The sequence below is a fragment of the Solanum lycopersicum genome, chromosome 4, assembly GCF_036512215.1.
Source record: "Solanum lycopersicum chromosome 4, SLM_r2.1".
Lineage (NCBI taxonomy): Eukaryota > Viridiplantae > Streptophyta > Magnoliopsida > Solanales > Solanaceae > Solanum > Solanum lycopersicum.
Genome location: NC_090803.1, coordinates 66,370,590 through 66,632,767, shown reverse-complemented (window position 1 = coordinate 66,632,767; position 262,178 = coordinate 66,370,590). Strand labels below are relative to the sequence as shown.

The following is a 262,178-nucleotide window of genomic DNA, read 5'->3' as shown; positions in this document are numbered from 1 at the left end:
TATTCGTCTCAAAACAAGTGTTATTTTAGCAAAAATCACGTTCATTAATAAATTAATAAATATCTCTTGAAAATTGAACACTGTTAAAAAGATGGAGTATACAAATATAGATGGAAAAACATACTAATTTTGTCTTTTATTTCTATGGTAATGCTTATTTTGGAATATGCCAAATACATAAAGAGGTCCCTAAACTTGTTGGTTTTTTTTCCTCTGGTATCTCAACTATGCTATTTTCCGATTGAATCATTGAACCACTCATAATTTGTTTCTTTTGAACAAACATCGTTGGTTGATGTAGAATCATATTTTGTGAGGGGTATTGATAGAGGACACATATTTTGTTCCAAATTTCATTAGTCCGATTGATAATGAAAATGTTCAAAAATAATTGTGTTTTACTTGAAGTCATTTGAACACATTAGAAAACAAATGAGATCCATAGAGTTTTTCTTCATTCCTTCAATCAAAATCATTACAATAGGAATACAATTGAAGGCATTTACAATAGAAAAGCTGATCAAAATCAACCAACAACGTTTAAAAGGAATAAATTATAGGCAGTTCAATGATTCAATAGAAAAATGACGTACTTGAGATACCTGAGGAAAAAAATCAAACAAGTTTAGAGATCTATTTATGAATTCGGCCTTTAGAATAACTTCTTTTTGTTGAAGTGACAGTAATTTTGAAACGGAGGGAATATTATACAAAAAAAATTTGATGTAATGATGCAAGCTAAACCTATAATTGATTCAACAAATTCTATCCGTGCAGGCAACTATAAATATGTAAGGGGTTTTGGAATCATTTCAACCTATATTTAGAAGCACCCCATATATATAGATTTCAGTTGAGATCATAATTTATTAGTATTAAGAAAAATCTTAATTACTATACTAATTAATTAAGATTGAGCTACATATAGCCTTTGCTAAATGGAGAAGTAGATAGCCTTTTATTTACTGAGCTTAGAGTTTGTCAATCACATGCCTAACTCGTACTAATTTAAATATATTTAGTTTTCAGTCAACTAGTTAAAAGAATTTTCACACATCTAAATGTTTAAATTTTCGGTGCACAAAGTATACTGCATTCACGTAGGATCTACGTAAGGAGTACACCCCAAGGGCCAAAGATGTGATATAGACAGTGTATCTTAATGCAAACATTACTCTACTTTTACACCTATTATATAGCGATATACGTTTAATATACACTACATATTGGTAAAACAAAACCTAGAGATTAGTACTCTTATTTTTTGTGATGGCTTTAATTTGTTAGGGTGCTCTATAGTATTAAAAATAAAATCTTTGAACTTAGTCATACAAATAATTATAGCCTAATGTTTGTTAAAAATTTGTGTCAAATCATTAAGTAATTTTGGCTTGATATTGTTTGGAAAGACTCATATACTCTCATTCATATTGAACTTCTTTTGTTCAGTGACATTCGATCACAAAATCCATTGACAACTGATACTATACAGACTAATTAAAAATATCGTTTAATTCGTAATAATGTATATTGTGGTTGTTACGATAGTTTTGTCCTCCTTTAACATGCATGATTCGCAACATCAAAGTCTAAGCGCGTTAAATCGAACAAATTCAGTTCACCATATTATAAACTACTAATGTCCAAATTCTAACAAAAGCCCAAGTCACAACTCACAAGTGAAACTGTATAGAACAAGAATGACCAGAAATTAAGGAATTATTTGCCAATGAGCCTCAAGTACTGATGTTATGAAGATGACAAATGATTGTCCTAGTGACCTGTTCTTGTTTAGATATGTCCTTAAACACACAAAATAATATTTTTTTTATTCTATCATTTATATATATATATATATATATATATTGCTATATATAGTGCATTCATGCACAGACAACAACTTGTTTACAGATAAGCCCTCAACAATTTGACTAATTTAATATGTTGTAGTAATACGTAGTATTCTCTTTTGGACGCACAATATTTTTTTACAACATAACATAATCGGTCCAATTTATTTGAAACTGAGACATAGTTATTACTATTGTATAACAAAGGAATCTATTATTTTTAGTTAGATCGTTAAAGAGTGTTTACTTTACTAATCGTAATTATAATCATCATTGATGTTTATTTAGTGTATATATAATGAAGGGTTAACTTTTCTTAAGAGTGTATTTGGACATAAAACTTTTCAAGCTTTTAAAAAATAAAAGCTACATACGTATACATTAATTAAACGTCAAAAATTGGTTAATTTGATTCCTAACATATTGAGAAAGAAAAAGTTATAATTATTCATGAGATTGATTGAATTTTTATTTTTTTTTTTACATTAGTGAAATTGTATCTAACTCAAAGTTCATTGAATTATAGTCAATTACTATAAGAAAAAATTTGCACAGAGGAGGTGGGGGAGTTAATGTTATTATTATTATTATTTATTAGTTGGATTTTTAATTAATTTGGGACCTACTAACTCATTGACAGAGCCAATGTCCCTTTTAAAAACCACAAACATACCAGAATGGAATTAAACCATATAATTGGTTCAATCATTACATGCTATAATTGAGCAATCCAGCAATCAACATATTCAATATAACCATATGGTCCATTTTATATCCCTTTTGATAATAAATTTGATCTTTTTATTTATTAGTATAAGAAAATAATTTTTTTCAAGTGTGTACTGTTTTAAAGTTATAACTGTCTCTTTAAGGTATACGATACTTAGTATTATCTAAAGATTTATAAATGAATATAGTTGCATCTCGAATCAAATTTTAGATTCTTAATTTATCATATATTTCTGTGTGTTCTTTTAAAAGATGATCAACTACTTAATATGTAACATTCTCTTTTATTAAAATCAGAAGTCTAATTTTTTTTAAAAAAATGCATTTGGAGAATATTTAAAAATGGCTAGCCTAACTCTATCTTTTTCACATTTATAAATAATGGAATTGAATTTGAATTTAAATTTATATCCATAATAATGGATTTAAGTTTTCATATATGGGAATCAATTTTACTTTTTATTTGATGGAACCATAATTCCTTCCTTTGATGCTAAGTAATTAATATGATATAACTAGTTTATGTCCCTTTCACATATTCTCATAAATGTATGTGTGGCAATTTTTCAACCAAGGACCTTATACAATATGGTACATGAAGTGCATCTAAGAATAAAAGGAATATATTCCACTTATTAAAAAATAAAACCATCTTTTTATTTTCTCTGTCTTACTTCGTTTTCCCTTTTTATTCCACTCTTTTTTTTTATATAATACAATTAGGTTGTTCTTCGATTTAAGTGGTACTTTTAATTTAGTTTAAAACGTTGTGAGGAGCTAATCCTAATACATTTCACACTTTCAACTTTAAATTATATGCATCTGGTTTAATTTGTTGTAATTTTTTTTTATATATATTTAAAAAGTATTTAATTTTTGAATTTTTATTTTTTGAGAGGATTCATAGATAGACAAACAAAAGATTTATTTAAATGATTAATCTCAAATAACTTTTTTTACATATAAATTCCAATATAATTCAATGTGATATAATATAAATTAGGACGAAAGGATCAATGTCTGATTGTTGTTGCTTATCATTATTTTTGCCTAGAATTATGATTTTTTACCTCACAACAGTCTAATTTAAATCATCATATTTATATGTATAATATAATTTTTATTTTTGATGATTTACATTTAATTAAAAAACAGGAGAGACAACACTGACATGAAATTTAAATAAACATATTTATTGTGTCAATAGAGAGGGAACATGAGTTTATACACGTTTTAGGGTTTTAAACTATCTTAATAAACTAAAGATCACATAATTAAACATAAACACTGATTAATTAATCTCTCGTGACTTGACTCTAGAAATTTGCCAACCATCCTACTAATTCCCTTTCTAGTTAAGATAATAATTAGGACTATATAATTAATTACAATACTTTTTCATGTATTAATTAGGGATTTCTTTTCTAATTTATTTTATATATTATTAATAATTCCCAGTACGTAAGTGTATATACTATATAGCATCATAGAACGAAATTGAACCAAAAACAAAAAACCAAAGCATGGTCATCTAACACACTGCATTAAATTATACGTTAGAAGCTAATTAAAAAAAGTCATTAATTTCATAATTAAAAATTGAAAAGTATCAAAGACTAAGCAGGTGGAAACAAAAGTGGGGACGTTATTTTATTTCTAATTATGAACTTTTGTTGCAATTTAGGTAGCAACATATACTAAACTTCCCATTATATTATAGTCATGATGTTGACTAACCTCCTAAAATTAGCACTTTTCATTATATACATAATCTTTGTTTTTTTTTATCTTAATGTCTAGTACATGTCTTGAATTTCGACTAAATTTAAATTAGCTAGCATATATTGCATGGCTCATGTTGGAAACACGCTTCGAGGTTTAAACATAAAACCACTTATATAAATTAAGGGGATCCATAACCATCCTTTAGCGTAGTCGAGGATCTTTTGGGAATTAATATCTTTTTAACTCCGTGAAATAGGAATCAAGTTTGTAGACTTTGAATACTCTATTCTCTCAGATCCGCCTATTAAATTTTACAGAATATATTATGATCAGATTTTAAAGTCTAAACCAAAACATACCATAAACCACGATAATTTTCTCCATTTTTTTCATTAATATTGGCACATTAGATTAGATACTTTTTTTGGTGTGTAACTTTAGATTAGATACACTATAATCTAATGTCTTCTTATTTTATTTTTGTTTATATAAGATACACTTTCTTTTAATAAAAATATTGAAAGAAGCAACAAAAAAGTTAAAAATATATATAATCAAAGGTTGTGTTAGATTTGTTTTATGGGACAAACATTAAACGACGATTTTAGCCAGCTAGCTGTTTAGTGAAATAAAATAACAAACCAAAAAAAGGGAAATATTTTATTTTTATACTAATAGATAGTGACATTTCCAAAATATTATCCGTAATTAATTAAATGTTTGATATAGTGTGTACATTATTTTATAGAGTGCTAATTTTCTTTATTGCCTCTTTCAAGTGTCGGCTGTTTTTTTCTTCTTTTTTTGAAAAAAATAAAATAAAAAATCTAATCTGTAAATAACAAAAATTATTATTATAACATATCCATTTATTTCTTTTTCTAAATACATTCAATTTAATTTAATTTGTTTTGTGAATCAAATTGAGTAAGCCCAAATATAGAGCCTCAGACTCTTTTTTGTCCCCATGACTTAGGTCATTAAGGGGTTGTTTGTTTATCGATATTGAAAGATTATGCATTATAATAAGTTTGAGATTATATTTATTCGTCATTTGATTATGATAACAACTAAAATTAACGTAAATTTTATATCAAGATTATAAAAAGTGAAATTACGAATGAAATTATAAACTTAAAATTTTAATTATGAAATATCCTTATTTTGAACCAGATGAGTTGTAACTTGTAAAGTTTAAATAATATTTCTTTCTTAGTAACTTATAAGAGCCAACATATTTTTTTTTCTAAGAATTATATTCAAAAGGAGGAGTGAAACTAATGAATTCAATCAACTTATTATCATTTTACGTTAAAAATGTAAATATTCAAAAAATTACTGTATCATAAGAATGTATTATAAGTTACAATTTATTTATTTATACTGAATAGAATTTATTTAATTTGACTCGTGAAATGAAACATAGGCAGAGATATTATTCTCCCTATATATACTTCATGATTGACAAAAATCTCTAAAATTTATTGAAACAAAAATGATGAGTGTTATCTTAGCTAGCAACAATAATTATTTGAATGGAAAACAAATCAAAATAAGTCGCACGTATTTTTAAGATCAACAAAAACAAAAATCTACTAATCCACTAGAAAAAAAAAAAAAGAGATATAATTAAAGCAGTGGATAAAGTCAACAACTTTGATTAATAGTCACATGATTATTATATTATAAAGTATATATATGAAACATTTTGAAGTTTTGTGGCAAATAATTCTGACCCTTCGATTGAAATAATATTTGAGAAAATGTACGGATAAAATTTGTTTTCCCATGTTACATGCCCCCTTGGATAATTTAATTTGCATGATTATTATTGATCGAGACATTATAAATAAGATTATATTATGTGATTTTTTGTTAATTTAGAGACACTTTTTTCTATGTAAATGAAAAATATATATATTTTTTATTCTTACTTCTGCTTAATCACAAGTCTATCTCAATCGAGAGTTCTTAGAGAATAATTTTTATCTTTATTATAATATCGAGTAACGATTATAATGTGTATCTATTATCTTATCATGTAAAAACTTTTAGGAGAATTGATTTGTAAGGCACTTGCTATTGTTTTTATAGTTATATGTCATTTTTACGATAGTTATTTAAATTTCATTTTTCTGTTCGTTTTATAAATTGCTAAAAATTCATCATTTTCTTAATTTTTAAAAAGAAAGAGAGAAAATATATTAATAATAAGAATAAATTAGCTGTCTTTCTTCCTAAAAAGAAGAGGAAATTAAAAATAAGAGTCAAGATGCTTTTTTTTTTCTTAAATATTTATTTATGTTGCAAAGCTTCCAACAAGAGTGGATAAGAGTAAGCCGATGTATTGTGGTTAGGCCCCAATATTTGCAATAATACAAATTAAATAAACTTGCAACTTTTTTTTTAATTATTTTTCTCCACTAGCAAACTATAATTATTTCTTTGCTTATTCTAATTATTATTTCAAGTGCACCAAAAAAAAGAACAATATAAAAGTAATAGACTAAAATTTTAGTATAGTTTTTGGGTGAGGAAATTAGGAAGAAAGTACACAACACGAGCTTATACATTTTAAAAATAATACTAATATTTTATAACTTTTAGAAAATAAATACAAAATAGCATTTGGTTTTTAAAAATATCTTCATGATGTGAACTATAAACTATTGATTGTGACCAACAAAATACATCGTATAGCTCCTAGATTTTCCGCATTATAAGTTTATCTATTTGTTAATTAAAAATGGGACAAAATAAAATAGAACTTCTGTGAAATTTAAATATATTTTGAAAAATTTTAACTTCAATTTTTAGACTATTTTAAACTTATTACCAAATCTTTATCTTCTTTAAATGACATAAATTTTGATCATTTCTAAACAAACTAATGATTTAAAACGTGTTCTCTTTGTGCCCAAAAAAAATATCTATAATCAAACTACGAGAGTTAATATATCAAGACTTGTGTGTATGTAATGTAGATTAGTATTTCTTTATTTTGAAAAATAACATTTGTATGTTTGAGAATTAAAATGCATTACAAGTAATGAGTTTAAATAAATATTAAAATTTATTTGCTTAACATGTACTTATTATAAGTAAAGAAATCGACTCCCTAAATTCCAAAATGATCTCTTCCTAGGATTACGGTAATATCTTAAATAAATTAAATTGTGTATTTTTGGTCAATTTATGTCTGAAATATGTTATATTTCATCGAATTATAGTATTATATAACCTTTAAATATCAGGAAAAATATAGGTTTAATATAATACACGTGTAATTAAGTGATGGAATATCGATAATCTTGGGAAATTTGCTAATATTTATATGTAAAGAGATTAAAAGTATTTTAATTAATTAAAATATATTTAGTCAAATATCATAATGATCAAAATAAAAAAAATTCAATAATTATAGGATAAAAATCAAAATTAATTAAAGCTACTAATACTCATCTAGTTTGATAGGGTAAAGACACGTTAGGGTGCTTGAGCTTAAAAGTCATTTCATGAGGCTAAAATGTCAAAAAGAGAATAAATTTTCCACTAATGTTACCTCCCAATGAAAAATTAAATTTTAAAAAATTATCCTATGGCTAATGTAATTATGATGATGGTGAGTTTCTTACAGAGACAATATCACTAATTGTTCAAATTATTAGTAACAAAATAATCTAAAGTAGAAGATTACTTGCTTTTTGAAGGCTATAATTACTTCTTACTTTGGAGGTTGGAATTAATAATGTTTTTGTGGGTTGTTGAAAGCCACTGATTTAGGTATATTGTGATTAATTTCCACTCACTTTTGCATTAAAACACAAATTTGATACTATAATTCATCATTACAAATTGTCACTTTGATAGTGTAACAAGTGAGGAAACATATAATTTAGATTTTTATATTCTTTTTCCTTGGAATAATAAGCTTCCAATATTGTCATATTTGATCGACATACAAAGAAATATGTTTTACTTTCCTAACATGAGAGGCAGATTAAACTTTAACCAACTTTTTTGATTTGGCATCATTACTTTAAAGATTTAGATTAAAATGATAATCTTTTTTATATATTTTTGAAGCGCGAATCATTTAGAAATAATTTATCTATCAGTATTTATATGTCAATTTATATTGAATATGTTATTATTGTTATATTTTAATTACATGATATATATATATTCATATTAACGAAAATTTAGATAATTTTCTTCGAGAGTTTCTAACCATTCTAAAATATTCACAAAACATTAAAAACCATAGTTTAAAAACACTTGACCTCCTAATATATATACTTTTCTCATTTAATAAAGTTATATTACATCACTAAACAGCTTAAATCTTTTGTCTTTCTCTAAAACATTCTCCTCCCATTCAAGGAGAAGTTCAAATCAAAATTAAATGAGCACAATTCTTTCCAACAAAGAGCATTAATGAATACATAAAATTTATTAAAAGAGTACCAAATTTATTTAGAACACATTTCTTCAAAAATAACCAAAAGTGGCCCCATTATTTGTTGAGGTGTCTTCATCCACCAATACAAGGACAACATATTCAGCGCGATCCACAAGAGTAGAATACTACAAAGACCTTATCCTTAATTTGTAGCTAGAAAGATGTTTTTGATAACCGTTTCGCGATAAAACTGCGAAACAAATATCATAATGAGAAACTAAAAACTTTGTGATCAAATGCTCTTAATAACCAAAAGTTTATTGTAGTAGTGAAGTGAAGAACAGGTACAGTACTACAGTTAAGCAAACATGGCTTCCTAATTCCAGAAAAACAGGGAATAGGCAGAGTAGCTCTGTACATTCATAGGTAATTAACACTAATACTCATTGACCTTCGCGATATTGTTGAAGAAACTATTAATCCATAGATTGTTATTTCTTATGATCCAACAAAATGTAACGGTTTTCAGAAGGCTTCGATACCGATTCGTTCATATTTTTCTGGTTCTGATTCGGCTAACCTCTGTTTTTCGAAGAAGGTTTGGTTCTTCTTTATGAATGCTTCAATTGTAAGCCGGAAGTCTTCGTTGCTCAGTGTGTCAACTGCTTCTACTGGCACTATTGATTGTTGATCGCCAGGACGGACAACTATCCTGCGCATTTCAGTTTCTGAACGCCGGAGCTCTCGCCGTGGATTTGACGTAATTTGTCGCTTCAATTTCTCAGATTGAGTCCTTTTGAACTTTTGTATTTGCTTTGTTGCTGTATCAATTGCTGTGGCCATATCGTTGCATTGTATCTCCTGAACCTTATACTCCGATGAAACGATCTGCTTATCTTCCATTGTTGAGACCTCTGTCTTCGCCAGTGAAGCAGAGGATAAACCCGGCATATCGCTGCTGCAGTAGGAAGTAGAAATTGTCGATCGTTGATCTTCGCTATAAGGAATTTCATCGCTATCAATATCATCAGTAACAGAATTGTTGCTTCCGGCGTCAGTTTGGCGGCAGAGCACGACTATTGCAACGATAATCGCATTGCCGATGAAAAAAACGACGTGAGGTTTAAACAAATAACCATAGACCTGAACCAAAAATTCGCCTGATAATTTCACAGCCACCGGAACACGAGTCCAGGACCAGGAAATTAAAACAACCGCCACAATCACTTCAAAAATTTGCAGCATCTTCATCATATTCTGAAACCGATTATACCTAGAAATTGCCTTCTCTTTCTCAAATTTCACACTATCAAACACTTCATTATCCATTTTTAAAACACTTTTTGAACCGCTTAGATTTAAAAATCGAACAGTCACAATTCTACGGAAAACGGAAAATCCTCTAGGCTTCCAGCGAGCGGTTACAGTCGTTTTCTGAAGGAGGCGGAGGTTCAGAAAAAGGATAACGATTGTTTGTACGGAAAGGAAAATCAAATTTTCCTGGAGAATCGGGAGGGAAAATTATAAATAAGGAAAGAAATTTGAATAGGAAATCGAAGAAGATTTGATAAGAATGCAAAAATATGCATAAGGAAGTAGATTCAGAATTCATGTACATAGAAACACACACAGTGATACACCACCGGAAAAGCACACCGTTCGCCGGAGAAAATAATTGACGGTTTCTTCTTCTTCAGAATATGTGAATTAAAGTTTGAATTGGTATGGCGAATGAGGAGTCGATGGATGGATCAGATGTGTAGGGAAGGGCCTCATTATATAGGCGTAGCCCGTAGAGTCTAATTTTTTAAAATAATATTTTTTTAATAAAAAATTGTTGAAATTTGTTATGGCAATAATGAGTGAATTATTTAAATTTTTTGTAATAAACGAAAATAAAGGTGGTAGGAATTATAATTATTTTTGTTTATAGATTAAGACTCAAAAGATTCTATTTTATTTTATTTTTTGGCTAGGTTTACCCTTCATTAATGTTCATTAATGTTGTTAAAATTTCAACGATCGAATAAGTAACGATAAAATTATTTTTATTTAATTTATAAACTATACGTTAATTAAATTGTCTGTAGGTTTTATATAAATTCAAATTATTTTATACACAGAATAATTTCAAGAAGGGAAATTCATTCATTTTTGGTCGATCATATAGATAGTCCATAAATTGAGTCTAATATTCACATAAAAGAAATGAAAAATGGAATATAACTTGATATTTTGACCATGTGCTTGTCTAAATGGACCAAGTCATAAGAATATATAGTACTAAATATTTTGAAATTGGTACATGAATTCTTCTCTTGTTCTAGATAATATTTCGAATATTTGGTACATAAAATCTTTTGGGGGTAAAGTTTATATTTACTTTATTATTTTCTTAGTTTATTTTATAAAAATAACTAATATATTGTCGTAATTCAAACTTTTTGCTTCGATAAATTTCTAAATATATAGATAGGTATTGTTGATACAGGTAGAGATAGGAATCCATCTAAATCTGGATTCAGTATTTCTACTTTTTTCCTTTTTCTGATTGATTGCTTCTTTTTTTTTACGATAATTTTTCGTTTTCAATCTTTATAAAGAGCAAAAAGCTACTTGACTGTAAGAAAGAAAATATCATTTTTTAATCTCCAAATTACATGGTAAAATGAACTTTGGGAATGTGATGATCAAAAAGTAGGAAGTACTTGTTGAAAATATGATGGAGATATTGATATGTTGTTGATCCAAACGTATACCTTAATCCGAAAGAACGTGAACGTGATGCATGGGTTACTCATGATTTATAGTTGAAAAGAAGAAAAAACACTTAATTTAGTCCGTTTCAATTTATTTATCTTATTTTTTAAAAAATATATTTTTAAAAAGTCATTTTATTCAATAATTTTTTAACTTCAATTTCACATTACCATGATATTAAAAAATATTTTAATATATCTAACACATAATGGATGCTTTTACTTTTTAAAATAGAATAAACAAATTAAAACAGAAAATTTTATCAAAATGTGGTCAGAAAATTTAAAAAAAAATTATGATATTTTTATTAAAAAAATAAATTAATATTTTTTATTTTTAAATTAAGAGATATTAAAATTAAAAAATTTAAAATATATAAAATAATAAAATATTATTCTGATAAAAAAAAATTTGGCCAAATAAATTTTTCGTATTTGTAAATTATAGAAAAAGGACAGAGACGACAAGACTTGAAGCTCGTGTGGCTATCTCTGTTTGCCTAAATTTCATAACAACTCTAATCACGTGCAATTTGTACATATTTTTATTATTTTTTGCTATTATAAAGTTTAATTTCTGCAATAATTATTAGATTTTTGTATCGCGTGACTGCCTGCTCCATTTTTTAACTGTACCAAAAACTACCTGACATAACCACAAATTCACTCCTTCTTAGTGTGTTTGACGGAGTTTTATTATTCCAACGATACGTTATCAATATGTATCGATTTAATTTATACAGATTTTGAAATTTGATGATTGAGATTTGAGAGCGAGTAGGCCTGCCTTTTGGATAGACCTTAAGTTAGTCAACCGAACTCATGGCTAATTTATTTTATTTAAGAAAAAGTGTTTTTCTTAACGAAACGTAACTTTCCTATAAAGGTAGTGAATTTAAGTTGAGCTTATGTTATTTATGATTTTTCGCTGATTATCTGAGCTATGAAAGTTACATTTTGTAATATACTCCTCCCATTTTATTTTACGTGAGATAATTTAAATCGATATGAAAATTAAAAAAAAAAACTTTTTAAAACTTATTATATAACTATAAATGATAGAAATTTATCCGGTTAAATTGTTAAAAATGAAAGTAAGTCAATAGTTTGATATAGCTTGAACCACTAAATTTCTTTTATGCAAATTGGTATTTTACAACCAATAACTTCCACACATTTCAAATTTCATTTTTTTTTATATGATATAGATGAATTATTATTAATAAATAGTGAGAAAAGGCTAATTATGTATTATATTATTAAAAGAGGAGCAAAAGCAGTTGATAAAAGTTTTTCCCTCCGTTTAAAAAAATGACACTATTTTTTAGTATGTTTCAAAAAGAATGATTTTTTTTTCTGACAATACTTTAATTTTAACTTTTCTTGTGACATGTTTTGGATGATAAGATTAAAGGGCAATTTGATATATTTGACATAACTTTAATTTATAACCATAAAATTAAAAAATCTTCTTTCTTTTCTTAAAACTAAGTTTCAATTTGAATTAGATCGTTTTTTTTTTAAACGATGGGAGCAGCAGAGAAAGAGTTGTAATAGTAATAAATTCCACTATATTTAACTTTAGGAAAAAGTAGAAAGAGGGTGGGGCTGCACGCGATTCCTGTTGAATTTTCAAGGAATATAGTTTGTCACCATCTTATTTTTGCTTTTTCACATGATCTTTTATTTCGTCTTTCTGCTGAAATTATTCATTTCAGATGAATGAAATGAATTTCATATCGATGGAAGACGAAAATACGAGATTGTTTGAACAATCTTTTTTTTCTTTTTCGAGAATTAACTTTTGATATGTTAGTTAAGCCTCAATCTAATTTGACATGATATCAAACACTTTTACGAGTCTATGACATTGTGGAGGAGGGAGTTGTGGATATACTCCTGGTTCTTGAATGTCACGTTTGAATCGTACAATGAAATTTTATAAGACAAAAGAATATTTAGACCGGGCGTGGGGTGGGTGGGGAAGGGTTTATGAGAATCACTAAAACAAAAACAACTTTTAGCAGTAATAAATAGGCATACTAATAAAGAGTGTTAAAGTCTTTAACGATATTACTTAAGTGTTATCAGATCCAATGTCGCTAAAGTCTTAAGGGACATATACAAATAGTGTTAATTGCCGCTAAAAATATATATTTAGCGGTAATTAATTACTAATTAATTGTCGTTAAAGCTCATTTTTAATGTAGTGAATGTGTCATCATATCCGAAAGATTAGAATCATGGGTTGCTAATAAGGCTTGAGTAATTCTCCTCCTTTTACACTAGCTTTTGAAGTATGAGTTAACCTCAAAAATAAATATGACATGATATCATATCAGACTCAATCTGACATGGAGCCCAAGATTTCGAACATCAATTGTAGGGGATGAAAAAATATAAGTAATTCGTGTTTTTAGCTAGCTTTCGGAGAGAGGGTAAAAACCTCCTTTTGTGTTAGTACACAACTCTCCTTGGTAGACCTTTAATCTTTTCTTAAGAATGAAAAAAAAGGGTTTTTATGGATAGGATTCTTTAACTTTAGCATAACAAATACTTTTTGTTGTTACTAGTATGTGAAACTGTTTAAAAAAGTAACTCTGCCCTAAATGGGATATTCTTCTTTTAGGTACCAAAAGAACAATCTCACCCAAGCTTAATGTGATTCCTTTCACCAACTAGTACTGTTTTTTTTATGATTTGCTTTTGATTTATAATGATTAAGAACAATATGTGATTGCATTTAATTAATTAGATCGATGTTAAGAACACGTAGCTGTTAAGCTAAAATAATTCAAAAATACTCTTAACGTACACGATGAGATAATTATTTTCTTTAGACTAAGCCTATCATTGTGAAACTTTTTTACACATCCAATACCCTCTTCATCGTATTAAGTTCTACATGACATATTAGACATTAATTAGAAACTATGATCCATCACTTGATCAACTTATTTGCATATGAATTGTATGTCACTCTGAATCTTGACTCTGATATGAATTATTGAATTAAAATAATTTTTAAATACTCTTAAACAATGTGATATTAGCAATCCAAAAGAACATCACATCATTAAAATTAACATTACACAAATTCGAACTTAATGTATATATTTTTCTAGCTATCAAGTTTTAATGATGTTTCTTTATCACTCCCTATACAATGTCAGTAACTTGCACGAAGCTTATTCTAAAGTTTAATTTAATTTACAACGATATGATTTAAAGCATTTTCTAGAATAATAATTTAGAAACAAATACCAAGTATATGTTGGTCTATGCGGCTTTGAAAGTAGCTTAGCTTATGGATCTCTTGGGATTGCTATATCCTCTTCTAAGAAAATGAAAATAATGCAAACTCTTGTTGTTTAACATGACTAATAATAAATAAAAATTGTAGCTCGGTTAGTTAGTTATCTGAACTTTCACTTTATTAGATTTTGATTTTCATTTTGTAATTCCCTCTCCATTTCTCCTTTTCCTACTTTTAGTTTTTTTTTTTTAAATACGACTAATTAAGTCTTATATTTATCATGGAAATAATTTTATATAATAAATTTCGTCCTATAATACTATATAATACTTGAAAAACAAAAGATTGGAAAGACAATGGTTGTAATGAAAATCGAGATGAATAAGACCCTCTATTTATACATAATTCGAACTTAATAGAAAAAACTACATTAGTAAGAATTTCTTTTCTAATTAAATAAGTCTTACGGCTTACTCAACGTGAATTCGAATTAGTTTATATATCCCAATAAAAAAACATATTTTTTTAAGAAAAAGCAAAAGGTTGGGGTCATAATCCAGATTTTAAGCTAACAATATCTCAAAATGCTAAGAAATGAGAGGCACTTTGAGCAACTTGGTCAAGCCTTTCGGCAGCAATGATAAGAGACTGATTGAGAATTAGGTAAAGTTTGTAAAAATATATATATTGTTTACACCCTTGAATTTAGTATAAATAAATAAATTAATCTGATTATCGTGTTTGTCTCAATCTATGTTACTCCTAGAAGTTGAAAAAGTGGAAAACATTATTAAAATTTATATTTTTAAACACTTTATGATTATTTGTATGCGTGACTTATAAAATACTTAACCAAATAAAAAGACAAAGAATTCTCTTTAAAATAAATAAAAAAATGTATCGTATAAAATAAAACACAATTAATATAGTTGTTTGTTCTCGAGAGGATGGCCTTCACTAATTGTTGAAAAGAGAAAGGTCCTTCTATAGATTAAAAAGTTGATTAATATATCTCTAGGGATTAATTTTGGCCAACATTTAACAGATAGCAACTATTAACCCTTTTTGGTGTTTTTATTAATCAATCATGCGTCTTGTAATCATTTTGTTTCCCACTTTACTTTTTTTCTTTATTTACCCTTTTTCTTCTCCTTGACAACTCTAGTGGACTCAATCCAATCCCTCAATTTATGCTCAAGTATATCATAATTATCCAAAAAAAACAAATTTTTGTTTTTAATCTATAATTAAATATTACTATGGAGCAAACAAACAAACAAAAAAATAGTAAAACTTATCACTAAATAAAACTTGCATCGATTTTTGTTTTTTTTAGCAACATAAATTATTAATCGTTATTGCATTTTAGTTTTAGTTTATTGTGTAAGTTTGATTTCCTTTTAATATAATTTATGTGCAATATTGAAAGGATTATTTTTTAAATGGCCACATCATGTATGAATTTGATTGAACTTATATCAGGACTAGAGTCGTTAAAGTAGGTTTAATTTGTGAGGTCGATCCAACTCAACTTTTGAATTAAGTGAGGTTAGGTCTAATTTTTTTGGTTCATTTAGAAATGAGGCTTTTTAGCCTAGCCTCACTTGGTCCGCTAGCCTCGTAGGTCCAATCGTTAGCTTAAGAGGTCAGCTCGTGGCTATGAATATCTAAATATATATATATATATATATATATATATATATATAGTCGTGTTTTATTTGTCAATGTTTTATCAATAAATATTTTAAAAACATAAAAACTCAAGTCCTTTAAACTAGCTTGTTTTTTTTTAGAGGAACGGTTGAATGATCAATATTTTTTCGCTAAATTTGACGTTGAGTATTATGTATTTTGGTCAGCATTAATCGAAGTGTAAGATTCATAAATGTATTTCTGTAAGTATTCGTTTAAGTATGATTCATAAATGAAAATTTGTATGTATTGATGTCTTATTCATATACTTCAACATTCAATTCTCTTAGATACTCCTTTTAAGAGAGTAATATTGATTATTTTTTGGTTGAAGGGTCAATCCGTCCCAATCGATGACCGCTTAGGGCTGGGTTGAATCGCTATTATATTGATCCTTTAACTAAAGGGTCAGCCCGCCCCAACCCATTCAACTCTAGCCCGTTAGAATTTGATTGAATTTGATTGGGCAACTCATTTTGACAGCTCTAATCAGGACATGGTATCAAAAGTCTGAACATATAATAATTAAATTGACAAGAAACTCCCATTTAATTTCTAATTAGTTTCAAAAAGTACTTAAACGTGAATTAAGAAGTATAATAATTAAATTGACAAGAAACTCCCATTTAATTTCTAATTAGTTTCAAAAGTACTTGAACGTGAATTAAGAAGTAAATTGTGGGTCAATGACAAGCAGTTGTTAAAGTTTGTGAATTAATAAGAAAGTTATTAGAGTAATAGAGTACTTCATCTCTTTCTTTTTAATTTATTTTTAAAAGAATGTTAAACTTTCAATATCCTTTTTATTTTAAATAAAATAATTTATAAATATTATAAAAATAATATTAAATAGATCGATATTACACATAAAAAAATACTAATCATTAGATGATAAAGATGTTGATAAAGTTGTTTTCGGACACATCATTAATGAGTAGCACAATCAACAATTAATGAACCACTTACTCAGAGGTGATCCATCGAGTTCAAAATTTAATTTTAACAAGGTTTAATATTTATTTAAGTATTTATTTAAAGAAATTATCATTTAAATATATATTGCATCTCCCTTTGCACCGAAGAACACGTGTGTAATATAATTATTTGCATGCGTTATGAACCAATAAGATAGTTATATATTATAATTTTACAAGTGAAGTTGTTTGTATAAAATGACGCAATATACCTAAAAACAAGTTAAATTTTTTTTCTGAAGTCTTACTGGCTAAGGAAGAGTATAGTGTGTTGAATATTTTCATTTACTACGTTTTTTTTCTGGTTTAAGAAAAAGTTATTCGAATATAATTCTTTATATACTTGATGGAGAAAAGTGTATATTGGTTATATTCCAAACGAATAATGTACGTAACAGGTAAAAGATTTATTTAGCAAGTGCCACGTTATTAATCATTGGACTTGTTTAATTTGACAATACGTTTTTAGGGAATTGATATTTTAGATTTCCACCAATTTTTGGCAGTCCCATTTTATTGACTTCAACAAGGCTATATGGCCTATGGTTTTGTCAATTTTCAGTTATTAATTAAAGTGAAAGTGCAATAAATATTTGTCGAAAAGAGAAGTAAATTTTATAAGCCATTATTTGTGATGAGACCCCATTTAGCCGACCCAATAATTCCAACCAAATTAGAATTGTTTAAAAAAAAAAAAAGATAAAAGTGAACTCAACAAATTGTTTGGAAAAGAAAAATTCTACTAATTAATTAATATCAGGACGAAGACTTATAATTTACTGGAAATTGTAGTATATTTTTAAAAAATATATAATAGGCTTAAAGGTTTGCCCAACAAAATGTTGGTTAAATCAACATTATTATATAGTGTAGAGAGTTGGTTAGTCAAGAATATTTCGTTAAAAAAATAAAGATAACGAAGATGAAGATGTTTGGATAGATTGTACGCATAGTAGAAAAGTTACTATTAGTAAAAAATTATATGGGACAAATGAGGAAAACGAGGTTGAGATATAGTCGCACACGTGAAGATATGAGGTATGAGGATGCGCCAATAAAAAAAGTGAGAGACGTTTGGTATAACAGGAGTTAGGAGGTGTAGATGTAGGTCAAAAAAGAATTCGCGAAAAATAATAATTAGACCGTACCTGACATAATTTAAGCATACTGAAAACAAGATCTTAGATTAAAAAAATTTAAAGGACAAGAATTAGAATGGAGGATTAATTGTATAGGAGTCCACCTCACCTCTTCTCCTTCTAACAGTATTATTTAGGTACACATTATTTTTGTATACTCTTTAATGTGTTACTATATGTTGCTTCAGTTATTCCTTTAACTTGCTATTTTATGTCATATTTTCTTTTAAATCCCTAGTCTGATATCTTCATTTTCATTTGAGAATTTATGATCAAAAACAGTTTTATCTAGCTTATGAAAATAGAAATAATATTATTTCCACTTATAAGATTATTCTAAGCGATTTTCGTACTTCACTTATAAGATTATTCTAAGCGATTTTCGTACTTCACTTATAAGATTATCCCGAACAATTTTCTAACTATGTAATTGTGGCCCAAGGTGCTATATCTTCAAATGGACTGAAAGTAAAAAGTTAATAATATGTTTGGTTAGAAAAACCCTAAAAAGTTAAAAGTGAACTCAACCAATTGAATAGTTCTTCTACTTTGGCAACATGTAGTTCACAAATTCCACACAGGAGAAAATCAGGACACGATAAAAGTCCAATTTGCATCCCTATTGAGTAATAAAAATATTCTCATCACATAAAAGACGTGTTTTGAAATGTATTAAAATCATTATTAGCATAGTTTAACATGTGCTCTTGAGATTTCGATAGAAATTTCTTAAAGTTTTAAAATAGAATACACTGAAATTTTTTCCAACTCGTTGTTGCTCTAGCATCGAAATTATGGCTGATAAAAAAGTAGTCGGTATTAAGTAAATTGCTTAGCGTTTCCAATGTAGACTGAGTTCTAAAAACGTGGAAACAATTATATATATACTTTGTGAAAAAGTTTTGACCTTTGTATGTACGTTGTACTTGGAAATTTGTATTTCACTTCCTTAAAGTACCATAGAAATAAAAAAGCAATTGAGAATAAAAGAGAACAAAATGTTCTTTGATAATTCGCGTCACGCAAGTGGTAAGATTATATTCCTTACCACTTAATCATTATTTTTATGATCGAAGGATCTAAAGCAGTTTGCACTCACCTTAACTAATTTCACTAGATACTTGTTATCTCCCACCAGCACATGTACGTGGTGAATTAGAATATGAACTTGAGACCCCATGTCTCTCCACTACTTCATTGACAAACAAGGTCATACCCTTGATTACTAGACTTACTAGCTACTTAGGTGAGTTGAAAGAACTAGAAACTAAAAGGAAAAAACCCAAGACCAGAAGTTAAACACACCAGTAGATGACCTAGATATGACAAGACAGAAGCTAGATAGAAAAGAACCAAACATTCATGGAGAAGCTATGAGATTTGGTCATTGGCGTTATGGCATAGGATTTAGGAGATTCCCAGTCACAGTAATTGGACCCTATGTTGTTCGAACTCTCCAAAATTATTGTTGTATCTATGTCTGATCCTTAAAAAATACACCATGTCGGCATTTTTTGAAGAGTCTAAGCAACATAGATTGGAGCCTATTGTTGAATTCAGAAGTTGCCCCAAAACCTTAGCAGCAAAGTTAATCCATCTTAAACATATTTGAGAGCCATTGAAACAAGTCTTGAGAAAAAACAGATAATCAGTGTAGTATGAATGATCACTTTACCATGATCAGTCTAGATAAATCATCTTATAAATTCAGTGTGAAAATACGAGGTTTTCAAATGAGAACATGTAGATGCCTGGATGGTTTTGTCTTGGCTTAGTGTATGAAGTAGAAAACTGACAAAAACATAAAATAATCAACCGAAAACTCAATACTTCTGGACAATAATCAATCCCAAACTCCTTCAATGATAATCTTCTAGTGTACATATGTGTGCTCACAAAGACATCTGATAGTGGCAATGCTAAGAATCTTGATTAATAGATTGGTAGCAGTACAGAAACCAGATAAATAGGAAGCTTCGTATAACGTTCTAGGCAGATGCAAGTAATAAAGTAAAAGCAACTGTAATATATAGCAGGGGAAATGAATAAAGACATAACCTTCCAAGATTCATACTCTCATCGAAAGTAGACCAACAGGAAAGGAGAGTTTTGATATGCAATCCTCAAAAAGACGAGAGCAGGGTAAAGGAATAAAGACATAGATTAATAAATTGAATGCAGAGTTCGCTTTACAAGAACAAAAAATCTTTCTTAAGAACCTATGTGACTTGCTTTAAACCGGCACCTTCCCTTTTTTAGTATGAGAAGAGACCAGCCAGCTTGATAGACAACTCTCAAAAAGCATTTTACACAGTAAACTGCAAGAATGGAAGTGCACCACAGCACCAGTACAACTAACATTAGAACGCTTGGCTAATGCAACCATACAAAAGACAAGACACCAAATCTATAACAGACTTTATTTCATCTTTACTTTGTCAAGGATTCAAGGGACGGCTGAAACCCTGAAACAATCAGCCTTTCCAATCACAGGTATAACATTACACCAAGATAGTGCAAAACGGACAAGTTTCGTTCAGTTTATCAGGTAAAGGGGTGAAAGACAACTCATTTGAAACTATTGAACGTAAACTATGATCAATGAACTACACCTGATCCAAACTGTTTTAAGTTAACACAATTTTTTTGTATCCATTCAGCTCTATTAGGCTCATTACATTCCAATAGTCGAAGCAATAATGGCAATCGAAAGCAAGACAATTCACTGGATTCAACTTAAATGCTCTACCAGCCCAACTAATTGATGAACCATATAACAACAACAGCAAATCCAAAAATTTGAAGAACAAAGACTGAATTTTTATACTTCCATTTTCAAATAATAGACTGAGTTCACAACTGAAACCATCAAAATACAAACACAAAATACACAAAACCCCTAATTCTCCAACAATTTCCCCATTTACGAAACGAACTAAGGGAATTACAAACACACAATAAAGTCTACTTCTTCTTAGTAGGTTTCTTCTTCTTAGGAGGAAGCACAATCTCTCCTTTGAGAGTTGGAATTTGCATAATCTGTGTTAACCCACTAAACTTCTTCCTGAATTTCTCTACCTGGTCAGCATCAAGAAGTAGCTGTGAACGACTACCTTGATAAAAAGGATGATTACCTGACCAAACATCAACTGTGTACTCATTCTTTGTTCCCCCAGTTGTCATCACATGCTCTCCATTACAATATACCTTAGCGTCATCGTAGAATTGCGGATGTATATCCTTCTTCCTGCAGCTCCATCGCATTTGATTGCTCCCAATTCCCATCTGCAAAATTCAATTTTTCAACAATCATATACTTTTTAAAAAAAAAAAAAAAAAGTTATGGGTATGGAGATTTTGGGGAGTTACCTTCTTGGAGGAGAATGAAGGAGGAGCGACATTTTTTTGAAGGAAAGTGTTGGAGAGAGTGAGCGCCATTGTTGGTATTTTTGCAGAAGAAGAATGAGAGATGGAGAAAAAGAGGAACGGGTTGAAGATTAGATTGCTTATCTGAGGATATTGGGCTGTATATTTGATTGGGCTCTACTTGGGCTAGTTTTGTATGATGTTACTTTTGGGCTATTACTTGAAGCCCAAGGAGTAGGTAAGGCCCATTTATGTAAATACTCTTTCAAAAATGGATTAAACTCGTTAGGGTTGTTTGGGATTAGTTATTGATTCGTTATTACTAATTTGATTTCTTGCATAAGTATTGCATATTTTTTTAAGAAAAACTTGTTTGTTGTAAAAATATCATTTACCCTAGTAGAAAAAAGGTTTGACTAATCTCAAAAGTATTTTTATTATTTTATTTTTAAGTAATCGCTGTTTTTGGGTGGGCACATGGTAAAACTCCCGCTCCTATACGTTAGTTCGCAAATCACATAGGAGAAATAATCTGCATTAGGCAAATTCGGTGCGATGAGCTCAACCCAGAATTTACTTTCGCTGGCAAGTGATTTTGAACTTAAGACCTCTAACTTAAAAGTTCCAAGTCTTAACCATCTGGAGAAATAATGCTAATAAAATATTATCTGTAGATTATTTATATTTATACTCATATCACCCACCATGTATAGAGTGTCAATTACGACTTCTTGACCATTGAATTTAATACTATCGGTCTCTCCTCTCCGAGACGTGTAACACAAATTGGCCAATTTATAAATCAAATATCCTCCTTTTTCCTTTGTATCTAGAGTTTACCAAATAGTTTTTTGTTTTTTTTTTTACATATTATTGAAAGATTAATTCAACCAGGCATGATTGATAATAACTTAGTTCGATTATAATCTTTGATAAGAATAAAGTGTTTGAATAAACAGAAGTGATGTTGTGCTTACCGCCATAAGCAAATCCAAGTTATTTATCTTGTCCTACTTTCAATTTTTGTTATCCCACACGTTGTATTGATTCATTAATCTTTTTTTTTAAAAAAAAATAATTTCTTTACTATTATATTTCTTTTTTAATATGCTTTGAAATATCTTAATTTATCAAAAATAAACTCTTCAATTTCATAAAATAAAATCATATGAAATTACACTAGATACATCGATACAATCGATGTTTTTTTTAAGGCATAATAAATCACTACTAGAATACTTCCTCTGACATACAACATGTCGAGCAGTACATTACCAAAAAAAAAAAAAAAAAAACATTATCTAACTTCTTGCTAACTTAAATTAATTCATCTCTAACATAAATTAAATCTCTCTAATTCTCATGATTAATCCTTTAATTTCCTTGCTTTCTTCCACTTCTCTATATTCTTCAACCTTGCATACATTTTTCTAATCTTATTAAGCCTTTTAGATTGCTGAATAATAATATCAGAAACAGATGAACTTTCACTCAATATAATCTCATATCCATCTTTAAATGAATCCATTCCTTCAGCCAAAACATGCCAAAACAACCCTCCTGCCGCCGCGCCGCCGCCTTTAGCTGATGAAAATATAGAGGAATAAACAGTGTTGAAGATTATATCTCTTTGTTGTGGTGTAAAGCCAGGCCCTTTTGTTGTTTTGCCAAACTCAGCAAATATAATAGGCTTTTTTAGAATTGTTTGTGAGTCTTCAATGTGAACTTTGAGCCAATTGGTTAGAAAATTAAGTTGGGCTTCATCATCTTGACCTGTCAACCTACATAAAGAATCGCAATGATTTGGTATGACAAAAGTCATTTTTCAAGACTAAATAGACGTTATCAGTGTCAATTTATAATACTCAAAATATGTTATACTATTATTCTCTTCTTTTCAATTTGAAATTAAAAGGTTGTCTTTTTCTGAAATAGATTAAAAGGAAGACAAACAAATTAAAACGAAATAAAGGATAGTAGTTATTAAAACTAAAGCAACTAATTTAATAGAAAATGTTTTCAATTGGAAAAAATGACTTTTATCGTATTAAACTGGCAAAAAAAAAAGGTTTTTTGATAAGTACCATTGATCAGGATATGAGTGAACAGTGGCAAAATCAATCTCTGGGATTTGATTATTTGCAATGAAATCTGTTCCAACTTGAAAATTTGGATTCTTCTGAGTATCTGAATTTCCATAGAATCCTTCTAATCCAGCTTCTACTAGGTGATTACTGTCTATGGATTTAGTATATGAAGCCATTTCACTAATCCAATTCTGTAAAACAAGTATAATCATGATTAATTTATTTATCTTAATCGCAAAAATTAGTAAATATAAACACTTCATCCAATAAAAACAGAATTTTGACCAAAGCTAGTGATTCTGTCAAATTCGCAACTAGAACTCTACTTCCACCCCTGAATTTACATTATATAATATGCATTTAGCAACTTATTGTCATCGTCTAGAACTATTTATATAAAATTTAAAATTTTTAAAATTGACATTAGAACAACACATTGTCACAAAATTTATGGTACTACTATGTGGAGAAATGGTCACACTACCTAATATAATAATTTACAATAAGAGCCAAAGTAGGTAGGGATATTGCCCAATCCTACTAAGCTATTCACATGTAAAATAGGAAATTCCACTAAAGTTTACCCAACTTCCAACTCCCACAATGAGAGGCTGAAAATAATTCTCAATTTTGGCATGAAGTAGTTATATTTAAGTGGAAGAACAATACACACATATAATAATGGTAAATGTTTGAATATTTTTCTTAATGAAAGGCGGATTCAGAATTTTAAATCCGAACACATAGCTAGAATTCTAGCTCTATCCATCAACTCATGTATACATCGAATCACTTAAATTTTGAAATGACTGTTAAAAATTATAACCCGTCTGGTGTCTAGTCAAGTCGATATAATTTATTTTTTTAACAAAAATGACAACTTTTGAAATTCATGATTATGAACATATCATAGCATTTGTGTGATCAGACTTTTCTTGAAGCTCGTGACGGCTAATATGTAATAACATTTGTTTAGTTATAAATTCTCAATAAGGTACGATCCAAATTCAAAAATATGTATTTTTTTTAAACGAATTAAAAAGAATAATGTATCACGTCACTTTTACTAGTGACCATTTTTATCTCCTTTCACCTTATTAACAAAAAAATTTAAAAAAAAATATGGGATTAAAAATTGTTAATTTTGTAAAGCAAAAAGAAGAAAGTAATTAAAAAGTATTATACCTGCACAGTACTTCCTGATAAGTCAGAAGAACATCTAGGCTCATTCATAAGCTCCCAAGCCATAATTGTGGGATCATCTTTGTATGCAATTCCACTTATACTGTTAATTCTTGTTACAACTGCCTGTTATTATCACAAAAAATAACCACTCCGTTTCTATTTGTTTTGCTCGATACAAAATAACTAGATCAAACTTACTAACAATAAAGATCGAAAAATATAACATACCTTAATATGGTTTTTGAAGTAACCTTTCACAACAGAATTTGTGTAGAAATCATCATCTGATGTTAAGGATTGACCTTGAGATTTTGCCCAATTTACATATTGATTCTTTCCTCCAAAGTCATTATAGTTGTTCACCAAGCTTAAGATTAACTTAATCCCATTTTTACCAGCTTCATGAATAGCATAATCCAAACCCTTTCAAAAATTATATATATAAAAAAAAAAAACAGTATTATTACACCTTAATCCTCATTAAATCACAATAACACAAAATTGCTAAAGCAAAAAATAAAATAAAATAAAAAATCTCAAATAATGTGTTTTTATCTCATTTGTCTTTTAAGACTTTGACAGACAAAATTAAGCCAATAGGCACATTTTGAGCTGTTGGATTAAATTTTGCAGTATAAGTCATTTCCCCCTGTTTTCATGAGAAGGCATCGAACGAATCGCCACATTTATCTGAGTCATGTTTCATTGTGAAATTTGGAAAAAAAATATAAAAATTTATATCTAAAAATTAAAATTGTGTTTGGACATGAACACAAATCGAAATTCTCTTTATCATCTATCAAATTCTTTAAAAATCTCAAATTCAACTTGATAGAGTCTGAACATAACATATTCAGTGAAATTCGACAAAGCAGGATCTGATTACAGTGGCGGATCTAGATTTTTAAGGTTATGAATGCTTTGAAACTGACAGAGTCAATATATATATATATATATATATATATATATATATATATATATATATATATATATATATATATATATATATATATATATATATATATATATATAAACATGTTAACAGTGAGGTGATATTCAAACTTAGACTGAACAACACTAAAATAACTTTAATCACCCTGCCATTACCCAAGAGTCAATGAATCATTTATATTCCGAAACGAGGTTAATGAGTGTTCGAGCATTCAGCATACTCCATATAGGTCCGTTCCTAATTCCAAGGAAGGTAGAGTGTATACAGACATAAAGATATTGTTTCCAAAATATCCTTGGCTCAAAGTGTTTCAAATAAATAAAACACATTGTGCTAAAAAAAAAAAGCAATGTAAAATCTACGAGCAGTAAAAACCTGAAACATAATTTCATTGTAGAATCCAGGAGAAAACTGAAGAGGTGAATATCCAGCATCACTAAAAGCCCAAGTTCTACCAACAGTGAGGCCATGGTTAGCAGCATCTTGAAAAACAGAAGAAACTTTGTGTCTTTGTGATGGATCAGAACCAATTAACATTAACCAATAAGCATTAAATCCATTTGCATAAAATGGACTATCATTTAACATAAAATGTACCCCTTTTGTTTTGATAAAATCATCATTAATCACATTTGCTTTAACATTATGAAAAAAGTAGATGAAATACAGAAAAAACACATATAGTTTCATTTTTTTTTTTCCTTAAAAAATCAGTTTTAAAACAGAGGAAAAAACTGAAAAAGTACACATGTAAGTTTTAATTAGGTAATACAGTTTATTTATACTAGTCATTCGGATCCTTGACCAATTGGATATTTTTTTAAAAAAATTAATACGGCGCCCTCGAAATTGATGTTGAATTTTATTTAGACAATTAAATTTTTTATTGTTTCAAAAATTATTTTTATTAAATATTTTTCAGATCAAGTTTTGAAGAAAAAAAATTTTGTAAATAAATTAACCACTTAAAAATATATCTATCTTATTTAATTGTATGCATTTGTCTCAATAAATTGTAAAACGCTCAGGCTTATTTCAGTTGGATTGATGTGTATAATTAATATATTTAACGTTTAACTAAAGACATTTGAGGATATCGAGAAAAAATAAATAAAATTTGAATTGAAGTTTTCTAATAGAAAAATATTATCATAGATTTGAGTGTCGAAATAACACTTACATAATTTTAATTAAAATATAATTATGAATAATTACATTCTTGATATTGTGAAAATTCTATATTTACGTCATCTATGAGCTATATTTATAGCTAATTATCTTTTGAAATTCTTAAATATAACGATATTATCCTAATTTTCCTAAGAGTATTTAACTTTTCTATGAGATAATTATGTCTACATAAATGAAACCGTAGAAATTGGGTAAAGGCTATAAATTTTAGACTGAATAAACATAGAAAATGTTAATAACTTGAACGTTACAATTAATCATAAACGTTATGTACAAAGTACAATAATGAATTTTGATTCTTTTTTTATGGTAAAAAAACGTAATAACTTTCTTTTTCTTCCATCTAACCAATATACTTTATCACTACTATGAAGTATAATTGAGGTGAAAATGCAAATAAACTAACTTGGTGATAAAAAAAAGTATATAGAAAGCATGTTTCATATTATTATTGATTTTATTAATAGATATATTTGGTGGGAATATTTTTTTTATATGGAAGGCACGGTGTACAAATTCATAAAAATGGGTCAATTCTTGGTTCACTTTTCCATATTGTGATGACCAGATTAATTTATCTTATAATTTTCTTCTTCTTTTAATCAATTAAAATTAAAAAAAAACACTTTAGAATAATTTAGCCGGCAAATTAGTGGGGAAAGTGTCGATTAATGGATGGATTTTTTACATTTGGGCAATAGGATTAACGTTATATCACCAACTATATAGAATCCATTTTAAATTATAGGTATTATCTCAAAAATTACATTTTTTCCATATATTACATTTTTTATTTTTCGAGAATCAAACATTTTAACTTTGATTGGATTGGAATCATCAAATTTTTTGAAATGAAATTTATATATTTGTAAACTACGTGAAGAGTACTATAAGTCACAATAATTGATAATTCAAAATGTATAAAAGATCTATAAAAAACTTGCGATCAAAGATAGACTTATTTGAATCTTAAAATGCGAAAAATGTTACATAAAATAATAAGACAAAAAGAGTAATAATTATAAATACAAAATCTATAATAAATATAATTGAATAACTTGATAAAAATGATAGTTAACTAACTTGTTACTATAGATTTGACTATATATTTTTGAGCAAGGGTCACATTTTATCACACTACTTGACCTTCATTGATTGACGGACTATATTGTATTGTTTCATGTAACGTAATTTTGGGAAGTTGATTTATAGTGGAACCAAACTAAATTGAAAAATGTTTCTTACTTTCCATAATGGGTAAATTGAAATATTACCTTCGTCCACTAATCATTGTCATATTTTTTATTTTTTAAAATTATAAAAACTTGATTAATATTTTACAATTTTTTTATCATATTGATATACAAAAAAAAATAATGTATGATACTTTTTTATAGTTTTTAACTATGTAATTTTTTTTGTTTAAAGTATTAAATTAATGTAATTTAATCTACCTTTAAAGATAATAATCAAATTGACTTTTGAAAAGCGTAAGATGACAAACAAAGTGGACGAAGGGAAAAACAAACTAAGAAATGTTAAAACAAAGAATAAGAAGCAAATCCAAGCAAGCAAATGTGCAATTAACTATGCTACTTTTGAACATATAATTAAAGATTATAATAGTGTTAAATCTTTATTATTATTATTATTATTATTATTATTATTATTATTATTATTATTATTATTATCTTTGGCTTTCTGTCTTGAAAGGGCAACCATGAACAAAACCATCTATTAACATTTACATTATGTTTATGGCAAGGCTTATAAGGGGATTAGGACAATACGAATTAGAGTCGTTATTGAACATGATATTTATTTAGTGAATATAATTAATTAAGAAATAAAGTTATACTTAACTATTAATTACTAACTTTTGACTATGATGGTATAAATATATTAGTGGTTTATCAGAATTAAAATCACGAGTTTGATTCTAAAAGCAACACGTTGCATGAAACTTGAGAGAAAATTATCAAGTAACATCAACATTGTATCTATGATAAAATCAACGAATGTTTTAGGATTGTCCAAATAAATATCATTATCAAACATGACGTCTATTTAGCCGAGTGATCATAAGAAATCTTTACTACCACATCTCCAAGTGATAACAAAAAGGCATTAATATAGAGTATAATCTATATGGACAATAATATATCCTCTGTCTCTATTTATTTGTCTATATTATTTTTTAGCTGTCTTTATTTATTTGTTTATTTTGAAAAAGTAAAAAAAGATTAAAAAAAAAAGTTTACTATATCGTCATTTAAATTTCTTAAAAAAGTTTTAAGTTTTAATTCATTCTTTTTGAAACCATATTTAATAAGGATAGAATCATAATTTTATTTACTATTTTGATATGATATATATATTATTTTAAAATAGATAATTAAATAGAGACAGTGAAAATAATATGTAAAAAATATTGACGAGGGTCAAAAAAGAAAATGTCACGGGATGCTTATGAGTCCCGAGGAAAAGGTGCGGCAAGCAGCACCAATGAATGAAAAATGAATTTCTGTTGGGTATTTCCAAGTAATTTTTTTAAAGAAATTTACACAAAATTTTAAAATGTGTAATTTTTAATGATGTTTTTATTAGAATATAGGTGACACTTTGCAGAATAACGGTTATAAAAAGTATTACTCCGTTTCAAAGAAAATAATTTTTTTTTAGTATATTAAAAAAAAGAATGATTTTTTTTTGTAATATTTTAATTTTAGATTTTCATGTGACCTATTTAAGGTCACAAGATTAAAGGACAATTATATACATTTAACCTTATTTTAATTTAAGATCATAAGAAACAAAATTTTTCTTTATAAAACGGAGAGATTAATAAATAACAGGAGAAATTAAAAATATTGAAAGGATTCATTAGTTTGCTGTGAATTATTAGTTTTTATTTTAAAAATACACATTGATTTAATTTATTAAATTGAATAATATCTTGATCTTGCAATATGAGTGAAATACGCATTTAAATTCTTACTAAGTTTAGAAGTGTTTTTAACACTGCTTTCAACTTTTTATTAAGAGGTCCAATCTCGTATAAAAATTTGAAATTACATACTTTGCTGAGTATGTAATAGGACAAATTAAGAATGTACATACTCCTAATTATTCAAATAGATGAATATGTTTAGACGGTCAATAATTTAGAATTAAAATTAATAATTTGATCAGATTCAAGGGTGCCCAGCACTTCTCTGTTTTCACAAATTACAACAATTGTATTTTCTATTTTTTGGAAAAATGGCAAATCTACCTTATTAACTATTGTAAATGATATGTGCACATCCTCAGTCATACTCTTGAGATATTGATTATCATGCCGTTTAAAAAGGGAATCGAGTTCGCACTCCCATGTTGCCCAACACAACAAAAGGGGCTTTACTTTCAGTAACTTCTTTCACTCGTTATGTCGTCTCATTTCAGCTTTCAACTGCATTTCCACCACGATTTTTCTCCAAACGAGAAGCTTTGGCTAGCCGTTCACTCACTTTCGATGGTCTGCCATTTAGTTCGTTCGTTGTAGCAGAACGAATAATGTGCCGATGGAAGGTAGCACATAAGATAAAAGCTCTTTTCATCATCAGAAACAACCAGATTTCCGACCGTATAAGTCTTTTACTCTAACGAAAGATTAAATAATAAAGACTTGTGATGTAATTTTATTTATCGATCTGATATTTAATAAATATTAATTATAAAATTAAATATTATCTATATTTTAATTTTTAAACGATAAAAACACTAATAAATGCTATAATTTTTAAACTATAGAAATACTAATATCGTTAAAATATAACAAAGAGTATCTATATTTTTTTCTTTTTATGTGCCATACTTCAAGGAGTAGCATTGGAGTGTGTGCCAATTTGAGGAAGAACACTTAAAAAGAGAATAACAGAGCACCAAGTCTGTGCAGCGTCTTTTTTTGGCGAATCACTTTCCGCCTTCAAAAACCCTATCACATATGGCCGTGTGCCGTCTGGCATGGTCCTCCTGCACTATATCTACATCGTTAACGTATATATATTTTTAATTTAAGACTATAAGATTAAATTTCAATTCAAAACTCGGACATGCTAAGAAAATTAAGCGCTTTTTGTCACTAGTCAAGTGTTATATTTGTGTTAGTGAGGTCAAAAGTTATATATATATATATATATATATATATATATATATATATATATATATATATATATATATATATATATATATACACGGTGTTACTCCCTCTGTTTGAAAAGGGATGACCTAGTTTGACTTGGAACGACGTTTAAAAAAATAAAGAAGACTTTTAATTCTTATGGTTCTAAATTAAAATTGTCAAAATGTACCAAAATATCTTTTGATCTTGTGAACTTAAACATGTCACGTGTAAAATTAAAGTTAAAATGTTGTCAAAAAATGAAAGAAATCATTCTTGTTTAAGGAAATAGAGTCATTCTTTTTTAAACGGATGAAATACTTTTCAACGAAATGGGTTCATATATACCCATTTGACCCTTTGTGGGTCCGCCCCTGCCTATAATACTAAAAAGGTTAGGGTTACATATTGATCGGTTCGACACAGTTTTGAAGTTTATTAATTCAATTTATTGATTTTCGATTTGTAAATACGTTAAACCGTTAAGATATTGACTTAACGGTCATTGATTTTGTTGACTCTCTATCATTATCGGTCGATATTAATTTGACACACAATAAAATCATTGAAAGTCTCATTAAAACAAGATGAGAAATCAAATGAACCATGCACATAAAATAACAAATTACATCTTGCTTAAAAGCAAACACTGCTATATTATAGATTAATCGAGAGTTTGAGATAACCTGAAATAAAAGTATGAAACTGAACCTAGAGACTTTATATATCAAATGGTATAAATATAATTATCTAATTTACAATCAAATTATTAGTTAACCCGTTAATAAAATAACCTCAAACCGTTAAAAATCGATAACCGATTTATAATCAAAAAATAAAATGTTATCGAATTCGCTAAATCAGTAACATATTACTAATAAATTAATATATTTTTTTTATTTGAATTACTGGTTTCCTTGGTTTTGAACAACTCTAAAATAAGGTGTATAAGTAATACATAAACTTAAAGGGGAAACTTACATAAATATATTATGAATAAAATATATTTACTATTTATAGCAATAACATTTTTCTTTCATCACTTTTAATACATGTATAATACACTTTTAATTCATATTACAAAGAACACTTTATCATTCACATATAATACAAGTTTTATTGATAGATAATACATTTATCACAAACTTTAATACATTTACAATACAATAAGTCAACTTCTTATCTAACAAGCATAATATATTTTTAAAAACAATTATAATACATATATATTGCATACTTATTTCACTTTTAATACATATTACAGATTTAACATAATATTGTTATAAATGAGAATAAATAAAAAGTGTCACAAAAATCATTAGTTATTTATTAAAAGACACCCAAATTCTATCAAACAAAAGATTAGGTAATAATAACACAACTAATATTAGATTTTCTAATACGTGCTACCAAACGGTCCGAGTTTCATATTGGAAAAATAACTTAAATACACAACTATAAGTTTTGTATTCTCTAATTTTCCCTTCTTTTTTTAAATATTACATAATTCCCTTTTTTTTAATTTTAGTAGAAGTGTATAGATACATAACATTCTTTCTCCTATAATACACAATTCCTCAATATAATGCCTATTTTTTCTCCACTAAAACACTCAATCTTCTAAAATCAGTTTTTGGATTTTGAATTATTAATTTTAATTAAAACACCCAATTTTGAAATTTTGAATTTCAAAATTCAAAATTTTGAAATTTTGAATTTCAAAATTCAAAATTTTGAAATTTCAAGAAACTGGACAATTGCTCTATCGTTCTTACTGTTCTTCTTACTCCATCACGTCTTCAATTCTTCTTGCTCCATCATCGTCTTTCTTCTTCTTAACCCAGCATCTGTTATTGGTTTCTTCTTTTTCTTATTACTCCATCATCAGTTCTTCTTTTCTTCCTTTTTTGTTTTGGTTAATTGTTCTATTACATCATAGTAATGGATCCGTTAATTAATAGAAGGATATATGATTCCGACGATGAAAATTGGAAAGAAAATAGAAAAAAAATCTTTGCATGATCCTATGAATCTTCAGAAGGATTCAAACAAAGATTCTGGCGAAACATCAAAATCAAAGGTTGTCAAAATACAACAAAAAAACAAAAAAAAATCAGCAAACATTGTTGTCAGGCCTACATTGTTTCGGGTTTGTATTTTTTATACTTATTTTAAAATTGTTGTTGAAATTAGTAAAAAGTTTAAGGAATCCAATATGTAATAAAAAATTATGAAAATTATTATCATGTATCAGACTATAGGTTTAATACATAAGTACTAAGTGGATTATAATAATTTCCTATGTATCAAGGGTTTTTGAATTTTTTTATCATGTATCAGTGATTAATTTCAATAATTGTGCCATCAAGTGTGCTTGCTGATACATTTTGAATCAGTATGTATAGTGTTTTAGACGATGCATTGATACATGAATTTGTTGTGTATCATAATATTTTCTATGTATCATGAGGTATTGAAAATTGTTATAATGTATCATTCAATAAGTTTAATAACTGCGCCATCAACTTTGCTTGATGATACATATAGATGATACATATAACAACAATAAAATTACTGCAATTCGAAATTTAACAGGATGTTCATAAAAAATGTATTCAAAATAGATAATATACTCTTTGATTTTCAAAATTTGAAATTATTATCCAATTACGTGCTGTATTAATGCTGATTAATGATCTGTTACCGTAAATTAAGCTGATTTAGTTAACAAGTTTAATTGTTCCGTTTTTTCCCCATTTTATTCTTAACAGTTTTTAAGTTACCATGTATCATTTACCATGTATCACTAGATTCTAAAGTATCACGACACAACAATTTTAAGGAATTTTTAATAAATACTAAATTTATCAGAACAAAATGTAATTATTGAATTACACTATGGGATTCCTTAAATTTTCCCTTTCATATTTCTCTTGTCTTTGGGCTCAAAATCATAAGAAACAAGGTCCGTTACTGAAATTTGATTTGGGCCTTTACGAATGATCATGTCTTGTTTACTAACACAGGTCACAAGGTTTGGCCCATTAGTTAGGATTGATGTTCTGTTGGGCCCAATACCACTTCCTTAAGTCATTTCATAGGTTATTTCCTCTGAAAGAGCACATTTTAATATTTGATAAGTATCGAATAATATTCGAAATGGAAAAGGGTTTAAAATATTCTTAAATATTGATAACGATATAAAAATATTTTTCATCCACCTATTGGCTTCAAAATACCCTTCCCACCCACCTATTGGATCCAAAATACCCCTGTCATCCACCTTTTGGTTCAAAATTGACCACTTATTTAACGGTTTTATATTTAAACTATTTAAATATTTTTTTAAATACGTGACGCTCAATTATTTGTTATAATTTAACTTTTTAGTATAATTTATAAATCAATCCACTATCCACCCATTACTAATTAAACCCCTCGAAATTAATAAACCCGTCACATTATTAATGCAACAACAGAAAAGCTACTGCCAATTAAGTGTTTCTCAAAATTTGAGGCGAAAATATCTATAGAAGTAAATTATCATACATTCAAATGTCTAAATTATTACCGATAAACTTAAAAGTCTGACTATGTTCATTTTAATTATTCTTACATCTCAATTATGTGATGTTACTTCATAGGTAACTTTTTTTTTTAAATAATATATTAAAGATTTTAAAACAAATCACAAATATTTATAAAATTATATTTTAAAAAAATGCATGAATTAATTTCGGGATGTATTACTTCTTTACCTTTAATCATAAATTTCTAATTCAATCTTGAAAGACAATCCTATTAAAAGTCTCTTCCTAAATAAGCAGCTCAACCTAAATTTAATCGGGGTTTCGATAAGGACTCGAATAATTTTACATGTCATTTTTAGGAATCTATAATTCATTGTGTTTTAGTAGTGTTTATGACAATTTTTTGATATTATAATTGGATGGAGTTTAGTTAGTAATGAGTGGGTAGTGAATTGATTTATAAATTATATTAATAAATTAAATTATAACCAATATTTCAACGCCAAGTATTTTAAAATTATTTAAAGAGCTTAATATTAAAACAATTAAATAAGTAATCAAATTTTGAACTCAAAGGTGGAGTATGTTGAAGTCAATAGGTGGATGACAAGGTCATTTTGAAGCCAATAGGTGGATGAAAGATAATTTTATACCATTTTCAATACGATATTTTAGACCCTTTTCTGTATTTGGAATAAATTTTGGAAACTATTTCAAATAATTATTTATTGATTACGTTACTATTTATTCTCCATTTATTATTTGTAACAAAAAATACTCTAATTTATTAATATATATATATACCCCATCATCGTGAAAGTTTACTCACGGGGTGTTACCACGAAATATTGAGTTTTCTCTCTCTAGATCTCTCATCTCTTTCTCTTGAAAGTTTTTGTGTTCTTTATTCATCAAATGTGTGTGCGTGAATTCGATCCTAACAAATATTTAATAAAATTATTCGAGACGCCAAAAAATAATTAGCTAAAATAAAAGAAATTAAAGCTGACAAATGTAGACGTAAACTATGCTTGAGTAGGGTTTATTAACAAATCCACTGTACTGACCTTTACCATCTGAACTTTTTTAACCATGGCCGCCATTTTCTCTCACTTAACTTCCCTCCGATCACCCGATGCCGTTTCATTCTCCTCTCTCTCAAGCTCTGGCATTCAGTCGTCTCGCTTTTCAGGCGTATTTGCATCTTTTCCGATCACTTTTCCGGCCACTAGTCAACGTGTCTCATGCCAGGCGACCTCTCCGGCAGCATCTCCTTCTTCGTCCGTCAATGGTAATGATTCGCTTCTTTTTCTCGATATTTCCTTGTCTATTCGATTACTTTTGATTTGGCATTTGGATCGTGCAAGTGTTTAAGTGTATAGTCTGTTGTAATTTGTAAACCTAGAAAATTTGTTAAGTTAGCTTGATTTACTATTTAGTCTTGTGAATGTCGATTTATTTAGCTTATCATCAAGTCTGTTATACCATGCACCTTTTGTTTCTGATTATTTTGTGTTTGGATCTCTTGATTTCACACTTACCTTTACCTTCGATGTAATTCGAATGCCGACTTATTAGTTAGAGATGTGGAGGTGTCCAAAGGCCAATGACCATGCATGTGCTGTTTAGAGTGGTAGCCCATATTTGTGTCTTTAATTTTTCAGGAGTTATATGCATGTTTCATGATCATTTTTATTGCCGGCTGAGTTACTAGTATTCTCAAGAGCTTTTATGTAAAAAATTGTTGAGGTCACAAGGCACAAAGTTAGAGAATCAAAAACTGTTTTTTGGGGTTAATTGTGAGACCTTGTTGTACGGATAATTGAGAACACTTTACAAGTGTTTGCAGTTGAAATAAGAATCCTTAGTGTATGTATACATTTTCACATCATCTAATTATAACGAAATTCTCCTGGTATATCAAAAACAAGGTAGAGAATGATAATACTTTTGCTTGTTGCCAGTAAATTCCTGAAAGCTCGTGGCACACGGTTAGAAACAAGCTTTCAGGAATATACTGGCAACAAGCAAAAGTATTATCATTCTCTACCTTGTTTTTGATATACCAGGAGAATTTCGTTATAATTAGATGATGTGAAAATGTATACATACACTAAGGATTCTTATTTCAACTGCAAACACTAGCCCAGAGATCACAAGCTTGTGTTTCTAGCCCAGAGATCACAAGCTTCTATATTAAAAGTTTCCAAACCCGTGAGGACAATAATACTCTTGTCTTCTAGTTTTTCAGATGATGGTTCAACCCATGTTTCATTCAAAAATGGCTTAAGAAGATATTTCTGATGTGTCTTATTTTAATTCCAGTAAATGCTAGTCAGAAGGACTTTTTGCACATCACTGATTTTGACAAATCAACTCTTTTGAACATCTTGGATCGAGCCAAAGAGGTCAAAGAACTTATAAAATCAGGGGAGAGGACATATCTCCCATTTAAAGGTAAAACTATGGCGATGATCTTTGCTAAGCCATCCATGAGGACACGGGTTTCCTTTGAGACAGGGTTTTACTTGCTTGGTGGGCATGCTATATACCTGGGACCAGATGACATTCAGATGGGTAAACGGGAAGAAACTCGTGATATTGCTCGTGTTCTGTCTCGCTATAATGATATCATTATGGCCCGAGTTTTTGCTCATCAGGTACGCTGGTGAGTTTTCTGTTTTTCTTCCCGGTACATGGTGAGTTTCCTATTTTGGTTTCTTCCTGGTGTACTTCAGTGAAGCACTGCTAACACTCTTGTTTGTGCTAGTTGTCCAGTCGACGCTTCTGTTTTCTCTGTTAAAATCCTCTCTTCATAGCATTGTCCCTTCTAAGTATTTGGTTGCCCCTTTTAATAAGTTGGAACAAGAGTTTTTGATCTTTCTGTTGGAGCTGAATTGTGGATCCATCTTTTATCTAATATATTAATATTACCTGTAAATAACAGTTGAATGATATGTTACCTTCCTCAAAAAAATTACAGTTGAATGATGTTGCCTTTCCCTAAAAGCTAATTGTGCTATGGTTATTCACTCGTAAATATTCCTCAGGGTTTTGTACAAGTTGAGATATTGAACTGAGTAATTGATAGGGGAGGATTGGACATTTCTAAGCCCGTTCTTTCATACCAACTGCAATATAATAATTTTATCTATCGTTTTTTTTGTTGCTGCTGCAGGACATTATAGATCTTGCTAAATATGCAACTGTACCGGTGATTAACGGCCTTACAGACTACAACCATCCTTGCCAAATTATGGCAGATGCCCTCACAATAATTGAACATGTTGGTCAGCTGGAAGGAACTAAGGTTAGCTCTTTCAGGCAACTTTTGGTGATATTACAATTTCTGTTCTGGTGACATGATCTTTGTAATTCAATGTTGACTGCAAATTTCAGGTTGTCTATATTGGAGATGGAAATAACATAGTGCATTCTTGGTTGCTACTTGCTTCAGTAATTCCTTTCCACTTTGTATGTGCTTGTCCAAAAGGTTTTGAACCTGATGAAGAAACAGTTAAGAAAGCACAAGATGTTGGAATCAGCAAAATCGAGATAACTAATGATCCAAAGGAAGCAATTAGAGGAGCTGATGTTGTATATTCTGATGTCTGGGCGAGTATGGGACAAAAAGAAGAAGCTGCACAGCGTCGTCAGGTGTTTCAAGGATTCCAGGTTGGAGTGTGATAAATTTCTAAGCTCTATCTAGTCTATTCGACTTGTGCATGTAGCACAAGACACCTATTCATATATACATATAATTGCTTGCCAGGAAAGCAGGCAAACCCAGTAGTATAGGAGGCTAGGCGCAGAAATGCCCCTCGATGTTGATGCTTTTATGAATACCCATCTAAAAGTTTTGCTGTGCTTGAATTCCTTTCTAGCTAGTATTTCCCTAACATGTTATTATTTATCAATAGGTTGACGAAGAACTCATGAAAATAGCTGGAAGGAAGGCTTATTTTATGCACTGTTTGCCTGCAGAAAGGGGAGTTGAAGTCACTAATGGCGTGGTTGAAGCACCAAACTCAATTGTATTTCCCCAAGCTGAAAACCGGATGCATGCACAAAATGCAATCATGCTTCATGTAATGGGCTTGTAATTGCATTGTCTGTTCTAATACTGAGATTGTTCCTAGACACAGTATTTTGTTTGGTACAGTATGTCTGTTTATAGAACTCCAGCGATCTCTTTATGCTCATATTGGTCTTCGTCTTTGATCTCGCATTTAGACGTCAATCCTATAAATAAATGTCTCCAACTCTCTATAGGGTATAGATTAGTTACAATCTCCACTTGATCATAACAATCCGAAGGCCCTAAAAGATCTTTTCTCTTGTTTCAGAAGTGTAGCTTGCTTCTATCGTGGATAAGGGTGACCGATGTGATAAGAGTGATTCAATTTCCTAGCTAGGTTTGAAAGGGAAGCGGAACTACAGCTCGATTAGGATTCCATATTTATTCAGCACATGGCCTTGCTTCCTTTGTCTCACCGATGAGCAGTGAACTTGTTAACTGACTCGCTGGCTTCCGAAAGAGCTCCAAAGGAGCCGGAGCTCTTGTAGCCACTAACGGCTCATAGGCTTACTCTTCCTCGTCCCAAAAGGCAAAAGGGAGCAGAGGATGTGAGGATAGGATATGATCACGTGAGTGATACGAAGGCAACAACATTTTTAAAATTTAAAAATCCTATTTCAGTTAAAAGCATTCATACCAAAGTTTTAGATGTCAAGCTACACAGCATCTCTAGTGAACCAGGTTTCACCTAGTCAACACATACATCTAAGGCGTTATCTACGCCTAATTTACCTTGCATTTCAACATTTTGTAAATAACTCTACCCTGAGTTTGCAAACTGATGAGCTACTGTTTATGTCTAAGATTAGACTGCCAATAATTCAATGTATCTACAAAACAAATTTCATTTTCCATCTTGAAAAGCTGATGACCAACATTAGGACAGTGCAAACATTGCATCACCTCTCTTCTGAGTTGAACCTGTTCCATGCGGCCTTTGGTTCACAAAAAGGAAAATAATGAGATTCAATTACATAAAATAGAAAAGAAAAAAAACAAGCAACAGCACAAATCAGAACATGCTGTTAGAGAAACATTACCTTGAGAAGATCAAAAACCTTTTCACAAATATATTTTTGCTGAATGCTCGCTCCTCTTTGCTGCAACTTATCAGGGTGAACATACAGGGTTGCTTTACGGTAAGCTTTCTTCACAGCAGCAGTAGTAATAATTTCAGTCAGCGATATAGGTTGCCAACCACTGTTGGTTCCAAGGATCTACATTCGCAAAAAAAATGCACAATTAGAGACAACGGATGTTATATATGTGAACAGGGCAAAAGATTAAATCAAGGTCAGTGCAATGAACTTCAGAAATAAAATGCCTAGGAGAACTTGGAAGGGATTCATTCACATGTTCTAAACTCTTGTTACTGCAATTATATTTCTGAGGAAAAAAGTCACCCCAACTTTTAGTTTCTTGAACGATCAATCGATATATATTTTCCTAATGAAAGAGAGGTAGCATCTTGAGATTCTTGCTTCCCTTCAGTGTAAATTTATACTAACAGACAAGGGACAAAATACTTGGGCAAGCACTAATCGGATGGATACATACATATTGCAGAGTCGAAAGCAATGCCCGTAGGTTCCCTTCCTTCCCGCTGGCCCATCTTTTAATATCAAAATCAAGAGTTTCTGCTAGTCTCTGAAATTTAAACACACGTATAAGCAAAGCACAACTAACATGTTAACATCACAAACACCATAAGCACACTAATCATATCAAGAAAATTTACATTTCTCTCCATTTGCTCTTTCTGAGCCAGAAGATCGCGCTGATTCTTCTCCTCAAGGGCTTTTGCCTGAAAAGATCAGTAGAAGTTAAAAATGAACATGCTTGAACAATGTTCAGGAACCAGTATCCTACAAATAGAATTTAGATACACATACTGCTCGTTCCATTATCCTCTGGTGCCTCTCCAACCTTGCTTTGCGCCTCTGAGCTGATTCACTATTACTTCCATCAGATTTCTCCAAATCCTGCATTTAATGAGTAGACCATTCCTCTATATGTCACAATAAATCCACTAAGAGAAAAGCAGGAAATAAAGTGAATGATACTCACAGAAGAAGAAAGGCTTTGCTTCAATTTATTATCTCTGGTTCTACTAGCAGATCTTTCAACACCGTCTCTATCTACTTGAGACCTTAATTCAGCTATGTTTTTTTGTGATAAAGCTTTCTCTAAAGCACGTTCACGGGCTTCTGCAGTTGCCCTCTCCACAGCAGCTCGTTCTGCTTTACGCTTAGCTTCAATGGAAGATTTCTCTTTTGATACCTTGATACTTGCAGAAGCCTTCTCATGCTTTTCCCGTGCCTCAGCCATTACTCTTTGCTTAACTTCAGCAGTTACTCTCTCCACAGCAGCTCGTTCTGCCCTTTCACAGACTTCAGCATAAGCTCTCTCACGAGCCTCACGAATTGCTCTTTCCACCACTTTTCTGTCTTTTTCCCTTTCCCTTTGCTGTCTCATGTCTACCTCAGTTTTTCTACCATTATTTCTGTCCACTTCTTTTGTTAACGACTCTTTGGTATCCTCTTCTACAACAACTTTTTCGCCAAGATTTTTAGCTTCCTCATACTGTTCTGCTTTTAACTCTTCATCACTGCCCAGTGGTTCATGATCACCTGGTAAAGAAGACCATTCCAACTCTTCTGAGTTCTCAACAGACTTATTTACTTGCTGAGCTGCTTCAATATCATTGTTTTTCTCAACCTGGTCACCACTACCATCCACCTTGATTGTTTCCTCATTCTCTACATGATTAGGGACCCAAGAGTCATCCCCTTCATCAGGATCTGAGGATTCTTCTGGTTCCTTACCAGTCTCATCGCGTTTCTGTTCAAGGTTTCTGTCAATAAATGTGGTATTCCTTTGTTCTTCGGAAGGGTGGACCTCAGGTACAAAATGTGATTCATTATCACTGACATTCTCTGGAATGACATTGGAGAAGCTCTCTGTCTCAAACAACACTCTTTCACTTGGAAGATTATCTGCAGTGTTCATGCAAGTGGAACCTCGGCTCACTTCCTTGGCATCCTCAGATGAGGAGTCATAAGTATCTTGCACCATGCTCTCAGAGGCATCCCCTTCACTAGCATTTTGAAGATCACTAGCAGTTTCCATTATCTCCCTCTCCCTAGAATTGGATGACTCTTCACTTGCTCCATACTTCTCACACTCAGCATGCTCATTGATGGCTTCAGAAACTCCTTGTATCCCTTCAGAATCAACTGCCTGCTGACTAATTCCAAGGTCACCATTTTCTAGTTGATATTCGCAAGCTTCTTGTATCTCACTTGAACAAGTACTGCCATCGTGATCAGGCTCAGAAATAGTTCTCATCGAATTTTGTTTATCAGCAACACTTGGAGCCACACTTGTCTCCTGATCACCCTCACTCTTATCAGATGCTTCCACCAGCTCCCTATCAATTTCGTCAACCTTCTGACTTGCTTCAGTCTTTCTATTCTGTGTGAATTTATCAGCTTGGTTCTCTCTTTCTTCAGTTGCTTCGTACTGACAAGGTTCTATGGATATATTCTGAGGTACAACCCTCTGAGATCCTTCAAGATTTCTCTCACTCTCTTCCCCTTCACAAGAGTAACTCGTTTTGCTTTCACTCGGCTCACACTCATGAACTCCATATGATATTCCAGAGTCCTGTCCCCCTTGGAAATCTTCATGTTTACTGTCAATGCCTTCTTTCTTGAAGCCATGTTGGGGCTTCTCATCATTTTCCACCCATAGGGAGGCTTCCTTATCCACAATGCCAGTTTCTTCTTCATCGGAGTTCCTTCTCAATCTACTTTTGTTTTCTTCCATCTCAACTTTTTCTAGCTTCTTCGATGCTATTCTGCGTTCCAGGTCTTCATGGTTCAGAGTCTCATTTTCTAGAGGTGTCTTTTGGTTGTTATGTAAGTTATCATTCTCCATCTCTTGGAACTCAATTTTCTCCTCAGTAAGCGGTGCCGGAGAATTGTGCAAGTTCTTGAAACTCCATTGTTCAACAAATGTCGACTCCAGATTGTTCTTCATATTTTCAGAGTTCTTCGACTCAGCAGAAAAATTTACCTTCATATTTTCAGACTTCTTCAACTCAGCAGAACAATTTCCCTTCTCCTTAGCAACACAATAGTCTTTGGTCATTTCAGAAATTACATATTCCTCAGAATCATGCATCAGAGCTGAATTGGAAGTATCCTTGTATTCCTCAGGAGCTTCTGCCTTTCCAAGGATGTTTGGTGTTGGCTTTATGTTCCCCATTGATTTGGTATAATCAGGTGCTTCGCCAAGCTCTTTTGTCTTGTTACTCGGATTCATCTCCTTTGGTTTGTATACATGTCTGTTATTCTCCACAGATGGTTGGGAGTGATTGCTGCTGTCAACCTGTTGAGATGCCAAGGTTTGAGTATTCTCTTTTCTACTGCTTACCACCTCCGGAGACCAAGTTCCTGCTACATCTCTGTGAGATACTTCAACATTTCTAGCAACTCTTTGCTGTTCTTTAAGATTGAAGCATGAAGCCAAAACAGCATTGCTTGATGGAATTTCCCGACAAACCTCAGTAAATGGAGGCAATCCACTACCTAATTTTCCCTGCAACTCTATAGTATTTTCCCTGTTACTTCTTGTATTGCACTCAACCCTATTATCCTTGGATTTTAAGCTACCTTTAGGCCTTTGTTTCAGAGAAGCTGGAACACCTTCGCTTTTTCTCTCCATTAGCTCTTTGGCTAGCCTAATACTCTCTTGAGCTTTCTCTATGGCTTTTTTCAAAGTGGCAGCAGAAATAGCAGCTGCCGAATTTGCATCAAGTTCCTCATCAGAGGAAGGTGGTGAAGTATCATTGACACGACTACCCTTTCCAGATGCACCAAATTTGGAATCAGGACCATTAATTTTTGATTGATAAGGTTGGCCCTTGATGTCATTAGCCACGGGGATCGAACCTGATGCCGCTTCAGTGGAACTTGATCTCTTGTCAAATTCATCACGTGCACTAAAAAACTTATCACTGAACACATCCCAACTAGATCCACTTTTAACCTTCACTTCACCAATTGGATTCAGTTTCTTAAGGACGTGCGAATTCTCCTTCCTATCATGTCCATTAAATAATTCCCCACTAAAGCTCCTGTCATGATGAACATCTGAACTTAAATTCTTGGGGACATGCAAGTCCCCACTCCTATCAGGTCCTTCTCTAACTATTTCTCCACCAAAGTGCCTGTTGTGATGTCCATCTGAACTTTGATTCCTTGGGACATGCAAATCCTCATTCCTAGCAAGCCTTTCTTTAAATATTTCCCCACTATAGCTCCGATTGCGATGTACATCTGAAGTTTGTAACTTTGGGACATGCAAATCCCTGTTCCTAGCATGTCCTTCTTTAAATATTTCCCCACTAAAGCTCCTGTTGCGATGTACTCCATCTGAACTCTGTATCTTTGGGACATGCAAATCCCCCTTCCTATCACGTCCTTTAAAGATTTCCCCACTAAAACTCCTTTGGCGAAGTACATCACCTGTTAAAAAGGGTGCTTGTTGACGGGATTCAGTCTTTGGTACATGAGAACTTTCATCTATAAAATGCGTAAAACCAGGGACAGCATGCAGTTCAGCAATCTGTGTCATGCCATTTAACCCATCTCTGCTTCGTTGGCTGGTCTTATGATAAGATAGGTTAAAATGTTTTGGCCCATCCAAAGATTGATTAACTGCATCACATGAGGACTCTTTTTGCCTTCCACTTGGACTAAATTGATCGGATCCTTCCGAAGCAGTCCTAAATGCAACAAACGCAGGAATATAAGGGAACCATCATAACTTATATTGAATCAAAAGCAACAGTACACATGGTGTCGTCAAAGACAAACTGGGAAAATCTGGGAAATGCCACAGAAAATAAAAGCAATCAAATTAATTGTAAATTAATACAGAAGGTTGTCGATTTCAACCCGCGAGAAAACAGATCAACCGAGGTCAACACACACAGTAAATGTCCACCAATGCACATGGTGTCGTCAAAGACAAACTGGGAAAATCTGGGAAATGATGCAGAAAATAAAAGCAATCAAGGGAATTGCAAATTAATACGGAAGGTTCTCGTTTTCCACACGTGAGAAAACAGACCAACCAAGGTCAATGCACACAGTAAATGTCCATTGAATTCCAAACCTCAGAGCATGTCTAAGTGCTTATACTTTAAAAAGACTAGAGACGTGCAATTAAACACCAGAACACGACAAACTTATATTAAAACCTTTCATTACAAAGGATAAGAGCAGCATTAACATTTTCTAAACCAACAGAACTTAACCAATTAAAAAAGCAAAAGGATCTCAGATTATTAGATAAGCTACAGAGGACGACATGTTTCACAACGAGCAACAAACGAGAATTTATGGGAGATTCTTTTTCACTAAAAAGGTTTACATAAGAATATTCCATACCAGAAATATTTGAATGCTTCAACCAATGATACATGTTCGTATATAAAAAGTCTACTTTACCAGTTCCCTAGCAGAGCAAAAATCATATAAATCTCACCTAAGGTAGAGAAACAGAAAAAGGACTTGTTAAGCACACTAAGAATATAAAAACTGAAGCAAAACCCAAATTTAAGAACAGATATAAAACGGCGCCATGTGAACTTCATATAATTCTGCTTTTCCTTTTCCTCTTTTCCTATTTCTTTTCTGTATAGCAACCAAAGCTACAGCTATAAAGAGTTCAGAGATTGTTCGTATGGAGAAGCAATCGGAAGTGTTTTACGCAGATAAATGCCGAGAAACAAACAGATGATCAGCTAAACAGATAGAGAAAAACAAGCAAGTTAACACATAGCAAAATTCAAAACCAGTTGATAAATGCAAAGTAAAAAAGCGAGTAGCAATCATGAAAATGAACAGCGAGAAAACCCCACAAAACGAAACTCGTAACCGATTCAAACTGATACAGGACACATCAAGCTTAGCTCCATCACTTACAGAAATCTCCATTTTCTCTTCAAATAAAAAGCAAAAATTAAAAAAAAAATCATGAAAAATGAACTCACCTAGATTTAGCAGAAGAACGTTTCCCTCGTTTCCCTCTAGAAAACAACTCCTCATAACGCACAGCCATATCTTCCCGAGATAAACCACCAAAAATGTTGGAATAATCCAGTTTATCGGAGCTCCGTCCATCATCGGAAACCGCAGCATCATCTATACCAGAAAGATCAAGCACCGGAATCGAAGAATCACGAGAACCACCAAAAATCTCGGAGTAATCCGGAGCACCGGAAGGTAAAACCGGAGCTCCAAACTTCGCTTGTGTACCTGTTAAAACGCCGTCGTACGGATGCTGTTTAGCAGAAAATGATAAGCCATTGGCGTTAGAAAGCTTCCTTCTGTGTAAAGGCTCCATTGAAGTACACAGAAAGAAGAAATGAACTAGGGTTGGTTATTTCAGGAGGATTTTTTATGTAAATTTTTTTTTTTTTTTTTTGGTTCGGTGATATTTGTCTGAAGAATGAAAGAGAAGAAGAAATAAAAATAAAATTGTGACAGAATAATTACAAAATGTGTTTTTTGAAGGGTCAATTTGTAATTTTTTATTTATTTTAACTCTATTTGTTGCTGTACGGTATACTTGTTTCCAAGTATCCAACTTGGATTGATCAACTCGTTCGGTGATTATTTTAGTATTAGTACTCCGTCTTAATTTATGTGATAATAATTTAATAAATTAATTTTTTTATCACAAATTTTTTAATATATTTTTTTAATTATTGTGATTTATAAAATTTTTTTTATATAATTTACTGATATATAAGTTTTTTGATTTTCATGTGAAAATTTCTAATCAAATTTAAACTATTTAACTCTCGAAAATAGCAAGTGACACATAAATCGAAAGTAAGAGAATTACTTTTTTCTTTGTATTCTTTTATTCATTTATATGCTATTTTGGTAAAATAATATTTACTATATATTTTGTATGATAGAATAGTCGAGATCTCTACGTTCTTAAACAGATACTGGATTAGAGTCAATGTGAATGGAAAAAATCTTGTTAAGAGTATTGTTTTCAAAAATGGCTTTGTAATTGCCGAGCCACCTTATAGTAAGGGGGTTCATCTGAATCCCTGAAGGTGGAAAATTTTATGATTTATACACAGTTAAAACAATTTTTGTACGTATATATATAATAGATATCGAATCTCCTTTGACTATTTCGTAGAATTACTTTTACGAAATTTTTGACTTTACTACTATTTTATAACGTATGAATTTCTTATTAAACTTTAATATAAATATCATATAATCGAATGGAATTTGTTTTTTAAAAAATGAAATAAACTAGTTGCATCCTTGTAGAAGCCAGCTTTTCATAGTCACAAGAGTGAGGACCAAAAGAAACGACGTAAATGTTTTAACGTTTTCTTGTACTTTTTATAAAAAAGAGCAATAATCACTTCCATATTATTTGGCCATTTTCCAAAAGTTATTAAATTATGAACAATTGGTTTGAATTTCATTTTTTATTTTTCAATAATCATCTTGAATTACTTGTAACATACCACATATTGATAATTTCACTTACAAATATAATATATTCAATAGATGTTAGTTTTATGATATATATAAAAAAAAATTGGATAGACTTTGACTCGAAAGTAGGACAATAATTTGAAGTATAATAATAAAGAAAAAAATATGACAATGAAATGACAACGTACAAAACAAATAATTTTTTGAATGCCAAACAATTTGGAATCAAAATACTTGGATTATTTCCTCTTACAGAAATATAGTATTGAACTTAAATTAACATAACAAAAGTTATTTTTCCTTTAGTTTAATTTTTCAAATAATGTCCCAAATTATAATGTGACGTTAACGCACCATTAACAACATAAATGTTTTTTTTTTCTTTGATTGACTATGACTTAAAGCTTATTTTAAAAAGAAGTGTTGCACTTCACTTTCACAAATATGAAATTTATTTATTAGTTTCTGAAATTAATTAGTAGGCATAAAATGGGGCCTCTCTTCTCCCATGATGAAGAAAAAATGATTTAATTGTATTTGTAGCACGTGTGAGCCCGTAAAAAAAATATCAATTTCATATTTTATTTTTCGAAAGTTAATCTAAGTGATTTTTAAAATTAATATTTTAAAATTATATCACTTAATTCCAGAGTTGTTGGGATTAGGGGAAATAAAAATACTATTATAAATGAGTAACAATAAAGAGTGAACAAAAATGAGTCTGTGAAATGCTTTATATCAATATGAAAATTTTTATTAAAAATTTAACTTTAATCAAATTTTAATATAAATATCGGAGACCTGACTAGAAAAAATAATAAAAAGGAAAAAGCATAGTCGTTTCCTCATGGAGATTCTCATGACAATTATTCCATATTCAAAGATTTAATCATACAAAGTGTGGCCCCTCCCTCACATGAAATTATGAATTTGAGGATACCATATTTGGGTATAAGCTCCCATTATGGAGACACTAATTGAGAGCATCGATAATGGTAAAATCATTTTATAATTTACTCCTATATATAATTTTTAATTTCATTCATGATCTAACGACTATTTTTTTATAAAAAAAAATCATATTAAAGTATCGAGTAATTTAAGATTGTGTATAAGAATTTTACTATTTTAGTATTTAGAATGAACTAGTAATTGTTAAGAACTTAAGATAATGAATAAAATAATTTAAGATTAAACTATGATAATAAAAAAAAGCTATTTTTCTCATCGATATTTTAGTTGATATATATATAAATTGAAATTTTAAATAATCGAGAAGAAGATGAAGTCGGAGGGAAACAATATAAAGGACATTTGAGATGTAGAGTATACGTAATTACGACCTCTAAAAAAAAGCTATTTTTCTCATCGATATTTTAGTTGATATATATATAAATTGAAATTTTAAATAATCGAGAAGAAGATGAAGTCGGAGGGAAACAATATAAAGGACATTTGAAATGTAGAGTATACGTAATTACGACCTCTAAAAGGAAAACCCTAATTAAGAATATTTGAAATGTAATAAAATATAGGTATTTACTACCTATAAACGGAAAACCCTAATTAAAGAATAATTGAGATGTAATAAAATATAGGTATTTATTACCTATAAACGGAAAACCCTAATTATTTTATTCTTTTGTATGGAGAATGAGATTATGCATGCACGCATCATGCATGAATCTCAATTATCTTTTTTCTCTCACTTCAAGCGAAAGTGAATTGAATCAACAACAAATAATATGTAAACACTTTTATCGTAAACGTTCTATTATATCTTCAGTACTTATAAAAGATCAAGTTGACATAATGGCGATACAAAAATACAAAGAAAACATGTGTTATATATGTTAAACCTAAGAAAAGTTCCATTTAAATGCGAATAAATTGACAAAAGTTGTGCTAACGGATTTTATTTTCACTTATAAAAGATCAGATCAACATAACTGGAATTTCAAAATTCAAAGAGAACGTATTACATATGTTAAACCTAAGAAAAGTTCCACTTTAAATGCGAATAAATCGACAAAACCACTTAAATGCGAATAAATCGACAAAATTAGTTGCGCTTCGGATCTTATATATCCTTTTTTTTCTTAAAAAAAGAGCTAACACAGTTGAACAAGTAGAAACATGAATCCTACGTGACATAATTTATGTAAGACAAATAGACACATGAATTTTATATGACATAATATATGCAGGACACCACGTATGGCACAAATTGTCACGTAGGATGTCACGTAATATACGTGTGTCTATTTGTTCAACGTTATTCAACTTTAAGTGTCTGTCTGTACATATTCAAAGTTAGAGGATATAAATATAAAATGAAACAAATTAGAGGGTATATTTATAAATTATGCCAAATAAATATAAATAGTTGTGGTAATGTATGTGAAATTATGTAAATCTTAATTTTATTTATTGAAGTTCTCATTTGTCAAATACTAGTGTAAAAAGCAATAAATTTTAACCTTCTATCTAATTAAATTAAAAGTGTTGAATAAACCTTAATGAATACTCACTCATTTATTTGACGGTCAAATATATCTTTGAAAAAGTGTATTCATTGGTAGGGTCTATTTAATATTACATATTTACTCATATAATACATGATTCAAAGCTTTATTGTTATGAAGTTATGATGAATATATCTCTTTTCACTTTATAATAAATAATAAGGACCTACAAACTAATGGTGTTATTGGCATCATCTACCTATCTTTTAATTAAAAAAACTATACTATAATTTTGTTGCATCGATGATCGCATTCTTTTTCAAAGTTCTAAACTTTTAAATCCTCTAATTTAGATTATTTTAATTTTTAAAAGTTTCAAACATAACCAAGTGGCTACTAAAGGTTCAATTCAATAAAATATTGTTTAACACAATAGTGTCTTTTCTTATGGCATTATTGGGATATTAATACATAATAAAAAGGAGATTTTTTCACATGGACTATTTTGCTCATATTGTTATCATGATGACATTATTTTATATGCGTCCAAATAAATTAAACTTTTACTATTCACTATAATTATTTTTTCCTCTTATTTACTATTATATTTTTTTTTCTCATATGCTATTACAAAATATGAAGCCAAAAATTAAGTGTTTTTCTTTTCAAAGTCAATGGTCTTTGTCTAATGGTGCGTTTGGTACGAAGAGGAATTTTATTTTATTTTGGTATAGCAACGTAGCCGTTGCATTTAATGAATTTATCATCAAAGTACATGGTTCTAATTAATTAGGAATATTTGTTTAGTGATATTTAATTAATGACTATAGTTAATTACTGTTAAATAGTTCTTCCATTTTATATTGATTGAATTTTTGAGGCATTTTTTATTTTTCAATTAACTTAATTGTTCGATTTTCATACTATTTTTAGAATGTTATTTTAATTTTATCCTTCATTTGAATTTTTAATGTGATGACTTCAATAAATTTGATTATAATTAATAAGAGTAAAAATGAAAAATTATGTTCAATTTATGTCGAATCTATTTTTCTTTAAAGGCGTGAAACACCTCAAAAATTTAATTAAATATGGAATGGAGGGAGTATGTATTTTTAGCGACAGTTAACCCTTTTTATAAATGTCACTAAAAGTTATAACGACATTGATTTCAATGATAATTAATTGATGCCGATATAAATTTAGCACTGTTTGCTAACGTGTATATTTATTATCGTTAAAACTTATCTCTCCACACCTATAATTAAATATGAGCTTGAAAACAATATTTTGTATATGTATATATCATCCGCAATAGAGACAATCAACTTTGTCATTATTTGAGATGTGAATCCATTTTTTTCTTCAAATTCGTGTAAATAAGTTTTTTTTCTTTATAATAGGGTCTTCGAATAAGTTTAATTGTATGTAGTTTCTTTATATGAAACACTTGTTATTTCTAACTCTCACATATATCGAGTAACTCTATTCAACATGATTAATTAAACATATATTTACAATTGTAACGATACTATGTTAATTCATATTTGACACATGATAAGATTATTATTACTCCTAGTAATTTCACCTTTTCAAAATTCAAATTTACCACATCTTGACCAACCATAGAAACACACAATATAATAAAAATAAAAGATGATGATGGGATATATGTATCTTTTATCTTGTCTATACATATAGAAGTCTTGGGTAAAAATGATTAAAGTGCTACCAAATTGTCTGATGAAGACTGAAGAGAATCTTTATGAAAAGGTGAAGCAAATATATATATATATACACTGTATTAGTAAGAAAGAATATATGAAGAAGATCTAAAAGATAAAGTAGATCCTAAACTCATCAATAGGCTACTTTTACTTTCACTTATCTTTTTTATTTCTTTATATTTATTTATAAATTAAAATATAATAATTGTTAGTGTTCTTTAATTTGAAGAAGATCCCTCAAGAATATGCACATGCAATTCTACAGCAAATCATGTCTTTGATCTATATATGGCTTTATCATCAGTCCATGGGACACATTAAAAAAAAACTTTCATTTGTTTGTTGCTGGAACAACCATATAACTAGTTATTGTGGATACCTATTTAATGAACGGATTGAACTAAATTTGGATATACTAAAATATACTGAATGAATAAATGATATTGTCGTATGCGTGAGTGTGATTTTTCAACGAAAGTTGAATACCCTGAGCTATATGTGGCTATGTTACTAGTTGTGTTGTCTTGAGTTGATTTTTAATGTGACGACATCCTGCTATTTATTTATGTGTTCAAATTCTTCATGTATTTTGATGTATTCATATACGTATCTAAAGGAATACGATAAAAGTGTGAACATCTTATACAAATTCTTTAAAATACACTAAAAAGTATATTTGTTTAAGAGGGACTTTCGTATATATACACTCAAAAATAGTCTAATTACGCTTTATATCTATAGTTTGCTAATTATGATTTGTAGCAATATGTTATAGGAAGGAGAGAGGTGAGCGAGATTGGGAGTAGGAAGAATGAGGCGAGGGATATTAAGAGGAAAAGAGAGAGGACAATAATTTGTATAATCCGCATCTCGTTTGTATAGCTCGGGGGTATGTTTGTACAATTTGCTTGTTTTTGTATAATTGAGTAATATAAAGTCGGGAATCATACAAATATGATAAAGCTCTAAATAACGAATTGATACAAACATAAACATATTAAGTCATACAAAATAGATCATACAAATTACATTATGTAATTTATATTATACAAAATCCAGAAACTACACATTTACGCAAACTTTAAAAAAGTTATACACAAAAAGATTGAATTTATATGGTGACAAAACAGAAAAACCAAAGAAAATCATCATCATATACAGATACAAACCATCGTATATAAATACAAAACAAACAAAGAATCGTTAGTTGGGAATTATACAAATGTCGCAAGTTATAGAAACATGACGTATTATACAACTCGAAGTCAACGTGCATAATTAATGGTCAATGTTAGTTGTGGGTGATAATTATAGCAACCTATAACTATGATAAGTACTTAAGTAATACAAGTTTATTTAACCGCGTAATTTTTCCTTTTTAAAAAAATATACTAGTATCAAAACCTTACACATACATTATATATTCACAAGCTTTATTCAATTCAATCATAATATATCATTGTTGGAATTTCATTCCATTAAAGTCAAGTTGCATAAATACAAGTAATCTAACTATCCAAGTACTACGACATGAAATGTCATTTGGTTCTCGTACAAATCTTGTAAGACAACTCATTGTCGACTTCAAAATTAACTTAGTTTCACTTGGACCAAACAATTCTAGCTGGTCTCAAAACATATAGGACAATACTCCAATAATTTTTACTTGATGTCCTAGCCTTTTCAAGTTGATGTTTCACAATTGTACCTAATTTTTGAAAAAGTCTCTATTATTTGTGCTTGTTTTGAATTGTCTTGATTAGTTCAAAAGACTTAAATAACATATGTTGTTTGACTTATGTTTGATGAAGAAGACAAAATTAATCGCACAATATTGTATTCAAAATATCTCCTTAAAGCAATTCACATCAATCTGCTTTTTTAACGCATCTATATGAACTTTCAATATCTAATAGGACATGCAACAAAAGTATCTTTGTTACACCTACAATGTCAAAGATTTTGACAAGAGCACTCCGATAAAAAAAGAACAATTCTAAATAAGCGTTATCAATCTTTTTACAAGTAAAAAGCTATCTAGATAAAGATAATTGTCAGGTTAGTCTAGTCGAAGAGAAGCTTGCTTACACCTCCTGACCCGCAAACTCAGAATTTCGATTTACAACCTATTTATACAAAACATAGTCAAATGAAATTTAAACTTAAATAATAGCACGAAAATAGTCCTATTTGTGCAAAATCAACAAATAAATCTCAAATCATGAATAAGAACTTGGATTTGGATCTAGTCAATTTCTAGACACTAGCCCAGTACCAATATTCAGGCCCAACCATGATAACTATAATTGGGCCTAATCATAATAAAGGTCCATATTTTTGGCCCATGAAGATGGCGGCCCAATAAACCCATTTCATTCTGCCTTGAAGAAAAAGAAAAGGTTGCTCAAAAGCTTTCACTCTTCAAACTCCATTAAAGGGAAGAGAAGCATAGAGTCGAGTTTGTGATTGCATTTCCGCAAAACGGCATCGTTTTTTTGATCGATAATACTTCGTAGACACAATGTTTAGAAACCAGTACGATACCGATGTGACGACATGGTCGCCGGCGGGAAGGTTATTTCAGGTGGAGTATGCAATGGAGGCAGTGAAGCAAGGTTCGGCGGCGATAGGTTTGAGATCGAAGACGCATGTGATTCTGGCGTCTGTTAACAAGGCTAATTCTGAGCTGTCTTCTCACCAGAAGAAGATCTTCAAAGTTGATGACCACATCGGAGTTGCAATCGCTGGACTTACTGCTGACGGCCGTGTACTTTCTCGTTATATGCGTACTGAGTGTATTAACTATAGTTACTCTTATGAGTCGCCGTTACCTGTCGGGCGTCTGGTTGTTCAGCTTGCTGATAAAGCTCAGGTCTTTCGCTCAAACCCTAAATTGTTTTTGTTCTCTGCTTAATGTGGTTTAATATATGCTGATCAGCTGAATCTTTGTTGTGATCGATGAAATGAGGGTTAGGGTTTAACTTTGGATTGAGAAATCCCCCTTTTAACTTGGTGGAAGATCAGTTGGATTCTTTTCCACAAATGCTAGTTATCCTGCCATTAGTTTCTCACTTGTTTATTCCTAGTCACTTCAAACCACAACAAATAAGCACCAAATCTAGGGAAGTTTGGGGTTTTGGGACAGGATGGATGTCTATTACAAAGTTATTCCTTTGTTACTTCATTTCCTCCTATTGCCATTTAGTCTATGAGTCACAAGTTCAATGCTGTTAACACGACGAAACTAAAATGGTTAATCATGAAACAGGTGCTTTTGGATCCTTCCTTTTCCTCTTTTAGGTAAACTTGTGTACTACTCTCTAGGTATATTTAGTGGTGGAGTTGGAACTTATAAGAAGATTGCAATGTTTAATTTATAATATTATTCTGGATGAGGATCACTGTGGTGGTCCAAGGAGAAAAAACATGCTAGAGTTTTGTGCCTTAGTTCACAAAATCAGTCGTTGCCTATATGCTAGATGTTCATTTTTTCCACCGGAGGCAGCACTACCCTAGATTTCTTCAACTCCACAAATACTTCAGTTATTTTTATAGTACTGCTGAAATGGTGGAAGTTTTTTTCAGCTGAGTAATAGCTTGAACACCTTTATTGCCCTTTTGTGCAGTTCTTGTAAAATGCCTGCTCATTTTACACTCGTCAAATATCCATTAGATCAATTTGAAACTTGGGTGAAAAAAGTTCCATATTTAAGATTTAGCAGAGAACCATCTAAGTTCAAATTATGATTTTCTGCACTTTTAGTGCATGCAAATGCTTAAACATATTCCATAAGAGTTTGTCTTTTTCTAGAGAAGTAAGTAGTGTTATATATCATATTCTTTATGTTTTGTTTGAATACAAGTGGGGCCACTCGACACTAGTGCAGATCCAGAAGTCACACTCATCATCACCTAAGATACAACCAATGAATGTATAATACGACAAACTCGCTTTGTTTCACTTTATAAGATAATATGATTGGGTGTTGAGTCTAAGAAAGAAAAGAAGACTTCTACAATTTGCGGTCTTAAATATGTCATGATAGTTGTGTGGTTGTAAGACTTTTGATACGTGGTCTTGAAAGTGTCATAACATTTGCGTGGGCCTGTGGCTATAAAGACTTGTTGCCTAAGGGTAAAGTGGGACATTCGAGTTAGATTGTTTCCAAACTTAGAGTGGTAACATTCTTTTGGAATGGACTAATAAGCAATAGTGCCATTCTTTTTTAAAATGAGGGAGTATCTAAGTAAATGTTTCGGCAGTTAGTTGAAGTTATTTAAATAAAGCTGGTATAATTAAATTCTATGTAAATACTTGGTATTCTGGTACTTTATGTGAATAAATATGACATAAACCCATAATCAACCAAATACTAGATCAGCCTGTACTTTTTAGTAGATTTAGTGAAAGAAACCCAAGCTAGGTTGACCAAATCCGGTGTGAGTGTTCGGTTGACATGGATGCCGCAACTTTTTGAAGGATCTGATCAACATAGATCATAATCAAATTGTAGCAATGGTTGCCCAATAATTCCTCCCTTCCACTTTACAAATGAGGTGCTCTAATTTGTTCCTGCATCTTGGTTAATGATTACTACTTTGACATTGCCCCCCCTTAAGAAATTTCAAGTTAAATGTTCCTATTATTTGGAGTAAAATTGGGTATAAATTCACTGGTTTGGTATCCCGTGGAATTAGTCGAGGTGCGTGAAAGCTGGCCCGGACACCACAATCATAAAAAAGGTGATGTTCAGAAAATTAGTTACTATCTAGCAAAGGTGATCATGGTATTAAATGAGGTGCTCCTATAGGTAGTTTACCAGTAATAGTTAATGCTGCTGTTCAAGCTTTTGATAGTGCCACCGCTCTAAATCTTTTCATAACAAAGCGTAGCGTATTCACTCTATTTTAATTGTGTGCCTAGTGTATGCAAACTATAGCATATTTTGCGGCTGTTTTATTTTGACAGCAGTTTTTCATATATCTGACATTCTGAAATTTCACTTAGCTCCTTAAACTGCAGAAATCTCCCATTGAGGTAGAGAAAAATATAAACATGCGGGCGGTGAAGAAAAGTCAAGTATTAAGGCTAGTCCATGGTATAGTAGGCCAATTTTGTGGTGATACGTTTTTAGGTTTCAGGGCATAAGCGGACATTCTTCCATTTAAGTCATTGAAGACTTGCCTTGATATGTAGACCCAGAATTGTGATGTTCTTTTCTTCTTTAATGATTTGGATATAGTTACTCCAGGTTTACTCAACCTGAGGTCTTACTAGTGTAATTTTTAGTTAGTTCAATAGCTCATATAAAAAGGTTCTAAAAGAGGACTCTTCGAGTTCTTCCCAAGGAAGCATATGGTTTATTTGGTTAAGCAGGCTGAACCTTTTACTTTTGCACAATCCATTGTGTGCTTGTTGATAGGTTGCATCAACTGTGTGGTGGCTGATATCAGACTCTTCTCATAATTTGTCCCAGATTGTTTTCATGGAAGGAAAAAGTAGAGGTTGGCTCTTAGTGATGGTTGGTATGGATCATGTTTGAACAATTTTGTTCCATATACAAATAGATAAATCAACTTAGTTGTTTTAGTTCTTCACTTAGGGATGTGTTTGACAGTGAACCAGGATACCTACAAATGACACATATCGAGCCTTGGTCATGGGGAAAGAGTGTAGAAAGAATAAAAATCGTTTGGGTTTTGTTGTCGTGTCTTGGTGGATATTGAGCTGAATGCATTTCCCCCTCCATTTCTCAGGATATGAGGCTAACTGTCTGATTCAGAAGTTGATGCCTATGTTTGCGCTTTATATCATCTTAACATTTGCTTTTGTGGCAGGTTTGCACTCAACGATCCTGGAAACGGCCTTATGGTGTTGGCTTGCTTGTTGGTGGACTGGATGAGTCTGGTGCTCACCTTTATTACAACTGTCCTAGCGGTAACTACTTTGAGTATCAAGCTTTTGCCATTGGATCTCGGTCACAAGCTGCAAAAACGTACTTGGAACGTAAGTTTGAGACTTTCATGGATTCTTCACGTGAAAGCCTGCTTAAGGATGCACTCTTTGCTCTGAGAGAAACTCTGCAAGGGGAAAAACTGACAAGCTCCAATTGCACGGTGGCTGTGGTAGGAGTAGGAGAGGCTTTCCATACACTGGACAAGGAAACCATACAAGCATTGATCAATGAATTTGAGATAGCTGGAGAAGATGCTCCTGCCGAAGTCCCGGAGGAGGCTGCAACTGATGAACCAGCAGCACCTGAAGAAGGTGCTGCCCCTGCTGATCAAGGAGCTGCCCCAATGGATATTTGATAATGTTATGTCTTCCTTTAGGCCTCACTTCTTTCATATTCAGATATTTCTTCTTAGAATGTTGAGATTTTGTGTGGCACAATGGGTTATATTTTCTGCTTGGATGTTTTATTATGCAATCATGCTTTACTTTGGTCCAAACATCTTTAAAACTCATGCTTCTGAAGTTGAACTAAAAACAGCTTTAAGTGACTTTGTTGAGTTGGATCTCTCTCTCCCTCTCCACCCTTCCCACCCCTGCCCTCGACCCCGCTGTGTCTTTCGTTGTTAAGGCTTCAGTATATCTCCATAAGCAGCTGACCAAATGAATAGTAATGGTTGGACTACACTAAATATTTGATTAGAATTGTCGTTTAAAACTATACAACTTAGAGGTTATTTGCCGATGCTTGATTCATATTAACATTTTCCCCAGCAAACGTAGAAGTTTATATGACATATACGGTGCACTGATATATAAATGAGTTTAATGCTAGTTGTTAACTAATTTTTATTTGGGTTCTCAATCTTCACCTCAGAACAGTACAACATGTATTGGACTTTGAACCGCTGTAAATTGTAACATACTATAAATCTGTGATACTTCTGGGAATGATTATGATTTTTTATCATCAACTGTAGTTGCAAGTAGAGAAAAGTACTACTATAATTAACAATTGCAATCGGATTGAATCATAAAAGCAGGAAGACTAAGTAAAACCTTGATTCTCTGTTCAATGGCAACTTCCAACACATTGCATATAATAAAACTGAATCTTTTGACACCTGAATTGAGATGGACATCTAGATTAAACAATATGAACTTCTACGTTCAACATATCTTCGCGACAAGTCAAATAACAAGAGGAGTATGCACTTAAAAAACACAGCGCTGCTCTTTCTATTGAGTTAGGGAGGCCACTCTTCTATGTCACAACAGAGGATTTGCTTGGTTCTGGAAGTTGGAGTCCATTGGTCTGCATTTGTTTGTACATCCATTGCCAGTTTTCAGGTGTTACCTCACCCCCAAGAGATCGAATCACAGAACCACCGCTGCAAGAACCCACCCGACAACATTCCTCCAGTGACAGTCCTCTTACCAATCCATACAAAAACCCACTCGCAAACAGATCTCCTGCACCTGTAGCATCAGTAACTTTCGCTTCGCCAATTGCTGGAACACGCACAAACTGAAAACCAAAATAATACTTCATGTTTATAATAATCCTAATAAAAAACACTAAGTAAAGATCACAAATCATCAACTTAACTTATGTGATACTCTTTCCTTTTTAGATGATTCTCTACATAATGTTTAAAATTACAAGTTTATTTAAAAAATTCCTTCTTTGTTAAACTCCACGGCCAGTCAAATACAATCACATAAAAATGAAATGGAGAGAAAAGTTCAAATTGCTACTAGTTTACTATAAGAATGACAAGAACCACCGAGTTGGGGGACTCTCGATTACCATCTTTAAATGATATGAACATCCAGAAGATCAGAACAAAAGATTCTTTTTCAATCGTTTTGTCTTAAAGATAGACTGCAGGTGGGGAAGGATTACAGATACCTCTTTCTCATGTTTCGCAATGCATCCGTTTTGAGCTAAGGTGACAACAGCCCACTTGCAATATTTAGCCAAATATTCAAGTGCTGCATCAGGATCTGCTTTCTCTTCACCCCTGCACCAAATGTTGGAAAGACGGAGATCTTCATTTGCATGAATTGGCGGCTATCAATGTAGTAGTAAATAAACATAATTTCTTAGTTTTAACGCGAAGACAAATAATAACCTTAGCAGCTCAGTTGCTTCATCCTCGTTTGCGAAGCAAAGGTCTATGTTTCCCGACTCCAATAATTCAATTAGAGGTGATTTAAACTTCCTCACCATCTGACATATTAAGAATATCATAAAGGAACAAAAGAAAAAACAACAAATCCTATTATCATCAACACAGATCAGACATATTTCAACAGGAACAATGTAATTAGAGTTTCGTTCATACATGTGTTCTTATATATGTTTCCAACTATGGAGAGTATGGACAGCTCAAATAAAGAGAATGAAATAAGATCTTTGTATCAATTGAGAAGACATGTAACTGTTTCTGCTTCAAAAACTCGAAGCAAATAATGAAATACCAATCTTCTAATAATACCATGCAGCCTATGCGAACAATTACCTCAAAGCTGGCAAGATCTAGAGAAACAAAAAGACCTTCTTCCTTTGCTATTTTGATGGCCGCCTTAATAACTTCTACATTCAGTATGGCATATCTCAGTACCAACCACTGTTACAAAAAAGTAGAGGCAAATAAATGGAAATTTTCAATGCTACAATTCGCCAGAGTAGTTCTCCAACGAGTAAAAATTAAATCGTTTTAATAAATGGATCAGCAAACTCTACATGTTACTGGGAAACATACAACATTGTAGTAACTGATTGTATAAAAACTGATGGAGATAAGAGTTTAAAATATCAAATAAGGAAGCCTCACCTTAGAACCTTTGAAGTCCTCTCTTTTCAGTTCATCTGCCTGATAAAGCAAGGAAATAATAAGACAAACGTACGGTCACTTCGCTTAATATTTTACACGTTATTAGAATCATTACCCTCCACTGAATTTGACTAGATGAAAGTAGAAATCACCTGAACTTTCACAGAGCCAGACAAACATGGACGCATGGTACGATTGCCAACTTCGTCAACCAGACAAACACACTGTACAGAACAAATTACACAGTATTAGAAATCCGGGGAATCATCTATATACACAATCCTAATATCCAACAAATGTGTTCACCTGAGCTGTAGTTCCATTCTTCAACCTCAATCTTGAGAGATCCACATTGTAAAAGCCCATGTTGCTCATAAATAATTTACCTTCTTCATCTTCGCCACAAGCCCCAATGATCCCACTACTAATCCCAAAGCCAGCAGCCAACCCTCTAATTGTATTTGCAACGCTACCTCCAGCTATAGTCTTCAATATGGATTCATTGTCAGTAGAAGGAAGGATATGGGCGTTAAGCTCGTTGAGTATATACTTCAACTCTTCAACTGCAACCTTTAGTTAACAACAGGAAACAAAATGGATCAGAGTCTTGTTTATAACAAATAAGGACATTTGTAGCAAACATAATATTTCATGGTTTTTTTATTTTAGCATGCAATAGCCTTTCCTAGCTGGCAGTTACGGGCGAGATAAGCTAACCAACTACGCATCAACCGTCGGCAATATGAATCCTATATTTTAAATCAGTTCTCACATGATAGTTCAGACTATTTTACTACTGCATTCATCCACCGGTCTTGGAACCATTCGCACAAAGGCGGAGTGAAGGGTAACATATGCAGTAACACAATCTTTTAACAAATTAAACACATGAATTAGAGAAAAGGGAAATTAATAAATCAAATGTAAAATGCATTTTTACCAATTCAATCAAAACATCCTCTCAGTCCAAAGTATCAAATGCGAGCCAAATTCCCTCATTTTCAGTCTCAGATTGACAGTGGTAGAAAACCCGAAACCCAAAAGGTTATTCTACAATGATCAAACTACAATGTCCAATTCTAGAATCACAAAAGACATAACCTCATGATATATAGAGAAACCGAGATCATCTCACGCATAACCCCCTTTCAGATTCTATGATACATCGAACTTCATCAGCAAAAAAGGGTTCGTTCTTGATTTGCAGTTATTCTCTCTTTAGCTAATACAATAAATTGATCTATTTGGATTTTGACATTGTCACCATACCATCCCAATGAAATTAAAAACCACTCAACAAATTCTTATCAACAACAATCTAACTCACCTACCAAACTCCAAGTCCCATCCACAACTAAAGCAACAACTACATACTCAGTAAAATCCCACGACTGGGGTCTGGGAGGATATAGCGTACGCAGACCTTTACCGCTTCCGAAACACTCAACTCAAATGCAGCAAATCCCACAAGCGGTGTCTGGGAGGATATATCGTACGCAGACCTTACCACTTCCGAAACACTCAATTCAAATGCAGCAAATCCCACCCCCACAACTTAAACAAGATATTTAAACACATATACAAACACTAAAACAGAGAATAAAAGATCCAAAGAGCAATAGAATCTACAGCAAAAAAAAAAAAGTAGAACTAAAACATACAAGCTAGCTGAAAATTTACACATACATTAGTTAAAGCAACACAGAATTCAAAGATCTAATTTTTTATAAGCAATTGGCAATAAAACAATCAATTATATCAAAATCAAACCAACCCCAAATCTTAAAACCCCCAAACAATAAAAAAAATTCCATCTTTATCACAAAAAACTGTACATAATCAAGAATTAACATAAAAAAAAAAACAAGAAAGAGGAAGTACAGGGAAAGAGCCACCACGTTCACCGGGAATTTGGGAGAGAAGAGACCAATCCACCTTAGCTATATGATCTACTAGGGCAAATGGTTGTAGTCCAAGTACAACTGGTGCACCTATATTTACACTTTCACTTTGATTTTCACCATTAATGGTGGCTGGTCGAATTTCAACTCCCATAATTCCCTTATAAATTTTGCTCTATTAACTTTTGTCTATGTAATCCTCCAATTTATAGGCACTCTAAAATTCTTTACTGTTACAATATTGTCACTACTAGTCAGTCCACTTGCTTTTTTTCAAATTAAGTCCTCTTCTCCAAATATTGAGCATTTTGCCTCTAACCAAGTCTTTAATTCTTTAAATTTGCTAAAATTGAGCATTTCTGCTCTAACTAATAAAACATTTTATCAAAGATATGAGGAAAAATTGAAAAATCAATTGGATCGATTTTAATTTTTGTTTAATTTTCACAAATTTAATCAAGATCGATCGTTTTTCATATGTTAAAAAATGAGAAACGAAAAAATTGATCAACGTTAATTATTATGCATTTTTTTAAAGTATAAACCGATAAAAAAAAAATCAATTTTGAAAAAAAATGACTGAGCTTGGTTTTTTTTTTTGGCTAAACTTCGATCATTTTAAAATAATATATCTATCTCTCATTAAGTTTTTCAGATTTTTTGCTAAAACATGATTGAGCTAAGTTTTTTTTTAAAAAAAAAATAAAACGAATCTAGGTCGAGGTTGATTTGTTTTCCCATCGATTTAAAATTTAATCCATTTTTTTATAGTCATTATTAATTTTTAAATTTATTACATTGATTAGAGCAAAAGTGTTTTACTTTGAGCGATTTTAAAAATTAAAGATATATTTGGAGGACCAAAATAGAATTACTGCCCTTTATAAGAAATAAAAATTGTTTGGCTTAGAACTCAATTTTCTATGCCTCCATAGATTATATATATCTTAATTCAAGAATTATATTTTGATTAATAAGCTAATGTATGATGACGGCACCAAGAATGCTTTTCTGAATTTTGACAAAAAAAAAATATGGCCTCCATATACAATTCTTTAATATATTTATCTGTATTTTTTTTAAAAAAAAAAATGGTTTTGGAATTTTTATTAAGGAATAAATTCGTATATTTTTATCTGCAAAATGAACAAAGTAAATATTAACAACACTGAACTAGCCTGTTCATGTTAAATTATTTTTTGTATATGCAAGGCATGAAATAATAGATAACTTTTGTTTAATTTAATTCCACCATTAATTTATTGTTTTACAAATAATAAAATGCTCGTTTATTTATCAAATCTTAGCAAAGGTCACTTCCAAACTTCTATAAAGAACGAAATGAAACATTTATTAATGTTTTCTTGAAACGTTAAGACTTTTTAAAAAAATTATATTCTGAAGAATTCATATTTGAAATTCAAAAAATTGAAATAATTTATATATATATTGAAATTTCACTATTTTTTTTTGCTATATAAATATTATATTAAAAGTAATAATTTAATCCACGTATGATATGACGAGACTAAAAAGTAAAAGATAATAGACCAACAGATATTTGATGGTTCATTGGTTTGTCTTTTTCCATAAATTTTCAATTTTGTTGAAATATTTGTGGATTTTTGTTCATCATTGTTCATACAGATTATAGCCTTTAACTGAAACATATCTTAACTCGTGCTCTTCCCTCAGATTTTGTCTCTCTCTCCCAATAGTGCCTCTCTATATTTTGTACAAATCTTTCTCCTCAATCAACTTTGAAAAACTCCTATTTGATTGAGTATTTGTCCAATTGCTACAATTTTTGTTTCACCATATCCGATACCTGCATTAAAGTCTAACTAATATGAGTCAGCGCCCATTTATAAGGATACCATGTGATATACTCACTAAAAAATTTTCAATCTCACAAATCGAACTCGAGATCTTTAAGGGACCTTAATCATCCCTGATTAATTGAGAGTTAGAGATATTTACTAAAACACAAATTGATATTTCAATCTAAAGTTATTGAGTTTTGCGAAAACGAAACGTTTTAGTAGAATTGTGGCTCCTACCCCACTATGAATGGTGTAGAAAGTACCATTTGTGGAGTGAGTGGACCAATTATGTAAGAAGAAAAAGTAGTCCAAAAGGAATCCCCTAATGGACCCCTTAAGATACATTATACACATCTTGAGATAAAAAAAATATATTTTTCTAAAAGAGAGCTGAAAATCAAGTATGCGCCGAAGGGTAAAGAAAAATAAAGAGATTCATGACCAAAGATGACTACATTCAAAACCAAACAATTCAACAGATACCAATCATTCATATACAGTCCTTTTTTTTTTGTCATTATAAAAACACAATAAGACAAGGCTGAATTTACGGGGAAATTGCTCATCTTTTGGCTCTTCATACCCCAATCAGCCAATCATCTTTACCTTTATAATATTATAATTAATATAACTATAGCTAACATGCCTTAGGTTTAGGTCATTGATTTCCCCACATGCACTGTGCTTACTTAGTCATGGATCTCAATAATGCATGGAATCTCAAACAAGAAGGGCATTGCTAAACATAAATGCTTCAACTGATGAAGAAATATTTTTGGAATGTGCTGTCAATGTTTTATGTTATTCCAATAACAATTTACCAAATTAATCTATTGAAAACGATTTCTCGAGTTACAAGCACTTCTGGGCGTAACTACCTTTTCCAAGCTGAAGAATTTCTGGGAAATAAGGGGCAAAAGTCTTAACTACAAAGCAGTGACGTACCGATGCTATCCAATAAGTTTGATATTATTTGGAAGGGTAACAGCCAATATCCATGACTGTTCTCCATACAGATGCTCACGGTGTAAAATAAATCTCTGAAAGTAAAAAAAGAGAGAGTTGCTTGGGCACTGATCTCATTGGGCGATGCTCTTAGCAGCTTTTTCGGGGAGGATATTATCAGGAAGTACAAGCTCGGGAGGTGTTTCACGGACAACACCAATCATAGAATCATATTCCTCATCACGTTTGGCATACTTCTTACGAAGCATCTTTTCAAATTCAATTTCGTCAAAGGACTTGGAATTCTCAGCTGCATGGACACGAGCAAGGTTACAGTAGTTGGTTGCTGACTGAGCAATGAAGGCTATCTCTTCATCAGTCAGCTTCCTCAGAAACTTAGCGGGATTGCCTGCCCATACCTGTGTCATATAGATTCACGATTAGATATGAGCCTCTTCAATAATACCTATTTGCAGAAGAAGCCAATCATGATGTGGCTTCATGCTGAGTGTTAAATCCAGGCGATTCACCACACTGATTCATGATGGAATGAGAGCAAAAGATGTAACTTGGTAGATATATGAAACATTTGAGTCTTAAAACTCCTTCGAACCCCAATCATAGTACATAGTTAAAACAGTGGGACAAGTCAAATTTTACAGGAAAATCGAACGAGTCAAGTCATAAGTTGGGTGTCAAAGTTTTGATCTCATATTCACATTACTTATGACTTTGTAACATATAAGTAACACTGTTGTATCGGACCTATTCAGAATAGCATAGCAAGCAAAATAAATAGAGTTGCATAAGAAGCTGCTTTCTTCACCCACTCTTTTTCTTTAGGAAGAAATTAGTCTTTACCTTGTGCAGCAGTTATAAACTAGGAAATTTTGAAGCTCAAATTGCAATCAAGATCAGATAGATAAGGGCAATCTCCTATATGATAATACAGTATTGCCAAATGCAATATCTAATATAAGACAAAATCCAATCATGTCGTCCTTGCTTCTCTCATATCCAACAAAGGTGGGCCAGAGAATGAAACCCACAAAAGAAAGAGAAACTCCATACACTTATTTTAAGAGGTGAGGTGTTATTGCTAGCAAGTAGCAGCAAACCTCAAGAGGAGAGTAGAACACCTCCATGGAATTTCACCCATCCAAAGCATTTTAGCAATGCGTCTATACCACATCTTTTTAACAGTGAACTTACAGTAAAGCAATCATTGGTGATGAGGGGACTACTGGATGCCTACCTCTCCGGAGGGAATCCTTGTGTTCTGTTTCACAAGGGCTCCCGCAGCAACCATGGCATGTTTCTCTACATGAACACCATCAAGCAGTGTGGCTCCCATACCAATGAAGGCCTCATCCTCAATGGTGCAGCCATGTACAACAGCACTATGACCTACAGAAAGCTTAAGTCACTATCCATCAAACCAAGATAACTGATGCTCACTTGACTTAAATGCTTACCAACAGTGACATTGTTCCCTATAATTGTGGGCAGCACCTTTTGACTTATATTTGATTTGGCCACATGAACAAGGGAGTTGTCCTGTATATTGGTACCAGATCCGACACTGATGCTGTTCACATCACCTGTAAAAGAGAAGGCACATAAAATTTAAAAAACTGCAATATAACATGCAAATACGGAAAATTTCTTGCCGACTAATAATCATGACAAAAAAAGATGCTGAAGTTGTGTTATCATTAATTATTAGAAATGATTAAATACACCCCCATGGACAATCATATTTGTGAAACATGAAAGGGAAAAAGGATGGAGAAGGGAGGAATAGGTAAACAAAGAAACAAATAACTCAAAATAAAAGTTGAACTTCACCTAACTCATTAGTTACAAGAGCTCATATACAAGGGGAAGGGAAGCCCACCTATTGGAATGGGTCATGTATGAGAAGTTAAAAATATCCCAAACAGGTTGAACTGGGATGAGAACACCCTTACCACACCTCACATTTTCACTGATTGTTTATGTGATACGAGAAGGGATATGTAATAACACACTATACATAGGCATGTGTAAGACAGGGTTTTAGGGTCCTTATGTACAATTTAAAATAAAAACCATATAATGGTATTTTATGCATTTATTCAAAGTTCTTTTTACATTCTGAAGTGACTTGTGGGATTGAAAAGAATAATATATCAAGGAGAAGAGATTTCCTATATCTATCCCAATGAAGGGTCAATCAGACCGTTGCAATTGCTGTTCGACAGCTAAAAGATTGAAGAGATCTACAAAAATTGTTTTTTTTTAAAAAAATTTGAAACTAGTGACTCAAACAAACTGTTCAAGTTCCAAGAAGCTAAGTTGCTCGGACTCTTCCCTTTTGGTGCCGCACCCATGTCAACATGACATAGGTGTGGGTGTGAGATCTGTGTCCGATTTGGGTACTTTAACCAAAATCAATGGGGAAGGCCGCGAGAGTTTTAATGATTTCTGTAATCAATAAAAAAGCTAAGGTGAAATTGAAGAAAATGGAATACCTTTATATATACATTTCCTCATCACTCTTTATCATTTAATCACCTTCTAGGATTCTCTTCAAGTTCTCCACATAATATCTCATAATTTAGGTTTTATAACTCTATTATAGATATTTTAATTATTTTTAGGCGAATCCCCATACCCGTATCCATACATGGATCTATATCCCAGAATCTTAAAAATTAGATAATTGGAGGATCCAACCTCTTGATCTGCACCCGATAAACTTAGCCAAGAAGCCCCCAAAAATAACATTCATTTGCTGATCAATTTTCAAATAGTTTGTCCTAAATTAAGAGCTACACTATTCAAAGAGTACTGCACATACCGCAACTTTAGTACTCTATGCTCCATTCTCAAAACTTTAGTACTCTATGTTAACTGCCATATGGAGAAATTGAGGGACGAATATAGAAGGCCAGCAAGCAACAAAAGATTAACTCTTATTTGCTAATGGACAGCGTGCATCTTACTAACTTCACAAATTTAATGCACTAGAACAATGGATGAGACAAGGAAACATGGTTAAAACTGCTATTACTTAAGAATCAAAACTGACATGTAACACTTGAACATTCCATTCAACAACAACAATGTTGATAAGATACGTACCTCTTAGTACACATCCATACCAAATAGATGAATTGCGTCCCACATGGACATCTCCAATGACTGAGGCACCTGGAGCTACAAATACATCCTTGTCCACCACTGGAGCTTTATCAAATATGTTCATAAGAGTCCGATGCCTGGACACTGAAACATAGAAGGTGTAACTAATCACACATAAGATCAAAATTTGACCACTTAAAAGGGAGTCTAACTACTAGAAGGAAGGCTAAATAACAGACAATTATTTTTCTTTTAATGAGGTAGATCGGGTTTGAGAAGGTATCTAAGAATTGTGGCATGAAGGATCAGTGAGGCATAACTGGAGCAATTCATATGAGAACAAATAAATATGACAAAGATGCATCACTTAATGTCATTTATTTTTAAAATAAAATTGATAATGTATAATGTTTTAGAAGGGAGAGTGAAGCAACTAGCATAGCAATCAAGTTTTCAGTACATAATGGAGACTAGCAAGAAATCCACACAAAATTCCATTTCAGGTCCCTCTTAAATCAACCACCAACCAATAAGAAATGGACCATGGGCCTAACTGACCCTAAAAGTTAGCTCACAAGGAGAGGGAGTCCAATTACTATATACGGAGATCAATTCTACATCGCAACAACTGATGTGGGACAACTTAACTCCCTAACAAGCCTGAGCTTGCCAACCGGAATATGAGTGCATCTTACACTTAGCTCAACCCCAAAATCTAGCCATGATGTGAGAATTGTCCAAGATATAAGGAGATCAATTCCACATCCCACAACATTGTGAATAACTTAAACCAACTTTGTGATCCTTCCTCCATTTGAAGGCACACCTATTTGAATCAGCAAAATATTTGGTGAGCATATGAACTGCCTAAAGTCTTCGCCATAAGCAACAATAGTCCTTGAAAATCTGCTAAATATGCAGCTAGAATAGGTTTAGCTAATATCATTAAGCAAACAGGTTCTAAGGAAGTATTTAACTCTACTCACATCATTTGACAGGTTCCTTGCATTGATAAAACATAGCACCACTTTTATAAGCATAAGTGGTGCTATTCAGACTGGAATGAACCATACAATGGAGCTTTCGCCCTAAGATCTAACTTGCTTTCCCCTGGGATTCTCTTATACAACCAAACAAATTTTAAGAATAGAAGGGTCTTTGGTATCTTAACAACAACCAAATCGGCGAATCAAAATCCTAACCATGAGTAAAAGGATTAATCAAAAGGACCAAGCAAATAGGTTTTGACATAAGGAAAGTTCTGATAAGATACCAGCCCTTAAGGTTATTGCCTGCATCTCTTATGCTTTACAAGGACAATTATAACATATTACATCTTTCATTCTCTTGTACTTCATTTGCACTCAGAATCAGTTACCTAAAATTAGTGAACATAAAATTCAAATAAGCACAAGAGTATGAATACGCATTAGAACCCACTCCAAAATGCCTTTTCCACCCTTTCCTAGTTCTCTTTCCTAAAGCACAACTTCATAGAGACTGGACATCTATTTCAAAAGTGCAAATCTAAGAACTCCAATAACGACCTGAAGAAGACAGGAGAACTGCGCATTCACAGGACTTTGTTTCACATTCTCAAGAAGAATACTACTTGCACTAATTGAGGAGTCACAGAATGTTTCTTCCACTAAATTTTTTCTACAGAAGTTGTGATTTACAGTCTATTTTTCTTTGATGTATAAAATATTTATGTTGTTTCTTAAATGTCCTCCCTCACACTGAAAATCAGATGTTCTAACCTCCACACTCCAAAATATACCATTCCCCCCCAAAAGAGTATTAACTAAGCCCAAAGGATTCAATGCAATAACATATACAATTGTAGATGCAGAAGAGACATCAATATCATATTGAAACATTGGAAAATAAATGTATTAACTCACAAAAACTTCAAAATTAGGATCAATTCCTTAATGCCCTCACATTGAAAATCAGATGTTCTGACCTCCACACTCCAAATTTTACCCTTTTTTTCTAATCAAAGAGTACTAACAAAGCTCAAATGCAATAACATTAACAAGCATAGTAACAATAAAGATACAAGGTAAATAAGCTTATTAACTAACGGCAACTTCTAAATTAATAACAATTTCTAAATGTTCTAACCTCCACACTCCAAACTCTACCAATTTTTTCCCCGGACAAAAAGTATTAACAAATTAGGATAAAATGCAATAAAATAAACAAGCATAGATGCATCCTCGACACAATATCATATTCAAACATCGGTAAATTAAACATTGTGGAGGAAACGGGAGGTGAGATCTAGGGTTAAGAATAAGGAAATTACGGTGTTCCTCTATGTGGGAGCTGCCTTGAAGACGATTTCCGACGCGATCAAGAGCTTTGCCGGTCGCTCGAACGATGGATCCCAGGGAGTAAATTGCTTTCCCGAGGGTTCCCATTTTTGACCTCCTCCTTCTTCTTCTTCGGTTTAGCCCTCTTTCTGATCAGTAGAGCTGTGCAGTCAAGGTGTTTGTGTAGCAAAAGAGACGATTGAGTGAGAAATGAAGGCTTTCCACAGAGTAATTGGTAGGGCAGAATAGTGAATACCACATGCCTAGGGCCTCCAAAGGGGTAAATTTGGAAATTAAGTGTTTTTTCTTCAATTTATTTAGAAAAATTCAAGTTTTTCTTTTTATAATTCCAATTGAATTATTCTCCCAAAAAGATGCTCATAGAAGTAAAATCTAAATATAGAAAATAAATAAGGTTGTAAATGTTGGGGCCTTAATGGTCATTGCTCAAATTACAAATAGAAACAAATCATATATACATAATCCATAATCTGGTTTGGATGTTTGTGTTACTTATGTTAATGACTTTGAAAAATGCAATGAGTAATATGTTTACGACTCTATCAATTAATAGAAATTAAATGATAAACTCATTATACTCAGGGGTGGGCCCCTAGAGGATCAAGTGGGTTCACATGAACCACTTCGTTGAAAATAACACTACATATATATATATATATATTTAATCAGTTTTAAAAATTTTATATGTATATATTAACTTTTGACTCCACTAACACAAGTGTGACCCTTGGCCTATTGGTAAAAAAGGCATAATTTTCCCCAAGTTTGAATTTCGATCCTCCTATTTTGGGATTTTAGTTTTATTTATTATATCTTGAATCCATTTTGTGAAAATCTTGGATACGCCACTGATTATACTAATCATATAACATGATTAATACCCTGAAAATCTTGGGGTACGTCGCTGATTATACTAATCATATTACATGATTAATACCCAAAATCTAACACTATTTGTATTAAGTAAAAACTCAAATATCTGATTAATGTATGTAAACTCATGATTTCTTTGAAAAAAATAGATATTTTTATGTACATATATTTTCTCTTGTGTCAAAGTTTAAGTGTCCAATTATGATTTAAGTCTAAACTAGCATAACAAAATGGGCCTAATTTGAAATTTTCGATATTATAGAAATGGACGTTAGAAAACCAACACATACTACAAAAAATTGTACTTTGTGCTTTAATAATCAATTTCTCATTACTTTTTTTAGTTTTACAAAAATATTGTTGACTATTCTGCATCTAAGAAGGGTCCAAGTTGTTGGTGTTGAGGTTCCTTGCTCTTGGTGGCCCCGCCGCAGATGATTTTTGGTGCGAAATCAATTTTGTTATCTGATAATAAAACGTAAGATTAAATCAACCTTTTTTTTTTTAATTAAGATAACAACTTCCTAACAATCGAAATATAGAAAATAACAAGATTATCGTCGTATAGTATCTGACTTTTATTACAAAATGAGTTTATTTAACATATTATACACGTCCAATTAGGCATTGTTTCCAGTAGTAGTTTGGAATATTTTATTATCATCAATTTGATTAGTTCATAAAACATGGCCAGCTAAGTCTTATTGCAGTACCTAATTATAACTACTACTACTACATAGTTTTTGCTATTATATATAATAAAGTCCTTCTTTCATTGTATTTATGAAAAGTTTCATTCAAATGAGTGGAAGAACAATTATCTTGATTTTATTTTTTTGGGTTGTTCTTACCATTGTTACTCCTATTCTTGTACATTTATCATCTAGTGCTAAAGCCAATGGAGAGTTTTTTGTTATCAAACACACCAGTAAGGAGATGGTTATCGTAATAGCTTAGTTGATTGACTTTCTGAACTTTCTACCTTACACCACCCTTATTGTTGTTGATATTGTTAAAATGTTTCATCTCGTCCTAGCAATATGGTCTTATGATCAAGTTTGAAGTTATTAATCTCTCTTTTTTGCAGGTGAGCTAAAGGTTGGGAGAATGATGGGGTTGTTGCCAAGGAGGGCACTACAACACATGGACGACGAGGCTATGAGAGATGAAAATGTTGTTAAGCTTTTTTGCTCAGGTAGTTCAAAAACGTGGTTGTTCCTTTGTCAGTTCCTTTAAAAGTAGTATATGTCTGGAGGATCTGATACAAATACGAGTGACGTATAGGGTCAGTAAATGAAGAGTTTAAACTTCATTTTGGTTCAAGAAATTGAGTACCCTGTTTTCAAATTGTTAAGTTAACCTACTTGAACATTTGATATAAGGTGGTCCTTGCATTATTTTGGCAAGGATAGATGGACAAAATACTCTTTGGTGTGTGTATATTACATATATATCTACAAAAGGTACAATAACAATTCCATTTATTATTGTACAGAAACAATTGGTCAATTCTTTTTATTCTATTCAACTTTTGTTCCCATATAACAATAATGGTGGATGTATACTATATGTATGATCATGTATAAACTATGTATACCGGCTAAAAAAAGTAAAGAGTAAATCTGCTCGGCTATTCGCGTAAAGATCTCCACTTTACTTAAGAAAGTATCATGATCCATTCTACAATGAAAAAGCATATTCTTCCTAACAAAAAGTTAGGTGAAGTTGGAAGGTGTACCTAACTAGTAGAGAAAAAGCAGAGGAATTTCTCTGCATTTATTTTTCTCTCAAATAAAATCAAAGTGTCGATCGACTGAGTCTGTGTGACTTGTTGTTGTTCTTAAGTTCGTTGAAGTTAAAGAAGTTTGAGGTACCGCTATTTCTTTAACAGGTTTAATCCGTTTTATCTTGGGAGAAATTAATCCATAACATTGGGTACAGTGAGGGGATTAAATTTCTTAAGGACACACAGTAGTTTCTATGGACTCGGATTAATTCTTGTATTCTATATTCTGCTTCATCTAATTTCTATTTCTGTTTATTAACTTTATAAATACAAGTTATTGTAAGAATAACAACTATAACATAGCTAAGTTCCTAACGGAATATATCATAAATGTTGAATTCTATAAACGGGAGTGAATTGAAAGTTGGATGTGTTAGTTTGAATTCTTTAGATTGTAAGGCAAACGATCCGTTGAATATGTTCCATATGATACCTGAACTCATAAGAAAACTGAAATAGAGTCCTCTTTGATTGAACCTTATTGACAACAAGCTTTTGCATATTACATCACACCTTAAAACTTGTACAAGATGGTAGAGCAACAATGCAACAATCCATTTTCTGTAGCTTCACAGTATGGACACTAAAAACAGACTTAAAAACATACCATTCAACGTGTCTCCGATGACATAGTGAACAAGTACTCATACTTCCAGATAAAATGTCTAACAGTTTATTTGAATGATCGGAGACCTCAAAGGTGTGGTTTAGACAAAGTGGCCAAGGTACTCCTCCACTGTAGTGGACTTAACATCTGGATAAAGTTCCGAGGCCTCTACCCCAAACGATGGCTCTATCTCAAACTTGGTTTGATCACCCTTCACGAATGCTGAGTGGTTGATTGCTAGTATGATATTGATTGGTATTGGAGATGCTGCAACAGTATGCAATATACATTGTCAGGATTACCTATGTTAAATTGAAAGAAACAGATGAATGATATAAAGATTACTGACTCTGGATGTCTTAGAGAATTTGCTCCTCTGGAACGTAGATTTTCTCGAGAGTTTTACCAATCAGTTTCTCCCATATAGCCACAAGCTCGTTGAACGATAAGGTGTTCTTGAGAGGCCTGATGTAAAGGATCTTGTTCAACGTTCTCGGGTCATCAACAGCCTTAATGGTGTAGGTGCCAATATCATGTTCTTCATTGAATACAGCTGCAGACAAACAGAACAAAAAGTAAACAAAAATGAGACATTTTGTCATGTAACTTGTTCTGTTGGCACGCTTCCTAAGCATTTTTTTTCAACGTACCCTTAACATTCCCATCTCCGGGAATGATGACTTTGTCTCGAGGAGGAGCAGTGACTCCTGGCTGGACAAAAGTTGTTAAGAAATAACCAGCAAAATAGTTACATGAGACATAAGTATAGGGAATTTCTGCAGCCTCAATAGCTCTTCGGATTTGAACTTTCACAGCAAATGTAGACTTTGCTGGCTCCACAGCATTGATCTTATCGACATCCATACCAAACTCCGAAGGGAAGAACCTCTGAAATTGTTTTGGCACAAGATAATTTAGCTCTGTGAACACATTATCTTAATCATTTTCAGATTCTCCAGTGAAATTTTCTTCTAAAATTGAAACATTCACACAAAGTTGATGCATACTTGTGTCATACACTTGGCCATATCAACAAAAAGTAATCTAACTCACTTTATGCCTTTGATCAACGAGACGCTATGTTGCTCAAACTCTCCAAATATGTTGTTACACCTATGTTGGATTCTCCAAAACTACACTACTTTTGGACGATCCAACAGGCAACCATCAACATTATTGAAGAATCCGACCAACATAGATTTAAGGTCCCTTTGATACTCCAAATTCTCTAATTAAAATATGATCTATAAATTCAAGAGCTTTATCAACAATTACTATATTCAAGATCACCATCATCCCCTCTGTCCCAAGTTTACACCGTTAACCAGAAGTCTCGAATTCAACCCTGTTACCCAAAAAAAACAAGAAGCAACTAACCTTAATATTGCCAGCTTCTTTAATAGCATCAATAATCTTAACTTGATCAGCCAATTGCATTGCACCAACAGTTGATATCACCACATCCACTTGTTTTATAGCCTTCAACAAATTCTCATGATCATACAAATCACCCTGTTTTCAATAAAATAAAATAAAAACAAGAAACTAAAATATACTTGCATATACAAAATTTATTAACAAATACACCATATAATATACACATACATTTATAATAGTGACACCCAAATTCTTGAAATTTTCAACAATTTTGCCCTTTTCAGGATCAGAAACTGTGGTCTCTCTAACTAAAGCAAAAGTTGGGTGTCCAGATTTTGCACTAGCTTCAACTACAAATTTACCAATATACCCTGTTCCTCCAATAATCAAAACTTTGCTTTTCTCAGCCATTTGATTAAAATAAAACTTAAAAGAGATTTTGATTTGAAAATTAAAGAACTTTCTCAAGAATTTAGTTGTGTTGTTTTGTGTACAAACTATTGACAAGGCAACATCATTTTATACAATGAGGTAGGGAACTGTAATTACCAAAATGACCTTGTTGTTCCAACTAACTTTCTTGAATATTTGTCTTTGCTCTTTCTCTATTTTTATTTGTCCCATATTTATAGTCAATATATATAAATCAAAAATTTATGATGAAAGATAAGTTTATATGAAGTTCGATATTTGAAAGTTGTCACATGAATTGAAATAAAACTGTTACTTTTATTTATTTTTTGTCGGTTCAGGTACTCTTTTATTACTTAGAGAAGACTTTGTTTGATTTCGAAAAATATTTCACCTTCTTGAATAGTTTTTTAGGATAATATCCAACACATTGCAATTATTATATATATATATCTTAACACAAAATATAATCGTAGTAGTAATATTTATTTAAATTTTAGTTATTATGTTGAATTATATTTTACCCTTTATTTTCCAATGCACTTGATTTCCGATCCAAATAAAATTACAATAATTGTTTTCATGTTCGAATATAACTACAATAAATATATATTCTCGATCACATTATGATTATAATAATTTATTTTCCTAATTATAACAATTGCATAGCTATTCTAAATATACAAATTACTATATTAATTACTTCATTTCATATATACAATTTATCATATTGCACTTTCATTAGTAATTAGTGATTCACTTATTGTTCAACATATATGAAACAATAGGTTAGGTAAAAGGTCATATATGGAATTTGCCAATTTTGTAATGCATGACTAAATAGGAAATGAAATAGGGTGTAACTTAGAAATGAATAAATGAAAATAAGGACGATAATAGTAATTGAACTGAGTGATGTTAAAGTCTCGTTGTTTTGAAGTATAGTAAAGTTAAGGAGTTGTAGCAGTAACATGACAAAAGGAGAAGATGTGACACTTAATTACTGTGTTCGTAATGTATGTTTGTCATTATCAAAAAAGGGGAATTTGTTAATATCACGTTGTTTTGATATATGGCAAAATGCGTAGAACAAGTAGTATCAACATGTTACACGTTTCAAACGAAGTTGAAGGAGAAATCAACGATCAATAATGCTTTCTTATTTAATTAAGGAAATTGTGTTTTCTTATTTAATTAAGGTTAGTTTTGAGGAAGGTTTCTTATTTAATTAAGGAAAGGTTCGTGGAAGTATATCACCTAATCTAAGTTGAGTTCAACAAAGATTACGTGTTGCAACAGCAAGGATAGAAACCTAATTCAAGTTGTATTCTACAAAGTCTTGTAGATGCAAAGACAAAGTTAATTTAAACAGAGAGTTAAAGATGCGGCGAAGACAAGTTCGAGTTAAACTATGAGTTTCATACAAAAGAGGAGTCCTACATGAAGTAGGATTTCTAGTTGAAATAGGTTTTGGATTCAAGTCCAAATCTATAAATAGGGCGATAGTTTCGCTTGAGAAAAATTGCGCACTTACATAGAGAGAAGATCAAAACAGAATCAAGAGGTTTCAGAGAGTTTTGAGATTTATTAGGAGTGTTCCAATTTGTGAGGAAAAAATTGTAAGATTGTAATCAAGAGTTTTGATTACAATCGAGAGTGTGTAGAATTCGTCTAACAAGTTTGAGAAACTTAACGAACGGTAGAAGACTTATACCTGAGTTTTTTTGTCTTAGGTAGCTAGGAATTAGAGTTTATAATTCCTTAGGTTACATAGGTTTGTAATCTTGTGTTGAGACTTGAAGTTTAATAAAGTGAAGTTAAATCCTACAGAGGTGTAGGTCGTGGTTTTTATCCTTTATGAGTAGGGATTTTTTGCGATAAATATTGTGTCATTATTTTACTTGCTTTAAAAAACGTAACTGTTGTAATCTGCAAAGGAACATATAGAATATACTTGTTCCTTAGGCGAATTTGAAGGTCAGAATTCCAACAAGTGATGTTGTGAAAAATGGAAATATAGGTAAATATGATCTGTAGAGCACTAGGTACAAACCCTACAAAACCATGATCTCCACTTTTCGTGGTGTTATGAGAAATGCAAAATATAGGTGAAATATGATTCATACGTAGAGGCTCACATGCGGAGCTAAATAAGATTCATGAGTTTAGATGAATCCCTAATTTTTTTATAAATTTTATATTTATATTGACAAATTTAAAAGAACTTATGTATATTAATTTGTGAATCCTCAAACAAATTAATCTAGAACTCTCAAACTCCTATTTTTGGCTCCGCTTTGTCAGTGAAGCACTAGGTACAAACCCCACAAAACCATGATCTCGACCTTTTTTATTTTTATTTTTGGTTGAAAATGTGAGTGACTTGAGACGGAAATAAAAAAAAATGAAGCAAGAAATCCAAATTTATTTTAAACGTGTGAAGTAGGGGAAATGATGAGGACGTATTCGAATAATGAATTTTTGGTATATTAATGAAAACTGAATAATAAACTTTTGGTAGCTAGTAATAGTTGAACTGATGAGACAAATTGCTCCAAACTTAAAATTGACATTTATGTTGAGAATCAATATCGTGACGTAATAAAAATTGTTAGATCGTAACTTGTGTACAAAAGATTAAAAAAATATCTAGTAGCAGGAAACATAAATTTTAAACTTTAGATTCGCCGTAAAGCGTAAAGCTTAGCAAGCTGCATCAAATGCAATCCACCAAGGAGGATTCTCTGGTAATGGCACTTGAAATCTACGAGTTGCAGCATATATAACTCCACAAGCTACAATTTCACTTCTAAATCTTACACACAATGTTGTGCGCAAACTATCATTTGCAAGATTCCATGAATTCGTAATTTTATTTATGTAAGTTCACCGATTTCATCTTTTCGAGATGGTGAGTTTACAAGCTCATCCTCTGTTACATAGAATGTGTTTTTATTGTCGCGTAACAAACTTAGAACAATGTCGATACAATATTCAAAATGGAACTATAGTATTTATATTGGATTTTAGCAAGTGTGAATGGGAAAAGAAAAGAGAGAATATCAAAAGTGAGGGAACTACTTTGGAGGGAAAATGAAAAGTCATTTGCAAAGTGCAAATGAAAAGTCATTTCTTTGGATTTGGATTTGGATTTGGCAAATGATGTGATTGATTGATAAATTTTTTGGACAAAATTTATTTAATCAATTTTTGTTAAATCAAATAAATCCTGTTAATATTATCTCTTATAAATTTACAGGTAACAGTAACATTCCGAAAAGTCGTTACTTTTCCGAAAAGTCGTTACTTTCCAAAAAGTAGTTATTTTCCTAACAGACACAATTTTTCAAAAAAAAGTTGTTATTTTTTCCAAAAGACATAACTTTCTGGTTAAAATGGGTCTGAACAGATTTCATTGAACAGACATGTTCCTTGCTGAAAATGGCTATAAAAGGGAGTCAATTTTTGATTTTTCAAACACTGAAAATTTTTCTTTCTCTGCATTTATTTTTTCTCTCAAAATAAAATCAAAGTGTCGATCGACTGAGTCTGTGTGACTTGTTGCTGTTCTTCAGTTCGTTGAAGTTAAAGAAGTTTGAGGTACCGCTATTTCTTTAACAGGTTTAATCCGTTTTATCTTGGGAGAAATTAATCCATAACCTTGGGTACAGTGAGGGGATTAAATTTCTTAAGGACACACAGTAGTTTCTGTGGACTCGAATTAATTTTTATATTTTAAATTTTTTCTGCTTCATCTTGTTTCTGTTTCTGTTCATTAACTTCATAAATACAAGTTATTGTAAGAATAACAATTTATAATACAAATACTAACAATCAAGGTAAAGAATAGAAAAATAACAAATTTTAATTAAATATAAATAAGTAAATACCATAAATAACAAATCTTAGTAAGGAATTATAAACTACTTAAAATCCTTCCCTTATTTTATTTCCTAAAACAATATGATATAGAACACACTTTTGCTATAAAAAAAATTTTAGATGTGAGTTGTGACTTTTCTAGTCATCCAAACTTAATGCAAAGTTGGCCACTAATCTAATCTTTATTACTTTTGCTAATTTTTTGTTGGTTTCGATAGACATGTTTGGTTTTTTCGAAATATTTCACGTCGTTGAAATAATTTTTTATGGTTGTGTTCAACACAATTTAAATATTATTTATGTATTGACATTTAATATAAATATAATAATATTTATTAAAATTTTATATTATTATTTTGATAATTATATTATATTTTACCCTTATTTTCCGACACATGGCTTCCTTGTTAGAATAGAACTAAAATAATATTACATATGTTCTTAATTACTTGTCCATATTTTTTTTAATTGTCCTTTGTTACTTGTTTTTTTTGACAAATCAAAAAAGAAGAATGTTTTTAATCCATTGTACCCTTAATTAATTACTTTGAAAATGATAAAACTAGTTTTCAATTCATCTACTTCGTAATTCTGTCTCAGTAGAATTAGAATAATTGTTTTCATGTTTGAATATGTCTATAATAATTGCTATATGTTTCCTGTCAAATCATGATTACAATAATTAATTTCTCTAATTATTACAATAATACAATGTACTGTATTTACTTCATTTCATAAATACAATTTATCATATTTCACTTTCATTAGTAGTTGGTTATTCACTTATTGTTCAACATATATGAAACTATAGGTTAGGTAAAAGGTCATATATGGAATTTGCCAATTTTGTAATGCATGACCAAATAGGTAAAAGGTCATAACCTTTTTTTTTTTATCACGCTTTAAGAAATAATTAATAATAGAAGTAATATTATTTTATTACCTTTTTGAATATATCAAAATTAATATTTTAAAAATATATTAAATGTTGAACAATATTTAATAACAAAAGGTAAATTATATAAAAAAAAATTATCTATTGATTTTCTAAATTAAATAAATATTATTAGATAAGTTTACGATAATATAGTGAACAAATAGATATGGTTAAATTTAAGGCAGGTTATTGGAATTGGGTGATGTTATGGGAAATGGAAATATATGTGAACAGGTACAACCCCACCAAACAAGAAATCTAAATTTACTTTGAAAGTGTGAGATACGTTGATGATGAGAATGTATTCGAATAATAAATTTTTGGTAGTTTGTAATAGTGGGTTGCTCTAAATTTAGAATTGATATTTATGTCGAGTGATGGAAAGATGGTTAGTTCGTAACTTACGTAGAAAAAATCGTTAGATCGTAGCTTGCGTGAAAAAAAGGCTATTAATTAAAATTAAAATTGAAAAGAGACAAAAGAAGACATTAATGAAAACCGAACAATGAACTTCTGGTAGCTAGTAATAGTTGAAGTGATGAAATAAATTGCTCCCAAACTTAAAATTGAAATTTAAGTGGAGAATCGATATTTTGATGTAAAGATCGTTTGATCATAACTTGCATGGAAAAAATTGTTAGAATCACGTAATCACATTAAAAAAGAGCTAATTAATTAAAGCTAAAATAGGAAATAGACGAAAGAGAATTTGATGAAAACTTGATAATGAACTTTTGGTCGATAATAATAGTTGAATTGATGAGATAGGTTGCTCCAAATTTATAATTGACATTTATGTCGAGAGTCAGTATTGTGATAAAAATATTATTAAATCATAACTTAATTGAAAAAAATTAATTAATCATAACTTATGTAAAAAAAATAACTAATTAATTAAAAATTAAATAGCAAGAGAGAGAAATCGATGAAAATCGAAAAATGTGTTTCATAGGCAATACAATTGCTATTAGTAATCAGTCTCTGTGTTTATGAAATTATTAATCCAGATATACTATGTGTCATGATTTAATAAAATTTCATGAATAAATTTATATTCTACAAATTAAATTTTATAAAATTTGCGGAAATCATATCAAATTATTAATATACTTTAACTTTTATCGAAGAAAGCACAAAAAATATATTACAACGACATGCATATATGTCCCAACATTACAAGCATCGACACCTCTTAACACAAACTCTAAATATCAACTCAAATACAAATACTTTCGCAAATTAAACTAAAAGTAGTTTGTCATAAAAAAAATAAAATTAACCAAAAAAAAGTACTATATATACTAGTACTTATTAGCAACCGGTCTAAAGCCAAACGATGGTTCAAGCGTTGATTCCGGCTGGACCGGGTTTAGTTTTGGACCCAGTAGCCATGTTGGCTACGTGAAATTGTGACACGTATTTGTAAGCTGAATCTTCTGGTACTTCTACTGGTGGCTCATTTAAATGTGCCCAATTGCTACTTATCCACCTGCAATTAAAAAAAATAATTATTTTTTTTTATAAATAAGTGAATATATTATTATTTTTTAATCAATCAACTAAAATAATTAAATATACTATAAAAAAACCGATCTTTTCTATAATTAAACCAGGAGTCAAGCTTGCTACTTACTGCTAACAAAGATCATTAACTTGTCTAAATCTCATAGACTTAAAGAGCCAATTGCAGTATTTTCTAATCTTTTTCATATTACAAAAAATTTCTTAAAATTTATAATTTCAGATATATCACTGGATTTACGAATACATTTGAAGACATAAAGATACATATGTTCGAGATGATCCAAGAGGAGAGGATGCACTAGAAAGCTCGGTATAAGATATCCGAATATTTTAGCATACACCCAGATACATAGGTGAAGGATGTAACTGAAAGGGGATAGAGAGGTATGAACCGAAATTAGATTTTTGAAATTCTATTTAAATGATTATAAATTTAAAAATTGTGATAAAATAAAATATATCTTTAATTAATTTTTTCATAAATTAATTACCATCCATTTTTCTTGATTAATTGATCCAAACTTTCCTCATTTTCCAAATTAGAAAGACTTTCTTCCGCTGTTTTAGTTGCCTCCTCAAATACAATATTCGCCTGTCTCCAATTAAAACAATCAAAAATTAATTATCATAATATTACGAATTCGACAGAACTCAATAATTATAATAATTTAAAATTTTAAATCCGTATATTGTATACCTGTTTTTGGCTTCGAGGGGATAACGTAGAGATATATTTTTGATGCTCTTCTTCAATTAGTTTTTTTGATCTCCAATAGGCATCTATCTCTCTCTTTGTTAATGACTTATTTGTTCGTAATTTCACTATAAATTAAATCCAAAAAAAGAAAAAAAACAATTAAATAAATTATAAAAGAACTTATATTATTTATCATTAATTAAAGAAATTAAAACTAAAATGAACTTACTAGCTTGAGGATCAGAAACAGGAGAGTCCCAACCTGCCATAAGAGAACCCATAATTATCTCTTTTTATTGCTAATTAACTTCTTAATTAAACTTAACACACAGTTAATTAATTTCACTCAACTTGTTATATGAAAATTTGGTGGAAAAATTGAGTCTATTTTATAGAGAGAAGAAAACAAACAATTGGTTTATGGTGGGGCCTACCTTAATTTGCTGCTCTTATCTCTAACAAAAAAACAAAACACTATTTTATTATTAAATTAGGATAAATTTATACCAAACCAGGGACTTTAGCATATGGTTTCTTTAGTGCCTTTGACATATTTCGAATTTCGAAAATTAAATAAGAAATTCTTCGATAGTGAGTTACTCATATATTTTTAAAAATATTTTTAATTTGTAATTATAATATTTTTATAATTTATAAATAAAAAAGTTGTTTTTTTAATTAATCTTAGGAATTATATATTTGAATGCTTAATCAAAAATAAAATAATTTCAACTTTGAAATTTGAACTATATTATATAAATTGGGATTGTAGAAATAACTATTATTTTTTTATTATTTTCAATTCAATATTTAGAATTTATAATAAAATTTTAATTAAATTTAAATTCGCTTACTATAAGCTCAATCGAAAATAATACTTCCTCTAAATATAATTCCTCTTATTAAAATAAAATAAATAAAACCTCACATTAAGAATAAAATAATTTTATAACTACTACACCGCAGCCATATCAGATAGAAATAACTATTAATAGTGCCTGAATTTTTTTTAGCCATATCGGATAGATATAACTATTAATAGTGCCTGGATTCTTTTAGCCGCCCATAGATATACATACAAGATAATAAAAAATATAGAGAAAATGAAAATATCTTATATTTATGATGGATTAGTATGTCCAATAATTTATATCGGTTAAAGAATGATAAAAGTTTTGTATTGGTGGTTAATGAGATGGGTAGACTTTTTATAAAGATTGGGTAGTTCTCCTCCCTTTGAGCAACTTTTAGGGTGTGAGTTAGGCCTAAGATCTAATTTCACATGGTATCAGAGCAGGGCTCGTCTCACCCGATGTTGGGACCCCCAAAATCAAATTATCCACGCACCAGAGTCTAAATAAACTTCTTATAAGGCTTGAACAATTTCTCTCTCTTTGAGCTAGCTTTTGAAGTGTGAGTTAGGTCTAAGACCTAATTTCACAATATGTATTCTTATCCTAGTCCAGTTAGACAATCAAATTGCTTTTGAAAAGCATATTAAAAAAATATTTTTTAAAAAAAAAAATCTTTTAGGCTAAGTGCTTCTACTTTAGCCAAACATTAATTATTGCAACAACATTAACAAATGTTAAATTAAAATTAATTAATTAGACATAAATTATAGTTAAGAAAGTATTTTTTATTTAAAAATCTGAGCAAACATACTTTAAAGTGTATGTACTCAATAGTAATTAAACTAACACCAAATTAAGAATCTACGGACAATAAAAGTAAGAGACTATCTTTTACTTGTAAAGAAATGCTTAAACAATTTTTCTACGTTTAAAATATAAAATAAGTTAAATCTCTATATTAGGAATTTGAGCTTTAAATTCTAATTAAAAAAATGAATCAAATATGTTTGATTTCATATTCTCGAAGATTCATTACTTTATATGGAATTGAGATTAAACTTGAATTGGATAACATGTAACTTGGATATTATTATCTAATAGAAAAAATGCTAAAACAATTTTTCTACGTTTTATATATAGAAAGTTTGAAAAATAAGTTATATCTCTGTATTAGGAATTTGAGCTTTAAATTCTAATTAAAAAAAAAATGAATCAAATATGTTTGATTTTATGTTCTCGAAGATTCGTTACTTTATATGGAATTGATATTAAACTTGGAATTGGACAACATGTAACTTGGATATTATTATCTAATAGAAAAAAAAAACATTATCAACATCAAAATTTGCTTTGTTACTTTTAAATGTCAATTTTTATCTCCAGCATATACCTGGCATCCACTTCTCATTTGTATATGTAAAACTAAATAAAATTTAGGATTATATCTTTTTTTCGGTGGATATAGCGTTTGCGATAATAAAAAAGTTGTAAATATTATTCATTTTTAATTTTGAATGACTAAAATATTTGTCCTGAACAATTGGTCAGAACGAATCATATTTTTATGGGCTAATTTTATCGTCCGTACGAAAGAGAGATAAAAGTTGACAAGTATACATTGTTTAAGAACAAGAATTTGATTACATTAATCTTTGAATAGATAGACCACTCTCTCTACAAAATAAATCCAAGATCTTTTGTGTCTTCACTAAAACATTGGTCATATTTGTAGAGGGTTCAAATAATAACTAAACTATTTTTTTTTTTAAAAAAAAAAACAAATACATAGTACAAAATAAATTTTCAAGATTTATGGGCTGCTTCTCTTATTGTTGAATTTGACTTTAGATAAAGGTGTTAAATGTGTGGGCTTGGACCTAGTCCAACTTTTTGGGCCCATAATACTTTCCTTCAAGTAGGGCACAGCTTCTTCACTAGACAAAGTCTTTAACCAATTTACCCTCTTATTAGAACTTGCACCAGGCCCATAACACTTGTACTCAGCAAAATACGATGTCCTGTTACCAATGAGATGAGAAATTTTTATAGTTCATTTAATTGACTATCTGAACTCTCACTTTATTGGTGAGGGTACATAATAATCCCCTTTCTATTTCCTCTTCTCGTAAAAAGACGGAAAAAAAGGGGAAGGAGGCGAACCTAAAATAACATGAAAGGAAATACTTACAATTTCTTGAAATAAATACGGATTAGATAAAATACAAAGGGATAATAGAGGAAAAAGATTCATATAGGTGACATCAAGTAGGTTTTAGTCTTATAGACCCCACTAACTTTCTTGGAACTTAGGTTTAGTTATTGTTTATAGTTATATCAACAAGTTAAAATAGTATACATATTCGATATATTGACGGTGTTTATAATGAGTTAAATCGATATATATCTTACCTTTGTCTAGAGGAGTCATTCCAATCTTCCCAACCATTGGGGAGTATAACACTTGACATGTAAGTTTGAGCAAATATAACCCTAGCATAAGCACCCCATGGCCTCCCAAGAATTGCACTCTTCACTCCAGTAATCTTACATCCATAGAAAGTGAATCCAGTATTCTCTTGAGGTGATTGTCTATGTTGTGCTGTTATAGCCCCATTCGATTGCGAAAGCGAGTGCAAATGACATTTCTACCCCAAAAAAAAGATGTGTCAGTTAAGTGATAAATAAGACAGATAATTAATTTAATGTAAATATCGAATACATATATACTGTATATGTTTTATGTTACCTCAAATAGAGAAGCAGCATTTCCACATATGAAATCAGTGTCACCTTCAATATAACAATTTTTATAATAATGTCTACCAACATCATCAAGTAATGTGTCTTGATGTGACATAATTCTACAACCCACAAAGGTTGCTTTATCTCCTTCTACTCTCAATGCTACTGCTTTTGCTCCACTTCCATATGTGTTCTGTAATTAATTAACATCAACAAAATAAATGAGCGGGATAAATTGCATTTGAACAGATTAAAATGAACTGTTAAAATCGTCAGCTCAAAAACTACTTGGTTTGAGGCAGGTCAGTCAAAATGGGATAAAAAATGAGTCAATATCCAACCCACCCAACTCTCACATATCTTAATTAATTTGTTTGTTTTCTTATAATTTATTTAATCACCTAATAATACTTCTTATCATTATTATTATTATCATCATATATATATATATATGTATATAAAATTATTCTGATATAAGGTTTCTCATTGGTAAATTTAGGCGAGTTATTTAGCCTAAATTAATCTAACTTTTAGATAAACTGAATTGAAGAATCAAAATAGGCTAAACTAATAAAATAGACATATTATTAATCCATTGACTGAATCATATTTTCATGTACTAATTTTTATCACCTAACAAAGTAACCTAATGGATTCATTAAACTACAATAATATGATCAACAACAACGGTAATAAACCCGGTGTAAATTCACAGAATAGGGTCTAGAGAGGGTGGAGCATACACAAATCTTAACCCTACACTATTTCTGATAGATTTTTAACTCGAGAAAAAACAGTTTGAAAAAACAGAAATAACGATCGCGATTATAAAAATAAATAAATTATGCAACATACCTGAATTGTAAGGTATCTAGCCACAAAGTCAGAAGCAAAAACAGTGAAAGTTGGAGACTTGAATATATCTCCATAATCATTTCCAGTAATTATAGTATTTTTGACTGTTGTTTTTCTCCCACTAATTGTTATAAATGGCTTGTCACTTGGAACAACAACTTTTTCTCTATAAACACCAGGCTTGACCAAAATAAATACATGTTGTGTATTCTTTGAAGGCACTGCATCAATTGCATCTTGTATTTTCTTGTAATCACCTTTACCAGATTGATCTACTTTAATCAAAATTGCATTTGACAATTGACTTGATGATGTCGTCGTAGCTTCGGAAAAAATCACTAAATAACTCGTAGCTAATAGAACAATCGTAATTATTGAAGTGTACCCGTGAAATAATGTCATATCTTGAATAACAGTGATAAAGTCAGAAATTTTAATATACCTGTAATACAAAAGGGGAAATGAATTTAAGAAAGTAATGAACTTCTTGCATTTTTCGTTGAATCGAATATGAAGTATTAATAGACAAAATAAAATGAGATTTTTGAATTACCTTTATCCGCTACGCTAGAAAATCCAACAATATATATGAATTTTTAATTTTTAAGTTTGAGTCCACCTAGAAACTCAAACTTAGGAAAAAGAATTTTGGAACTTTGGGAAAATATGTAACTTTAAGACAATTGAATAATAACCTTCTATATGAGTGTGTATATATATATATAGAGACATAGTGGACAATGACAACATTGGCAAGGTCAATTTTCAACAAGTTTTCTTGAAAATAAAGTAGTTCAAAATTCTGATATTTCTCCATTAACTTGAATATAACCATATTTTTCTCCATGCCAAACTTGGTAAATAAAAACACATGGCACAAATAAAATAAATTAACTCAATAAGGTTTTTTTTTTCAACCCTTCCGAAAGCTTCTGTCTTTTTGTTCTCTTTGTGACTCGAATTCTGAAACTCACGACATATTTACCATCTGAACAATTCTGTCTTGTCACCTTAATAAGTTTGTGGTTGCTACTAAAACTTAATTTTTGAAAAAATAAAATAAAATATAATAGTGTGGGAGTTTGATTAAAGTGGGGACTAGGGAAGTTGGCAATTAGGAGGAGTAGGCGGGAAAAAAAAAGGTTTGTTTATATTATATCAGTTAATTTGCACGTATAAATTTGGCGCCGTTTATACTTTATATTATAAAGTTTATAACGATTTTAATTGCCTAATTTAATTTGAAGTATAACTGTATAAGTACGTGCTGCACAACATGTATAATATAGTGGAAAATTACCTTAATTCCTTGGGCATTTAATTTTAGAATGAAAAAATAAATAAAATATTTGACTGCTCAAGGATGAACGACTTGTAAAAAAAAGTCAACTTTTAGATGTATTAAAAATAATCATTAAAAGTTATTCGATGGTTAATTACCACTAATTGCTTTTGGAACAAATCTTTGGAGTTGCTTTTTAAATAAATTAAACGATTTAAGCTTGTTTGACTTTTAATTTGCGTATTTTGAAGATAATAAAGCATTGACGAAAATAGTATTATTTATCAGAAGTATTTTTTTTTTAAAAAAAAAGATTTGAAATATATTTTATGAAATAATAAATTATATTTGACTAAGATAACAAAAATATTTAAAAGTTGTCAATAATACACATTAGACATGAGGTAGTTAATTAGTTATATTATGGTTGTATGTATCATATTCTATATATTATTTAGAAGTTGTAATTAACGAAATATTAATAAAATATTTTGTTCTATATACGTTTGGTAACCAATGACTCTCGACCTAAAACGTATTTTCAATTCTGTGGATATAAAATAAACTTCATATATATTTTTTTAATTTTTATTTGGCCAAACATCATTTTATTAAATAAGTGGATAAACGTAACCCTCGTTACCTGCTCAAAGCTCAACAAACATAATATATTTCTATAAATCACAGTTAAAAAAAATAGAAGTGTGAAAATATATGTAATATATATACGTACGAATATATTTTTATTTAGCTACGTCATGGACACCTCAAGTATATGTGACTGCGCCATTAGATAAAATTCATAAACATTTAATTCTATAATGGGAAATTAAAGAAAATGACATATAAAATCTATCTACAAACATTAGACAATAGGTCAACTAACTTCAACGGTTTAACTATATCATTAAATTTATTATTATATTAATTAGTCACGATCACAAGTCCATGACATTTCTTAATTTTTCAACTAACGAAAAACTATATTTGACTCTTAAAAGACAGTAATTTACCAAAAAAAAATGTATAGAGATAGCAACATCATATCCAACATTGACTTATTAGTTGCATTTGTCATAAGTAATCTATAGATGTGAACCGCGATTGACACAGGTGATTGAGTTGATGTAGCAGGAATATCACATAATTAAAGAGTTTACGAATCGAATCCCACCTGATCCTTTCTAATCGGTGGAGTTAATGCATCGGACCTGTAACATCTTCTGTGTGATTTGCAAGTTATTGCACAGGACCAGGTTTACCCAATATGCACATCGAGTTTCAATAAACTTTGCATAATCTCTCCTTTAGAAAGACAAGCTATTATACTCCTTCGATTTGGATGCATAATTCGAAATCAAAATGTTGAAATTCATAGTTAAGGCTTTAACCTTTTTGAGTTGTCCTGAGAATTTGAATATTGAGAACAAAGCTATAGGTAAAATGGTGAGACTAATTACGAGAAACATGTGTCAGGTAACTCTGTCCACGAAAGGTAGGATAGATGGAAAGAAATCACTTGAGTCGTGTTTTTATCTACACTAGAATATGAACTTGAGACCTCATAGTTCTTTATCTCGCTTCATTGATCACTAGGATACACCCTTGGGTTCGCTCTTTTGCATATTCAATAGTGTGAAATGTAGTTTTTGATGTTAGTTCAGCATTACTTGTTTAATGTGTTCTTCGTCATCAATTTGATTCCACGATTATTAATCAGTAAACGAGTTATCGAGGGAAGGCAATGACATTGAAAACAACTATTCGTGAGATTAATAAGGTCCTTCACATGTACGATATACGCGAAACAGATGACAACATCTCATGGATATCATGTTTTATTGATCATTTGCATCACAGTTACAATTGCTTTCAACAGATCTTATTGAAAATGTATAGAATGATATGTTAACTTTCATTAGTTACATGCATTAGTTTCAAGGAGTGTCGATATCATTATCTCTCTTCTTCTTACGGCCAACATGGCAACCATGTCTCCGAGGTTTTTCAGGGTTATCTGAATCAGAATCACTTGGTTCAACGAAAAGACCTTCGAGACATCTTCTTTTGATTGTTGGCTTGTATGTATGTTTCTGAGGACGGATAACATTGTATTCGGCCTTGTGTGCCTCAATCAGTCCAGTTGTCTCACATGATTTTGTTGGTTCGGAAGGCATACGAGGGAATATCATGTGTATACCTGGATTTTTCCCCTGAATGGTACTGTCAAATGTAATTGAGTTGTTAAGCCCCTGCACATTGCAGTTCATGTATGCCTCTAGTCCTTGATCTTTCATCGTCCTTGCATCGTTTGTTTGTTTTCCCTTTGAAGTTCCCTCGGCATCAGTCGTTGCATCGGTACTTTCATCTGCATTTAGTTTATAGCCTCTGTGAATGTGAACTGCCTTTCCTTTTCTGGATGAGTTTGAACTAAGTTGCATAGATGCTCCTCTGTTATCCCCTGCAAGGGTGATAACGCTCACCGGCCCCTCTTCCAATTTTTGCTTGCCATCTCCAACAGTCATCCTATTAATCAACTTTGAGATGTTATCTTTTACCTCTTTGTTAAGGGGTACATCTTGTTCAGCTGAAATTGTTCTTGTCTGTTTCCCATTAGAGACACGGTTCACCCGAATTTGATCATTATCAGAATTGGCTTGCTTCTCAGTATATGCTTGCTTTGATTGAAACACAATGTCTGGCTGCTCACGGTCGTTTTTATCTGTGGTCTCTTGCACAACTTCCTTCACTTCTTTAGTTTCCGGGATGTTTGTCTCCAACGGCCTGGCTGACTTAGGTTCACTAATGATTATTGAAGAATCTGAAGGTTTTACCCTTTCAGGTGACTTATCTTTTGCTTCAGTTGATGTCTCAGATATGGCTTCTTTCTTGAGAATCTCCATTTGTTCTGATTGAGGCTCAACTGTTGTGGGCATTGGCTCTTTTTCAGAGTTTGATGGTAGTGTTTCGGTGGATTTGGGAGAAATTTCTGAGCTGTCGTGTGATTGTTTTGGTGGAGATGTTGGCTGGGAAATTATATCATTCGGTTGCATTTGAGAGGTTATATCAGATGGATTTGCAGAAGTCTGGTCGCTCGCAGTGCTAGCTTCCTTTGAGGTAAGTTGGTCAGTTGAAAGGACCTGAGGACCGTTGCGTGTTGGGGAGGATTTTGGACTCATTTCTTGTGATTGAGGAGATGGACGAGACGGGGATGGAGATGGAATCTGAGACACATTGGAGTTAGTGGGGACTTCAGACAGTGAAGCTGGTTGTTCTTGAGATGGTATCAAGGGTTGAGACTCAGTTTCGGAGGGAGCACTAGATTGTGGTCTCCGCGATGTTGTGGATGTAGGGGTTTGAGTTTCAGTTTTCGGGCTAGCTGGAGCATTTGTGGTAGAGGACTGGGTAGGAGTTTTCTTGTCAGATGAAGATTGAGGAAGAACTGAGCTACTTTCAGGTAAAGGGCTAGTATTTGTGGTGGGCTGGCTTGGTGTTTTTGGTGGTGAAGAAGGCTTTCCAGATATCGCGGTTTTTGTGGAACTTGATGGCTGCTTTGGAGATGAGTTTTCATTTACAGGACTCAAGGACGGGCTAGCTTTGGGTCTAGTACTGCTGGAAGGCTGTGAACTAGTTCGTGATCTAGAACCTTGACGAGTTGTTCGACTAGAACCAGTAGATTTGGTATTAGGCTGAGTGGCTGGTTTGCTTGCAGCTGCAGGTTCAGGTTCAGATGCAGCAGACCAAGGAAAGCGTAATCGAAATGTTGATCTTCTATCCATCTTACAAAAAAAACAAATCTTATGAAGCAAATAAAAACTTTACTGTTCAATTTTCTGGTGAATGAGATGATATGAAACTACCAAAAAATCATCAATATATATAAGATTTGTTTTTTTGATACCTTAGAACATATAATGTCTTAACTTGCCTTCTCACTCTTCTTTTCCTTTCAATATAGGCAATCACTAAATAATGTTCCATTGCCTTATGATTAAGGTTAGCATCTCAAATTTTGTTTATTAGCATAATTGCCTTGTCAAAGAATATCTTGGCATGAGGCAAAGAAAAAGATTAAGGGTAGAAACTAAGTTAAATTTTCCTATTAAATAGTTGATGACTTCTACAAGAAGCAAAGAATTTAGAAGCAAAATTCGCGTTTAAGCAAAGAACAACAAAACTGGAGTTCATATAAGAGAGTACTCATACTTCTCTTGTAACTTTCTTGCTTGAGCACATAATCATCACTAGCTGAAACAAAATTGCCAACTGAAGATATTCTTTCCTCAAGGTAAGTTCTTCAATTTTCGTACTACTTTTGAGTCAGGATTTAGAGTTTATGACCTCAAGTTGATACTACAATAATAACTGAGATTACGGTGAAATTTAGTAGGTTTCTTGTTATATATACAGAACTTTGAGTAAAAGTTATCAGGTTCACGTGAATCATTAATCATGCCTTGGAATCCTCCCCTGTTTGATGAACATAACATTGGAAAGCAAATGATGTTAAAGTGTTTGATAATATGATATAAGTTTCGTACTTTAATGACAGGAACACAATGCAAGGTGTTATGCGCGTGGTTAGATCATGCCATGAAAAGCTCAAGGTGACTATTCTACAGCACCCACAATTCAAAAACACGAGTGAGATGAACAAAGTATTCGCAAGATTTGGACGTGTTATCTCCTTACCCGTGGTGCATAGCAAGGAAGCAAATGACATAATGGTATCAGAGTCCATAATGCAGCAAAAGGGGTTGGAGAATACAACTGTTGCAGATGTACTAATGATAAAAGATGAAGAAAAAGGCAACTCATGGCTTTGTTGTCGAACAAATGACACAGCGTATGATGCCATCAAAAAAGTAAGTTAGCTAAAAGATTCAACATCACTATAGAAATGTTAAATATCGATGTTAACATGACGATGGTGATAGATGGCAGCAAACAATATCGGTTCGTTGGTGGTTCTTAGGCCTGGAGAGAATCAACTGATAGCTGGAATTATAACAGAAAGAGGTAATTTGCCTTTCAAGTCTCTAATTGATCTTTAGTAATACACACAATGTTGAACTTATTCATCTATGCACATTGTACAAGAGAAGTACAGATTATTTGCGGAAGGTAATTGTACAGGATAGATCATCTAAATACACAAGAGTCGGAGAGATTATGACCGAGCAGGTACTCTAGATATCGGTCTTCCTGGCTTTATCTTTTTTTCATCTGTCTTCTGTTTTATGCTCAAATATTAGTACTACCTTTGCAACAGAGCAAGCTGATAACCGTCACATCGGACACAAACATTCTTCAAGCAATGCAGCTCATGAGTGGTAAGTATTAGTTCTAACTCGCGAAGTTACTTATGCTTAATGCACTATGGAAATGTGATGGAATGTTTTATGATCACAGAGCACCACATACGGCATGTTCCAGTGATCGATGGGAAGGTAGTAGGCATGATTTCTGTGGTGGATATTGTTAAAGCAGTGGTGGATCAACAAACTGGAGAAGTGAAGCAACTCAATCAATTCATCAAAGGAGATTACTACTGAAAAACAATATTAGCAAAGCCACAACAATACTCATTGTTAACTTTCAAATTGTCAAACAAGATCTAAAAACTGTGTTCAATTTTAACCAAAATTATATTTCACCGTAAATCTATCCTTCAACTTAGCTTTAATCGATATCATGCCCGTACACGATATTTAAAATATATAAAATTAAACAAATAAATATAAGCATGTAAATACACAATAGGAACACATTACACAATATATAAGCCAAAAGATTTGAAGTTGATTTGGTGGGGTGCGCCAGGCCCACACAGTAGTGCAACGCATAGGCGACACACGAGAGCCCAAGTAGCAAGCTACTTTGATGAACTCTCCCCCTTAAAAAATTGAGTTAATATCGTGTGAATTGATGATTCACATATCAGATATTAAACTGATAAGAACAGATACTACACTTGATCTTAGCCAAAAGGCCGAGAAAGGTATGCTTTAAAACATCAATGGGCCTATCAAATTATTGCACCTGTCTACTGTCTACTTATTTGTTTCTATCGATGTGGTAATCAGTCCAAATGAATAAACACCTGCAAAAACTGTAGGAGCAGAACACTATGTCTAATCAACCACAGTTTTATCAATTATCAACAATTTATTTTCATATCTGAACTTAAAAAAAAAAAAAAAGATTGGATAAAAAAGAATTAACAATGTGTTTCAGAGGCGGATTCACGTGGTGTCCGCTGGGTGCTCGAGCACCCATTAACTTCGTTATGAAATATATATCTATGTAGAAATTGATAGGTATTTGTATAAAATTAACATAGAGCACCCAATGAATAAATGATTTAGTTGGCCCAATGACTCCTGGATGGGTACTTAAGACATTTTTAGTGTTGTTGTATCAAGGTTCGAATCTCACTGTTATCACGTTCCATTAAATGTTCTTTGCAAAGAAATAAAAAGGAAGTCATATTCTATAGTATTTTTTAAATATATTTCATCACTAATTATGTCTTCATTGGATTCCTCAAGTTGCCTGGCTAATTATTCTCAATTTTATATCTTGGAGAATATAATTAGCTTATTCTTTGTGTCTCTCTTCTTGCACACTAATTACACTTATGGAGTATTTAAGTTCCGTCATTAACCATAAATGAAAGGTAAATAAACCTTAAAGACATACTTATTGAATTACAAAGGAATCATATTGATATTGATACTTAAAAAGAAATGGTAATCTTCCAAGTTTTTTTTTCTTTCCAAAAAATAGACACATCAAAAATTTTATCAGTAACTTTGGTTCGAACTTTGTACATGTGTAAAACAAAGTTCCTCATAGAATCTCGAACTCGTTACCATAAAGTTCAAATCTTTCATTTGCTTTCTCTGCATAACATTACTACACACTATTATTCACCGTATTATATTATAATCATCGCAAACTAATACATGAATCAAACAACCTAAGCATAATGCAATATGAATATCACAAACCAAGAAAAAGATGTTAAAATAGAGCAAGAATTTCAACAATTATAACAATGGAGGATATCTCTTAGAAAGTAGTCTTTTATTTCTGACCACTGAATCCCAGAATCTAATATTACCAATACAAAGGCTAGTAAACATTCCTCAAGCAAGACATGTTGATTCTGATTCTGCATAACTCAATTTCCTCTTCGAAATATCGCCTTTTACAAGTTTGCAAAGAGAATTCCATTCTGATCAAAAGTATGCACAGCATATTATATTTACTGTTATAAACACTCTCATTCGAAAGACAAAGATTGTTCTAATTCTCAAGCAAGATTATACGCGATCGCCCACGTTTGACTCAAGAATAAACAACAAACATATCCAGAATATAAAAGTGACCACTAATCTTGCAATTTAGCTAAGATAAGGTACTCTTTTATCTTTTTATCATTTGGAACATAATTTCATTCATCATCAAAAGAAAAGAGATAAAAAGTAGCAAATAATCTGATTATTCCATTTGTGGCAAAAGTTTCTCTGTTGATTCAACTACTATAGACCTTTTCAACAACATATACTTGTCTGTGACATATACAAATATTCTATCCTTAGTGTACTTCTCAAGCTTTTACTAGCATACGACTCAACATTAAGATTGTTGATCCAATCTCAGCTCCTATGATTTTCTCTATGACGAGAGAGACGTGCCATATTTGTCTCATCAACCTTAGATATACAGTGTAATTTTTCACAGACCAGAACCTATGTGGCTCCGCCCTTGGATACAAGTGGTCAGGTAGTATCTCAAATGAAAAAAGGTGTCAAAGCAAGTGGTCTAAAAGTCTTCCCTCTTTTGGTAACTTTCAGATATTTTAGTAACTACAACTCCTGACCGTGGTGTTCAGGTCAACTTCTGCTCAACTAGTTCCACGAGATACCTGTCACCTCCCACCAGCAATAGGTATCAGGTAACTCTGTCGACCAAGGCTAAGACAACTCTTCATGCTGAAGAAACTACAACTCCTCCATCTGGAGTCTAGACAAATAGATGGTTGATACTAGTTTCGAAAAGAGCTTGAAAGTCAAAGACAGTCACTTTCATTAGTTGTAACAAATAACAACACTGCAATTATAAGTACATAAAAAACATATAAGTTAGCTAGTGAAGAGGCTACCTATATATGTTTTACGCCATGATAAACCTCATGGTACCTACACCTTATCGTGAAAAAACAAAAGCAGGGGAAATTCTGAAAGACGCGGTATTAGAAATAAGCATAGGGTGACTCCATTTGTAGAGATTTTTCTCGATACAACTATAGGCAACTTAATAGTTAAAACCATCCAAATGTAAGTCGATAAAACTTCAAAGAAACAAACGAAATTGAGCTAATGCATAACATTAAGTACTTAGTCTATGCAGTTTGTTCACAATTCGTTATCATCACAACATCCATGAGGTCAATATACAGATTGTCAAAAAGATTGTTTTTTTGGCCTAAAATACTATAGCGTTGACGCGTCTATATTAGCCATAGAATTGGAATTGGAGGATCTAATCTCTTCCAGCAGGGTGAATTTCCTATCTGATATTATCCACTTGCTGATGATAATACTTTTCAACAAAAAGTTTGGTCACAAAATACTATTTTCTTATTCTCCCTCCACCTATTGTACCTCTCCTTAAAGAAAAATATTCGCCAACTTGCTACAACTCAACGCCTTCTTCTCCATCTTATAAGGACCTAACGTAGCATTATGTTGCCCATACCACTCACTTGAGCTAGCACTCGGCTTTAGGTGAAGTAGCTCTGCACACACGCGTACAACATGGCCTCGTGGACTGCAAGGCAAAACAAGAAGTTCGAAGAGGCTTTGGCGTTATATGACAGAGACACACCTGATCGTTGGCATAACATTGCAAGGTGTGTAGGTGGAAAATCAGCTGCAGAAGTGAAGAGGCATTATGAAGTACTTGTGAAGGATATCATGCAAATAGAAAATGGTCAAGTACCTTTACCAAATTACAAAGCCGCGGCTGAAACCAATAACAGATCAGGTTATGCCAATGAACATAGGTATTAAACATCAAAACTAATCTTTTATTAATTTTGTACAAGTCATTGATACGTTCTGTATTCGATTCCCATATGGTTCGTGTCATTTTCCTATTCATGCTACTGTTTATGTTTATCACCATCTATCCATTTTTAGTAACTTTACAAGCCAAAGACTAGTCACACTCCTTTTATTCTAAAGAATAAATGCTTATAGTTTCAACTCTCTGCATCCACGATTGTTTCTTGTTCCTCGATAAAAGAAAATTATGTACGCAAACAAGTAACTAATGCTTATGAACATGTCTATATGTTATTGAACAGGCTTCTGAAGAACAAATTTCGCGGCCATGCTGAATAACATCACAAGTTGTCTGTTATATTTGCAAATGCAAAAGGCATAAATTGTGAATTTATGTCTTTAAGTTTTTGAAGTAAGCAAAATGTATTATGACTATTGTTGTTCATCTCTATCCATTTAACTTTTGTTTTACTGTTGTAATGTTTCTCAAACGCATAATATAATGTCTACTTCACTTTCATGTTAGTGTAATATGTTTGATAAAATAAAACCAAAATTACACGGTTTATAGTCTGAATTCAGTGGATCATAATTCTCAATTCATTTCTTCTTTTTTAGATACTTGTAAATATTCAAGTACACTTTCACAATGAGATTGTCACACGGTTCAGTATCATAACAATCAAATCTCAGACCATACATGAGTTCATATGTAATTCTTTAGGTTACTATTAGAGATTACGAGTTCGAGCTAACATCATGAGTTCATATGTGATTCTTTAGGTTATTATTAGAGATTACGAATTCGAGCTATAGGAGCTAACATCTAAAAAATAAAAGTAGGAACGTAAAAATGGAGATGCGGGGTATCGATCCCCGTACCTCTCGCATGCTAAGCGAGCGCTCTACCATCTGAGCTACATCCCCTTTCACATGCTGTGCATCTTATATTTAAATAAATATATCAAATAAACATCTAGTAAACAGAAATAGTTGTACAAGGAAGGAACATTTAGCACTTTTATTGATGAATCAAATTCAAACTCACGAAAAATGCTTAAAAGTTATTTCAGTTTAAAAGGCATATTACATTATCGAAGTTGTCCCGATTTTTCAAAAAGACACTTTAACTTTGCGGGTGTCTAATTATCCCGTTGAACAATTTCACAATAGTATGTATACCCCATTTTTCAGCCAATACAACTTATACAAAAATATTTGCAAGTCACGCACAAATAGTCACTTTGACACGTGTTAAAAGTAATTTTTAATTATTTTTATTTAATTTCTTTGCTTTTCTTTTTTTTTTCTTTTTTTTGCTGGTTCTCTTTCTTCTTCACCTCAATGTTGTAGCTTCTGTCATTCCTTCGTCAAGAAAAACATTCGCCAAACCCACTGTTGTGGGATGGAATTTTCCGACAGTATTATCAATTATTTGTCAAATTACCACCAATTAATATATTTATTTAAATAAATATCGTCAAATAATCAAAATTTAAATATTCAAAATATCACCAAGTCAAAATCTGATATTTAAATCACCTTCTTCTCTTACTCCCAAATTGAGTTTTTCATAGTTTCACTATTCCCAAATTCAAACTTGATTTGTAGAAGGAATAAAATCACTAAACTAATTTGTTTTTCAAAATAAAAAAGAATAAGAATGAACACAATAACACTAGTAAAAAAAATGAAGGTAAGTTAAAGATAGTAGAGAAGATGAGAAAAAAGATTTGAAAATTAAAAATTATTCCTAATAAAACTTTAAAAGATTAATACACGGGTTTTTCTATTTTTTCAAAATAAGCCAAATTAAGAGTGCCACATGGCAATTTTACGCTGGTCTGAAATTGTATGAAGAGTCCTTTACGCGCCCAAATTTTGTGACATCACCAGTGGTGTTACAATTAGTCAAAAAGATATATTTATTGAGCATTTAGATAGTTTCATGGGGTTGTAGGACACCCACAAAGTTAAGGTGTCGTTTTTGAAAATTCGAAACAACTTTAGTGGTGACTTTATGTCTTTTCTCTATCTTTTAACTTGACTTCAAATCACATATATATCCTTAAATTTTGAATGTGCACAAGTAGATACTTAAACTTGTATAAAGTTAAACAAATAGACACACGTGTCCTACATGACATCTTACATGTTTTTTGTCCGTGTATTGTGTCACGTAAGACTAGTATTGTGTCACGTAAGATTCAAGTATCTACATGTCCAACTTTATACAAGTTTAAGTTTGTGCATACCCAAAACTGAAGAATATAAATATGAGATGAGACATAGTTAAATGACACATTTATATATTATACCAATCAAAAAATACTTAAAACTAAATCAATTTTAACATACATGCATCATATTTCGCTTTAAAAAAATTGTATACAACGTCTATATATTAATTTTTATATCATAGGATCCATCACAAAATTAATTTTGTAATACATCAACAAGGTAGATTAAAATTTTACAAGAAACACCTTCACATGTAGAAAATTATTATTGCCATTGAATATCAAGAACAAAAAAAAAATATACATTTTCTCTTGTACATAGTTAGGTAACTAACAAACTAATCAAACTCCCCTCAACTTTTTTCGAGCTTCTGTCTGTCAAAGGTTCGAGAATCAATGAAAGATCATTACCGCTTTTGTTATAGGCGAGCAAATTAACAGACGAAAATAAAAAAGGAAAAATCTTGAACACCCAACACATCTCCTCTTCGTCTTCTTCGTATGACCAAATTTGTACCAATTCTTGAGTCTCAAAACTATAAGCAACAATTTTATGTGCCAAAACTTGTAGATATAATACCTGTAAATCCTTATTGAATGCACATGGCTTCACTGAATACCCTGTTTCAAACCCCAATCTTACAAAATGATCAAGCTTGAAGTCATTTCCTCTGAAACTCCATATGAAAACTCCATTGTCAACTGGATCACAAAATTGTATTACTCCGTCTTCTTCCGATGATTCGTATAAAAACTGAGAGTGGTAAACATCTTTTCTTCTGGAATTGTTTTTCGGCAGTGAAAATAGTGTAAATACTTTGAAATCTATGTCGTATACCAACAAACATAAACTCCATATCCAGTACAATTTTCTTTTCTCGCGAGAAAAAACACTCGAATTATAGCATTGCCCTCGAATAAATCCATCTGATTGGAGGAGATGGGAATTCAAAATTTGAATTTGGGTTTCCCGCCACTTCCATGAATTCGATTCGAAGATAATACAATTCACCATTTGGGTATCGAAATCAATTTCTTCCCAGAAGAAAGCGATAACCTGAAACGAATTTAACTCAAAAACAAGACTTGAACAAGTGGGTCTTGAAATATGATGAGAAATTGGTAAAGAAATTAACTGGTTAAGAACAGGGGATGAAACAGAGTATGTCCAGAACCCATTGTTGTTATTTTCTGAAGCGTAAAGAAGAACCCCATTACAAGAATCGATCAAATAAGGGAATTTAAGAGTGGAAGATGAATGGGAAGTACAAAAATTGGGAATTTTTTTCTGGGTTAAGTCGTGTAACTTCATGAAAACTGATTCTTGATAAGTTTTGTGTTTGAGGAAGATGACAAGACCAGTTGAAGTTGTGAGAGGGTAACAATGGCGGATATTGGTAATCGAATTTCGCCATGTTTTCGAAACAATCTTCAATTGGATGAGAGATTTTAAGGGAATTTTAGTGATAATTGATTCAACTACATGATTTGATAAATTCCCAAGCTCTATCATCTCTTCTTCTTCTTGCTCTGTTTCCATGGCAATCGCCATTGCTAATCTCCTCTGTTTTTTGAAGTTAAATTTCATATTCAATCAATTAATTAATACTTAAAAGATATTTATAGAAACCCTAATAAACTAGTTATGGCGGTTAATTATCAGTTAAAGTTAATTTATTTGTGTTTGGTAATTAATTAATTGATTAATTGTACTTGGTATGCAAGATTATGAGTAAGTAAATGCTTGATGAGCAAGCATTAAATTTCTATAGTTAAACGGGTTGATAACTAATCACCTAGATTTTCTCACTTAAATATTTATTTTTGGCTATTTATTTACAATTTTTTTGGCTAGTTATATTTTTGGTAAAGTTTAATCATGTAATATATGAATTATGTATATATATAATTTATATTCATAAATTCTAAAAAGAGAAAATTGTGCATTATATAACAAACTATTAATTCAAAATAATTGTCATATAGATACAAGTTTGATTTATTTCTAATTCGTAGCAAACACTTTGTCATTCAGAGATTCTCCCTCGCAACTCTCTTTAAATAAACACAAATATATAAATTGTGTTTGTGTTTATATAAAGCGACAGTGAATGTATAAACAAATATAAATACATATTTATTCATAATAAACATTTATAATTATACAAATACAAATAGTCCCTTGTCAAGTTCTCTTTTGTCTTTCTCTCTCGCTTTATACGAACGCAAATTATAAAAATATAATGTATAACTTTTGTTTGTATAAAGAGAGAGAGAGAGATTTAATATACAAATATTATTGTTTTAACTCGAATCAATTGTATAAGAATTCAAATTTTATACAAATATACACAAAAAAAAGAACATATACATATACAAAATTTATAGACATAAATGCCTGATTTATACAAATAAACCTCGATTTGTACAAATTGTTGCGATTTATACGAATCAGATGCCTACAATTTATATTAATCTGATGCTCTACAGCAAACTATGTTTGCTCAAGAGCACAAATAGCAAAACTGCAGTTATAGAGCGCTAATATGATTTTATATTTGTTATTCCTAAAATTTACTATTCTAAAAAATTATTTTGAAATACTCATAAGTTTGTATTATCATTCTATAATGAAAAGTGTTTCGTAAAAAGTCATTACAAGAACATAATTAAAATGAATTTGAAAAAAAAAAGGAAGGAAATAAAAGAAAAATGTCATTGATTTGTGTATGAAAAACTACTACTATTACTTTTAATTGGAAGTGACTTCGAAGAACAAGCTAGAATAAAATATAGTATGTAAAATATTTATATAAATAAAATAAATGTTGTGCAACAAATTAGTAATGAAATTTAATCAAATTTTTTTAATGATAAGTGTTTTTATTCAGCTACTAGTAATAGTGTGATTATTTAAGAGTGTATTTATATATTATTTTATGCATGTATTAATTATAAAGAGATTGATTATTTATGCACTCCTATAAGGTATCTATTTCTTATTTCATGCATAAAAGGATACATAAATTCTTGCATAACTTTTACATATTTTAATAGTCATGCAAGTTTCTTAAATATATACATGAATTAGTTATTTTTTCTATATCTATCGAACATAAATATCGAACAAATTATATAAAAATTAATATAAAAATAACTTATTTCTTATCAGTTATCAAATAACTTATAATTTCATAAATAAAATTGAAAAAGTTAACATGTATATAAATCTTATTCCAATTTTATAACTATAAATATATTATATTTAATAGAATCTAACACTAATAGACAATTCAAAGTAAAAATAATTGCTATAACGTTGCTCTCAATTAAATTAGATGTCATAATTTTGACGTTTCACAAAAATAGAAAAAAAGGATAGAAAATTATCATATTTGTTGAAGTAACATGTGTGCCCATATGTGGTCCTGTTATTATTAGAAAGTAGGTAAAAGAAGTATGAAAAATACTATATTATAATTGGATCTCATGATATAATAAGTGAACATAATTTGGCACAGATTAAGAAAAGCATCCTCAATTAAGGATATTAATAGAATATTTATTCATGCCATAAAAGGAAAGAATAGTATAATTGCATGTGTTTTTTTAATTACATGTTTGCAAGACTCAAATTGTTATGTTTATTAGTCGGTGCTTACCTTAAAATAATAAATGCTTATATTATTTGCACATCAACTTTTTCTATTTAATTATAGTTGACTAACATGTACTTTTATATTCTAATAAAGTCTACCTAATCATAAGACAATTCTCCCTCATTAACTTTTGTTTGTTTTATTGTATATAAATTTTAGTAATTCAAATCTTAATTATAAGTGTATATTTGTTATATTACTTTATAACCATGCACTTAACGATTTTAAATAGATTTGAATGATTTATAATGTTTTTAGTTATAAGGAAAAATACACAAATACCACTTTAATTTATGTCCAAAATTATAGAGACACACTTATAATATACTAAGGTTTTATTACCTTTCTAAATTTATTTTATAAGTAATTTTCTACCCTTTTCGATGTACGTGACATTAGGTTGAAAAAATAAGTCAATCAGTTTTGGCCCCACAAAATAGTGCCACGTAGGTCAAAAAGTAGTAGAAGATTACTTATAAAATAAGTTTAGGGGATAATAGGACCTTAGTATAGTATAAGTGTGTCTATGAGATTTCGGACATAAATTGAGGGGATATTTGAACATTATCCCTAGTTATAATCATTTACAATCATCATTACCTATAATAATCGTTCATCATAATTATTAGTTTATCACTTCTGGCTTCAACTATTAATAATCATTATAAATTATTATCATCGATCAGTCATTATCTTGACTAGCTATTCTTCAAAATTATTATTATCGGCATCAGTGACACGACATATAATCACCATCATTTTCAACTATCACAAAACTTTTAATAAAATTTTTTTGATATGTCATATAAAAATATTTATAAAAAATAATAATTTTACCGTTACTTTGATATTTCATCAAAAACATACAAAAACTTTTAATGGATGCATTTCCCAAGTTATCATATAAATTGATAATGACCACAAGTAGCCTTCTGATTTCTCCTATGGTCCATTATCTTCATGTTTCAACATTTATAGCTTCTGCTTCTTGCATAGCTTATTTAAATAAAATTACAAATATATTCATTTTTTAATATTTATATAATAATATAGAAAAAGTGAAACAAACTTTCATAGACCCAATTTAATAATATACCATTTGTTTCCAATAATTTTAAAAGTGAATGGAAATTAACCACACTCACAAATAAATATGATGAAATAACATATTTTATTCATCACTATACGTAAATACAATCATATTTTTCACTTATTTTTATTTATGAATTTTCTTCGCGACTTGATGATTTTAATATCTAATGGATGTATGTTGATTTGAATCTCCTTGCAATGTGTTTTATTATTACGTATGTCATGTATCGTTATTTAATATGTTGATTTTTTAATAAAAAAAATATTTATGAAATTAATCGAGAATATAATAATACTAGAAATATTTAAAATAATCGCTTCTTTCAATAAAACAATAAATCTTGGTACATGTACACCTTTGAGTTTCACTTGCTTATTATATTGTTTATTTTTGGCGATTTATTTGTTTATATATATTATTGAACATGATCCAAAGAAGATCCACCATTGTTCGTTTCCAAGCTTATTTATTTATTTTCCTCTATTTTAATTTGACGGTGAAATATGATTATCAATTCTTTCTTCCATTTTAATAATCAAAATTACTTAAAATATCCAAAATGATTGTAATTTTACAAAAATAAAATGAAATTAAATAGTAATCATTTTGCCTTTAATATTAAGTTTTTACGGAAGCAACCATTATATGAAACAATAGGAAGAAAACAATATAAATCCGAACAAATAATTATCGATTGATATCATGATTTTCAAATATAAAAAAGATTAATTCATATTCGGTCATATTTCTTAAAAATAAATAAGGACACAAAGAAAAACATGAGAATTATTAATAATATAGAATGACTGAAGCATGTTAAATTTATATATAATATAAAATATATTTTTTAATTAGTCTCAATTAATATTTATATTTTCAATTTTAAAAATTCATAAATAAAAAATTAAAATTTACATAAAATAAAATAAATTAATACATATATTTTAACACTATACAGGACAAATGTATGTCACATAAATTTTGTTTACTGTTACTTTATTGACGTATATTAAATGTTAGTAAAAGGATAAAAACTTTCAATCATTGCAAGGAAAAGATGGTGTATGCATTGTATTTAGCAATTAATTTTATGAATAATATTAATGCCTAATTTATTTATTTTTATATTTTTTTGAAGTGACAATAAATTAATGTGACGCAATTATGCTGTCTCAATTGTCGAGCCCCTGCAATATTACTGATAACGCAAATGCCTTGAATGTTGATTAATCTGTAAAAGAGATAAAGCAAGTACCAAAGCAAATAACAGAAATTAGACATGACAAGAGACCTCACCCAGATGTAAGTTTGTACTAAATTTATTTTTTATCTTAAATTATTTATCATATCTTGATAAGTTGATTTCCTCAGCGTTGAGCGTAAATAAGTAGACACTTAAATTTGTAAAAAGTTGAACAAATAGACACACTTGACCATTTTATATGGTAATTTGTATTTTACGTGTACTATGTCACATATGGCTCATGTGTCTACCTGTTTAACTTTATACAAGTTTAAGTTTCTAGTTTTGTACATTCAAAATTGAGATGCATAATTGTGTAACTAATTCAAATTAAATGACACATTTGCTATGTCTTATGTCATTTGAAAATAAAAAATACTTACCATTTGAGTAAATTTCTCTCGTTAAAATTTAAAATCATGACAAATAAATTAAAACGAGAAAAAAGGATTGCTAGGGAGAAAAGCATGGAGTTTGCAGGTAGAAGGTGACATAGAATTAGGAGTACTCATAATTTGCATCATTCATTGGGCAGAAGTTGAATAATAATAATAAAAGCTGATGAGCAGAGTCAAATCAGATTGCAGAATCGCACTATTTTTGCGTCATTTTCGACTCTTGTGTATGTAACACGGTAAACTAAAAGATTCACCAACTCCACACCCCAAAACATTACAACTTATCATACAATACAAAACTATTTTTACAACTACATCTTGAATTACCAATAACAAGTGAGAGTATGTGTAAAAAAATTTATTAAGTGTTATAAGATATGGTGAATCTTTTGAAGACTAGAGTAGGGATATCGCCAAATATGTCCTAAGAAGTTGAGGACTAAGTTTAATATATCCATAATTTTAATTTATAGATGGAGTACTAGATAATTTTATATTAAGCTAATTTTTATTAAATCCAACCTAATTCATTTTTTAAGTAGTATTCAAACTTTGCCCATTTCTAAGTCATACTTATATTTACTTTTGACTTTTTCTGAGTTAAAACTTAAAATTAAAGTTGGATTGCTCACTGGTTAATGTTGGATCTCATGTCGAGATTGGTTTATTGTTCAGGACTCGAGACAAAGTCATCTCATGCCCCAAATCCCTGTCGGGTATCGAGTCCCAAGTAAGAATTGAACGTCGAATCACGAGTCTTGAATTTCAAATCAAGCCCGAAGCTCAATTATCGAGTCAGAAGCGGGTCAAAGTCGAGGTCGAGTCTAGAGTCCTGGTCACGGTCAGATTTCAAGTAAGGATCAAAATTGAGACTCAAAATCCCAAATTTTATAACTCCATTCAAAATCAAACCGAGTGTGAGATCCGGACTCAAGGATCGAATTAGAGAAATAAAGTTGTTCATTCTAACCCCCTAATGGGAAAATGAAGGGGGGTGGTAGGGCAATAATGAATAAATGGTGTGGTGGGCATGGGGCCAATGTTTGCAGGGCGTGGGTTAGGACTGAACATGACATTGTCGGTTGTTTTCTTATGCTCACTTCATCCAGTATCTCTTTGCTGTTTCCCACTTTCTCTCTCTTCTCTCTCTCCCTTCTTCTTTAGCTCCGTTTCAAGCAACCATGTTGTCTCTTGTTTCTTACATCCCATGTTTCTTCCTCCCCAACAACACCACTTTTTATTCCTTAAAATCTCTCCTTCTTTTTTAACAACATAGTCCATTGTTTTTCCTTCTCTACTTCTAGGGCCCCCCCATCCTCCTTTCATTTCTTCAATTTCACACCCCCACATAACATTAGACATAGGGTTAGGGTTTCTTTTCTTCTTTTTTTTTAAATTAAAAAAAAAATAAAAAATCATGGCATTTGGTGGTGGTAATGAGGAAAAAGAGATGAGAATTTCAGGTTTTCAAAATATAGATCTTGTCTCACCTGGTGGTGGTGCAGCGCCAGACGACATCGTCGGCGCTGCACCACACAATAATTCCACTACTGGATCTAATAAATTGAACAAGGGAACTAGCACAGTGAGAGGTAGATATCGTGAGTGCTTGAAAAATCATGCTGCTAATATTGGTGGAAATGTTACGGATGGATGTGGTGAGTTTATGCCCAGTGGTGAAGAAGGTACACTCGAAGCTTTGAAATGTGCTGCTTGTAATTGTCATAGGAATTTTCATAGAAAAGAAATACCTAACAACGTTGGCGTTGGTGGTGATAATAATAATGCGGGGATTATGGTTGTGCATCCATTACAGCTACCACAACCACTACCTTCTCCGATACCGTCGTTGAATCATCATCACCACCATCACCATCAACACGGAGGAAGATCAATTTGGACTACTATGCCACCTCAGCCTGTCAAAATGGCCTTCGGAGGTAATGTGATTATCTCATCTAAATTTTTTTTATGAAATCTCATTTGCTCAATTTGAATTACCATGCCACCTCAGCCTATCAAAATGGGCTTTGGGGGTTTCGATTTAACATTCGATTATCTCGTCTAATAGTTTAAACGGTGAGACATATTTTTTTTATTTACTTGTACTAATTATTTCATTTTATGTGTCTTTGTTTCACATTGCACTAAATTTAGAAGGTGAATATCTAATTTGAATATTGTGATTTTAAACCTTATTAATCATTTCTTAAAATAGTATCATTAAGAATAATTAGCATCATGAGAATGTTAGATTTAAAAGCTTACTAAAATACTCATATGATAAGATACAAGCATACATTACTAGAAATAAATAAAAAAAAATTCACCGTGAATTCGTGAGAAATTTGTATTATCGAACTGATATTTCCACTCATTTTTCACCTAACCAGCTCACCGCCGCGAGAAACACATCTAACTTCTTAATTTTTTCGCGAGAAAATGTTCTCATCATTCCTTACTAATTCAATCAAAATATCTCTAAATATTTCTCCATGAAAAAAATAAATAATTTTTTAGTAATGATATTTACTAAAGACACAAATTAAAATAAATTATTACGATTAATTATGTCTTCAACACGTTGTTAGTACCTTTTTGTCAACTCGAACCTAAGATCGTATGATAAGTTAAATCATTAAAGCGAACTATATATATACATTTTGTTTTCTTATTTACTTAATTATATCTTCAAACAGGTAGCGGCGGAGGAAGTGGGGCAACAGACTCATCAAGTGAAGAACTTAATTTCAACACATATCATCATCAACAAGCAACATCAGTACCTCCACAACAACCATTTATGTTGGCTAAGAAAAGATTTAGGACAAAATTTAGTCAAGAACAAAAGGAAAAAATGTTGGAATTTGCTGAAAAATTAGGTTGGAGAATTCCAAGAGAAGATGATGCTGAAGTACAAAGATTTTGCTCACAAGTTGGAGTCAAGAGACAGGTTTTTAAGGTTTGGATGCATAATAATAAGAACCCTTCTTCTGCTAAAAAAAATATAATACAAGAAGATCAACCTTAATTAATTTTGTTTAATTAAGGTTTTGAGGGGAAAAAATGAAATTAAATTTCTTGGGATTTGGTTTATGCTTATGTAATCTTACTAGGAATCGTACGTAGCTAGTTTTTTTTTTTTTTTTTTGGGTCTATGTAGTATTATTGTAACTATATGGAACCACTTAATTAGATTTTTATTTTTACTTAATTGTTGTACTTTGGAACCTTTATTCATCTGAAAATTTTCAGCTATTTCTTACACTTCTCTTGTCACTGAAATTTAGACCACTCATGATGCCGCTTTATCGAGGTAAGCGAGGTAGAGATAAAATTTACGTATGTAATAAAAAAAATGTGCTAGATATGTTGTTGTGATATGAGCCAAGTTGTATATCGAATTCTTTAGCTCTCAAGATAGGGTAAAGTTTGTGTATGAAGTTAGTGAACGTGTTAATCGATGATGTTGAGGGAAAAACATGAGTTATTTATTTTTTTGAAATATAAAAATGACAAGTAAAAGCGGAAAATAAATGTTTTTTTTTTGGAATGGAAGGATATTTAATTAATAGAGAGCCGTTGGATGAAAAGAAAGAATGAATCTTAGTCGTCTAATTTGAATTATTTGAAAGAGTAGTAGTTTTTTTTATCCTTATTTTTGTCGAATATAAAAGCTTTTTCTATTTAAATTTATTTATTAGTTTGTGTATTGTCTATTTCAATAAATTATGATGCTTCTTGGAGTTTCTGTCACCATTTTAAATGTTTGTTTCCTATTTTGGGAATAGTTTGCTGCTTCTTTTTCTCACTATTTGAGGCTTATACTTATAGAGCATATCACCCCAATCTTCTTCATGTGATTATCAATGTTGAGTGTCATAAACATTAGATAATACAAATTTTCGACATTCGATTTGAGATTATGATTTTAAAATTATTTTTAGATATGTAATTTTATCATCATGATTTTAAAGTTTAAATTGTTCAAGAAGCACGATTTGAGATTTTAGTTGATTTATATTTTGTAAGAAAAATATATCATTGAAATTTTGAAAATAGAAAGACCCATGCTCATCGTAAATTGACTGTTTATGCTATGTGAAATAATTATACTAAAAAATTTCTCCTTATATTTCTATTTAGTTGTCATGAAATTCTTTTCTCAAGTTAAATAATAAGAACTTTTTATTAACGCTTTACAATATTTTTTTTTATTATATTGATAATAATAAGAACTTTAACTAATTTTATTAGATGTTGCGATCAGATATATAGCCCTACGCGACTTATCGAGACGTTGAGTGATGTATCTGAAACTGATCAGATGCAATATATTGAGACGTAATGTATTGAGATATTTTGGAAAGCAATTGAATTCCACTAAATTAAAAAAAAAATATAATAAAAGAGAGTAAGAATATAATATATTTAACTCTTAACACTATGCAATTTATGTTAAATTCCCTTAATAATTCACTTAAAAGGTTATTTGAACTTTGATTAAGATGTTGTGAATAATAGATCATAGTTCAAGTCCATTCATTTCTTATCAAATTTTAATCATCCTCATTTTTGTCTCTTTTTCATGTGCTTTGACGTTTGATTGCTTCTATCCTTATCTTCACTTATTTGATATAAAAAAACAAAAATACATTAAAAATGTAGGTCACTACATTCTACATAAAACACATTATTCAAAGTAATATTACAAAAAACTAAAGTATCATATATACATACAAGCTAATTTTTCAGAAACAATTAGGTATAAAGACTAAATTATTTTTGGATCAATTTATCTCATGGGATAATAAAGTGGATATTCAGGATAAAGTTTGAAATTAAATTTAAAATGTATCTGATTGACAGTATAAATTTACTCTCAAACTTAATCCTGAAATATCTCGCCTTATTTCACGTATCAAACGACAGATAAAAGTTCAGGAGTTTCTGAACTAACCCTCTCATTAAATTTATTAAAGAGAAGATTTCAGAGTCCTATTTGTTGGAGCAAAAAATAGCCCTTCTTCTTCTTCAATAACTAGCACTTTTTTCCCCCTTTTAGCCTCTTTTTTTCCAATTTGTATCATTTTTTGCATTTTGCTTTGAATATAACCATTATTATCAAACTTCATTTGCATTATAATATTCATTTGTGACTTCTCAAATTTATACTTAGCAAGCCATCTTTGTATTTTCCCAGAAGTAGTCTTTGGTACATTTCCAAATTTAACAAGTACCACAAGTCCAATACCAACACCTTCTTCTTTCAATATTGTTTTTCTTATTCCTTCACATATTTGCTTCAAAAACATATCACTCTCTATTTCACCTTTGCTTTGTACCTCCGCGACAACAGCTACTACAGATGTGTCTTCAGATTCAGACATCTCGAATGCTGCAACACAACCACCTCTCAGGAAATTCGGACAACTATTATAAGCTAATGTCTCCAAATAATGTGGATGTATTTCTTGTCCATTCGAGAGTTTGATAACATCTGAATATCGTCCTATGACGTATAAAAATCTCTCTTCTCCTTCGATGACTCCTCTATCCCCTGTTCGAACATAGCATTTTCCCGCCCTGTTTTTAAGCGTGGCGTTGAACACTTGTTGAGTTAGAGAGGGATGTGCTAAATATCCAATAGCATTGCTAGGAGATGAAATCCATATTTCACCTTCAATTCCATCTTCAACAATCTCATTTGTATCTTCATTCACAACAAGAATTTCAATGTCTACTTGGTCTTCATCAAGCCTAGCACTTGGCAAGAGCTTTTTATACGTCGAAAATTTGTTAAACTTACTACTTCTCCATGATGTTGAAACAAATGTGCCATTCTCAGCTAAGCCATATGAAGGAGAAATTGCCAAAGGATTTAGCCCAAAAGGCCTAAAAACTTCAACAAATTCTTCAATAGAATCATTGTAAATTGGCTCGTTAACGATGATCAAATTCATCAAGCTCAACATACTAATAGGATTGTTAACAGTTCCTGTAACCGTTGCCTCAGTATGACCACGTTTCAACACGAGAGGCAAAGCAAATGAAGGAACAGGAGTGCAAGTTGCCTTGAACTCTGATATCAATTCAAGCCAAATCCTAGGACGATTGACAAATGTATTCGGGGATGTCAACACACACGTTGCCCCTGAAACAATCGTCAACAACAAAAACATAAGTCCACAATCATGGTACTGAGGTAACCACGAAACAACAACAGTACTCGGGTGTAGATCATAAGCTTTCCTCGCGACTCTGACGTTATGAGCTGCAGAGCCTGCAGTCACTAAAACAGGCTTAGGAATAGCAGTTGTACCAGAAGTGTACTGAATCAAGTACACATCATCAACATTGCAACCATTGTAACCAACATTCACATTTTCAACTTGCATTTTCATTTTCTTGCCCTTTAAATCCTCGGTTGAAATCCATCGAATCTTCTTCAAGGCCTCGGACAACTTCTTATTACTCGATGTTGCAACATACTTCTCAACATGTTTGATGTATTCGCGTTGTGCTATAGCAACTTTAGGCCTTGTTTGAGACACAACTCTAAGTAAATGATGCCAATTACCACTCGAAAAAGACGGGTGAGGAGGGCTAATAGGAACAGCTAAAACTCCAGCCCTTTGACAACCAAAAATCACTTCAACAAATTCAAGTCCTGGTGAACATAAAACAACAACAATATCATTTTTTCTTAAACTAAGTAACAATTCACAAGAAATACATTGGGCTGAACTATTCAACTCCTCGTAAGTGATCGACGAAAACTGATCCAATGGGCCATCTTCAGCCCAAATGAAAGCTGGTTTGGACTTAAAACTTGAAAGTTTAGCCCAAATTGGAAGATAAAGATCCACAACAGGTTGGTCAGGGAAAAAAGGATCATAATTTTCATAATTCATGGCTATAATCTTAAAAGTTTATTTGTAGAATTTTGTATGAGCAAGTAAATTTTTTTCCAAGCATGTTTGTTATATATACTACATAAAATCTTTTTTTTTCTATATTTTAAGGATATACTGAAGGAATATACTGGTATATACATCAATAGCCTCGTCAATTACATGTCTTATTATGTTAAAATTACTTCTACGTTATTACCTATGATATTATTTTTAAAGAGATCAGACAAATTGCCGCGTTTTTATCCTGTGTTGCTACATCAAGATTTATAATATAATGTTTTTTATACATGTAGAAACTATTTCTGTTAAGTTTGTTGATATATTGGTACCTTGGAATATCTTTTGATACCATATGATGGTGTTGATGATATTGTATGTTTCTGTTTGTCACAGTACCTGAGAAGTAAATACTCTCTTTTGTCTGATTTTGAATTGGTACGAAGTTAAATAAAGTAAAGAAGAATGTTAAACTAAAGATATATACACGGCGTACCAAAATACTCTTTAATCTTATAATCTTAAACATGTCGTGAGTTTTAACATCAGTTGTTGAACGTAGTAAATGAATTTTTACAATGTTCTCAGCTTGAGTTTTCAGTAGATGTAGACAATCTATGGCTAACATTACAGCAATTTACTATCCCAAAAAATTAAGCCTTCACGGCCACTATCAACTCAATCATGTGAACTTCAATTACTGTCCCATGCACATGCCCTGTATTTTGATCACTTAAAGATTAGCAAAACAAGAAAATAAAAGGGTTGTAGCTACAAGAAAAGACTAAATTGGATCTAATTCCAAGGAAAAGACAAAGAGAAGGGGGAGGAGGGGAGGGGCAACTGATCTTGCTACAGAGTTCCGATCGATATTGAAGGCAGTTTAGGATTTAAACTTGATAGATTCAATATTTTTCTTGAATTCATTGCATTTTGCAATCATGGGTCCTATGCTTTGCATAATCCCCTTATAACTGGAGTCTGAGCTAGGTTAGGAACACCTCAACTATTCCACGAGTACCTGCAATCTCCGAACATCACAGGTACAGGTAATTCTACCCTTCCAAGACTTTAAACAAATGGAAAGAAATCATCTAATGTTGTTGTCTCAATTGACATTTGAATCCTGGTCTCTTTATGAACTCACTTTATTGATCACTAAACCACACCCTTGAGTGCTATGCTTCACGTGCTACTAGATTATGATCTGCATGTACGGAGATTGGACTGATAAACATAATTGGTCGCCCATCTTCCCAATAGTTTGTGTTAGTACTGATTATGGCACACAAAACTTGCCAGTAGTTTTCATTAGTCTTTTTAAGTGCCTCATTTTACTGGCAGCTGATTAGAACTAGTTCTAACTTGATCCCGCGTGTATTTCCAGTGCCTTATACAACCACCTCAGGGAAAAGAGAAATCCAGAGGCTCTATGGCACTTCGGTTATTGAACCAGAAAGTATGAAAAAAGGCCAAGAGAGGTTAAAAAACCACTCTGGAATCAACAGGTCGTTACAGATGAACCAAATAAGAAAGATTTTCACTTTAATACTTTTATGTTTTATATTTTCAACCTTTATTTCAAGAATGTGTATACACAAATTTTAATATAAACGTAGATGGAATAAACATGTGCAGCACATGTCGAGAATATGAAAGGCATAACTTAGTGTGCCTTCATTGGACCCGCTCTTTTCCAATTAGCAAGCTCTTAAATTCCACCAGATGCATACTTAAGCGTGGTTGTTCGCATCCTTAGCCCCTTAAATTATTTAGCTTGGTTGTTCGCATCCTTAGACCCTTAAATCACTTAGCTCCTGAATATGGGAAATTCAATCAATGGTGTTTACTTTTGCATTACAACTTCATTGGGAAAAGAAATGCTTACTTACTCATTAGAATTAAGAACATAGTTAATACTTCCATAATTATAGGCATGAAATTGGATACTGAAAGTCATGGCAAAGTTATTTAGCTTAAAGGGATTAGAGTAAGTAGCACCTCTTTTTCTTTTTTGGTTGACATGGTAATATAATATTACAAACTAGTACCTTAAACCAGAAAAGGTTTGACAAAGCTCAGCCCTGAACTAGTTTGGAGGAAGTGGTTAATCACCATCAAATCAAAAGCGGTCTGGTAAGTTTTGAAATTGAAAAAGGGGTCTGGTAATTAAGGACATACATGTTCAAAATACATGTCGACGGATGAGATGGCTATGGAGGTATACTAAGGAAGAGGACAGTTAATGGAGAAGGGTAATTCTTGACAAATAGTCAGGAGGGGATTTGGTACACAGGTCCTGTTAACAGTCCTGATGGAGTAGGGATGTGGAGATCCATCAGATATCATTGAAGGAGCAGTAGAGTTCTTTAAAACTTTGGAGGAGCTTTAGGGGCTATCAGAAGCAGCGGACAAATTCTATTGGAATCCAAGCAAAGATGGGACTTTCACAGTCATGTTTGCCAATTTAGCAATCAGAAACTAAGCTTATCAGAATATTGATTGGCCATATAATTTTATAATGCCCCTCCAAAGTCCAAAGGTTCTGTTTCACCTGGTTGGTATCTAGAAAGGCAGCTTTGACTCAAGAAAGGTTGAGAAGAAGAGGATTCCAGTTATGTTCCATATGTTTGTTCTCTGAGTCTAACACAGAAACTAATAGCCATTTGTTTCTTCATTGTTCTTTTACTTATCAATTGTGACAGCTCTTTCTTAATTTGGTGGGGATCAAATAATCGAGAGTGGTTCCTGCAAGCACTGTGGATCTTCCTAAGAGCTAGAACAGTTTGGGAGGTAGAGTTAGACAAGAAAGCGTGGAGATTGGTTCCTGCTTGCAAATGGCGGACAGTTTTGAAAAAGACAGTTTTTGAAGATAGGGCAATCATATTCAGGATATTTAGATGAAGAGCAACTGCTTTCCTTACTTTTTTCTTTTCTTTTCATTTTCAGGCTTTTCACTAACGAAGTATTACTACATTGAGGTTAACCGAACCACTCTATAACTAAACTATTGCATGACATGTTTTACCTGAGAGTAATCGACTAACTTTCCCCTACCGATAACCATCATTACATACTATTGAAAATGCAATGAACATACATGGAAAAACTCTGGAAAGATACATGACAATTACTGAACGATTAATGGTAAACTAGACACGAAAGAGAAACATACCCAACATTAAGAATCCCATTAATAGGATCCAAGAACTGCTGATGTTGTTGTTGTTGCTGCTGCTGCATTGACAACATCTGCTGCTGTAAACTAACATCAGAATTCCCCACCACATTGCCTTTCGAATTCGCCCCCTTTGCCTCTACAAACCTCCAAATATACCACGAAGCTACCGACCTATAAGGCTTCCATTTCTCACACAACTGATCCATTTGTGATGGCCTAGGAAGATCCTCAAGACCATATAACATTCTCACCCCTTTCCTAATACCAAGATCATGTATCGGCAACACATCCGGCCTATGAAGTGAAAAAATCATAAACATATGAACTGACCAAGACCCAATTCCATTCACCATGGTAAGCATTGTAAAAAGCGATTTATCATCCATATCCACAATCGACTTATCCGACAAAATCCCATTTTGATACTTCCTTGCTAGGTCATGTAAATAGCTTGCTTTTCTAGCAGAAACCCCAATTTGACGAAGCTGTTGTGGGGTTAATCCCAAAACCATATCCGGCACCACATTCGATTCCCCACCACAAAGAGATATAAATCGAGTGTAAATCGATGACCCAGCTTTATACGCTAGCTGCTGAAACAGAATGCTTTTTGTTAAAGCAAGAAAAGGGGGTTGAAAAAGTTCGAGTGTGGGAGGTGGGTATGTTTCAATTAATGGAGAGAGTAATGGGTCAGAGGATTTGAGGTAATTAATGGCGGATTCAAGCTCACCTTCGTATGAAAGTGAACGAGAAACAATTCTTGGTACGATGGTGGAAATCTGGGTTTTGGGTAAAGAGGGATCAACAGTATTGGAAAGCTTCCGAGTTTTTCTGGGTCGAGAAGGTAGCTTGGTGGGTGGTGAATGAGTTTGAAGAGGTACAATATTAATGGCGTCGGTAGAAGGGGGATTTGATGGGGTGAGGGTGTTAGGGTTAGGTTCAGCAGCAGATTCTGATTCTCCAGCCATTGATGAAGGAAAGAGAACTGCAAATGGTGATCAATTGAGGGATTCAACACAGGGGAAGTCGTTAATGGAGATTTACAAGATTGAAGGTCGTTAATGGAGATTTGAAGAAAACCTAAAAATGGGATTTTTGTTCAATGTTACAGTGAAGTGTCAGCAGTCAGTTTGATGGTGGTCACTGCTACACCTTTGGGGTACAGCCGCCGGCGCGTATAATAATTTCGAGATAAAATATAAAATAATTTTTTTAACACTATTTATATTTAAATTGTGAGACTATTTTCTTAATTTATATTACAAAAAAAAAGTTATTACATGTTAGGTAACTATATAATATTTCTCATGTTAATATAAAGTTTAAATTTTGAGAATTGGAAAATAAATAAGTGTTATAGAACAATAAAGAATGGATAAAAATGTTTCAGTTTCACATAGCATAATGTGAGATAATAACAATATATTTTATTAATAAGGATTGTTACAGAATAAACAGTATCCATTCGTTCTAGGTTAATGTCGAAATTTTATATTAAAAAATAGAAAAAATAATTATATCTTTAAATTATGATAAATGATATATAAATAATCTCTATTTTACTTTAAAATTGTATATCCTATTATCATTGTTCTTTTTAGATTGTGTATACCCTTAAAACTAACAGAGATTGATTAATTGTTGTTCTTTGAAACTTCAAGGAGACGTCTTAAGTTTATTCTAGATGAAGTTTTTTTTTTTTTTTGGAATAACCTAGAAATAAATTCAATTTCCTTAAAAAAATGAAAGATTATTTGGTTGGGTCGGGTAGATTTTTTAATTTTAGATAAATAAAATTAAGTAAATCGTTGAAATGAAACTACGTGTCTGTCTGTTAATTTTAAGGGTATACCCAACTCAAAAGAATAATCGTAGCGTAAACATACCATTTTTATTTTATCTTTGTTTCGTAAAAAAAAATATGTTCCGCTTATTCCATATTAAAAACTCCAGTAAATAGAAAAAATTGTACTTCTTTTCATTTTAAAATAAGTAAATAGTGAAAACATTGCATACCTTCTTACAAAAAGAATATCAATACATTAATTATGCTTATTTTTTTATATACTTTTTAATTATTGTTAGATTACTCTTTAAAATGACTAAATATTAATCATGATAATTACTCCTCATAAAGTTTGTTGAAATCATCGTATAAAAATTTGAATGAAGAATAAATATAACAAAGAGATTAATAAATTATTTTTAAAAATGAAATAATTAAGTTAATCTGAACCTATTTTATATGAAAGGAGTGCATTAATCACACACATTTAGGATTTGTTTTGTAGGAACGGAAATGTTTTTTAAAAAAATAATTGAATTTGTAACTTATTTTTTTTATATTTGATTGGTGAATGAAAAAAATAATTCATTCAATCTAAGGAGAAAGAACCAAGAGATTACAAAACGCCCACCGTGGGGCTCGAACCCACGACCACAAGGTTAAGAGCCTTGCGCTCTACCAACTGAGCTAGACGGGCTTGTTGCTAGGATTGTTTGGAGATAAATATAAAAATTTATCTGAAATTTAAAAAATAAGAAATTTTATTTATTGAAAGATGAACTAAAATTTTGAAAAATATTTTTCTCAAATTTTGAAGAAAAATCATTTTTCTTAAATTTGAAGAATACAACTTATTTTGAAAAATATTTAAATCAACCAAATATAGAAAAATTGAAAAAATGTTTCTTTAATACTAAATACACCTGAAGTAAAAAATACAACATAAATAAAAAATTAAGAAAAAAAAATCAAATTCTATAAGTAGAATTGAAAAATATAAACAATCTACTACTTGCTAAGTTATTGAGGAATAACAAAAAATAAATTCCAAATTATTTAAATAGAAATAAGTTTTTTCATCGTTCTCTTTTATAAGTCGGATTAACTAGAAATAATTTTGCGCTAAACAGGAATTAAGGAGGATGAAGAAATGAGCAAGAAACATAAAAATAAAATTTATTAACGTTAATTATGAGTGAAATAATTTAAATAACATATGTAAAATCGATTTTACGAGTGCAATTTCTACCTTAAATATAAAATAAAATAAAAAATTATTTAAAAAAACATGTCATACTTAATTGATTATAGGAGTTGTGATTAAATTAAAGAATGGAAAAGATATGATGACTAGATGAGTACATAGAAAGAAGAAGGAAAATCTAAATGCAATCCTTTATAATTGTAAAATAGTGGTATCCACGATCTAATTATTTTTTAAAAAACAATTAGAGATTTTTTAATCAATTTACTTATTACCACTAATAATTCATAAAAATAAATAAATAAATACTTCACGTGCCATTTTTCTAAGAGAGATAATTATTCAATATTTTAAAGTGGTAAAGGAACATTAAAAAGCAATTGTTGATCAAGAACTAAATATTTTTATTTATTTATATTAATTTTTTATTTTTTTTTTAAAAAAGACAACACTAGCTGTATTACAGACAGATCAAGATGTATGATTCAAAATTTTGAGTTAACATGAGATCATATTAGCTATGTTGTTATCGTATTTCAAATCTTTTAGATTAATTTGTATTTTTTAATTTTTAATTTTTAGAATTATAAATATAAAAATATGATTAATAAAAAATCATATAGTTGATTTCAATTTATTCAAAGGTTAGGTATGAAAATCATGATTATTTTGACTCTTTATCTATTTGTTTTGTCTAATTTATTGATTGTAGCATAGTGCCCTACAATTTCTGGATAATCTTTGTGGAAATAAATAATTTATGTTAGTTATTGTATTATTATTATATACGTTAGAAAAAAAGCGTATTTGAGTTATTGAGTTTACATGAATCTGTACTTTCCTTCTGAAAATTATATATAGTAATATTATATTTTTTTTTAAAAAAAAAACACAATATAGTGTGTAAATTCACACTCGGAATATCATATAGTACGATGATAACTGACCACATCTTTGTACGTGATGTCATGAATTTGAATTATATATATTTCTCTTGTTTTATTTTTCTTTCTAAAATTAGATAATACCTCTCTAAGTAGAACACTTTTCACTTTTGAATTAATTAATTTATATATATTAAAAATTTAATGATTTTTAGTAATAAGAACGTAACTATCGAACCGATCAAATATATATTTTATATCAACCTTTTTTGTAATAATGCGTCATCATCTCAAAATTTTGAATACGCCTCCGATCAACAATACATATGTTATTTCTTTTTCCTTTTCTTGTTACTTATATTTGGAAGTACTAATATAACATACCAGAGATTTCAAAATTTCTGAATAAATAATAAAAAATATGTTAGAAAGCATTTTTTTTTTCTCAAATAAATATTATGCAATGTTGATTTAAATTAATCTGGTGGTGTTGATATATTAAGGGGAAGAAAAAAGCATATGAACTCCAAAGAGTTCCTTTTTTTTTTTTTACATATAACTCAGCTAATCATTAAGAAAAGTAATTGATTGAAATACAAATTTTCAAATTTTTATTCATATCCAAGCACAACTTTAATACATCAGCATGTTTTAAAACTCAGTTTCAAATATTAACTAATTTTATGTCCAAACATTTACTGAAATCAAATAAATTCTTACTATTTGTTAAGTACATATATTAAAGTACTTTCAAATAAAATATTACAGAAGACAGACACACTCATGGACCATTTTGACCCCACGTTAAACACATGTAATGGGACAAGACAAAAAAGACAGCGATAAAATAGACCACAAAAATATTTATAAAATATATGAACGTGATTTTTTATTTTTGATATACATAAATAAATATTTAACTAAATTAAATTATTAAATTTATATAAAGTTAAACTAGTTGATCTATCTGTAGTATTAACACATAATATAATTTTTGCTTCTTTAATTTCATATAAGTTTAAATATTTACTTTATACATTTAACATTAAAGAATAGAGATATGTCAAAAGATTTTATATATTAGAAAAATCAAACTAAGATTTTGAAAAATCAAATGATTTATCAATCGAATATTTTGTCTTTCTTTTAGTATTATCTAAAATATTTTAGAAAATCATTATTTTCCATGCTCACATAAATCTCCTTTTATGTAGTAATTAGTAACACATAAATTACATTAAAATGTAAATAACATTAAATAAACTCAAATGCTCAATATTACGAAGGAATCAAGTATCTATTGTACCAAACTCAATCAAATAAAAATGAATGATCAAACATAAATTTATATTTAATCAAACTCTAATACAAACATACTTTAAAATATTCAATAGGCTATGCAAATATCATAATATTATTTTTCTAGAGTTAAAATAATTTAAATTTGATAAAAAATTTACAAATGCAACTTACAAATTGTTTTGAAATGTATAAACTACGTAACACCATAAGTCATACTCTATTCGTTCGAAATTGTTTGTCATTTTGCACTTATCGAAAGTCAATTTGATTAATTTTCAAAGGTAAATTGGATTACATTAATTCGATATTTTAAACAAAAAAGTTATATATTCTAAAACTATATGAAAAATACTATGAATTACATTATTTTACCTATTAATATGATGAAAAAATACTTCTTAAAATGTTTGTCAATTTTTTTATAATTTAACTTTAAAAATAAAAACCATGACAAATAATACCAGTCAGAGAAAATAATAATTAAAAGGTAAATGAAAATTTTACGATCATGATAATGAATTGTGATTAGTCTAAAAGCAACATATCGTCATGCGCTTTGCTTCGATTTATCTTTTAGAAAAAAGATCAAACGAGAGTAAAATTAAAAATAAATTAATTTAAATCTCGAAATCTAACGAGTTTCACCATGGGAAGTAGCTTAAAAATCAGTTGGTGCTGTCATCATCATCTTATTTTCCTCCTTTTCACTTGCCAAAAAGAAATAAAAAAAATCTCTCTCATATTTCCTTATCTCAAGTCTTCTTTAAGTATATCTATTTTAATTAATTACCCTGTTCAGATTAACATCAACATACTTGCTAATTCCAGTATTTTCAACAACTTCATTTTTCTTGATCTGTAGTTCAAATTTCAAGAACTAAAGAGAAAAGGGGTTGACTCAAAATTTGAAGAAAAAAAAATGAGTTTCAGAGAAGAGAACAATGAAGGGGATCTGAAAAAGCCATTTTTACATACTGGGAGTTGGTATCGTATGGGGTCAAGACAGTCTAGTATGATGGGTTCTTCTCAAGCTATTCGTGATAGTTCTATTTCTGTTCTTGCTTGTGTTCTCATAGTTGCTTTGGGCCCAATCCAGTTTGGTTTCACTGTAATTTCTCATTTCTCATTCAACTTCTTTACTTTGCTTTGTTTTTATGTATATGTATGTTTATCTGCACAATATCATGTTAGAATGTTCAAGTTTGATGAGAAAAGAGAGTTTTTTGGGATAAAAATGGAGTCTTTAGCTTGTTTTGTTGTGGTAAAGGATTCATAATTGGGGTTGATGAGGTGATAACCAATTCAATATTGATCACATGTCTGTTTATTTGCACAATATCATGTTAGAATGTTCAAGTTTGTTGAGAAAAGATAAAGTTTTTTGGAAAAAAATGAAGTCTTAATCCTCCTTTGATATGATGAATGATTCATAATTGGGGTTGATGAGGTGGTAAACAATTCAATATTGACCATATGTATGTTTACCTGCCTATTATCCTGTTAGAAGCTTCAAGTTTGATGAGAAAAGATAGTTTTTTGGAATAAAAATGAAGTCTTTAGTCTCTTTTGTTGTTGTAAAGGATTCACAGTTGGGGTAAGAGGTTGCATATATTGTTGGGATTTACAATATGTTATGCCATTCAGATTTTTCTGGTTGATGACATAACAATTCAATATTGACTACATGTTTGTTTACCTTTCCAATAACCTATGAGAAATTTCAAGAGTTGATTTCTCATATGGTCAATCAATAGATGCTCAGATAGTAATTATTTAGAAAGTCATTTGCTTTATTGAAAAAAATTGTGAATCAAGAAGGGAAGGACTTATTGAGATAATAACTATTGTTGAGTGATCATATGAGAATTTACATGAAACTTCATATTTGATTGAAGAGGATAAGTTTGAATAAAAATAGGCTTAAGCTTCTTCATTTTTGTGGTTAAGGGATCAAAAGTGGTATTAAAAAAATGTAGCATCTTTATTCGGATTACAGTTTGTTATGTCATTCTTATTGTGCCTGCAGTTTATTGGCTGCTTACACGATTTATGTTGCTGCAACGAATATTTGCATATATATCTCTATTGATCACGTGTTTGTTTTTGTTGCATTTGAAGTGTGGCTACACTTCACCAACGCAAATTGCAATTACCAAAGATCTGAAGCTCACTGTTTCTGAGGTCTGCAAGAGTCATTCTTGATTTATATCTAATTTAAGTTTGTTTCAGAGCCATTGTTGACTAAAGATGATCTTTTCAGTTCTCTTTGTTCGGTTCTTTATCCAATGTGGGTGCTATGGTTGGTGCAATATCTAGCGGTCAAATTTCAGAGTACATTGGGCGAAAAGGGGTAAGATTATTGCATAAAAAATGATTTCTAGTTTTTTCATTTACCATATTTCTGTGTATTGCTCAAGTTGATGCTCAAATCCTTTTTTTTTCCTACTGCAGTCTTTAATGATAGCTGCTATACCAAATATCATTGGTTGGCTTGCCATCTCATTTGCCAAAGTAAGATATTCTACCTGAAGTATATTATATGGTGCCTCGATAATCTACATTGACATGTATGTGCTTGTATCTCCGTTCCTTTGGCCTTACCAATATGTTTCAGGATCCTTCATTTCTATACATGGGAAGATTGTTGGAAGGCTTTGGTGTGGGAATAATCTCTTATGTGGTAATGTTCAATTTCTTAAATCTTCTCTGGTTACAGTGATTGACTACACCGAAATTCTCAAAACTAAATGCTTTCGCTTCCTGCTTTTTGGTGTTTTTAGGTTCCTGTATATATTGCTGAGATTGCACCTCAGAATATGAGAGGGGGTCTAGGGTCTGTTAACCAGGTTCGCGGAGTTATAGACTTATTTTTCGTTAAAACCAAAGTTTGCTATGCCTGCTTAATTAATCACATGCTATCATTTGTTTCTTAATGTAGCTCTCTGTTACAATTGGGATCATGTTGTCCTATTTATTGGGACTTTTTGTTAATTGGAGGCTGCTTGCTGTTCTTGGTAATGATCATTTCTCTTGAAAACTCTCGTTAAGCTACAATTTACAGTTATGAAGTCATAAATCATTTTTTTACTCTACTGAATAACATTTAGTGCATAAATAATAAACTAGTCAATTAAGTTGAAGTAATAGCTTTTCATTTTGTGAGGACTGAGAATAGTTATTGAGTTCTTCTTTGGCTGATATCTGCTCAGCTTCTCTTTATTCTTGTAGATTTACGTTGTCAAGCGTAAGCGCTTTCCAGCTCCCTGACTTAAGACTTGTGTTTTGTTAGTTGAGCAGCATTTCTGTTTTAAAATGACATTCCTTTTCTTCTTAATGACGGTGTTGGTGGGGGCAGTTTGGGTACCTACTGCCTCCCACCAACACATGTAACGTATAACTTTTCCAACCAAGGCTTAGGAGATGGGACGGAACGACATCGAGTTTCTTTTGCCTCTGTTGGGATTGAACCTGAGACCTCATGGTTCTTCTCCTACTTCATTGACCACTAGTCCACACCACTGTGCTTCAAAAATGACAGTCTTCATTCGCATAATTTTATAAAAAAAATATTTTTCCTTTTGTGCTTTTGGTGGAGAGAGCTATGTGTCTTCTTCTTCGTCTTCTTACAATTACATAAGAGTTTCACGGATTGAACTTTGAAAGAGCTGGCATATTATTTTCTTTTATAGGAGCATTACCTTGCCTAGCATTGATACCTGGACTATTTTTCATCCCCGAATCTCCTCGGTGGTTGGTGAGCTTCATTATATATATATTTTTTTTGTGTAATTCTTCAAGGCTTTGATTGCTGTTTGTCTCAGTTGAGTTTCTATCATAAACATAGGCCAAAATGGGTTTAACAGAAGATTTTGAAACTTCGTTGCAAGTTCTTCGAGGCTTTGAGGCTGATATTACCAATGAAGTAAATGAAATTAAGGTAAATTGTATGAAAGACCATTTAAAGCAAGCCTTGTTGCCTCACATGAAATTTGGTATAAAACTTGTTGTTAAATTTGTATTTATTTTATGTTATTTTTGCGTATAGAGGTCTGTAGCATCATCAACAAACCGAAGAACAGCAATGCGTTTTGCTGATCTCAAACATAGAAGATATTGGTTTCCTCTCATGGTATTTTGACGTTTCATGCTGTTATTGGAGCCTTCGTGTTAGTTATGCACTTGTTTCGTCAATCTCTTAATTTTTCATTCTTTTAGGTAGGAATTGGACTACTTATCCTGCAACAGTTAGGAGGAATCAACGGTGTTATATTCTATTCCAGCAACATTTTCCTATCTGCCGGTACGGATTAAACAAACAGTTGCAATTTGTCATCTTAAATGATGGATGTATCAGTAGCATTTGCCTTCTTCAAAAGAAGTGTCATTTTCAGCCTGTCATGTAGCATCTACCTTTTTGTTATGATCCATTGCTGGCAAAATTGAATTGCATTATAATTTTGCCTCAAGAGAACCCCTGAAACAAACTAATTGATTAAGATTGATACACGAGTTATTTAAATGACATAATGCATAAACGAACACTCAAATATGGCCCCAACTGGCAAGTAAGCACTCCAACTTTGAGAGTATACATCTAGACACCTCAACTTGGTCTCACCTGGCATCTAAACACTCCAACTTGTTCTCATTGTCTGGTGGACACCTGACACTAATGTCGCACATAAAGTTTAGAAGTGTCTAGATGTGGATACTCAAAGTTGAAGTGTTTAGTTGTTAGTTTAGACCAAGTTAAAGTGTCTATCTATGTATTATGTCTATTTAAATCTATAATGATCTATGACTTTCTTCGTGTAATATAAGTCTCACTAATTTAGTCATCTTAACTTCACAGGTATTTCTTCAAGTAATGCTGCAACTTTTGGTGTCGGTGCTATCCAGGTCCAGCTTTTGCTATTTTAGTTTCTCTTCTTTAACTTTCAAGTATGCATATTATTTAGGATGGAAGGTGAAAAGGTTTCGATTTCTGTGTAGCACTTGCTTGCATTACTTTTGTGCTGTCAAATTTCATCGATGTCCTTCAATGTGCAGGTTGTTGCAACTGCAGTTTCTACATGGCTGGTGGACAGAACTGGACGTAGAATTTTATTAATTGTAAGTTCTAAAAAAGTCATGACGTATATGTAGATTGTTCTAATTTTTGTGCTAACTTATTAAAGCAAATGCTCTTTTGTAGGTTTCCTCGGCTGGAATGGCTGTTAGTCTTCTTATTGTCTCCGTTGCCTTCTATCTAAAGGTAGTTTAGTGGAACAAGTTGCTTTCGTACGAAAGATTTCGACTTGAACTGCATTTATCATCTTTCTCATCATTTCTTCTATTATATTTGATCAGGGTTATGTATCTGGGGATTCTACCCTCTATGGTGTCTTGGGAATAGTGTCCGTAGTCGGGGTGGTGGTATGTACCCTTCTCGATGAAGACATCTTTGTCTCTTGAAAATACATGATTAAAGTAACAGATACTCATTTTTCTGACCAACTTCTCATTTCAGTTCATGATTATTTCATTCTCGCTCGGAATGGGACCAATTCCATGGCTTATAATGTCTGAGGTACTTACTTTTTCATTTATCATGTATGCCAAATTTCTGCTTGCTGTTGAGTTCTCTTCGTACCTACTTTTAACAATTTCCGAGCAATTGGAGTTGGTCCAATTATCGGATACTGTTTGAATAGCAGCTACTGTCCGACCTTTAATTGGTTCGGTGATTAATTAGTGTCCAAGATCCCTTTCGTGAATATAGACATGCTACATGTTTCATTTATCTGGAACGATACGGGCAACTGATGATTAAGTTTTCGTGCTTGCTTTACGTTGCATGTTAAGATTTTCTTTGAACTTATTACGTGCACTGGATATTGTAGATTCTTCCAATCAAGATCAAAGGTCTCGCTGGAAGTACAGCAACATTAGCCAACTGGTTATTCTCGTGGGTAATAACAGTGACTGCACCGTTGCTTATGGCTTGGAGCAGTGGAGGTATCTTTCTCTCATACTTACACACCACATGTATAGACATTTTGCTCCCCATAGCATAAGATTCCCGCACTATGTGCATCAGTGGCGTAACCAGAATTTCCACTGAGAGTCAAAATATAAAGAAGTAAAATACGAAAAAGCCAAGGGGCTTCGTCTATTGACACCCCTCAGACAAAAAGATGTACAAACCATAAACATGTTCTGCTGAAAAGTTTCGACATTTCAAACGTGTAGCTTCTAAGACCTGAACTGACTTAACATCTGCACATTTTTCACCAGGAACCTTCACTATTTACATGGTTATGTGTGCTTTCACCGTGGCGTTCGTGGCAATTTGGGTACCGGAGACGAAAGGGAGAACTCTAGAGGAAATTCAGTTTTCTTTCAGATGAAAACTACCCCCCTCCCACACAGGCCTTTGTGATCCTTTGTTCTTTTTGTCACAAAACTCAATTTCCCTTGTGCAAAAGTTTCAATTTTTCACATATATAGGGAAGAATGAGTTGCACATGCTGCTTTAGAGTGTGTACATTTCATCTTGATCTTGCCATTTGCTGTAATTTACTGTATGATTTTATTTTATTTTTGTATATTCTATGTGTGATTATACCATTCAATTTAAAATAAAGTGCGAAATGAGAAAATGTATTATTCTTTAATTCAGGTGTCTTTGTAATCCTTGTTTTTGATGAACCTATGTTCTAGCGTATTTACAGTTCAAATCTCTTTATAATAACGTCGTTTGTTGATATAACAAAATGTTACTATAGACAACATATTAGTTAACATGGAGTCGGTTCAGAAAAACTTTATCGTTAGAGTGAAATGCTACTGAGGATTATTAAAAGTGGAAAGAATAGAGGAAATTAATATAGTTTTGCTTTATATTGTTTTAGATTTTTTTTTCACGTTCATTAAGAAAATAATAAGTACAAACTAGTTGTCATAGTTTCCTTTTCGTAAATTTTATCTAACATTTTAAAATATAATTTTTGTCATATTGACGTAGAAAAAGTTGCAATCTATAACACTTTTGTATAGTTTTAAAATTTTTTATTATAAAACATGAAATTGGTTCGATCTAATTTAGATTTAAATTATATTTTAACATATGAAATTGGTTCGATCAAATTTAGATTTAAAATTAAATTAAATTAAATCTCTCAAAAAATATAATAGACAAATAAAATAAAAGGGAAAAGGGTCAAATATGCCCCTAAACTATTTGAAAAGGTCTAGATTTACCCTCCGTTTAAAGTTTGGTTCACTCATGCCCTCGCCGTCCAACTTTTGGTCCAAATATGCCCTTATGGGCGTTAGTTGCCATGTTGGACATATCCAACTCATTTTTCATTTCTTTAAATGCCACATGGAATTGCCATGTCATTTTGACCTTACCACATAACATTTATATGAAAATGGAAAAATATTCGGACTCGTAAACACCTAATCCGACCCATAAATCAGCTCCTTTTTAATTCACTATCCGACCCATTTTTAACAATTTTGTTTAATTTTTATTATTGCGGTAAATCCCGAAAATGAGTAATTGATTAATAAAAAATAGAAAAAATATGAAACAAAATATAAAATTAACGCCAAAAATTCACAAATAAATATAGTAACCTTAAATCTAACATTTGAATTTTTTTATTTTATTTTTATTTTTTGATAAATCTCGAAAATGAGTAATTGATTAATAAAAATTATGAAAAATATGGGGGGAAAATATAAATTAACGCCAAAAGTTCACAAATAAATATAGTAACATTTAGATCTACAATTTTTTTTAAATTTTTTTATATTTTTCGGCAAATCTCGAAAATGAGTAATTTTTTAATAAAAAGAGAAAATATGAAAACAAAATAAAAAATATACGTCAAAATTCACAAATAAATATAGTAAACTTAAATTCAATAATTTTTTTATTTTATATTTTTTCATATTTTCCTGTTTTTTATTTCTGAATTTTTTACATAATTTTTATATTTTTTCATATTTTTTGTTAATAAACTCATTTTTGGGATTTGTTGAAGAAATTAAAAATTAAAAAAATGTTGAAATTGTTGAATTTAAGGTTACTATATTTATTTTTTAATTTTTGGCGTTAATTTTATATTTGTTTCATTCTTTTTATTAATCAATTACTCATTTCGGGATTTATCAAAAAAAATAAAAAAAAATAAAAAAAGTGTTTAAATTTAATATAAGGTTACTATAATTATTTATGAATTTTTGGCGGTAATTTTATACTTTTTTCATATTTTTCTATTTTTTTAATTAATCAATTACTCATTTTCGAAATTTATCGAAAAAAATAAAAATTAAACAAAATTGTTGAAAATTGATCGGATAATTCATTTAAAAGGGGGTTGATTTATGGGTTGGATTAAGTGTTTATTAGTCCGAATATCTTTCCATTTTCATTTAAATGTTATGTGGTAAGGCCAAAATGACATGGCAATTCCATGTGGCATTTAAAGAAATGAAAAATGAGTTAGATATGTCCAACACGGCAACTAACGTTCATAAGGGCATATTTGGACCAAAAGTTGGATGGCGAGGGCATCAGTGAACCAAACTTTAAACGGAGGGTATATCTAGACCTTTTTGAATAGTTTAGGGGGCATATTTGACCCTTTTCCCAAAATAAAATAAAAAAGGAATATTTTTTTTTGAAATTGAGGTACTTCTCTCGTTTTAAGTGACACCATTTTAATTCAGTGGCGTAGAATAGCTCTTTTCTTTGTCCTATTATTGCATTTTCAAGTGTCTTTTGATTTTTTTAACTATATAAAATGTGATCGTTAGTATTTTGTCGTACAGATTTAAATTTTTATGAAGAATATGTTCGATACTATGTAAATTTATTGCACTGTCAAAGAATGATGCTTTTCACTGTGCATAAAATAATTTTTCATAGCTGCATTATCGTGTCACTTTTATCTGTTACAGTAAATAACATGTTTTATTTTTCAGATTATAAATAGACTGGTCTTTATTTTTTGTCTATCGAACTCATGCGTGACAAGATATAAGTTCTTTAAAAGCGCGGGACGTAACTTTTGCTGATATTCCTACCAGAATTGTAAAGCCAATATATTTAACTGAGATTTTTTCTTCTCTGTCCTGGACAGAAAAACACCACCATAAATTTTCTGTCCTTTAAAGAAACAGAGAGTCAATTTTGGGCCTGGCACAATTTTCTGTAACATCGACCACACAAATTAAAGGTGGGTGGGCTAAGAGTTACTCATGCTATTATATTCTATTCACATTGAAGTGAGTGAAAACAACAGTAGTATATGATTTGTTTTTATCAGAGTTACTCAATACGCGTGTTGGTGAGAGAAAACAAAGTATTCAATGAAGTAATCGACGAGTGCACAAACTTGCAATCATAAATCATAATACATCCTGAATCTAATCCATCAACATTTCTTTTCTTACTATAAACAAATAGAGAGCAAGTACTCTGTAATGCTAATGCTACACACAATACATATATATATATATATCGAATGCGCCAACCGAGAAACTTCTTGGGAAATAACATAGAAGGTTCCTTCACAGAAAGGAACTTGGATGAGTCAACTTGTGTCTGTTGCTGCATCGTTAAGCAAGGGATCTCAACTTTACAACAATGATTACAATTCCATCTACACTTTACAGAGACATCCCCTGCCTAGTGCATTCCATATGCAGATTTGAAACATCTTTGCAGCCAAATGAGGTTCTCCCTGCCTGACTATACTGGACAACAAACGAACATCAAGCAAGCCTAGACGTGAGGTACAAAATTAAACGAACAAAAAGGTGAAGAGAACATCTAACTATTATTCGCAGATCTTTAAAGAGTACAGTTTTTTCAAAGTCCTAAATAAGTCATTGACAGTCCAAACACAGACCATCTCGCTTAATAACACCATAGCGGGTTTACAGTATTACTAAGACAGCCTCCACAACCAGGCACTTCTGAGAAATCGCAAGCAGTACATTGTCATGTTAATCACAAACCTTATGTCTCACCGAAGGCCAGCAGCAATAGATAAACAGGATTTTCTCTTAGGACTAACTGGACTGAACTCTTGAGGATGATGAAAGTATATAACATAGATAAGCAAATAGAAAATGATGAACATGCCACTTATGGAATCAATTCACTGACAGTGAGAAATAACAGTGCGTGTTAGCAACTTGAATCCACTACTCATAAGCTCAGTCATGAATAGATGTTTATCAGGAAAATAACTACAATAAAATAGGAATTGCTACATATATGAAGTCATACAAGTAATAGATTGAAATGGTACAACACAAATTAGCATGCGGCTCTAAACTAAGAAAAGGACAAAATGATACTTGACTCGTGAACAGAAGTAGAGCATCACTCGGCTTCAAGAGAAGAGGCGCCATGACGTACACGGAAGCAGCTACAGATAGCCCTTAACTTGCCTAATCATGATCTCCACAGTGTTATGACACTACTTTTACAGGATACCTGTCGATACAATCCTCCCAGGGACCATCGGGAGAAGGCTTTACATTTCGTAGTGCCTGCCAAACAGCACTATTACATTTAAAGCCACTTCCAAATGCAATCTGCCAAACTTTGTTACCTTTCTTCATTCTTCCTTTGGCCTCTATATACGCCAATTCATACCAGATAGAGCTGGATGAAGTATTTCCAAAGCGGTGCAGGGTCATTCGAGATGCCTCAACATGAACCTGTGTCAGCTGTAAATTCTTTTCCAGCTCGTCAATAACAGCCCTTCCACCAGCGTGTATGCAGAAATGATCAAAGGCCAACTTGAAATCTGGAATGTAAGGCTTGATATGCTTATTGAATATTTTCTTAATTATCAGAGAACCAAAGAACAGAAGCTGCTCACTGATGGGTAGAACAAGAGGACCCAATGTAGTGATATTCGTCTTAAGCGCTCCACCAGCGATTGCCATGAGATCTTTTGACAAAGAAACCCCAGTTTTCCCAGCATCATCCTGTTCTTGGTAAACACAACGAAATGCCTTGTCATCAGCCCCGCGATGTGTCCTAACAACATGAACAAGCTTATATTTCGCCCTTCTTCTATCCACGGACTTATTAGACAGCAGAACAGCAGAACCTCCGACTCTAAACAAACAATTTGGTATCAACATGGACTTCTTATTCCCAAAATACCAGTTCTGCGTAATATTCTCAGTACTAACAACAACAGCATAGGTATTTCTGTGCACTTGCAACATGTCCTTAGCAAGATCAACGGCAATTACACCAGCACTACAACCCATACCTCCCAGATTAAAACTCCTTATATTACCTCTCAACTTATACTTGTTCACAATCATAGCTGAAAGCGATGGAGTCGGATTGAACAAACTACAATTCACAACAAGCACACCTATTTTCTTAGGTTTCACAGAGGTATTAGCAAACAATTTATCCAAGGCACCAAACATAACTTGCTCAGCTTCTTCCCTCGCAGCCTGCATAGAAGGCTGCGGAGGAAGCTGATGCATAGCCTCAGGAACATAAGTTTCGTCCCCGAGGCCAGAACGCTCCAGAATCTTCCTCTGAAACTCAAGCGACGACTCATCAAAATCACCTGTGAGCCGTGAATGCTGCATGAACCGTTCATAGGGAGCCTTGAGATGCTCAGGAGCTTTATAACAAGAGTAATCAATCAAATAAACCGGCCTCGGCCGAGTCATGATGTAAACTGTGGATCCAAAAACCAAAACGGCGGAACAAATAATAACAGAAACTAGATTATACTGCAAATGTAACCATAATTGACGAATATCATCAGGATTCATTTGTGAAGCTTCAATTAAAATCACAGCCATTACAGGAATCAAACATAGAGTCAACAAATGAGAGATCAAGTAATGGTAACCTAGTTTAACGTACTTTAAGTTTACACTCTGAAGGAAATCCGGCAACCTCCTACTCTGCTGGATCTGAACTCCGACTGGCTCACCACCACCGCCGTCCGCGGTGTTGACTTGCGTGCCGGTGGCTCCGTTCATGGCGGCGGTGAAAAAGAGAGAGAATAAATTGGGGAAATCAAAGAGTTTGAAAGGCTCTAAAACCTCTCTCACTCTTCTTCTTCTTCTCTCTACTATACTACCACTGAAGCTGACTTTTTGGAAATTGCAATTTAGCAGAAAGATTCCATTACACGTAAAAACGCTCTGCTTTTATAATTGTACAACTCCACATCCATTTTCTTTTTTCGATTAGAGATCGATTAAATTTGAATTCGAATAAATAGCTATAATATTCTCATATACAAACAAACTCAAATCTGTATCAATTGATTAATGATAAAAAGAAATACTTATAAACTAGTGTTTCTTTTTTTTATATAATCATTTATGTGCCTAATTTTATTACATGGAGAATGTACATTTTAATATTTGGAGAAAAATTTATAGATAAAAGAAATAAAAATATGTGGAAATAAATAAGAAGAATATTCAATTAAGAGGTATTATGTAGAATATTTGGATCTTGAAATCGTATTATTTATTGTTTAATGATGAATGTTTATATTTTGATTCGAAAAATTTAATAGCTAATGATAAGCTCATTTTTTTCCCTTTGCGCTAGCCATTTCAAATCACACTCGAAAACAAAGATCTTTTTTTTTTTTTAATAAGGTGAACTTTATCTTTCTTATAAATACACATATCATATCGAATAAAGAAGTAACTACTCAAACTTCTCGAGGAGTTAAGATAATGAATAACGAACCTTTAAAAGAGAATAGATCGATTTGACTCGAATTTTGAACTTAATCTTGATAATAATATATAGATAATATGGACAAGCAAACTTTCAAATTTCATCTATATGTAACGGTTTGAGCTACTCTTAACTCATTATATTTGAATATTTGAGATTTAATAAGCGATATGTATGAGTTAATTTAGACTTACTTTTTGGAATGAATAATTCTTTTTAATAAAAATATAAATCTAAATTAATTGAATATAAACGAAAATCAATTTTTTTTTTATAAATTATTTAGAATCAGATAAAAAGAGAAAAGATTACGTTATGCCAACGATGAGCCTACAATGTCATAATCGTTTATATATGTAAAATGAACAAAATAGGCTAAAGATGGAACAAAAATATTTATGTGATTAAACAGATCTTGTTTGATTGTTTGTATTGTCATATAAATTATTATTTTTTATATTATACATTGTTGGGCTGTTATTAGTATTTTTTATTTTTATTTTTATTTTTTGCTTCCTATGGACAGATGTGATGAAATATTTGAGCATGACATCTGTTACCTAATTAATATTAATAAAAATAAAAATGGATTATCCACAACATGCTGATTTTATCACATTAATATTGTTGAATTTAATGTCATAGTAATTTTCTTATCGACGGACTGTACAAATATAGTATTATGGTACTATCAATTATAAATATTTCACTATAATAATTGTATTATTTATGAGATTGATTTTTTATGCCATATGTTAATATTGCTATAATATCTTTTACCTAACATTTTTATAATAATTTACCATCTTTATAGAAATAGAATCTGCAAGCTTACTTATCTAGAAATTTTGACGAAGTCTATTCATACTTTAATACACTAGCTTTATAACAAATGATATTGTGTTTTTATCATTAAAAGGTTTTTTTTTCTTATATAGAATGCGTTTAAGTTTAGTATCTTGACAGTAAAAAGTGAATTTTTAACCATTTTTTTTAGGAATAATGTCCAAGTACCCCCTCAACCTATGTCCAAAATTTCAGAGACACACTTATATTATACTAAGGTCCTATTAACCCCCTGAACTTATTTTATAAGTAGTTTTCTACCCCTTTTCAGCCTACGTGGCACTAGTTTGAAAAAAAAAAGTCAACCATCATTGGACCCACAAGATAGTGCCACGTAGGCCGAAAAGGGGCAGAAAAATATTTAAAAAATAAGTTCATGGGTAATAGGACCTTAATATAGTATAAGTGTGTCTCTGAGATTTCGAGCATATGTTGAGGAGTTACTTGTGCATTATTCCTTTTTTTTATTTATAACAATCAAATATCATCTACATATCAAATATTCTTATATAATAACTAGTTTCTATAGCATATATATGGGAAAAAAGACAAATATACCTTCAAGCTATCGTAAATAGTACGTAGATATTCTCCGTCATATTTTTGGAACATTGATGCCCCTATCGTTCAAAAACTAGAACATATATGTCATTCACTCTAGCGGCTAAATGGGGACACATGACGCACCTTATCCATCGATCTGATATTTAATAAATATCGAATCGATGAATAAGATTATGACACGTGTATGTCCGTTAGTATAAAGCGTATTTGTGCTTTAATTTTTGGACGTCAAGAACAATAATGTCCCAAAAGTACGATGGATGGTGTGTATATATATATATATGTTAATTTATAGAGAAATTTTATTCTATAATATTTAAATATAGGAATGATTATTTAAAAAGAGTTTGAATCTCCGGAAAATGAAATATTTCAAAAGTTTGAAAGTCTTTAACACAGTAACATATTATTTTATTTGAAAGAAAAAGAAAAAGTTGTCAAAAGCTGAATTTTTATCTTTGAAACATTTGCAGTTGAAGAAAACATGTGGTTTAATATTGAATCAATCAAAGTGAAATGTTTGACATTTATCTATCTAGAAACTAACAAAATATATAATCAGATATTATTTAATATTGTATTTGTAACTATAATAATATCGTTTGTTTAAATTAAATTATATCAAAATATGATTTGTACTATAAAAAAATAGGATACTATAATATAAAAGTTGATTCGACATATGATTGTACTATAAAAAAAATATGATATTGTAATACAAATGTTGATTCTTAAAATAAATTGATTATTATAGTCACAAGCTAGATTTAACTCCCAAAGAGTCAAATATGAACAACTAAATAAGAGTTGACCATATCTTAAAGAGATATAGTATAGTATATAGATATAGACTTGTTTTATTTAACAGATATTACAAATTAATTACTTCATTTCCATAAATCAACCAATGAAGAAACAAAGAACATCTTTTCTTTAATTTTAGAGAAAAGACATAAACTCACTATTGAAGTTATTCGTATTTTAATAAAGACACTTTATCACCCCACAAAACTTTTTAATATCTCTGTAAATGCGCCATTTTGGCTCATTCTCTATTCTGCGTTGTGACCACGCACATGAAGAGCGCGATGTAATGTTTTAAATGTCATTAACCAGTTTAAAAGTGCCACGTGTTATTTTATTTCTCTATCATTAATTATTTTATTAATTTACATCATCTTCCCCAAATTAAAACTCAAAAGAGCCATTGATAGCCCACTTTTCATGATCTCATTTCTTTATTTTATTCAAAACAAGATTACCATTGGTACTCTCTTTGACGAATTTATCATCTTCCCGAAACGCAATATGATAAGAATTCGTTCTCTTTTAATTTTCAGTAGAAAGATTTTTTTTCTTCTGGATCACTAAAAGTTTCAGATTCAATTTCGTTACAGAAAATAATGAAGGATAAAAGAGTCGGAGAAACAATGCTAAACTGAAAATACACCACTCAGAAAGTCAATGTAACAACAAAAAAGGTCGAGATTAAGATGATTCATCGATCTTCTTTCTCCTATCGTATGCTACCTGAGCTCTCTCCTTCCTCTTCCTCTTGTTATCGAGTTCCTTGATTTTATCGAAAATGGCTTCATCATGAAAGCTTCCCCCAAGAGAAGCTTGGCTCACTTCTTCCTTACTTGTGTGCAGCTTGGAGCCTCAATACCTTTTAAGCATCAAGAATAACCATCCTCTTAATCTTGTCATATTGGGGTAGGACATCCTCATAAATCTTGTGATTAGATTTTGATCGAAAATATCAAATTCAAGAATAACCATCCTCTTAATCTTGTCATATTGGGGTAGGACATCCTCATAAATCTTGTGATTAGATTTTGATCGAAAATATCAAATTCAATTTCTTGTTGCTCCAAGAATCTTGACAGAGAGAGAAGAAAATATCAAGAATTTTGAAAGTTGAAAAATAATAAAGAAAAAAAAATTCTACTTTAGTAAAGAATCGGGTCGGGCTAAACGGGTTGAAAAGAGTGAGCATCATGCGCATAAACCCAGATGAAGGAATGAGTCAAAATGACCCATTTACAAAGATATTAAAAAGTTTTGTGGGGTGATATGACACGTTCAAAGTTAAGGTGTCTTTCTACAAATACATCACAATTTTAGTAGTGACTTTATGTCGTTTCTCGTAATTTTATGATAGAGTAACTAAATTTATAATAATACATGTGAATTATTTGCATGGTCATTCTTTTTCTTGCAAAAATATCAACATTACGATAATTAAATTAGGTATTTTTTTTTATCATTCAAATCGATTCGTATACTTAAATAACCAATAAAGCTTATTTATGTTATGTCTAACTAAGAAAGATATCAAATATGATTACCAAAGTTATCGAAATAGGCTTAGCCCATGGGGCTGGTCTAACTTGACCCGTTTTTTTAAGTAGGATTGAGATAAGATTTTTACAAGTCCATTTAAAATTAAAGCTTATAAGTCTAACTCATATAAGTCTTTAGCTCTTAAAGCTTAATCAGGGTTGGGTTGGGATGGGGTCCGCTCACGAGCCAAAACTATTCATTTAAAGGGCAAATGACGAAAATCACATATATTAAGGTAAAATAGTCATTTGTGCCTCATGAATTTATAATTACAAAAAATTTTCAATTGATACAATAATATACGTTAATACATTAATATGATGCGCGAGATACATTAATCGTTAAGTAAGATACATTATATTTTATGCATGATACACTAATCTGATGCACGAGATACATTAATTTGATGAGCTGATACATTAATATGATGCGTGAAAATGAAGGATTTTGGAGATTTGTAAAACTAATAGAAAATAATGGTAATAAGAGAAATTAAAAGTGGGATTTCTATTTTTTTTTATTTAAATGGTAACTTAGAATAATCTTGTTAGTATATGAGTTAATTATATAAATGCACATTATGTTGTAGTAGTATGAATCTTGATACATCTAGTTACATTTATCTCAGGATATATGGACTAAAAATTATATTAATTTGTTCTAGACATACTCTACCCTAAAGAATTTGCATGTATCTAGGATATATAGACAAATTCCGCGCCCACATCTTCCACTCATCTCACTTATCACTCCATTATCTCGATTGGGTATATGAGATACATCACACCAAATACATGTATCTCGCATATCTTGTATCCCGGATGCATGTTAATTACATTACCTGTAACAGTTCTTTACTTGGGATTTTGCTAGTGTTATTGGAATAACACCATTATTTTTCATATATGATTTGAAAATCTTCTCATTTTCTTGATGTTATAATTTTTTAAGTTTGAAAAACAAAAAAGGACTAGTTCACTCCACCCTTCAATCCTTATAGGATTGAGTATTTTCAGACCCTCAAATGAAGGCTGATCCGCCCTAACCCTTCAAATTTCTTTGTTTGTGAGGCTTGAACCGAGCGAGACTGAACCGACCCTTTTTGACAATTCTAATAATTAGTATTTAAGAAAAATAACAACAGGTAAAATTAGAATTACATAAAATTTAAATAAGCATACAAATAAAGTTGTTTAAATTGTTTACTTAATGTGGATTATTATTATTATTATTATTATTTTGGCAATAAAAGATTTACTTAGGCAACAAATCATGTGCTTGTAATTACAACCAAAGAAAAAACATATGCTTCGCAATAATTAATTTTCTTGTTATAATCCGTTGCAGTATCAATACTGTAATCTTTGATTATTAATTCATCAAATTAAGTCTGGAAATTATATTATACATCCAAATTTAAATCATGATTTTCAAATCGTTTTTTTTAACAAATCAAACTTTCATGTTTATATTGTGATTTCAAGATTAGCCGCGATGATTCAATTCAAAATTCATTGATTTGTATGTACTTTTTTTTTAAAATTTTTTACATGTACGATTTTCGAAATCGTTCTTTTAACAAATCAAACTTTCATATTTGTAATGTAATTTCAAGATTAATCTCGATAATTCAATTCAAAATTCTTTGCATGTGCTTCTTTTCAATTTTTTACATGTACAAGTAAGTAGTCAAATTTGTATTAAATTAAACATACATATATTTATATTCTACTTTACATAAAACACAAATTGCCACATAAAATACTAGTACATAAGATATATGTATTAATTTACGTAAGTTTATAAATTTAAATGTTTATTTGTATTATAAGCGGTATTTATGTATTATGCCTTTTTTCTTGTAAGTTGTAAAAAACGGGTCAGGGCAATTGACCCATTTCAAATAGTAACATTTCCTTGTGTAAAATTCTCTCCAATCGGACTGCGGCGTTAATCCGTTCACTCTCCGGCGAAAAATGGAAGCCAATGCTCCTCAGTTTAAGGTAATTCTTTCAGATTATGAAAAATATTCTCATTGTACTCACAGTGAATCGAATTCACTAATTTCTCAGTTCAATTATTGAAATCCTTTAACTCGTTTTTGTTTTTAAGCTAATTTTGGGTTCATCCTCTACTGCTCGGAAAAAGATTTTAGGCGACATGGGATACGAGTTCACAACCATGGTAGATATCTAATTACTTATCAATTAGTTGTTGTTCTGTATGCATATATGATTGAATAAGTTCCTGCTCAAAGTCATTCTAATTGATATATGGTTAATAAGTAATAGATTGATTCAGATACTTATTTGTTTGTAGCAATATCGTTAAGTGATAATGAGTTGGTGTCACTGAGCTTAAATCGAATTATGAAGATCCATAATGTATATATACATTGAATAATAAATGTTTGATTTAGTAGATTAAAAATGTAAGAACATGTAAAGATACTAACAAGTAACACATTAAGGAGCTACTCAAACATCACTAATTAGGACATGAAGTTAATCTGAGTTTCGACAATAGCACCCGAACTCAACAGGTTAGGTTTATTATTATAGAATTAATTTCAAAAGCAAGTGTCAGCTATTATATGTAGAAGAATAAGAGATGCAAATTTTACAACATAATTCCATCATCGAACTAAAGCAGCAATTGGTTATTAGATATATTATTTGAATCAATGCCAAAAGCGTGACTACCACTGACCATCACCCCCAAGTCTCAAATAGTCGAGAGCAACACATTCTTGGGCCTTTAGGTGCTTGTTGTTGTTATTATTGCTAGGTGCTATAATTCTATATAAACGACACATATCATGTTTGGTGCTTTCACTGAATGTTAGATAAACAGAGATTCATATAGGATCCCCAACTCGATTGAGTTTTATTGGTGGATTAACAGCTTAGCATGTTCTTGTAATATAGTCTGCAGATATTGATGAGAAAGCTATCCGGAAAGAAAAGCCTGAAGATTTAGTTATGGCTCTTGCTGAGGCAAAGGTTTGTTTTCTTAAGAACTAGTGCTAGTCCACACATCTCTGAACATATTTTTGAAGTCATTTACTGCTTTGAAATTGCTGGGGGTTTATTCATTTTTCATTTACCGTCATACATGACACCGTTGTGATTTTTTCTTGTTTGTGGCATTCGTTTTTGATTTATAAATTACTGTATGCAATTTGTGATGCTTTTCTTTTAGAGTGTCTTGTAGTGATTTCAACCGTAATCTTAATTTTGGTGTTGATGTTATTTGTACAAGTGCTCTATTACCTATCTTGTTGTGATAGCGTATCTGATTTTTTGGCAAATCATTTAGCTAGCGTGTAGACGTAGATTTGGTTGAAACTTGAATTAAAAAGTTTTTGAACTTGTGTTGAAAAATAAATTTTGGAATGTTAAAGTTGAGTTAGCTTGCATTTTTCTTGAAAAGAGTTGAAGTTTGTGAGTGGAAGAAACTGTTTAGCCAAAAATCTGTCCCTGAATTTGATTTTTTCTTCAAAAACTGATCAAATACCATCAACAAACAAGGGGCAAAAGGGCAGCCCAATGCTCAAAGCATCCTACATTCACGCAGGGTCCAGTGATGTTTTCGATTTTTCTTTTAAAATCTATGTCCAAACGGGAGCTTAGGTTCTATTCCTCGTCTAGTTGAGTTCTTCACACTGCCTCATAGTATAATTGAAGCCTTGTTTTGAAATGCTTATCTTAATTCCATGAAATTGCATTCTGTGTCAGGCCGATGCTATCATATCAAAATTTCGAAAAACTGAAAACCCTGAGAAGGTTCTCAATCCAACAATTCTGGTTGCAGCTGACACAGTATGTCTTGCCTCTTTTGCCTTTTCAATCTCCCCGCCAAAAGTTATTTTTCTGTCTTCTATTTGATGAAATGAGACCTATAATATGTTATTTCTGCCCGCGATTTTGAATGATAATAAAATTGTCTGCCTTTTATTGTATTGTTTTTCTTGCTTTTATGCTTTGTACCGGTCCTTTTCTGTGTTTGCTTTTTTTCTTTCAAAATGATTCAATTTCTTGTTGGGATATTGGAGGATAATTGTGATGTCCACAAGCTTGCATAATTTTTCAGTTTTTCTTTTTCACATGATAAATTCTTTGCATTTATTGGACTTTGCTATATAGTTTCAAAGCATACATCATAATTGGCATTAACCTGAATAGCTGGAACTATAATCAGGCAGAAGCCATCATACCAAGGGTTTCAATTGGAGAATCCGAAGGGGATGCCGAGCCAACACTTCTAATTACGTGTGATCAAGTATACATAATTTCTGTTCTTCTCATCGTTTACGGTTAAATATCCGTTATTGACTTACTATAATGTTTTTTACCATTACATCATCTTTGTTTTCATTTCGTTTTTCCCCCAGCTAAAATTTACTATGTTACTTGAGGTGTTTGGTTCAAATATAATACCTGTCTCATCTTCTTTTGAGCGTAAAGTGGTGCCTTTTCAAAGAGCTAATCTAAATTATACAATCCTTCATTCCTTCTGCATGAATTGATAACAATATTTCACAGAGATAATACTATCTTCCTTCAAAGTCCATTGTCAAGATTTGACTAGTGTAGAGCACTCAACGGTGTGACGTAGTGGTCAATGAAGTGGGGAGAACTATGAGGTATCATGTTCAAATCCCAACCCAACTCCAATGTAGGAAAAAATACTAGGTGATTTCTTCGTATCTTCCTAACCCTTAGTGGGTAGATTTATCCATTACCTGTGCGGGTGGGAGATGGAAAGTATAGTGGAATTGTCGAGGCGCACACAAGCTGGCCAAGCACCATCATCATTAGAAAAAAAAGGAAGAAGATCTGATTGGTGTCTAGACATGTACTCCCAGTATTCTCTGTTTTCTGCCATTTATTAATGTGTGCGCTTTTCTATGTTAATGATCTTATCCTAACTTGAAATGGTCTGGAGGTGGTGGTCTATGAAGGTGTGATCAGGGAAAAACCATCCAGTGAAGCAGAAGCACGTCAGTTCATGAAAGGTTTACCATTGCTTTAATCAATTTCTTACTATATTAGTTTTATAATTCTGCTAGTCTTACGCTGTCAACTTCCAGATTACGCCAATGGACATGCAGCAACCGTGAGTTCTGTTCTTGTCACGAACCTGACAACAGGAAGTAGAAGAGGAGAGTGGGACAAAGTCGAGGTACCTCTGTTGATTTCTCTCATTTTCAATTATCAAATGGGTCTATATGGCTTTTTAGTTTTAGTATTTTTCAATGGGTTTGTGTCTACTTCCTATCTCAAATTGTTGCAATGCGTACCTCTTATTCTAAATCTTGATAAATAATAGTTTTAAAAAGTTCAGCAGTGATGAATGACTTCTACGCGTTGGGTAGGCTTATTGGATACTTCACAAGGTTCCAATTCCCAATAGCCATTCAATAGAAAAGTTATGCAGGGATGATTTGGTGGAGAGTAGAAGTTGGGTGGAATTGGAATTACGTATTTGGATTTGTGGTCTGAAGAAATAATCGATAACTCCTAAAATGATGTTGAAATATTGATGACACTCTACAAATTTCTCTTTCCCACATATTCAATACCACATTCTTAGGTTCTCAAGATTATTACATCTAAAAGCAACTACTGTCTAATGATCTGGGAAACGTTGTCCTATGCTCTGCTTAGCTTAATCAAGTGTTTTAAGCATGTTACCGGAAAGCACAAACGAGTGGTAGATGGACCTATTGAGTTCTTCAACAATTTATTCAGATTTCCACAATATTTGCTGAGTCAAATGTGTACACGAACTGCTTGAGCCTTGAGATGTTCAGCATAATCGCTTTTGTTTTTATTTTTCACTCATCTAGGAAGAGTAATAACATTTCTTTTGATTGCAGATTTATTTCCACGACATACCAGATCAAGTCATAGATAAACTGGTATAACTTTCATCTGAATTGTTAGTTATTGATCATATCAAATGATGGATGCTGTAGTTGTTGTCTTACGTTCTTTATTTTTCTTGATCAGATTGAGGAAGGGATAGTTCTTTATGCAGCTGGTGGCTTGATAATTGAACATCCTCTCGTTTTGCCTTATATTAAGGAAGTGGTAAGTGTTACACCACCACCTCTCTCTCTAATGTCACCCAACATAAATCATAGTCGTGATGGTGTTACACATTTGTTTGTTTGACCCTTTGCCTTTATAGAGACCTAAACTTTTAGTACTTGTTAAAGTTCATCTGATATCGAAAATTCTGCATTAATACCATATTTTGCAAAATGTTTTTTATCTGGGCAGGTTGGCTCGACTGATAGCGTGATGGGTCTCCCAAAAGCTCTCACCGAAAGACTTATAAAGGAGGTTCTTTAGTATGACTATGATCCTGCTGCTACCTGAATGAGTTCGCGATCTATAATTTTGATATACGCTATTGGAGCTGAAATTATCATTGATTGTTGGCACTGGATGTGCCCATTAATGAATTCTCGTTAAAGGATTTAGATTGTATTCGTTCCAATTACCAGACTCAATATTGTTACTCATGTTACTACCTTCATGTGGTATCATCTAACATCTCTTTAACAATCAACTCCTATAACATTATGATGGATCTAAGTGTTGACATATTTTATTACAGTATTTCACTATAACATTCAGAAAAATATGCAAACAAATGATGTATTATAGAATTGTATAGTGATAATACAATATTTTTATTAAGATACTGTTCGTTAATGCAACCAAAAAGAAATTTTTAAAAACTTTTTGCTACTGTTGTTTTTTAGTAAGAATATTGATTCGTCATTCTATTGAATATTACCACTAATGAGCATTCTCCTCCACTGTCCAGTATTAACCGAAAATACCTATTAGCGGTAATAAATAGGTATTATTAAAAAAAATTTATTGACATTAGTTGATTGTCACTGAGTTCAATATCGTTTTAGATTTTAGGGATATTTACAAAATGTGTTAAATGTCACTAAAAATATATATTTAATAGTATTTAAGTTATTATCATTAATTAATTACCATGAAAAAAAATTATGCACGTATAAGATTAACACATTACATTATGTTTCAACAATATTCGCTATAATTAATATCGGAAAATTTAAATATGCAGATAAATGATGTCGTTATAGAAAGATTACATTTGAAAACGTACTTCGTACATGTATATATAGTTGCTCAAAGGAAATTTAATACAATGAAAAATCTAAATGTCTTTTTAAAAAAAGCAAAATCAATTATATCCTTCTCTTATTATTAATTATTAATATTAATTTACTGCATATTATGAGTTCCATTAAATAGTCTCTTCTTGCATTCATTGGAGCTTCAAATACTTCAGCCTGTCAAAAAAAAATATAATGAACGTGTCATAAAATGTAATTATGATATATAAGATAAATATAAGTAATAGTTTATAAAATCGAAATTAATAAGTCAAATTATCTGATACATGTTAAAAAAGTATATCGACTATTATTATAATTTAGTTTACCTTTGTTCTTCATCCATGAAATTGTAGCCTTTATTATTACGACCACCATTATAATTAGGTAATGGAATATTTCCAGACTCGATATGCTTAATATCTTCAACAAGTTTTTCATAGTGATTTTTCACTTCTTCTTCTGTTTTTCCACCAACTGCATTGGCTAATTTACGCCATCGATCCGGTGTATCGATGTCGTAAATGGCCAATGCATTCTCAAATAACTTGTTTTGGTGATGACTCCACGTTGAATTTGTGGCCATAATTTGCAAAAAAAAAGAGGAAAATGTATGTAATAATAAAAGAAAAATGTAGAGAAGGTTTTGGTGTGATAAAAAAGTTTTAACATATTTGTTCTATTTATATAGCAAAAAAAAAATCATATAGGAGACAGAATATGGTGGGCCGGTGAAGAAAATACTCTTTTTTCTTAAAAAGAAAATTAAATTATTTTTGAGTTTGATATGTTGTTAATGATTTAAAAAACAAGTAGAAATTTTGTAAATCCAATGTGGTTTTATTTTCAACTAGTAGTAATTAATTAGCTAATTAGACATGGAAATGTGTTGATTTAACCTTGTTCGACTTTTTCAAAAATGTTATCGCGATCTTTGTATCATATTCTAGAAAATGCATTACTTTCATAAAGGATTCGACGACTAATAAAAATTGTATAGTATTTTAGAAACGAAAAATCTTTTTGGTCAGAATAATATTTTGTCTATATTATTTTATATGTTAAAATTTTCATCCTTTTAACTTAAGTACTTTTTAACAAAAAATTTTAAAAAAAAGATTCGTTTATTTTAAAATAAAAAAAATATTATAATTTCTGATCAAATTCTGGCTAAAATTTCTGGTCATTTAGTACTTCCCTTTTAGAAATTTTAGATAGCAATATTAAAGAAATACAAATTTAAGTTTTATTTATTTTTATTAAGATTAAAACGTTTAAATCTAAATAAACATATGAATATTAAAATACATATATACAAATACACTTGATTACTTTGGGAAAACATTTTAGCCATGTTGAAATTGAGACATAATGATTTGTATAAGCGACGATAACCATCTAAATTTACTTTAAAACTGAGATATAATTATTGTATAGACAAAAATAACGATCTAAATTTACTTTGAAATTGAGACATAATTATGGTTATTAGCTGAAAATACTGATAACCTAGACAAAGTTTCCTTAATCCAAGAAAAGTTGTACTAACCCCATAATTAATGTTTTTTTTATTTTATAAAAATATTATTTCTAACTTATAGCTACATTCAAATAATTCATGGCATTTCTTAGTTGTAACGTAAAATATAAGTGTACACTTTTCAATGTGTTAAAAAGCAAATGGTAAAATTATTTTCCTGCGGCTGAAAAGTGGTTGAATATGATTCTTTAATTTTTCATGTTTTTCATATTTCAAAATTATTTCGAAGATTTTAATATTATAATTAATATTGTTTTTGAAAAATTATTCTCATGTTAATATAATGATAGTAATTGAGTTTATAGCTATAGATTTAGTAAATTTTTAATGTATATTTTTAGTTTGAATAAAATTTATTTGATTTACGTGAATTTGTAATTAAATTTCTAGATTCGAGTTTGATGACAAATATATGAAAAGTAGCTTTTGCTTTTTACCTTTTTTGTTACAAATTTTAAACGTGATAAGGTATGCATTTTTTTTTCACTTTCTTATTGCTTATTTTAAACAAAATTCCATATAAGTTTTAGCTGGCTAATTAGTTTCTTTTATTCCGTACAATAGCTGTATATTTTTTTGTCTGTTTACGTTAAGTCCAGCTAATTCAAATTTACGTCGAATAGGTTTACTAAAATTACGATAAAATGTTTCTCACTAAAAAGCTTTTTTTTTTCGTAATTTAAATTTCAAACCCTTTAATTAAAGTGGGATGGGTTCGTACCATGGACGATATATTTGTTTTGGTTCTCCAACTAGGCCTTGATAATTTTCGTCTTGCAAAAATAAACTTTTGTATTAGTCATTCGATGTTCGAAACTTACTGATTTATGTTAGGGTAAAAATGTCACCAGGACTAGTGAAGCTTATCCTAACATAAAAACCGTTTGTTCTAATAAAAACTCAAACTCAAAATTTTTAATCAATAGTACTATATTATATAACCTTGTACATTCTTTTATTATATTTATAATTATTATCATTTAGCATCATAATCAGTCTCGTCCGTTTTCAATCTTTGTCTTCTAATTGTTTTATTTATATAAATTAAAAAGAGTATTAGTAATAACACTTATCTTGAACAATTTTTTTATATTATCATCCGATCATATTTATTCGTTTTAACAGATAATTTGTCTAATTTTTAAAATTATAACTCGATATTAAACTTTTTTTATATATAAATATAAAAAGAGACAGGAAAAAAATAAAAATTGTTGGAGACCGATTGAATCAAGAAAAGATGATATTATAGGCTAAATGTTAAAAATAATATGCCAATACCAACTAAGGTCACGATGGATTAATAAATATTTTGAAGTTGCTTTTATTATCAATTTTTTTTTTTATGTTCATAGTGTCTGGATAATTTCTTCGCACCTTAACTTATTTCACGTTATATATATATAATATTTTATTTTTAACATAAAATTTTTAAACGTGAATTCAAATTTAATCAGATCTCGAACTCATGTACAGTTGGAATGGAATCCTTATCATCCACGTTGGTATCCAGTAATACTTTTCATATTTATGGATACTTGTTATGTCCTTCTCACAATTCTTTAAAATCTTAAGTATTCTTCTTTTCCTTTCTTTTCTCATTGGCTCACCAAAAATAATTTTGCAACTTGAAGTAGGGATTCTTGTTTTATATACTTTGAAATAAAACCATAGATATTTTTTTTCAACTTAATTAATTGGCTGTCATTTTTACAAAAAAGAGGTAGTACCACAAGCAAAAATTGGAACATATTTGACCGAATGTCCAATAGATGTTTGAGTTAATTTCATGCATAGTCTCAAAAGTTGAGTCTGAAGAAGAAGGTATAATGTACGTTCATACTCGTAGATTTTATAACTATAACAATAATATGATATAGTCTCAAAAGCCGAGTCTGAAGAGGGTATGGTGTATGCAGATTTTGCCACTACCTCGAATAGGACAAAGTTCCAATAACCATATTAAAATCCTTCAATATAAATGGGACTTTTCTTAAGTTCATTTTGGGATTTTGGATTTTCAAATTTCTTAGGTCACTGTCCCAAATTATGATGAAGATGCTCATGATAAATTCTATGAGCATTTTCATAGAATTTCAACTTTGCAACTTTCTTGGGAACCTTTTTTAAAGTTTGATATATATATATACTTCAAGATACCTCATGCTACTGATAATTGGATTCCTTATAATCCTTCTTTTGTGGTACTATTAGATAAAAGACTTCTATGGTTATTTCTCCCACTTCTTTGTCAAAAATATTTGAGGCAAAAAAAAAATAACAGATAGATTTTTGAAGTTTATCGATTTCGACAGTATTGTCAATATACAAAAAATAAGTGGATCTAAATATCTATATATTTACTGAATTTCTTAATTCGATCATAAAAATTCATAAACGAGACTCTAAATCCGCGCCAGTTGGAGGGTGTCTTAAGTTATTTTCCAATGGTCCCTTTTTTGCATGCAATTTGAAACCTTACCTTTTCTATGCTCTTCTATGGTCCAAAATGTGAAATTCTCTAGATTCTTCCCAAACTCAAAGGCTAATATTGTTATTGCATGAAAAATAAGGTAGTGTTTCTTTTTTGTTATAATTGCAAAAGAAGGAAAGTACCTATCTTTGATTATTTTCTGTATATGAAAATTATGTGTGCACATATTGAAAATTGCTATGATTATTAAGAAAAAAGTTCCATGAATAATCAGTGATGATCTTCGTATATCATATCAGTCAAAAATAAACAGTAAATCTGGTCAACTATTATGTCAAGATCCTTAAGTGATCATCTTACCTTTGAGGGAACTGTCCAATGAAGTAGAATAGAATTTGCCTCATCCTTTTGCTTATAGTTGAAGGATGTGATTCCTCAGTAGATGTGTCATGCAAAAGATGAATATTTTTTTTTAGCAAAATTGAAAAGTTCACATCCAAGTCTATTTTGGGCCAAAAATATAAGTGATTATTAGAAATAGAGAATTTTCCAGCCTGTAATAACAATAACATGTAACATCATTGCCATTTGACATTATATGCTTATGGTGAAGAAGAAGATTCAATAGAATCATCCTTTTGGGTAAGCTCGTAACGTCTCGTATAAAAGAAAGTCTTTCATAAGGGAGGGTAAAGAATCAACGGATAGAAATAGAAATCTATATGAAAACACAAATAATATTCGGGGAATGGAAAGGTAAATACTCAACCTCCATACCCTCCTATATCAAGGGTCATATCATCAGTGAGCTAAATTCAGAACTTTTGACCATTCTAGTAGTTTTATAGAATTCAAATTCACAATCAGATAAGTGCATATATGAGACAGCACAAACAAATATGATACAATTTAAGTTATTATACCACAAAACATAAAGATTTTCCATGTTGGTAACTCAGAATGTAAATTAGAATGAGCAAAGCTCTTGTTCAAAATGCACTGCCTTTGGCCCCTGGATTACAAGATCCCCTCAAACAGAGAGGATACCAAATTCATGAGGCATAAAATCCTCACTAGGCCTATAGTACTTATCCGGGGAATACAGGCTCAAGTTTGTGACTTGACTGGTATAAAGGCAAGCAAATCTCTCCACCTGTGAATCGACAAGTAAAGATCACACTCACAAAGAGCAGGATATATACTTTGCAATTATTCAATCGTACCTGATGTGCAAAACGAGAATTCTGATAACCAGTCTTCATTAGTTGTCCCCAGACCTTGTGGAACTGAAATGTTTAATGAGTTCATCAGAAAGAAAAAAGTACACTACTTCTCTTGTTGAAAATCCAAATCGATTTATTAATACTGTACACCATGTTAGTGTCAAATATAACCAAGGGAATAAAGTTACGGATATATCCATTGACTTTACAAAGTTTAAAGGAAGTATAATTGTGTATTATACATGCATGTTATTTTTAAATAGCTTTCACTAAACCTTGTTCCTGAAAAAGGATGAACTGTTCCCTAAAGAAATAATCCCACATTTAGAGAAAATTCTCTCTTTAACACTCATACCTTTTGGTGACATTCTCGTTGTGCCTGCTGATGACTGAGCCTGACCTCCTCACCTTTGGACTATAAAATGACACCATCAAAACACCAGATTAGTTGAACCCCATAACAGAAGTCATTACCTATTCACTTCAATGCGATCGAGTACATTTGATTCTACAGGTAACAAGTATCAATGTAGAGAATGACCAAATATAAAATTGTTTTCTCTTGTAATGTTGAAAACTATCTTCCTACTGATACTATCTTGAAATAACCAACCTGCAGCTTGTCAAGCTCCGAAAACATCTCCTTGCTGGCATCATCAGTTTCTCCAGACCTGAAGCATAATGACAGCTCATGAAATGATCGACAACGACAAAAGTTTTACCTTCAGCCAAATTCAGATGATGGAAATATTATATTAACATAATGTACGAGTATTCACTGTCTCAATGGTTCGACGAACAACGAATATCTTTGTTTAAGATGCACGATAAAATGTTCAATAATTTCTCCACTTGAAGGAAATTTGTAACTGCTCGCTGACAAGACTACTCCACACTGACATATATAAAGTCCCAAAGAGGCTGAAAGTCTATACTCATAAATAAAGTCTCTATTTCTTTCTCATCCTCCAACCCACCTTCAACCAATCACTGAATCAACTAAACCTCAATCTTAAATAAGCTGAGGTCGGCTGTATGAATTCTCCAGCAAACTGGATTTTGTTTCTTTATTTTCCTTAATTCTTTTATCCTAGTACTTCCTTTGCAGAAGGGACCCAACATGAAACAGTTGCACAGATAAAATGCACACCGAAATATAACTCATGCACATATGAGTTCTACAATAAAAAATGAACTGGAGAGAATAATTACTTGAGAGACCACCTAAGATGGTGTATTTTATCTTCAATGTGATCACGCTGAATTCTCAATAACTGAAGTTGCTGCAAACATGTAAAAATTGCAATTATTACACTACCGCAAACCATTACCATAGCTGAACATAAAACAGACCTCTAGGATTTAAAGTAAAATGCTATAAATTCAGATAAGTTTTTTCGCTCCATTTCTTAGCTCACAAGAAAAAATATTTCTGCATATAAGTTCGGAATATGGGAGAGAGGTTATTTCTTAAATGAGAAACACAATTACTTCACTGCGATATTTCAATTAAAAAATATATCAAAAGACCTACAACAAGAAGATACTCGGTATATTCTTACAAGTGGAATATGGGGAGGGTGGGGAGTGTACACAGAAAACTGTTGTTGAAGTGTTCAATGTTGTTGGAGCTGGTTGTTACCTCCTCATATGGCCTTGGACAATCCTCACCTTATGTGATAACTATTGGGTTGAGTTAGGCCCAAGGTCTGTTATTTATAAGGTACAACAAGTCAGACTCATTCCTGGATTTATTTCCCAGTATTGGGTTCCCCATGTTATATTGTCTACGCTCAGCATGTTCCGTCCTAAATGTCCGAAGGGTGTGTTAAAATGTCCCACATTGGTTGAGGGAAGGATTATTGTCTCTTTTTATATCTTAGACAATCCCCAAAGTTAGATTTAAGGGTCGAGTTAGGTCTAAGGTCTATCTCTTAACAGTTGCAAGTGAGCTGGCCAAACTGGGAGCTACTCAAAAGCTACATAATTTGTCTACTTCACAAAATTATGATGTAATTTTAGAATGTTGATGGCTGTAAAGCACAACATAAATGATTTCCAGGTGATAGAGGTTTGTGTACATCAATTTTTGAAGCCCAAAGCTATTATGCTAATTGCTATTACATCTTAGGAACATTGACAAATTTCTTTCTCAATTTTATTTGGACATGAAAATGGTCCATCCAGAATACTGGTTTACTAGATAAAGACATTAGACATCAATTGTACAGTTCCTACACAAAGTTGACAAGCACTTCAATGACCCGACCCTTATTTCACACATCAGATAGACACAAGCACATCAAATTTCTCCATTTGCAAAGCCAAATTAATTGTTCTTTTTCATTATGTTCTCATGTATCGAGAAGTACAAGAAAACCTAATGGAGTACAAAGAATTAGCTGAAGGATATGCTTATATACCTTGCGAGTATCCTTTAGTTGCCAGAGAAGTTCAACCTCTCTCTCAAGTTCTGGAACAACAAGCATTGTTCTCCAACCTGCTCAAACATCACAAGATCCTAAGTCTAGAATTCAAACTTTTAAAAAAAAGAAGCAAAGGAAAACAAATAAAAGAGGTATGAAGGATATACAACGGGTTGGATATTATTATAGCCGAGATTATGGAAAACTGGAGAGAAGTAGAGGACATTAATTTTCTTTCCATCCATGTAAATAGCGGTTCTTGAAAATCTCGAAATATTCTTTGAACTTCGTTATTAACGCTTAAATTAAATAGCTAGTCAACAGCTTTCGTGATCTAGTTGCAACAAATAATGTAAATGCTTATCTATTATTAATTTTATAAGATTTGAAGCATATCACAAATTGTTCTTATATGGCTGAAACATACTGGAGATATCAGTTGCTTATACCTAATATGATGAACTATAAATGGTGTGCAGCAGCAGTCTTTAGAACTCACTACCAGTATATGGAGTTTTAAATAAGCAACAAAGAATAAAGCAAGAAGGAGCGTATGGAGTGGCGAATGCATACCCAAAACCTTTTTGCTGCGTAAGATATCACCGTAAATGTGATCTCCAACATAAAGAACCTAATTGAAGAGAAAACAATACATCACATCCAGATAAGTAAATAAAAATGCAAATTAAACACCATAGTTAATCACCAAACTAGAAACATGAACCAAGCTCAAAATAACACCAAGAAAATCCACTACTCCTTCCTTCCATAACTTCCTTAAGTGAAATTAGACTCCTGGCTATTAAGCTATATGATGTCTCTTTCAGCCATACTGAATACTTGAAGATATGAAATTGTGCTTGCACATAGTAAATAACCAAAAGAAATGCTGAAAAAATATAAAGTAGTAATCAAGAGAAGACTATTAAATTGATGCCGACCAATACCTGTGAGCTTGACTCAATTGAAAGTAATTTATGCAAATGGCCAACATTCCCCCCCTGAAGAGAAAATTAGGAAAATATCCAGTCATTTTACACAAACATTAAATGATACGAACTATGCAGCATGAATTATATTGGCCTCCACACCTGGAAAATTCTGCAGCCTTCCTTCAAGCTCTTTACAGGCAAGCTCAAAGAAGTGCTCCCCACCTAATGTATTGGACAAAGTCAGAACATGCACAAAATGGAGGAAATGCAGTGGCCAAGAGAAAACTAGGTTTTCTGCACTGACCTGTGCCATAGGAGTCCCATTATCAGTGTTAATAAGCATGCCACTTTCAGGTTCAACCTCAAAGAGGTTTGCACGAATTTCATCATGGAAAAAGCCTGGTTTTGCACTGCATAAAAATCAAGTACTTGTTTGTCAGCAAGGTAATAATAACTCTACAAACAATAGCTGGAAATATTAACAGAGAGGCCATTTCCCCTAAAATATGGCTGCATATGGTTTGGATCAAAAGAAGCATGTGCATATTCTCGAAAGTTTCAAGGTAAGAAAATGACCTGCCAGTGATGACAACATCAAAGTACTGAAGCCAATCAAAACTGGAACTACATCCATCAGAGGGTTTAAGCCCACAAAGGAAGTTCATAACAATGTTTGTATAGTCCCACAAGCTGTAGACACGTAAGTAAGATCCTTATAAAATGTAAACAATGAATAATCATCAGCGAGAGAGAATAGTGAGAAGTTCCATTGATGGAGAACAACCAACCCCCCTAAACAAAGTAAAAGCTGACAGAAAGGAGACTTCTGCAAGAGCATCATCACCTGTTTGTTACCAAAAAAGTAGCACGTCCGGATTCTCTAAGCATTTTGAGCATCGGAACAATTGACGTATCCTCATTGATATATCTGATGTTGGCAGAGGCAGATGGAAATATTATCACATTAGTCAAACAAGCAGTGAGTTATGAGATACAAGACAATAAGAATAACAAGTCAATAGGTTTTTTGCATATTTCTAATGAAAGAGCACAGAAGATGTCCTCAATTATTCAACACTTCCACCTGTTCGCGTATTTCAAGTATTCTTGTTTTCATATTAGAAAACTATCAAACATGTTACATGCAAGTGATGCAACCGAAGACAAGACTAGGGTTACCATATCATATCAACGGAAAACATACGTAACATGTCCATATGCAACAACTAAAATGGAAAATGTTTAACTTTAAGGCCAACACCAAAGGGTGAAGCGTGTCTTGTTTTCTAAGGTCCACCAAATCTAACATTCCCTGGCATATGAAACCATGCACAGAGTTACTAATGATCACACAATATGGTACATTCTCTCCAAAAACAACAAACAGTTGTTGCTACCTTTTTGGATCTTTTGCAACCATCTGCTTCAAAGTCCCATCACGGTGGCACAAATCTACTGCTGCTCTAACATCCTTGTACATGCGAGAGTAGCTGCAAGAAGTGTTAGCAAATAAGCATACCATGAAGCGCCATTAAAGCAGTAGCCGGTGAAAACACATAAGGAATATTAATAAATGTAACCAAGAGGTAAACCATCTCCATAGCCCCCTCCCCCGGCAGTAAGACACGTCAGATGTTTCTATAGAACTCCATACTAGGATTGAACTCAAAAAGCAACAGCATTAGCATCAAACTACAGAATCTCCCTGCGACATACCCTCAAAGACCTCGCACAATATCTGACATTCATATTTTGCAAGACTTCGGAAAAAAGAAAAATGTAAACAATTCATCACATGCATGCACCTATCCACCATAAATTATGGCAAGTTCCTGTTCAATGAAATTAGCCCAAGAATGCGACAAAAGCAAATCATTGCATGGTCAAGCTGACACATGCATATCAAATTGCAAGGTACAAGAACTAGTCACAAATTTAGATTTTAAATATTCACACTTCCGAGAGCATATATCTAGAAACAGCTAACAAAAGATGACAAGACCACCGAAAATTGAGTGAATTGAAAGATAAAACATATCTATAAAACAAGCTGAACTAGAATATATCACATATTGAAGAAACATCTATGGGGCTTCTTAAATTTAATTCCTTCCATAAATTTACTACATACAAGAGCTACAAAAGCAGAGTAGCTAGCATTAGAAGGGAACTGGAACTAGATGACCACCAGCTTCTTTTTTTCGATAATATATCGTGATAGATTGGTAGATATATTTGTGAAAAACTTCTGTTAATCTGTGTTTACACCTCTAGCTAATGGAAAAGAAAAATAAATGCCAAGACAATAGTAAAATAATTGCATGCAAAGCCGGATTAAAGAAGACATTAGCAGAAACACAGATAGACATTACTATCCAATGTCCATAAAGATAAAAAGAGTACTGGTTACTCTCTTACTCTGCATCTTCGGGAACTTTTCCAGGATTTTTGTCCTTGAAGTCCACCAACTGAGCGAATAAGTAGGCTTCAGCAAGAGAGAAGAGAGTATCAATAAGTGCATAATCAGGTTCATCAAATGAATCCCGAAGCAAGGTATTGCCATAAGTAGCGACTTTATCTTCCTTTGAAAGCTCCCTAAATCCATGATAAGCTACTTTCACATATTTGTGTCGGTCCATCTGTGACATGAGCAAGCAGAAAAAGGAAGATAATTAAATAAGAAAGAAATGAAACTACAATCATCAGCGAGGAAGAAGTGAAATTAATGATTAAGACAGGAAAAATTTACAATGCAAGAACAAAGTGGCGACAAACCTTTAATATATTCCCCCTCTTCTTATCGAGAACTAAACCTCTGACCATATAGCTCCAATCAAATGACCATTCCAACAGCTACACAACACACAACTTGGTGAAAATCTTCCAGTTATCACTTCATAAATCAGTAACAATAAAGAAGGAAAACGCAGATTCAATAGCCAAATAATCCGCCAGCACATAAAACAAATGAGCCATAATTTTTTTACAGCAATCAGCTCTCGACAAAGTATCCAAAAACACTAATTGCTTTAACACCAAAGACAGAATGTCGTTGAACATTCAATTTCTAGATCAATCTTTACAACTCTACATTATGCATGATAAATATCATTATACCAATACCACAGACCAGGTCATTGAAAGCCACAATTAATGATGATACACATATAAACTGCATTGAGCATAATATCCATAAAATAAGACGAACAATCTTATTGTGCACCAGCAGATGAAATAAATGCACATTGAGACAACTATCTAGCACATAATATGCCTCATCAATTTCCATTTTGACTTTTCCTTATACAAGTATTAATAGTACCTCGGCAGGGTATCCTAAATCATAAACAAGCTTTCTGACAGTGCCTTCATATGCAAGAGATTCAAAAGTCTCAGGTTTGTACTGTGCCAGTGTGTAATCCATGTCAAATCCAACAGCAACTATACTTTTCATGTTTAAGGACCTGTTACAGAATATCTGTTTTCCTATGACGATGTCACACCCTCCTTCAGGAGATGACCATATGCACGAACGCTGACCACCAATGGCACCATTTCCCTTCTCAAACAGCGCTGCCCTGGTATCTACACCAATCCCGTCCATTGTACAACTTGTATGTAACTGATCTCTCCCTGAACAGAAATAATGAAAATTAGCTAGTAGACGATAGTACATGAGCATGTCGAATTCCACAACTGATCTGAAAATTGCATCATACACAGAGCTTCATGTTCAATGCTAGAGGAATAGGAAAAAGATCACGAACTCACAGAGAAAACCCAGACAAGAAAAGAGTTCTTGACCAATCCGATGTTGGTTTCTATCAGACAAGACTAAAACCTATCCTTAGAGATGAGAGTTATAGAGTTGGCACCCATAAAGAATCATCTCCTGGCCTTTGATTACAATCACTAAGTTAAAACCTTTCTTCATAAAAACGCATTATGATTATCTATCAACTGCCAGTTTACATTCGTTATCTTATATTAGATTGCATAACATTATAGTTATCATACTTAAACACTGTATACTAATAAGAAATTGTCTTTACAAGAGAAAAGGTTGAAAAGAGAAAAATTGTTGATTTAAATGCAGACTACCAAAAATTCATTCTCCACAAATTCATTATTAACATTAAAAGGGACAAGACCATTCACCACAACGAGGAAGTAACTCTCAATCTCACCCACGTCTAACATAATTATTTCAAATTCCAAATGTCAATTCCACCCACATAAAGCAACTTTGATTTAACAGTAACAAACACGAGACACATCAACACCAACTTTCTCAACTTCCTTTGGGTAGAGGAAATAGTAGTATAGATATCAACTTAGGTACTATAGGAATATAACAAGGACCATGAGTATACTTTTGAATGACGTGACTCTTCCTAGGACTAAAATCTTAGTATTTACCTTTAATCCCACTTGTAAACTAATTCAAAGGCCAGGTTTATGCCCCAATGTATAAACCTACACTCCAAGATATACTCCAATAAATGCCTATATTTCACCAAAGTGAATTTTACTTATTACAATCAAACTCCTATTGAAAACATGAGCCAAACTCCAATTAACCTATTAAGCGGAATTGTCTCATCTGGATCAACTATTCAAGAAGCATAGCCTCATAACAGTGCTCATAAGCAGCCATAACTAAGACAAGAAAGTGAAACTGATAGATCATAGACTTAGCCACTTCGAAAGAACACCAAAGTAACACCAAAATTGTGAGGAAAAAAAGCCTTCAACTCGACACAATTTACTTTCCTAGATAGCAGAACCAAAATAGTTCAAGCTGAAATCAGCAGCAAATCAAAATTCTCAACACTATGAACTTTCCAGCCTTAAAGAAAGAGAAATCAATCACCATGAAATTTCCACAACATTACAAATAATATTTCTCAACTCACGAGTGCAGTCGTCATATAGAAAACGAAAGGGACCGCACACCACCGCTAAGATATACAACAGTGTTTAGTTAGCTGTTGAAAGTAAATGCAATGAACAGTAAAATACAACTTCTACAATTACAAACCGAGTTAAGCAAACAAAAATGTCACCAACCTTTACGACAAACCGATTTCCCTCTGTTCAGTAAATGATCGGAACTGAAAATCCCCAAATGGAAATGAAAACTTCTAGTAAAAGACGAAACCAGTTGTTTCGAAGGAGAGAATACAGAAAGACAGAGAGAAACTGAACGCTTTGGAATTCGCATCTTCGACTTAAATAGCCATTTTGGGGTTTTCAAATTGGAATCAAATGCCGCGTGCAGACGTAACTTATAAGTATTCGAACTTGTTATTACTGATGACGATGAAGATGCTATTAATATGCTTATAGAATCGCAACAATTTGCCCCCTTCATACATTAAACATCCAAACAGTATCTATCAATTTATATATTCTATACAAGTGTATTCTTCTTCTAATACTACTGTATACAACTTTTTCCTGACTAAACAATGGTTTTTTCCGGATTACAGGAATTGAATTCCATTTCCCATTTCTACACGGAATCGGATTCCCACAGTATTTTGAGGTGACGCGACGTGATGCAATGGTGAGTTGCCACGTGTCTAGGGTTCAGTCACCGGAGATTGACCGGAAAATTGGAGCTTAAAAATGGCGGAAAAGCAAATTTTAGCTAAGGGGTAGGGATGTAGACTGGTGAAATTTTCATTGCCATTGCAATTTTTGAGGCGACCGTTTTTTTTTCTTCATTATATATACTTCTCAAGAATTTACCGCGGTAATATTCAGTAACAATATTCCCCCACTCTACAGATTGATAAGAATGGTAAATATATTTATTTTTACCTAATTAAAGTTTTATAGATAATTATTATTTTTTTTGTTATCAAGATATTTGATATTTATATTATAAACTGATCAATTTAAACTTTATTTTATAGGATATATCTAAAAGAGCATTTTATTTGATTACAAAAAGTATTATTTAAATGATCTTTTTAGTATTTTATACTATATACGAAATTTAGTGCTCATAAAATAATAAAATACTTCCTTAGCAACATTTTTAGCTGGCAAATGAGTCTAAAATGAAGATTTTTTTATTATAAATTTAATTTTTCTTTGATTATTCATTGATATAATAAAATAGATAAATATTGTTAAATATTTTAAAATAATATAAATAATTGATAAATAAAAATAGATAAAAAGAGTATTGTTATTTAAAATAAATCATAAATATATAAATTATATTTGCATAAAATAAATTTAATAGAAAATATGACACGTGAATTGAGATAAAAATAGCATTATATTTGGCAAAATATTTTACGCTAAGAATATAATACTTACTATAATATTACTAGTGAAATAATTCGTGATACGTGTGATTATATAAAATCTTATTGAATTTTCTACCTATTATCTTAATACTCAAGTACCAAAACTATTACAAACTTTTTTAGTCTTAAAATTTAAAGAGATTGTTTCTTAAAGTTTAAGCTATGCATTATTGTTAGTTATTTTCTTTTTATCTTTCTTTTAACTTTTAGATTTTTTAATCACTAAAAAATACTTGAATTATATATCATAACAATCTATTTAAATGAAACAATGATTTATACTTTGTTTTAATCATTCCGAAATACTTGAATTATTTAATGATGATAATAATTTATATTACCTTTTAAAGCTGAATCATGAAAGACTGAGATAAACTACGTAATGTTTTTATATTAATGTGTACAAATTTAAACATAATTTTACTTCGTTTATTGAACATACACATAGATATGTTTGTATAGGACCATCGAACATCATAGATTTTCTATTTCTTAAGAAGGTGGCCTTTTACATCCTTGGTATGTATTACCAACGAAATAATGCAAGAAATATTTTTTAAAAAAATATTTTTAGTTCGCTTCTCGTATAAAAGTACAGTTGTAAGTTATCATTCACAAGATGTAATAGTAACGAATGAATTATATAACTTTAAAAGATTTCTTTCAATCATTTTCCTCGTAATTAATTTCTTTCGAAAATCGATGATTTCAATACTATCATAGAAAACATTTCTTTTCCATCTATTCATTAAAATTAATTAAGTATATATCTAATTTTTGCTTTAACTTTCAAGAGCTACACTTTATTTAAAAAAAAAAAAAAACTTTAAAAGTATTCATCAACTATTTTCATTGCAAAAATAATAAGCGAGTATTAAAGAATATTAAAGCTATATTAACAATTCATAAAACAAAAAATCATTACTCATTTCTTTTTGTTTTAAAAAAAAGAATCTTAAACATTAGAAGAATCAGAAGAAGAGGAGATTAACAATTTAATAAATAAAAAATCATATTAATCTACTAAAAATAATAAAAAACTTACTGCAAAAATAAGATAAAATTATGTCTACACATGATTCCATTACCTAGCCATCTATTTTCAATTTACAAAAACAACACGAACATATATCACAAGTAACAATATAATATTATATAAATATTTTTAAAAATAAAATAAAATTAAAGAATTCAATGTGATTAGTCACCAGACAAATACACAAACATATATCACAAGTAATAATATAATATTATATAAATATTTTAAAAAGAAAGAGAAAATAAAACTAAAAGTAAAAAATTCAAAGGGATTAACCTGATATCAAATTTTTTTTTTTATCATATGATGGATTGAAGAGAATTTTGAGTGCTATATATACTTGCTCCAAAATAAGTAATACTCTAGTAATAATAGGTAAAGATAAAAATAGTTGCATTTAAGAGCATTCATTTATTTGTTGCATACAATTTATAAAAGGTTTATGTGCTTAATTAATTGTTTTTCTTTTACGGAGAAGAATGATAATGAGGATTTATTTATTGATAAAGACGTAATGAGTCAAGATGAGGAAGAGGTTTTTTGTTCGTGTAGAAGTGGAGGAAGACTGTCTTACTTTTGACCGAGAGTGTCTTCGCTTATAAACTCTTTTTGTGTACTCGACTTATAGGCTTGACAATGAAATATCCGATAATACTTCGGGAGATGAATATATCCTTTCAGTTCTGGGAAATGTCGATCAAAGAAATCACTTCTATACTGCCTTGCAGGAAATGAAATCACAACAAAAAAGAAGACTAGGAAAGATAATATTCATTTTTTTAAATTTCTATTTGCGAATGACTGAACTATTTTTTTTTAGTGAGTAAATTATTGTATTTATATAGAAAAAAATGTCAAAAAGAATGAAAAAATAAATAAATATGAATGGAGGCCACATGGACATTTCTCCTTTATATATAATATTAATGAAAAGTTTCTTATCAAGAAAATACTCTAATTAGCATAATTATTTTGATATTCTCTCTATTTTATATTAGATAAGCATCTTATTAAAAAAAATATCTGTTTCACATTATTTTATTACTTATTATAATTTTTCTCTCATTTTACGTCTACAATAAATATGGCTTTTGAAAATTTAAACAAATTTTAGTAGTCTTTTCATCCTATACTAGATAAGTATATTACTATAAATATTTATCTCATATACTTAATCACTTATCAAATCCTGATAAACTTAATTAATTTATCCCCTTTTTACTTCGACAATTAATATAACCTTTGAAAGTTTAAATAAATTTTAAAGATCCAATAATTTTTTTATTCAAGAGGCTAATTAACATGAATAAGGTCCAAATAGTTAAGTGATTAATCTATTAACATTTTTTTTAATCACCATATAAAATAAAAAAAGTCCATCTATCTTCTTTATTGTTTTCTTTTTCATAGTTTGTCCCCCTATGTTTTTGGCATTAAAATATTACTATTACATTGCATTTCACCTGGAAAAATTAATCACCTTTCAAAAGCACTAAAGCAAATAACATTTGTTCCCTTTTTTTTTTTTTTTTTGGTCAAATAATTAGCAACACAAGTCATTATCTAATTAAAAAAAGTAATTTTTTTTAAAAAAAAAATACGCCACTAGCTGGAATATAATTAATATTAGAGTAATAATTTAAAGTAATATTTAAGAATTAGACGTGATGCTTCACGGAAAAAGAAAGATTCATACACTAAAAATTACTTACTATATTATCCGAATTCATGTAATAAAGATTATAATTTGGTGAGTCGAATTATAAAGATAAAATGTTTTAGAAGTGTTTATATTAAAGATATTTCAAATTATTATGTAATTTCTAATTGTATAATTTTATTTTAAAACATCAATATTTGATGTTGAATGAATTTTTTGGGTTATTGAATTATTATTTTTCTGGAACCCATTTTATTCACGGTACGTACTAGGTAAATTCTTCACTATGTAATAGTCTGCAAATCACACAAGAGATATAAACCACACTAGACAAGCCTTATGCAACGAGCTCGACTCAGAAGGCATTGAGGGAGGAGGATCGTTCCCGGATTATTTGCGTGGATAACCACCCTTCAAACCAACCGAGTCATCCCAAAATACAACTATATTAAATTATTAATACATATTAATTAGTTATAATTTATGTTTACATTTTACCTTTTTACACGAAATATGTTATTATTATTATTGTTGATTGATTATTACTTATAAAAATATATATATAATTAATTAATTAATATATATATATTCTATACTTTGCTTAATCACTTTCTTTTTCTTCACTTTATATATGTACAAATCACATATACCTTTCTTATAACTAATTAATGACTTATAAGTGTGTTATTCTTCTAACACCTTTTATATATATAGCTCGATACAACTTAAATAATATAAAATCAAAGAGCGCACAAAATCACCAAAAAATGGTACGTACATTTCTTATTTTATTTTATTTTATTTTTTTACATATTATAATAAGTATATATATCTATAATATTTGATTATTTTTGTATATGTGAAAGGGAAATCTTGTGAGTTATGATGAAGTTGATCAAATAATGTTAGAGGCATGGGGAGGAATTGGTGGATTAGAATGGAATTACAAGTTTAAAAGTCCAATTAAAGAGATATTGATAAATCATGGAGACGTTATAGACTCCATCATGTTTATTACTATGAATGAACGAGGAGATAGAATAGAATCACCAAGATTTGGTGGCAATGGAGGTCGGAGAGACAAGGTATACATCTTTATTTTCGGGATCTTCACACAAATAGTCAGACAGATTTACTGATTATTTTTTTAGTTGATATACACATGTAATACATCCGCTCACTATTTTTTAGTTTAACCCTATATGGGTGAACGACAACAATTGTATTGATTAATTTTCTTTTGGCTACAAATTTCAAATTTTATGCATGATTTTGATATAGTTTATGATGTTTGAATTAAAATTTCTGACTCTGATACTATTTTATTTCCATTAATGACAGGTTGTTATTAAGGAGACTTCCTTGGAATTTTTGGTAGGGATCAAGGGTAGATATGGAAATTACAAAGGCAATTTGGTTGTAAAATCTCTAAGTTTTGTAACAAATGCAAAGAATATTTATGGACCATTTGGTAAAGAGGATGGGACTCCATTTTCATTTGTGATAAAAGAAGGTGGAGCTATTGTTGGATTACATGGGCTAGCTGACTCGTACCTCGATGCTATTGGTGTTTATGTGAACAAACTAACTGTTTCAAAAAAAGATGAGAAAAAACTTGAGCCAAATGAACCAATAGTGGAAGAAATTGAAATTCATGACGTACGTATATTATTCTTCTCTCTTCTCATATGAGTTTTGTAAATGTGGAATCAAATCTATTATTAACATTGCTTTATCTATCAGATTAGATAAGTTTGTTGCTATAGCTAAATCTTGAACTGATCTCACTAAAAACTACAAACTCGGTCTGTTTGAACCTTCAAGAATTGTTTCTCTTTTAAGAATCAACATGATTTAGTTTGTCCATAAAGTTTTAGATTTGATAGGAACGGTGAATACAATACTAACCCTAGCTAGACACATGTCAACACATGAGGTTAGTTTTTCCTATACTCCCTAATAAAATGACACATAATCCAATATATGCATGATATGTATTTGCACATAAATCCTCTTTCAGTACTTAACATATATACATATATGTGTATTCTTCCACACATTATTCAATCGTTTTACCATGGTAAATTAAATAAATTGATGTAAATATCGAGTATAAAATTTTTACACTGTTCGTAACGAACAAGTAATTTTAACTTCACATTTTGCATACACAGAAAATGGATGTGATGAAGACTATTGTGCCAAGAAGTGCTGGACCTTGGGGTGGATGTAGTGGAAAAGGTTGGGATGATGGAGTATTTTGTACTATAAAACAAGTGCAAGTTCATGAGGCTTTACATAGCTCAGTTATATCAGCAATTCAGATTGAGTATGAAAATAAATTAGATAAATCATCATTTTGGTCACAACTTCATGGTCATGAACATGGGGCTAAAAAAACTACAAAGGTATATATATATATATATATATATATATATATATATTTATCCTTTACCTCACACAAATTTTTGTTCAATTCTTTTGTATTCATTAGATTCTAGACTAAAGGACTCATATAATCAATTTGAAATCGAAATATAATTGAGGAGAAATATTTTTGATTTTGTTCGATGAATTTGATATGCAGATAAATGTTGATGGTACCGATGAATTCTTGATTGGAATCGAAGGATATTATAGTCCACTGAATGATAATGGGGGCCAAGACACAATAAGACAAATTACATTTTATACGAATAAAGGAAAATATGGACCTTATGGAACTGAAATTGGAACTTATTTTAGCTCCTCAGCAGCTAGAGGAAAAATTGTTGGGTTTCATGGAAAAAGTGGTCTTTTCTTGAATGCTATTGGTGTTCATATGGAATATTTCTAATTTCTCGATCATTTGTAAGATCTTTAATAATGTTTAAAAAAAATAAAAGGAATAAAGATTATAATGTATTATATGTTTATCAGGTGATCCTGACGTTATATATATTGTTAATAAGTTAGATTGAGACTATAATTTCCTCACAAAAAAAAAAGATGTTCATGCTCATCGAGTGATGATATGATATTAGTTCCATTTTATTCTTTTTATCATGATATTATATACTCATGTTTGCTACACTTTTAAACAATGATATTTTAGTAATTTTTTCGAACTTGTACTTGCATAAAAGTGTCCTCCAATTTGATTTATCTAAATTCAGTCATTATATATATATATATGCCAATCTAGACAACTAAAATAGCTAACATAAACTACATAAAACAATATTTGACATTGATGAAACTATATTATATAATTAATAAAGACAATATTACAAACATATTGGGGATGTAGCTCAAATGGTAGAGCGCTCGCTTTGCATGCGAGAGGCACGGGGTTCGATCCCCCGCATCTCCATTTTTTTTCTATTATAACATTTTTATTCCGAACAACTAATATAAAACAGAAGGAGTATGCTCAGATAAATCCAAAATAGAAGGATGAATATAAATATACAACATCAGATAAAGGAGTATGCTCACGATAAATTCAAATCTCATGAATATAAATATCGAAGGAGTATGCTCATGATGAATTTAAATCTCATAAATATAAATATCAAATATCAGATGACTCACGATAAATTCATATCTCATGAATATAAATACCGAATACCTGATGAAAAATTTGAAGAGAATAAACACTTCTTATAACCTTTTTAGAAATATTCCATGTGAACACCAATAGCATTTAAGAAAACACCACTTTTCCCATGAAAACCAACAATTTTTCCTCTAGCTGTTGAAGAACTAAAATAAGTTCCAATTTCACTTCCATAAGGTCCATATTTTCCCTTATTTGTATAAAATGCAATTTGTCTTAATGTATCCTGGCCTCCATTTTCCTTCACTAGACTATAATATCCTTCGATTCCAATCAAGAACTCGTTTTCATCATTAACGTTTATCTGCATATCAATATCACACACGCACAAAATAGAATTAAACGAACAAAGTAATTACATCTCGATTTCAACTTCGAAAAATACTCATACCTTTTTAACAACATTATCATGATTTCCAGCTCCAATACCAAAACCACCATGAAGTTGTGACCAAACTGACATTTTGTCTTTCTTTTCATACTCAATTTGTATTCCAGATACAGCTGAAATTATTGTGTTCATATAAATATGTACTTGCTTGATAGTACAAAATACACCATCATCCCAACCTTTTCCACTATATCCTCCCCAAGGTCCGGGGCATCGCGGTTGAATACCCTTCATCACGTCCATTTTCTGTACATATAATGATGTTATTATTAAAAACACGTTAAAGTAACTGAACTTTATCCACTATAACACATGTACTTACATTGGGGAACTCGTCTGGACTTTCTTCAACTTTAGGTTGTTTTAATAGTTTTATTTGTTCAGGTAGTGTGACATTCTTCAAATAAATACCAATAGCATAAAGGAACGCTCCAGAACGCCCATGGAATCCTAGAATCACGCCATTTTCTCTTAACACGAGTGAGAACGAGGTACCTCCTACCTCGTTCCCACCTACCGGTCCATAACACTTCAAATTAGTCGAAAAACAGAGAGATTTTACAACCAAATGGCCAGCATAATACCCTAGTTTGCCTCTAATACCTGTCAAATATTCTTCAGGGGCATTTTCAACAGTAACCTGACAAACGAGACAATTTTGACTTAGTACTTTTCAGTATAGTTTTCAAAAAGTGGAAAAACCTATGCCATCATAGTACGCGTTTTGAGTTTTGACTATCATATTCTCCGAACTATTTTAAATAAATCGTGACCATATGTTTACTAGTCAAAAAAAATTTGACATACCTTAGCTTTTTTATATCCCCCATTGCCACCAAATTTTGGTGAATCAATTGTACCTTCTTGACCAATTGTTCTGAAAATAATGGAGTTTATAACATTATCATCATGAGCTATGATTATCTCTTTAATGGGATTTGTGAGTTTGTAATTCCATTCTGAACCATTTGTGCCTCCCCATGGTTCAATCAACATTAACTTTGCTTGATCATAACTTGGTTGATGATATTCCTACATAATTAAACATAGTAAACCAAACTAATTAGCTCTTAACATAAAATATAGGGAAAATGACTAAGTTTGTCTATGTCAATATCATATAACAACAATAAAGTTGTTTATGTGTGACTTGAGTATTACAGATTCAAGTCGTGGAATCAGTCATTGATGTTTGATCAATGGTCATGCTAGACTATCTACTTTAACTCTGTATGAATGTGAGATACTTTATGTATCAGACTGCCTTTTTATTATCAAGAACTGATCAATTTTATCTACTTTGCCATTAACAAATCATATCGGATTTGCATTTTGCCATTAAGGTTTACATAAAATAGGGGACATCACGTGTTCAAATTCAAATACATATTAACATTTTACTATAATTTAAAAGAGTTTTTTTTTTTTGGAATAAAAGGGCTAAAACAGCACTTTTTCCTAATGGTATGAGGAAATTGTCCTCGTCTCAAATGTAGACACTTAAATTTGTACAAAATTGAATAAGTAAATACGTATTCTACTTGGCATCCTATGTGGCAATTCACGCCCTATACAACATCTTAGTTGGTATTCTACATGTATTATGCCATGTAAAATTAGAGTGCGTATGATGGCTACTTATATGAACATTCAAAGTTGGAGGACATATACGTCGACCGAGACCAAGTTATGTCATATTCATGTATTATGTTATGAGATGCAAAACAAGAAAAAACAACACACAACTACAACATAGTTTGCAATGAAAAATAAAATAGAAGTCAGGTTACGTACCATTTTGTTAATTATCAGCTATTGTTTTCTCCACCAAATAATAATGTGTTAAGAGAGTGACAATTAGGGAAAATATATATATAGTACATACATGAATGAACCTGGCAACTGTAAAACCAAAGGTTTACATTAAAAGTAGAGCCAGGGAGATGAAGAGTTGATACTGCGAATAATGATTTAGTTTATTGCTATGTATTATTTTATATATATATATATATATATATATATATATATATAAGGTCAAAAGGAACGTAAAATAAAATAAAAAGCTAAGAGAAAAATACTGAAAATATCCTTAAATTCGATGCGAATTATAAGTTTCATTAACAAATTTTTGATAGTCTTAAAAATATTCATTTAACTAACTGAACTTAAATGCAGTCTGATCTTGCAACATGAGTTTAGGGGTATTTTCAATATTTCGCTCAATTTTTTACGAAAAACCTCATGTGCTTATAAGAATTTGAGACCACTCGTTATGTCATGTGACAGATCCGATGTGTATCTAAATTTAGTTAGTCAAGTAGAAAGGTATTTTTAAAACTATTAATAATTTAGAGACGAAACTAATAGTTTTGTCTGCGGTATATATATATATATATATGTTGCTGTTGGCCGGCAATTTCACTAAATTACTCTGCAGAATTGATGTTTTTATTGTATTGTCATGTTATAATTTTCACGTACACAAATATAATAAGTGTTCGTTAAAACAATTTATAATAGGCCGGCACCTCTCATTCTGTTTCATCTTTTTTGTCTTTAATCTGATGTCTTCCTTGTATAAAACAACAACTTATGTGTATATCAATGGAGAAGTAAACAAAGCAAAACTTCGCCATGAAACGAATTATGATCATCTTATTCATATGTATTTCTCTTATTCAACCTTCCTTCGCTACGAATAGCGTAAACCTCGTTACATGTTTGATGAGTTACAATGTAAGTAACTTCTCTGTTTACAAAACAGGGGATGATGATAGTCATTACTCTAACTTGCTTGATTTTTCTATTCAGAATCTCCGTTTCGCGGAGTCCAAAATGCCAAAACCAATAGTTATTATTGTACCTGAGAGTAAGGAGCAGCTAGTAAGCAGTGTTATGTGTTGCATACGAGGTTCGTATGAGATAAGAGTAAGGTGTGGAGGACATAGTTATGAAGGGACTTCATCGGTTTCCTTGGAGGGTGGTTCGTTGTTTGTGATCATTGATTTGATGATATTAGATAACGTTTCGTTGGATTTAGAATCAGGAACAGCTTGGGTGCAGGGTGGCGCTACGCTTGGTCAGACTTACTATGCAATCTCTCGAGCAAGCAATGTTCGAGGATTTGCAGCTGGTTCGTGCCCTACTGTGGGGGTTGGTGGACACATTTCAGGAGGTGGTTTTGGTTTTTTGTCAAGGAAGTACGGAGTTGCTGCTGATAATGTGGTGGACGCGCTTCTAGTGGATGCAGAAGGAAGGATAGTAGACCGCGAATCCATGGGAGAAGACGTATTTTGGGCGATAAGAGGTGGTGGTGGTGGAGTATGGGGAGTTGTATATGCTTGGAAAATTCAATTGCTTGAAGTACCTAGGGTTGTCGCTAGTTTCATAATCTCTAGGCCTGGATCCAAACGTTACGTGGCTCAACTTGTTCACAAATGGCAACTAGTTGCACCAAAACTAGACGATGAATTTTACCTATCCGTCTCCATTAGAGCTAATGCTAGAAGAGAGATTCATGAAATGAAAGCCCAATTCAATGGATTTTACCTAGGTCCAAGAACTAAAGCCATTTCCATCTTGAAAAAGGCCTTTCCTGAATTGGGCATTCAAAAACATGACTTCAAAGAAATGAGTTGGATCGAGTCCATACTTTTCTTTTCTGAATTAGATAACACTTCCAACGTCTCCCTTTTAAAACAACGCTACTTTGAGAAAAAATCATACTTCAAAGCCAAGTCGGACTATGTTAAGACCCCAATTTCAATGGATGGAATAATGGCAACTCTTGATGTACTTGAGAAAGAGCCCAAGGGACACATCATATTGGACCCTTATGGCGGAGCCATGGAGAGAATTAGTGAGGACGCTATTGCTTTCCCTCATAGAAAAGGTAACCTTTACGGAATTCAGTATCTAGTAGAGTGGGAAGAAAAGGATAATAGTATCACCAAGAGCAACGCGTACATAGAGTGGATAAGAGAGTTTTACAATACAATGGCGCCCTTTGTTTCAAGCGCGCCTAGGGAAGCTTATGTCAACTACATAGATTTGGACCTTGGAGTGATGGACAACTTATTGATAAATACTAATGCTGGCCATGCAATAGAGAGAGCTCGCGCCTGGGGTCAAAAGTATTTCTTGAATAACTACGATAGATTGGTTAAGGCTAAGACAATAATTGACCCACTAAATGTTTTTCGACATCAACAAGGCATCCCTCCCATGTTTGCCTCAATACAAGAGCATAACTATAGCATCGAGTGAGTTTACAAGTTGGTGTACTAACTTGCAAGCGCGCGCACTAGGACAAGTTATTGGGCATAAACATTGTTAGTTTGTCTTAGATTATCCTCTTGGCTGTATCAACAAGGTTAATATATATTTATATATACTGATAAGGAAGAAACACATTAGGTAATAATATTAGTATTGCTCGATAATTATAAAATAAATAACAACAAACATATTGGGGATGTAGCTCAAATGGTAGAGCGCTCGCTTTGCATGCGAGAGGCACGGGGTTCGATCCCCCGCATCTCCATTTTTTCCCCTCTGAAATATGAATCTTTGTATTAGATTTCATAATGCACAAAAGGCACTTTAATTATCCAACTGTTTCCCCTCTGAAATATGAATCTTTGTATTAGATTTCATAATGCACAAAAGGCACTTTAATTATCCAACTGTTAAATAAATAAACACGTGAGTGCTACATGACAGAATATACGTAGGACGAAAAAAGACATGTAAAATAATATATATGACATATATGTCTATTTGTTCAACTCTATACAAGTTTAAGTTTCTATTTATGCACGTTCAAAATTAAAAGACACATTTATTTATTATGTCTTTTATAAACTTGATATGAAATGATATTTTAGAAAAAGGACAAATACACTACCAATACCGTTGCGTTTCAACCACCATGACCCCGCTGAGTATCACCCTTATCCCTTCCTCCACCGTGCCTCCGACGCCCCTGAGACCTCCGCCATCGGTGAAACAACCGCCGCCTACGCCGCCGATCGAAGCAAAGTTTTTCAGCCGTAGAAACGCCGTCGTTTGGCTCTCACTCATTGCTCCTCTAACTCATCCTGCCTCCGCTTTTTCCTTCGGCATATGTATTTACTTATCTCGAGTTTTTTTTAAGTTGAAATTAAACATAGTCTAACTGAATTGTTTTGGTTTGCGAAAATGTTCTCAGCAGGACCAAAAGAATGGCTGAGAGATCAGAAGAAGAAGACTGCGAAGTACCTTTTGGCTCCAATCGAGGCTTCTAGAAACATCCTCCGATATGCTAATCTCTTACTTAGTAATAACATACTGTGTATTTTGAAATAACCTCTTTTTTTTATTTTTTATAATACTGTTATGGTGAAATGAATCAGTTGCTTTGTATTTGACAGCTAGAACTGAACCAGAGTTTGGTGAAAAGGAACTTGAAGAAGTTCAGAGCTTATTGAGGTCTGCTGCAAGGGATTGTGTGCCTCAAGAGAGGAATTCCTTCGTTCAGTTTCAATCAAAATCAGGAGTTGAGGTTTGAATTTTGACTTGTGATTGATTCATAATTTACCAGCTTCTTGTTGATTTTGATGGCATTTTTAATGACATTTTAACAAGTGAGTACTTATTTGAGTTAAATTGCTAATGTACTTATTTCTAAGCCAAGTGCACTAGTGGTTTGACTTCGCGTATTGAGAGTTTTGCTAAGCATAGCCAGTCTCGAGAGGGTGTGGTAGGTTGATGGATAATGCAAAAATAATCAACAACGAAAAATGATCTAATTATGCAATTGAATTGAGTTGCATTTATACCGTATACGGATGATTCATATGCCCGATCTCAATTGTTGTAGTTGATTGATTGAGTGTATAAGTGGTGTGGACATGTTACTAGTTTCTATTACATATATATATATATATATATATATATATATATATTTTCTAGATTTTGTTCTATGGTGATGCAATTTTTTAGAGTGGCGTGTTACATAGGGAGACGAGAAGCTGTGGAAACAAAAGTAAATATTTAAGCAAAAAAGAGTAGTTATGATTCACTCTATTTTTTGGTTCTTATATCTTTTTGACCTATGTGTGTGTTGTTTGTGGCTCATATGAAAAATTCCTAATTTTCAGGTTTGCACATTCCAGCTGGTTGTGAAAAATGCTTCTTCTTTGCTTCCTGACAAGGACCCGGTAAAGTTAGCAGCTGAAGCCAAACTTATCGATCTCATAAGGTAGCCAGTAAAACTTGTTGTGACCGATATATCTTGTATGTCGAGCTATAAACACTTCAAGAAGTAGGTTGATCTCTGTACATTTAAGGTGGAAGTTGTCTTATCTGTTCATTAGCCGATGTTCTAGAAAATGTTTTTGTTATAGTAGCTTGGTTTTTGTCCACATATCGAAGCAACTAATCTTACCTTCAGTACCTGCTGGTGGCTAAAAAATCTGGGTTGGGAAATTTCATATTACGTGTTACCATAGAACTATCCTTATTAGGTACTGATTTAGTTTCTAAAAGGATATGGAAAGAGCGTACATTCATTGCCTATTTTCCATATTTCACGTGCTCTGGAGACATTAAAATTCGGTCTTGAGTTATCACAATGACTCATCTATGCATGCATGTGTTGGAGGGATTTGACATAAATTATTTGTCACAATGCTTTCTGTATTTCTTGTGGGTGCAGGTCTTTTGCTTCTCTCAGTGACATGGCAAATGAATTTGATGTGCAAGTTGCTTCTAATAGGTATAATTAGTGATATGCAACTATTTCTATTTGTACTCTTCTCAAAACTTGTGTTGATTTATTTTAAGCAAAATTTTACATTTTATAAGACTGATAAACATGATAACAAGCTAGATATTTCATGTTTGATTCTTCCTTTATCTTTTGATCATACCGTCTTATGGCATGAACATGCTATTTTTTTTTAAACAGACAAAAGGTTGCAAATGCTCTCATGGATACAGTGACCTGTCTGGACAACTTTGAGCAAGGTGTCAAGGAATGCCTTGAAGTTTGATTATCCTTATTCAAGTCAAAGAAGGAACAGGATGAATTTGGCATTTGCCAATTTGGCAGATGCTTTTATCCTTCACTATTGGGACGGGCAAAAAGGAAAACTTCAATAGGTTGTATCATACATTTAATGTTAATATTATTCTTTCATTGTTTTGATTTTCTCCTGTTAACTTCTCTTTACTTCAGTCGCTATTAGTTATAGTTAGCAGACCTATCTTCACTTTCTTTGAAATTACTGCAGTAATCTTGGATTCAAGTATGACAGTAGCACTAGCTGCTAAGTTGCATACCATGCAAAGAACATGCTTTTCGTGCAGCCAATAGTTCACTCTCACAAAACTTCTCTGTTTCTTAGTCACCATTTGGTCATACCATACCGCCTGTATTGCTCAGATCTTCCAAAAGTGCCGTCACACCTGACACCATTTTTGGAGAATCTGACACGGTTGCAGTAGCATTTTTGGGGGATTTGAGCAACATAGCATACCACACAGAACGTTTTCATTGTGTGTTTTGTATATAATTCAAGCCTTAGAAGCATGTGAAGGAACAAGGCCTGGGATGATTCTTGTCTGAGTCCTTCGATCAAGCCCTTCTATAACAAGTGCTTTCAGGTAGAAGGTTTTGATTATCTACTACGATTATGTTTCTAATATTAAATATCTCTGCACCTCCATTCATTTATCAAAGTCTAGTACTTACGGGCTCAAGTGAACTTGCCTATGTAAATATGAAAAATGGGCAAGTAACCGCAAAAAGTATGAATCTATTTAGGTGTTCATGCCTGCTCCTGTTCGCGCTCTTTTTGTTGTGTGAGCCTTGAAAGTATCCGAAGCAGGCAATCAGCATTAATTCCTTTAAGTAGATTCCTTTTTCCAGAAATAGATAAAACTTTCTTTATGGAGAAATGCAATAAGCTCTAAAAGAAGGTAAAATAGTACTATATTATCTCTTTTTAACTCTTGCAAAAGTTAAAAGTTGGAAAGGGGTATGACGGGGCTAAATATGATGAACTTGTTTAAGAGTTACCTAGATCTTGAAAAGATAAAAAGTGTACTAGTCATAGCTTAAACGATATTGTTGCCAGTATAACTAATGTGGTACGATGACAGTAACAATCAACGAGTAGGTGCTTCTAAGCTCTAACAGCAAGTTAGACTTTATTGGTGAACCATTCTTATAATATTCACAAAATAGTCTTGTTTGGTGGTTCTCCAGAAGCCTGAAGCAAATACAACCTACAACATGGGGTTCCATCTGGGTGAGTTTGAAGTGACCTGGGCAAGTTGCGCAACTTGTTGAACAAATTTAGTGGGTCATGCAACAACCCGAAATGTGCATCTGGGTCACCAATTTGAGAAAGTTTAACATCAGAAAATCCTATTGATGGCAATAACTCATCAGGATAGTCGCTATAGAAATGGAAATTTGAGCTGGACATTGTGGTTGATTGCTTGTTCATGAAGTCCGCTAAGAGTACTGTATGAGCAGAGGTACAGTTATTTGCTATAATCTTTAGTACTTCCATTGCATTTGAGTGAGAAAGATAGTAGAGAATTCCCTCTAATACCCACACTGTATTCGTATTTAGAGTTAAGCCTGATTCTTGAAGCTTTTCAAGCCAGTTCTTTTCTCTCAGGTCCGCTGCCACTCTGTTCAATGATTTTGCCATCATTAGTTGGTGCTTTTGTTCATCTGTTGTTTCTGCTGCTGCCTCTACAATAGTGGTTTTCATCTGCAAGACCTCTGGAAAATCAACCTCAAATATGGTGCTGTCTTTCAAGCAACTCAAGCGATATGCCCTTGTATCCATACCTGCAGATAAAGAACAGACATCATTGGTTTACTCTGTAACATTTTTTGCTAAATGGAATCAACTAGCTTCCGAGGGGTGAGCAATAAAAATGCTAGGTGAAATATGAGGAGTCTCTTGTGGTGGACAATCTATGTCCATTCAGTGTTCAATCTCCATGTTGAGCCCATAACTCAGAGGAATTAAATTACATTCCGCTTATCATCTTTTATCCAAACATAGTCATAGTTGCTCCTAAATGGAACGACTGTTTTTTCACTGAAAGACTATATGTCACTTCACAAGATCAGCATGTTGCAGTTGATGGCTAGTATTTTGGGGATTCAAATCTGGAATATTGTTGCATCCTGGTAATGTTTAGTTTGGTATATGTATCTAGGGAGATGAAAACTTTTGCAGAATACAAAAACTAAGCCTCAGTCCCACACAAGTTGGGGTCGCATAAACGGGTGAGTGGACATTTGATCAGTTCAGCGACTGACTACTAATAATGAGCATATGCATAAGTGATATCAGTATATTGTCACAATTCGATTAGTAAGTTCATTAATTTGTTGTTACGAAGCAGTGTTGAATGACACCCTTACTAAAGTCTGTCTCCGCCCCACTGACTACTATTTACCAAAGATAAACTAGTCAATTTGTCATTAAATATACATTCATTTTAGTGTCACAGGGTATATACAGCACAAGAGATCATGTGGGAACATCACCTACCTGCTCCAAGAATGACAACTTGTGCTCCTCCGCCATCAAAAGAAGTAAGAGCTGCTTCAATTCCCTTATCAAACCATAGTGTCCTTACTGCAATGATAACTCCAGAAATCTCTTTAGCATTGTTGAGGATATCTTTCTTAATCTTCTCATACAATTTTTTCAGGTACGTCTCCCCTGCAAGTAACTCTGCTAGTGGATCATGGATCACATGTTTCCATAGCGCCCTTCCAGCTGCAGTTTGACATGCTGATTGTCTCAAAGAATCCCAATCATGTTCGACAGCTGAATGAACTTCTCTGATGGTTTCAGTGTACAAAGAATCAGGTAGTATAAAATCAGGCAAGCTACCATTTTCTTGATTAGACATTATTATACTGATTTTTAGTGACTACTAATAGAAGAGAAGAACTAAAGGGATAAGCCATGCAATATATACAACAGAAATAAAAGAGTACTGTTGTAGAGGAAAAAGAATTGTTATTAAGGATAAGGAAAGACAGCCACACACACAACCAATGTCTCAGAAAAGTTATTCAATCATATCCAGCTATTCTCTGTGTTAAGTAAATTAAAGGAAGGTAATGAAGCAGGCCACGACTACCATCAATTTTCATCCCTTTGTCCTACTACTCTTTGATTCTTTCCCCCCCTCTTAACTGTATCTTTAAAAGGTTAGCAATTTTTTTATCCAAAAGTAGCATAAAAAGAACCCCACATGTTAGGATGAGAACAACTCAAAGATACTTTTAACATGATGTGATATTCTCCAAAAAAAACCTTTAACCATTCATTTCGTACACGGACTACGTACATTGTCATCGAATTATAGTTCTTGGACTAGTTTATCCCATCGTGGAGGTCTGTGTGTTAGATAAGGTGGGATATTCAAGATTAAGCATGAAATTAGATTTATACTGTATTTGGTTGACGATATAAATTGTATGTAGCTTATTTCTCTCGTCATATTTGATGTGGTCCACGGGCTTCCTCTTATACGTTTGCAGGTATGGATAGTAAACCAACTTGCAAACGGGTAAAGGAGTAACTCGCCCCCATTTCACTCCGTCATCTCTATACTCGTCTTATCGAATCATCAGTTTTGGTACCAATTATCATTGTGATATTTTGTTCATGCACCTAACACCATCATCAAAGAGGAGGTACATCTCAACAACTGGCACATCCACATCCACTACCTTAATTATGGCTTAATTATATATCTATCTATACATATATTATATGTGTGTGTATGTATTAAACACATATTTATATTATTAACCATAGACCTAGGAAGTCGACACAGTGTATCCACTTGATGTTATCCACCATATGTGGTTTATTAAGAAAGATGTGGTCCAATTATTTTTTGTTACTTATGAACAAGTACTTATTTGTTGCCTTTGGTTGCCAGATGGAAAAATTGTTTTTTTTTTAATGTGTCTTTGATAGGTTATCTATTTTTGTACATTGTGAGATAGCTCCATTGTTGGGTGTTAGATGTTTGATTTGGATAAGGTTCTTGGAACCTTATGAATTTACTTGGTCTTTTTCTCAATAACATGTGCACCTTATGATAAGTTAACATTTTTGCATTGGCATGATCTGCACTCCTACCACCATGACCTCATATTTATAGTTTAATATACATATATACTCACATTTGAATCCACCTGGCACACCTCGATTAGTTTCACGGAATATCAGATAACTATTTCCATCAATGCTTGAATAAATGGTATAAATTTTTTAGTGTTTTTATCTATATTCGAATTTGAATCCGAGAAATCATGATTCTTTATCCACTTCACATTATATCGTACTCTTGGATGCATTTATGTATTTTCTTAATTAGACGATTTAATAACCACACAAATATTATAACATGTTTAACATCACAAATTTGACTTCAGCAGGTACGTATGACTTTCAACTTTGGACGTGTACAATAGTTATTTAAATTTATATAAAATTAAACAAGTAGACATAGACATCCTACATGACATAATATATATAAGAAATCAATACGTCACGTAAGACATAAAATTATTATGTAGGATGTCACGTAAGATAGATGTACTTATTTGTTTAATGCTATACAAGTTTAAGTGGTTATAGATGCTCGAAGATATAAATATCAGCTAAATTCTGCCTAATAAATACTTGCTCACATTTGATATATGTTTACGTGCCAAACATATCATGTATAATAATTAATTATAATAAAATAAGAAGAACATCGCATTTATACGAATCATATGCCCATAAATAGTTGAGTCTTTTAGGGTCCCATTGAAGCATGTTGTAAATTAACTTTTAATTTTATCATCAAAAACATTGATAGTGACCAATTAATACTCCGCTACGAGGAAGAAGAATCCAGTTTTAACTTAGCTTAGTGCTCATTATATATATGTTTACCTCGAATATCCATTTCAAACACATAGCTCATTTTTCATAAAAGGGTTATGAAAATTCATCAAAAACACTAGGCGATTACATGTTATTGTCACATGAAATGCGAATATATTGATAACGTATAAAACTGAGTAGATATTTCAATCTTTTTTTGGTGCGATTTAAAACGTGACAATTAACGAAAATTTATTAACAAGTCAAAAATAATAAATAAACTTTATTTTTTTTATGGAATAAAGTATTTCGATATTAAAAGTTAAAAATACTTATCTTCTTTAATAGTTTAATTATCATTTCTACTGTATAATACTGATTAATGAATATATTTACAATTGCAACCTTTATATGTATTAAAATAAACACTAAATTCCTAAGTACAATATTATAAGAACTCATACAGTTATTTCATTAACAAAAACAACTTTTTACATTTTGTTTTTCTTTTTATTAAATTGTCTAAAATAAAGGATTGGTAACTTAGATATTTTTTGAATCTTAATAAGGAAATATTGAAGCTCTTGCATTTAGAATATTTTTATATTTCATATTATATGACATAATATAGTATGACAAACTCATAATTCCTTAAACAAGAATAATATATCTAATATTATAAATAAGGGAATTAATAGAAAAAAATTATTGATACCAATCAATCTCATATTCGAAGAGTTGCTCATGCTTTTGAAATATATTAAAAATATTAATTAACAACTCTTAAATAAAAATAATTGAGAACATTTCTACTTTACTTCAACCCTAAGTATCATCTTAGTTCTTACGAGTTACAATACATATATGAATACTCATATAAGATCAAAAACTCTAATATCACAAACAACAAAGTATAGCGAAAATTTATTTTTTAACGATGAATTGAAACACTAGAATTCTAATAGACAGTGCGAAAGAATTTTATTTTATGGACTTGTATTTAGTAGTCAAGGAAATGAATCGATAATTATGATGTTTCATGTTCAAATCAGAACAGATATATCACAATCAATGTGGTGGACATCCAATAAATAAAATGACTATCTTCGATAAATCATTGGCTTAAATAGAAAATACTAGAGAAACGAATAATAACAACTACAAACAATGTGATAACCGAAGCAAAAGAAACAACAAATATGTAAAGTTGAAGGAATACGATATAAGAGAGTATCAATAATAATAAGAAGAAAATTAAACGCTTAATTATTTACTAATCTTCTATCTTAATTTGGGATCTCAATATTATCGAAGGAACTAGAATCATGTCTCGTATAAATTGTAAGCGTATCATATTTTAGTACGTTTATTTAAAATTATATTTTCGATAAACTGCGAGTAAGTGTGTGAAGTAACGGATAAATCTACCGTTACAAAAATAAAGAAACAAAAAAGCTTTTTAGTAGTCGGAAGAAACAAAGGGACTACTCATTTAATTAGTCAATCCTAATAATATTCTGGGAATAATTGTTTTTCATCACATTGGTCATGCACCTATGCTAAATAAATTGATTTTTAAAGAGATATGGGGGGAGAGAAAAAGACAAAAAGTTCTTGAATTGAAAAAAAAATAAATCAGTATAAATAATTTTGTAAGTTAGGTAGCTTGAATGATTTTGGATTCTTGATAAAAAAAACAAATCTAAAAGTTTAAAATTCCAAAAAAAAAAAAATCAAATCTTTTTCCAAGTTTTCAAATTTTCTTTGAACTTGGGGAAAAGAAAATGGCAGATGTGCCTTGTTGTGGAACAGAATTTTTTGTGTTTATTTTGGTTATTATAGGATTGGTGTTGTTTGCTGGTTTGATGGCTGGTCTTACACTTGGTCTTATGTCTCTTGGACTTGTCGACCTTGAAGTTCTCAGCAAATCTGGTCGTCCACAAGATCGTATTCATGCCTGTAAGTTTTATTATGAAGAATATGGTAAAGATTGATGAGTTGGGGTTTATTAGGAAGTGCTAAAGTTTGCTGCTTTGGGGTTTATTAGGAAGTGCTAAAGTTAGCTGCTTTGGGTTTTATTAGAAGTGTTGAAGATTGATGATTTGGGGTTTTATTAGGAAGTGTTAAAGTTTGCTGATTTGGGTTTTATTAGAAAGTGCTAAAGATTGCTGCTTTGGGGTTTATTAGGAAGAGCTAAAGTTTGCTGATTTGGGTTTTTAGTTATCTGTTTGTGTTTAATGGAAGTTTGATGTGTTATCCTTTATTTTTGCTAGGGGTAGAGTTAATTAGAGGCTGTGAAAAATTCATATGGTATATACAAGGTCAAAAAGCCTTTTTTATGTGTATATTGTAGATGATGAACTGCTTGGTGAATTTCCTGTGTTTGCTAATGTTGATGAGTAGTTTTGATTGACTAATGTCTACCTGCTACCTTTGTAACTTTGGTGTAAAGTTGTACTTTTCTATATGATCAATTTTTGGAGTTATATTTCCTCTTGCTAATTCTATGCACTAGTCAGGTTTTTACTTTAAGATTGTTCATATGGGTAAATGAATGTTTAGAATTGGCTGTCCCAAAACATATTTTTCGAAAGAAACAAAAAGGTTGAATCTTGATTTATGCAGCAGGGTTATAAATCATGAATAAGTAAAAGAGAGTGAATTTGTCCTTGGAAACTGAATAAACTGTTTAGCAATAAGCTTGATGTGGTAGCTTTTGTTGTGGTTGAAATGCAATGCAAATTGTGGATACATAAAGTAAGGAAATGGTGTATTGATTATATACACGAACAAGGTAATTGAATAGTTGAAGAACTAAGAGAAAGAGGTACATGATTCTTGTCATACCTGGAATGGACAAATGAGAAAGTTAAGTCAGTTCTCATATCATGATTCTACAATTGAAGCAATAATCACTGATGTTGTAATAAAGCTTATACTGTGATAAGTTAGAAAAGAAGCAGTGTTGTGACACAATATGAGTTGTAGAATGTTCGCTTGCATCGGCTTCTTAAAGATTTTTTCCTTTCTTTGACAGCTAAAATACTTCCAGTCGTAAAAAACCAACACCTTTTGCTTTGCACACTCTTGATCGGCAACTCTTTAGCAATGGAGGTTTGTGTGCCAGTACTTATTTGGCAATAGTTATCCTTTTATTACCCGTGCTTACTTATTTATTACTTCTCTCCTTTTCCTTTGTAGTCTCTTCCAATTTTCTTGGACAAGCTTGTACCTTCATGGGCAGCTGTACTGGTATCTGTGACACTGATTCTCATGTTTGGAGAGGTGGTCTATTCTACTCATCAACTTAATATTTCAGCTTGTTAGCTATTGCATTTGCTCGTCTCTTGTTCTGTAACTAGGCTTTGTTGCTTTTATGTTTGCAGATAATTCCTCAAGCAATCTGTACTCGCTATGGATTGACTGTTGGAGCTACTGTGGCACCTCTTGTTCAGCTTCTTCTCTGGTTATTCTTCCCCATTGCTTATCCAATTAGTAAGGTATAAAGCACAACAATCACATCCTATAGTTTACTTCTTAGAGCTGTTAAGTTTCCATGTTTTGCTACCAGAGAGAGAAATGCTTCACCAGCTTTAATTTGGTTTGCCACTGTGTCACGATGCAAGTCAAATGACAGGGCTTAAGAAATAAAACTTAATGAATCCACTAATAGCTCATAAGATTGTTCTGGACTCATATACACTTTGGCGATTAATTTGTATGTGCTTTGCCTTTCTGTAAGCTTGGGAAAAAAGGATCTTATTATCAGCTTGATAAAGAAAAAGGGATCTTAACTTCATCCTTGGTTTTGCTTTTAGGTCTTGGATTGGATGTTAGGTAAGGGGCACGCTGCCCTTCTGCGAAGAGCTGAGCTCAAAACTTTTGTGGATTTCCATGGCAATGAGGTAATGTTTCACTAGTTCTCGATTTTTGTTGCTGATCTAAGCACGTGTAAAATATCTTTACACATGCAATATTTGTATATATGCATGAACACTGTCGCTTACACAAACAAGTTCATCTCATTAAGATTAGGTGCTATAGCTGAACCTTGTTTCCAAATTCGTTCTGTTTATTTTTCTGTATGCCTCAGCTTGTTTGCTTCTTATTGCTATGACAGGCTGGAAAAGGAGGGGATTTGACACATGATGAAACAACAATAATTGCTGGAGCACTGGAGTTGACAGAAAAAACTGCAAAAGATGCGATGACTCCAATATCAAAGGCTTTTTCTCTTGATCTGGACGGAACACTTAACTTGTGGGTTAATAAGTTGCTGTTCAATTTGATTTCAAGCTTTCATAAACTTCTTATGTTCTATAACACGTCTATCTCCCTCTCTCTCTCTCATGCAGGGAAACACTAAATGCTATAATGACAATGGGGCATAGCAGAGTTCCTGTTTACTACAGAAAGTCGACAAATATTATAGGACTAATTTTGGTAATAAATGTTTCCTCCATGCTGAACTCAATTTTTACCTTGTTGTGGATTCACTTATTGTGTTGAAGTTTAATCGTCAACGTCATTTATGAAGAGTTCTTGTTTCTTTTGCTGTGTTACTTCTGCAAGTATGTGTATCTGTAACTTACTGATATTGTGTTCCATGCTCTCTTTACGTGTCTTCAAATATTTTGCGGGCAGGTTAAAAATCTTTTGGCGGTTCACTCAGAAGAAAATTCAGTTCCCCTGAGGAAAATGTTGATAAGAAAAATTCCGAGGTAAAGATAACTGCAGCAATTCTTCCCTTTCTGAAATGTTTATGTTTATAACCAATCAATTAACTATGCCCCAAGCTCACCTAAACAGAACTTTTTGGTTCATGGGCAACAGTTGCGGGATACTCAGAAAAAGAAAGTAAAGCTAATTTAAACAATTGAATTATGATTGCGTCAATGTTTTCGTGATGGACCATTCCCATATCAGTACTATTTTGTGCTGAGATGGGGTTCATATAGCCGGCCTTGGGCTCTCCAACCTTATAATCTAGCTTTTGGTGTGTGATTCTCCTTGAGTTGCCACCCACCACCCTGCGTCCCATCATGCCTTGGATGGTGACGCCAGTATTGCAGTGTTTGCCCAGGACTAGTATTGTCTAGCGCACCATGTCAAGGACGACGGATGCGGAGTATGGTGATTTTTTCTGGTCCAGTCCCATATTCGATACTACTATGTATTCGATACTACTATGTGCTGAGGTGGGGCTTATATAGCCTTGAGCTCCCCCACCTCAATAAAAAGCTTTTGGATGTGGTTCTCCCTGGGTTTTAGGAGTTTATATAGCCTTGGGTTCCCCCACCTCAATCACTAGTTTTTGGGGTGTGGTTCTCGCTGGGTTGTAGGGGTTTACACAGCCTTGGGCTACCCCACTTCAATAACTAGCTTTCGGGGTGTGGTTCTCCCTGGGTTGTAACAGTTTTCTGCACTTCACTATTGTACCATGGTTTCTTTATGACCTTATAACTTAACAGGTTAGCATCCATTTTGCCTTAGTTGCAATGATATATAATCTCATGTAATGTTTAAGAAATCCAGCTCCCATTCGCTGATGCTATGTAGTCTCTTTTCTAAACACAACAATTTAAAGGTTACTGAAACTAACTGACCGAGGGTGCCATGGTCTTCCACCATGGCCCTTTCACTTGTAGAATTCATCTGCATCTAACTAGAGTAGGGGAAGTAGTTGATTTCGTCTCATATAGTTCATGCGTCATGGTTTTACACGCCAAGCTTCATTTCAATATTTGTTTATCATCTCAAAGGCTATCAGACTTCTATTATAGCCTTCTGACTGATCCAATTATCCTTCTGTGCTTTCTCTACACAAGATAACTTCCTGTAGCTTCCAAATAACTAATTCTAAGGTTCTGAATTCTGATTATTATGAAGTACTTCCTAGATATCCACGATCTTTTCATAGATCTGCAGTTTAGATTGTACAAACTGTAATATGAGTGACACATTTGTAGAGGAAAAAAATTTACAGCTGAATTAAGATAATAGTTAGCATACAATGCTCTTATTCTAAGCTAATTGTACAGCATTGGTATTTTTTCAGGGTTTCTGAAAACATGCCTCTGTATGACATTTTGAATGAGTTTCAGAAGGGCCATAGCCACATCGCTGTTGTATATAAAGATCTGAACGAGACGAAAGATATGCCAGTGAATGATAAAGGTCTGAAACCTTGAACTAGTCTTGGCTCTACCACGTGGCTACTTATCCTAGTTTTTCTGTTAAAACATTATTGCGAGCCTTAAACGTCTTTGTCTGCATATCCAGTTTAATTTCTTATTCATTTTGTGCTAAATGGGCTTCTGATCAACTCTCTCCAAGCCCTCAATACCTTGTAATTACCTCTATTTCAGAAATTAAGCAAACATCTTCAGAGATTAAACTTGACAGTTTTCTATTAAATTTGTGAAATTACGATTTGGCCAACTTTTAATTGTTGTATGAACTGATAATCGCAGATGCTGATAGCGCAACACCAAAATCCAACTCGCATGACATTAAGACAGCATTACATAAGGCTGATGATGACCAAGTCCCAAAGAAATCTCCTCCCCCTACTCCTGCTTTCAAGAAGAGACACAAAGGTTGCTCATTTTGTATTTTGGATTTGGAAAACACTCCAATACCAGAGATCCCTTCCAATCAAGAAGTTGTTGGTGTTATTACTATGGAAGATGTCATTGAGGAGCTTCTTCAGGTGCTTAAGATTCTGACTTTCATTAATATTTGTTTGTCCTTTTTGTGGTATTGTTTTTATTGTAGACCCCCCACCCCCCCACCCCCAACCTCCAACCCTGAGACAGGAGTATGTACAACACATTTTTACTCTGTTACATTTATGCACTTCCATATCATTCTTAGAGAATCTATCCAAACCTCTCTGTGTATTACTTTCTCATTTTGCATTTCTTTACGGCAGGAGGAGATATTGGATGAAACCGATGAATATGTCAACATTCATAACAGGTATTGTCTGTCTAGCAGTGCCATTTATGCTCCTTAATTTGTTCTAGCATTGGCATGTAATACTCTTTTAGCTAAAGAACTAGTTCTATGCTACTTCAATACTATTAAAGATCAATCTTAAGCTATTGCTGCCCCTCCTAAAGAAAATAGGAGGGAAGGAGGGCGACTGAGCATGTGGTATGGTTTTCTCCCCTTTGTGGGGATTGTGAAGGTGTTGTTGCACACTTGCACTTGACAATATTTGCCTCTGTCCTTAGAAAGGGTTAGTTTTGTCAATGGCTCATTTAAGCGCGTTTAAGCCCTGGGTCTCAGAATAGCTCAAGGAGTGCGCTTTGGTGCAGGCAAAACACTAAGGCGTACACCTCATTGACCATGAGTTCTATCTTGAAGGGGAGTGGTACTAAACAACAAAATATAATTGACAATTAAGTGTACTACTAGTTGCTGAGGAAAACATTATGAATGAATCTGTTACTTTCTTGAATTACATATATATTTCGCCTTCATTGCACCTTCTTTTTACTAAAGCCCACGGCGCTTAAAGCCCCATTAGACCGGGAGGCTGGAGTGCTCGTAGAGCTTGTCCGCTTTACTAGATTGTGAATTGATCAATTGTGTGTCTGATGGGATTGTAATCATCAACTTACTCTTTTCAGGATAAAGGTGAACATGAATTCTTCACAAGATTTTTCAGCTGAACAGAATTCCTCAACTCAGCTGCTCCAGGCCCTCTGACTGTTCAATCACTATCTTTTAAGACTTCTCAATAGCTACCTCAAGTATAGCAACATGTTAAATGTATAGTTTCTCTATTCTAGCATATCCTAATTCTAGTATTTTTGTATTACTATTTAAACTTAGATTAGACTGGTCCCGTAGAGCGCGAATTCGGGTAGATAGTATAGCCCTATATACAGAGGAATAGGCTGCAAATTCAACAAGAAAGATATTTGGTTTGGATTGTAAAATTGTAATGCAGTGTATTGCTAGAGTTTTCAGACATACAAAGTTCATTTACTGGAATCTCATCAGTATCATGTGTGTTATTTATGTCTCAAGAACTTAATTTTCTTGCAATATTATTAGGCCCCTTGTACCTCGGGGCAAAGTTTACGTACACACTATTCTTCAAAACCCTCTTGTGGAGTTACATCGAGTTTGTTATTGAAATAAGTGGGATTTTTTTATCCTAATTAACATGATTTAAAATTTTTAAATGACCATTTTTATGGGCAACTCTCGCCAAATTATTTTTTAGTTAGCCATAATTACCAAAATGCTTCATTTATTAAACTTTTCAGATATAGTAAATGATTAAAGTAAACACTTAATGAAAATCTTAAACAAATTTTCGCATTATATCTATAGATAAAATTGGAACGAATAATCTAATACTCTTAAATAAAGTAAATTAAGTCAAAATGTTATAAACACATCTTTATTTTCAATTTTTATTTTTCAATGTCCAATAAAGACATACGAGAGATTTTATTGATTTTTCAATAATTTTTCAATAAATCTCTCGATAGGATTCAAGTATGCGAAATATTGTCCACGAATAAGGATCGAAAAATATGACTCATTTTAATAATAGACTCGAATTAGGAAAATATGAGCATAAAAATCTCAAGAAATTTCAAAGCCAATTTCTGATATTATGTAAATATCTTACAGGAATTCAAACTTTTATAATATAGTCAAATCCAAATAAAGACTGAAAATAATAAGTTGAACTAAAAATCTTTAAATAACAAAATATGAAAAAAAAAAAAAAAGGGAAGTTAAAACTAGAACTTAATATGAAAATAACAAAATAAGAACACTATAGAGTGAAGGAGTACTGAGTAGGACTGTACAACTTTATTAAAACAACATTTTGAAACATCGCTATATTGAAATATCATCTTATCGAAACACCGCCTTATTTTGGTATCAGAGCCTTAGATCTTAAAAACCTTTATATGAGAAAGGATTACTATTTTAGAAGAACATTCGCATCACATAGAACTTTATTTTATAATAGACAACATTTAAAAATAGTAAAATTATATAAAAAATCTCTAGAAAGTCATATATATACCTTAAAGCTAAGACTATCCTTAACCAATACATATAAGAATTCAGTGAAGACACTTAGAGAAGTCCTTAGAGAAAATATAAAACAGATTAGTGAAGAACTAAGTCAAATAGAATTTGAGATAAAAGACGTAATAGAAAGAATTAAAATAATTAAAAATAATCCTTATTATTATAATTCTATAGGATAAGTATATGAGAAGACCACATAAAAATACTAAAGAATATAAGAAAACTAAGAAAAAACTAAAGGAATTATATTTTAAAGCAAACCTATTACTTGAAGACTTAAAAATAGTTATTGATAAAAGAGAAATTACTAAATATTTAGACTATATATTTATTGAAGCTAGAAAGTTAGAACAAAAATTAATAATACACCTTAAGACTAGAAATATCCCACTAAAACATACTTTATGAAGTGTATGCCCTGTTTTTGGAGTGTAAGATTTCATAATAAAATAAGATATCAACATATAGAGGAAAAGAAAAGATTAATAAAAAAAAAAAAGAATATATAGAAGCTTATTTATATATCTACGAAAAAGAAATTTATGAACCACGAAAAAAGTATAATAATGACTATTTAAATGGTTTAAAATGGGAAGTACAAGGACTTGAAATTGATATAGAAAATACGAGTAGAAGAATAAAATATTTTTATGAATGTTATAAAGCAACTACTCTAGGATAAAAACAGTACTTAGTAAAAATAGCTTCATCAAAGAATATAGACTATCTAGACTTACAGATCCAAACAGAAAAAAGATTCCAGAGAGTAAAACCAGACAGTACGATTAAGTGTAATTTCGGAAACGGAAATCATATTTTACATACAGAAGATACTCAATATAATACTTTAATAGACCTTATAATTAACCTTAGCGAAAAATTAAAAGAATCAAATAATAAAATAATAAAGATATTAAGTGAACAAGAGGAAATACAAAATAAGCAAAAACAGCTTTTTAGTAAAATAGAAAATAATCTAGACTACTTAAAAGAACAAGGTTTAGACTTAAATAAAAAATTAAACGAATTAAAAAACAAATCTAAAGAAGAAATTAATAATACATTAGTATTAAAGATACAAGAAATAAAAACAGAATTAGAATCAATAAAAGAAATAGTTCTTTCATGATAGATTTAGTAGAAGCAGAAACAAATAAGGAAGCTATAAAATTAATAGAAAAAAGAATAACCCTTCCATCAGACTATAAGGATTTTATCCCATCTTCAAAATCAGATCAAGTAATTATACAACAAAATAATATAATAATATCACTTTTATTATCTCTAAATAACAAGATAGATAGAAACTATAAAGAAAAATTTGAAAGCAAGAATATAGATACAACTGGAATAGGAGAATTAATAGAAAAGCTAAATAAAATAGAAATTACTCCTCAAAAAGAAAAAATAATTAAAAAAGAACAGAAAAAATGGACATTTTTCCAACTAGATCAAGAGATAAAAGATCAGAACCTAGTTACACCCAGAATAAAATAAGTAATAATTTTATATCAAAAATACTAAATAGAAAAACAAAAGAAGAAAATAATCAACAATTAGGAGAAATAATAGACACAGATAAAGATATACAAATTTTTCAACAAAATCAATTAAAATTATTAAATCCAAAGGTACTATATAATACAAATTCAAAAGCCCAATTATATAGACACTATAGAGAAGAAGAACTATCAGTATTAGGAAAAAATTCAGTATTGTTGCCACTAATAAACACTGAATCTATAAAGGAAATACAATATGTTAAAAAAGATCTAATGCATATAGGATTAATAGTTATAGGAATTAAAGGATTAACTAGAAAAAACTTAGGAACAAAGACATTAATTACTATATACGATAATAGATGGTCAGACATAAAAAAGGCCATTATAGGATTAACAGAAGTAGACATGACTAATAATGGAGGAATTTTCTATATAAGTCCAGACTTTATGATGAATTTAAATGAATTTGGAACTCAAATAAAAATAGGAATACAAACTAAAGGATACGAAGAAATGAGTAGTGGAAAAAATTTATTAATATGTGTAGGATTCCTAGGAAAAATGACAGATAATAGTAATACTAGATTTAAACTACAAATAAACGATGTAGTAGAAGTAATGGGAAATAAAGGAATAAAACTAATAAAGCCAATAAAAATAGACCCTGAAGAATATGCAGGATTAGAATGGAAATTAGGAGACTTTAAAGAAAAAGAAGCATTAACACCAGATGCTCACTTAATATATACAAATTCTAAAGGAGAACCTTCAATTAGATTTACAGATTATAATTATGAAGCTCAAAAAGACTTTGAAGAAGAAAGTATTATAGAAGAAATGCCTTTAGAAGGAATGAATATGGAAATAACATTAGAAGAAGATTATGCAGTAGATATAGCTATAGAAAAAGCAAAAGAAATATGCAAAGAAAATAATAATAGACTTTTTACATGTAAAGGATGTAAACTAAAAAACCTAAATTTAGAACAAACTATATCTCATTTTAAAATATGTGAACAAAGAAATGATAATAAAGGATATAGATTAGAAAAAGATTTACAGGATAAATTAGATAAAAGCAATAAAATAATGACACAAATACAAGACGATGATAGTGAAATATCCGAATTAGAATCTGTACTTAGTCAGAAAGAATTGATGGAAACAGCTAGTTCTAGTAGTCCATTTCAAAGAACAAATGAACAAGGACATACTGCAGACAATAGTACAGGAAATATACCACGAAGAAGAGTATATAGACAAGGAGATACTCCAACAATAGAAGTAAAACCTATGGGAAAAAGAATGCCTATAGAAGAACCAATAATACTCCAAGAGGGAGGAAGTAAAGGTAAAATCTTAAATATAACAGCACATGATCCACAAAGGTGGAATTCAGTAATAGACTTATGGAAAGGAATAGTAGTAGCAGACTTTATAAAAAATTATACAGAAACTGATGCAGAGACAATGTACAAATACTTAGAAACATTTTTAGGAGAATCAACTAAAGCCTTATGGGAAGCCTATAAAGTAGAATTCCCATCAGAATTTCAGTATTTAGTGTCATTAGGACCAAATCCTTATAACTTTACAAATAAAGTACATACATTAATAACAGGAGAAGATCCAAATAGTGGATTATTAGCTTTACAAAGAAATGCTGTAATAAAATTAGAACAATTAAGTATAAGTAATTGGTATTATATAAAAAAAAATTTAAACGATTATTTCTATTATTGTACAATTAGTGGAAATGCTTTTGATCAAGACTTAGGCAAAAAATTATTTAATAAACTACCAGGAGCCTTAGGAAGAGAAATAGAAGAAAGATGGACTAAAAGAGAGGGAGTAATACAAAACCCTCAAGCTAAATGGTCAATAGGACATAGAATACAACATATAATGGAAATACTACAAGAAAAATGTACTAATTTACAAATACAAAAGCAACTAAAACAGAATGAAATGAATTTCTGTAAAGACATAATATATACAACTCAAAGTTATGATAAAGACCAATATAAAAAGAAAAGATATAAAAAATATCATCCACAAAACAATAAGAGATATAATAGGAAAGGATATTTTCTTAGAAAATCCTCAGCAAGAAAACCATATTTAAATAGGGATAGACATGTTAGAAAATACAGAACAGATAGAAATTATAAAAACAAGCTAGAATGTTTTACATGTGGAAGTATAGAACATTTAGCAAATACTTGTCCTAAAAGATATAATGCTAAAACCAGAAATGCACAACTAGTAGAAGAATTTAATGAAGCATTATTAAATGTAGACGAATATATGTCAGACAATGAAAGTATTTACTCTATAGTAAGTATTGATATAGAAGAAAATAACAAAGAAGAAGATTCTTCTAATTCAGAAGGAGAAGAGTTAATTAATGAAATAGGATTAGAAGATTTGAATATAGATACTTTAAAAATAAATTTTATGAATATAGTAGAATGTGAACATGATTTTGAAAAGAATACTGGATTAGATAGTAATCCATGCAACTGGTGTAAATGGTACCCAAGCAAACATAAAAGAGCTAAATATAATAAATGTTTTATAGAAGGATGTATAAATTGCATAGAGACTCAATTAGGAATAATAACTCAGAAAAGAAAAGAAATATACACAGATGAACCTTTAGTAAACTTAAAGGTATTAGTATTAGAAGCAAAAATAAAAGAATTAGAAGAAAGAATAGTAAGGTTAGAAAAAGGAAAAAATATACAACAGGAACAACCAGTAGATAATCAAGAACTAATGAATGAAGAATCTAACACTTTAATATGTAATGAAGACAAAAATATAAATACTATTAAAATATTAGCAAAACTTCATATTGGAAAATATGAAATAGAGACTTTAGCTTTAATAGATTCAGGATGTACTAAAAGTATTCTAAATAAAAAGATTGTACCAATAGAATTAATAAAAACGTTAGAAAAACCACTTGCAGCCATGCAAATGGATGGAACACATAATATATATAGACATTATATAGATAAAGCTCAAATAAGTTTCTTAAATACTTGTTCAGAATTTTATAAACCCACCTATAAAATGGATAAAATATGGGTAAGAGATCTGGATATAAAGGTAGATTTTGTGTTAGGACTAGATTTTATATTACATAACAAAGGAGGAACTTTAATAACCAGAGACGGAATACTTTTTATGAAAAATACTACTTATACTTCAGTTTTAACTAATAAAATTGAAACTAAATTAAGACAAAAAGAAAAATGTTGTGAAAATTGTAAAAACAATATAGAATGTACTAAAAATAATTGTAATATACTATATGAAAATATACTAGACATAGAAGAAGAAGACGAAATAATTAATAAAAATTATGTTTTAATAGAAATGGAAACAGAACTATATAACTTTAAGACAGGAATACAGAAAATAGGAGAAATAAAAAATCAACAAGACTTAGATAATATAGTAAAAATCTTAGATGAAATAGAAATAATAGGAGAAAAACCTTTAAAATATTGGGAAAATAATCATGAAGTATGTAAACTAGACATAATAAATCCAGAATATATAATTAAAACTGCCTCAATAGAAGCTACAAATCAAGATCTAGAAGATTTTAAAATACAAATTAAAGAACTATTAGAATTAGGAGTAATAAGAAGATCTACCTCAAAACATAGATCAACAGCATTTATGGTAAGAAATCATAATGAAATAATTAGAGGAAAAGCTAGAATGGTTATAAATTATAAAAGATTAAATGACAACACTAGAACAGACGGATATAAACTACCAGACAAGACAGAATTAATAAATAGAATACAAGGAAAAACAATTTTTAGTAAATTTGATTGTAAATCAGGATATTGGCAAATAAAGATGCATCCAGACAGTATAGAATGGACTGCTTTTAACTGTCCTTAAGGACATTTCGAATGGTTAGTAATGCCATTTGGGTTAAAAACAGCACCTCCAATTTTCCAAAGAAAAATGGATAAGATATTTGGAGAATATAAAAGATTTGTTTTAGTATATGTAGATGATATTTTAGTATTTAGTAGAAATATAAAAGAACACTTAGGACATTTGCAAACAGTTTTTAGATTATTTGTTAATAACAGAATAATAATTAGTAAAAAGAAAATGGAATTATGTAAAAATTATATAAATTTTTTAGGAATTATTTTAGGAGAAGGAAAGGTTAAATTACAACCTCATATAGCTAAAAAAGCATTAGATATGCCAGATAAATTAAATAATTTAAAAGAATTACAAAAATTTCTAGGTATAGTTAATTATGCAAGACCTTTTATAAAAGATTTAGGAAAAATAGCAGGACCATTATATTCTAAGACCGGAAATAAAGGACAAAGAAATTTTAATATAGAAGACATAAAATTAGTACAAAAAATAAAAGAAAAGATAAAAAATATTCCTGATTTAAATATGCCACTAGAAACAGATTATTTAATAATAGAAACAGATGGAAGCTTTGAGGGATGGGGTGCAGTACTAAAATCAAAACCACATAAATATAGTAGTAAGCAAGAAGAAAAGATATGCGCCTATCAAAGTGGAAAATTTAAAGAAAAAGGTAATAAGGCTAGTATAGATGTTGAAATTTTAGCAGTAATATATGGTTTAGATAGTTTTAGAATTTATATTTTAAATAAACCAGAAATATTAGTAAGAACAGATTGTGAAGCAATAGTAAAATTCCATCAAAAAATTAATGATAAAACTAGCAGTAGAAGAAGATGGTTAAAATTTTTAGACACAATATCTATTTACCCTTCTATAAATTTTGAGCATATTAAAGGAAATGATAATAATATAGCAGATCAATTAAGTAGATTACTAATTAAAGTTTAAATTTTACAGAATGAGACCTCTACTATCAGACAAAGGTAAAAGGGTTCAACCTTCAACCTCAGGTTTGGCAGACTCTTATAAGCAGACAGTACTAGCTAATTTACATTTTAAACCATCAGACAAAATTGACGATGTTAGAGTAGAAAGAATGCAATTTGGATTACAAAACTTAATTGCATATGGACCGTCAAATTTAACTTTTAGACATTTACCTAATTGTCAATTAGATAAACAACAGACATGTCTTATAGATAACATATGGATAACACATAATAAAAAAGACACTAAGTATATAATTGCTGTTTTAAATGCTTTAGGATACTATTTTACAAGTAAAAATAAAGATAATAAATTTAAATATTATGTAGTAGTTCATGGTAAGACAAATGGTGTTTTCCAAACATGGATAGAAGTTTTAGACTCAATTAAAGATTTTCAAAAATCACTTTTCAAAGGTTTTAACGATTTTACAGAAGCTTTAGACTATGCTAGAGGAATTTTAGGACCAAATTATTATATTTCTCCAGCTCTCAGAAAAAACCCAAAAAAAATCCCACAGTATAACATCCAAAAAGACACAGACAAAATCATATTTTGTGACCATTGCTCATCCATGACTGAAGCATTCAAAAGGCTGAATTTGAAAAATGAAGCCTTAATAGAAGAAAATGCCAAACTCAGAGAAAGACTAAGCAATTTGGAAAGCAAAGGTAAGAATACACAAACTCACACATATACTCAGGGTTCTCCATCCCAAACAAAAATGGATGAGATGGGTGTGCATTCCCCACTGAATGCTAAGAAATCCATTGTATTGGATGATGATACAGCTAGTCCGGTTCAAACGGTGACCGGTAAAGACTTCTCAAATCCGTTAATGGCTGTCACTTTGCCAAAAAGTGAAAGAGAAGAAAGTTCATCTTCAAGAAGAAAATTACCACTTTCTTTTAACCAGACAATCAGACAAAAAGTCAAAAAAGCCCAAAAAAATAAGAAGTTAGAATTCCTAATAACCCAGACTGTAGAAAAACTACTCAAACAGAAACAAGAAAAAGACAAACATATAAACCCAAGCCCAGTACAAAGCCCAAGACAAATTTCTACTCCTAGCCCAGATAATTCAGATAATTTTGAAGACTCAATACAATTTGCCCAAGATCCAAATGATGATGATTCCGGAGCAAGTTTTGATTCAATTGCATTGCATAATTTAGACACATAAAAAAAAAATTATATATATATATATATAATAATAATAAACAATTTAATATCTTATCATATTATTGTACTTAAAAGAGGAATGCCTCTTCAGTTAAAAAATGTGAGTCCCACTTTACTCACTACCACACATGTGGAAAAACTGTTGGGACGCGTCGTATTCAGAAAAAGAGATAAGATAAAGAACCATGAATCAGATTCCAGAAACAATAATGCAAGAAGAAGGGACAATAACTTCACGTGACGATGGGGCCCAAATGTGTACCCGGCTGAAGTGATAAGATTCCCTTTTTCATTTAAAGTCCGGAGTTTGAAGTCCGAAGACGCCTATAAAAGCAGAACGTTATCAAGACAAGAGGGACACAGAGAGAAAGAAAAAAAAAAAAAAAAGAACTCACTACAAACACTCCCAAAAAATTCCTAAGACAACCTCTCATAAAAACTATCTTTTAGACTTTATAAAAAGATTTCCAGTTTTTTTTTAAGTATTTTTCTTAAGTTTGTCTAAAGAAAGCTTGGAAGCTTTTCGGATTTCCCGAAAGGGAAACTTCACTCTGTTCTTATAATGTAAGTTTCGTATTTATGTTTCTAGTACAACTTCCCATATATGTAAATTATGTGAGATAAGTCCATGTAAATACATGAGTTTTATATATTTTAATTTTTGTTAAATTATCATCATGGATCTATTTTACTTAGTATATGGTTAGTCTCTTAGCCTCTTAAAATTATTGATGGATTAACTTGTAAATTCCTAGGAAAATGTGTGGTCAGTTTGAAAGTTCGTAGATGAACTATGAATGACCAAGTCCGGGGTGGAGTTAAAGAAAATTAATTTTAAGAACAAAAGCTAAGAGAAAGAGATGAACAGTAAAAATAGATTCATGAATGGACAGAGTCCATAAAAAAAAAAAAAAAAAAAAAAAAAAAAAAAAGAAGTTAAAACTAGAACTTAATATGAAAATAACAAAATAAGAACACTATAGAGTGCAGGAGTACTGAGTAGGACTGTACAACTTTATTAAAACAACATTTTGAAACATCGCTATATTGAAATATCATCTTATCGAAACACCGCCTTATATATATATATATATATATATATATATATATATATATATATATATATATATATATATATATATATATATATATATATATATATATAGTGACAGCTCTTCTTAAATTCCAAAAACAGATTTTTTGAAATCTACTAATAAATCTTGACTTTTTACTTTAACTTTCTTTAGTTAGAACATCACTTCACTGTCAATTCTCTCTTGAGCTGCCAAGATTCTTGTTTTGGGGTAAAAAAAGATTGTTGCTTTTGTTGTTTATATGGAATTCTGATTTCTGGGTATGTCTCAGGTTTTTGTTTGAGTTAGAAATGAGGAAGCACAACACAGCTTTAACAAGATTTGGGAGAAAGGTAAAAGGTTCATATCAATCTTATGGTCTTGGTGTTAAGTTAGCTGCAGTAGTAATTTTGGGTCTTTGTTTTGTATTCATTTGGTCTGTTTTTTCACCTTCTTCTTATTCAGTAGCCTATCAAAGGGACACTTTTGATGATATTAGAGAACCTATTTCATCTGCAAATAGGAAAAAGGTTACATCTTTAGTTCCTTCAACTAAGAAAGAACAACCCCATAATAAGAAACTGAAACATAGATCAAGTTCTGGTGAGAAAAAGAAGAGGGTTGATAGGTCTTCTTTGCCTTCAAAATCTGGTGGTTGGCATAAGAATGATAAAAGTGGAGTTGATAGGAAGAGAAAAGGTGAGGATCTGAAGTTACCCAAAAAGGTTGATGAGGTGAAGGAACAAGAATTGGAAGGATCTGAAACTGATGTGTTGGAGAAGGAGAATGAGGAAGACAAAATAGGAAATGATAAGCAAGAAGAAGAGAAAAAAGTAGTTGAAGTTAAAGAGAATGAGAAAGAAAAAACAGAAAATAATAGTAAACAAGAAGGAGAAGGAGTGGATGGTAAAGAGAATGAGAAAGAGGAAATAGAAAGTAATAAAGAAGAAGGAGAAGGAGAAGCAGAAGGAGAAGGAACAGTAGATGATAATGAAGGTAATGGTGAAATAGCTAATACTGAGGAATTGGATCAAGAGGCTGCTGAGAAAGTGGAGGATGAGGATGAGAAAGCTAAAGATAATGGGAAGAAGAACAAGAATTTAGGACCATTATTTGATCCAAAAGCACATTATACTTGGAATTTATGTAGCACTAGGAGCAAGCACAATTACATTCCTTGCATTGACTTTGAAAGTGCCAGTGGAAAGTTGCAGAATTATCGGCATCACGAAAGAAGTTGTCCTAAAGCACCTCAAATGTGTCTTGTTCCCCTTCCTCCTGGTGGTTATGAGACTCCAGTTAGCTGGCCTGAGAGTAAGTCAAAGGTATGAGAATCAATCTCATCTTCAGTAAATTCAGCTTTATCTGTTCTTTCTTATATTAAGTTCATAATATTTACAGATACATTATAAAAATGTGGCACACCCGAAACTAGAGGCATATGTTAAGAAAGGGAGCTGGGTGGTGGAGTCTGGAGATTATCTCATTTTTCCGACGAACCAATCTATACCCAAAGGTGGAATTCAACACTACCTAGATTTCATAGAAGACGTGAGTCCCTTTTATTGACTCTTTGTTTGTTTCTCTAGCATTTGCAGTGCTGAAAGGTCTAAGGATTGTCTATGAATCTTCATAACTCATATGTATATATTTCCTTCGCATCAAAATCAAAGACTATAAACAGTCCATCTTAATTCTCTGCGTAGAGTTACTATTGTCTTAAAAGATTACCTAGCATTTCTCACTTCCCATATAGTGGACCATATACAAGCTGGGGAGGTCCACCATTTCTTCTGCTTTCCCCTACATCCCAACTTTTTCAGCATTTCACTAATTCAATTGTGGACTCTGGCATGAGTTAATTCAAACCAGTCATGCTTGAAAATCTGCCAAAGCTGATCAGTAATGTAAAAATAGATGGCTATTATTTTCTGCATTCTCCTGACACATGAAGCATCTTGAGCTTCTTTACTCTTGTATTATGATCTCTTCCTTTGTAGAGAAGATGAAAGATGACTTGTCTTCACCACACAGTGATGCTGGTGCCATTTCTGGTTGTAGTTGATTTGAAATTAGTTAACTCCTTGTTAATTATCTTTCTCTTACTGAAGTTGCTAGATTCAAACACTAGGTGTATGCCTGGCTGATTTGAAATAATAATGCTAACTGTAGTATGATTATTTACTTATTGAGTTGTCAGTTGAATGCTACTTGCAAAGTCTCTCCTTGTGTTTGATGTGTGAATTGATATTGGAGATTGGTAGATGGTACCAGACATTGAATGGGGGAAGAATATCCGTGTTGTGCTGGATATTGGATGTGAAGATTCAAGCTTTGGGGCTTCTCTACTTGAAAAAGATGTGTTAACACTTACTCTAGGCTTAAAAGATGACCTTGTGGATCTAGCACAAGTTGCACTTGAGCGTGGTTTTCCAGCAGTAGTTACCCCTTTCGGAACTCGGAGGCTTCCCTTTCCTAGTGGTGTCTTTGATGCTATTCACTGTAATGATTGCCATGCATCTTGGCATTCTAATGGTTAGTGTTAAGTCATTGCCAGAGATTTCTTTTTCTGTGATATCAGGAGATTTAATTAAGTTTACTTTCAGGGGGAAAGCATCTTATAGAGATGAACAGAATTTTGAGGCCTGGAGGTTATTTTATTTTGTCTTCAACGCACAGTAGCATTGAAGTTGAAGAAGGTTTGTCCTCTAGTTATGTTGAAGGAAAACGGCTTCTGTTTTTCTTCTTTCTTTGATGAAACTAGCTATTTTTTACACTTTTGCACGTTTTAGTCTAATGAATAAATATTTTCCTGAACGATGACAATTCCTTTAGCGGACCTTATCTTCCTACAGAAAAAACATTCAGCAGTGGACACTTGCCCTCCACTATCATGGATATAACAAAATCATCCCTTGTAATTTCTCAGTCAATGTCAAGCTTCTTGTTCTAGTTAATAAGGACTATCTGATATTCTCATATACTCCCAAATGATCTGCTACAGAATTCATGTTATTTTTACTGAAGAAGCTCTTGATTTGGATGGATGGATGGATCATTTTTTGGCTTGTAGCTTGAAATTGTCTTCCATTGTTATCAACTCGTTTTCCTTTGTGAAACTTGAAAGACGAGCTATCATTTTGATTTAATCCTTTTTAAGATAGTTAATTTTGTGTGCTTTACTTTTCTTTTCAGCATGTATTTTCGAATGCCTTTATGTGAAGTACTCATGCGCATAAAATCAACCTTCTTCTCCAGGTATGTCCACGTTGACAGCATCAATCTGTTGGAACATCCTCGCTGATAAAACTGATGAAATCAGTGATATCAGGATTAAGTTATACCAAAAACCACAAGCAAATGAGATATACCAATTGAGAAGGAAAAAAGTTCCACCTCTATGCAAAGCAAATGAGAACCCAGATGCATCCTGGTGAGTTGGAAAAGCTTGTGTTGTTATACTTGATCTCTTTTGCTCAATTTGCATTTCCTTTGCACATACTTCCGCTACTGTGCATGTGCGAGTAATCTTGGGAAAATAAGTGCACAACTCCATCATTGTATGTCATCACACAAATAAGCTACACTTCTCTCAGAAGTGGTAGAATAAGCATGATTTATGATAAACCTTAGAGTCAGACACATTAGTTCTAAAATTGTCATGCTTCTTTCTTTATCCTCTCAAATGTTAAATTCCAATTACCTTGTCTGCAACAGGTATGTGCCGATTAAATCTTGCTTGCACACAATTCCTGAATCCATAGAACAACGAGGAACCGAATGGCCTGAGGAGTGGCCTAAGAGACTTGAAACTTATCCCGAATGGATGAACAATAGAGAGAAATTGATCGCAGACAGTGAGCACTGGAAAGCTATTGTTGACCATTCTTATTTAGTTGGCTTGGGTATTGAATGGTCCAACATTCGGAATGTAATGGATATGAAAGCCATCAATGGAGGGTAAGCCCCTAGCTTTGGTTAATCTGATGTTAGAGGCTCAAACATTAAAATGTTATTGGCTCTCCCTCTTCTTTTAATTGTAATATTGTGCCTCGGCAACTGAGAAAAATATACACAGATTTGCAGCAGCTCTTGCACAGCAGAAGGTGTGGGTGATGAATGTTATTCCTGTACATGCACCAAACACCCTTCCCGTAGTCTTTGAAAGAGGATTTATTGGCGTGTACCACGATTGGTGTGAAGCTTTTGGTACTTATCCAAGATCATACGACCTTCTACATGCAGATCATCTCTTCTCAAGGCTTAAGAACAGGTTACATGACCTTTTCTCCTTTATTTGCTCCTCTGTTTCAGTTTTCCCCTCATAAAACATATGCATGATCCTGTCTTTCTTGATTATGAATCAAGACGAAAAGTCGGATGTACTTGTTCAGTTAAGGTCTACTTATGGTCATTCTTCTATCTGAAAAAAAAAAAAAGAATATTGCTTTAAAAAGGTGACTCATAGTCCGTTTTCGAGTATTATTAATCTAGTCGGTGTGTATAAGAACGAACAGCTTCCACCTTTTTTTGGGCTATATTCCCTTGTTTTCCCCCATACCCCCTTTCAGCAAGGGTTTCAAAAAATCTTCTTCCGACCTCTGGAGGTGGTCTGTAAAGTTTGAAACTTTCCATTTCCAGACTTCAAATTTTCTTCATAGCTAATTAAGTGGCTCATTCACTGCAGGTGCAAGCATCCCATTGTGATTGTGGTTGAGATGGACCGTATATTACGGCCTGGTGGCTGGGGAATCATACGTGACAAGGTCGAAATACTTGATCCATTAGAGAAAATATTGAGAAGCTTGCACTGGGAGATACGAATGACTTTCGCCAAAGATAAGGAAGGCATCCTTTGTGCTCAGAAGACAATGTGGAGACCTTGATGAATGCTTAGAGGCAAGTCATCTGATTATTTGGACTACAGATTCCAGTCATTTTCCTGCTGGTTATCTATACAATATTATCTATACACTGTGCCATTCTTGCCAACAAGTGTGTTCCCTGTTCACATATTGCAAAAGAAATAGTCGTGGATCCAGAATTTAGACGTTGTGAGTATTGAGTTCGGAAATGTATACCAAAGATTTAATTCATTGTTGGATCATCGCTGAAAGGAAAGTATTTTCCAACAATTAGTGTGCAATATTCTGCTTTCTCTAACTTACCTTATACAATGTCTATTTATATTGAATTATTTAATATTTACTGATGAAGGGAAGGGAAGGGTAGGGTATATAGTACTCCCTCCGTCCGATTTTACGTGGCAACTTTTTCGCATTTCGAGATTCAAACACGGAACGTAAGATCATTTTAACATTTTGAATTATGACTTGTAGTACTTTTTACGTGGTTTATCATATATTATTATAAGTGTGAAGCTCCTGCAATTAAACATAAAATTTGCAAACATTATAAACAATCATATGCAGTGGAAAAGAAAAACAAACCAATATTATTTTATATCCCTGCAATTTCATCACAAAATAAACTACCTTAACATAAACCCACAAAATAATCCAACTAATTACTTGTTAAATTCAATTTTAAGATTAATTGTTAAATTCAATTTCCTAAAATTTATGAGTATAAAACACATTAGTACGATTTCAGGGAAGAAAAGAGGGTAGGGAAATTAGTTAATGAGTATAAAAAAGTAATTCTTTTCTTTTGTTTTTTCAAAAAGCGAACATTTATTTTTAGTATATCAAATGATTTATTTTTAATAACAGATCTGAAGAATAGAAATGAGGAACTTTCTTCCTTTGTCTATATAGCTTCTGTTGAATCAAACTTCTTGGCTTTCCCTAATCATAGTTTGATGAATGATTATGTAAATAATTTTCCCGAGGATGAATGATATTTTGTTGAGATGTCCAGTTAAATCGTTATTGCGATTCAAATGTGTCTGCAAGAACTGATACGTCCTTATCAAAACCCCTGATATCGTTTAACAAGATAAGACATCTTGGATTTCAATATTCGCGCTTGCAAGATGGGGCAGCATTTGGTAATGCACGAATCCATTCCTGGAGGCACATTTAAATCGCAACAACGATTTGACAAGACACCTCAATAAAACCTCAGGAAAAATAGCTACACAATCATCCATCAAACTATGATTGAGGAATTGAAGCAATTTTGCTTCCTTAAATAGACAAGGAAGAGAATTCCCCATTCCTATCCATCAAATCAGTTACCATATTTTTTTTTTTTTGGGTCTCCATTCAGGGTACGAAGTCCGCATAGAATCTCCGATTAAAATAAATCATTTTATTAACCTCTATATACTAAAAATAAATATCCAATTTTAATAAAAGGAAAGAGTTATTAATTTTTCCAACCCCAAAAAAAAAGAAGAAAAATTATAATTTTTGCAAACAAGATAGTAATCATTTACTTGCATTATTTTCCAGTCAAATCTTAAACTAGTCAATCTAAAATTAGAGATTATGACATTATATTTATGTAATTTTTTCATCTTTTTAGCGAGGGTTAATCACAAATCTGATGGTAAAATCACAAAATAATTGAACATTTTTTCACCTTATCATTATTTTGGGTATCAAAACATCCAGAAACTCTAGGCACCAGTTAAAAACTTCATAACTATGGCCATGATTTGGCTTAGTTTCATTCAAAAGAATTTACAGACAAACACAATCCATCTATAGAGGCTAGCAGGCAATATAATTTGCTTCTCTTCTATCCTGAAAAAGATCGCAAAATTTTAGTTGATTCAATTTCTCAAATCCCCTAGTCTTAGCTGAATGTAATTTGTAACTCGCGCAAACTTTATATACCTTTAGGATACCCTCCCTCCACCACATCATATGAGCTTTTCTCCAAAGGCATTATTAAAGCCAACGGATCCTTTGAATCCTTTCCTTCGTCAGTTGCTTCATCGAATAGATCATCATACGTGACAGGCATCCTTATTCTATCATGAACAGATGCACGTTTGGCTACACTATTAGACTGTTCAACAGGTTCTTGCTGCAGCAAAACATCTGAAGAACTGGCTGTAATCTCGTCTCCTATTGTCTGACTAGATCTCTCCAAAGAAGCTTCTTTGTTTTGGAGCGGTTCTTGCTTGAGATTAGCCTGCCTAAACTGCTTCTGCAATATTAAGTTCTTAATGAGCACTGGAAGGAAAATAGCAACTAGCAGATCAACAGTTCAAATTATGAATGCAATTGTTTAGAATACACAGCATACTAAGTTGGAATTAGTCTTAAGAAAAATAGCAATCAGCAAACAGAGATTCACAATTTTGATGGGAGAGATAAGTATTGTCCTTGCAACTAGAAATGACCGTGGCTACCCAAGGGATAGAGGATTTTACCCAATAATATGCATTTTGATTTCGAGAAAATGATCCACAGTAAGATAATCACTTGAAATTCAAAATTTTAACATATCCAAATAGGCAGCGCGAAATCAAGGGCATCTCAACGGAGCAATGAAAAGATATACGTGGGTAGTTGCATTATATTTGTCTTGCAATGAATACTGCAAAGCACAGTCATAATAAACTATATACAAAAGCACCTCCATAAAGCCTTTACTAAAGGTTCTTTCCTTTTTTTAAGGTTAACCTGCTTTAATTTTTCTCGTTTGTTTTGAGATAGAACAAAAACCTTCAGCATTGTCAAAAATCTTCATGCTTACTAATCCCGATAATGGAAAATTCATGATCAATGATGGTGACTACCTAGTTTCCAGGTTGAGCAATAAAACTGCCACATGGACTGGGGATAAATAAGTACTAATAAAGCGTAAGAATAATCACCCACCTCAAACTCCTTCCCTTTCTTCATTATCTCTTTGTATGCATTTGGATCTCGTACTTTAAGGATGCTCCACAATATTCCACCACCTGTTCGGAAACGCCTGCCATCAGCAGTCTTCTGGCCACCACAAGTCTGAATTGCATCCACCTGTAAAGTTTACAACATCATCATCAGCTGACTCATAATTGGAGAACTCAAAAATCATATAAAATGGGTTCCAACAAGCAATATCTCCCTCGAGGAAAAGGGAAAAAGAGAAGAAGAGGAGAGGCAGCAAGCAAGAGGTTCTAGCTAACTTGGGGAAAACACAAAATGCCCATTATTTGTCAAATTAATACACAAATAATTTTCACTACTTAAACTCAGAGCTCCTATTGATAGAGTTGTTTGGTGTAACGGGGCAAATAGGAATTAGAAGATTCCACATATGGATAACACTTACACCTAATGCTTCAGCCATTGTTTCCACTAACTTTCTAAAATACTTTCTCTACTTCTCAATCAACCCTCTGACTCCCATAAGAAAAAAAAAAACAGAAGGGAAAAAAAGAAACAGGAAAAAGATGCAAATTTTCAGCATATCGCATTGTTATGTGCATACCATGGGGTAAAACAACAAAGACAGGCAAAAACATTGGAATCAATCCAAATAGACACCACAAAGAAGTTCCGCCAGAAGCTATCTTGGAAGAAAGGTCCATGAGACTGAAAGGAGTGAAAAAGGCTTCACCAGGAGGCATCTGTGAGTGTATTACAACATTGAGCATCAGAAACTACAAAAAATATTAGACCTTAAATAAATCGTGTTAAGAGTTAGGCCCACCCTTTACCTCTTAGCAATCACTGAATAATTCTCAATCTAGCCAAGACCAAGGGGTAAATAATTCTAGAATGCCTAATCTCTGGTAACAAGAAAAATAAAGAGAAGACCAATGTTATTGGCACCAACATGGAGATGGAAGGCCCATGAGCTTTAGCGAATATGAACTAGGGGATGGCAAGTGGTTCTGAGGCTAATAAAGGTATTTGGTTTAAATTTCACGCTCCCCATCGAGAATGCAATGCCTTCTAAGACAGTAAATCATTTGCATTGGAAATAAATAGTAATGTTGCTATTCATGAGATAGTTATCCTGATAAACACAAGTATTACTCCAAACAGAAGTGAAGTTGATTTGTTTTTTGTTTTTTTTTAGATAAGGGTAGCTTTAAAAAGTGAAATTGATTTGTCATCTATGACCTTACCAACTCAAAAATTCGAATCTGTGGGTCTGTGCTACAAAAAGACCAACTTATTCATTAAGTTTATCTGGGTTGGGGGCATTTTGGTGAAGTTATGCTAACACTACTGTCTAAATACAAAATTAAGGTTATCAGTAAAGCCATCAAGGAATTTGACAAGCAAAAATCATCCTTCAAGAAAACAAGCGTGCAGAACAAAAGGCATACCTCTTTAACAAGATCACTCAAAGCAGATAGGCCGAGACAACCAACAGCATTCCATATAAGATAAGATTTCCTCTCTTTCAAGCGTCTTCCGACATCCAAAACAAATCTAAAGTCAAAAATTTCAAAGACAGAAAATTCAGAGCCTAATACAACAGAGAAAAAGATGCAAATTCGTGTAACAGACAAGGGTATACAAACTGAAGCAACTTAGACCAAAGTGTTAACCTTTGACACAACAGCAACAGAGTTGTAGATAGCAATACAAAATTCCATGAGATCACTTCGCAAACCAAAGGAACGAATATTAACTGGGACATATAGTAAAATTAACAAAGCAAATAAACCTATGCATCAGTCATCTTCCCTTGATTACTCTAAGGCAATCATCTTGTTAACTATATCCAACTGTATGCCCCGAGTCCACGCACAATAATGCTTTCACTATAGAAATAAAAATAGTATGCACTGGGTAATCATGATATAACAACTATGATTAGCATAACAAACCTGTTAATGTCTGTGATTGGACCTGAAGAAACTCTCTTGCTTTTGTTCTTTCTCTTGTTCCTCCTCCGTCTCCGATTTTTTTTACCTGGAAGAGGATTTTCAGAGCTGGCACATACACCACCAGTTTCCTCTAATCCAGTCTTGGAGATCTTCTCAACTAGTTCTCCTTCCTCAATATCATTCATTTTAACATCTTCGTCATCCTCAAAGCTCTCGTCTTCATCAGAGAAGTTTAAAATGCTATCCTCTAGCTCCATTGAATAAGAGAAAAAACTGCACGAGATTAAAGAAATTTTTTTTACTACAACACCAAAAGAATCACAGCAAAGACACTACTTTTCACAGCAAAGAGTTATAGGTCATAATATCTCTATAACATGACTAACTGATTTTTTCCCAACCCCACCGACAGAGGATCAATAGTGTTCTAACTTACTCTCCCAAGTAACTCGAACCCTCAATTACCTAGGGATGGTGGAGGTGCTCAACCACTTGAGCAAGCCTCAATTGATTCTCCAGTCAGTAACAAAGCATCCCAGTTCTCAACTTACCCATTCGATTTATACCATAGAAATTCAATATATATATATATATAACATGGATGAAAAAATGATTTTTTATAAATGGAAATATCAATTTGATTTGAAAAATGCAACAGACGGCAAGATACAGATTCTAGGTTTAATACAGAGATTTGATGAAAGTAAAAAAAGATGAAAACGAATCGAAACCTTACCGAGTTCTCCTTGTTGAGAGCTTGCAATTGCCTTCTGGATTAGATGGGTTTATCAGATAGGGTTTTTGAAGGAACTTTTTTCGGGGAAGAATGCTGATGGGTTTAGTGCCAAAGCTTCAAGTTATACAAAAATGGTGAAAGCCAAGATTTTACAAAGGCCTCCCAAATTTTTAAATTGAGTAATTTATTTTCTTTAAACCCTAACTGGATTAAGTGTAATTACCCAAAACGACATTCAATAATTCGGTTCGATTTTGATTTAATTTTTTGATTCTTTTGGTTTTCGATTCTTGTAATAACTGTACCAAATGGTTTGGTTAGATTTTTATTATTGCGGTTCGATTTTTATATACAACATATTAAAATATCGGAGATTTTTCATAAGTCGAGTGAAAAAAAAAACGAAGCAATTTCATAAGTAGAGTCTAACGAAAATGAAGTGTATGCAAAGTTACAAAACATACCTTTGTATTATGAAGATACAACGGTTATATGTTATGAAATGTAGAGAGATGGATTAAATAGGCAATCGATTCAAGTAAAAACATATCAAAAATCACTAGAAGAAAAATTAGTAGTGAAAAAATAGTGTATAACATGGCAGAGAAAGGAATAATAACAACAACAAATAACATGACAGTTGAAACAAAGAAAACAACTAGTAATAATAAAATCGAATAGTAATAAAATGGTAATAGTAGAAGAATAATGACATAATAGAAAGATTAAGTAATGTTGATCGTTATCTACTTTATATGTGGACTTTCAAATACTTTTATATACGGTCATATCATCACCAAGCTGCAGTTCGCAAATGTATCATATCGTATAATCAACTCCCATTTACATGAAATACAAAAATGAATCATTTGTTATCTTCTTTCTCGAGAGGAAAAAGAGAAAAATAGGGTCTTATGAAGGGAGGGAAAAGGAAAAGATTTGTATCTACCTATCTTGATAAGACCTCATAAAAAAATAAAAGTTGTTAGAGAAGTTTCATATTACCAAAATGAAGAACAACACTTATATATATATATGATCGTAATATGTGGCGTCATCTCATTTCTGCTTCATCAAACAGTATCTATGCACTATATTTCGATTCACTAAAAAGAAAGATAGTACAAAAATATCAATCTATGATATTAATACTTTTTAAGCGTATCTTTATCTCTATTTTTATTCATCTTAACTAACTTTTCAAATCTTTTCAGTGCTGCGAGTTATGAAAAGAATTTTTTTTAAAATTTCACTATCATAATGTTGTTTATGTTATTTGAGAGTTTGACACTATTCTTTTTTATTATTGATGATAAAAAGAAGTTTATAGTTTTTGTAAACCTAAAAAATGATTTTGATAATTGATAAACATTTAGAGTAACATTGAACATTAATTAAAAATATTATTTTTGGACAAATTTTAATAAGAGACTATTTTGAACCTACAAAAGAGAGAATTTTTCAGCCCTAAGCATTTGCCGCCATTGATGCACTGAGATCAAAGCTCAAAGCTTTCTCTTGAAGATGTAACAATATTATAGTAGCTGAAGATCAAAGCCTGTAACAACAAATCCTAAAATACCCATCATGTCCCTATCACTTTCTTCTTACCCCACGCGCTTCGCCATCCTCACGCTCCTCTCCGCCACCACAGTCTTCTTCTTCTACAAATCACGCCGTCATCTATCCAAACGCCTCAAATCCTTAAAACCCATTTCCCATAACCCTATTTCTAAAACCCCAAGAGGCAAAATCTTCTTTATATCCCAAACAGGCACTTCTAAAACCCTAGCAAAGAGTCTTCATAGTTTGTTAAACCTTAACGGGTTTGAATTCGATCTTGTTGACCCGAAAGAGTATGAGCCTGAGGATTTGCATAAAGAAAGCTTTGTAGTTATTGTAGCTTCTACGTGGGAAGACGGGAAACCACCTCCAAATGCGGGGTTTTTTGTTGATTGGTTAACTGAGAGTGCTGATGATTTCAGGGTTGGATCTTTGTTGCTTAGCAAGTGTAAATTTGCAATCTTTGGAGTTGGGAGTGGGTCTTATGGTGAAACATTTAATGCTGTGGGTCGTGATTTTTCGAAGAAGTTGAAGAAACTTGGTGGGGTTGAGGTATTAGAGGTGTGTGAAGGTGATGTAGATGAGGGTAGTTTGAATGAGGTTTTTGGTGAGTGGAGCAAGAGGATTGTTGGGATTTTGAGTAATTTGGGCGAGAATGGAGGGGATATGAGGAATGGAGTTGGTGGTGGTAGTGAAGATGAAGCTGTGAGTGAGGGAGATGATGATGAGGAATATGATGACGAGTTTGAAGAAAATGATGAGGAGTCAGGAATTGTTGATCTTGAGGATATTGCGGGTAAAGGACCTTCAAGAAAGAAAGGAGTTAACGATAAGTTAGTTAATGGGAAGTCGAATGGTGGAACTGTGAATGGAGAGAAGGCAATGGTAACTCCAGTTATTAGAGCGAGTTTGGAGAAACAGGTATCGTGGTCAAATGACGAACTTTTGTTGTATCAAATTAATTAGTTGGATTTATGGTAAGGTAGTTTATTTGGTGATAAATTGCAGGGATATAAAATAATTGGCTCGCATAGCGGGGTGAAACTTTGTAGATGGACAAAATCACAACTCAGAGGGCGCGGAGGTTGCTATAAGCACTCATTTTACGGCATTGAGAGTCACAGGTGATTGTTTGTTTTTCTTCCAGCACAGACGGTTGTTTATAGCTTTTACATTTTTACTATTGCATTCTATCTATGAGTTGTGTAGTCCTTCTTTAATCCTTGGTTGACATGATTGTATTTGAGTTTTCAACATTCTATGTGTTCAAGTTGCAACTGTGATGAGGTCCAGTTGTTTGGAAGTTTTTTAGGCTGCTAGAATTCTTAGAGTTGATCAAGTATGCGGTGAATAAGAAAATGAAGTTTTCATGTGCTTATCCAAAAGAAGGATCTGTTTTTAGGGGCATGTGATATGGAGTAGGAGTAGAATAGCACGGAATTCTTAGAGTTGATCTAGTATGCGGTGAATAAGAAAATGAAGTTTGCATGTGCTTATCCAAAAGAAGGATCTGTTTTTAGGGGCATGTGATATGGAGTAGGAGTAGAATAGCACGGAAACTTTCCATTTTACACAATGAACAACTAGAAATGAGCTGGAATTTTTATTGTATTCAAATAGGCCCTCAGTGGAAAATCTCCTATTACGTAGCCAATTGAACCGTCTGAAGAGATTACAAAAGTAATCAAGCTTTTATAGCTTTTTTAAGAAGAAATAAGTAAAGGGATTCATTGATGGGTATCAAGTTCAGTAAGTTCAAAAGAGAGTTAGTTCCTATACTTGTCTACTGCCTAAATAGTTATGTTGCTCGGATTCTCCAAAAATTTTGCCATCGGATGCTTCAAAATTGTACTGTTTTTGAATGATCCAACACACACCCATGTTGTGAAAGGCGATCGCCTCGTCGCCAATGGCAAGAGGCGAGGCGAGGCGACCCTTCATCGCCTTTTAGCTTTGTGGCGAGGTGATCTTCAAAAGGCGACGCCATAACGACAAAAGGCTAGAGGCAAGAGGTGATAAAGGCTAGAAAGGTGCCGCCTTTTGTATTTTCTTAAAAAAAGGCGACCAATTTAGGGTTTTAAAAGTTAAATGGTAATTTTAGGATTTTCGACCACTCCTCTGGTGACTCCAAAGTCTAAACAATACATATTTCTTCTTTTCTTCTTCAGACTTGAGTCACTTCTACCTTTGTTTTGACTTTTGTTCTTTTTTTTTTCTCATTCAAGTTCTAGACTTTTAGTATGTACTATCTATTTTTGAAGTGTCCGAGCAACATAACTTAATAGATCATGAGCTAACAAGAAAAGGTTCTATTGCATTGACCTTTTGTGCATCATTATGTACGCTTGGTATTTATTGACTTCCTAGCCATGTATGCTGATTTTAAATCTGGATTTGCATTTAACCACTGCATAGGTGCATGGAGGCCACTCCTAGTTTAGCATGTGCAAACAAATGTGTTTTTTGTTGGAGACATCACACAAATCCTGTTGGGAAGAGCTGGACATGGAAGATGGATGATCCTATTGAGATTGTGAACACAGCTATAGATTTGCATACCAAAATGATAAAACAGATGAAAGGCGTTCCAGGTTTGTTTTCTGGTACACTTGAACATATATGTTTCCGTGTGAACTTGTAGGGAAGTTGAGCAATGCCACATGAGAAATAATGTGCTTGATTGAAATCATTTGGTGATTGTATTCAACATGTCTCTGTTTGGTCATTTTGTTGTGTCCGTTCAAGAAAAAGTACCTTGGGTTGAGTTGTGTTTAATTTTGATGCAAGGTCCTTCCGATTTCCGAATAAAAAATGGTAAAACTGATACTGCTAACTGTTGGTTCTCCATTTTCCTACCCATCCGCGTGAAATGTAGAAGTGGATATAGAATTTTGACTTTAATCTGTCTGGATAAAATTGATGTCCTATCCACCGTACATATGCATTTTCTTTATTTTTAAAAAAAATAGACGTCCTTCCACTTTCTTGCTTGTAGTGGTTATTGACCAGTATATCTCACCCTTGCAGGTGTTAAAGCTGAGCGTTTGTCTGAGGGTCTTTCTCCTAGGCATTGTGCTTTGTCACTGGTTGGTGAGCCTATTATGTATCCCGAAATAAATTCACTTGTAGATGAGCTGCACAGGAGGCAGATTTCGACTTTTCTTGTTACTAATGCACAGTTTCCTGACAAGATTAAGTCATTGAAACCAATCACACAGGTCTACTAGGCTTTATTCTTCTTTCTTTATCAATGAAGTATGTTGATGTCCAAATTCTGAATCTAAATCTCGCTTCATCTTTAAATTTACAGTTGTATGTCAGCGTAGATGCAGGTACAAAGGACAGCTTAAAAGCAATTGACAGACCACTATTTGGAGACTTCTGGGAGCGATTCCTTGTAAGTGTCTTGAATATAAGATATTTTTCAGATTCAAACTAAGAAATTAAGGAAAATCCATCAATGGATGGCACAAAGGAATGGGAAAATAGAGTCCAAAAACACAAATAAGAGTTGTTAGCTGCACACTAGTAAACCATAGCAGCGTGTCTCAAACTGATATTTATAATATATCAGTGAGAGGAAAGTTGTAAATTCTTACCTTTACATCAGTGCTAAAAAAGATTCGGCGGCCACAGGAAACGAAATCGAAATTTGCCATGTTTTCTCTGTTTTTTCATATTTGTATGCTGACTGGCTAATTATTGGATTGTGCTATTCTGATTTCATTAGGATTCTTTGAGAGCTCTTAAGGAGAAGGAGCAAAGAACTGTCTATCGTTTGACACTCGTTAAAGGGTGGAACACAGAAGATGTGGATGCATATTCTAGCCTATTCAGCATTGGAAAACCCGATTTCATTGAAATCAAAGGTGTCACTTATTGTGGAACGTAAGTTTCCCCCCTCCCCCTCACTTTTTTCCTTTCCCCTCCCTCTTCTCTTCTACTAGTTTATCCGATTTCAAAGTTCAGTGCATAAGAGTTCAGTTAAGCAATCAGGAAGGTTTGACACAGGTCGGCTACATCAAAGTTGACAATGGAGAATGTCCCTTGGCATTCTGATGTGAAGGAATTCTCTGAAGCCTTGGCTAAAAAGAGCAACGGAGAGTATGAGGTTGCTTGTGAGCACGTGCATTCCTGCTGTGTTCTTCTGGCTAAAGTCGATAAGTTCAAAATAGACGGTCAATGGTTCACGTGGATAGACTACGAGAAGTTCCATGATCTGGTTGGTTACTTCTCTTGTTCATACCTCAGCACGTAAATTATAACCATACCCTTCCCTTTTCAATAGCGTAATCAATGTTTTTTAATCCCATGGCGCGCTACAGGTAGCTTCTGGGAAACCCTTTACAAGTAAAGATTACATGACACCTACACCATCTTGGGCTGTCTATGGAGCTGAGGAAGGTGGTTTTGACCCAGAGCAATTGCGTTTCAAAAAAGAGCGGCACCACAGATCATCTCGTCGGGAAAATGGTTCTTGAAATGTTCGAAGCAGGTTTTCGTTACCTCTGGGATGGCCTAAAATTTTGTTCCTTCAGACTTAGATTTCGCTTTCCTCCATTTTCCTATACAAGTTGCATTTCACTATATAACTGCAGAAGTTGTCACTGATACGAAAAATATTGCTTGTATGAACACTTCGTATGTTGTTTCATACACAAATTTTTAATTAATTTTGATTATATAAAACGATTGGAAGATACTTGGTTTAACTATGGTGTATATATCTTAATTATGCTTATGCATTTCGTATTGTAGTGCATATTGTACACCAAAATTTAATCATAATGTACAATATTGTTAGATAGTTTAACATTACCATACACCAAAGCTTCACCATATTAACATATTATCGGCCCTCTATTCATTTATTTTTGACTTAAAATGAGTAGTTACCACTACTTGGACGATATCATTTGATATCGAGTTAAACTATTACTAGTAAAAACATACATACAGAAGCAAGCACAGTCGATAAACTCTGTCTAACACTTAAAACATACTTGACAGAAACATTCTGTTACTCACAGAGCCACATACTTCCCTAATTTGTCCAGTTCGTCCCGTGAGGACCCCTAAATTTCCTAATTTTACCATCGATGCAGCAAAATCTTCGTAGAAAAGATGAGGGTACAAGCTGTAGGATTTGACCATATCAGCTGTCTGAGAATTCGACATTAAAACTTGATCTGATTCAAGTAGTCCTGAGTTGTTCATAAGGTTTCTGTAATAGGCATTGTCAAATCTCGTAACAGATTGTATGTCTAAAGGAGCAAGTGTGGTGTTAGATTCATCTGTGTCAGGACAAGTGCATTGTAAGTTCGATAACATTGAAGAATCGAGATTTGGATCTGGCTTTCCTGAGTCTTGATAGTTGAAAAGTCTCTCCTTGAATGTGAAACATTGAGCAAAGCCAATTGTATGTGCTCCTGTATAAGTCGTAGAGTCAGAAATTTCATTAAAAAAGAAGGCTTGAATCTCTAAATTCGAAAGATATATATACCTGAAAGAACTACTAAATCTTTTAGATCAAGACCTTTATCAGTAAACTTGGCCGCGATTTTATCCAGAGGCTCAAATGGCGAAGGTAATTGTTCATTTGCTGCTTCCTCACTAGCAGATAGTCCATCTCGTCGACCAAGTAAAACAGGCCAAAACGGTCCTCCTGCCTGTAAAGCACGAAAGGAAAATTTTATCTGTCTGTATTACAATACTTCTAAGTAGTACTCATCTGTCTGCGCGTAAATGTTACCATGACAACCACTTCTCTAGCTGCAAGAGTTAAAATATCGACACAAGATACAGTTGACGGGCAAGCTCTTTCAACGTGTGCTTTTATGATATCAATTGTCTCATATCCTCTGACTGAATTGCGGTTTGGTGCAGCATTCTTCTCACCCTTGAAATAGAACGTGTCATCAAGCAGCACAGATCCATCACAACCCTATCGAAATCATAAACCATAAATTGATCATGAAAATGATTATCAAACAAACGAAATAAGAAAAGTTGTACTTTAATACTATACATTTACAAAACAATCGTGGAAATGCAAACGAAGAAGGGATGCAGCTATTCTTGAGTCACTACGGAGAGCTTCCCAATCATTCCAACGAACAATCTTATGCAAGCTCGGACATGTTCTCTCATAGTAACTGTAATCAAGCTGACCGTTACTAAAGGGTGCCAGAAAACTCATCACACAGAACAGAACAGTAAAGCAGGGGAACAAACTACGACTCGACATAACTTTTGAGTATTAAAGGCTAAGAACAATGCTTCAAATTATTCTTGTGACTTAAGTTGTGCTGCAGAATAACAATTTATATATGTAATGTAGTGAGAATAAACTAAGTTACATTAGTGGACTCAATAATGTGAACATAATGCCATGATGCACATAAAAGCTTTACAATTTTATATGAAAAAAACAGAATATTTTAGTAACTAAAGTTCAGTAGTAATGAAGTTATCCACTTTTTGACATATATTAAACTCTAGTAAGTTAGTTAAATAACAAGAAAACATCAAATTAAAGTGATTTTTCCTCTTAACTTACCATATAGTTTTTATTAGAAAGGATGTCACAGGCACACATTTCCTTTACAAAATTAGATGGATTCATACAACAAACTAGAGCAAGTAATGGTCAGGGTTATAAGAAAAAATGAGTACTTTGGTGGCTGCTAAGGATCGAGTCCTGGATCAAGTCATCTGGTGTCAGTGTCGGGGTCAGGATTAAGTCTTGTTCAATTGTTGGGTTCCGAGTCAGGAGTCAGATTTCAGGGTCAAGAGTCGAGGTCAGATCCCAAATTAGGTGTCGTGGGTCCCGGATCAGTCGTCGAGGATGTCAGAGTTGAATAAGTTCCAGGTCGGTTGTTGGGGTTGGATCTTGATTCGAGTGTTGAATATCAATTCAGATGTCGGTTCCCGAGTCGGAGGGAATCCCAAGATGGAAGTCGGGTCCCAAATCGGGAGTTGGAGTTGGGTGTGGGGTTTAGTTTTATGCTACAATAGAACTAATCATAAAACTAAATGAAGTATATTCAATATTTTTCATCCTAAAAAAAAAAGTAAAACACTTTTTACACATAAAAATATAGGTAAATATGTGTCAAACATGTATTTTATCAAATCCATTTGTTATTCAATCCATCTTTTATTATTACTCATTAACTTATTTTCAATCCGCTCAAGTTTAATTCAACCTGCCTATTTACCACCACGTGAGGGTACTAAAAAAAGTTTAGTATTTTGTGGATGCTAAGGATATAATAAAAATATTATTAGTACTTTTGTGGCTGCTAAGGGAATAAGAAACAAAGTTAGTACTTTTGTCTATCACCTAAGAAAAATAGTAATGATACTGTTTTTGCCACTCTGTATATGTATCTTTAAATAGTGGTGGAGAAGATAAATATACAAACAAATAATACATATATATATTATGAAATATATATTTAATTAAATATTAATAATAATTATAAAATATTATTTATATCATCATCATATTACATCATATCATATATCATCATTTTATACTATAAATATAAAATGACTTTTAGGAATGGTTAGCATGTTCTACAATAATAAATAATGATTGTATATTTAAAAACTCAAAATTTTCATGGTAGATCAAAATAAAGCAGTTGAAAGAAAATTTTACATCACACAATTTAATTGTTGATGAAATTATTTCAAAAAATAATTAAATTATGATAAAAGCTTTATTTCTATAAGTAGACTAGCAAGAAATTCCTTATTTATGTTATCATCAAATTTTGTTCAACTTTTAGTCATTCAAATCAAAACACTTTGACTATATTTCTCATTATTAAATTTTATTCTGCATTTAGTCATGCAAACCTAAACATAAACTTCCTCCTTCTCATATTATTGAACTTCATACTTAATTATTTCGATCTTAACAAAAACCTCCTCGGAAGCTCAAAAAGATTGTTGAGATATACGTAGCCACTGTCCCCTCAATTCAAGTCATTGACTGATAGATAGTTCAAATTAACTTATGACGAAAAACCTTATATATCAAAATATTTATAAAAAGAATTATATTTTTAATTTAAAAAGATCACTTGTTAACATTCTGAGATTTGAGCTGAAAGAAAGTTATTTTGATGATGATGAATTGTTTTTGGAATTTTTGGTTACAACATTTGTAGCATATATGAAATTTTCACATAACTTAGCAAACATAACTACTATATCTATCGATAGTTTTAAATACTATCAAATATAACTATAATTAAAGTTTTACCGTAAATCTCTCTCCTCTGTCCCCTACCTTCTACCTCGCTCGCTCTCTTGTTGTATCAATTGTATTATACCAAATATAGAAATGAATTCATAGGAAAACAAGAAGATTACCAATTATATCAATTAATGAATACAATCGCATCACTCTAATGGTTATGTCAAACATGTTTATATCAGCCTATATTAGTTTGTGTAGCAAATATAACCTTGTATCAATGAATATTTGAGTACTTCACACTTGCAATAATAATGCTCCCTATGGATATTATTTTTACACCACTTTCATTTTGCTGGACACTAAGTAATAACAATAAGAAAATTAAACTAAATAGAAATCAAAACTTTATAAAGCATCACAAAAGAAAGAGTCTTTTTTTTATAGATTAAGTTGAGACTATAACCAACTCTTCAAAGACCAAAATCAAGTAGTATGAAATTGTGTGAGCATATAAGCTCAATTACATACTTAAAACAATTAAATGATTAGGTCACATGTCATCTGTTGAAAAGCTCAATTAATGGTCCAAATCTTCATGCTCTTGTTGTTTGAATGTTACTAAGCTCTCCTTATAATAAGAAACCCCACAACCACCCAATATTGCATGTCTGCTCAAACCCGGATGTTGAAATCCAAGATACCTCATACTGTTAGTCCGAACATTATAAGAGACCAGTTGAGAATCATTAACGACTGTCATGAGAGAGTTATCATAACAAGTCTTAATTGGTGTGAAGAGTTCAAAGGTCACAATTTTGTTCCAGACCCCTGGTTGGATCAAAGCCCAAATATCATAAGCAAGCATAGTATATGTGGTATAGTTCAACATGGCAATGGAATCATCAATTAACATCAAACCCAACGCAAAAGTAGATACAATGTTTCTATCTGGCCCTTCGATTTCTTCAAACATCTCACTTCCAAATTCGAACGAAAGAATGGTGTAATTACGTTGGTCGCCCCCTCTTAGCAACCAGTAGTAACTTCCATTCAAATAAGCAGTACCAAATGAGTGTTTCACGTCTGTGTAGAAGGGGACTGGTTCTTTAGGTTTAAAAATTCTCCATGAACCCCTAGAACAGGAATAGACTGTTGCCGTATATTTACGCCAATAACCACAATGAGAGTAAACAATTTTATAGTCATTAGTCACGGGGTCCAACCCGAACCCCAACAGAGGGGCATCAAATATTATGGGTGCAGGGAGTGGGATTTGGAGGGATCTCACTTCTCTAGTAGCAGGATTCCACAATGCACATGAAATCATAGTATCAATTATTCTATACATTAAAAATAAACCATCCACAGAACCTATGAGGTGTGTCATACCTATGAATGTTTGTGGATTTTCTTCAGAAATCAAAGTTATGGAGCGGGGACCTAGACCAGCATCATTTGAGGTACCAACAGTATAGGCGAGGAGTTGTGGGGGGCTACGATTCTTCAAGTGTTGTTGAACGAATTTAGGATTTTTGATAAGAGCACACCAGCTCTTGCTTACACATTTGAAACGCAACAATGACTTCACTGGACATCTTAACAGAATATCCTTTTGTATATCTTCAGGGAAATGAACCACACAATCATCCATTTTTAGGTTTCAACAAAAACAAAATTGCTTATTCTTTAAATAGACAAGGATGAAATTCCCCCATTCATATCCTTCATTTATATTACAATAATTCATTTTACCACCATTAAATGTTATTCTACATTTAGTCATGTAAATCCAAAATACTTTGACTACATTTCTCATTTTAAATTTTATTCTCTATTTGGTTATGAAAATCTAATTAATACTATATTCCTTCTTATTCAATTCAAATTTGTTCCAAATCTAATTACTTTGACTACTTTCAAATGATACTTTGACTACATTTCTCATTTATTAAATTTTATTCTGTATTTAACTATGAAAATCAATTTACTTTTTTTCTTCTTGCCCAATTTAAATTTTATAATCCAGAATCTAAATACTTTGACTACTTTCTCATATTACTTTGACTACTTTTCTTTAGTAGCCGTCTAAGAAATCATAAATAAGAATTAATATGTGTACTAGTTTTATCTATACGTGTACTTTTTACACTAACAGTTTGTTTGGATTAATTTTAAAGTTGGTCAAACATATGTTTAAATTAATTTTAGTTTTTGTGAGTGTTTGACATAATTAAAAATAATTTAAAATAAGTTTAGAATGACTTTAAAATGTTTTAAAGAAAAAACAAAAGCAGGACTATCCCTATTTTTTTGTTTTCACTTAAATGTCATTTAAGTTTGATTTTTCTTTTAATTTTAACTTAAAAGTTATTTTTTTTAAATCAATCCAAACGAACGAACAAAATAATGGAGGAATTCTTTTGAAACTTCACAATGTGATGCACTTGATTAACACGGTGTACACATTTAAAAAATATCTAATTTTAAGGGCAAAAAAATAATAATTATTGTTTATGTCTTGATTTTAAAAATTGATAAATAAATTTTTTCATTAATATGGAAAAATAATATTGGATGAAGGGAGTAAGAAAAAGATAATATAAATTGTGTGAATATTTTGTAGAAACTTTGACAAACAATTTAGATTGTGCAAGCTAAAAAAAAGTTATTACAAGTGTAATAACGTTTTGTTGTAATATGAATTTGTAAAAGCTCATTCATAAATTAAGACAACATTGAAGAATAAAAATCATTATCTTGATAGTACTATAAACAAATATCGATAGATGTCTTTAATTAATATAATAGAGAGCAACATTGTCGTCGGTGGAACATTGTAATAGAAATTTTGAGTTCGAGCATTAGGTGTGAAACATATATTGATAGGAGTGCATTCTCTTTTTCTATGTGTTTTATTCGATATAAATTGAGACTCAATGTGATCATTGGACACTATATAGATAACAAAATACGTACAGTATATAAAACAAATCTTGTCTATTCAAGGAAAATTAGGGATCAAATTTTATTTTCGATCGAGCTTACGCCTATCAGAATAAAGAAAAAGTCAAGTCCATCAACTGATGAAGGTAAGAAGGAAATGTCTCTTATTCGAATTAAGGAATAAGGTTGACTTTCACTTTATTCATAATAAGATTCAAGAAAACGTGATTTATACTTGTTATATGAAGACAAAAGAGAAAGTAAGTGATGTTTTCACGGAGCTTTAAATGATATTCGAGCGAAATATCTTTAATTATAACATTATTAATAATATATACTTCAAACTTGAAAGGAAAAATAACTTTACGCATACAATAGAGTTATAACATTAAGTAAACATGCTTATACTTCACAAATAAATGATTAGGTCGTATATCATTTGATTTTCTGTACTTATTTAGAAGCTCGATTAATGGTTCAATTTTCCATCATCTCGTTATTTAATTGTGAGTAAATTATTATTATAATAAAATACTCCGCAATCGCTAGCTTTTGCATGCTTTCCCAAACCTAGACATTGAAATGCAAGATCCTTCGACTTGTTAGTTCGAACATTATAAGAGATCAGTCGAGAAGTTCTAGTTGCCAAAATGAGAGCTATCATAACAAGACTTCAAAATAGGAAGCATTGAAAGATAACAAGTTTGTTCCAAAGCCCTAGTTGAATCAGACATATTAAAATCGTTCAAATTCAAGATGGCGATGGAATCATCATCCAACATCAAACCAAACACATGAAGTATGAATATGTGGCCCTTCAATCCCCTCAAACATCTCACTCCCAAAGTCGAATAAAAGAACGATAGAGTAATTGTGGACACATTTGAATCGCAACAACGATTTTACAAGACACCTCAATAGAATCTCATTCATTATATCTTTCGAAAAATTAGTGTGTTCTCTCATTCTTATCCTTTCATTTTTGTTATCATAATTCAGTTTATCAACATTAAATTTTGTTCTAAATTTAGTCATGGAAATATAAATACTACTTTCCTCCTTTCTCATATTAAATAAAATTTGTTTACATTTCGTTATGGAAATTTAAATACTTTGATTCCTTTCTCATATTACTTTGATTACTTTTACTATTACCAACCACTTAAGAAATCGTAAATGAAAATTAACATTTTTTTTTCTAATTTTATCCGTACACTCTTTTGACTAAATATATTTAAAAAAAAAATGAACAATGGAGAAATTCTTTTGAAATTTAACGATATTCATGCAGGTAGTCAATACGATTTACACTTTTAAAAAGAATTAGTTTTAAGGAAAAAATAAAAATAAAAATAATGAATTGAATATATCCTCATTTTACAAATTGATAAATGAATAGCTTTAGTAATGTGAAAAAATAATATGTATATATAAATTGTGACGAGTACTATTTTTAATATTCTTTATAAATAATTTAGGTCTTGCAAGCTAAATAATAAAACATTATTAGAAAAGCACATGAATTTATTGAAGTTTCAATTATAAATCAAGAAAATATTGAAAAAATGAAGATCATCCACCACTTGATAGTTTTATAAACAAGAGTCCGGAGCCTAAGCGGTGAAAAATGTTAACAAAAATTTCAAAACGGTATATGAAATTTTTTTTTAACCAAAACGGTAAAATCGCTCATAAAGTAGCAATTTTTGTCCACTGAAAAAAGCAAAATCGTTGCTATAACAACGATTTGTTAAATTGGATTTTTTTAAAAAAAATTAAACAAAAAATCGCTCCCAAAGGAGCGATTTTCAAAATAATTTTTTAATATGTCGCTGCTAAGACAGCAACTTAAGTTTAAATTTTTTATTATTATAATTATTTGCTTCTTTTTTTTAATAAAAAAGTTAAAATCAAAATTATTTTTTTATTTTTTTAAATAAAATAACTGTCAAGGCAGCGATTTTATATCAATTTTTTTTTAGCTATTTGATTTTAAATTTTTATTTTTTATTTAAACTTTTTTTTAAAAAAAAGAAGTAAAAAATTAACAAATAATAATTTAAAATTAAGTCTTCTGCATAAGCTGTGACATACTAAAAAAAGTTATTAAAAAGAAATTTATTTTGAAAATCGCTCCTTTGTTTAAATTTTTTTTAAAGAAAAAATCAAATTTAACAAATAGCAGTGATTTTGTTTTTTTTTCAGCCCTCAAAATCGCTCACAAATGGTTTTAAAAAAAATTTATATACCATTTTAAAATTTTTGTTAACATTTTTCACTCTTTAGGCTTCGAATTCTTATAAAAAAACATTGGTGGATATTTTTAACAAATATAGTAAATCTTAGTCAGCAGAACAAAATTGTAGTAGAACTTTTGGTTTGGAGTATTAAATATGGAAAATATATTGATAGGGGGAACTCGATACAAATTGAGATTTAATGTGAGTACTGGACACTATATAAAGATTTTACAAGTAAAAAGATTAAAATAACATTATTTTATATAGTTACTCTCTGTATTTCATATTAACTGAATTTTTTATTTTTTTCATTGTTGAGTACTAAATTATTTAAAGTTCAAAATGGGTGTTTGATTTTATTTTTTATATATATCTGTCCTTTCTTTTATATTTTTATGATTTCACAAACGATAATAGTGAAAATCTTATTCAAATTATGTACGTAAATATTTTTTAAATTATGTATTGCTTCACAAATTCGAAAAAAAATAACATGTCAATATATGTTATGCATTATAATCATATTTTTTTAATTATAGATAGATTAAGAATTTAAAGTTTATTAACTTCTACTGTAATATCAACTTATAGATGACAACAATCATGAGTTCATAATCAAAAATATTCATTGATATTTTGCAGAATCTCTTAATACATTTTCTTTAAAAGAAGCAAATGTCATTTAAATATGTGCAACTTTTACATATATCAAACATAAAATTCATATTTGTATGTTATAGCAAAGTTTGTATAATTGCACTTCATAGCAAACTTATATATGTATAATTCGCTATACATATACAATTAAAGCGAATTATATAAAATCTATACAAAAACAGAATAAAATCTATTGAATTCATCTAAATTCGATAACATATAAGCTAGCTCCACCTCTATATATAATTTAACTACGCACCCTTCGATATTTTTTTTACTTATATAGTACTCCATAACAAAATTATAAGTTTCTTCCAAGTGTGAATTGCAAATTAAAAAGTGAAAATACACATCATTCATCATCGTTAAATAATATATACATATACGGTATATAAAACAAATCTTTTCTATTTGTTATGTGAATATAAATATTTTGAAGTCAAAAAAGAATTTGATTGGTCCATTCATAAAACACAATAAATGATGAAATAATTTTATCACCGCAAAAGATTACAAAGAAGAAAAATGCCTCACGTCTACCAAAATCATGAAAAGGACAAACTTTTTGACAATATATCAATTATCACCTCAACTTTCCTCTTTAGCAAAAGCAAATAAAAAAAAACTTCTTATTTAAACAACTTTTTTACGATAAGAATCACCTAAATAAGTAAATGAAAGCGGAAAATATTTGTCATAACAATATATTCAGTGTAATTATATAATGAATTCATAAAAAATAAGGTATACGATAACCTTATTTCTATCTTTGAAGAGTTTGAAAAGATAGTTATACGTTTTATTTATATATATCATTATGAAATAAAAAAAACTATTTCCATATACCTTCGGTTCAAATAAAAGTTATCAAAATACAAATATAAGAAAATACATTAAGAAAATAGTAAGATATTAAAAAAAATAGTAAAATATTGAGACAATAATACACGTCAAAAAATAAAAAACTACACAACTACTATTTAGGATGAGAGACTAATTAACAATTTCCATATACCTTCGATTCAAATAAAAGTTATCAAAATACAAATATAAGAAAATACATTAAGAAAATACTAAAATATCAAAAAAAAAATAGTAAAATATTGAGACAATAATACACGTCAAAAAATAAAAAAACTACACAACTACTGTTTAGGATGAGAGGAAATGAGAGACTAATTAACATCCCATCTCTTCCTCCTAAAATGTGACAATACTCTCAATATATATACCAAAATAATCTTATTTAACCTATGTTGATAGTAAATATAAAAGTTATATGAATACTAATATGTTGTATAAGAGTAAAAAAGATTACATATTTTACCATCTCATTTATTATAAACCACTTTACTCTAACCAAAAAAAAAATTACTTATTTTTTCAAGTTAATATACATAAATTATACACATATTAATCAAGTGCATGTTGCATGAATTGGTGTCTATAGAGCTCATCCGAGCACTAATTGTTAGTATATAGAAATTAAACTATAATAAAAAAGTACTTACTTTTAAATTTAATATACATAATTTATATACTGATTATACACATATTAGTCAAATGCATGTTGCATGAATTGGTCTCTATACAGAGTTTCTTTAAAGGAGATGACACTTAACACAAAAAGTCATTAATGTAACATATCACAATTCAATCCAGAGTGTAAAGCTAATAACAATTGCTCCCTAACTAAAATGTTTCATAGAATTAAAATAGACATACTAAACAACAAAATTTAAAAAAAAAAAAAAAAACTAGCTAATAGCACTAAGAAATTAAACTAGGAAAGATGAAATTTACTTTTGTTTCAAAAATTGCCTAAAAGAAAAAGGGGATTCTTGAAACATGAATTTTAGTAGCTCAAGTAGTTTAGCACATCCATCATCGATCGATTCAGAGTCACATCGTTGGAGGATAAGTGGGAATACTGTTGATCGAAAAAATTAAATTAGCAACTCTTTCTTGGTTTGCTTTTTCTTCTAGCTCTGCTCCTTGTAGGTTGTTGCTTTTGTGGTTGTAAATTTTTATCCTCTTCAAATTCATCTTCTTTTTTGTTTTCACCTTGTGATTCTTCACCTTCATTTGTTTTGAGTTTCTTTAATTCAGCAGAAACTTCTTCTTCATCTTCTTTTACAATACTAATAATCTTTCTTGGTCTTCCTCTCTTTCTAGGAGTAATTTGTTGTTGTTGTTGTGAATCTCCACTCATTGCTGATGATTCTGCTATTGCTACTGATAACTCTTTTGTTTTCTTCACAACTTTCTTCTTTCCCATCAATCTTTGTGACAATCCACTAAACTAATTTAGTCATTTCAAAAGCTTATAATATGATAAAAATAGAATCTTGAAAAACTCCAAGAAACAAAAATTCAATTTTTAAGGTTTCTATTGCTCTCTCTTAGTATATATGATAACAAAATCCAATCTTGAAAATTACCCAAAAATAAAAATCCCCAAAGTTTAAGGCCTCTAGTTCTTTCTTTTAGCTACATATGATAATTAAAATCCAATTTTGAAAACAAACCACAACATAAAAATCCTATCTTTAAGATTTCTAGTGTTTTCTTTTGCATATATAACCTTAAAAAAAATTCAATCTTGAAACTACCCACAAAATAAAAATTCAACCTTGAAAATACCCACAAAATAAAAATTCAATCTTTAATGTCTCTAGTGGTCTCATTTGCATATATAGCCTTAAAAATCCAATCTTGAAAATACCCACAAAATAAAAATTCAAATCTTTAAGGTTTTTAGTGTTCTCTTTTGTATATATTACCTTAAAAATCCAATCTTGAAACTACCCACAAAATAAAAATTCATTTTTTAATGTTTCCAGTGCTCTCATTTGCATATATAGCCTTAAAAATCCAATCTTGGAACTACCCACAAAATAAAAATTCAATATTTAAGGTCTGTAGTATTCTCTTTTGCACATATTACCTTTAAATCCAATCTTGAAAACTAAAATCCAATCTTTAAGGTTTCTATAGCTCTCTTTTGCATATATAACCTAAAAAATTCAATCTTGAAATTACCCACAAAATAAAAAATTCAATCTTTAAGGTTTTTTAGTGTTCCCTTATGTATATATTACCTTAAAAATCCAATCTTGAAAATACCCACAAAATAAAAATTCAATCTTTTAAGGTTTCTAGTATTTCTCTTTTGCATATATTACCTTTAAAATCCAATCTTGAAAACAACCCACAAAATAAAAATCCAATCTTTTAATGTTTCTATTGCTATCTTTTGCATATATTACCTTAAAAATTCAATCTTTAAGGTCTCTAGTCCTCTCCTTTGCCTATGTAACCTTAAAATCCAATCTTAAAACTACCCACTAAATAAAAATTCAATTTCTAAGGTTTCTAGTATTTTCTATTGCATATATAACCTTAAAATTCCAATCTTGAAACTACCCATTTCAATCTTCAAAATTTCTAGTGTTCTCTTTTGCATATGTAACCTTAAAAATCTAATCTTGAAACTACCCACAAAGTAAAATTTTCAATCTTCAAAGCTTTTAGTGCTCTCTTTTGCATATAATTATACACTCTTAATAAAAACCCAATCTTGAAAATTACTCAAAAAAAAAATCAAATCTTCAAGATTTTTGGTGCTCTCTTTTGCATATATATATACACCCTTGTGATATATGATAAGAAAATCCAATCTTGAAAATTACTCAAAAACTCTTTTTTGCATATAAATAAATCTTTACACCCCCACCCCCAAGTAATTAACCCAACACAACATACCCAAAGCAAAGATGATAAGAAAAAGTAAAAGAAATGAATAACTTACTTTTATGAGATGGTAGAGCTAATAATTATTTTTTTTCCATAAGAAATAACTCATGTGTTTAGCTCTTTTTGGTGCTAAGCAAAACCTTTCATCTTTTCATACAAAACCATATAGAGAGAGAGACTTGAGTTGAACAAAAAAACAATAGTCAATTATATATGAAAAAAATATTAGAAGCTACACAGCAAATATTTCCTTTTTTCCTTTTTCTTGACTTATCTATTCATTCAACCTTCTATTTTCCTCCTTTGCTGCCAACATGGAAAATAATAGTTCCATTATATATATATATATATATATATATATTCCCTCTTTCTTATTTTATGTTACGTTTTTTATTTTTCGAGAATCAAACAGATTAATTTTGATCAGATATTTATATATGGAATTTTTAAATTTTTTGAAATGAAATTTATATATTTGTACTATGTAAAGAGCATTATAAGTCACAATAATTAATTATTCAAAATATTAAAAGGATTTATGAAAAAAATATGGTCCAAATAGACTTATTTGAATCTCGAAATGCGAAAAGTGTCACGTAAAATGAGACGGAGAATATATATATATATATATATATATATATATATATATATATTAATTACAAATTGTAATTGGCTGGACCAGCTGTTTAGCAAAGAAGGGAAGAGATAATAAGGTGGAAGGAAAAAAAGAAGTGAGACAAATAGGGGTACTATGGTCAAGAATATAATATTAAAATCGTTGGTACGTGAGATAAAGAATAGATTATTGAATTATATTATATTGAATTAGATTACAATATTAGTTAATTTTAAAATTTTATTCTATTAATTATAGTATTATAATATAGTGACTGATTATTTTGAAATAACTAATTTAATTTAAAACTTATTGAGATATCAATCACCACAAATATAACATATATACCAAAATAATGCATTTTTAGTTACAATTATTTTACTCCCATCATTTATAGTAAAATGTTATGATTAACTATTCCATATAAAAAATGAACAATTAATAACAATATTTAACCTATGAAACATCAACTATACCATATAAAAAAAAGAATAATTAATAACAATATTTAACCTATGAAATACGAAATATTTTTATTTATTTCATCTCACGTACAAAATATAATTAATTTCAACGTTAGTCAAAACTAAAATTGAGGTAGTGTTGAAAACCGTGGGCTATAGTTTATTTTTTAACTTATTTGGGAACGTATATACACGTTGAAGTTTTGGTTCTTTACTTTTCAAGTATTTTCAATATGAAACACTAAAATCTCTTACTTTAATAAATAAAAAATTATTATGTAAATTTGAATTAATTAAATTAAAAATTTCAGATACATAATAATTTTTTTATATATATAAAAAAAAGTGATGAAGGTGTGGGGTAATTTTAGTGATCAGTGTCCCAGTCTGACCATTTCTGTCGCTTTTGACACATGTGGGGTTTTGATTATTTTTGTCCTCGTGAATAAGAAATTAGTTTAAAATGTGTATTATGTTAAATAATTATTTATATTACATATATGAATTTATAATAATTAAATAATAATTTAATGAGATAAAAAGTATGTATTAATCCTATTAAGTACTAAACTTTACGTCTATTGACATAATAATTGCAAGCTTCCCCTTAGATATCACAAAACGTTTTAAAAAAAATTATTCCAATAATCAGTATCAAAGTTATTAATTTAGCGAAATAAATATGAAAATTGCAAAAAAATAATACGGTCGATTTTACTATCTTTATTTATAATTTGGTAAAACGATTTTATTCGTAACTTGAAAACACATCGCAAGAAAAATTTATCGGCTTTAAAGATTATAAACACTTTCAATTAGCAAAAATTTCGAGGATGATCAACACGTGAAAGTTAGAGAAAGAGAGATGATTAATTGGACGTGTGAATTAAATTTCATATTAATTACAAGAGAAAAACACATATCAGATGTTGGAATAACGTAATGTAGGTGAAAATTATGTCGATTAACGCAAAATGAACAATATTACAGCATATTAAAAGTATGAGCAGATAGTAAATGGTAATATCATTAAGAATAGTGCTCTAACAAAAATTTTTTGATACCCAATATTTAAATTTAAAAATTTTAATTAAAAATAAAATAATTTTATCATTATATCATAATTTATATCGATAAAAATAATTTATTTATGTACTTGTGTGTGCATGCATATTGCTTGATTTATTTCATTAGCATTTAGTGGCAAGTTGAGTCTCGATAGAGGAGCCTATTTTTAGTTTATATATACACGTGAAATATCAATGGGACAAAGAAAAAAAGAATTTCTTAATTAAAAAATAGAACAATTAAGCAAGTGGGAGAATAAAGCAAAACCAATAGCAACTACATAATTATTAGATGAAAAGACATGCATCATCATTACAAAGATATTCGATTAGAATTAAGTAAGTATTAATAATAATTTCACGCTTCTATCTATTTAAAAAATAATAGTTTAATTTAGTTTGAAATGAAGTTTAAGAGAAAAAAAATAATTTTGTGATTTAAAATTAAAGTTATGTTAAATGTATCAAAATGTCCTTTAATATTGTGGTGTTAAACATGTCAAAGTTAAAGTTTAAATATTGCCAAAAAAAAAAGAATCATTCTTTTTTAAACAGACTAAAAAAGAAATAGGATCATTCTTTTTTAAATAAAGGAAATAACATTTTTAATCAACTATGAAATAAATTCCTAATTTAGCTTGTGTTTGTTTTCGATTTTGTGAATTCATATTTGAGTTTTTTATCCTAAAGTATTTCTATAAAATGTTCTTTATAATTATAACATTAGTTTCTTATAACGTTATAAATATCCAAACAAATAACACCATTACAAAAGAGATTATACTTTTAATTTCTATGTTAGAAATAGCTATAACAAGTCAGAAATAACTTATCTATTTTATAAAAATAAAAATAAAATTTATACATGTTTTGTTTTATTTTTAAAAAAACTCAATTGCTTATAATATTAGGCCAAAATATATTATTGTTATTCAAATTGGTAAAAAATTTATTTGACATTTGGGGTTAATTTGATAGCATATTGAACCCCACAAGAATTGAGTGATGAGATAGACTCTAGCCAATGTATGACCAATGAATTTTTCAGCCTTTGAAATCTGGATTTGTAAAAAATAAAATAATATTTAAAAAAATTAATTTTTGTTAATATATACATATAAAATTAAATTATTAATTAATTAATAAATGGTAATAAAAAGTTATCAAATATAAGAAAATTATTATATCAATAGTTTCATACCAATAAATTAATAACATTTTTTCGAATCAGGTGGTCATCCCTCGTTAGAGATAGAGGGTTGATAACTTGGTTTCGGTAAAGACTGAAAAAATTATAAATTTAAGGAATCCCATAGTGTAATTCAATAATTACATTCTGTCCCGACAAGTTCACTAATTACAAAAAATCCCTTAAATTTGTTGAGCCGTGATACTTTAGACTGTAGTGATATATGGTAAATGATACATGGTAATTTAAAACTGTTAAGAAAAAATAGGGGAGAAAAACGGTAAAGTTAATGTTGTTACTAAAACAGCTTAATTTGTGGTAACAGATCATTAGTCAGCATTAAATCAGCACTTAATTGGATATTAAATTCAAAATTTGAAAATCAAAGATTATATCATCTATTTTGAATATGCTATTCAATTTACCTAAATATCAAAGATTATATCATCTGGACGACCAAGAAAAAGAAGAAGAAATAATGCAGATGAAAAGATTTTGAACACAAACTGTTGTGGACAATGTGGACAAGAAGGGCACAACAGAAGAACTTGTACTTTCTACCCAAAAGAGAAGTGAATTAGTCGTAATGTTTCTATGATATCAAGAATAATTTATAACGTAAACATTTTAATGAATTTCAGTTTTCATTACAACTGCAAATTGAACATTTTGTGTTTAGATAAATAAACTTACAAACATGTGGTAATTAAATATTGAAGTCGTGCTTTTGATTACAAATACTTTGTTATTATTGGTGTTGATAAATATACTTGTGTCAATATTTGTTTTAAATATAAAATTTTATAAATCTTATGCTACAGTAAGATACATAAATTTAAGAATTATTAGGTAACATAATGTACATGATACATATGGTTTTTCTAGTGTATCGTGTATTTTTATTGTGTGTTTTTGGTACACATTGTTTATCTAATGTATCATGTACTTTTTAGTGTGTATCATTGGTTTGCACAATGATACATCTCCATTAGATAAAAAATATAAAAATATTATTGAGGTTATTGTGTACTTTACAATGACTATAAATCATGTATCATGTGAATTTATATAATTTAACTTGTGTAATGCTTTTTTTGTTATGCTTTTCTTAAAATATACAGTAAATAACTTTACTTTTAAAAAATAATACCAATTCATATAAATATGCTATTCAATTTACCTAACTATCATGTAAAATTTAAGGATTATAGGGTAACATATTGTACATGATACATACGGTTTAGCCAATGTATCAGTTATTTTTAGTGTGTGTTTGGTATATATGTATCATTTCGTTTTGCCAAAATACTAACCCGAGACAATGTAGGCCTAACAACAATGTTTGCTGCTTCTTTTTTCCTTTTTTTGTTGTATTTTGACAACCTTTGATTTTGATGTTTGGCCAGAGTCTTTGTTTGAATCCTTCTGAAGATTCATAGGATCATGCAAAGACTTTTTCCTATTTTCTTTCCAATTTTCATCGTCGGAATCATATATCCTTCTATTAATTAACGGATCCATTACTATGATGTAATAGAACAATTAACAAAAACAAAAAAGAGAAGAATATACGAATTGATGATGGATTAATAATAAAAAGATGCTGGGTTCAAACTATTACAGATTAGGAAGAAATAGACGATGATGGATTAAGAATAAAAAAAAAGAAAAGAAAAAAATGTAATGGATTAAGATGATTAAGGAAAAAAAGAACAGAAACTTGACGGAGTAAGAAGAAGACAGTAGAAGTTAATGGAAGTTGTCCTGCTTCCTGATATTTTTACTTTTTTAATTTTCAAATTTTTTGAATTTTGAAATTCAAAATTTGGTCTTTTAATTAAAATTAATTAAATTTAAAAATTCAAAATCAAAAAGCTGATTAAAAAGTTGAGTGTTTAAATGGATAAAATTTAAAATTCAAAAACTGATTTAAGAGGTTGAGTGTTTTAATGGAGAAAAAATAGGCATTAAAATGGGTAAATGTGTATTATAAGAGAGAGAATGTAATGTATCTAAAAACTTACAGTAAAATAAAAAAAAAAGAATTATGTAATATTTAAAAAAAATAGAGAAAATTGGAAAATATAAAAATTATAGTTGTTTATTTAAGTTATTTTTCCAAAAATTAATGATCTAACCTGTTTAAGTTTGAGCGAAACATTAATTCACAAACTAATAATTCGTATATTTATTAGCTCAATTTTGATCCGTTAAAATTTAGCCATATTTTGAATATTAACCATTTAGTCCATCAGCTAGAAGCCCACTAAAGTAAATAAAGTAGTTGGGCTTTGTCATCTAATTTTCGAGTTAAAGTCCAATAAATTGATCCAACGCTTGTCCCTTCACGTATTTTCCCTATTTTATATGGATAATTTATGAAAATTTCATTAATTTAGAAGTTAAATATTTAGATACAAATTGATAATATTACGAATTTTATTTGATTTTGATATATTTTAATATATCAAGATACATGTATCGTGAAATATATTGAGTCAAAATTATGTGTAATTCGTTATAGATATTACATTCAAATGAATTTGTATACATTTGAGATACATAAACAAATAACATGTATTTAAATATATCTACTTGAAAACTAGTATGAAATTATTAATTTTTGAGATAAAATGTAACTATTCAAACTATAGAAAGAATTAGAGAACATTGTAGGAATATTAGTGTAATTAGTTTCTAATAAATATTAGGGATCAACACTTTGTCAATCACAAAATATTTGTTTTTTTTAAAAAAATACATTTGATATTTAGTGTGTATATTAAAATCTCAACTAAATATAAATCACGTATCAAAAGGACAATTGCCTCTAATTAAAGAATTTCACTTTACATCATAAACCGTGTTAATCACTTTTCACGAAATACTTTTTTATTTATTATTATTTAAATAAGTAAAACTTCACATATTAAATAGCTAGTTATTTTTCAAAAAAAGATTGACTAAAGGGTAAGTTAGTAAGCTTGTCCTTTTCTTCAATTCAATTAAATAGTAAACACTCAAATTTCCACAATAGATGTAATCTACTTATCGATTAATGTAATGCAGTGGATATGATAATTTTATTTTAATTAGAAATTTTAAATTAAAATATTTTTAATTAAGAATACTTCTTTCGAATAAAATAAATAAAAATTTAAAATAATTAAATTCTAATATAACTATTAAATATTAAATAAAAAAAATCTATAATTGTGGTCTAGGTTCAAAGTTGGTCAAAAGCTACATTCTTCAAACCTAAATATCATTTTCAATTAAATTAAAGATGCCGACTTAGTAAAAATAATTTTAAAAAATAATCCCCTTATCAGATAAGGTTCAATTATAATCCAAGATTTATCTCTGAGTCACACCCCTTCAAAATCACTATTAATTATCTTTTTTTTACTTTTAATTTGAATTATTTTTTTATATTTATATTATAAAACATAAAATCAGATTTAAGATAAAAAAATTTAATCAACAAAATTTTATGTCCAGATTTAAATTCGAAACCTCATATCAAAGGCCACCTCCTTTTGGTGGTCAATATTTTTTCTTTTCTTATTATTTTTGTTGTGTATGAACTTAGTGATTGGATAATTTTTTGTCAAATAAACTTTTTACTGATTTATTTGTAGTCTATATACACACAAATATACCTATTATATATACATAACACACACACATTGAGAAAAAAAGGTGATTTGTTGGGAGGAAGACTCCAAAAAGCAGCATCACTGTACTTTATTTTGGGCCACAAGATTTGGAGAAGGCAATCAAAGGGAGCAAGCTCCTTCATTGGAGTTTTCAAAGTGATTTGATAGATAATTTTGCACAATTTTGGAAGGTGAGGTTGTGGTTGTGGATTCAAGATTTGACCTTTGTAAGTCTATTAGGTTGAAAAAGATTTCACCTTTTGTCTGTATTAGGAAAGTGAGTTAGGGGTTATTTATTCTTGATGGCTTGCAATTTTATAGCATAATTTTGGAGTGAAGGAGGTGAAAAAGTAGAAAAAGATTCAATCTTTATCACCTTTTTTTAGACTTATAATCTGTGGTTCTGCAGGTGGGGTTGTGTTTGATTTTGATTATTTTGTGTTTTTGTGGTTGATATTGTTATGATGCAATTGTATAGCATAATTTTGGGAGTGAAAGAGGTGAGAAAGTAGAAAAAGATTCAATCTTTGTTACTTTTTAAACTTCTTATCTATGGTTCTGCAGGTGGGCTTGTGTTTGATTTTGGTTATTTTGTGTTTTCACCTTTCTTTTGTTTAAAAAACAAAATTAATGATAAATTTATGGATAATGTTGTTTTGATGCAATTTTTGGTTAAAAAAAAAGAACTTGTCTGAGTAATTCATATGAAGCTTCCTTTTTTTGTGAATCTTTATATTTCTTGTTTGTGTGATCCCCTCTCTGTTTGGAATAAATTACCTTTTAATCCTTTTTGTAAGGTAGTGTGGTTTTCTTTTTATAGCTTTGATTCTGTCTTTTCTGTTCCTTGTATCAAGGTATTCTGTTCCTGGAATTCTGGTTTTTTGTGGTACCTGGCAAAATCTTCATGTCCATTTATGCTTTCGGTTACGGTTTTTGTTTTGTTTTCTTTACAAATTTTTAGTGATATATGATTGTCTGATTGGTAAATGAATGGATGTATGTTCTCAGCCAGATCAAGATACACGTGAAGGCACCGTGTGGAGTGGGGATTTGAATTGAAACACGGTTCCTAGGCCTACGGGGGTGCCAGATTTACGGTTCTATGATCATGTTCTTGTTATATGAGTACATGGTGAAGGATTTTAGTGAGGGATAAGAAGCTACGATATATGGAGAATTCGCGTGAGTTTCTAAGCAATGGAAAACCAGCTGATCCTGGTCTTCAAATTATAAGGCACCCCTCTTACCAATCTTGTGGGAAATTATCGTTATCTTGGTTTGATATTAGAGTCTTTTACATCAGAATCAGCAATTTTATGGTCGATGATTCAACCCCAGAAAGTCTTACGCTTAACCATATCCCTCTAAGCCCCGATACACTGCTTGAAGTTAATGGTAAAAGATGTTCAGTGTACTCAGAAGGAGCCTCTTGCTTTCTTCGAAGGGACCGTGTTGATAAGAAAGCTGAAGAAGCTACATTTGTGAGCACAGATAGTATAAGATTGACTGGGAGTGTGAACTTTGAGGTTTCATATAAAGATGATCTTTTTCTCTCTGGGACTTTGGAGATGGCCAACATCAATGATTCTCAAAACTGTCTTAGGAGATGGAGCATGAACTGTGAATCAGTTATGAGTGCTGGCACGGGATTTCTGAAAGGAAAACATATTGTGGGTTCTGAATCATTGTCACCGACAATTGAAGTGTATGTTACTGGTTGCTTCTCTGGGACACCTATCATCTTAACTAAGACTTTGCAGCTAAATCACAGGAAGAAGCACCATAGAAAGGGTATGTTGGACTCCATTCCGGAGCATGACACATCTGAACAGCATAAAGAAGTCTCATCTGAACATGATCTGCAGGTATTATTTGTTCCTCAGACCTTTTTCCTTATGTAATCGAAATCTTAAACATGCAAAATGGTTGACATGGCATATGCCTACAGCCTAACTCTTTACATAGTTAACCAATAGGTGGAATGAGACAATCGACATCATTGCCTTCAGTTTATTTAGTGTCTTTCTGATATTTTTCGAGAGACCTAAATATGTTTGGGATCCTTCTTCCTCTTTGATTCAAAACTGAATTTGAACTTATTTTTTTAAGTGGTGGAAACAAGCTGAAAAAGTTAAACAGTGAAAAGAGACTTTTAAAAAGACTGGGATATGTCGTCTTTGAAAGTTTCCAAATGGTTAGGGCCTATGTTGCTCGAATTCTTCAAAAATGTCACTAGGTGCGTGTCCCTTCAAAAGTAGTGTATTTTTGGAGGATCTGACACAGGGCGGCAACATTTTTGGAGATTCCGAACAACTTAGGTTAGGGCTGCACAAACGATCAGCTAAAGTGACTTGAACATTTCTACAATTCTTCTTTTTCAAATGATATCTGTGGTACACTATATACAATTTCACTTGTTGAATTGTATTTAAATTTTTTTATACGTTTAAGCCCCAAAATGTTTACGTCTCTTTTCCTTGTTGGTGATCTATCAAGATGTAATGCATGATATCCTATACACAGCTCTTTCCTCAGAATTGTTATTATTGATTGCACAGGCACCTTCAATATATATGTGTTCTAACCAAAGATAACTACATTAATGGTATTACATTGACAAAATGGGGTCAGTAAAAGCATGGCCCTGACAACTCGTCACAGTTTACTCTACCCTTGTATCTAGCTTCATAATGTTTCATGCCATGAAACATGTTTATTTTTTATTTTGTCGCGATCTACAAAAAGTTCGCATCTTTAAGGAGAATCACCTGACACTGGAAATAGAATCTTATCTTAAAAATGTCAGAGGGTATGGGCAGCTCATACTTTTAACTAATTGTTTAATTATATTATTGCATTGTCCCTATCCTTCTAGTTTTTCTTTACTGATAAAACAAAATTGTCCCTATCCTTCTAGAAATTGGCGTGCATTGGAGGTTATCATCAGGATGGCAACTAGATGGGCTGCCATCTTTTACTCATTTTCATTCCATTTCAGCTCATTGAGAGTACTTGACCATTCTGATGTCTTCTTTGAGCTAATTAGAATAGACTCTTCCGTTATAGTCTCCATAAATTAGATAGATTTTCTGAAGGTGGTCTGAATGCATATTATCTTGAAGCAAAATGTCAGATGGAATACAACAATTATACCTACGATTCAGTCCCAAATAAGTCAACGTCAGCTATATGAATCCTCAATCTTTCATTTGAGCTCATTTCATATCATCATCATATTAAATAAAATAAAAGTGAGAAATATGTTCAATATATATTGATTTATAATATTAATGATAATTAATATTAAAAGTTCTCTAACGAGTCTAAAACATATCCTCTACTAGTAGTTATCACCTGTCTGGATTTTTACTTTCATCGTAGCCTATCTTTTGTTAATTTTGCGTTGCTGCCTAGCATTTGTAGCTCTTTTGGGAAAACTTCCTCCTGATTGTCATTCAGTTGGACAATATTGAAGTGTCAGCTGCAAAAATCTAAGGCCGTCCATCTATCATCCCCTGTATGAATATTCTTGTCTAGATAATATAGTGGGAATTCGTCACGTGCTATCCATCTTTCATGATTAACTTTAGAAATGCTATGATATATGAATTCTACTTCTGATGATAACACTTAGCTCCTTGCTCTGATGTTGTGTGATTGAATAGTGCCATCCAGTTTTGTTCTTACATTTTTTTGCACTCCATTTGGCAACCTTAGTGACATTTGTTTCTTTTGGGATATCGAATCCATTACGTGACGCACATTAGCTTGTTATACGTCAACGTTGTTCCAAACTCAAGTTGACTTTTCTTGAAAGTAAATCCAAAGTTTGAAAGTTTCAGCTCATGTGTAAGTATTGCCTATGTGCTGCTTTAATTTTGAAGTTGACAAAAATTAGTTGCATTTCATCTACAGTTTCTGATTGTTAAGTTTTCTGTGTCGTTTCGATTGAAAAATATTATCATGGCAGTGGTTGGTTTTAGTAATTCTTTAGTACTTGTTTATTTTGAACCACAAAGTAAGTTCAACAGGTGCAATTAATTAGATGAATCCCACAGCTTCTCAGATGCGTAATTACATGATGGAAACTGCACAGATTCTGAAGTTCATTTTGTGTTTCACAGGTAACAGAATACAACGGAAACTACAAACCAGAAAGCGAAGAAGACTACAACAACATGTACTGGGGACGAACAGAACTTATGGATGGTGAAGACGGAGAAATGTCCTGGTTCAATGCTGGGGTTCGAGTTGGTGTTGGGATTGGCCTTGGCATTTGTGTAGGAGTTGGAGTAGGAGTTGGTTTATTAGTCCGTACTACACGAAACTTAAGAAGGCGCCTTATGTAATTACATAGCATACATATAAAAGGCTAACAATACAGAGATGCTGTTTTTAAGAATATATTGTAATTTTTCGACGTTGCTAACCATTTTCTTTTTCATGTGTAATCTGTTTGCTGCATTTTTGTGGTGAGTTGCTAAAGCTGTATGGACATGTTTTTAGGTAATATTGTATCATGTTGAGATTGTTATTTAATATGTAAATATTTATTTTCATATGAGAACCTTATATAGCCTGGTATTTGTGCCTTTTAAGCAATGATAATATATGGTGTGTTCATTTAATCAGTACAACTTGTTCCTGTGACTCAATATATATGGGGTGTGCAATGTAATAAATTATGTAAATAGTCGATGTTGAAGTGTATTGGAAATGTCTGCTCAACTATAGATGAAAGAATGAGACAAGACATGACACAACTTCAATTAATGGAAGGCCTAAGATTTTAACAACCACAGATCTAACTACCTCCAACCACGAAGTGTTACGAGTAAAATCTGCATACATCTAACAAACTTTTTGAAATAAAGAGACTTGTTGAGGCTTAAATATTTAGTGCTTTTTGATTTCTGAGACTTGTTGAGGCTTAAATATTTAGTGCTTTTTGATTTCTGCATAAATCAAAGTACAACCTACAATTAAAGTTCATCTGAAATAAGCTAATGTCTGTGAACATGATTCTTACATTCCTCATTATTTATTTGAACTTAGTTAGGCATATAAGAGACTGAGCTTTGTCAGTGTTGCAATCATTTAAGCTCAGGCAGTGGCTTATAGAGTAAGTGATTAAGGTTCTGGAGCAACTTCTACTGCAGAGTAATTACCATTACCACCAGGACCAGGGGGATGTTTGTCCGAACCCCAAAACTTGGCGGCCTTCACATCATCTTGAGCCATCTGCCTTGAGAACTCCTCGTGATCATATTTCAGTGTAGCTGTTCCTCCAAACTCAGTAGGAAGATTGTCCACGTCGAAGTATGACTTCATCAGTTCCGCGCTATCCTTATTCTTTGGATACACAAACTTGACCTTTTGAAATGTTTTGGGATCCATAAAGTATTTGACAATCTGGAAAAGTAAAAAAAGATAACATTAAGGGGATGGATAATGATTGAACAATATAAAGAATAAATAGATAATAATTTCGGTAAGAAATTTGGGTGACATGGCAATGGTAGAAAATTTGAATGCCTGATCCCCCCCCCCCCCCTCTTCCCCATCACTCAAAGCTTCCAAAATTAACAGCTCCATTCTTAGAGAGGAAGTTTTGCCGATGCATTAGGAAGTCACATCTACTTATGAAAGGAAGTACGCGTTTTGTTTTACTCAACTACAACACTACAAGCTAGGTTTGTTCAAATAGCAGGGAGGAGGTAAGAAAAACAAAGAGGATGAAAAACAAACCCTCCAAAATGTTTCAAAAAGTCGCGGTGGATTGTACAGAAGTGCTGCAGCGAGTCTCTCAGGGTAGTGGTTTTGCAAAATATTGATGGTCTCGCGAGCAGATTTTACAGGAACATTATTGGTTATAGACCATCCAGTGAAGTCAATTAACCAGGCCATCTGTTCTTGACCTTCTGGCAGATTAAAAATGGCATTCTCGATTAGATACACCAAATGCTTCATCTGGTTGTCTAGTGCTGCCGTGTTCTGCAAATATGAGCAACAATTTTAAGAATTTCACAAAATGGAATAGGAATTGGAAATATAAAAAGAAAAGTTTTGAAGATATCAACTTGCTTGTACATTACCTGCATTCCTGGCCGTAATATTAGGACTGTCCTGCCATGGCGGTCATGAAAATTTGCTTTAAACACCTTCCCAGTCTCACCTTCTTTCGCTACTTCATTCTAACAATGCAACACCATTTCACGGTCAGCAGAAGCAATTGTAAACTAATATAAATTTTACAGAAAGTTGTATCTGCAGAGGCCTAAATATGAAATTGGCAGAGCATAGAATGGTAAGACAAATTGATTGTAGAGTGGTCAGTACAATTCCAGTATCTACGTTAGAATATCCACACAACATTGCAAAAGACTCATACTGCTTATATTTCAATGTTATAACTGGTCATGGTTATTAGTGTGATCTGTGGTTATTAGTGTGACCTCTTATGTCCTCAAGGAAGTGGCCCAGTGTTGAGGCATGGAAGTCAAAGCAGGGAGATCCCATGTTTGAATCCCAGTTACAACAGTAGGTGCGCGCCCACCAGCTGTAACCTTGATGGCAGGACCTTCGTACTATGCTCATGGACTGGATAGTTCACCCCCTAGACTAGTTGAGGTGCGAGCAAGCTGGTTCGGACACCACTAATATAAAATATAATAATTTTCCGACTAGATTTTTCATTCTAGCTCTACTAACAAGCTTTTTTTTGTTCGATATGTAGCTGATAAACAAACAAGTTATCAACAAAAGATAACCACATTAATGCAAAGCACAAGAGATAACCACATTAGTGCAAATCTGTTGTTTCCTTACCCAGCGAATTTCTTCAGGTTTAAACGATAATCTCCATTTAAGCGTCTCCTCCAACATCTTCTTTGCTTTATCTACATTCCAATTCCGTGCCTCCAAAAACCTTTTTAAACATGCATCAGTGCAGAACTGTGCACTGCGCCCTGAGAGTTGCCCCAGGGAAGCCCTAAGCTCCTTAACCTTTAAAAAAAAAAAGAGACACGCAACCTCTAAGAGCTTATACAGGATACTAACAAGCTAACATAAACCAATGCTTGAAAAATTCACTCTATATTTATCATCCTTGCCATGCAGCATCAAGAGGATTCAATCATCTTTCGTGAAACATTCGTAGGATAAGTATTAATTTTTTCTGATAAAGTAAAATATTTTCATTCATAAACATGGCCAAAACAGTTGTATACAAAGGGTATACCAAAAAGTTAAGGTTAAGTATTACTATGCAAGGACAATGCAAGCACAGAACATGGCCAAAACAGTTGTATACAGAGGGTATACCAAATAGTAAGGATAAGTATTAATATGCAAGAACTACACATGCAAAGAACACCAACACCTCTTCCACAGAGAGAATGATAAGAAAACAAATCCCTAAAAATATAGAATCATAAATACATGAGAAATCCAATCTATAATCTAATTGAAAGCAAGAGGATATTAACATACAAAGATAAACATCAGGACTATTGGTTACCTTGTGCTGCTGGTCCTCACCCCCCTGTTCACTATTAGAGTGGTTCTTGCGACGAAACATGGTGAATGCTACTATAATTTGTCTCTTACTTGAGCTTTACCTGAAAAAATGATTAATATAACAAGCAACAGATTGTTAATAGTTAATTTACCCATGTAGCAATGCAGATATTTTTCTCAGAGACAATAACAAACAAGGGGGATTGGCTTTGGTAAGCAAGAATGTTGTAACCAGCCTTTTATTTGAATAAAACACTTACGATTTGTGACAAAAATCTCTACGCGCAGTTTATTGCTTCTAAAAGAATCACTACAAGGCAAAAAGGCAAACATATTGCCTAATCCCAGATAGGCTTTTCCCAATTACGAAACAATTTACCATCGATATCAATGAAAGATAATGTCGCAGTCTAATATTCTTCCCTGATCAACATTTATATGTTTTGTCAAATAGGATGACGAAATTGAGAGGTAGAAAACTTGCCTAAAGTAAATTGCTAAAGGCGACTGATTTATTACAGGTTCAGAAACCCCCATCAGGTATTGTCACTAAACACATCATTTTATCAAGTTGTCCACTTTCTAGAATCATATGCATCAGCAAGTATAAAAGTAAAGTGCAGATTCTCACGATATGATAGGTAATTAGGTAGTAGTCCGTATTTAGAACACAACTTGGCAATAGATTTGGGACGAGATCCTAACAAGTAATATGAAGAAATACTCTATGCATCTTTCACTAGGGATCTTTTTTATCAGAAGTTACCAGCTAATTCGTGAAAGTGTAAGAATCAGAGCAGCACAAACACAAAATATTCACATTATCTATTAAAAAAATTGACATATCATATAGCATTCAACCACCAAGACTCCCCACCAGAAAGGGATCAATTTTCACTGCAAGCACACAGACTTGCATTATAAAACTTGTAGTTTGCAGTTTGCCATGTTTTCCAAGAATGCAACAAGGTCTCAAATAATAACATGCTTAAGACTTCTACTAATTTAAGGCATAGTAGACTTGAAGTGGCAAGGTATATCACACACAAAAAATGAAACTTTGAATATCACATTCATTAGTTAACGTAGGGTAAATTGGAGTCATGCATTCCATACTTCTAGCCTATGTTGTTGTAGAACCACCTTGTGTTCACTTGCTTTCAAGCACAAAGGAACTATTTTTATCAAGTAATAATTCAAATACAAAGGAACTCACAACTCATTTTGATAAACAAACACTATTGCAAACTTCTTTGATATCCTCTAATCAAAACATGGCTTCTAGATAAACTGCAAATCGCAGAAAAATAAGTTACTACGCTTTCTTTTTTTGTTCAAGTGCAAAATTCATCCTTTTGAGTATAACCCTTCTCAAAACAGATTTTCATTATTAATCATTTAGAAAGAAAAAGAACTATCCTAAGTCAAAGTCAGGAAGAAGTATAAGTTAGGTGGTAGACCAACAAAAACCACCAAACATAACATTTGCAGGGGTAGCTTCCTGCTGCTTGACTCATGATCTACCAACAATAGAGAGATAATTCATGAATAAGAACAATCTTTTCGCAATTTAACACACCCTGTACAAAATAATCTGCTGCCACTCAATTAACTACAGAATCATCTGTATATATTCATCTTTATCCGAGTTCATTTCAGCTATTCAGCCCAATTCCAGAGTAATTCAACATAACAAAAACAACAACAACAACATCGCGAAGGTAGAGAGCTTGTTTATGATAAATACTCAGTCAAATTACAGCAAGTCAAGTAGTTATGACAAAAATCTCAAATCAAGTACTATTAATATTCAGCATTAGATTAACACTAACAAATTAGTCAATAAAAATTTAAAAAAAAAATCACCATACCATAGAAAAATCAATCAACAGATCCAACAACTCCACTATAATAGCTAAAACAATAATTAAAAAACTACAAAAACTACCAAAAAAAGTAAAATCAGAAACATGTCAAACCTACACCACACGCAGCAAATAAACCAAACCAAACTCACAGAAAAACACATAAACAGAGCAAAAAACAAACAAAACCCCAAATTCATAAACAAAAGTAAAAAAAAACGCAAGTAAACCCTCCGCCACCCACGTCGGCGGCAACCGACTCTGATCATACCTGACGAGAAACGGAAGAAGAAGAAGATGAACAAAAAAGTGAGCTTGAGGTCCTTTTTTCAACAGAATGTCATGCAAATTCTGCCAAAAAAATAAAATAAATGGAAGAAAAATTAATTCATACACTCACGCACTTCTTTCTCTCACTTCTTTCTCTCTCTATATCTGAGGAGCAGAGTGAGAAGTACACACTTATTTCTCTCTCATATATATATATATATATATATATATAACGAAATAAAAAAAATAAAAATAAAACACTGTAAGATATTTTTATTTTGAGAACCTTTTCGGCAAATTGACTTTCCATATTAGTGTTAAGATCGAATAAATTTAAATTAACATAATACATAAATATAATTTTTAATTTGAATTGATTAGTAAATATGATGTTTAATTTTGATTGTATATTATGTAATTATTTAAATTTATATACAATAAATAAATAGATTTATTTGTCCTATTTAACGTTCCATATAATAATTTTGTGTCCTATGTAATGTTTTAGTACCGTATCATTTTGAAAATGTGTTTTCATATGTTTAATTTTACATAAATTTAAGTGTATTCTTTTTTATATCTAAAATTGGAAGATATAAATGTTATCTAAGATGAAATTGAAAGATGCATTTGTGCACTATTCTATTTAAATTTAGCATAACATATTAATATACGTTTTAACTTGATTTCAGTCGATATGTATATATCTTTCAATTTAAGGTTTGTACAAGTATACACTTGAATTAATATAGAATCGTTTTACATAGTAGGACGCTACTTAGGATATAAAATTTCCATACAAGACGCTATATAAGATGAGATTGTTTATTTATTTGATTTTATAAAATTAAAGTGTTTATTTGTGAACTCAAAAAATTAAAAAATACATATCAATAAAAACTAAATTAAAAAGTTAAATCTATATATTATGTCATTTAATAATATTTATTTAACATAAGTCAAATAATGTGAAATGGAAAAAATATTATTTTTTTTAAGAAATATGAGTCATTTATACGACTTCTCGTGGTCGTTTCTTTAAGGACTAGTGCTATATTTGTCTAGAAGGTGATTTTTTTTTTCACACCGTTAACACGTGTCACTCAGATCTACGTTGTTGAATCTTTGTGGCAAATATCTACCGTTGATTTTCTCGTGAGTGAATAGAGATCTGTCACGTTAGTCAAATTTGCCGTGCGTTACAAAAGCATTTTGTTGACCCGATGACTACGGATCCATCTGATTTGTTTTTATTTTTCTAATTAAGCTTATAGTAAGATTGAATTTTTCTAATTAATTAATTTTTTTCACTGTCTTATTTTATAAATTGTGATAATAAGTGATTTTCTTTTGCGATGAAACAAAAAAAAAGAATAATATAAAATGGAACCAGTGGTGGAGCCACCATATATTAAGGGGATCATCGGTGAAAAATTATATTATTTTTATATATTATTTTTTTTTATGTATGTATAGTAGATGTTGAATCCCTTTAACTATTTTATACGTTAATTTCTTTCAATTTTAAACCCCCTTACTAAAATTTTGACTCGGAGTCTGAACGAAACGGAAATTTAATAGTTTATTATGAATTTGTAGCGTACATTTTGTGTAGTGATAAATAATGTAAAATGATATTTAATGAAGTGACTGTTTACCAAATAAAGATAAACAATACTAACTATTTGAAATCATTTTATGCCACACAAATCTTATAAAATATGGCAATTTTTATTTGTCTTGGGGGGCGGAGGAGTTGAAATGATATAAACATGGGTTTTTATGTCCTTTGTCAAAAAAGTAACGTTCGTAATTACTCAATTTCTATCGTTCGATCATAAATTTTAGAATTATATTTTTTAAAAATATTATTTCAATATACTTTAGTGAGTGGAAATTCTAAAATTTAATCCAAATCAATTTTGAGAATTTAAATATACTTGAATATCAAAAATATAAAGTTTGATCGAACAGATATTTAAGAGATAAATTTTTAAAATCTACCACGTGATTATTGGTCAAACACTACCTTAATTAATATTACTTAATAAATTTACAACCTAATACTACACGCTGGATCTAGTTGTTTAATTTATTTATTTTTTAATTATTAAAAGGAAGAAAAGGGGAAGATGCTAATACATGATATTTGGAATATTATACTTAAAGATTTGATCCATTTTTATTATAAATCTTCGATTTGATGCTCATCTTTTTTGTTTCATACCTTTTAAATTTTTGCATGTGTGATATTCTAAAAGCATAATTATTATCAAATTAATAAATAAAATGGTTTGTCAAAAATCTATGATTGGTGTTAAAAATATCTTTAAATATGATGTGTATATACTCTTAATTTATATGTCAAACTTAATTAATTTCGAATTTAAATGAAGTAGATGTTAATCATCAAAACAAATTATCATGGAGTATTATAAGGGAAAAACTTAGTCAAAGTAAAAAATTGGTTTATCTTTAATTAATGAGTTTAACTAATTAGTATAACTTATAAGTAGTATAATTTAACCAATTTCTTTTTTGATTATTTCATCTTTAATGTCATTTGTCATTGAAATACTTTTTTAAAGATATAATTGTTAATATATTTTTTTCTTAATTTTTAAATATAAAAATATTTTAATCAAAACATTTTCACAATTTATTATCAATTTCGACATAATTTATTTTAGGCTAAACTTCAATTTATCTTCTCTTTGTATTAGACCACATTATGTTAAGTCGAAAAAATAATTAGTTGTCAGACTAGAATCAGAATTATTTTCTTAAGTCAAATTCATCGCCTAAAACCCTATATCATAATGGCTTTTAATTTAAGTTAAATAATTTCCACAAAATGTGGAAATAGTCAAAAAGATTATTAAATAAAAGTGGGGTCCATTGACTTCAATGAATTTTTATTAAATTTCAACCGCACATGTATTTTTTTTTTCTATTTTCCTTACATTCATGTCAGAGTCTGATTAAATTTGAATTCACGTTAGAAAGTCTCAATTTTACTTTTTTAGGTGCTTTTTAATTAATGCAACTACGTACACCAAAGAGACTCAAACACAAAATCACTTAATTAAAAGATGAAAAAATACTTAGCACTCGACTATAACACTTGTGGGTAGCGTACATATGGTCTATTACTACATTTTTTGCACATATGAGTGGTTGAGAGATGTGGAGGAAAAATATCTAACGTTCGTTGAAATTGAATTATAATTGATAATTTAAATTTAAAATAATATTAATAATTTATCACTAATAATTTATTAAGTCAATATTAACTTAGATATTATTTTTATCAAGTGCATTATTGGCTCGTGATTCAAATTGTTTAATTTTCATAATAAATTAGTCGATAATATGATGACAAAAATTACTTAATTTCAACCATCATCATTGCCACTAACAATCTTCTAGCCCTTTGTTTATCTATCTTCTAGCCCTTTGTTTATCTATCGAAGAGATAATTAAAACTTCAATTCAATATTTATCTTTAAATTAAGTATGTAATTTTTCACCTTAGATATAACTAAATATACGTTTTAATTCAAATTAACAAGTTTAATTAGCACAAAAAATAAAAGTAATTGATAAATGACCATGAGTACGAATTATTAACAAGATATCATCGTTCTGTTGGAAAATAGATTGTGTGTGGTAACTAACATATTTTGTTAAATGAAGTTAAACATTGTGTGATTTAATATTGAATCTTACCAATATGTATATATTGACGAAAAATTCTTTTGACCAGAAAATTTAGCTAAAATATTTTTTTTCTATGTTATTTTATCTTTTTTAAAATATTTTTACTTTTTTAATTTTAATACATTTTAATTACAAAAATTAAAAAAAATTAAAATTAAAAAATATTACTATATTTTTTTAATTTTCTAGCCATTTATTATTTCTTATATATTAATTGATATTGTAATGATTAAGCATAGTTCCAAACCACTAATTGATAAAAGCAGAACTAATAACATTTAAAATCGAATTGTACCATTCGTTAAATACACCTAAAAATACCTACAAACATAATATGGGGACTCTTCGTACTCCTCCGTCCCTTTTTACTAGTTCATTTTTGAATTGATATATCTATTAAAAAAATAAATAACAACGTATTGAATTTATCATTTTACCTTTATTGATTATGAAGTGAATGAAAGTTTTACATTTTTCAAAATAATTAGTCATTTAATTGAGGGTATAATAGATAAAAAAAATTATCCTTTCTTGATTTGTCAAAATGAACAAGTAATTAGAGACAACTAAAAAAAAAAAGTGGACAAATAAACAGGAATGGAGAGAGTAAATAATAATGGTAATATTAATAACTATTTGATTTTATTAAATTTAGTGCTTTGAAAAATATACTAGATGATAAATAATATTTAATAATAAAAATAAAAGATAAATTATCTTTAAAATTTTTTACTTTAAATAAATATTATTAAATAACTATTTTTAAATATAATCGATAGTTATTATTAAACGGAAGGGGTATAAAAATGTATACTAGAGTAATTAAATGGCGGAGTTCTATAGAAAAATAAATTAAGAAATAATATATAACGGAAAAGAGAAATAATCATATAATCCCACCATATAAGAAAGGATTTTAATAATGTAATATAATAAAACTTAAATAGCAAATAAAATAAACATTATATAATTAAAATATATAGAACACGATTGGTGACAACCATCCAAAAAAGCTTACAGATCATCAGTGTCGGCCTATAGTTAGGGACGGAGCTTATAGTACATGTTCATAGAATTTAATAAATTTATTTAAATAATATATTTGTGTTAATAAATTTTTTAAATAATATAAATATTAAATTTAAAACTCAATTATTATTACTTAAAATCTTCATTACAAAGTTGATAGGATAAGTGGCGAGTGACAAATATTCAATAAAATTTAGTTGAGGTGTGTGAAAATTGGCTGGAGCATCATAATCATTAAAAAAAAATTATTATAAAATTCAAAACTCATAAAGTTAAAATTTTAGAATTTCCTATGTCTATGTTACGGAGTGTTAACCTATGTTGTTGTGCATCAACCAAGCCAATGTCGTTGGGCATCGACTGAGTGTCGTTGGATGTCTAATTTTGTGGCTAGGTGTCGTTGGATAAAGATTTGAAATTTATAGGTTCTTAAGCTTCACTTGAACATGATTTGAAGTTATTATTTTGCTTGGACATGCATTTAATTTTATTAATTCGTATTTTGTTCTCATAAACATGAATATCTTGTATAATCTTATTAAATGAGTAAATATGATTAATAAATAAGATATCGATATATATAGATAAATTATATATTTCATTATTCCTTTTTAAAATAAATATTTGCTATTATATGTATATATAATTTGAATTAGAATTGAAGGCCAACTCTATCACCAAACAAAAATGAATAATAATAATAAAAATTTTAAAAAAATGTAAAAATAATAAAGAAAAAAACTTTAAATTATTTGACAAAATGGCAGCAAAAGTAAGCAAAGTGGTTGCCAATTGTGACATTTCACTAATGTTATATCTACCCTATCTATCTTGTGGGCTAAAGTCGTAGGTAAAAAGAAATATTCATATTCAATAAAATTAAATAATTTAAATAGTCTTTTGAAAAAGAAAAGCTAAGTGAAGAATTATTTGCATAGCAAAAAAATAAAATATACTAATCGAATAAACAAATAAATAAAAGATGTTATTCAAAATATATTTTGGAAAAATCATATAAATACATAACTTATATCATAATTTTTAACATCTCCAATTATTTTTAAAAAAATTACAAAGAATCCCCTATCTGATGCTTCTTCCTCATTCAGCAATGTGTTAGTTACTGTATATCGGATAATTAAACAATATATTCGATAGCATTAAAAAATTCAAATTTGTTATGATTATAAAAGCTTTTGAGATGAGATATAATTAACCGTGCTGAGGTGCTAAATGTAGAGGGGTGATGGGGCTGGTGTGAGGGTGTGTGTGAAGAAGGCAATCAAATGAATAATGCTACATTACATTGCCACTTATAAGACTTGTTGTTTTTCTCATACTCGATTGAAATTCTGATTATGACCATTTAACTTTACTTTTCATTTTATAAGTAACTCAACAACTAACACTAGTGAGTTTGATGTGAAACTTTTTGGAGTAATTCAATAAGTTAAATTTAAAAAATGGAAAAAGATCATAAAAGGTTTGTAAATATTTTTTATCATATTTGTAAAATATTGGTAATTATGTTATAAAAAAAATAAAGCATATATACTCTTATACAAATGGTATATAATTGTCATAATCTTATTCATTGATTCGACATTTATTAAATATCATAAGATTATGTCACATGTACATATTTAGTCTTTTGTTAGAGTGAAGGACCTATTTGCTCTAATTTTTGGATGACAGAGACACTAATGTCCTAAAAGTATGACGAAAAGTATCTGCATACTATTTACGATAATTTAGAGATATATTTGTTCATTTTTACCAATTTTAAAATAATAACATACTCTTTCACCGATTATATTTGAGGGATCCAATATTTTTTATCAAATTTAAAAATAGCTAGAATTAACTATTTCATATATCAACCATGGACTATAGAGTACCCTTTGTCTTCTTTTTTCCCCCTTGAAAAACAATCTAAATCTACATTCTATTTCCCTCTTCTTCTTTTTTCTTTTTTTCCTAACCTACACAATCTTTCATATGTTTCATATTTGGCATATGATATTCACATTAAAGTCTGATCAATACAATTTTATATTGGGTAGAGTCCCATTTTGGGGAAACACTTTCTCGACCTCTTATTAAGGAAGGAAAAATCGCATTCACTATCCCACATTCTTTGATCGTAACGTACACAACTTGCTCATGTTGGTGGCGTAACTACAGTCAATAACTAAACACCCTTCGTTGAAAAATTAAATTATAGATGTCCATTTGAGCGAAGGAGTTCTAAGTTTGAACCGAAAATAACACAATATTGTTTTGTTTTGTTCTAACAATTACAAATTATTATTATTTGACACCCTAAAATTTCTGACTCCACCGCTGACTCACACACTATAACAATTAATTTTTTTTTTGGCCAGCTCATGTACACATGTAGCTTATGAAAGGGTATAAGAAATAAAAGAAAGTTTGGGGACCCAATAAACTGCCAAATCAAAATAAATATCATAACAAACAAGTTGGAATTTGTGGAAGAGAATAAAAAAGCTTGCGTGTTTCTACCCTTTATCGTTTTATTACAATGTCTCCAAAATTAAATGCACGTTTCGTATTTATTTATTATTATTTTCCTTTTTTAGAAATAATAAATATTTTATTCTAAATTGCTAAATAAATAAAAAAATGAAAAAGAATTTGTTCTTGGAGGAAGCATCACGAGTTCCACTATCTTAAAGATTGCACATTGAATAAAGGTGTTTTTTTTTTGTCTAAGCTAAATTCTTTAAGAGATTTTTGGTTTTATACGTAAAATGCACAAAGAATTCTTACATAATTATTATTTTTATTTAAATTGTAAGATTTTATTGAATTGTTCAAACATCAATAAGATTATAACTTGGACTTATTCTTTACAATATATATAATTAAATTTAATTGAAATTTGGATAGATTACACGTCGATTGAAAATATATAAAAATATAATATGACAATAAAAATGAAAGGGATGGATTAATAAAGTTATTAGGATTTTGTGGAAGAGAATTCTTTTTTCTATTCCATTATTCGAAAAGATGAATAATAAAAGCTCACAAGTCACAAAATATCCTTCAACCTTACTTTGTGAAATTGGGAAAAATTTGGCAAATAATATTTGTCCATACAATTTGCTATTATTTGGCAAATATTTTTTGCAAATATCCCAAATTTCCAAATACTAGTTTTTTCTAGTATTTGGGCCAAATCTCATTATTTGGGATATTTTAAAAATTAAAATTTTACCCCAATCTTTTATCTTTTACAAAAACACCCTCTCTAGTTGTTGCTTGCGTTGTATTACATCATTTTTTACGTGAACATCAAAATAGTGATAAAATATTTAGTGAATATTAAATAATGATATGATTGTTGATGAAAATTATTAAAAATTGGCTTTAGGTAACAAAGTCATGTACTTTGTCTACTTCACGATGTATGTAATAATTCTTGTTGCACTCACTCCAAATTATCACATTGCTTTAGTGTCATGGACATTATTTGTCATTGTTATAGCGAACATTCAATTGACTTGTAATACAAACTTTTAGTTAGTTTTGTTAGTTTTTAAACTTGTGCATATAAATCATATTTTTCTAAAAAGGTGAAATATATTTCCCAAATTTTATGGCCAAACACATGGTGAAATTTCACCCAAATTTTCACTCAAATAATGTTTGCCAAGAATATTTGGAAATCTATGGCCAAACGCTAGCTAAGTATATGCGAGTTTCAGACTCCAATTATCATTTATTTTCTTTTTTAAGCCACCAATAATATTGATTCAGCCTTGATATTCTAATATAATCAGTGATTGAATAACAACAAACTCATTATCAAGAATGTCTAACATTTCCGTCCTATAGAAAAACATGCTAGAAATATTTTTTCATCTTGACTTATATTATCATAAGTCGAGAGAATATTTACTCAAAGTTATTACCTTAACACCAAAGAAAAGTTTGACATCATACTTTATTTCTGTCCTAGTTGATCCTAATTCGACGTTAGAATACTTTTGTCTGCTGCTTCTCTAGTCCCCTTACCAAACTTTGGTTACAGTGTTAGCCATAAAATTTGTCAATTTTGATATAAAAAATCTATCCCAATCGTTACACCAATATTATTCACAGTATAATTCTAACACCAACTTGCAAACCATGATATATCAATCTATAACAGAACCGAATAAAAATGTATAAAAACAACTACAGCAAATTCTAATGTTTTCGACAAGACTGCTAACATATTCAAACAAGACAAGAGAAAACACTTGTTAAGCCAACATCTACATTCAAACTAGTAAATACTTTAACGGGGTAATATTCTCAACAAATCTACTAACAAATGTTATATTGATAATATGAACTTTCTCAAACCCAAAATATTGTTGATCAGAGTTACTCTTGATAGAATAGATAACCAAAATGTATTGATGCAATGATTCGAACAAACAGTCATATCTTCATCGTAGAAAAAATAATCAAGTTGTCACGATAAATCTACCAAAATGTATTGAGTTGAAACAGAAGTCATCCATTAAGGAAAATTTAGCAAGCTCACCAATACCAATCACCGCCAAGCCAGTACTGATGCTGTATCGGAAAATACACTGCCATGGCTCAGCAGACATCAGGACGCTCAGATAAATTAACACAATCTACTGGGGCAAAGAGTAATATGCCATCAATAATAGTGCCTTACCAAGAAACACTTAAAACATTTGGAATTGCACTGAGAATAAGATATGAACTTGTTAACACTCACACAAACATTAGGAACACGAAGTTTGTATAAAGGACAAGACTTCATCTTCTGAAGGGCAGCACCAACAAAAAGCGCTGTCAAATCTGCTCAATACCTCTGCCACAAAAACTAATTAAACAAAAACTGGCGCAAGTATCATAATGTAGAAAGTAACAGTCACATGTATATAATTATAAACAAAGTGCAAAACCCCAAGGGTTGTAAAAGGGAAATAAACTGCATATAACAAAAGTGCATAAAGAATGAAAAATTACTGTATCAAAGAAGGGGGACAAAAATATGCAAAACAGTACACCAAGAGTAGCATGAATCAAGAATTCTCTGGACTTCAGGCCTTATGACCAGGCCATTGATAACAATCATAGCCATCAACTATAATCTGATAAGCTTCAATTTGACCTAGAGACAACGCTGCTGTTTAAGGCCAAACTTCGTAACCTACCATAAAAAGGGTACCCGCCCAAGGAGTACAACAAGGCGCACTATAACATCCGACATAGATTGAAGTTTTGATACAATTACTAACAGGCAAACAGGGAGCAAAAGCATCTGTTGAAACAGCAATGAACTAGCATTTTACCTTGTGAAAGTTCAATAAATGCGATAATCAAAATTTACCACAAGCGATTGTAATGAAGATAATACTACCATATCCTATCTTGGCTCTTCATAAAAAACCAGCCTATTATATTTCTATCATGCTTATCTCGTCTGTCGTAGCTAAATCAACCAATTAAAACTAGATGTCCTGAGCTTAATAAATTGAGATTTGATTATTTGGCTCAAGTCATTTGCAGCGAACTGAAATGGCATAATACATATATTGGACTCTTCAAATTTTAACTTTGACCTCCAACTTTCATAATGCACAACCAGACACTTTAACTATCCAATTGACCCTGTACATGAGCCCAATGCATGTTCCATTACTAGTTTTTGCAATACATAGTCATAAATAGTTCAGGAAACTTGAGATCCTTATACCAGTTCCATGGAACATCTTGAATAAAAATTACAACGCTCAGGTCCTTTCGTGAAAATGTGATAACGGGATGAAACATGTAAAACACGAAAAAATGTTACTGGACAACTACAATAATTACACTATCTGATTCTTCAATCATTATATTGACCAAAAAAAAATATTGATTCTCATGGAAAAATTTCGTGCACCCAACAAGAGAACAGCAAACTGTAGGATAAACTTCAAAATATTAATAGTCACAACAATGATGTGGAACAATTACATCTGATAATGACCTCATATAATTACATCTCCATTAGGTACTGAACTTCTGAAAATGTTAATTCTACAAAAAGATTAGGACACGGCGCAAAAAAATAGAGTTCAGAGGCTAAATGGTAAAAAATGTTAATAAAAATTTTAAAATCGTATATGAAATCTTTTTTTAAATCAAAATAGCAAAACCGCTCACGAAGTAGCAATTTTATCCGCTAGAAAAAGCAAAATCTCTGCTATAGCAGCAATTTGCAAAATTAAAACTTTTTTTTAAAAAAAATCTTTTTAAAGAAATCGCTAATTTTCAAAATAATTTTTTTAAAATTGTTCTTTAGTACGTTAAAAAAAATTTAAATTATTTATTTGCTATTTTTTAAAAAAAAATCAAATAGCTGATAAGACAGTAATTTTGAATCAATTTTTAAAAAAAATTAAATCCCTGCCTAAATCAAAGACTTTTTTTTTGGTTTTTTAACAAATCTTATTTTTTAAAAAAAAATTAAGTAAATTACTGGCAGCAATTTACCAAATTTTTTGTTTAGTTTTTTAATCTTTTTTCTTTTTAAATCGCTCAAAAAATAATTCTGCCTTTTTTTGTGTAGTAAAATTTGTGCAAAATTTTTTTTCTCGATTTTTCTCTAAAAAATATTTTAATTTTTAAAGTTAATCATATATCCACTTTACAAAAAGAAGTTGGCATGTCAAATTCCTACAAAAAAAATAAAATAAATTCACATGCATCTATAAAAAATAGTGTCAATTCACGTGTATTTATAAAAAATCTTTTTTTGATTTTCTCGGGTTTTTTTGATCTCGTATAAATGCATATGAATTTTATCAAAAAAATTATTTTTTTAAAAAATTTGACATGTCAATTTTTTTCTGATAAAGTTGACATGTGATTAACTTCAAAAATTAATACAAAATTGGAGAAAAATTGAACAAAAATTTTTGCACAAATTTTACTATACAAAAATAGACAGAATTAGTTTTTTGAACAATTTCATGAAAAAAAGTTTAAAAAAACAAAGCTGGCAGCTATTTACTTAAATTATAAAAAAAATTAACATAAAATCTACATTTATTTAAAATATAAAAAATAAATTAAACTTAAAATCTCTACTAAGACAACGATTTAAAAAAAAAATAAACGTTAAACAACTGCCAAGACAGCGATTTATTAAAAAAAGAATAACAGCCGACTTATTCAAAATCATTATGATTTTTTTTCCGATGAACAAAGTCACTACTTCATAAACAATTTTACCATTTTGATTTTAAAAAAATCTCATACACCCTTTTAAAATTTTTGTTAAGATTTAGGCTCAAGACTCCATTAAATACATTTTATACCCCACCTAAATTAGGAATCCAGGTGGATTCGAACCACCGACCTCTCGACAACAGGCATCGAGCGCTCCACCATAAACCGAGCTCTTGGATCCATCCGAAAAAGTAATTTAGCAGCTAGATAATTAACGAAGATAAGGCCATTAAACAAATGAAAACAGCACCTATCTTAAAAGTTAAGTCATAATTTATAAATAACTTAAAGCTACTGCCAGATTAAAAAAAATTAGGGCCAAAAATGATAACCAGGGTAATTGAAAGTCAACCATCTTAGAAGGAATATGAACAACTCTCATGTGAACATAACCATTGGTTTAAAACAAACTTTAAGGGTTATAATAATGAACACTCTCATAAGAAAAAAGTATTGATCAAACGCGTGTGAGTGAGTACAACTTTCATGTTACAGTCCCCAAAAAGGTATAAAAATCTAAAATAATCGTAACCACAATAACTCGATGGTATATTATAATACTAAAATGGCGTAAATCTTTTACGCCAAAGGACACACCCCATGCTAATCTCAACAAATACTTCCATGGGACAACATTTCCGGCAAACACGGACATTCTCTAGAAATAAATAAAAAAAAAATATAGAGCGAAAACCGAAACTATCGCACTAACAGTAAAACCAAAAATAATAACTTCAATATTGAATAAAACTGCAAACCATTAGGTACGGCAAATCAGCATCTTCAAAAGAGGAGAAATTAAATGCACCACATGGTCTTCATGAGAACTGTGAATTGTCATACATGAAAACATGCCTTACATTCCAGTCTAGTAGAAACAATCGGAACTGCAGACAGGGAAAAATACCATTAGAGTCCATAAAATACTCGAATTCAGCGAAATATTAACAGACAGAAAAAAAAGAATATCTTCTATAAGACGGATGATTTACCTCATGAGTAGCATTATAATATGCTTAATAAAACCCCAAGGGAGAAAATTTATCTGCTACAAGTTCTTTGAGTGCAGTACAGCAGGAGAAGAATAACCAGGCTACCATACTGTGTTAATGATGCATACCACAGATTCAAACAAGCAAGAGCAACAAGTTCATGAGTTAAAAGTTCTGAGTGTTTCCAAATGTAACAGGAACAAACCAACAGTGTGACCGAAATGATTTAACTTCCAACAGCAGCAGACGCATCTTCAGATCTTCAACTTCAACAGCAGCAACAGCACAAACAAAACTTGAACACACCAGGTAACATCCATGCATCAACTGAGCAACACTCCCAACCGCAAGGTAGGACTCCAGACAGCATGAATCAGAAACAAAGAGATATTCCCAAGTTCTAAGTTGCAAATTTTCCATCATCCAATCAGATACAAGATCTACCCAGTACACGGAAGTAATTCAACAGTCAAAATCCCAAACCTGCCTAAAATACACTTCCCAGACGGCTACACAAAAGGGGAGCCATAATCGGCATCTCCATAGATTGAAACATTTACATCACGATTTAAGAGAAACGAAGTGGCATTCCACAAATACTCATACCATAGAATTAACTTAAAAGGAATTAACTCATCCACAACGAAGAGACGGCAATATTTTCCAAGTAAAAGAGCCATGAGAACAAATGAAAAAGAACAGCCATCGACAAGAAGAGACATATGGTTGAAGCCTTGGTTATGCCTTGCTAATGGTTCTTACGCAGAACTTATTTTTAGATGGCTTTTTATATGACATTTTAGATGTGAATCTTGTTCACCTGAAAAAAACTACTAATATTCAAATAATAGTTCAAGTTTGATAGCTAAACGGATAAATAATTGTTAGCACGAGGCTTAAGCTAAACGCAACTTAAAGTTGATGCGTCACCGAAAGATTGGTCTTATAGTTGTTAATACTTTCTTAAAAGGTGTCAATATTTTTGTTTTTGAAATACATTCGTTCTTGAAAAATATGAAGTACATGAACCCTAAGTTATCAAATTTCATGGTTAAATTGGATATCTAGAATAGAGTTGAGAGGGGAGACCATCCAAAATATTTTATGAAATAGTTTAAAGCTACTTCAATAATCAGCTGTATGTGACTGCATTTAAAAAACTAAGCTTTGTACGGCTTGTTGAATAATTCTAAAACTATTGATTGGAGATATTATCATTACTGTCTAGGTGATTATAGAGGAAAACTAATTAATACATGGATGCTGATAATGTAAAATTGATTATGTACCTCTGATAAGTGCAGCAGTAGAAACGTTGCTTTGTCCATCGCCATATTAAGCAAAATTCAACACGAATAACTTGTCCATACAAAACAAGTAACCACTGGATCGGTGCGAGATTGGTAGACGCAGGAGCAGGGAAAGAGCATGAAAAAATAAAAAGGATGCAACACACACAGAGAGGAGATCCAGGCAAAACCCTGTGCCTCTCCTCTCCAACACCAAAGAATATAGTTTTATTAGGTACTTTTGGCCTGCCAAGCGAGCGCACCCAACATGGCAAAGGCCTGATAACATAAAACAATAAACACCTCACTTTTTCCTCTCATACCTCGCACAACCTCAACTCGTTCTTTTATCTCTCGTACATGTGCATGCATCAATAAAAACTGAAGCAAATAAAACATTTAAATAATTATAAACATCAAAATTAGACCATCATAACCTTGGATCACCATAACGTTCTCTGATTCAACCTTCGGCCGATGATAACCGGTCAAAAGAGCCTGATCTATGACAACAAGGCACCAAACCGATAGTCCTTGCATCTATCTTCAAACCTGCAACATGTAGAAAGACTTGGCATGTTTTCAACAGAGGTAATTTGCTTAATTACCAAGCAAACAAAAACACAAAAAGCTTATCTAGCTCACCAATAAATCTCTTCCGAACAACGGTTGAACCCTCGAAAGGATAACATCACGGTTGCTGAAACTTCTGCTCCAATCTCCACAAATCTATGAAGACCGAACAGATCTGATGCTCGATTATGCTCATCTACCTCAAACCAGCACAAAAAGACATCAGATCCGCCATCTCGTCGTCAACCGTCGGCCAGATCAAACAAACATCGACCCATCAATCCATACGGCCCGTCAGTAGCCGGTCCGGCACAAAACCACGGCGGTCCGGTACAGAAACACGGCAAATCCATAACCAAAACGTAGATCAAGGAACGATCTACACAGATCTGATCATGAAATTTGAAGAAGATAAACAACCAGAGAGAGATCTGGAGAAAAGACGAAGATAGGCGTAGAGGGAAAAGGTATACAAGAATGAAAAGGGGGAGGACGTAATTTATTGAGAATTTTGAGGGAATGAACGGTTCAGATTGATTTAAGATAAGATATTCAACGGTAGAGATGAGGTTTAACCATTTAAGGCGGCAAAGAGGTTGACAAGGAATAGGTACCGTAAATAGATGGACAGCTGTCATGGAATAAATTAAATTAAAGGGGAAGTTTCTGGATGTGTAATTTGAGTAGGACATATTAACTTTTGTAACGTGTGATAACATGCTTCTCACGTCTAACACGATAATTTCAAAATTTTAGCAATTTAAAAATAAATATATTCTATGTAAAAAAATATAATTAATTTTTATTTCTAGTGACTATTGTGAAGATTATATTTTTACAAAGAGGAAAATATTATAGTCAAAAAAGCTTGCCGTATAATTTATGTAGACGCTTAAATTAAGGTTTGTTGGGACTTGAAAGTTTCATCAGTTTTTAATTATTTATCTATTTTTTTTAATTGTTTTTAGTTATTTATTTATTTTAATAAATAAAAAAGGAACGATTTTTTTATCTATTTATACCCTCAAATAATTACTTTGAAAAAAAATGAGAATCTTTAATTTTTTAATTCACTTAATTATAATTAATAGAGATAAAATAGTAAATTCGTTATGTCGATTATTATTTTTTCAATCGATATGTCAATTCAAAAGTTGACAATAATTAGAGACATATGAGTATTTTTTATTGAATTTTTTTTAAAAAAAAATTATGTGCTTAACTTAATTGTTCACGCGAATAGCGAATACTAGGTGAAAATTTAAATTTAAAAATAAAGTGTACGTTGAGTGTATAAATTGATCACTTAAAATATATTATTTTAAAAAAGAATATAATATCACCGCCTTAATTTGAATATGCATTTAAAAACATGTGTAAAAAAAATTAAAATGGAAAGTGTTCAATTAATTGTTTAGCTATATCAAAAATTAGTTCGAATTCGAATGGATGCATTGTTTTATATAAAGGTGTATGTAGAATATCAAAAGGAGTTATTCATGTTCAAGCCAATTTTAGTAATATTATTGTCATTGTTACAAATGTACATCGTTGTGATTTCGGAGATCCAAATTATTCGGGTGATAATTATCCACAACCTTCAACAATTATAAATAATTAAGAAAAAAGGCTTAAATACGCAATTAACTTTTAGAAAAGACTCATTTATATCATCAGTTAAAAGTTTGACTCATTTATGTTGTTATTGTTAAAGAAAAAGCTCTGCCATTGTTTTTTAATCGTGGTTTTGCAAAATTATTTTTGACACGTGGTCAATTATAATTCGGCCATGTCATCAGTTTTTTTAATTAAAAAAATAATTAAAAAATTAATTCAATTTTATTTAGAATTTTAATATTTTAATTAAAAATTGATTACGTGTCCAATTGTATTTCGGACACATCATCAATTTTTTTAATTAAAAAAAGTCAAAAAAATTAAATTCAATTTTTTTTTTCAGAATTATTATTTTTTATTTAAAAAATTGATGACGTGACCGAATTACAATTGGATACGTGTTAAAACTAGTTTTGCAGAACCAATTTTTAAAAATAATAGCATGAATGAGTTTTTTCTTTAACAGCATAAATGAACAAAACTTTTAACTGATGACATAAATGAGTCTTTTCTGAAAGTTTAATGGCATATTTGAGCCTTTTACTAATAATTAAATTCATAATAGGTTTTTGTTGAATTCAAAACAAAACTATTTTATTAATTTTTTGTTGATAAACTATACTTTTTATGTAGTGTAAAATAAAAAGCCAATCAAGTTGAGTAAAAAAACACCTAATTAGGTTCATAACTTTCTAAAGAATATTTAAATAATTTGGACTTAGATCATCATCTTCTATTCCAAGATAATTGAAACTTGAAAGTAGCTTTAGTTAAAGGTAGCCAACCCATACCCTAAATGAAAGCTGCAAATTCTCTAACATTTCAGCTGTAATAAAGCAAAAAAGAACCATTGTATTCCTCTAGCTAAGGTATCAAGCCACAAACCATGTTACACCCATACAAGTGATCAACTTTAAGCTAATCAAAGCAGATGTATATATGGTCTAACTTTCGTGTCTCTCAATTATTTTACGAAATATATGTTATCTCTCATCATCTCATCGGTGTAACTTTTTTCGATAGTATTTAGATAGGATAGAATAACTATCTAATTTCTCGTGTCTATAACTTCTATCACTCTTTTCATTAATCACTAGGCAAATAGTTGATGGTCAAGGTTTTGAAAACTCAAAATCGTAAAAAGTGATCAAACGTGTTTATTTAGACGAGTGAGCTGTTTTCAGTAAGCTTTTAGGAAAAAGAAAGAAATTATACGTAAGTATGTTTTTTAATTTGATCTTAGCACACATTTATGTCTTCCAACCTTAAATGTACACAAATACGCATTTAAATTTGTATAAAGTTAAACAAGTAGACAAACACGTTCTGTGTGGCATCCTACATGACAATTTTCATCCTATGTGGTGTCCTATACGTATTATGATACGTAAGACTCATGTGTCTACTTATTCAACTTTATACAAGTTAAAGTGTCTATTTATGAACGTTCAAAATTGAATAGAATCAATGTGAAATGAAGTCAAGTTAAAATGCACAATTATATATTTATGCCGAAATAAGTGTTTTAAATAGTAGCGGTGAAATTTTTTTCTTCTAAAAAAGCACTTTTAAAAATTATGATCGAGCACAAATTATTACTGTGAATTGATTAATCAAACACAAATTGCTAATCACCAAACATGCTATTCTAAAAGTTTGAAACTCACATTTGACAATAACAAAAAAAATACATTAGAAAATAAGCCGATTTTAAAAATTTGACCAAATCATACTATAATACAGTAGAACAGAAAAGGAGATCAGTACTGTCAACAAAGAGAACTTTTATCTGAAGCTATTTGATGCCCATACAAATACATTGCTTGGATTAAAATGAAAGCCAAGCAACCACAGTGATTCTGATAGAGAAAAAAAAAACACTGAGTGATAGCTAAGCTAACTTTCAAGTCAATCTTTTCTATCTGGTGTATGATAACAATTTTATTATTTTTTGTTACTTATTTTCCACCTTACCCAACACTGAAAAACCCTTCTCACCAAAAGTGACATAACAACTTCACACACATTAACAAATTGACCTGCAACACAATCTAAGAATATTCTTCTTTTATTTTTTTCACTTTTATTGAATTTTGATGCTCCCTCTTATGGATGTTTAGTCCCAAAAAAACTCTGTTACATAGTAAAACAGAGGGGAAAATTATGTCAGGGAAGTCGGATTTCGCGCAGAAACTGCTGCATGATCTTAAGCTTCGTAAGGAACGAGTAGCTGCTGCTCAAAGTTCAGGCTATTCATACTCCACACCTAGAGGTAAACTAATGAAATGCTAATGCACATGAATTTTCTAATAAATCTGAAGATATCTGGTTGAATTATGCATGAATGAGATTGAACGTCGAATTAGTGAATTGTATAGATTGAAATGTGTAATATTCTTTGGCAATATTACACTGTGAGATAGAATTAGTATGTTCTTTGAGTATTTGAGGTAATAGTGATGATAGTTAAAAGTAATATAGCTCAGTGTCATGTACTGCAACTGAACTTACAGGATTGTGAGTAAGTTGTCAGGTGCCACATGATAGTACTGTAAAAGTAAGGAACCAACAAGGATGTAGGTTTGAGAGACTTTTGTAATGTAAATTACTAAGTTGTTAACCTATCAGATAATTATTCACACATCATTGATCTACATAATCTTTTCAATTACTACTTTATGAGATTTTACAAATCTTTAATTTCTTATGAAAAAGAAGAAGGAGAAAGCACTATCATCAAGAGAAGATCATGACTTGT

General features: G+C 31.1%; 35 protein-coding genes, 4 long non-coding RNA genes and 5 other non-coding genes across 59 annotated transcripts in view; 18 read left to right on the top strand and 26 right to left on the bottom strand.

The window, feature by feature from the left end:
• Positions 1–8,991: 8,991 nt before the first annotated feature.
• On the bottom strand, positions 8,992–10,467 carry LOC101245645 (uncharacterized). Its single transcript, XM_004238249.5, has one exon. The coding sequence runs from the start codon at positions 10,033–10,035 to the stop codon at positions 9,232–9,234; it is 804 nt and encodes a 267-aa protein (XP_004238297.2). The 5' UTR covers positions 10,036–10,467; the 3' UTR covers positions 8,992–9,231.
• A 10,857-nt stretch (positions 10,468–21,324) lies between these two features.
• Positions 21,325–22,114, bottom strand: LOC101245942 (large ribosomal subunit protein bL31c). The gene is made up of 2 exons (XM_004238250.5): positions 21,896–22,114; positions 21,325–21,811 (listed from the first exon to the last, which is right to left on the bottom strand). The coding sequence occupies exons 1-2, from the start codon at positions 21,962–21,964 to the stop codon at positions 21,491–21,493; spliced, it is 390 nt and encodes a 129-aa protein (XP_004238298.1). The 5' UTR covers positions 21,965–22,114; the 3' UTR covers positions 21,325–21,490.
• A 904-nt stretch (positions 22,115–23,018) lies between these two features.
• LOC101267232 (mannan endo-1,4-beta-mannosidase 7-like) lies at positions 23,019–26,877 on the bottom strand. Its single transcript, XM_004238236.5, has 5 exons — positions 26,492–26,877; positions 25,393–25,587; positions 25,165–25,287; positions 23,977–24,170; positions 23,019–23,673 (listed from the first exon to the last, which is right to left on the bottom strand). The coding sequence occupies exons 1-5, from the start codon at positions 26,804–26,806 to the stop codon at positions 23,259–23,261; spliced, it is 1,242 nt and encodes a 413-aa protein (XP_004238284.2). The 5' UTR covers positions 26,807–26,877; the 3' UTR covers positions 23,019–23,258.
• A 9,159-nt stretch (positions 26,878–36,036) lies between these two features.
• Positions 36,037–39,200, top strand: OTC (ornithine carbamoyltransferase). Its single transcript, NM_001329416.1, is given in 5 exon segments — positions 36,037–36,290; positions 37,325–37,659; positions 38,178–38,309; positions 38,399–38,674; positions 38,920–39,200. Coding segments are annotated over 5 exon segments (1,125 nt in total). The 5' UTR covers positions 36,037–36,091; the 3' UTR covers positions 39,103–39,200.
• Positions 39,201–39,670: 470 nt separating this feature from the next.
• On the bottom strand, positions 39,671–46,686 carry LOC101244868 (auxilin-like protein 1). Its single transcript, XM_010322095.4, has 7 exons — positions 46,141–46,686; positions 41,145–44,868; positions 40,970–41,059; positions 40,816–40,881; positions 40,635–40,724; positions 40,118–40,294; positions 39,671–40,012 (listed from the first exon to the last, which is right to left on the bottom strand). The coding sequence occupies exons 1-7, from the start codon at positions 46,491–46,493 to the stop codon at positions 39,977–39,979; spliced, it is 4,536 nt and encodes a 1,511-aa protein (XP_010320397.2). The 5' UTR covers positions 46,494–46,686; the 3' UTR covers positions 39,671–39,976.
• Positions 46,687–54,139: 7,453 nt separating this feature from the next.
• On the top strand, positions 54,140–58,316 carry LOC101266633 (proteasome subunit alpha type-1-A). The gene is made up of 2 exons (XM_004238234.5): positions 54,140–54,684; positions 57,651–58,316. The coding sequence occupies exons 1-2, from the start codon at positions 54,334–54,336 to the stop codon at positions 58,122–58,124; spliced, it is 825 nt and encodes a 274-aa protein (XP_004238282.1). The 5' UTR covers positions 54,140–54,333; the 3' UTR covers positions 58,125–58,316.
• A 513-nt stretch (positions 58,317–58,829) lies between these two features.
• LOC101262108 (uncharacterized) lies at positions 58,830–62,928 on the bottom strand. The gene is made up of 8 exons (XM_004238218.5): positions 62,487–62,928; positions 60,912–61,175; positions 60,758–60,829; positions 60,606–60,644; positions 60,291–60,398; positions 59,901–59,998; positions 59,678–59,789; positions 58,830–59,293 (listed from the first exon to the last, which is right to left on the bottom strand). Exons 1-8 carry the CDS (start codon positions 62,658–62,660, stop codon positions 59,030–59,032), a joined length of 1,131 nt encoding a protein of 376 aa, XP_004238266.2. The 5' UTR covers positions 62,661–62,928; the 3' UTR covers positions 58,830–59,029.
• A 2,137-nt stretch (positions 62,929–65,065) lies between these two features.
• Positions 65,066–71,100, bottom strand: LOC101266937 (gamma carbonic anhydrase 2, mitochondrial). Its single transcript, XM_004238235.5, has 5 exons — positions 70,712–71,100; positions 68,401–68,544; positions 66,750–66,875; positions 66,530–66,681; positions 65,066–65,693 (listed from the first exon to the last, which is right to left on the bottom strand). The coding sequence occupies exons 1-5, from the start codon at positions 70,824–70,826 to the stop codon at positions 65,409–65,411; spliced, it is 822 nt and encodes a 273-aa protein (XP_004238283.2). The 5' UTR covers positions 70,827–71,100; the 3' UTR covers positions 65,066–65,408.
• A 1,223-nt stretch (positions 71,101–72,323) lies between these two features.
• On the top strand, positions 72,324–74,969 carry LOC138347872 (uncharacterized). The gene is made up of 3 exons (XR_011220438.1): positions 72,324–72,540; positions 72,700–73,435; positions 73,673–74,969. It is a non-coding gene; the product is annotated as an uncharacterized lncRNA (long non-coding RNA).
• LOC101264213 (eugenol synthase 1) lies at positions 73,838–75,887 on the bottom strand. The gene is given in 6 exon segments (XM_004238225.5): positions 73,838–74,125; positions 74,127–74,272; positions 74,355–74,558; positions 74,656–74,893; positions 75,383–75,517; positions 75,611–75,887. Coding segments are annotated over 6 exon segments (939 nt in total). The 5' UTR covers positions 75,794–75,887; the 3' UTR covers positions 73,838–74,092.
• A 5,841-nt stretch (positions 75,888–81,728) lies between these two features.
• LOC101245159 (uncharacterized) lies at positions 81,729–83,371 on the bottom strand. Its single transcript, XM_004238247.5, has 4 exons — positions 83,063–83,371; positions 82,834–82,958; positions 82,628–82,728; positions 81,729–82,101 (listed from the first exon to the last, which is right to left on the bottom strand). Exons 1-4 carry the CDS (start codon positions 83,112–83,114, stop codon positions 81,954–81,956), a joined length of 426 nt encoding a protein of 141 aa, XP_004238295.2. The 5' UTR covers positions 83,115–83,371; the 3' UTR covers positions 81,729–81,953.
• Positions 83,372–85,291: 1,920 nt separating this feature from the next.
• LOC101268391 (putative pectinesterase 11) lies at positions 85,292–87,973 on the bottom strand. The gene is made up of 5 exons (XM_019213709.3): positions 87,838–87,973; positions 87,285–87,726; positions 86,434–86,622; positions 86,097–86,332; positions 85,292–85,705 (listed from the first exon to the last, which is right to left on the bottom strand). Exons 2-5 carry the CDS (start codon positions 87,684–87,686, stop codon positions 85,498–85,500), a joined length of 1,035 nt encoding a protein of 344 aa, XP_019069254.2. The 5' UTR covers positions 87,687–87,726; positions 87,838–87,973; the 3' UTR covers positions 85,292–85,497.
• A 2,392-nt stretch (positions 87,974–90,365) lies between these two features.
• Positions 90,366–92,496, bottom strand: LOC104647199 (flocculation protein FLO11). The gene has a single exon (XM_010322094.4). It carries the CDS (start codon positions 92,343–92,345, stop codon positions 90,504–90,506), a length of 1,842 nt encoding a protein of 613 aa, XP_010320396.2. The 5' UTR covers positions 92,346–92,496; the 3' UTR covers positions 90,366–90,503.
• Positions 92,497–92,762: 266 nt separating this feature from the next.
• On the top strand, positions 92,763–94,229 carry LOC101243989 (CBS domain-containing protein CBSX3, mitochondrial). The gene is made up of 6 exons (XM_004238243.5): positions 92,763–92,854; positions 93,119–93,431; positions 93,504–93,585; positions 93,677–93,750; positions 93,839–93,899; positions 93,979–94,229. The coding sequence occupies exons 2-6, from the start codon at positions 93,126–93,128 to the stop codon at positions 94,119–94,121; spliced, it is 666 nt and encodes a 221-aa protein (XP_004238291.2). The 5' UTR covers positions 92,763–92,854; positions 93,119–93,125; the 3' UTR covers positions 94,122–94,229.
• A 146-nt stretch (positions 94,230–94,375) lies between these two features.
• Positions 94,376–94,571, bottom strand: LOC112941425 (U2 spliceosomal RNA). Its single transcript, XR_003246708.2, has one exon. It is a non-coding gene; the product is annotated as a U2 spliceosomal RNA (small nuclear RNA).
• A 2,694-nt stretch (positions 94,572–97,265) lies between these two features.
• On the top strand, positions 97,266–98,241 carry LOC101244580 (protein RADIALIS-like 3). The gene is made up of 2 exons (XM_004238560.5): positions 97,266–97,639; positions 97,943–98,241. The coding sequence occupies exons 1-2, from the start codon at positions 97,392–97,394 to the stop codon at positions 97,977–97,979; spliced, it is 285 nt and encodes a 94-aa protein (XP_004238608.2). The 5' UTR covers positions 97,266–97,391; the 3' UTR covers positions 97,980–98,241.
• A 253-nt stretch (positions 98,242–98,494) lies between these two features.
• Positions 98,495–98,567, bottom strand: TRNAA-AGC (transfer RNA alanine (anticodon AGC)). The gene has a single exon. It is a non-coding gene; the product is annotated as a tRNA-Ala (tRNA).
• An 8,803-nt stretch (positions 98,568–107,370) lies between these two features.
• Positions 107,371–109,540, top strand: LOC101268680 (zinc-finger homeodomain protein 2). The gene is made up of 2 exons (XM_004238241.4): positions 107,371–108,213; positions 108,973–109,540. The coding sequence occupies exons 1-2, from the start codon at positions 107,691–107,693 to the stop codon at positions 109,302–109,304; spliced, it is 855 nt and encodes a 284-aa protein (XP_004238289.2). The 5' UTR covers positions 107,371–107,690; the 3' UTR covers positions 109,305–109,540.
• LOC101244284 (uncharacterized) lies at positions 109,122–117,560 on the bottom strand. Of its 2 annotated transcripts, XM_069296506.1 has the most exons (3): positions 116,363–117,560; positions 112,596–112,943; positions 109,122–112,427 (listed from the first exon to the last, which is right to left on the bottom strand). In XM_069296506.1, exons 1-3 carry the CDS (start codon positions 116,475–116,477, stop codon positions 111,250–111,252), a joined length of 1,641 nt encoding a protein of 546 aa, XP_069152607.1. In that variant the 5' UTR covers positions 116,478–117,560; the 3' UTR covers positions 109,122–111,249. The 2 variants fall into 2 exon arrangements, with proteins under 2 accessions (XP_069152607.1, XP_025886661.2); XM_026030876.2 differs by having other exon boundaries at positions 109,122–112,943.
• On the bottom strand, positions 116,639–117,336 carry LOC138348229 (uncharacterized). Its single transcript, XM_069296867.1, has 2 exons — positions 116,719–117,336; positions 116,639–116,662 (listed from the first exon to the last, which is right to left on the bottom strand). Exons 1-2 carry the CDS (start codon positions 117,334–117,336, stop codon positions 116,639–116,641), a joined length of 642 nt encoding a protein of 213 aa, XP_069152968.1.
• Positions 117,561–118,778: 1,218 nt separating the features above from the next.
• TRNAK-CUU (transfer RNA lysine (anticodon CUU)) lies at positions 118,779–118,851 on the bottom strand. Its single transcript has one exon. It is a non-coding gene; the product is annotated as a tRNA-Lys (tRNA).
• Positions 118,852–122,361: 3,510 nt separating this feature from the next.
• Positions 122,362–128,173, top strand: SFP4 (sugar transporter ERD6-like 6). The gene is given in 18 exon segments (NM_001302905.2): positions 122,362–122,652; positions 123,663–123,725; positions 123,805–123,894; positions 123,996–124,055; positions 124,159–124,224; positions 124,325–124,390; positions 124,483–124,558; positions 125,234–125,298; positions 125,389–125,481; positions 125,590–125,673; positions 125,760–125,844; positions 126,397–126,443; positions 126,594–126,656; positions 126,739–126,798; positions 126,894–126,959; positions 127,054–127,113; positions 127,427–127,541; positions 127,821–128,173. Coding segments are annotated over 18 exon segments (1,461 nt in total). The 5' UTR covers positions 122,362–122,463; the 3' UTR covers positions 127,934–128,173.
• A 3,557-nt stretch (positions 128,174–131,730) lies between these two features.
• Positions 131,731–133,850, bottom strand: LOC101263606 (3-ketoacyl-CoA synthase 4). Its single transcript, XM_004238223.5, has one exon. The coding sequence runs from the start codon at positions 133,569–133,571 to the stop codon at positions 132,018–132,020; it is 1,554 nt and encodes a 517-aa protein (XP_004238271.2). The 5' UTR covers positions 133,572–133,850; the 3' UTR covers positions 131,731–132,017.
• Positions 133,851–139,882: 6,032 nt separating this feature from the next.
• On the top strand, positions 139,883–144,752 carry LOC101265919 (uncharacterized). Of its 3 annotated transcripts, XM_004238231.5 has the most exons (10): positions 139,883–140,045; positions 140,155–140,226; positions 140,970–141,044; positions 141,780–141,863; positions 142,243–142,323; positions 142,990–143,059; positions 143,135–143,226; positions 143,924–143,965; positions 144,057–144,137; positions 144,330–144,752. In XM_004238231.5, the coding sequence occupies exons 1-10, from the start codon at positions 140,019–140,021 to the stop codon at positions 144,399–144,401; spliced, it is 696 nt and encodes a 231-aa protein (XP_004238279.1). In that variant the 5' UTR covers positions 139,883–140,018; the 3' UTR covers positions 144,402–144,752. The 3 variants fall into 3 exon arrangements, with proteins under 3 accessions (XP_004238279.1, XP_004238281.1, XP_004238280.1); XM_004238233.5 differs by lacking the exon at positions 141,780–141,863; XM_004238232.5 differs by lacking the exon at positions 142,243–142,323.
• Positions 144,753–145,105: 353 nt separating this feature from the next.
• LOC101246530 (protein RADIALIS-like 3) lies at positions 145,106–145,878 on the bottom strand. Its single transcript, XM_004238252.4, has 2 exons — positions 145,540–145,878; positions 145,106–145,387 (listed from the first exon to the last, which is right to left on the bottom strand). Exons 1-2 carry the CDS (start codon positions 145,794–145,796, stop codon positions 145,363–145,365), a joined length of 282 nt encoding a protein of 93 aa, XP_004238300.2. The 5' UTR covers positions 145,797–145,878; the 3' UTR covers positions 145,106–145,362.
• A 4,206-nt stretch (positions 145,879–150,084) lies between these two features.
• Positions 150,085–159,473, bottom strand: LOC101261226 (uncharacterized). 2 transcript variants are annotated; one of them, XM_004238215.5, is made up of 17 exons: positions 158,836–159,473; positions 157,088–157,398; positions 156,541–156,618; positions 156,184–156,404; positions 155,163–155,255; positions 154,610–154,693; positions 154,342–154,455; positions 154,070–154,175; positions 153,925–153,987; positions 153,781–153,834; positions 153,407–153,464; positions 152,831–152,907; positions 151,620–151,690; positions 151,021–151,078; positions 150,763–150,822; positions 150,408–150,470; positions 150,085–150,337 (listed from the first exon to the last, which is right to left on the bottom strand). In XM_004238215.5, exons 1-17 carry the CDS (start codon positions 159,137–159,139, stop codon positions 150,215–150,217), a joined length of 1,938 nt encoding a protein of 645 aa, XP_004238263.2. In that variant the 5' UTR covers positions 159,140–159,473; the 3' UTR covers positions 150,085–150,214. The 2 variants fall into 2 exon arrangements, with proteins under 2 accessions (XP_004238263.2, XP_025886659.2); XM_026030874.2 differs by lacking the exon at positions 158,836–159,473 and adding an exon at positions 158,185–158,641.
• A 4,029-nt stretch (positions 159,474–163,502) lies between these two features.
• Positions 163,503–165,706, top strand: LOC101244282 (agglutinin-like). The gene is made up of 5 exons (XM_010322091.4): positions 163,503–163,557; positions 163,654–163,872; positions 164,129–164,446; positions 164,962–165,195; positions 165,375–165,706. The coding sequence occupies exons 1-5, from the start codon at positions 163,555–163,557 to the stop codon at positions 165,621–165,623; spliced, it is 1,023 nt and encodes a 340-aa protein (XP_010320393.2). The 5' UTR covers positions 163,503–163,554; the 3' UTR covers positions 165,624–165,706.
• Positions 165,707–166,066: 360 nt separating this feature from the next.
• On the top strand, positions 166,067–166,139 carry TRNAA-UGC (transfer RNA alanine (anticodon UGC)). Its single transcript has one exon. It is a non-coding gene; the product is annotated as a tRNA-Ala (tRNA).
• A 262-nt stretch (positions 166,140–166,401) lies between these two features.
• LOC101243991 (agglutinin-like) lies at positions 166,402–167,772 on the bottom strand. Its single transcript, XM_010322235.4, has 4 exons — positions 167,584–167,772; positions 167,099–167,416; positions 166,777–167,022; positions 166,402–166,689 (listed from the first exon to the last, which is right to left on the bottom strand). Exons 1-4 carry the CDS (start codon positions 167,770–167,772, stop codon positions 166,441–166,443), a joined length of 1,002 nt encoding a protein of 333 aa, XP_010320537.3. The 3' UTR covers positions 166,402–166,440.
• Positions 167,773–169,410: 1,638 nt separating this feature from the next.
• On the top strand, positions 169,411–171,068 carry LOC101243706 (berberine bridge enzyme-like D-2). Its single transcript, XM_004238557.3, has one exon. It carries the CDS (start codon positions 169,411–169,413, stop codon positions 171,040–171,042), a length of 1,632 nt encoding a protein of 543 aa, XP_004238605.2. The 3' UTR covers positions 171,043–171,068.
• Positions 171,069–171,246: 178 nt separating this feature from the next.
• On the top strand, positions 171,247–171,319 carry TRNAA-UGC (transfer RNA alanine (anticodon UGC)). The gene has a single exon. It is a non-coding gene; the product is annotated as a tRNA-Ala (tRNA).
• Positions 171,320–171,651: 332 nt separating this feature from the next.
• LOC101260133 (uncharacterized) lies at positions 171,652–173,965 on the top strand. The gene is made up of 6 exons (XM_004238212.4): positions 171,652–171,902; positions 171,986–172,093; positions 172,188–172,318; positions 172,917–173,017; positions 173,474–173,533; positions 173,726–173,965. Exons 1-6 carry the CDS (start codon positions 171,707–171,709, stop codon positions 173,808–173,810), a joined length of 681 nt encoding a protein of 226 aa, XP_004238260.2. The 5' UTR covers positions 171,652–171,706; the 3' UTR covers positions 173,811–173,965.
• An 880-nt stretch (positions 173,966–174,845) lies between these two features.
• Positions 174,846–177,344, bottom strand: LOC101260430 (uncharacterized). The gene is made up of 2 exons (XM_004238213.5): positions 176,340–177,344; positions 174,846–175,624 (listed from the first exon to the last, which is right to left on the bottom strand). Exons 1-2 carry the CDS (start codon positions 176,704–176,706, stop codon positions 174,996–174,998), a joined length of 996 nt encoding a protein of 331 aa, XP_004238261.2. The 5' UTR covers positions 176,707–177,344; the 3' UTR covers positions 174,846–174,995.
• On the top strand, positions 175,162–177,711 carry LOC138347871 (uncharacterized). The gene is made up of 5 exons (XR_011220437.1): positions 175,162–175,302; positions 175,449–176,071; positions 176,291–176,383; positions 176,503–176,663; positions 177,344–177,711. It is a non-coding gene; the product is annotated as an uncharacterized lncRNA (long non-coding RNA).
• Positions 177,712–180,156: 2,445 nt separating this feature from the next.
• Positions 180,157–186,715, top strand: LOC101259839 (DUF21 domain-containing protein At1g47330). Of its 2 annotated transcripts, XM_019213706.3 has the most exons (12): positions 180,157–180,647; positions 181,726–181,802; positions 181,890–181,973; positions 182,075–182,188; positions 182,507–182,593; positions 182,809–182,948; positions 183,044–183,131; positions 183,333–183,409; positions 184,747–184,865; positions 185,162–185,400; positions 185,623–185,669; positions 186,326–186,715. In XM_019213706.3, the coding sequence occupies exons 1-12, from the start codon at positions 180,473–180,475 to the stop codon at positions 186,402–186,404; spliced, it is 1,326 nt and encodes a 441-aa protein (XP_019069251.2). In that variant the 5' UTR covers positions 180,157–180,472; the 3' UTR covers positions 186,405–186,715. The 2 variants fall into 2 exon arrangements, 1 of the variants encoding a protein (XP_019069251.2); XR_011220436.1 differs by lacking the exon at positions 184,747–184,865 and having other exon boundaries at positions 180,159–180,647.
• Positions 186,716–196,509: 9,794 nt separating this feature from the next.
• LOC109120154 (probable methyltransferase PMT26) lies at positions 196,510–213,187 on the top strand. Its single transcript, XM_069296866.1, has 17 exons — positions 196,510–197,753; positions 197,830–197,979; positions 198,693–198,963; positions 199,035–199,127; positions 199,687–199,861; positions 200,146–200,388; positions 200,507–200,701; positions 201,116–201,311; positions 203,418–203,452; positions 208,463–209,396; positions 209,484–209,599; positions 210,891–211,066; positions 211,503–211,693; positions 211,786–211,872; positions 212,206–212,363; positions 212,487–212,697; positions 212,801–213,187. The coding sequence occupies exons 1-17, from the start codon at positions 196,740–196,742 to the stop codon at positions 212,954–212,956; spliced, it is 4,401 nt and encodes a 1,466-aa protein (XP_069152967.1). The 5' UTR covers positions 196,510–196,739; the 3' UTR covers positions 212,957–213,187.
• LOC101259242 (uncharacterized) lies at positions 202,956–207,098 on the bottom strand. 3 transcript variants are annotated; one of them, XM_010322089.4, is made up of 6 exons: positions 206,913–207,098; positions 206,177–206,449; positions 205,670–205,775; positions 204,225–204,368; positions 203,232–203,547; positions 202,956–203,138 (listed from the first exon to the last, which is right to left on the bottom strand). In XM_010322089.4, the coding sequence occupies exons 2-6, from the start codon at positions 206,431–206,433 to the stop codon at positions 203,134–203,136; spliced, it is 828 nt and encodes a 275-aa protein (XP_010320391.2). In that variant the 5' UTR covers positions 206,434–206,449; positions 206,913–207,098; the 3' UTR covers positions 202,956–203,133. The 3 variants fall into 3 exon arrangements, with proteins under 3 accessions (XP_010320391.2, XP_004238257.2, XP_010320392.2); XM_004238209.5 differs by having other exon boundaries at positions 203,114–203,547; XM_010322090.4 differs by having other exon boundaries at positions 203,114–203,547; positions 205,895–206,449; positions 206,913–207,004.
• A 120-nt stretch (positions 213,188–213,307) lies between the features above and the next one.
• Positions 213,308–214,857, bottom strand: LOC101268682 (peroxidase 10-like). Its single transcript, XM_004238556.5, has 4 exons — positions 214,504–214,857; positions 214,228–214,419; positions 213,979–214,144; positions 213,308–213,904 (listed from the first exon to the last, which is right to left on the bottom strand). The coding sequence occupies exons 1-4, from the start codon at positions 214,720–214,722 to the stop codon at positions 213,468–213,470; spliced, it is 1,014 nt and encodes a 337-aa protein (XP_004238604.2). The 5' UTR covers positions 214,723–214,857; the 3' UTR covers positions 213,308–213,467.
• A 1,979-nt stretch (positions 214,858–216,836) lies between these two features.
• Positions 216,837–218,420, bottom strand: LOC101268393 (putative F-box protein At4g17780). Its single transcript, XM_004238555.4, has one exon. It carries the CDS (start codon positions 218,336–218,338, stop codon positions 217,265–217,267), a length of 1,074 nt encoding a protein of 357 aa, XP_004238603.2. The 5' UTR covers positions 218,339–218,420; the 3' UTR covers positions 216,837–217,264.
• Positions 218,421–224,138: 5,718 nt separating this feature from the next.
• On the bottom strand, positions 224,139–226,609 carry LOC101258255 (uncharacterized). Its single transcript, XR_002027678.3, has 2 exons — positions 226,339–226,609; positions 224,139–224,809 (listed from the first exon to the last, which is right to left on the bottom strand). It is a non-coding gene; the product is annotated as an uncharacterized lncRNA (long non-coding RNA).
• Positions 226,610–232,906: 6,297 nt separating this feature from the next.
• Positions 232,907–237,845, top strand: LOC101257764 (uncharacterized protein At1g01500). Of its 7 annotated transcripts, none has more exons than XM_010322083.4 (3): positions 232,907–233,505; positions 234,287–235,143; positions 237,403–237,845. In XM_010322083.4, exons 2-3 carry the CDS (start codon positions 234,448–234,450, stop codon positions 237,625–237,627), a joined length of 921 nt encoding a protein of 306 aa, XP_010320385.2. In that variant the 5' UTR covers positions 232,907–233,505; positions 234,287–234,447; the 3' UTR covers positions 237,628–237,845. The 7 variants fall into 7 exon arrangements, with proteins under 7 accessions (XP_010320385.2, XP_004238253.2, XP_069152603.1 ...); XM_004238205.5 differs by having other exon boundaries at positions 232,908–233,469; XM_069296502.1 differs by having other exon boundaries at positions 232,954–233,434; positions 234,291–235,143.
• A 356-nt stretch (positions 237,846–238,201) lies between these two features.
• LOC101257465 (uncharacterized) lies at positions 238,202–243,158 on the bottom strand. Of its 2 annotated transcripts, none has more exons than XM_004238203.4 (6): positions 242,933–243,158; positions 240,798–240,897; positions 240,107–240,283; positions 239,374–239,472; positions 239,027–239,272; positions 238,202–238,690 (listed from the first exon to the last, which is right to left on the bottom strand). In XM_004238203.4, exons 2-6 carry the CDS (start codon positions 240,855–240,857, stop codon positions 238,409–238,411), a joined length of 864 nt encoding a protein of 287 aa, XP_004238251.1. In that variant the 5' UTR covers positions 240,858–240,897; positions 242,933–243,158; the 3' UTR covers positions 238,202–238,408. The 2 variants fall into 2 exon arrangements, with proteins under 2 accessions (XP_004238251.1, XP_069152605.1); XM_069296504.1 differs by lacking the exon at positions 242,933–243,158 and adding an exon at positions 242,013–242,217.
• Positions 243,159–255,389: 12,231 nt separating this feature from the next.
• Positions 255,390–258,349, bottom strand: LOC101258747 (uncharacterized). Of its 2 annotated transcripts, XR_011220435.1 has the most exons (4): positions 257,876–258,349; positions 257,231–257,782; positions 255,942–256,381; positions 255,390–255,836 (listed from the first exon to the last, which is right to left on the bottom strand). It is a non-coding gene; the product is annotated as an uncharacterized lncRNA (long non-coding RNA). The 2 variants fall into 2 exon arrangements; XR_011220434.1 differs by lacking the exons at positions 257,231–257,782; positions 257,876–258,349 and having other exon boundaries at positions 255,942–257,224.
• Positions 258,350–261,238: 2,889 nt separating this feature from the next.
• Positions 261,239–262,178, top strand: part of TRM30 (TONNEAU1 recruiting motif 30) — a 5,163-nt gene continuing 4,223 nt past the window's right edge. Inside the window, exon 1 of the mRNA XM_004238554.5 lies at positions 261,239–261,692. Within this exon, the coding sequence (XP_004238602.2) occupies positions 261,533–261,692 (160 nt within the window). The 5' untranslated portion in view covers positions 261,239–261,532. The remainder of the gene's footprint in view (positions 261,693–262,178) is intronic.

Excerpts from the sequence above, each read along its gene's own strand:
- LOC101245645 (XM_004238249.5), bottom strand. The coding sequence starts at position 10,035 with ATGGATAATGAAGTGTTTGATAGTGTGAAATTTGAGAAAGAGAAGGCA.
- LOC101245942 (XM_004238250.5), bottom strand. The coding sequence starts at position 21,964 with ATGGCGCTCACTCTCTCCAACACTTTCCTTCAAAAAAATGTCGCTCCT. Across the intron at positions 21,812-21,895 it reads CTTCATTCTCCTCCAAGAAG|ATGGGAATTGGGAGCAATCA; the intron begins GTAACTCCCCAA and ends TGAATTTTGCAG.
- LOC101267232 (XM_004238236.5), bottom strand. The coding sequence starts at position 26,806 with ATGAAACTATATGTGTTTTTTCTGTATTTCATCTACTTTTTTCATAAT. Across the intron at positions 25,288-25,392 it reads ACTTCAAAAACCATATTAAG|GCAGTTGTAACAAGAATTAA; the intron begins GTATGTTATATT and ends TGATAATAACAG. Across the intron at positions 24,171-25,164 it reads TATCAGGAAGTACTGTGCAG|AATTGGATTAGTGAAATGGC; the intron begins GTATAATACTTT and ends CTTGTTTTACAG.
- LOC101244868 (XM_010322095.4), bottom strand. The coding sequence starts at position 46,493 with ATGGAGCCTTTACACAGAAGGAAGCTTTCTAACGCCAATGGCTTATCA. Across the intron at positions 40,882-40,969 it reads AGAGGATAATGGAACGAGCA|GCAAAAGCCCTTGAGGAGAA; the intron begins GTATGTGTATCT and ends TGATCTTTTCAG. Across the intron at positions 40,725-40,815 it reads AAGAGCAAATGGAGAGAAAT|AGACTAGCAGAAACTCTTGA; the intron begins GTAAATTTTCTT and ends TTTAAATTTCAG.
- LOC101266633 (XM_004238234.5), top strand. The coding sequence starts at position 54,334 with ATGTTTAGAAACCAGTACGATACCGATGTGACGACATGGTCGCCGGCG. Across the intron at positions 54,685-57,650 it reads AGCTTGCTGATAAAGCTCAG|GTTTGCACTCAACGATCCTG; the intron begins GTCTTTCGCTCA and ends CTTTTGTGGCAG.
- LOC101262108 (XM_004238218.5), bottom strand. The coding sequence starts at position 62,660 with ATGGGAGTTGAAATTCGACCAGCCACCATTAATGGTGAAAATCAAAGT. Across the intron at positions 60,830-60,911 it reads AGAATGGAACTACAGCTCAG|TGTGTTTGTCTGGTTGACGA; the intron begins GTGAACACATTT and ends TGTTCTGTACAG. Across the intron at positions 60,399-60,605 it reads AGGACTTCAAAGGTTCTAAG|TGGTTGGTACTGAGATATGC; the intron begins GTGAGGCTTCCT and ends TTTTTGTAACAG.
- LOC101266937 (XM_004238235.5), bottom strand. The coding sequence starts at position 70,826 with ATGGGAACCCTCGGGAAAGCAATTTACTCCCTGGGATCCATCGTTCGA. Across the intron at positions 66,876-68,400 it reads GTATGGATGTGTACTAAGAG|GTGATGTGAACAGCATCAGT; the intron begins GTACGTATCTTA and ends TCTCTTTTACAG. Across the intron at positions 66,682-66,749 it reads AGGGAACAATGTCACTGTTG|GTCATAGTGCTGTTGTACAT; the intron begins GTAAGCATTTAA and ends AGCTTTCTGTAG.
- LOC101245159 (XM_004238247.5), bottom strand. The coding sequence starts at position 83,114 with ATGGGTTCTCTTATGGCAGGTTGGGACTCTCCTGTTTCTGATCCTCAA. Across the intron at positions 82,959-83,062 it reads TGTTTCTGATCCTCAAGCTA|TGAAATTACGAACAAATAAG; the intron begins GTAAGTTCATTT and ends TTTAATTTATAG. Across the intron at positions 82,102-82,627 it reads TTAATCAAGAAAAATGGATG|GTGGATAAGTAGCAATTGGG; the intron begins GTAATTAATTTA and ends TTTTAATTGCAG.
- LOC101268391 (XM_019213709.3), bottom strand. The coding sequence starts at position 87,686 with ATGACATTATTTCACGGGTACACTTCAATAATTACGATTGTTCTATTA. Across the intron at positions 86,623-87,284 it reads CTAGATACCTTACAATTCAG|AACACATATGGAAGTGGAGC; the intron begins GTATGTTGCATA and ends AATTAATTACAG. Across the intron at positions 86,333-86,433 it reads ATGCTGCTTCTCTATTTGAG|AAATGTCATTTGCACTCGCT; the intron begins GTAACATAAAAC and ends TTTTTGGGGTAG.
- LOC104647199 (XM_010322094.4), bottom strand. The coding sequence starts at position 92,345 with ATGGATAGAAGATCAACATTTCGATTACGCTTTCCTTGGTCTGCTGCA.
- LOC101243989 (XM_004238243.5), top strand. The coding sequence starts at position 93,126 with ATGCAAGGTGTTATGCGCGTGGTTAGATCATGCCATGAAAAGCTCAAG. Across the intron at positions 93,432-93,503 it reads CGTATGATGCCATCAAAAAA|ATGGCAGCAAACAATATCGG; the intron begins GTAAGTTAGCTA and ends CGATGGTGATAG. Across the intron at positions 93,900-93,978 it reads AGCAATGCAGCTCATGAGTG|AGCACCACATACGGCATGTT; the intron begins GTAAGTATTAGT and ends TTATGATCACAG.
- LOC101244580 (XM_004238560.5), top strand. The coding sequence starts at position 97,392 with ATGGCCTCGTGGACTGCAAGGCAAAACAAGAAGTTCGAAGAGGCTTTG. Across the intron at positions 97,640-97,942 it reads GGTTATGCCAATGAACATAG|GCTTCTGAAGAACAAATTTC; the intron begins GTATTAAACATC and ends GTTATTGAACAG.
- LOC101268680 (XM_004238241.4), top strand. The coding sequence starts at position 107,691 with ATGGCATTTGGTGGTGGTAATGAGGAAAAAGAGATGAGAATTTCAGGT. Across the intron at positions 108,214-108,972 it reads TGTCAAAATGGCCTTCGGAG|GTAGCGGCGGAGGAAGTGGG; the intron begins GTAATGTGATTA and ends ATCTTCAAACAG.
- LOC101244284 (XM_026030876.2), bottom strand. The coding sequence starts at position 116,477 with ATGTGGTGGGGAATTCTGATGTTAGTTTACAGCAGCAGATGTTGTCAA. Across the intron at positions 112,944-116,362 it reads AATGGGATTCTTAATGTTGG|GACTTGAATTTGTTGAAGTG; the intron begins GTATGTTTCTCT and ends TATGTTCACCAG.
- LOC138348229 (XM_069296867.1), bottom strand. The coding sequence starts at position 117,336 with ATGGCTGGAGAATCAGAATCTGCTGCTGAACCTAACCCTAACACCCTC. Across the intron at positions 116,663-116,718 it reads TTTTTACAATGCTTACCATG|GCCGGATGTGTTGCCGATAC; the intron begins GTGAATGGAATT and ends TTCACTTCATAG.
- LOC101263606 (XM_004238223.5), bottom strand. The coding sequence starts at position 133,571 with ATGAACGGAGCCACCGGCACGCAAGTCAACACCGCGGACGGCGGTGGT.
- LOC101265919 (XM_004238231.5), top strand. The coding sequence starts at position 140,019 with ATGGAAGCCAATGCTCCTCAGTTTAAG. Across the intron at positions 140,227-140,969 it reads GATACGAGTTCACAACCATG|TCTGCAGATATTGATGAGAA; the intron begins GTAGATATCTAA and ends CTTGTAATATAG. Across the intron at positions 142,324-142,989 it reads TTCTAATTACGTGTGATCAA|GTGGTGGTCTATGAAGGTGT; the intron begins GTATACATAATT and ends AATGGTCTGGAG.
- LOC101246530 (XM_004238252.4), bottom strand. The coding sequence starts at position 145,796 with ATGGCCACAAATTCAACGTGGAGTCATCACCAAAACAAGTTATTTGAG. Across the intron at positions 145,388-145,539 it reads TTCATGGATGAAGAACAAAG|GCTGAAGTATTTGAAGCTCC; the intron begins GTAAACTAAATT and ends TTTTTTTGACAG.
- LOC101261226 (XM_004238215.5), bottom strand. The coding sequence starts at position 159,139 with ATGAAGGGGGCAAATTGTTGCGATTCTATAAGCATATTAATAGCATCT. Across the intron at positions 154,176-154,341 it reads GATGTTGTCATCACTGGCAG|TGCAAAACCAGGCTTTTTCC; the intron begins GTCATTTTCTTA and ends ATTTTTATGCAG. Across the intron at positions 153,988-154,069 it reads ATGGGACTCCTATGGCACAG|GTGGGGAGCACTTCTTTGAG; the intron begins GTCAGTGCAGAA and ends CCAATACATTAG.
- LOC101244282 (XM_010322091.4), top strand. Across the intron at positions 164,447-164,961 it reads AAGAAATTGAAATTCATGAC|AAAATGGATGTGATGAAGAC; the intron begins GTACGTATATTA and ends TTGCATACACAG. Across the intron at positions 165,196-165,374 it reads GGGCTAAAAAAACTACAAAG|ATAAATGTTGATGGTACCGA; the intron begins GTATATATATAT and ends TTTGATATGCAG.
- LOC101243991 (XM_010322235.4), bottom strand. The coding sequence starts at position 167,772 with ATGTTGATTGAACCATGGGGAGGCACAAATGGTTCAGAATGGAATTAC. Across the intron at positions 167,417-167,583 it reads GGGGATATAAAAAAGCTAAG|GTTACTGTTGAAAATGCCCC; the intron begins GTATGTCAAATT and ends CTCGTTTGTCAG. Across the intron at positions 166,690-166,776 it reads ATGATAATGTTGTTAAAAAG|ATAAACGTTAATGATGAAAA; the intron begins GTATGAGTATTT and ends ATTGATATGCAG.
- LOC101243706 (XM_004238557.3), top strand. The coding sequence starts at position 169,411 with ATGAAACGAATTATGATCATCTTATTCATATGTATTTCTCTTATTCAA.
- LOC101260133 (XM_004238212.4), top strand. The coding sequence starts at position 171,707 with ATGACCCCGCTGAGTATCACCCTTATCCCTTCCTCCACCGTGCCTCCG. Across the intron at positions 172,319-172,916 it reads AATCAAAATCAGGAGTTGAG|GTTTGCACATTCCAGCTGGT; the intron begins GTTTGAATTTTG and ends CCTAATTTTCAG. Across the intron at positions 173,534-173,725 it reads GTGCAAGTTGCTTCTAATAG|ACAAAAGGTTGCAAATGCTC; the intron begins GTATAATTAGTG and ends TTTTTTAAACAG.
- LOC101260430 (XM_004238213.5), bottom strand. The coding sequence starts at position 176,706 with ATGTCTAATCAAGAAAATGGTAGCTTGCCTGATTTTATACTACCTGAT. Across the intron at positions 175,625-176,339 it reads AGTTGTCATTCTTGGAGCAG|GTATGGATACAAGGGCATAT; the intron begins GTAGGTGATGTT and ends CTTTATCTGCAG.
- LOC101259839 (XM_019213706.3), top strand. The coding sequence starts at position 180,473 with ATGGCAGATGTGCCTTGTTGTGGAACAGAATTTTTTGTGTTTATTTTG. Across the intron at positions 182,189-182,506 it reads TTGCTTATCCAATTAGTAAG|GTCTTGGATTGGATGTTAGG; the intron begins GTATAAAGCACA and ends TTTTGCTTTTAG. Across the intron at positions 182,594-182,808 it reads TGGATTTCCATGGCAATGAG|GCTGGAAAAGGAGGGGATTT; the intron begins GTAATGTTTCAC and ends TTGCTATGACAG.
- LOC109120154 (XM_069296866.1), top strand. The coding sequence starts at position 196,740 with ATGAGGAAGCACAACACAGCTTTAACAAGATTTGGGAGAAAGGTAAAA. Across the intron at positions 198,964-199,034 it reads TGCATCTTGGCATTCTAATG|GGGGAAAGCATCTTATAGAG; the intron begins GTTAGTGTTAAG and ends GTTTACTTTCAG. Across the intron at positions 211,694-211,785 it reads CATTGAAACCAATCACACAG|TTGTATGTCAGCGTAGATGC; the intron begins GTCTACTAGGCT and ends TTAAATTTACAG.
- LOC101259242 (XM_004238209.5), bottom strand. The coding sequence starts at position 206,433 with ATGGAGCTAGAGGATAGCATTTTAAACTTCTCTGATGAAGACGAGAGC. Across the intron at positions 205,776-206,176 it reads CCAATCACAGACATTAACAG|ATTTGTTTTGGATGTCGGAA; the intron begins GTTTGTTATGCT and ends TTTTGACTTTAG. Across the intron at positions 203,548-204,224 it reads AGAAAGGGAAGGAGTTTGAG|AAGCAGTTTAGGCAGGCTAA; the intron begins GTGGGTGATTAT and ends TTAATATTGCAG.
- LOC101268682 (XM_004238556.5), bottom strand. The coding sequence starts at position 214,722 with ATGTCGAGTCGTAGTTTGTTCCCCTGCTTTACTGTTCTGTTCTGTGTG. Across the intron at positions 214,420-214,503 it reads TCCACGATTGTTTTGTAAAT|GGTTGTGATGGATCTGTGCT; the intron begins GTATAGTATTAA and ends TGATTTCGATAG. Across the intron at positions 214,145-214,227 it reads CTAGAGAAGTGGTTGTCATG|GCAGGAGGACCGTTTTGGCC; the intron begins GTAACATTTACG and ends CGTGCTTTACAG.
- LOC101268393 (XM_004238555.4), bottom strand. The coding sequence starts at position 218,338 with ATGGATGATTGTGTGGTTCATTTCCCTGAAGATATACAAAAGGATATT.
- LOC101257764 (XM_010322083.4), top strand. The coding sequence starts at position 234,448 with ATGGAGAATTCGCGTGAGTTTCTAAGCAATGGAAAACCAGCTGATCCT. Across the intron at positions 235,144-237,402 it reads CATCTGAACATGATCTGCAG|GTAACAGAATACAACGGAAA; the intron begins GTATTATTTGTT and ends TGTGTTTCACAG.
- LOC101257465 (XM_004238203.4), bottom strand. The coding sequence starts at position 240,857 with ATGTTTCGTCGCAAGAACCACTCTAATAGTGAACAGGGGGGTGAGGAC. Across the intron at positions 239,473-240,106 it reads AACCTGAAGAAATTCGCTGG|AATGAAGTAGCGAAAGAAGG; the intron begins GTAAGGAAACAA and ends TTGCATTGTTAG. Across the intron at positions 239,273-239,373 it reads TATTACGGCCAGGAATGCAG|AACACGGCAGCACTAGACAA; the intron begins GTAATGTACAAG and ends TCATATTTGCAG.